General features: G+C 48.0%; 17 protein-coding genes across 35 annotated transcripts; 6 read left to right on the top strand and 11 right to left on the bottom strand.

The window, feature by feature from the left end:
* Window positions 1-17,100: 17,100 nt before the first annotated feature.
* LOC101402737 (V-set and transmembrane domain-containing protein 1) lies at window positions 17,101-37,196 on the bottom strand. Of its 2 annotated transcripts, XM_087421202.1 has the most exons (9): window positions 36,990-37,196; window positions 30,105-30,140; window positions 29,684-29,968; window positions 26,230-26,268; window positions 22,111-22,203; window positions 21,985-22,012; window positions 21,747-21,784; window positions 21,613-21,644; window positions 17,101-19,666 (listed from the first exon to the last, which is right to left on the bottom strand). In XM_087421202.1, the coding sequence occupies exons 1-9, from the start codon at window positions 37,021-37,023 to the stop codon at window positions 19,547-19,549; spliced, it is 705 nt and encodes a 234-aa protein (XP_087277328.1). In that variant the 5' UTR covers window positions 37,024-37,196; the 3' UTR covers window positions 17,101-19,546. The 2 variants fall into 2 exon arrangements, with proteins under 2 accessions (XP_087277328.1, XP_087277329.1); XM_087421203.1 differs by lacking the exon at window positions 29,684-29,968 and having other exon boundaries at window positions 17,103-19,666.
* Window positions 37,197-42,298: 5,102 nt separating this feature from the next.
* LOC101402998 (T-cell-interacting, activating receptor on myeloid cells protein 1-like) lies at window positions 42,299-48,769 on the top strand. The gene is made up of 6 exons (XM_014794183.2): window positions 42,299-42,375; window positions 44,881-44,916; window positions 45,050-45,340; window positions 45,658-45,954; window positions 47,576-47,705; window positions 48,101-48,769. Exons 1-6 carry the CDS (start codon window positions 42,342-42,344, stop codon window positions 48,123-48,125), a joined length of 813 nt encoding a protein of 270 aa, XP_014649669.2. The 5' UTR covers window positions 42,299-42,341; the 3' UTR covers window positions 48,126-48,769.
* A 15,286-nt stretch (window positions 48,770-64,055) lies between these two features.
* Window positions 64,056-75,440, bottom strand: LOC101403258 (immunoglobulin superfamily member 1-like). The gene is made up of 10 exons (XM_087421201.1): window positions 75,310-75,440; window positions 69,774-69,809; window positions 69,349-69,639; window positions 68,729-69,025; window positions 67,299-67,334; window positions 66,875-67,165; window positions 66,249-66,545; window positions 64,898-65,027; window positions 64,663-64,699; window positions 64,056-64,502 (listed from the first exon to the last, which is right to left on the bottom strand). Exons 1-9 carry the CDS (start codon window positions 75,341-75,343, stop codon window positions 64,693-64,695), a joined length of 1,419 nt encoding a protein of 472 aa, XP_087277327.1. The 5' UTR covers window positions 75,344-75,440; the 3' UTR covers window positions 64,056-64,502; window positions 64,663-64,692.
* Window positions 75,441-77,805: 2,365 nt separating this feature from the next.
* LOC101403524 (T-cell-interacting, activating receptor on myeloid cells protein 1-like) lies at window positions 77,806-96,739 on the bottom strand. Of its 2 annotated transcripts, XM_087421189.1 has the most exons (10): window positions 96,549-96,739; window positions 93,079-93,114; window positions 92,656-92,946; window positions 92,034-92,330; window positions 88,160-88,219; window positions 87,687-87,770; window positions 87,547-87,574; window positions 87,063-87,127; window positions 86,591-86,628; window positions 77,806-78,093 (listed from the first exon to the last, which is right to left on the bottom strand). In XM_087421189.1, the coding sequence occupies exons 1-10, from the start codon at window positions 96,580-96,582 to the stop codon at window positions 77,950-77,952; spliced, it is 1,077 nt and encodes a 358-aa protein (XP_087277315.1). In that variant the 5' UTR covers window positions 96,583-96,739; the 3' UTR covers window positions 77,806-77,949. The 2 variants fall into 2 exon arrangements, with proteins under 2 accessions (XP_087277315.1, XP_087277316.1); XM_087421190.1 differs by lacking the exon at window positions 93,079-93,114.
* A 9,056-nt stretch (window positions 96,740-105,795) lies between these two features.
* Window positions 105,796-111,651, bottom strand: OSCAR (osteoclast associated Ig-like receptor). Of its 4 annotated transcripts, XM_087421193.1 has the most exons (6): window positions 111,432-111,646; window positions 110,868-110,900; window positions 110,301-110,396; window positions 108,279-108,578; window positions 107,166-107,447; window positions 105,796-106,408 (listed from the first exon to the last, which is right to left on the bottom strand). In XM_087421193.1, the coding sequence occupies exons 1-6, from the start codon at window positions 111,466-111,468 to the stop codon at window positions 106,272-106,274; spliced, it is 885 nt and encodes a 294-aa protein (XP_087277319.1). In that variant the 5' UTR covers window positions 111,469-111,646; the 3' UTR covers window positions 105,796-106,271. The 4 variants fall into 4 exon arrangements, with proteins under 4 accessions (XP_087277319.1, XP_087277320.1, XP_087277321.1 ...); XM_087421194.1 differs by lacking the exon at window positions 110,301-110,396 and having other exon boundaries at window positions 108,279-108,408; window positions 111,328-111,651; XM_087421195.1 differs by lacking the exon at window positions 110,301-110,396 and having other exon boundaries at window positions 108,279-108,401; window positions 111,432-111,648.
* Window positions 111,652-112,355: 704 nt separating this feature from the next.
* On the top strand, window positions 112,356-114,914 carry NDUFA3 (NADH:ubiquinone oxidoreductase subunit A3). Its single transcript, XM_004439050.3, has 4 exons — window positions 112,356-112,430; window positions 112,652-112,726; window positions 114,149-114,226; window positions 114,759-114,914. The coding sequence occupies exons 1-4, from the start codon at window positions 112,421-112,423 to the stop codon at window positions 114,848-114,850; spliced, it is 255 nt and encodes an 84-aa protein (XP_004439107.1). The 5' UTR covers window positions 112,356-112,420; the 3' UTR covers window positions 114,851-114,914.
* On the bottom strand, window positions 114,840-124,989 carry TFPT (TCF3 fusion partner). 4 transcript variants are annotated; one of them, XM_087421197.1, is made up of 6 exons: window positions 124,566-124,989; window positions 124,012-124,274; window positions 120,628-120,698; window positions 115,861-115,947; window positions 115,551-115,778; window positions 114,840-115,118 (listed from the first exon to the last, which is right to left on the bottom strand). In XM_087421197.1, exons 1-6 carry the CDS (start codon window positions 124,586-124,588, stop codon window positions 114,999-115,001), a joined length of 792 nt encoding a protein of 263 aa, XP_087277323.1. In that variant the 5' UTR covers window positions 124,589-124,989; the 3' UTR covers window positions 114,840-114,998. The 4 variants fall into 4 exon arrangements, with proteins under 4 accessions (XP_087277323.1, XP_087277324.1, XP_087277325.1 ...); XM_087421198.1 differs by having other exon boundaries at window positions 115,560-115,778; window positions 124,566-124,988; XM_087421199.1 differs by having other exon boundaries at window positions 114,932-115,118; window positions 115,861-115,930; window positions 124,016-124,274; window positions 124,566-124,987.
* Window positions 124,990-125,077: 88 nt separating this feature from the next.
* PRPF31 (pre-mRNA processing factor 31) lies at window positions 125,078-141,680 on the top strand. Its single transcript, XM_004439051.3, has 14 exons — window positions 125,078-125,147; window positions 127,482-127,666; window positions 127,773-127,833; window positions 129,676-129,759; window positions 130,697-130,794; window positions 131,791-131,897; window positions 133,428-133,597; window positions 135,159-135,316; window positions 136,705-136,794; window positions 138,519-138,646; window positions 138,741-138,813; window positions 139,727-139,855; window positions 139,952-140,050; window positions 141,271-141,680. Exons 2-14 carry the CDS (start codon window positions 127,490-127,492, stop codon window positions 141,394-141,396), a joined length of 1,500 nt encoding a protein of 499 aa, XP_004439108.1. The 5' UTR covers window positions 125,078-125,147; window positions 127,482-127,489; the 3' UTR covers window positions 141,397-141,680.
* A 3,660-nt stretch (window positions 141,681-145,340) lies between these two features.
* On the top strand, window positions 145,341-161,879 carry CNOT3 (CCR4-NOT transcription complex subunit 3). Of its 3 annotated transcripts, none has more exons than XM_014794264.2 (18): window positions 145,341-145,585; window positions 150,185-150,259; window positions 150,375-150,442; window positions 150,701-150,775; window positions 150,924-151,013; window positions 151,267-151,395; window positions 151,500-151,595; window positions 152,877-153,099; window positions 153,194-153,327; window positions 153,817-153,873; window positions 155,327-155,717; window positions 155,805-155,928; window positions 156,771-156,969; window positions 158,399-158,498; window positions 158,591-158,789; window positions 159,153-159,285; window positions 159,966-160,091; window positions 161,503-161,879. In XM_014794264.2, the coding sequence occupies exons 2-18, from the start codon at window positions 150,235-150,237 to the stop codon at window positions 161,599-161,601; spliced, it is 2,268 nt and encodes a 755-aa protein (XP_014649750.1). In that variant the 5' UTR covers window positions 145,341-145,585; window positions 150,185-150,234; the 3' UTR covers window positions 161,602-161,879. The 3 variants fall into 3 exon arrangements, with proteins under 3 accessions (XP_014649750.1, XP_014649749.1, XP_004439111.1); XM_014794263.2 differs by having other exon boundaries at window positions 150,182-150,259; XM_004439054.3 differs by having other exon boundaries at window positions 145,342-145,585; window positions 152,880-153,099.
* Window positions 161,837-165,114, bottom strand: LENG1 (leukocyte receptor cluster member 1). Its single transcript, XM_004439056.3, has 4 exons — window positions 164,927-165,114; window positions 163,789-163,968; window positions 162,853-163,118; window positions 161,837-162,130 (listed from the first exon to the last, which is right to left on the bottom strand). Exons 1-4 carry the CDS (start codon window positions 165,056-165,058, stop codon window positions 161,911-161,913), a joined length of 798 nt encoding a protein of 265 aa, XP_004439113.1. The 5' UTR covers window positions 165,059-165,114; the 3' UTR covers window positions 161,837-161,910.
* Window positions 165,115-165,428: 314 nt separating this feature from the next.
* TMC4 (transmembrane channel like 4) lies at window positions 165,429-178,996 on the bottom strand. Of its 5 annotated transcripts, XM_087421183.1 has the most exons (15): window positions 178,618-178,996; window positions 177,775-177,988; window positions 175,346-175,491; window positions 174,778-175,010; window positions 174,538-174,659; window positions 169,695-169,842; window positions 168,526-168,693; window positions 168,130-168,311; window positions 167,748-167,874; window positions 167,392-167,489; window positions 166,891-167,074; window positions 166,383-166,513; window positions 166,133-166,288; window positions 165,806-165,884; window positions 165,429-165,700 (listed from the first exon to the last, which is right to left on the bottom strand). In XM_087421183.1, the coding sequence occupies exons 1-15, from the start codon at window positions 178,994-178,996 to the stop codon at window positions 165,632-165,634; spliced, it is 2,436 nt and encodes an 811-aa protein (XP_087277309.1). In that variant the 3' UTR covers window positions 165,429-165,631. The 5 variants fall into 5 exon arrangements, with proteins under 5 accessions (XP_087277309.1, XP_087277310.1, XP_087277312.1 ...); XM_087421184.1 differs by lacking the exon at window positions 166,133-166,288; XM_087421186.1 differs by lacking the exons at window positions 166,133-166,288; window positions 166,383-166,513.
* MBOAT7 (membrane bound acylglycerophosphatidylinositol O-acyltransferase MBOAT7) lies at window positions 178,960-191,787 on the bottom strand. 3 transcript variants are annotated; one of them, XM_004439057.3, is made up of 8 exons: window positions 191,104-191,488; window positions 190,298-190,376; window positions 190,081-190,210; window positions 189,418-189,544; window positions 187,420-187,579; window positions 185,271-185,631; window positions 183,248-183,424; window positions 178,960-179,989 (listed from the first exon to the last, which is right to left on the bottom strand). In XM_004439057.3, exons 2-8 carry the CDS (start codon window positions 190,371-190,373, stop codon window positions 179,602-179,604), a joined length of 1,419 nt encoding a protein of 472 aa, XP_004439114.1. In that variant the 5' UTR covers window positions 190,374-190,376; window positions 191,104-191,488; the 3' UTR covers window positions 178,960-179,601. The 3 variants fall into 3 exon arrangements, with proteins under 3 accessions (XP_004439114.1, XP_014649764.1, XP_087277314.1); XM_014794278.2 differs by having other exon boundaries at window positions 191,134-191,481; XM_087421188.1 differs by lacking the exon at window positions 189,418-189,544 and having other exon boundaries at window positions 191,134-191,787.
* A 235-nt stretch (window positions 191,788-192,022) lies between these two features.
* On the top strand, window positions 192,023-199,039 carry TSEN34 (tRNA splicing endonuclease subunit 34). 3 transcript variants are annotated; one of them, XM_004439059.3, is made up of 5 exons: window positions 192,023-192,187; window positions 193,192-193,438; window positions 193,681-193,924; window positions 194,077-194,334; window positions 198,542-199,039. In XM_004439059.3, exons 2-5 carry the CDS (start codon window positions 193,196-193,198, stop codon window positions 198,727-198,729), a joined length of 933 nt encoding a protein of 310 aa, XP_004439116.1. In that variant the 5' UTR covers window positions 192,023-192,187; window positions 193,192-193,195; the 3' UTR covers window positions 198,730-199,039. The 3 variants fall into 3 exon arrangements, with proteins under 3 accessions (XP_004439116.1, XP_087277317.1, XP_087277318.1); XM_087421191.1 differs by having other exon boundaries at window positions 193,681-193,930; XM_087421192.1 differs by lacking the exon at window positions 192,023-192,187 and having other exon boundaries at window positions 193,111-193,438; window positions 193,681-193,930.
* A 7,796-nt stretch (window positions 199,040-206,835) lies between these two features.
* On the top strand, window positions 206,836-213,754 carry RPS9 (ribosomal protein S9). Its single transcript, XM_004439062.3, has 5 exons — window positions 206,836-206,906; window positions 207,171-207,292; window positions 207,522-207,644; window positions 212,373-212,559; window positions 213,496-213,754. Exons 2-5 carry the CDS (start codon window positions 207,196-207,198, stop codon window positions 213,671-213,673), a joined length of 585 nt encoding a protein of 194 aa, XP_004439119.1. The 5' UTR covers window positions 206,836-206,906; window positions 207,171-207,195; the 3' UTR covers window positions 213,674-213,754.
* A 1,273-nt stretch (window positions 213,755-215,027) lies between these two features.
* On the bottom strand, window positions 215,028-220,811 carry LOC147912739 (leukocyte immunoglobulin-like receptor subfamily B member 3). Its single transcript, XM_087421200.1, has 12 exons — window positions 220,737-220,811; window positions 220,483-220,518; window positions 220,025-220,312; window positions 219,571-219,867; window positions 219,065-219,346; window positions 218,458-218,757; window positions 217,830-217,877; window positions 216,854-216,973; window positions 216,312-216,354; window positions 216,188-216,225; window positions 215,917-215,969; window positions 215,028-215,174 (listed from the first exon to the last, which is right to left on the bottom strand). The coding sequence occupies exons 1-12, from the start codon at window positions 220,783-220,785 to the stop codon at window positions 215,028-215,030; spliced, it is 1,701 nt and encodes a 566-aa protein (XP_087277326.1). The 5' UTR covers window positions 220,786-220,811.
* Window positions 220,812-235,982: 15,171 nt separating this feature from the next.
* Window positions 235,983-239,765, bottom strand: LOC147912738 (leukocyte immunoglobulin-like receptor subfamily A member 2). The gene is made up of 5 exons (XM_087422330.1): window positions 239,732-239,765; window positions 239,359-239,637; window positions 238,762-239,061; window positions 236,320-236,423; window positions 235,983-236,003 (listed from the first exon to the last, which is right to left on the bottom strand). Exons 1-5 carry the CDS (start codon window positions 239,763-239,765, stop codon window positions 235,983-235,985), a joined length of 738 nt encoding a protein of 245 aa, XP_087278456.1.
* Window positions 239,766-254,353: 14,588 nt separating this feature from the next.
* Window positions 254,354-262,708, bottom strand: LOC147912737 (leukocyte immunoglobulin-like receptor subfamily B member 1). The gene is made up of 11 exons (XM_087421182.1): window positions 261,455-262,708; window positions 261,198-261,233; window positions 260,739-261,026; window positions 260,282-260,581; window positions 259,772-260,053; window positions 259,131-259,466; window positions 258,526-258,573; window positions 257,193-257,312; window positions 256,388-256,443; window positions 255,433-255,597; window positions 254,354-255,311 (listed from the first exon to the last, which is right to left on the bottom strand). The coding sequence occupies exons 1-11, from the start codon at window positions 261,501-261,503 to the stop codon at window positions 255,168-255,170; spliced, it is 1,824 nt and encodes a 607-aa protein (XP_087277308.1). The 5' UTR covers window positions 261,504-262,708; the 3' UTR covers window positions 254,354-255,167.
* Window positions 262,709-272,738: the final 10,030 nt, after the last annotated feature.

The raw sequence follows: 272,738 nt of genomic DNA, 5'->3' as shown, positions 1-272,738 counted from the left end.
TTGGTGTTGGACTTGCCAGCCTCCATAATCATGTGAGCCGAATTCTTACAGTAAATCTTTTTCCATATACACTACACATCTTATTGGTTCTGTTTCCCTGGAGAACCCTAACATAACATCCTGTGTAGTCCCTTCTATACTGCATTAGGATTGATCTGTGTCACCAATAGCATATGGCAGACATGATGGTATGTCCCTTCCAAGATTACGTTGTAAAAGACATCATGGGTCTCATCTTGGTTGCTGTTTTTTTTCTCTCTCTCTCAGACTCTGGGGAGAAACATGTCTTGAGCAGCCCTCTGGAGAGGTCCACGTGGTGGGGAAAGGAGGCATCATGCCAACGGCCATGAGAGAGACCTCAGGAGCAGATCCTCCAGCTCCCATCAAGCTTTGGACCCCACAGCCCTGACCAACAGCGTGACTGAAAACTCATGAGAATCACTGAGCCAGAACCACCCAGCTAAACCCCATTTAAAGTTGTACAAACCAGTCCTAGCTTGTGGGCTGTACAAGAACAGTCTGCAGGATGGATTGGGGTGAGATTTGCTGGCCTCTGGTCTTGTTCAGGGAGACTGGCTCCTGGGACAATGGCCTTGAGGGACTTGTTCCAGCCCCAGCCCTTCTTGGGTCATGCCTGGCCCATCTCTGTCACCTCTACAATTGTCTGGGGGTTGTGCTTTTGTTTCTGTTGTGTGCATGTGCTGTTTGTGTATGTACATGTACAAGGTGTTGTGTGTGTAAATTTCTCTGTGCATGCACATCTATATTTGTCTCTTTCAGTGTGTGTGTTTGTGGTGTGCTGGTGTATTTAAGACTCTCAATATGTTTTTGTGTACTTGTTTCTCTATGGGTTTCTATTTGTGTCTATGCAGTTGTTTCCATCTGTGCTTCAGTGTGTCTCTGTGCACTGGTGCCCATCTATGGGTTTGTGTCTAAATGACTTGTGTGGTGTCTCTCTGCATGTTATGCATGTTAATTTATGCATGGATTTGTGTTTCTTCACAGAGGGGGTTGGCAGAGAGGAGTTGCCTTCTGTCTCACAGAGAGCCTTGGGAAAGCTTGTGTAAGAAAAAAGAAGAGCTGGTCCTGGCCTCATGAATGAGTCATAATTCCTAACTGTGTGATCTTGAATAAGTTGCTTCACCTCTCTATGCCTCAGTTTCCTTGTCTGTTAAGTGGGGATAATAGTGTTACCTACTTTGTAGGGTTGTCGGGAGGATTAGTGAGTTAATCCATGTAAAGACTTTACTAGAAGACCTCTATTGATGATGATGATGCATAGTGCTGTATATAATGTATTTGAGCAGTAGCTATTTTAACTTTATAATCTCTTGTTTAATCTCTCTTTCCTCACCCTGTGCTCTGACAAGAACCCTCTGCAAGGATTCTTGCAGGCACCAGGCTCTGACTTTAGCCAGGACTCGACAGAGGACCAATGCTCCACGGGGGCTGAGTACTGGGGATGTAACAGGAGGTTGCCTGGCAACAGAGGTGTTAGGGCAGACAGGGGCAAGTCCATGGGTGTTTCCCTAAGAGGAGGAATGTGGGCAGGATTGAGCCCAGGAGTCAAAACAGGAGATGACAAGGGCAGCCCAGACAGTCAGCTTCTGAGGAATTTCTCAGTCCTTCTCCCCAAAACCTCTGGACAGAGTCCATCTCTCTCTCTCCTCCCTTCTGCTTCTCATCTCCTCTTCCTTTCCTTCTGCTCCTTTCCTCTGCCTCCTCTTCCTCCTCCTCCTCCTTCTTCTTCCTCCTTCTCCTTCTTCTACTGTTACTATTACTACTGATAATAACAGCTAACATTGGTTAAGTGCCTTATCTGTGCCCAGCACTGTCCTAAGTGTTCTGCATGAATGAACACCTTGAAGCCTCACAACCCCATGAGATGCTCCTACTATTATTCCATCTAACAAATGGGTAAAATCAAGGCACAGAGAGTTCGAGTGAGTTGGCCAAGGCCACCCAGCTTGGAATGGCCAGAACCACACATGAAGGTTATCCAGAGCTTTTGTCCATCTCAAACATGCACATTCCTCTGCATTTCTGGAAACCTGGCAAGAATGCTAATGCTGGCTGGAGATTCTGATCTTGACAGTGCTTTTGGTGTCACATGACCCTGAGTTGCTGCCATATCTGAAGAATGTAATGCTTGGTCTCAGGAGGAAGAGATCCTCAGAGGACCTTGCAAGAGTGAGGTTGTGTGGGAATCAGATCAACTTCCTACTCCTGCTCCTGAAAGCTAATGATGATTTTGGACAATTATCAGAGCCAATATCCTCTACCATTAGTATCCCCCACTCAATAGCCATTCCTTCTTCTCGTTGATAAGCCCTGATGCATCCAGGCAGAAAAGAGTCCACCCTGAATGACGAATGATTCATCTAAGCCAGTCATTGCAACGTCATTTCCCTTGCAAAGTCTAGGGGTGGTCCAAACATGTGTACCTACGTGTTCATAGCAGCACTGTTCACAAGAGTCAAAAGGCGGAAACAGCCCAAACACCCATCAACTAATCAATGGATGAAAAAATGTGGTCTATCCATACAATGGAATATTATTTAACCATAAGAAGGAATGAAGTACTCATACATGCTACAACATAGGCATATAACCCAAAAACATTATGCTCAGTGAGAGAAGTCAGACACAAAAGGACACATAAGAATAATCCCATTTAAAAAAAACACCCAGAGTAGGTAAATCCATAGAGACAGAAAGCAGAGGAGTGGGATCCAGGGGCTGGGGGAAGAGGGGAATGGGAGGTGATTGCTTAATGGGTGTGGAGTTTCCTTTTAGAGTGATGAAAAATTTCTGGGACCAGATAGTGGTGAAAGGTTGTACAACATTGTGAATGTACTTAGTGCCACTGAATCGTAGATTTCAAAATGGTTAAAATGGTAAATTTTATGTTATGAGTGTTTAACCACCGTAAAAATAAAGTCTAGGGATAGGCGAGGAACAGTTATGACCACCGTGATATAAAGAAAAGTCAGCTGGGGGGAATCTGGAGTAGATATCGCTCCCTGATAAGAAGACAGAAGGCAAGGAAGGATGCTCTTCTTCTACACTTGAGTGCGTTTTCGTCAGGCCACGATGCTCAGAGCTGCCCCAGCCATACGGTGATCTGGAGGCAACAAGCCAAACATCAAAGATGCCAGGGTGGTAAAACAGAAAGAGGGCTTGGTCCTTGGTAGCATGCTTGAGTTTTTGTGCAAAACCTTCCTGCTAGGCAGATAATTAAATATCTTTATTGCTTAAGCCATAAACAGGTAATCAGTTCCCCGTGATGGATAGATCACCCTGGCCAAGGATAGAGTGTGATAAGGAACTGAAGCCCTTGGCTACAGACAAAGAGGATGCACCTGAGAATACTCCTTAATTTGCCACAGTCACCTTTTGATAGCTTAGAGCCTTGTCTGAGGGGAGGAGACTCGGGAAGAAAAAAGCACACGACATCTCCTTTCAGCAGAGGGCACAGGAAGAGACAGAAGTAGAGTTGGGGTACTCTGATCTCTTCTAGGGCTCTGGGGCTGGAAAGAACATGTATCTCATCAACTGCTTTTTGTAGGTGGATGAAGATAGGCACTTAAACATCCACTTTATCCCCCAGGCACCCAATTTCCTTCCAGCATTACTTACCAGACTTTCTTTGCCTCCCTAGACCAGCCCCAAGACGGCGCCAGAAGAGACAGTAAATATCCGATTTATTTATTTCCTGTTTGGATCTGGTTCCTCATGGCACCGCTCCCTTGCACTGCACCCAGAGGAAAGATAGGTGGTGCCAAGAATCCCTAACATCATCTTTAGCAGAACCTGTAGGTTGGTTCACTTGACCCCCATTCGCAACTCTTGTCTCCCTTATATTCCCCTATTATAGAAGCTGGAAAAGGGAAGATTAGGAATATTGAAAAGAAGATGCAAGGAAGGGAGGACCTGAAATACTGGAGGGTGTTGCAAATTTCAATAGGGTAGTGTTTACATTTCCTAGTGCTGCTGGAACAATTAGTTCCACACGCTTAGTGGCTTAAAGCAACACAATTTGTTATCTTACAGTTCTGGAGGGCAGAAGTCCAAAGTGGGTTCTGCTGGGCTAAAATCACAGTGTCTGCAGGGCTCCGTTCCTTTCTAGAGGCTCGAGGGGAGAATCCATTTCTTGGCTATTTCAGCTTCTAGAGGCCACTAGCATTCCTTGGCTCATGACCGTATATCTCTTCTTCTGTTGTCCCATCTACTTCTCTGACTCTACACTCTTTCCTCTCTCTTATAAGGATCCTTGTGATCCCATTGCATCCACCTGTACAATCCAGAAAAATCTTCTCATTTCAAGATTCTTAACTTAATCACACCTGCAAAGTCCCTTTTACCATGATAAGGTCACACGTTCACGGATTCTGGTGATTAGAACGTGGACATCTTTGGGAGACCATTCTTCTGCCTACCGCAGGTGGTAAGAGTGAGCCCCATTGAGAGTTAATATCTGAGCAAAGACTTGAAGGAAGTGAGGAAGTTAGCGGTACCTTATCTGGGGGCACAGCATTTTAGAAAGAGGAAACAGCCAGTGCACAGGCCCAAGGCAGAAACATGTCTTGTGTGTTTGAGGAATAACCTAGGAGGCCAGTGAGGCTGGGGCATAGGAGGGGAAAGAAATAGGAGATGAGTTTATGGAGGAAAAAGAAGGAGGAAGACGAGGCTCCTTTTGAGACTTTTATTCATGCTAAGGACTTCAGTTTTTATCTCTGAGTGTAATGGGGAGCTATTTCAGTATTTGGGGCATGATCTGACTTGGGTTTTTAAATAGGGTTCCCTGGTTAAATATAGGATGCCCAGTTAATTCTGAATTTCAGATAAACAGTGAATAATTTTTTTTTAGTATAAGCATCACCCCAAAACTTCATGGGACATACTTATACTAAAAAATTTTTGTTACTGATCTGAAACTGAGTGATCTGGCCTCAGCACTTCTCTTTTAATGCCATGTTCCGATCAGTCTGCTCTGCACCAGCGGAACTGGCCTCATGTGAGTGTTCAGAACTAGAACATGCCAAGCTCTATCCTGCCTCAGGGCCTTTGCACTGGCTGTAGCTTCTGCCTGGAATGTCATTCTCCTTATATTTCTCGTGGCTGGATACTTCATGGCCTTTAATTCTCAGCTTAAATATATTTCCTTCAAAGCCTTCCTTGACTCCCTTCCTAAAGGTAAGACCCACTGTCCACACACACACTATGTTATACCGCATCCCCTGTTTATATCTAACATAGCACTCATCATAATCTATAAATATTTATTTACCTGTTTTTTCCCATCTTTCCAAGGAGAAAATAAGCTTCATGATGGTGGGGATCTTGGCTACTTTTTAAAAACAGGAGTAGCCCTTCTGAAAAAATGCCTGGCATGTCATAGATGCTTATCAATATTTGTTAAATGACTGGATAAATGAAGTAGCTCCAGACATGGATGGGACTTGCTGAAGACAGGGAGCCTGCATCAGGATTCTGTCTCTGATTCCCAGCCCAGGATCTAATCCCTACAGGCTCAGTTCTCCTGAGGAGCAAGGAAAAGCCACAAAGACGGGAGTCATTTCTGGGTGGTCATTCAAGGGGCCTCACTGACCACCTCTCTTGGTTAGAGGTTTTGCTCTCCTACAGGTTTACTTTGCAATGTTCACTGTTCACATTAGCAGGGTGCCCATAACTTCTCCATCTTATTCCATCTGATGCAGCCCCTAGGAATTTTCTGGATAATCTGTATGAGTTAGAATTTTTTGGGGGGAGGTTATTTAATTTAATTTATTTATTTATTTTCATTGTGAAATTTTTGTTGTATATCATTGTTTATCAGTCACCATATAAGTGCATCCCTCCACCCCTTGTGCCCACCCCCCACACCTCCATCCCCTGGTAACCACCAAACAGTTCTATCTATCTGTGTGTTGGTTTATCTTCCACATATGAGTGAAATCATGCACTGTTTCTCTTTCTCTGTCTAGCTTGTTTCACCTAACATAATACCCTCCAGGTCCATCCATGTTGTTGCAAATGGGATGATTTTGTCTTTTTTTATGGCTGAGTAGTGTAGATTTTTTTTTTATCGTGGTAAAATATACATAACATAACATTCACCACTTTAATAATTTTTAAGGGTACAGTCCAGTGGCCTTAAGTCCATTCACATTGTTGTTCATGTCCAGAACCTTTTTCATCTTCTCCAAATGAAACTCTCTATCCATTAAACAATAACTCCCCATTCCCCTCTCCCTCCAGCCTCTGGCAACAGTTTTCTGTCTCTATGAATTTGACTACTCTAGGTGCCTCATATAAGTGGAATCATACAGTATTTGTCTTTTTGTGTCCTGGCTCATTTTACTTACAATAATGTCCTCCAGGTTCATCCATGTTGTAGCATGTGTCAGAATTTCCTTCCTTTTTAAGACTAAATAATATTCTATTGTATGGTGTTGTGGACTGAGTTGTGTCTCCCCAAAATTCGAATGTTGAAGCCCCAAACTCCAATGTGACTTTATTTGGAGATATGGCTTTAAGGAGGCGATTCAGATTCAATGAGGTCATAAGGATGAGACCCTAATCCTATGGGACTGGTGTTCTTATAATGAGAAGACATACCAGAGGGCTCTCTCCTCTGCTCACACAGAGCAAAGGCCATGTGTGGACCTAGTGAGACAGCAGTTGTCTACAAGCCAGAAAGAGAGCTCTCACCAGAAGCCAACACTGCTGGCACCTTGATCTTGGATTTCTAGCCTCCAAAACTATGAGAAAATAAGTATCTGTTGTTTAAGTCACCCAGTCTATGATACTCTGTAACAGCAGTCTGAGCTGACTGATACGTATGTGTATACTACATTTTATTTATCCATTCATCTGTTGACAGACACTTGGGTTGCTTCCTCCTTTTGGTTGTTGGGAATAATGCTGCTGTGAACACAGGTATATAAATATCTGATACAAATATACACATTAGAGTCCCTGCTTTCAAGTATTTTGGTATATACCCGAAAGTGGAATTGCTGGATCATATGGTAGTTCTATTTTATGAGTTAAGAGTCTGATGGTCTGAATTTTTGTTGTGTCAGCCGAGGACTCACAGCAAGAGAAGCTCAGTAAGGGATGGCTTTTAAGAGTGTGATGTTGCAAGAAAGAACATCATTTCCTGAAGAGTCAGCAAAAGACAAACTGTGGGGTGCAAGACAGAAGCAGGGGAGAGCATGTGACCTTTCCAGCTTTGCTCTCATTCTCAAACTGCAGAACTGAACAAGGGTCTTTGGAACAGGACAAAGGGACTCCCACGTGTCTAGACCCTGCTCCACTTTGGGGAGCCTTGTGGGGTTGGGCAAATGGCTTGAGGCTGGAAATGAGGGTATTTGTGTGGAGACATGTAGGAGGAGATTGGTTTTCTGTAAGGAAATGATAATTACAGTTCTAAGTGATGTTGTATTACACACTAGACTTAGGGCGGGAGCAGCTGGTGAGTCTTGCTTCTTCTTCATCTCCCTTTGGCTGGAGACAATCGTTGGCCGCCACCTAGCTGCAAAAAATGGCAGCAACCACTTAGATCTAGAGCAGAGGCCACGGGTGTAAAGGCTTTCACCACTTCATTCCTTCAAATTGGGACAACTGCCTCCTCCCAATGCTGCTCCTGTGTTCTGGTTATCTATAGATTTATACCAAACCACCCCAAACTTGGTGACATAAAACAGCCATCATTTTATCATGCTTATATATTCTATGCGTCAGGAATTCGGACAGAGCACACTGAGGATGGCTGTATCTGCTCCACAATATCTTCAGCTTCGGCTGGGAAGACGTGAATGGCCGAGAGAGACATGAGCAGTAGGGTACTGGAATCATCTAGAATCATCTGGAAGCTTCTTCACCCACATGTCTGGTGCCTAGGCTGGGATGACTCCAAAGCTGGGCTCAGCTGGAGGACGGCTGACTGGAGTCCCTACACACGGCCTTTCTGTGTGGCTTGGGCTGCCTCACAGCTGGACTTTTTGCATGGTGGCTCAGCAAACAAGGCAGAAATTGAATCACATTTTATGACCTAGATTAGGATGTTTCATGGTATCACGTCTACCAAACTCTACTGGCCGGAGCAGTCACAGATCCACCAATATTTGAGGGGACAGGGTCATTGACTTCCCCTCTTGAAGGAAGGAGTGTCAAGTAATGTGCAGCCATGTTATAAAACTGTCACATTCTCCCTAAGAGTTTGAATACAAAGAATAATTGCTTCATGGGGTGAAGCCAAACGGGAGTGATTATTGAGGGGGGAGGTGTTATATGGAATTTAAAATAAGCACAAGACATAAACTAGAAGAGATAAGGAAACGTTACCAATATGAAACAAGAACAATAATCCACAAAGCAAGGGTTTCATGGAAATAATAGATATGAAAATATATGATGGTAAAATAAAGAATATACTATTACCCTGTAACCTGTAACAGAATACACGGTAGAATGGATACAGCTGAAGAACAAATTAGTGAGATCATAGATCTGATTGAGGAACTTTTCCAAAAAGCAGGTGTAATGATATTGATAGCAGAAAAAATAAGAAGATAAAAGCCATCCTGAGGTATAGGAGACAGCTTTTATATCTAAGAAGCTTCTTTGCTAAGAGAACCCTGACTTTGTTTAGATGTCAAGTGACCATCCTTGAGCCTTCATGATATTTGGCTCTTGTCTAGCCCCAGAGGTGAGCCTTGATTAGTCTAAGGTTTAGCAAGCAGTAGTTCTCAAAGCGTGGGCCCTAGACCAGCAACATCAGCATCACCTGGGAACTGATCAGAAATGCCCCTCATCTGCTTCTTTATCTCATCCTTTAAAAAAGTTAACTTTTGGCCCAGCCCCCATGGCCTAGTGGTTAAGTTCGGTGCGCTCCGCTTCAGCAGCCCAGGTTCGGTTCCCAGGTGCAGATCTACACCACTCGTCTGTCAGTGGCCATGCTGTGGCGACAGCTCACACACAACAAGGAAGATTGGCAGTGGATGTTAGCTCAGGGTGAATTTTCCGCAGCAAAAAACAAACAAAAAAAATTAACTTTTTTTATTTTTTTTGTGAGGAAGATCGGCCCTGTGCTAACATCTGCCAATCCTCCTCCTTTTTTGCTGAGGAAGACTGGCCCTGGGCTAACATCCGTGCCCATCTTCCCCTACTTTATATGGACGCCGCCACAGCATGGCTTGCCAAGCAGTACGTCGGTGCGCGCCCGGGATCCGAACGGGCGAACCCTGGGCCACCGCAGCGGAGCGTACGCACTTAACCGCTTGCACCACTGGGCTGGCCCCAAAAATTAACTTTTTATTTTAGAATACTTTTAGATTTACAGAAACGTTACAAAGATAACACAGAGATGCCCATTTACTCCATTACTTACTATCAATTTCTTCTATCATTAATGTTTTACATTAGTGTGGGACATTTGTCACAATTAATGAACAATATTGATGCATTATGACTAACTAAAGTCCATACTTTATTCAGATTTCCTTAGTGTTTACCTAGTGTCTTTTGTTCTGTTCCAGGATACATTACATTTATACATCATGTCTCTCTTGATTGCAACTCTCAGACTTTTCTTGCTTTGAGTGACCTTGATGATTTTGAAAAGTACTGGTCAGGTGTTTTGTAGTCTGTCCCTCAATTGAATGCTCATGCTGGAGTGCATTTCTAAAAAATGTCATTCTTCATGTTTTGAGGTGTGTGTGTGTGTGTGTGTGTGTGTGTGCGCGCGTGTGTGTGTGTGTGTGTGTGTGTGTGTGGTGGCGGGTTCAGCTGAAGCCTTTTAATGTAGTTCTCAGTTGGAGGCAAGCCCTCTGGCATTTCCTCATGGTGGGCAGAAACTGGTTCCATAGCACACCAACAGCTCCCTCCCAAAACCCACAGTTCTAGCCTCAAACTTTCTATTCCCTTTCCAAAAAGAACCTTCTCTAACTGTGGTTCAAGCAATAAAATGGATACAGAAAAGACTAAGCCGTTGCCACGCCTTGTCCCAAGGCAATGAATCAACAGCCACAAAACAGACAAAATAAAATGACCTTTCACAGAACGAATAGTGTGCCCGCCTTTTACACACATCGCCTATCAACTATTATATGCAGTGTATTTTATTATACAGTTACTATTTTCATGGAAGAAATAGTACATCCACATAATTAAAAGAAGAATTGAAATGACTCAGGTTTCCAACCTTTATTAACATTTTGTGAAGCTCATCTTACATTTTTGTGTGCATCTATTCATGAACTCTTGTTTCTTTGTTGTGATGAAAACGAACTCCTCCCATCCATTCTTCTTCAAAATCTGTTCGTGCGTGATATTCCCATAATTTTTGTACACATACATATAACAGAACATTTGAGAATCATTGCAATCTTGGTTTCCGCTCAGGCTCAAAGACTATAGGTGCCAGTGAGGCCAGATTCCAAAGTCGGACCATCCATGCATGACTTCTATAGAGACGATGCCGGAAACCCAATTTCCCACCCCTGGTCCCATGTCCACTTGAAGGCATAAAAGGGGTGTTGAGATTAGATGAGTTGTATTGTTGTTTCCGTGTGTTTGTTTATAAGAGGTGTTGGTGTGCTGTGGGTGCCATCCTCTCTCCAACGTAGGAGGGTGGAGGGGGTGACGGTTTCTCATTTCAAGTTTCAAGGTGGGAAAGCTTCAACTGGACCACTCAGGGAACTTAACATTGGGTGAGGGGAAGGGCCCAGAGGAGCATGAAGTCTGGCTCTTGTCTGAAACACCTCAAAGGCTCAAGATTGTGGCTAATGGCTCTGAAGACATCGTGGGACAGCCAGGAGCCGGGGGTGGGGCGGTGTAGGGGACGGGGAGGGGACAGGGGGACGACGACGACACGGGACCAAAAACGAATGAATCGGGAGGTGTCTTATATGCTTCCCACGAGCGCCACCTGGAGGTGGAAAGTGAGCCCTGCAGAGAGAAGCTGGAAATATTCTGAGGGAGACTCCTGAGGCAGCTTCCTTGGCTGATCTATGGGAGGAAATGCATTTAAGGCATGGAGGAATTGCAGGTGAGAAAATTGCAGCCTTGAGAGAGAGAGGGAGGAGGAGAAGAAGCTCCAAGTGGGGAAATAAAGAAAAAGCTGACCAGGCTCACTGCAGCTACAGGCAACCTGCCAACAGCATTTCAATTGCTGAACTGAGAGTTTTTTTCCTTGCATGTGACTTAAAAAACCCCTAGTGACTGGAAGTCTTTATTATATAAGATGACTATAAAGGTCATGAGACTTGCCCTAGACGTCCCCCAAGGGCACAGGTAAAGACTAGACCTATGAAGTGGGTGTAATAAGGGAATGGGGGAAAGGAAAAAGTTCTCTGAATCAGTGTAATTATCACACGGACGTCTTTACAACTCATATGCTTGCAGCTAGGGTGACCAGCCCATTCCGCTTTGCCCAGGACTTTTTTAGCCCTGAAATTTCCTAGTCCTGGGAAAAATTGTTAAAATTAATTAAACTGTGCACTCCTGAATGTGCGCTTTTATGCACATGTGTTTTACTCCGAAATTGTTCAAACATTGCTCTGGAAATAAAGAAAAATATGAGTGGACACGTTTGGAAATAGAATGTACACGATAGAAGAGATAATTGGGGAACTGGAAGATAGGTCAGAATAGAATACCTATAATGTAGACTAAAGACACAAAAACAGTGGAATGTACAAAGAAAGGATAAGAGATGTAAAGGATACAGTGCGAAGAACAAGTACAAATTTAATTATCATTTTAGAAGGAGAGGAGAGGGAAAGGGATGAAGACAGTATTTGAAAGATGATGGTTGAGAATTTTCCATAACTGATAAAAGATACCAATCCCCAGATTCCAGAGACCCAGAAAATATCCCAAGAGATATCAATAGATCCCAAACTAGGTACATCTTAGTGAAACTGTAGAAAACCAAAAACAGTGAAAAAATATTCATAGAAATAGCAGTTCTAGAGAGTGTAAAAATAACAACAGAGAACCATGAACAGTGCATTTTAGCTTCAATCTACTGAAAGAAAACAACTTCCTGACCTAGAATTTTGTACTCCTTGAAAATATTGACTATTCTTGTATGTAAATGAACGAAATGATCCAGTTACAGGGAAACCTTTGATGGAACTAAAAAAATTAACGTTTTGGTTCCAAAAGACACATTGAAAACAGGAAGATGTAGAAAGTTTGAAAGTAAATGAGTAGAGACAAGATATATAATGCAAGGATAAAGCAAAAGCAAGCTCGTGGATATCAAGACTCACTATAGTATTGGCTAAGACAGTAGATCTCATGCTAAGTGTTCTTACCACAAAAGCAAACCAAAACCCCCCATAAAAAAAAAAAAACAAGAAAGGGGAGAGGAGGGAAATTTGGAGGTGGTGGATAAGCATTTATTGTGGTGATGGCTTCATGGGTGTGTACCTATCTCCAAATACATCATGTTGTATACATTGGGGGGAGCAAAATAGGCCACTCCAAAATATGCCACTTTGGCATATCGATTATTTTGAATTAAAGTTACTTAAGAAACAGCAGAAACAAGAAGGACATTCTGACCCACCTTTGTACCCCTGAAAGCGTGAAATAAATCTCCCATGTGAAAGGTGCCCTCCCTGTACCAGCAGAAAGAGAGACACCCTTATCACCAGAGATAGGAATTCAGGGCCAAGAAGGCTGTATAAACAAACCTTGTTACTTCTTTGCTTATTAACTATCCCAAGCCCAAACATCTTTGTCCTGTCAATTCTTCAGAAAATTTGTTGTTTCTTTGTCTAAAAGGTATAAAAACTTCTGGCACTGGTCACTTCTGAGAGCCTCATATCTTTGGGGCTCCTGTATGTACAAAATTAAATTTGTTTTTCTCCTGTTAATCTCTCTTACGTCAATTTAATTATTAGACCAGCCAAAGAACCTAGAAGGGAAGAAGGGAAAAATTTTCCTCCCCTACGGATTAAATATCTACAGCTTGTTGTATGTAAAATAAATAAATAAATAAAAAGAACCTAAATGTGAAAAAAAAAAAAAGACATACTATAGCAATCAAAGGAGGGTAAATACCAGAGTGGATGTCCATAAATGATTTCTATTAGGGTCATCGGTTTTAATGAGATTGGTCAAGACTTGGATCAAAACAAAATCCTTTCTCAGACTAGGTTAGACTCAAAGGACTGTTTCTGTGAGTGTTTTTTTTTTTTTTTTTTTTTTTTTTGGTTCAGAGGGTTCCAAGAATGATTGAACAAGAAGGCTGCAAGGAGGGAAGGCATGCTGAGTTTTGGAAGCAATTAGAACCAGGAAAACAAAAGCTGAAGGCACTGTCACTCTGTCTCCTTTCTCAGATGCGCTCTGAGTCATCCCTGTGTTTCTCATTCAAGACCAGCTTCCTCCACATGGTGAGACAGATGGTCGCCCAGAGCTCCCAAGTTTTAAAGAGAATGACTTCTGTGGCAAGAGGAACAGAGAGATACTCCTCCTCCATCCTGTTGCTCCCAGTGTGACTTGGGCACCTTGTCACCCAGGGACTGTGTGGTGAGGGGAGGGCAGCAAAGTGGAGGATCCTTCAGATGCACCATTCTCGGGAGCTTCTGGTGGAAGCTGGGATGCAAGTATATGCAACCAATGCAAATGGGGCCTCACATTCAGAATGGGACCCTGTGCTTTGGGTATAATGCCCTGCGGTTGCCATCTTGAAGTTCTTAATCGTTTATCTTTGAATCTGTGTTTTGTTAATGAATTCCCATGGGATGATGGATCATATGCCAGGGGCTTGGAGCTGAGGCTTATACATAGCTTTGCTTCCTGCTGCCTCCCTACTTCCCTGTATTAATCTGTTCAGGCTTCTCTAGCAAAATGCCACAGACTGGGTGTTTAAACAACAGAAATCTATTCTCTCATAGTTCTGGAGGACAGAAGTCCAAAATCAAGGTGTTGGCAAGGTTACTTTCTTCAGTTCCATGTCTCTTTCCTGGCTTCTGGTGGTTCACTGACAATCATTGGCATTTCTTGGCTTGTAGTCACATCCCTCCAATCTCTGCCTTCATGTTCACATGGAGTTCTCCCTGTGTGTGTGTCTCTGTGCCCAAATTTCCTGTTATATTGGATGAGGGGCCCACCCTACTACAGTATGACCTCATCTTTTTCACTAATTACATCTGCAATGACCTTATCTCCAAATAAGGCCACATTCTGACATATTGGGGGTTAAGACTTAAACATATCAATTTGGGGGTGTGAACAAAACTCAACCCATAAGAGTGTGTGTTGGTGTGTGATTGTGTATGTGTAGAGGCTCTGTGTAGCTCTGTCTGTGGGTGTCTATGTAGAATAGTGTGTGTGCGTGTGTGTGTGCATGTGTGTGTAATATGGACTGAATGTGTCCCCCCGAAATTCATTATTTTGAAGCCCTAAACCCCAGTGTGACTGTATTTAGAGACAGGGCCTCTAAAGAAGCAATTAAGGTTAAGTGAGGTCATAAGAGTGGGGCCCTGATCCGATAGGATTAGTGTCTTTATGAGAAGAGACACCAGAGAGCTTTCTTTCTCTCTCTCCCCTCAAGAGCACAGAGGAAAGGCCATGTGAGGACACAGTGAGAAGGTGGCCACCTGTAAGCCAGGACGAGGGCTCTCAACAGAAACTGAATTGGCTGGCACCTTGATCTTGGATTTCCAGCCTCCAGAACTGAGAAAATAAATGCCTGTTGTTTAAATCACCCAGTCTATGGTATTTTATTGTGGCAGCCAGAGGAAACTAATACAGTCTGTGTGTGTGTCTGTGTGTGTTTGTGTGTGTGTGTGCATAAGAGAGAGATTCTTTGTAAAGCAGGGAAACAGACATACCCAGGGAAGACACAAAGGAGGTGAGAGAATCAGGGCCAGACCAGGGCCCCATGATTCAAGAGTTCTCTCTGCTCTTGGCTCCCTCACCCTCTTCTCAACCCAGTGTCCTTCATTGTATTATTGGTGTGACTTGGGCTGTAAAAGTGAAGCCGCAAGTTGCAAAGTTTCCCAGGAAACAGATCCCATCTAAGTTGTGGAACCAGCTGGGTCTCTTGGCAAAGAGTTGTTGGTTGGGCCCCCTCCCTTAAGCAAAACCACACCCACCGTAGGATGGATGATCCCAGAGGCTTAGCACGTCAAAGATGGAAGGGACCCCAAAAACCATTCTATCCTTTTTTTTTTCCCTCTTTTACAGACCCAAAAACTGAGAAATGAGCAAAAAGGTCTTTCCTTGCTCCCTAGAACATATTTTTCCTGGTTTAATTCAATTATTATTCTGATAATTCATTCAGATTTCAAAAAGCATTAGTCTAGGCCAGGCGTTGGCAAACTATGGCCCACCACTTGTGTTTGCAAATAAAGTTTTATTAGAACACAGTCTCACCTATTTGTTCACATATCAGCTATGGCTGCCTTCATGCTGCAACAGCAGAGAAGAGTAGTCTCAACAGAGACCCTATGGCCCACAAAATCTGGAAATATTACTCTCTGGTCCTTTTCAGAAAAAGTTTGCCAACCTCTGATCTAGGAGTTAGCAGGCCTCAGTTTTAGATCAGATCTGCCACTGTTATCAGTACAACCTTGGAAAAATAAATCCCTTTGATTCTGACCATCAGAGTCCTTTCTGCTTTTTCTCTGGATGGTCTATCATGTAGATACAGTTTCTCGATGGAAAGACACTAAACCACAGTCTCTGTTATTATTCCTGATAAAGTGGGCATGCCGTAGCCAAAGAGATGGTTTGGGGGTTTTCTTCTTTATGTATTAGTTGTAGTAATTGTGTGAGTAGAAACTTCACCTCCTCAACTATTTGGTTGAGGTACAGGTTATAAAATAAAGGCAGAATAAATGCTTGGGGTTTTTTTCCTCTGTGTTTAACATTTTGTGAGTTGGCTTTCTAGCATCTTCCAAAAGTAGTCAATAATATCTTTTTCTAAAGTGATCCCGTAAGTAAAAGCCTCCTTTACCTTTTTGGCTAAAAGTCTGCAAGGCTCTACGCCTAGAACTGTCACTATCAGTCCCAGATTCATAGGGACAGCTGGTGTGAATAATAATGATCACACAGAAATAGAAATAGAGATTAAAGACATAGAAAAGAAAAGTCTAAATGGCATTTGAGTATGTGGATGCTGTTGTCTGAGGATGCCTCTAGCTCTGTCTTTTCCTTAGTTTGGTTACACGATTCAGTTCCTTCCTTCCTTCCTTCCTTCCCTCCTTCCTTCCTTTCTTCCTTCTTTCCTTATTGTTTTTAAGTTTCTTCAAGTTAGGTTTTTCCGTTTGTCATTTCCATCCAAGAGTCTAAACTACTCTAATAATGGAAGGAGGTGTAGACGAAATAGATACAATCTTATTTCATCAAATTGGAGACACAACTTGAATGAAAAACAATGAACCTTTTAATAAAGTATACTGGGACAATTGATAATCCAAATGGAAAAACTAGATCTGTACCTTGCATCTTAGACAAAAATTAATTTCAGATGGATTAAATATAAAAAACAAAATTTTAAATTTAGAAGAACATATAGGAGAGTATAATTCTCATGTAAAGCTCATCAAGGCACAAAGTAATCCCTCCAAATATAAGTTAAAAAATGAATTACTTTGACGGGGTCGACTCAGCGGCATAGTGGTTAAGTCTGCACACTCCGCTTCTGTGGCCCGGGGTTCGTGGGCTCGGATCCTGGGCTCACACCGACGCACCGCTTGTCAAGCCATGCTGTGGTGGCGTCCAATGTAAAGTAGAGGAAGATGAGCACGGATGTTAGCCCAGGGCCGATCTTCCTCAGCAAAGAGATGAGGATTGGCAACAGATGTTAGCTCAGGGCTAATCTTCCTCACACACAAAAAAGATAAATTACTTTGAGTAGCTAACATGCAAAGAAACAAAAAGAATGAAAATACAAGTCACAGACTTACAGGAGATATTTGCAACATATAGCTTACGAAAGAAAGGTGTGCCTACTGTATAAATAGGCCCTTCAAATCAGTAAGGAAAAGACAACAGTTCAACAGAGAAGTCAACAGTGGATAGAAACCATCAATTCACAGAAGAGGAACCCCAAATGGTCAATAAACCTCACTCCTAATCAGGAAAATGCAAATTAAAACAACAATAAGATATCTTTATATAGGTTATGATATATTTATATCTTTATCTCTATATAGGTTATCTTTATATAGGTTACCTTTAAAATGGGTTATGAGTTCACATATTTTAATCAGCAAAAAATATAAAGTTTAACATATTTATGAATTGGCAAGGATGCGGGAAATTGGAAACATACATTTATACATGGAAATATAAATAGGTGAAACCACCTTAGTTATCAGTCTGCCTGTCCTGGTGGGATTAAAGATGTGGACATCACAGAAGACAGATTTTATTTCTAAATATATGTCCCAGACAGATCACACAGGTGAATGAGAAGGCAGTTGCAGGATGTTTATTGCAGCATTTTGCTGATGGCATAGCCCTGGAAACAACCCAAACATCTAGCAGTCAAGGAAAGAGTAAAAAGAAAGCATGGTTTGGGCAGACAACCAAGTTCTTTTAAAATTATTTTTTATTGAGATAGAATTCACATACTATAAAATCTATGCTTCTAAATTGTACAATTCAGTATTTTGTAGTATATTCATAAGGTGTACTACCATCACCACAATCTAATTTTACAACATTTTCATCACCTCAAAGAGAAACTCCATACCTATTTGCAGTCACTCTTCATTCCCTCCTCCCCCAGCCCCCTGGAAACCATTAATCTTCTTTCTGTCTCTAAGGATTTGCCCATTCTGGATATTTCGTATAAATGGAACCATACATGCTGTGGCTTTTTGTGTCTGCCTTCTTTCACTGAGCATCAAGTGTTCAAGGTTCATCCATGTTGTGGCATGTAACAGTGCCTCATTCCTTTTTACGGCTGAATAATATTCCACAGTATGGTTAACGACTGAATTCTATGCAGCAAACAATGAAATAGACCCACAAAAATCACCTGGATGAATTTCAAAAGCATAATGCTGAGGGAAATTTAAAAAGTCACAGAATTGTAATATACAATATGATTCCATATATATGTATAAATTTTTTAATTACACATAAAATATTACCATATATCAGCTATCAATAGATAACTGTGTAGTAAAAGTATGAAAAAATCATAGGAATAATATACACTCCCTTGGGTAATGTTTACCTCTGGAATAGAGAGACAGGAGAACAGATTGGGAGGGGCAGAAATAAAAACATGGCAAAATGTTAATGTCTAGAAAACAAGGACAGTGTGCACATTTCCATTTATATTATTTGATGTTTTTCTTTATGATTGAATTATTTCATAATTAAAAACTTAAAAAGAGGAAAGTTATACAGCATATACTTATGATTTAAGAATATTTATATATACATTCCAAATCTTTCAACGTTCATTATTAAAAAATTACTTTCAGGGGCCGGTCCCATGGCCTAGTGGTTAAGTTTGGCACACTCAGCTTCAGCGGCCCAAGTTCGCGGGTTTGATTTCCTGGGCGCGCAACTACACCACTTGTCAGCCATGCCATGGTGGAGACCCACATACAAAATAGAGGAAGACTGGCACAGTTGTTAGCTCAGGGCAAGTCTTCCTCAACCAAAAAGAGGAAGATTGGTAACAGATGTTAGCTGAGGGCGAATTTTCCACAGCAAAAAAAAAAAAAATTACTTTCAAATCTGATTGAGTGTCATAACTGTGGAAGCAAAGCTCATATATTTGTATCATGCATAAGTGGTCATTTGGTGCCATTGTCACAGCAAAAAAGTCCACACTCAGAAAAATCCTTACAATGATGTATTAACATAAATTAATTAAACTATGGGCACCAAGTGACAAAATCCACATATATCTTGTAAGTCTAACTTCATTGCGTCCTTTGATTTTAATAATAATAAAGAAATAATATCAACAGAAGTATGATGGCACTAAGTAAACTCTTTCATTCATGTCGGAGAGGAAACTGGTCTTGACTTGGGTCTAGATGGCTGCCCAGTGCAGCATGAAAGAATCGTGAAGCAAATACATTTAGCTGTTTACCTGGGTGAATGCTACTTAGGGATGCTTTTGTTAGTTCACAACTGAGTGTCTCGTATTTTGTGGTCCTTTTCAAAATCGCTGCATCTATGGGATGCCTCACCCATCAGCAACCACATGGGCTTCTCTGGTGAATCATATTCTATTTACATGGTGCCGTCCAGAACTCCCTACATGAATATTATGAGTACCACCAGCCCATATATATAATACATATTCTTAGCCTATGTTTTAAATCAAACCATACTAAAGTCACACTCCAAATTTTGGGAAAACCCATCCAGTAATTTTTGAGAGGTGTAGAAGCAAAAAGAGAGAAACTTAATCTTGTTATCATGGATTTTTGAGCGAAGAACACAGAGTGACCTGATTTCCATATGTCCAGTCATCTCAGCCGTCTTCATCTATACTCCCCTTCCCAGGGAAGAAGCCCGTCCTCTAGTGGTTCCTGCTATTCTCCTTCTAAACCTTCAGTGTCGCATATTCACAAGATCCCAGGGGATCCTCGGTGGGGACAGAAGCTGCCTCAGATGGTGTCTTGGTGTTTAGCTCGGCATAGGTCACTCCTTGGGGGTCGTCGGTCTTTGGGGAAAAGAGATGGGCATTTAGAGCTCAGCTGTCCAATATGGTAGCCATGAGCCACGTATGGCAATTTAAATTTAAATGAATTAAAATTTAATTTAATTTAAAGTTCAGGTCCTCAGTTATACCAGACACATGTTAAATGTGCAATAGCCACATGTGGCTGGCAGCTGTTGTATCAGACAACACAGCTATAGAACATTTCCATCATCATCGAAAGTCCTATTGGACAGTGCCATTCTAGAATGGCTGTGTTTCAGTGAGGATGAGGGTTTTGACTCTCATGTTAATAAAATGAGACTAACAATCAATGGTAACTGGTGCTTATAAAGATCATTGCAAATGTATGGTTTTGAGATAAGAACTACCATCCTATGAGAATACCTACTGGTTATATAATATTATATTATTTTTTAAACGATTTTATTAAGATAAAATTTATATACCATAAAATTCCCTTATTATAAGTGTATAACTTGATGACTTTTAATAAACTTGTAGAACGATGCAGCTATCACCACAATACAGTTTTAGAGCATCTATCACCCCCAAAATTCCCTTGTTCCTGTTTGCAGCTAAGTCTTGCACTCCCCTCTCCACCCCCAACCCCCATCCCAGCTATAAACAACTACTGATTTGCCTTTTTTGGAGATTTTATATAAACGGAACAATACTATATACAGCCTTTTGTATATGGCTTTTTCACTTAGCAAAATGTTTTTGAAGTGTATTTATTTATCACATATATAGATAGGTTCTTCCTTTTTTATTGCTGAATAGTATTCCATTGTATGGAGGTACCACATCATAATATTATATTATTATACTGTTATTTTTATCAACAATTTGCTAGTCAATGCCACTAATCCAACATTTAAAATAGACAAGATTTGTTGATTGATGCTTAATTTTCGAACCTATCAACGATGCTTTTCCATATCTTTTTAAAAATATGTAAATGAATGCAATGTGGATAGATATTTTTTAATTGCAACAGTGAACTATTTGCACCTTTTGGTAATGCCTCTATTTACTTGCTTTGGCATAAAGAATGAACCAATGAACCTCTGTGTCCTGTTCAAATATGTATAAATGTTATCTGATATTGCTTATAGATGTAATGCTAATTAATGTTAAATCACAAATAAACAGTATTTTAAATAGAAAAAAAAGACTGATGTAAATTTATTAACATTTGTTAATTGATGCTCTCATACCATCCATCTGACATTTAAAGTTTGCTGGACACTGCAATAAACCCTTCATGTGTATGACACCTCCGGATTTGCACAAGCCTTTTCAATGGCGATTTTTATTCCCAGTAGATATGGGAGGAAATGAAAGATCTAATTTACAGGGATTTCGTGATTTGTCTCAGGCCACACTGGTGATAAATAGTAGGCATTAGGAGCTGGAATCCAGCTACTCTGGATCTCAAAGCTCATGGTTTGTTTGTTTTTTATTGAGATATAACTGACATGTAACATTGTGTAAGTTTAAGGTGTACAACATATTGATTTGATACATTTATATATTGCAATATGATTACCGCATAGCTTTAGCTAACACCTCTATCACGGTCACATGATTATCATATCTTTTTCGCAGTGAGGACAATTAAGATCTAGTCTCTTAGCAACTTTGAAGTTTTATAGTACAGTACTGTTGACTATCATCACTATACTGTGCATTGGATCCCCAGCACTTATGTATCTAATAGCAGCAAATTTGTACCCTTAAACAGTATCACCCCAATCCGCCCCCCCCCCCGCCCCTGGTCACCACCATTCTACTCTCTGTTTTTAGGAATTCGCTCAAAGCACATGTTTTTAAACACAATGTTAGTTGGCCTCCTGTCAATTGTGTGAGTTGGGGGCATCCACATAACCAGAGTACCGCTATATGAGCAAGTGAGCTCTAGGGGAATTCCAAAGGGGAGAACTCACCAAGATAGATATCCTTTCCAGCTTGGATAAATCTGCATGTGAGTGAGAAAAAAAAAAATTCAGTTCTGAGATTGCAGGAGTCAGACTTTAGTCTTTCTATCCCATCTCTTGCGGTTTCTTCTTTTGTTACTTACCTGTAGCCTCCTGCACGGGAAATTCGGAATTGCTGGTTCTACAAGAGAGAGAAGCACATTGAAGCACAGGATCTGAAGATTTGGGGGAGAGGATAGGGCTTTGGAGAGGAGAGGAGGAAGGTCACAGCTCGGGCTGAGAGAGGTGGTCCTGGGCGTGAAATCACTGATGTGCAGGGGGGGGTCCCTGAAGCACGGAGTGCGAGTTAAGCTGGACACAAGATATGTCAGATATATTTACCTCTTGGTGGGTTCTTCATGTGATGAGCCTATAAAAAAGAATCCAGGGAGGAATTTACCTAATGAGAAAATCCTTCCCTTTACGCCCCTTCCCCAGCATTTTTAACTGCTGCTTCTCTGAACTCACCATGCCGAGTGCATCTGTAGATGAAGAGGACTGAGAGGAAAAGGAGAAAGATGGAAAGGCAGCTGAAGGTGGTGACAGCGATGACACTGGTGTCTGGAGGGAGAGAAGCAGATCAGAGAATCAGTCTGGCTCCTGAAACACACTGATAGGGTTAAGCAGAGCAGTTACGAGGAGTCAGACGACCTGGCTTCGAAACGGAACTGCCACTTCGAAGCTGGCACTTCCAATTGCTTTAGCGAATTTGCTTAATCTCTCTGAGCTTTCATTTCCCCATTCAAAGTGAGGATAAAGATAGTGGATACTTCACTGGAAGGTAGGGAGATGAAATGGGTCAGTACCTACAGAGAGGGTTAGCGCAGAGCCTCGCACATGGGAAGTTTGCAATCAATGTTTCACTCATAGCAATAATACTGATCATTTATTGTGAGACACTCTGCGCTAGTTTCTTCTTATGTGTTCTCTCTCATCTTGGCAATAAGCACACAAGACAGGTTTACTGTTTGCATTTCATTCAAACAATAAACAAAGTACCAGGAAGTACAATGAATTGCCCAAAGTCACACTGACAGGATGGGCTGTGGATCCTGATATGTCTAACCTTTTAGGCCAGTCAGCCACAAGGTCAGGGTAGCTGTGTGCTGGCCACTGGGTGTGGAAATACGAGAAAAGTGATCTTCTAGGGAACTCATAATCTGGTGAGACACACGTTTACCCAACAAACTGTGATGCTACAGAGGCGATAAGTCCAATCACAGATGAATGAAAGTTCAAACTCTCACCCAGTTCAAGAATCATTTTCTATCTGGTATATATGATGGAATATTATTCAACCATAAAAAAGGAGGAAATCTTGCCATTTGCAACAACATGGATGAGCCTGGAGGACATTATGCTAAGTGAGATGAGCCAGACAGAGAAAGACAAACACTGCGTGATTTCACTTACAGGTGGAATCTAAAAAAAAAAACCGAACTCATAGAAACAGGGAATAGAATCATGGTTGCCAGGGGCGGTGGGTGGGGGAAATGGGGAGATGTTGTTCAAAGGTTACAAACTTCCACTTATATGATGAATAAGGTCTGGGGATCTAATGTATAACAAAGTGAGTATAGTTGATACCACTGTATTGTATAATTGAAACTTGCTATGAGAGTAGCTCTTAAGCATTCTCACAAAAAAAAAAGGGTAAATATGTGAGGTGAGGGATATATTAATCAACTCAGTGGGGAGATCCTTTCACAATGTATACATATATCAAATTATCACGTTGTAAATATCTTACCATTTTATTTGTCAGTTATACCACAATAAAGCTGGAGAAAAAGGAGGGAGGAAGGCTCATAACAATACCTAACTTGAAGAGATAGGTGCTAAGGAAAGATACTGGCTTTAAAGCGCTCAGTCTAAAATCTGACTCACCGTGTAGGATAATGAGACTGCAGAGATAATGATTATTTTCTCACCCAATATTCCTCCCACACCATCTCCCTCTATAGCAGACGCTGTCATGCTTTTCCTCCCGTGTTCTCAAGATCCCTCTGCCATTTTATGCACTCCAGATCATGGTTTCTTTCCCTTTCCGACGTGAACGTTTGCATCTCTTTGTTGGGAGACTGCCTTGAAGGATCAGAAATGCCTTGGGATTATGTGCCTCAGGGGCACCCCTTTACCAATGACTACCATTTGTAGGAACATGAATGCCCTAGCTCTGGCCTCGTGTACTTGTGACTTTCTCTATCTCTTGGGCTTTCCTGCAGGATTGAGCAAAGATACCAGCTAAGGGACCCGAATATCCCATCCTTGCTTAGTGTCTTTTCCTCCTAACCCTTCTTCCCTTCTCTCCTAAGATGTCACTTTCACACTAATACTTATTTAAGGGTCTGCTTCTCCTGGCACCGAATCCAACAGACCCTCAAAAGCAACAATGCTATCAGTGCGTCTCCATGGACATATGAAAGCATGGCGGGAACGGTTGTTCTGGGACCTTCAGGGCCCCTCGATGGAAGCAGAGAAACGTCAACCTTACCTTATCCTTTCAACTCTCCCCTTGCCCAACCTATAGTTACTCTCACTCAGAAATTTGCCAGAAACGAGAAGTAAATTATTGCAAAATTTTTCTCTTCACATGGCCCCACAACCTGCTTATCTGGGTTCACCCTGAGATGTCCACATATCCTGGTCACATTTCACATCACTATTTACAAATTGTCAAAGTATATTACAAAGGTTCTATGATATCGGTTTGAAGAAATCCGACTGAGCAATGGGATACAGCTTGACACAGGACATAAATGAAGTCACAGGCATCAGAAGGAAAGCCTGGCCTTGTGTCCAAGTTAGGTAACGAAATTCACCGTCAGTCCCTGCCCGGCGTTGGAGTAGAGGGTCCATTTCTGGTAGCTTTGAGACATATGTGCACAGGCTGGGACAGCATATCTGTGCTTAAAGATTTTTATTCTGTTTATAATTGTGGTGGTATAAATATGAACTCAGAAAGTACATCTTAAGAAATTATAGACACAACCGCTGGGATGGCTACAATAAAATAAAAGGAAAATAACAAATGTTGGCAAGGATGTGGAGATATTGGAAGCCACATATATTACTGGTGGGAATGTAAAATGGTACAGCCACATTAGAAAACTATTTGGCAGTTCTTCAAAAAGTTAAATATACAGTCACCATATTCCCAGCAATTCTATTCCTAGGTAGATACCCAACAGAATAGAAAACAGAGACTCAGATACATGTACACTCATGTTCATAGCAGCATTACTTGCAATAGCCAAAAGGTACAAACAGCCCAATGTCCATCAACTGATGAATTGGTAAACACAATGTGGTCTATCCACACAATGGAATATTTTTCAGCCACGAAAAGAAATGAAGTGCTGATACATATTACAACATGGATGAACCTTGAAAACCTCATGCTAACTGAAAGAAGGCAATCTCAAAAAAGACCACATATTGCATGAATCCATTTATAGGAAATATCCAGAATAGGTAAAACAATAGAGTCAGAAAGCAGATTAATGGTTGCCAGGGCCTGGTGGGGGCTGGGGGTGGGAATGAGGAGCCCCTGCTTAATGTGTACGAGATTTTATTTTGGGAATTAGATAGTGGTGATTGTTGCACAACCTTGTGAATATACTAAATGCCACTCACTTGTACACTTTAAATGGGTGAATTTATGAAATGTGAATTATATATCAATAGATAAAGAAAAGAAATGTTATACAACAGCTAAAAATACGAAAGCTTCTCTTCCTCCTCCCTCTCACACATTGCTAGACTTCCCACCTCATTTCTGATACTTCCATGCTCCTCAACTCTATCAGATTTCAGATCTCTCCAAGAAAACATTCCTGGTATGAACTATGTTCATAAAGCTGGAGTAGCAGTCATTTCCAAGTCTGCTAATACTGAATAAAAACAATTTCAAAGGTTATTACTTATTTTGCAAGGACATTTTGGAGGATACCTTTAAAAAACTGGATTATACCGACACAGACTCTAATGAAAACCTTGAATAGTTTTGGCCCTTTGGAGTAGGTTACAGGGAGGTTATGAGTTGCAGAAGGAAAGGATGATTAAGCATGTAGATGCCAATTTACATCATATGTTTGGCCATTAAAATCTGGATGAGCTCCTGTTTCAGTCTAAAGCTGCCAAAAGCTCTAACTTTTAGAAGAGTCTCTGAGGACAGAATCCTAGTCAATTCTTCATGGAAAACCAACATCAGAGGGAAAGGATTTAATATTTATCTACTTTTGAGAACTTTAAAGTTTTAGCCAAGTCCTTGATCATACATATTCCCAAAGTCCCAGTCCTGCTGTCCAACCCAGCACATAAACTCACCTCCGTTCTTCACAAAACTCCACTATGGTTTTTCAATATGTAACATGGCAGACAATGCAGCTGTGCTGTTTTACTCATCAGTTTTTTCAGAACCCAGGAGTGGCTTAGAGGTCATCTCCACTCAAAAGGGAGTCATTCCTCCAATAACATTGGCAAAGTGGGTAATAAGATTCTTCTTGTGCCTTTTAATCCAACGGGACCTCCTGCCTCATGAGGTGGATGTAACTGGGAAAAACATCTCCTCTCTGATTGTTTTACCTGTTTTTATTGAAGAAGCTCCATGTCCAGTGTGGTTGTCTAGAAAACAAGATGCAGAAGAAAGAGTCACAATGATTATATGGGAACTTTGGGGACATAAGTACTCATGTTCTACTTAGAGACTCTATGCCCTCTTTGGGAAGTAGGGAAGAGAACATCTTTTCCATTCTCTCAATGCTCATTGTGTCCCCAAAACAGGGTCAAAGATTTGGTTACTCTTCTTAATACTCCTGGAGTTTCATAGTATTTTTAATAACAAAAATTTTTATGAAGGACACCACCAATTTTCCCTCTTTCAATCCCATCCTTGCCAATCTTCCCCATCCTGGGAAAGAGGACCACCATTGTGCAATATTTTCTCCCATCCTGTAGGTTACCTTTTCATTCTGTTGATTGTTCTTTTGCTCTGCAGAAGACTTTTAGTTTAATGTCGTCCCATTTATTGATTTTTGCTTTTGTTCATGTGGTTTTGGTGTCATATCCAAAAAATCATTACCAAGACCAATGTCAAGGAGATTTTTTCTTGTTTTCTTCTAGGAGTTTTATGGTTTTGGGTTTCATGTTTAAGTCTTTAATCTATTTCGAGTTAATTTTTGTGAGTGGTGTAAGATAAGGGTCCAATTTCATTCTTCTACATGTGGTTATCCAGTTTTCCCAGCAACATTTATTAACGAGACTATCCTTTCCCCATTGAGTATTCTTGGCTCTCTTGTTAAATATTAGTTGGCTGTATATGCTTGAGTTTATTTCTGGGCTTTCGGTTCTGTTCCATTTGGTCTATGTGTCTATTTTTATGTCAGTACCATACTATTGTGATTACCGTTGCTTTGTAGTATTGTTTGAAATCAGGCAGTGTGATGCCTCCAGCTTTGGTCTTTCTCAGGATTGCTTTGGGTATTCAGGAACTTCTGTGGTTCCATACAAATTTTAGGATTGTTTATTCTATTTCTGTGAAAATGCCATTGGAATTTTGATAGACATTGCATTGAATCTATAGATGGCTTTGGGTAATATGGACATTTTAACAATATTAATTGTGCTGATCCATGAACTTGGGATATCTTTCTATTTATTTGTGTCCACTTCAATTTCTTTCATCAGTCTTGTAATTTTCAACATACAGATCTTGCACCTCCTTGGTTAAATCTATTCCTAAGTATTTTGTTGTTTTTGATGCTATCGTGAATAGGATTGTTTTCTTTATTTCTTTTTAAGATATTTTATTGTTAGTATATAAAAATGGAACTGATTTCTGTATGTTGATTTTATATCCTGCAACTTTACTCAATTTATTGACGAGTTCTAACAGTTTTTTGGTTGAGTCTTTAGGATTTTTCCTAAAAGTCTTGAGGACTTTTTCCTTTTATAAGCTCATATCATCTGCAAATAAAGACAGTTTTACTTCTTTCTTTCCAATGTGGATGCCTTTTATTCCTTTGTCTTGCCTGAGTCTCTGGCTAGGACTTCCAGTATTATGTTGAATAGGAGTGGTGAGAGTGGGCATCCTTGTGTTCTTCCTGATCTTAGAGGAAAAGTTTTCAGCTATTCACCATTGAGTATGATGTCAGCCATGGGCTGGTTGTATACGGCCTTTATTGTGTTAGGATATATTCCTTATATACCCAATTTGTTGGGAGTTTTTATCTCAAAAGGATATTGTATTTCATCAAATGCTTTTTCTGTGTCTATTGAGATAATCATATGAATTTTTCACTCTCTTGATATGGTGTATCACATTTATTGATTTGTGTATGTTGAACCATCCTTGCATCCCAGGGACAAATCCCACTTGATCATGTAGTATGATTCTTTTAATGTATTGTTGAAGTTGGTTTGCTAACATTTTGTTGAGAATTTTTGCATCTATGTTCATCAAAGTATTGGCCTGTAGTTTTCTTTGCTTTTAGTGTCCTTATCTGGATACCCTGTCCGTATCAGGGTAATGCTGGCCTTGTGAAGTGAGTGTACGAGTGTTCCCTCTTCTGCAATTGTTTTTGAAGAGTTTGAGAAGGATTGGCATTATTTCTTCTTTAAACATTTGGTAAAATTCACCAGTGAAACCATCTGGTCTTGAGATTTTCTCTCTTGGGAAGTTTTTGATTACTGATTCAATCTCCTTACCCATCACTGATCTGTTCAGATTTTCTATTTCTTCTTGATTCAGTCTTGGTTTGTAGACTTCCACAAAGGCTCTCTCATTGGTAGGTGATTGCCCAAATCTGTGTTTTCCAGATGTTCTTGGACCACAGCCAAGAGGGGCTGGAACTGCTTCACAGTCTCCTACAGGTTCTACAGCCAGTACTGAGGACCGTCTGCCCACTACCCAATGCACAGCTGGGGAAGGCCCCTCCCAATTCCCTTGGTGTATGATGCTGGATCCCACAACTCCCACAGAGGCACTTTTGTTCATGGATGACTGCTGAATCTTTGTTGCATAAGTGGGGGACAAAAACAAGGGATGTCTTATGCTGCTATGATGCTCAGTTTGTTTTTTTCTTACTTTCTTGACTTGTAATGGTTCCGGGATCCTCATTTTCAGCAGAGCAATAATGATACATTCAGTTCCATTGTATGGAATCAGACATCAGAGAGTGACAGTGTGACCTGGAGTCATCTCAGGCTCTCCATTGACTGAAAGGGAAAGTTTTAGGACTGATCCTGAAGAGGACAAGGCATTAGGGGTAAAGGGAAAGGCAGGGCTTCTAGTATTCCACTGTACCTGGGGACGTTCTCATCCACGTCTCTGTATTAACCATGCCTTTTATTTTCTGCATTTGATGCTTTGATATCTTGACACCTTGCTGAGCCTGAAGGGATTCCCCTCCCAGGGTTATCCAATTCCTAGAGATGGGAAATAACTTTCCCTTGATCATACCTTTCAAATGCAAATCAAGCCATCCAGAGCCCACCCTCCCAAACATTTCCTTCACTGGGCTGTCACACTCAGGACCACTATTCCCCTGCCCTAATCACTCTAGAGTCAGGTCGTGGAAAACCAGGGACAGCTTCAACACCCCAGAACAAATCCTAAGCCTATTCCTTCTCACGAAGCCACAATAAAGCCTCTTGCCCACAGTTCTCCCCTCCTTTTGCTCCTGACTGACCCTGGTGCTTCCCTGAGTGGTCCTGCAAGGCACAGATTTCCCCCTCCTCTTGGGAACTGTAACAAACTGTCTTTTCACTGACAATCATCTCTTCATCTTTGGCCTTACTATACCTCAAATTTTCTATTAATACCTATATTCTGAAAGACTCTCCCACATCCACATCGAGACCCACTCAGATTCCCCAATAAGAGCCTTGTCCCCACACTCAGTCTCCATTCCCCAGTTCCCTACACTGATGGTGTCGTATCTGTCTTTTTGTTTCCTGGATTCCTTCTTCCCCAGCCAGATCCCATCACAGGAAAAGGAATATGTGGATCAAAGAGCAAACCTGAAGCTGTCCTTCTCACCTGTGACCATCAGCTGCAGGTGTTCACTCTTCTCTGACCACTCGTGGGAGGCTGTTGTTTTGTAGGAACAAAAGTAAGTTCCAGCATCCCTAGGCTCCAGGTCAGTGAGGAGGAATTTAGTCTCATTTCCTGTTGCTATCTGCTCCTGCTTGTACCTAGGATCCTGTGATTTCCCCAGCATGAATGTCACATTCTGGAAGGGAGACTGGCACTTCAGGGTCACATTAGTACTGCGTTCAACCACTGTTCTGTGCAAGGCGATGAGGAAGGGTTTGGGAAGCTTCTCTGGAAAGAATTCAGAGTTAGTTTGACTCTTCACCCTGAAGGCCATGAACACCCTCTTAGAATTTAGAGGTTTAAAGGGAATAGGTCATGAAACTGGGGATGCAGGAACAAACAGAGTGCATGAGAGACAACTCACCATTCTTTTTCTCATCTTCATGGCCCAGACAAAGCCCTAGAAGAGAAACCCTCATGAGAGATGAATGATGTGTTTATCTTTGAGCACAAATCAGCGGAGAATGCACAACTAATTTGTTAAAGATCTGTCCTAGTCCTTCTAGCTATTTCCCTGGGTTTATTTTTTACCTTTGATATTTGTCATGTTGTTTGTCCTTCAGAAGTTATGTTTATGTAGAAAATTCCAGAAACCTTTTCTGATTTACTGCATTGCTTTCATGATTATTCTTTCTTTCGCCACCTAAAATCGTTGAATGTTTACCTATATTTTCCTCTCATATTTTCTGAGACTGCAGTTTTTATCCTTACCAGTTAAATAATGTAGGGGTTATTCTACAGTGGGCTGTCAAGGGAGGGTTTCTTCCCTCATTGAAATGGAGAGAATCTGCTCTCCCAGACCAAGTCATTCTCCTCTTAAAGAAATCAAGACGTTTTCTGATCCTAAATGCTCTCCTCACTTGTGGCTTTGCTCTTTGCATATTTTAGCCCCCACATCTTCCATGTTCTGTTCTTTATATTTGCTTCTGGGATAGGAATGTCACTCTATGGATGGAAGAATGGGACCCCAGTCCCATATTGTAGGGAAAGTGGGACACCGGTCTTGGGGTCTGTTTATGGGTAAAGCTAGAATTTCTCTAGACATGAGAAATTTGACTCAGGTGTTGACTCACAACACAGACCCTCAAGCTTCACCGAGAGGGAAAGAGGTGGGGGGTTTGACAAAGGACCAAAGCTGCATTAGCAGTGAGAATGGCTGGGATGAATAGGTAGGGAATTGGCTTTTGTGTGGTCAAGGGGTCCTAGGTCTCATGGTCTCTTTTCAATCCTTCCCCGAATCCTGCCTTTAGACTCATGTCATCTCAGCTCTGTGATCAGCCAATCTTCTGTTCAAATAGTGACTCCCATTCTTTTTTTTTTTTTTTTTAATAAGCACATAGTAGCCTTTAGTTCATTTACATCATGAAAGTCTATGGAGGAATAGGCTGTAAGAATTGGAAGAGTGGTTCTTTCTTTTGACAAACGAAATTGTAACATATTTTATGTGTACAATATGATGATTTATATACACATACATTGTGAAATGATTCTTGCAATCAAGCTGTTTAACACATCCATCACCTCACATAGTTACCTTTTTTGTGTGTGAGAATGATTAAGATCTACTCTCCTAGCAGATTTCAAGTGTATAATACAGAATTATCAACATAATAACTGTGCTGTACATTAGACCCTCAGAACTTACTCGTCTTTCTTAATAAGGGACCACAATTGACTTAGGCAAGGAGAATTGGCTCCAATGGAGAAGTCTGTTATTAAGAAGAGACCCATTGGCATCTAGGATAACTTGAAAAAGCAAAGAATAAATATAGGTGTATGGATAGCTCTTTGGAATATTACTAGAATTCTGAGGAAGGGAGGAACGGGTAACATCAGTAAGCATATTTCTCAGGAAATAACTAAAATTAAAAAAACGACCAAGGCAGAGGTCAAGATGGCCATAGGAAGATCCTGAACTCACCTCCTCCCCCGGACACAACAAATCTACAGCTACATTTGGAATAATTCCCTCTGAAAGAGACCTGAAGATAGGAGGAACAGAGACTCCACAAGAAATAATAAAATGATAGTATCGAGAAGGGTAAAAGAGGCAGAGTCATGGGCTCACCCAGGGAAAAAACCACACTTCAGCTGCAGTGATCCACAATCGGGAGAGATCTCAAAAGAACAAAACTTCTCTGAGAACCGAGGGATTTGAGCTCCACGTTGGGTACCCAGACCCTTAGATTCTGCACAGGAAAGATAAGCCCTCAAAACACAGTTGGAGGCATCACACTCCTTGACTTCAAAATATACTACAAAATTATAGTAATCCAAAGAGCATGGTACTACCACAGACACATAGATCAATGGAACAGAATTCAAAGCCCAGAAATAAACCCACACATGTATTGACAGCCAATTTTCGACAAAGGAACTAAGAACATACAATGGGAAAGGAAAGTCTCTTCAATAAATAGTGTTGGGAAACCTGGACAGCCACGTGCAAAAGAATGAAAGTAGACCATTATCTTATACCATACAAAAAAATGAGCTAAAAATGGATTAAACACTTGAATGTAAGACCGAAACCATAAAAATCCTAGAAGATTTACATAGTCAGTATGTTCCTTGACATCAGTCTTAGCAGTATCCTTTCGAATATCACATCTACTCAGGCAAGGGAAACAAAAGCAAAAATAAACAAATGGGACTACATCAGACTAAAAAGCTTTTGCACAGTGAAGCAAACCAACAAAATGAAAAGACAAGCTACCGAATGAGGGAAGATATTTGCAAATCATATATCCAATAAGGGGTTAATATCCAAAACATATAAAGAACTCATACAACTTCACATCCAAAAAACAAATAATCCAATTAAAAAATAGGCAGAGGATCTGAACAGACATCTTTCCAAAGAAGATATACAGATGGCCAACAGGCACATGAAAAGATGCTTAACATCACTAATCATCAGGGAAATGCAAATCAAAACCACAATGAATTATCACCCCACACTTGTTAGAACGGCTATTATCAAAAAGACAAAAAATAACAAATGTTGGCAAAGATGTGGAGAAAAGGGAACACTAATACACTGTTGGTGGGAATGTAAATTGGTGCAGTCAATATGGAAAACAGCATGGAGGTTCCTCAAAAAATTAAATATAAAACTACCATATGATCCAGCAATTCCACTTCTGGATATTTATCTGAAGAAAATGAAAACACTAATTCAAAAGGTAGGGCCGGCCCCATGGCTTAGCGGTTAAGTGCGCACGCTCTGCTGCTGGCGGCCTGGGTTCGGATCCCGGGCGCACACCGACGCACCGCTTCTCCAGCCATGCTGAGGCCGTGTCCCACGTACAGCAACTAGAAAGATGTGCATCTATGACATACAACTATCTACTGGGGCTTTGGGTGAGAAAAATAAATAAATAAAAAATTGCAAAAGGTATCTGCATCCCTATGTTCTCTGCATTATTTACTATAGCCAAGATATGGAAGCAATCTAAGTGTCTATCAATAGATGAATGGATAAAGAAATTATGGTATATATACAATGGAATATTGCTCAGCCATAAAAAAATAATGAAATCCTGCCATTTGCGGCAAGGTGGATGGACCTAGAGGGCATAATGCTAAGTAAAATAAACGAGATGGATAAAGACAAATACCATATGATTTCATTTATATGTAAAATCTTTAAAACAAAACAAATGGACAAACAAAACAAAACAGAAACAGACTCATAGATAGAGAGAACAAACCGATGGTTACCAGAGGGGAGGAAGGTGGGAAGTTGGGACAAATAGGTGAAAGGGATTAAGAGGTACAAACTTCAAATTATAAAATAAGTAAGCCATGGGGATGTAATATACAGCATAGGGAATATAGTCAATAGCGTTGTAACAACTTTAGAGCGGTATAGATGGTAACTAGACTTATCATGACGATCATTTCATAATGCTTATAAATATTGAATCACTATGCTATACACCAGAAACTAACATAATGGATGTCAATAATACTTAAATTAAAAAAAGTAAAAACAATAAAAAATACCAATTATCGAGTATCTATCTTTTGGCAGACTTTATATTCATCAACCATTTATATACTTATGGTATTTAGCAGGTCCCTTACAGATCGCTATCATTTACTATACAGCTACCATCTTCACCTGCCTCTGCCACTTATCATAGATTTAACGTTTAGTAAGGTCTTTACATATGTCAAATGGAGAGGGATACAATTTCATGCTAGTTAGGTGCTATTACCTTCAACTGAGATAGGGAAGAGTAGGGGACAACAGAAACCATAGTTCCCTCAAAAAAGTGACAATAAAAACTATTATGATATTGTGATTTGTAACAAAAAAAATACACATTTGGTCTTTGTTCTTTGCTGGCACAGAGCTCCTAAAACCCGTGGAATTTCCTAAGTGTTGAGAGCAATAAAGGTGTCTTTTGTGATATTAATGAGTTGACTGTTGGAAAGCACCTAAGGATGAGGGCTGGTTGACACTGAAGCTGACCATGTGATTAGAGGGGTGAAACTTTCAGTCTGGCCTCCCTATCCTGGGAGGGGAGTGGGGCTGGACATGGAGTTCAATCACCAATAGCCAATGATTAATCAATTGTGCCTATGTAATGAAGCCTCCATAAAAACCCAGAAGGACAGCGTTCTGGTTGGTGAACATGTGGAGATTTGGGGAGATTGGTGTGCCCAGAGACAGCATGGAAGCTCCTCGACCTTCCCCATACATTGCCCTATGCATCTCTTCCATCTGGCTGTTCCTGAGTTATATCCTTTTATGATAAACTGGTAATCCAGTAAGTAAAATGCTTCTCTAAGTTCTGTGAGCCACTCTAGCAAATTAATGAAACCCAAGGAGATGGTGGTTGGAACCTCCCATCTATAGCCAATTGGTCAGAATCACAGGTGACAACCTGGACTTGTGATTGGCATCAGAAAGCGGGAGCAGTCTTGTGGGATTGATCCCTCAGTCTGTGGGATCAGACACTATCTCCAGGTCAGAATTGTAGGACACCCAGCTGGTGTCACAGAGAATTGCTTGGTGGTGTGGGAATACCCCTGTCTCTCCACGTCAGAATTGGGTGCAGAATCCTAATTGATGACAGAATTGGAACTACCAATAACTGGATATCTATAATTTTATAGCTCCTTTGAACACATCATCAGAAAGTTTAAAATTTTTATGTAGAATATTATTCGGCCGCAGAAAAGGACATAGCACTGATACATGCTCCATCATGGATGAACCTTGAAAACATTAGGCTAAGTGAAAGAAGGCAGACACAAAAGGTCGCATATTGTATGATTCCATTTGTATGACATATCCAGAATAAGTAAATCTAGAGACAGAAAGCAGATGAGTGGTTGCCAGCAGATGGAGGAAGGGGGTATGGGGAGTAACTGATTAATGGGTACAGCATTTCCTTTAGTGGGGATGAAAATCTTTTAGATCTATATAGTGGTGATGCTTCCAAAACATTGTGAATGTATTAAATGCCGCTGAATTGTACACTTTAAAATGGTTAACCTTATGTGAATTTTAACTCAATACATTTTTAAAATTTTCTGTGGGTACCTTTACCCTCTCTAATAGAGATTTATACAGATTCAAATATCATAAGTCCACCTGAAATAAGATTAAGCCAAAGAATGATTAGCTGCATTAGTTCATGCAAGCAACCTCTATAAGTGCAGTGGTGATCTGGCCTCCAGAAAAGCCTGATCCAGAGATTCAATGCTATTAGGCCCTTTTCTCTTAGCTCTCATGTCCAGCTCCCTTTGGGTCTTGTCTGGATAGGACCAAGAGCCTGGAAGCACAGCCATAGGCAGCTCCAGTCTTGCATATTTGGAAAGTTGCACTCACAGAGGGAAGAAATTCAAACCTCAATGCCAATTTGAGAAACTTCCGACAGAATTGGACTGGCTCATCTTGCATCATAGACCCACCCCTGGAACAATGATTATGGCTGGAGGGAAGGTGTTATGGATTGATTTGTGTCCCCCAAAAAGATCTGTTCAAGTCCTAACCCCCAGTACCTGTGAATGTGACCTTATTTTGGAAGTAGCATTATTTGATCTTTGCAAATGTAATTAGTTAAGTTTAACATGAAGTGATACCAGAGTAGGCTGGGCCCATAATTCAATATGATTGATGTCCTTATAAGAAAAGGAGAAGAGACACAGAGTCAGAACACATAGAGGGAAGATGACCATGTGAAGATGTGAGGGACTGGAGTGATGCATCTACAAGCCAAGGAACACCAGGGGTTGCCTCCCGTCCCCCAGAATTGAGGAGAGAGGCATGGAACAGAATCTTCCTCAAAGCCCTCAGAAGGAACCAATCCTGCTGACACTTTGATTTTGGATTTCTGGCCTCCAGTCTATGAGAGAATAGATTTCTGTCATTTTAAGCACCCCGGTTTATGGTACCTTGTTTTGGCAGCCCTCAGAAATGAATACGGGGAGGATGAGGTCAGTCACTTGACTGCCCAGCTTACTCTGCCCTGCAGCTGGAGGTTTGGGGTATGGTGACCTACAGCCACCTCTAAAGCTCAAATGTGTGTGGAGGAGCTTACCCCAAAGAAAAGGGCTGTACCCAGAAGAAGGAGGAAGTAACTGGGGCAGATGGTGAGTCCTGTTATCCTCCACACCCCTACTCACAAAGGAGGAACTGGGAGCTTAGTAAGATAGAGATGCTGGGTCAAAATCTAGAGCTCCTAGGGGACTGAGCCAAGAGTGTAATCAAGGTCTTCCTTTTTACAGGCTGAGGTCTGCTTGATTACATGCTATTCAAATTGAAGATGGTTAAAATTAGGCTAAGGATAGTGCTGACCAGGAAATTTTCTTCCTATCCGTCATCCCCAGGCATAGGTCTTTTCTGTATTGCTCATTTGTACCCAAACTCACAGCTTTTCACACGCTATAGACCCTGCCCCCTCATACGCCAATGGAACACGCAGGGCAAGACTCAGGTATTTAGACCACACAGACTTGGAGACCGCATCCGAGCTCTGCATTTCTCAGCCGAGTAAACAGAAGGTATTATTACACATCTCTGAAGCTCAGGTTCCTTTTCTCTTATGTGCCAGCACCAGAAGCGAGGTGTATTGGTACCACAGCCCACAAAACTCTGAGAGGTCGCATGTATGCAATACACAGAAGCCATCATATCTATACTAGCCTTGTTTCCTGTGTAAACCCCCACTCCACCATGAATCTTCTCACCCATCCTCACCCATCTGTCCCAGTCCCAGTCCTGCAGACTCACCGAGGCAAAGCAGGGACAGAAATTCTATGATCATAGCGTCCTTTCTGCCAGGACCAAGATGTCCTCTTCAGTTTTACAGTTCAAAGGAAGAAGTGGGACGAGGGCAATCGCAGCTCCCTCCTGCCCGCTTTGTCCCCAGGATGTGTGGGGAGGGGTTTTGCCCTGACACTTTGGTTCACCACCATCTGATGTAGTTTCCTTCTTGCAACCGACTCAGGAAACAAGAAGCCATCAATGACAACATCTTCCCCATAAATCAGCTGTGTGTGGCTCTGGCTCCACCCATCTTGAGATCCATCCTATCTCATTCAAAGTCTTCTCTAACACATTTTCTTCAAAAAAAATTTTATTTTGAAATAGTTTTAGAGTCACAAACAATAGTACAGAGTTCCCACGTACCCATCAACTAGCTTCCCCTGATGTAATATAACTATAGTACATTATCAAAACCAGAAAATTGGCATTGGCACAATACAATGGCTAGGCAAGCACATAGTATCATCTAAAATGCAAGGATCTCTGGTAAAAGCTGGACACTCTTTGCCCCTGAGAGCAGAAAGGTCAACAAGAAAACAGAAATGGATGTTTCTGCCTTTGAGGCTGAGTAAACCTGTCCCCTAGTAAGCCTTGACAAATGGGTCACACAACAGTCAAATTTTTTTGTGTGTGTGTGAGGAAGATCAGCCCTGAGCTAACATCCATCGCCTATCCTCCTCTTTTTGCTGAGGAAGATTGGCCCCCAGGCTAACGTCCGTGCCCATCTTCCTCTACTTTACACGGGACACTGCCACAGCACGGCTTGACAAGCAGTGCATTGGTGCACACCCGGGATCCGAACCTGCGAACTCCAAGCCACTGAAGCGGGACACGCGCACTTAACTGCACTTAACCCCGGGCCAACCCCAACACTCAGGTTTTTTAATGTGCTTTATTTTACAGAAAAGAAAGTAATTAAGGGAAATCGGAAAGCTTCCATTCAACTATTTTCCCTAATGGGAAGAGTGTAAAGAGGAAAACATTGATGAATTAAGGGAGTAGATTCTAGCATCTTCTAGCAGCTAAGGAGGAAAACATTGATGAATTAAGGGAGTAGATTCCTCTCTAAAACTACAACATCCATTCATCTTTCCTTCCTAACTACTGATTGCTTCCTAAGTTAGCTGAAATTTTTGTTGACTGATGATTGCCCCTCATAACTGAAAACACTAGGATTGTATTGAGTTCAAGCATGGATGGATCCAGATGCTCAAATTATTGCATTGGGAATCTGTCTTCTCCATGTCTAGGTGTGACTTTTTACTGTGTAGACTTTGTTCTCAGGTTGGTTCTCTTCATGTGCTGGGAGGATACCCACCAGCATCTCCAGGCAGAAGTAGTGTGCTTTTCCCTGATGCTTGCAACAAAATTCCTGCAGCAGACTCACATTGCTTGATCATGATTTGCATGTCCATTCCTAAATCAGTAGATGTAGCCAGAGAGGTGGATTAAACTGATTGGTCTTTCTGGGGCACATGAGCACACCAGGAACTAGGAAGCTGGATCAGTCCCATTTAACCACAGAGGGGGGTAAGAGATAGTCGGCCAAAGTTGCCATCAAGATAGTCTTACCAGGATATATGGGATATTAGTAATTGGACATGCAAAAAGTCAATAGCGTTCACTATGTGCGTTCATCTGCCCACTTCAGACTGTGCCCCAGCCAAGGGTTGTACCTCATTCCAAGAACTAATCTATGGTTCTTCTCTCATTTAACCATGAGGTCACTGAAATCATGTGTGGGTGCCATCATGTTGTAATAACTACAAGTCAGTTTTCTAGATGCCTGGAGGTATGAGAGGTGGGGAGGAAACATGGTTCTCCGCTGATACACAATGTTATAAGGGTTGAGAATCTTACATCACATCTCAAAGTAGATGCCAGCACTTCAGATAGACAATACCCTAGCAGAGGCAAGACACAGCTGAGGGACAAACTAGGAGTAGATTCTCGTACATTCTCTAAGAGCAAAATAGATGAAGTCCCACCGATTGGATTGAAATTATTGAGGAGATAAGGATTGAAAGAGAAGACAGATAAGTGGAGAAAATCCCCAATTCTAGGTCTCTCCATGCCTATAAAAGACACTTTATTTGAACCTCATATAGGCTCATTGCTGTCTGATTCAACCTCAACCTTGTCCTGCAATTGACATTTTTTAAAGTGCAATTTCTCAGGAGTTAAACGTCCAACAAATCACCAGTGAAACATGAGTTCTGATTTTTATTAAGATTTGAACTGCAATAAACAAAAAATTTAAAAAAAAAATAAAAAAATAAAATAAATAAATAAATAAATAAATAAATAAATAAATAAATAAATAAAAAAGATTTGAAATCACAGAGGTTCAATCCTAACTAGCAATGGGAGAGTGTGTGTATGTATGTATGCACACATTCTCTCCATCTCTCTCAGATCAGCTTATTTCTGTCCAGCTCTATCTGCATTGAGATGGGGCAACGTGACTCTTGTTCACATGCTCCTCATCTTCCTCCTGGTAAGAGTGTGCTAGCCCTCACATGTTCTTCTCATGGAAATGCAAGATGCACAAGGGGATGAATCAAATATGCAATGCCTTGAAAGACCTAGGTGGGAACTAATACATCGCCACTTGCACCTTATGTTATTGACCAAAGCAAATAACGTGGCTCAATCAGTAGTCAGGGGCTATTAATGCAACCTACGGCACTATGACTTTTTGGCTGCAATTATTCATATCTGTCCCATGTACAAATATGCTCATTCCCATCCCAGGACCCCCAAAATTTTTCATCCATTAATGGTATCAGGCTTTACTTCCAAGATCTAGTCATCATTATCAAGTCTGGATGGGGGTCCTTTTGATCCAGGACTCATGAACTAAAAAGACAAGTTAGCTGCTCCATACATCTGCCGTATCATGGTGAAACAGGGGTGGGATAACCAAAGTACTCCCATTTGAAAGGGGGAGAATGGGAGGCACACAGCAGTCACTGCTTCATAGCAATTTTGAAATCACACTGTCTTAAATCTGAAGTGAGTCTCCTGTAGGCAGCATATAAATATGTCTTTTTTTTTTTTTTATCTATTCAGACACCCTATGTCTTTTGATTGGAAGATTTAGTCCATTTACATTGAAAGTAATTATTGATAGGTATGTACTTTTTGCCATTTTGTTAATTGTTTTCTGGTTGTTTTCGTAGTTCTTCTCTGTTTCTTTCTTCTCTTGCTCTCTTCTCTTGTGATTTGATGACTTTCTTCAGTGTTATGTTTGGATTCCTTTGCCTTTATTTTTTGTGTATCTGTTATAGGTTTTTGGTTTGCGCTTACCATGAGGTTCATTTATACCAACGTATGTATATAACAGTCTATTTTAGGTTGATTGTTGCTTAAGTTCACGGGCATTCTAAAAGTGCTACATTTTTACCCCCCCACACACACAACCTTTGTGTTTTTGATGTTATATTTTACATTTTTTTATTTTGTGTATCCCTTAACTAATTATTGTAGATATAGATGATTTCATTACTTTTGTCTTCTAACCTTCAAACTAGCTAGATAGATAATTGATACACTATCTTTACTGCATGTTTGCCATTACCAGTGAGATTTTTTCTTTCATAATTTTCTTGTTTCAAGTCACAGCCTTTTCTTTTCCATTTACTGACGTCCCTTTAACATTTCCTGTAAGGTCAGCTTAGTAGTGATGAACTCCTTTAGTTTTTGCTTGTCTGGGAGACTCTTTACCTCTCCTTCCCTTCTGGATGATAACCTTGCCGGGTAGGGTATTCCTGATTGTAAGTTTTTTCCTTTCAGCACTTTGACTATATTGTTCCACTCCCTTCTGGTCAGTAAGGTTTCTGCTGAAAAATCCACTGATAGTCTTATGGGGTTCCCTTGTATGTAACTAGCTGTTTTTCTCTTGCTGCTTTTAAGATTCTCTCTTTACCAACTTTTCACACTTTAATTATAATACGTCTTGGTGTGGGTCTCTTCAGGTTCATCTTATTAGGGAATCTCTGTGTTTTCTGAACTTGGATGTCTGTTTTCTTCACTAGGGTGGAAAAGTTTTCAGCCATTATTTCTTTAAATAGGTTTTCTGTCCCTTTCACTCTTTCTTCTCCTTCTGGGAGCCCTATAATGAGAATGTTGGTATGCTTGATGTCATCCCAGAGGTCCCTTAAGCTATTCTCAATTTTTAAATTAGTTTTCTTTTTGCTGTTCCAACTGGAGGATTTCCACTATCTTGTCTTCCAGATCACTGCTCCATTCTTCTGCATCATCTACTCTGCTATTGATTCCCTCTAGTGTATTTTTCACTTTGGTTATTGTATTCTTCAGCTCTGATTTGTTCTTTTTTTATATCTTTTATCTCTTCGTTGAAGTTCTCACTGTGTCCATCAAGCCTTCTTCCAAGTTCAGTGGGTATGAATTAGTTTTTTTTTTTTTTTCAATTTTTTTATTGTGGTAAAATACACATAATATACAATTTACCACCTTAACCATTTTTTTTTTTTTTTTAGCAGTAACATTGGTTTATAACATTGTAAAAATTTCAGGTGTACATCATTGTACTTCTATTTCTGCATAGATTACATCATGTTCACCACCAAAATACTAATTACAACCCATCACCACACACATGTACTGAATTATCCCTTTCACCCTCCTCCCTCCCCCTTCCCCCTCTGGTACCACCAATCCAATCTCTGTCCCTATGTGTTTGTTTATTGTTGTTATTATCTACTACTTAATGAAGGAAATCATACGGTATTTGACCTTCTCCCTCTGACTTATTTCACTTTGCATCATGCCCTCAATGTCCATCCATGTTGTCACAAATGGCTGGATTTCATCGTTAAATGCATGAACCATGGACTTGCTCCTTTTCTGCACACTACCCTTAGAGAAGCACCTCATGCATCACAGTCATTCAAAAATATTCACTACTATTGATTCCTTCATTCATTTCTACAGCCCAGCTATCTTTCCTATTGGCCAGGGAGTTCTCAGTGTTCTCCCTATCAACCTGTTTCCATATTCTCAGAAGAATCCTTCAGATCCAGGATTTCGGCATTTCTGGCTCATCTAGGTGTGTGAGAATTTGAGGCCTGAATTTGACTGTATTCAGATAAAGCGTTTGCGTGAAATAAGACTTCGTGGAACATTTTATGATTTCTTCTTTCCTAAATGTAGTTGTGAAAAAAAAGCCTGTGGGGCACATAAGAGGAAGGAAGGGAAGTGCTGAAGCAAAGACATCATTGCCCACGTCAAGTTTTCTTCACTCCTGTGGTTGAAAATTGAAGAAACATTCTTAGAACAAGCTGCAGGGCCAGTATGATCCCTGAGTTCCTTACTCTTTTCTGCTTTGGTAAGTTTCTTGGGCCTATATATTGGGATTAGAGGTGGGTTGAGAGAAATATGACTAATGTATTTGGAAAGAGAAATAGTAACATCAGCTTGTCTTAATGACTGTTTCATGTGTGTTAGGGACCTTGCAGGAAGCTTGAGATACATCTTACAAATCAAGTGTTTTTCAGTATGCAAATATTTACATTCCATATCCACAATCTGTCCTACGTGCCTCTACTTTCTTTATTTATTTAAATTTTTTTATTGACTTAATATTTTATTTTATTATTTTTTTTGAGGAAGATTGGCCGTGAGCTAACATCTGTTGCCAATCTTCCTCCTTTTTCCCCTTTTTCTCCCCAAAGCCCCAGTAGATAGTTGTATGGCATAGTTGTGCATCCTTCTAGTTGCTCTATGTGGGATGCCACCTCAGAATGGCTTGATGAGTGGTGCATAGGTCCATGGCCAGGATCCAAACCAGCAAACCCTGGGCCACTGAAGCAGAGTGTGCAAACTTAGCCACTATGCCACTGGGCCGGCCCCCTCAATATCTTTATTTTAAATAAGTATACCCACTTGAAGATGGAAACTATGCCAATAGCTTAAATAAAAAATAAATTTTAAAAGAAAATCCAGTGTCATTTACCAAAAATAGAAAGTTAATGTAAACATATATACAATGAAAAGGAAGAAAACATGAGGACATTCTAATCATGTGCTGTTGCCCATCAAGTTTCTGAGCCCATGGCCAACTACTTCCTTATTATAAAGGGCAATAAGCCAGAGACAGTTGTCTGCAAATGTTGATCTTTAGCTTGAAAAATTCTCCTTGTTGTGATCAAAGAGATAAAAGTGATCTGAAAGGACAATAACTTGCTGATTCCTTGATCAATTTTATAGAATATTGGGTCATTGCACCACCTAAAGTCATCTGCTATAATATCTGTGGTTCATATTCCACACTGTGGGAAATATCACTCTGGTCCCTCCAAAGAATCCTGCTTGATTAGAATTAGGCCCCAATGGATAAATGAGGACTCTGACCCTGAGAGCTGAGGATTTCTGTTCTGGATCACAAGAGAATGAACAGAAAAGTCAAAATTCAAACTTATGTCTGTCTGGCTCCAAATTCATTGCTGTTTCCACTCGGTCGTAGTGGGATATTAAGAGTGACACACGAATCCAATTGGATTGGTGGTTACCAGAGGGGAAGGGGGGAGGGAGGAGGGTGAAAGGGATAATTCGGTACATGTGTGTGGTGATGGGTTGTAGTTAGTATTTTGGTGGTGAACATGATGTAATCTATGCAGAAATAGAAGTACAATGATGTACACCTGAAACTTTTACAATGTTATAAACCAATGTTACTGCAATAAACAAAAAATTAAAAAAAAAAAAAAGAGTGACACACGTACACGACCTTCTGAGTGGAAATGTCTTTGGGGTAAGTAAGCAGATGCTGCATTGGGGAAATTCTAAGGTGATAAATGAGGAGAGATTCAAAATGTCCCTGAGTGTGGAATTGGGGGCATCTTAGGGTGTCGGTTTGCAGGAGCCAAGAAAACCTGTTCTCCAGGCACAGGGACAGTGTGTGGTCTTAGCTTGATTGGGTCACAGTGATGTAATTCTGTCTTCACCATGTTTTCTGTTCCCTAGATTCTAGGGTATGCCATAGGGCTTTCATTCCTTTCAAGCTCATCTATCTGATGGGATGAAGAAAGGACATTATTATAAGTTTGTGTCTTTTTGTCATCCTTGAAAAATTTCTCTGAGTCATGCTTAACCCAGGGCATCTCATCAGTCAGTCAACGTGCATTTGTTGAGTCTTACTACGTGCCAGGTTGTGTGTAGACATTGGAGATGCTGAAGTGAACAGCATAGAGTGGCTCCTTACAGATGTTTACAGGCTAGGGACGCCTTATATCTCCCATGGCATGAGGTACATAAACTCTCCTAAGATTATACAACCAAATGATTCTGTCTCAATTTATGTCATTCTGAGCACCAAGTAGTCTTTACTGTGGGGGAGGTTTCATGGTCACTCTATCCCAGATGACACTCTCAGGGGACTCTAATGGCCACTTAGGACCTTAGATAACTTTGGGAGATAAGATAGGGTTACACCCAGTCACAGACTTCCTCAATGTCGCTCATGGTTAGTGCCTCTTACCCAATATTGAGAGATCTACGAAATGTACTGCAGGCCCTAATAGAAACGGTAAGACTGAATGGTTCAGGATGGAAGCTGAGAAAGCGAGGATTTGTAGACTTTTGTGAAACCAAAGAGGCCCTGCAGCCTTGGGAGGTGACAGCAGCACAGGAGAACCTCTGTGAGAAATGATGGAGGAACTGAGTGAAGAGCTGAAGCCAGAGTCCAGCTGAGGAAAAACGAGAACTCTCAAATGCATGATATCCAGAGATCTGTTCTCAGTAAGAGTCATTGGGGTGGTTCCTCCGGGCTCAGGGCAGGTGATGGTGTGAGCTCCTGGCAGGTTCCTATGTCTCATGGACCATTCTTTTGCAGAGCTGTGTGTTGGCCAAAGACTCATAATAGGAAATGGTGAGTGTTTCTTCTGTTAAATCTTCCTTGATCCTTCACACCCAAGGCCCCATTTTCCTTTTCCTTCTTTAAATGGGATTCCTGAGAGCAAGTGAGTGAATCAAATCCAGCCCTGGACTCTTCTTCCTTCCAGGGTCACTTCCCAAGCCCTCTCTCAGTGCCTGGCCCAGCTCAGTGGTACCTGCCAAGAGTAACGTGACACTGCGATGCTGGACTCCTACCAAGGGTGTAAACTTTGCTCTCAGAAAGGGAGGAACTCCTTTGGAGTCCTTGCAATCACCCGATTCTGTAGAGGGCCTGGGTGAATTTCACCTCACTGATCTAGAAACCAGTAACACTGGAGAGTACACCTGTGAATACTACAGAACAGGGAGCCCCCACATAAGTGCACAGCCCAGTGATGTACTTCTACTGCTGGTGACAGGTGAGGAGGGGGCCCCAGAATGATATATGGTCTTCCTAGGGACAGGGGATGAGGGAGGACTGAGAAGGAGAGAGGGGGCGGGGTGATCTCATCTCCAGTGCACTTGGGGAAGGAGATGGAGAAAGACAGGAACAGAGTTGATTACCTTTGCTTTATCCAGACTGATAGGAGGGAGAATCTCATTCCTGGAGTCAGAGCTGAAAGATGAGGCATCTGTCATTCCCCACTCTCCATGAGAACCCCCTGCCAGGAGGACACAGGTGGATGAGGGACCCCAGGGTTTTCCCCACGACCTCAGAGCCTTCCTTCTCTTACAGGAGATTTTCCTAAACCTTCCCTCCAAACTCACCAAAGGGGTAAGGTGACCACAGGAGAAAAGGTGACCCTGAGGTGCCAGAAGCCAGGCAATATTGTTTGGCTTGTAATGTTTGCTCTACTGAAGGCAGGAAGTTCAATGCCCATCCAGCTCAGGGGTCCAGCATGGAAGGAGATAGACTTCTCTCTACAGAATGTGACAGTCAACAACACTGGGAACTACAGCTGTGTGTACTACTGGACAAGGGATCCTTTCTGGGCCTCACAGCCCAGTGATCACCTCACGATCTGGGTGACAGGTAAGATTTTGCACGATTTTTAGGAAGTTTGTTTTTAATCAAAGATCATTTGTTCTATTACTTTCTGAGTCTTGTTTCTCTGACATTTTCACTACTATTTCCTTTTTAAATCTTTCCTTGCATGATTTCTACTCCTTTTCCTTTTATTTATTTTTTTTTGTGAGGAAGATCGGCCCTGAGCTAACATCTGCCAATCCTCCTCTTTTTTTTTTTTTTTGCTGAGGAAGACTGGCACTGGGCTAACATCCATGCCCATCTTCCTCCACTTTATATGGGATGCCATCACAGCAGGGCTTGACAAGCGGTGCGTCGGATGCGCGCCCGGGATCTGAACCAGCGAACCCCGGGCTGCCGCAGCGGAGCACGCACACTTAACCGCTTGCACCACCAGGCCGGCCCTCGTTCGCCTTTTTTGTTCTACATTCTTGGATGATTTCTCAAGTTGTTCTTCAAAATTATCAATCCCACCATCATCAGAATTCCTTCTGTCATTCTCTGCATCTCTTTTTTTTTTCTTTTTTTGGTGATTATTTTATTTTATTTTATTTTATTTTTTAATTTTTTGTTTATTGCAGTAAGATTGGTTTATAACATTGTAAAAATTTCAGGTGTACATCATTGTACTTCTATTTCTGCATGGACTACATCATGTTCACCACCAAAATACTAATTACAACCCATCTCTTAATGTGTTAGTTTATCTTGGTGATGATGATCTTATTCCCAGCACCTCTTTTACTTAGAACGTGCTGCTTCCACAGCCTCCCACTTTAGTGTCACACATGCAGTATCTTCTAAAACTATCTTCTGTATTCTGCCAGAATTCTGCTTCATTGGAGGCTATACTGTCTTATTCCTCGGTGTTGTGAAAATTCTTTTATGCTGTTGAGTCTTCCCATGTAGTCAGTGAATGTTTTAATCAGAATCAAAGTCCATATGGCTAGTGCTAAGAAGTGGAGAGGGATTCCTAATAATGGTGGTGTCATTACATATTTCTCCGTCTGGATTTTGTCTCCAGGGAACATGTTGTTGATGGGTTTGGAGATGAACTTTGCACTAATTGGATGTGTGAGGTGGGACAAGGTAAATGTAGCCTTCTATTCAGCAACCAGGGACAACGCCAAGTTTGAGCCCTTCTTGAGCGAAGCTAAAATGCACAATGACCCAGATACTTAGCTATGAAGCTCAAAGTTTTTAAAAACTCATTGCCTGCATAAAATTAAGATTTGCATTGAGGATGCTGAACCAGCCACTGAATGTCACTGTTCTGTGGTGCTCCTTAGGTCTTTAATGTGACTCCTAAGCCTGATTCCTAATATATATGTTGGGAGACAGGAAAGAAGAAATATGGGAAGGTGGAAATGAGTTAAGGAGCAAATAAATGAAAGTATAGTGATAAGACAGAGTGAATATGAAGGGAAGAAGATGAAGGAAAAACCACTACAACTCTCACAAAATCCCACATGTTGTTAGTGATGAAAACATCAATGAAGGTACTGCTGACCACTGCCCAGGAAATACAAGTGGGTGTGTGAGAGTCACGTTTGGCAGATCCATTTGAGAAGGAGGGATACCATCTTAGGGCTGGTGCTGACCCTTTTCTCTCTTTTGGTTTCCCCAGATGCCACATCAAGAGACTACACCATGGGGAACCTCATCCGACTGGGTCTGGCTGCCATAATTATGGTTATTATGGGGGCTCTCCTGGTTGAAGCCTGGTGTAGCCAGAAGGAGTCTCCACGTGGATCCAGGTAAAACAACTGAGCACTTGTCTTTTTTATGGGCTATTGTAGTGATGGGGTTCTTTAAACATCAGAGTTTACCTCGGGGACTTCTTATGTTTCTCAAAATGGGCACAAATGGCATTTTAGGTGGGATATTTCTTTCCCGTATGGGACTGTCCTGTTCATTGTGGGAACATTTAGCATCACTTTATCTTTCCCATTAAACAGGATTTGAAGCCCCAATCATTGTTTAACAAGAAAAAAAGGAAATACTATCATAGTTTTTCAAACATCCCCAGATATGGAGGTTGGGGATGGGGGGTGGTGTTCCCCTAGTGGAGAACCTGTGTTTGGTGGCCAGGAGAAATATTTCTCCTCTTCCTCCCACCCCTGATCTCAGACCTCTCCTTCTCTACCCACAGGCCCCACAGCTGCCCAGGGGAATGATGAGTCCTTGATCGAGTTAACAGCCTATGATAGATTTTCTGGTTCTCCTCCACCCTTGAAGAGACGGCACCAAACATGGGGGAGGTTTGGGAAGCCTGGAGACGAGGTGTGATGTCATTCATTTCCTGACATCATCTCAGACCCAAAGTGGCCATTAAAGGCTCCTAACAGAGTCATCTGGGATAGATTGACCAGGAACTGTTCCTCATTAGAGGCTTCTTGGTGATCAGGATGACATAAAGTAAAATAGAACCATTTGGTTGTAAAATCCTTTTTTTTTTTTTTTGTCAAATCAAAATTTATTAAGTATGTGACACTAGTTGCCCTTTAGGATATACAACAGGGAATTTAACCCAAAAATCCTAGAATTAGTTAAGTGTGATAGAGCATTATTTCATAGTGTTTTACAAAAAGCTTCATGACGTCCAGGTCTTCCAATACCTGATAAGTTCAAAAATTGATACATTTCACGTAACTGTGGTCTTATTTTCTGAAAGCAAAAAGTAGGAACAAGTGGCCTGACAGAGGATTTTCTGACCTGTGAATTTATATATAAGTCTTAAAAAGCTTCGAAACTAAATCATCCATGGCTCTCAGGACCAAGCCCCAAAGCATCATAACCTGCTCCTGTAGGTCAAGAAAGATTTGAGTCCACTTCTCTTGAGACTTCTGGTAGATAAAAACTGAATAAATGCGAAAACAGTTTAGAAAAACTGTAGTATGTTTTGAAAGTGTTTTTTTCCCTCAGTAACTTTCTTGAAATAATGATGGGTTATAACACTGTGAAAATTTGGGTATACATTATTATTTATCATTTTTGGAGTAGACTTCATCGTGGTCACCCCAAGTAGTCTAATTATTGTCCATCACCACACATATGTGCCCCTTTATTCCTTTCACTCACCCCCCCCTTCCCCTCTGGTAACTACTAATCTGTTCTCTTTATCCATGTATTTGTTATAGTCCACATGTGAGTGAAATCATGGAATATTTGTCTTTCTATGGCTTATTTCACTTAACATCATACCTTCAAGGTCCATCCATGTTGTTGCAAATGGGATGATTTTGTCTTTTATGGCTGAGTAGTATTCCATTGTGTATATATACCACATCTTCTTTATCCACTCATCAGTTGAGGGACACTTGGGTTGCTTCCATATCTTGGCTATAGCGAATAATGCTGCAATGAACATGGGGGTGCATAGATCTCTTTGGATGATTAATTTCAAGTTCTTTGGATAAATGCCCAGTAGTGGAATAGCTGGATCATATGGTATTTCTATTTTTAATATTCTGAGAAATCTCCATACTGTTTTCCATAGTGGTTGCACCAGTTTGCATTCCCACCAGCAGCGCATGAGAGTTCCCTTTTCTCCACATCCTCTCCAACGTTTATTGTTCTTTGTCTTGGTAATTATAGCCATTCTGACAGGTGTAAGGTGATATCTCATTGTCGTTTTGATTTGCATTTCCCTAATAACTAGTGACGTTGAGCATCTTTTCATGTGCCTGTTGGCCATCTGTATATCTTCTTTGGAAAAACGTCTGTTCATATCCTCTGCCCATTTTTTGATTGGGTTGTTTGTTTTATTGTTGTTAAGCTGAATGAATTCTTTATATATTTTGGAGATCAACCCCTTGTCAGATAGGTGATTTGCAAATGTTTTCTCCCAGTTAGTGGGTTGTCTTTTGGTTTTGTTCATGGTTTCCTTTGTTTTGCAGAAGATTTTTAGTCTGATGTAGTCCCATTTGTTAACTTTTTCTTTTGTTTCTCTTGCCTGGTCAGACATGTTATTTGAAAAGATGCTGCTAAGATCAAAGTCAAATAATGTACTGCCTATATTTTCTTCTAGGAGTTTTATAGTTTCAGGTCTTATATTCAAGCCGTTAATCCATTTTGAGTTAATTTTTGTATATGGTGCAAGATAACAGTCTACTTTCATTCTTTTGCATGTGGCTGTCCAGTTTTCCCAACACCATTTATTGAAGAGACTTTCCTTTCTCCGTTGTATGTTCTTGGCTCCCCTTTTGAAAATTAGATGTCCATAGATGTGTGGTTTCATTTCTGGGTTTTCAAGTCTGTTGCATTGCTCTGTGTGTCTGTTTTTGCGCCAGTACCATGTTGTTTTGATTACTGTAGCTTTGTAATATATTTTGAAGTCAGGGATTGTGATGCCTCCAGCTTTGTTCTTTTTTCTTGGGTTTGCTTTGGCTATTTGGGGTCTTTTGTCATTCCATATAAATTTTAGGATTCTTTGTTCAATTTCTGTGAAGAATGTCATTGGGCCTATAATTGGGATTGTGTTGAATCTGTAGATTGCTTTAGGTAGTATGGATATTTTAACTATGTTGATTCTTCCAACCCATGATCATGGGATATTTTTCCATTTCTTTGTGTCTTCTTCAATTTCTTTCAATAATGTATTATAGTTTTCAGTGTATAGGTCTTTCTCCTCTTTGGTTAAGTTTATTCCTAAATACTTTATTCTTTTTGTTGTGATTGTAAATGGGATTATACTCATGATTTCTCTTTCTGCTAGTTCATTGTTAGTGTATGGAAATGCAAGTGATTTTGGAAGTTGATTTTGTATCCTGCAACTTTGCTGTAGTTGTTGATTATTTCTAATAGTTTGCTGATGGATTCTTCAGGGTTTTCTAAATATAGGATGATGTCATCTGCAAACAGAAAGAGTTTCACTTCTTCCTTTCCAATTTGGATTCCTTTTATTTCTTTTTCTTGCCTAATTGCTCTGGTCAAAACCTCCAGTACTATATTGAATAGGAGTGGTGAGAGTGGGCACTCTTGTCTTGTTCCTGTTCTGAGAGGGATGGCTTTCAGTTTTTCACCATTAAGAATGATTATGGCTGTGCGTTTGTCATATATGGCCTTTATTATGTTGAGGTGCTTTCCTTCTCTACCCATTTTGTCGAGTTTTCATCATAAATGGATGTTGGATCTTGTCAAATGCTTTCTCTTTATCTGTTGAGATGATCGTGAGGTTCTTATTCTTCATTTTGTTAAGGTGGTGTATCACATTGATTGATTTGCAGATGTTAAACCATCCCTGTGCCCCTGGAATAAATCCCACTTGATCATGGTGTATGATCCTTTTAATGAATTGCTGTATTTGGTTTGCCAATATTTTGTCGAGGATTTTTGCATCTATGTTCTTTAGTGATGTTGGCCTGTAATTTTACTTCTCTGTGTTGTCCTTGTCTGGTTTTGGTGTCAGGGTAATGTTGGCCTCATAGAATGAGTTAGGAAGCATTCCGTCTTCTTTGATTTTTTGAAATAGCTTTAGAAGGATGGATATTATATCTTCTTTGAATGTTTGGTAAAATTCTCCAGAGAAGCCATTTGGTCCTGAACACTTGTTTTTGGAGAGGTTTTTGATTACTGTTTCAATCTCTTTACTTGTGATTGGTCTATTCAGATCTTCTATTTCTTCTTGATTCAGTTTTTGGAGGTTGTATGAGTCTAAGAATTTATCCATTTCTTCTAGGTTACCCAATTTGTTGGTATATAGTTTTTCATAGTATTCTCTTACAATCCTTTGTATTTCTGCAGAATCTGTTGTAACTTCTCCTCTTTCCTTTCTAATTTTATTTATTGGAGCCTTCTCTCTTTTTTTCTTGGTGAGTCTGGCTAACAGTTGTCAATTTTATTTATCTTTTCAAAGAACCAGCTCTTGGTTTCATTAATCCGTTCTACTGTTTTTTTAGTCTCTATTTCATTTATTTCTGCTCTGATTTTTATTATTTCCCTCCTTCTGCTGACTTTGGGCTTTGTTTGTTCTTCTTTTTCTAGTTATATTAGGCACAGTTTAAGGTTTCTTATTTGAGATTTTTCTTGTTTGTTGATGTGGGCCTGTATTGCTATGAATTTCCCTCTTATGACCACTTTTGCTGTAACCCAGAGGATTTGGTATGTTGTATTTTCATTTTTGTTTGTCTCCAAGTACTTTTTAAATTTCTCCTTTGATTTCCTCAGTGATCCAATGGTAATTCAGTAGCATGTTGTTTGGTCTCCGTATATTTCTGACTTTCCCAGCTTTTTTCTTATAGTTGATTTCCAGTTTCATAGTACTGTGGTCAGAAAAGATGCTTGGGATCATTTCAATCTTCTTAAATTTATTGAGTTTTGCCTTGTTTCCTAACATATGGTCTATCTTTGAGAATGATCCATGTGCACATGAGAAGAATGTGTATTCTGCTGTTTTTGGATGGAATGCTCTGTATATATGTATTAAGTTCATCTGGTCTAGTTTTTCATTTAAGTCCACTATTTGTGTATTGACTTTCTGTCTGGATGATGTATCCATCGATGTAAGTGGGCTGTTGAGGTCCCCTACTGCTATTGTGTTGCTGCTAATTTCTCCCTTTAGGTCTGTTAATAGTTGCTTTATGTATTTTGGTGACCCTGTGTTGGGTGCATATATATTAATAAGTGTTGTGTCCTCTTGGTGGAAAGTCCCCTTTATCATTATATACTGTACCTCTTTTTCTCTCATTGTCTTTTTTAACTTGAATTCTGTTTTTCTGATATAAGTATGGCAACACCTGCTTTGTTTTGTTTGCCATTAGCTTGGAGTATCGCCTTCCATCCCCTCACTCTGAACCTATGTTTGTCTTTAGAGTTGGGATGTGTTTCCTGGAGGCAACATATTGTTGGATTTTGTTTTTTAATCCATCCAGCTACTCTGTGTCTTTTGATTGGAGAATTCAATCCATTTACATTCAGAGTGATTATTGATATATGAGGGCTTAATATTGCCATTTTATCTCTTGTTTTCCGGTTGATCTATGTTTCCGATGTTTCTCTTCCTTTGTATTTATGACTGCCATTTCATTTTGGTGGTTTTCTGAGGAGATTTTATCAGTTCTCTCTCTTTTTGTGAATTGTGGCTCTGCTCTGATTTTTTGTTTAGTGGTTACTGTGAGGTTTGTACAAAAGATCTCATAGATGAAATAGTCCATTCTCTCATAGCCTCTTATCTCCACTAACCTAAGCACGTTCCATTCCTTCTCTCTTCCCCTTCTGAGTTAGTGTTGTTACAAGTTATTCTGTTTTTAATGCTGTGAGTTTGTGTCTAAGTTGAAGTGTTTGTAGTTACTTTTGATGCTTTCCTTCCCTTTATCTTTAGGTTATAACTGAGTATTTGTTTATCTGTCCTGATAGAGAGCCGCAGTTTTCTAATTTTGTCTGTCTAATGATCTCCTTGCTCAATGCTTTGTAGGCCTTTGCCTTTTTGTTTGTGGTGTTAGTGTGTCTTTAATTATTTCTTGTAGGGGAGGTCTCGTGGCAATGAACTCCCTCAGCTTTTGTTTATCTTGGAATTCTTTTCTTTATCCATCAGATCTGAAGGCAAGTTTCACTGGATAGAGTATTCTTAGCTGAAAGTTTTTGTCTTTCAGTATGTTGAATATATCATTCCATTCTCTCCTGGCCTGTAGAGTTTCTGCCAAGGAATCCACTGAAAGCCTGATAGAGGTTCCTTTGTATGTTTTTCTCTTTTGTCTAGCTGCCCTTAATGTTTTTTCTTTCTCATTGACTTTTGCCTGTTTTACTATTATATGCCTCGGGGAAGGTCTTTTAGCATTGATGTAACTAGGCGTTCTATTAACTTCATGTATTTGTATATCTGGCCCCTTCCCCAGGTTTGGGAATTTCTCAGCTATTATTTCTTTGAACAAGCTCTCTGCTCCTTTCTCCTTCTTTTCTGCCTCTGGAATAATTATAATCCTTATGTTGCTTTTCCTAATTGAGTCAGATATTTCTTGAAGAATTCCGTCATTTTTTAAAAATCTTATTTCTGTCTCTTCCTCCACCTTTAGCATTTCTATGTTTTTATCCTCTAAATCACTAATTCGTTCCTCCATATAAGCTCTATTCTTTAAGGATTCTAGATTATTTATTATTTCATTGACTATGTTTTTCATATCCAGAAATTCTTCTTGATTTTTTTTAATAGTTTTAATCTCTTGGGTGAAGAGGTTCATTTTATTCCTGAGCTCACTGAACTGTTTTTCTGTGTTCTCTTGTAACTCATTGAGTTTCTTTATGACAGCCATTTTCAATTCTCTGTCATTTAGATTGTAAACTTCTGTGCCTTCAGGGTTGGTTTCTGGAGAACTGTCATGTTCCTTCTGGTCTGAATTGTTGCTGTGGTTTCTCATGGTGTTGAAGGAACTAATCTTTTGCTGGGGCATTTGTGGTCGTATTAGGTCACAGGTTCCACCTGCTACCGCTAGGGGGAGCAGGAGCAGAGTTTCTGGTCCCAGCCTGTCTGCTGGAATTGGTGTGGTTACTGCTGGCACATGCACAGGCCCAGAGAGCCTTCAGGCACTTGTGTGGCCTGTGCTTGATGGGTGGGGCCTCTTCAAGTGAACCCAGCCAGGACCACTCCTTGGGGCCCCAGGGGCACGCTGGGATCCTCTCCCCGATTCACTGGGAGAGCGATCACCAGCAGGCTAAGGGCTGATGCTGTCTCTTCCTGTAGTCCCCCTCAGGTAAGTTCTGTTCCCACTTGCTGGGCGCTCGTGCCCAGCTGGAAAGCGATCCTGAGTGTGCACAGGGCTGTGGGAGGGTAGGGAGTGCTCACCTCTCTCCACCACATCCCAGAGGGTCAGTCCGTCCCCCTCAGATGTATAGCTGCATGTGTCTCTCAGGCATCCGGTGGTGCTGTGTAGGCTTCCTCTGTTGGTCAATGAATGTCTATTTAGTTGTAGTTCAAAAGGGAGAAAGACAAAGGGAACAGCTTACTCCACCATGTTGCTGTCGTCCCTGAAATATTATATCTAACACACATACAATGCAATGTAATTGTGCTGCTCACAAGTTAATTATAGGATTTACAAAAATGTAGTAATTCATAGAGCAACATGGGCCGTGAGGTCGGGATACCAGACACAAGTGAGTTCTGTGATGTTGTCTTTTATTTCAACCTGAAGATGAGTCTCCATGTCTGTACTTATAGTCTCCATTAGAAAGAAACTCAAAACAGAGGCCCTTCTGAAAGTAAGGCCTAAAGACCCTTGTGTCCACTTCCCCACCTAAGCCCTGCCCATCACTCTCCAGTATAAACATGCCACTATGGCCAGATCAGACTCTTGTTTACACTCCCTGCCACCTCCATCCTTTGACTTTTGCAATTTCCTCCTAGTCTAGAGCATTCCACCTTTCAAAGCCCGATTCAAGCCCCACATCTTCCCGGAAGTTTTATCTGACCTCCAATAACACTAATAATTAGTAATTTTTATTCATTACATACTACCTGGCAAGTTCGTCTTTCTGCTCACCCTAAAGTGAGCATGAGGGCTGGGGCATGAACTCATCTAACCTCCACCAAGCCTAGCAAGGTGTTCAGCATGTACTAGGCACTCAATAAACAATGTGGACCCGGATTTGATGCAAATCAAGCACTGCTCTCGAATGCTGCAAAACGGAGTGTTTTCAACCCTATTAATTCCCAATGGGGATGACTAACACTAGCAGGTCGACCAGGCCCTGGGGACTACAAGTGGCAGCAGCCCGTGCGGGTCTGACTTTGGTTACTGGGGGTGGGGCGGTGTTGAGGCGCTGGGTTTTGGCACAGAGCGGGTCTCCAACAGGGGGAAATACTGGAGCGTCTGACAGGGAAGGGTCAGCGGGTGGTTAACAGGCAGTAGGACAATCACCTGGATGGACAGTGCACTTTTGCTGTGTCTGGGCAGCGAAGGCACGACGCACCGTTTACCGCGGACGAGGAGAGGTCACCAACCCGGCTGCACCGCTCCCGACGCGCTCACCCCACGGCCGCTACCCGCCTGGTGCTCTCTCTCCGGGCTTGACAGCAGTGGGGTCCAGGGGCACTCGCGGTGCACCCCTCAGCAGGCCGGTGCCGAGCGTGCGGGCAGTGTGCGCCTTCGGGAACCTCTGTGCTCTCCGTCTGTACACTCGCCGCCTAGGTGTGCGCCCCAGTGGTCGCAGCTGCCCCGGCGTCTGTTCTGGAAGAGGCCTGAGAGCGGGGTTCCTGGGTGGTAGGAGCCCTGCACCTCTTGCGTTATGGAGAGGAAGAACAGTATCCCCAACGGGTGAGTATCGGCCGCGAGCTCCCGGCCGGCGCGACCCCGCAGTGACAAACGGCGTCTCCAGATGAGCGTGCGTTCCTGGGGGAGGATGCTCCGGAGCCCCGCAGCGGGGCGGCCGGGGGTGGGGGGGCGCGCAGGCAGGGGGCTTCGGCTAGAAGCGCGGGTTGAGGCTTTCGGTGCAACCGCCGGTCCTGCCTCTGCTTTCCCCCCCGCCTCCGCCTTGCCGGGAGGAGAGGGGTTCTTTGATTTCAGGTGTTTTGGCTGCGGCATCCCAAAGAGCGCCCTAAATGTGCAAGGAATTCTTTTTCTTTTCAGAGCTTGCTATTAGTGTAACCAATTTAATACTTTTTGAAGGCTTAAAATAGGGCATGCTAGACATGTTCACTCGTGTCATGCCCGCTTTTCTTTTCTTTTTTTTTTTTGAGTAAATTCGACATATAACATTGTGTAAATTTAAGATGTACAGTTGTTTCTTTGATACATTTATATATTGTAATATTATTGTCTTTGTGGTGATGTTTATCACATTACATAATTATAGCACAACATTATTGCCTATATTCATTATACTGTGGATTGATCTCTATGACTTATTTACTACTCATTACTAATTTGTACCCCTAAACAACGTCAATCTTATCCTCCACCCCTCATCCCCTGTTAACCACTATTTTACTCTGTTTTTATAGGTTTGACATTTTTAGATTCCACATATAAGTGGTATCATACAGTACTTGTCTTTCTCTGTCTGACCTATCTCACTTAGCATCATGTGCTCAGGTCCATCCATGTTGTCTCAAATGGCAAGGTATCCTCCTTTTTCATGGCTGAATAATATTCCATCATGTGTATGTACCATATCTTTTTTATCCATTCATCCCTTGATGGGCATTTGGGTTTATTCCGTATCTTGGCTATTGTTAATAATGCTGTGATGAAGGTGGGAGTGCATACATCTCATCAAAATCCTGTTTTCATTTCCCTTGGGTATATACCCAGAGGTGGAATTGCTGGATTGTGCGGTAGATCTATTTTAAATTTTCGAGGAACCTCCATGTGGTTTTCCATATTGGCTGCACCAATTTACATTCCCACCAACAGTGTATAAGGGTTCCCTTTTCATCACATCCTCACCAGGACCTGTTGTCTCTTGTCTTCTTTTTTTTTTTTTTTTTAATTTTTTGTTTATTGCAGTAACATTGGTTTATAACATTGTATAAATTTCAGGTGTACAGCATTATACTTCTATTTCTGCATAGATTACATCATGTTCACCACCCAAATACTAATTACAACCCATCACCACACATATGTGGTATATATACACAATGGAATACTACTCAGCCATAAGAAATGATGAAATCCAGCCATTTATGACAACATGGATGGACATTGAGGGTATTATGCAAAGTGAAATAAGTCAGAGGGAGAAGGTCAAATACCATATGATGTCTCTTGTCTTCTTAATGATAAACATTCTAACAGGTGTGAGGTGATATCTCATTGTGGTTTTGATTTTCATTTCCATAATGATTAATGATGTTGAACATCTTTTTGAGCGGCTGTTTGCCATTATGATGTCCTCTTTGGAAAAATGTCTATTTAGTTTTTCTGCCCATTTTGTGATGGGATTGTTTGGTTTTTTTGGTTGTTAAGTTGTATGAATTCTTTATATAATTTGGATACTAACCCCTTAACAAATATATGGTTTGCAAAAATTTTCTCCCATTCAGTAGGTTGTTTTTTCATTTTGTTAATTGTTTCTTTTACTGTGCAGAAGCTTTTGAGTTTGATGGAGTCCCATTTGTTGATTTTTGCTTTTGTTGTTTGTGCTTTTGGCTTCATGTGAAAAAATGATTGCCAAGACCAATAATGATGAGCTTCTTACCTATGTTTTCTTCTAGGCGTTGTATGGTATCAAATCTTATGTTTAAGTCTTTGATTCACACTTACAGGGCTGCCACAACTCCCTTGGCTCCATAGTCTTTTCTGAGGTCCTGTCCACCTACCTTCAGATGCAGGAAGGATGGACATCTCAGGTGTCCTTGTGTGCTGTGCGGAGGTGCTTTTGTTTGGTTATGGATGCCCAGTTAGTCATAAATTAAAGGGGAGAGAAAAAAAGGAATGACTCATGCAACCATGATGCTATCATCACTCTGTTTGTAAAATCTTAAGAGAGTTTACAGAAGTATATGTACCTCTAGCCATGGGAGACACAAGAGGTCACTAACCTGGAAGGCAGGAGCTCTGTGCTATTCACCTCAGCATCCCCAGTGTCTGCGCAGGTCCTGGCACATAGTAGAAACTCTACAAATGCATGTTGACCTACCGCTGAGATGCCCCTGATTAAGCATGATCGAGAGATTTTACCAGGATGTGAAATGATGCAACCTTACAATGTCTTCCTTTCTTCCTCCCACCATCTTGACCCATCCCTACCTCACACCATAATGACCCAAATCCATTTGGTGGGGTCAGAAGTTGGCTGAGACACAGGAAGCCCTTTCATGGGAAAGTCCTAGCTGGGCAACCTTAGCTTTAGTCCTTAAGGTTTCTGGTCCAATATTTTCCATTATGTGTTTTCATCCCTTGCTATCCAAATGGGACACAGTTCATTGCTTGGTGCCCTAAAACAAGCCTCAAAAAATCCAAATGGATATTCTAGAAAGAGGAAAATATATGTTATCCCTTGTCCCACATACAACTGCCTTTGTAGGATACTCCAACCAATTGTTCTCAGCCTACACATTCAGCTCCCCCGGGGGGCCATTAAAAATTCCAGTGGGTAGACCAAAACACAGAAGAATAAGTCAGAAAGTCACAAAAAATAAAACCCAAAATCAAAAGTCTTGAGGTGAGTCTCAACCGTCAATAATTTTTGACATTCCCTGAGTGATACACGTTTGTAACCAAGGAGAACCACTGCTCTAACTGAACCCGGGCAAACACTTCTCCAGACTGCATAAAAGAGACTTTAAATCAACTGGTTGATAAAGAGACTTCCACGTGAAAGTGATCATGTCCGTCTCTCACCATTAACAGCCATCTTTCTTTAAATACCAAGTAGAGTGCATACACTTTTGCCTGAGTGCTAAGATCACCTGAAAATTCATATCACATGTGTATGCTAATATTATTGTAATAACGATATTAATTTAACAAGAAACAGTTTAGTCACACGTGTTTCTTTTTTTTTTTTTAAGAGTTCTCTCTTTCTTTTTTTGTGATTTATTTATTTTTTCCCCCAAAGCCCCAGTAGATAGTTGTATGTCACAGCTGTACATCCTTCTAGTTGCTGTATGTGGGACACGGCCTCAGCATGGCTGGAGAAGTGGTGCGTCGGTGCACGCCCAGGATCCGAACCCGGGCCGCCAGCAGCGGAGCGCGCACACTTAACCGCTAAGCCACGGGGCCGGCCCTACATGTGTTTCTAAGACCAGAAATTTCCTCTCTATCTCCTGTGTGGAGGAACAGTTTGGTGTTTCAAGGGGGAAAATGAGAAGTTACCAGGACTTTTTGCCACAAACACACGGATACCTCAGAAAATTGAATCTCTGGTCTGAAATGGGAAGGTAGTGGATGTGTGCAAAGTATTGGAAGGAAATGCTGTTGCACAGTCAGCAGAACCACAGAGGATGAAAGAAGGAAAAACGTAGAGAGAGCAGAGGCCTGTGGACACCTGAACCCACTCAGAGGCTGCGCTCCGGAAGCAGCATGACCCCCACCTCTGGTTAGAGAGACTGGTCCCTGAGCATCAAAATTAGGACCTTGTCCCTCCTGCTCAATCTCTGCAGAGTGGATGGAGCCTACAGAACAGACCCTTCCCCACTGTGATGGACCATGCTGTGTGGGCAGGATTTGTGCCCCTTCAGATATGACTGTAACTGTGGATAGAAAGTCAGGACTCACATCAAATGTCAGCCTAATGGAACTGCATGGAGCAAAGTGAGCAGATTTAGTGGTGAAAATGAGATCTCTTCTTTGGGAGCGAGTGCAATGTCTTAGAGACTCAAAGAATGTGAAGGCTCTTTAAGGTGTACATAGCTGTTGAAAGATCAGGGCAGAGGGAGGGATTGAGGTGTAAGGATCCAGCTTAACCTATAAGTTAAGCTTCGTTAAGGAAAGATAGCATCATAAAGCATCATGAAGCAACTTTAAGTGAACTCCTGTTAGGACCAATGCTCTCAATGTGCCATCTCCCTGGCTCAGTATCATGCAGTGTTCTAAAATATTTAGATGCTCCTCAGTTCCTGCCTCTTCACCACAAGCCCCTCACTCACTCCTGCAGACACTCAGACTACAGACACTGCTGATGAGGAACAGGGACCCTCTGAATGCCTCCGGGGTGGAGGTATCTGTCTGAAGCTTGAGAGCTTTGCTTAACTTGCTTGGAAGGACATGTTGGTTGGATGAAGACTCAAGCCACCTGATTTCTAATCATCTTGCCCAACCACAGAACATCTCAACTCATCTCAACTCTGCACATCACTTACAGAGGATAAGAGGAGACAATTCTCAGAAGTCTTATCTCAAAAAGGGGTGCCTCTGGGCCTAATAAGAAAGACACATGTTCTCTCAAGGATAGAAGAAGGGAAAACTCTTACTTTCTTCACTTAGAGATGATGGAGAGTTCTCTGGAGAGAATTTCCCATAGATATAGTGCCTGAGCCAGGGGGAGGAGAGGGGATGATAAAAGGATTCATTCTCCCATGGAAATAACAATAATCTTACTATACATACATGCTCTCTACTCGTGAAGATAGCCCTGCAGATTGTCGTCATTGTCCTCATTGTGTAGATAAGGAAATCAGGCCCTCGTACAGGTCATGTACTTCAAATGCAGCTCACCCAGTGTGTGCAGGAATGGATGCTCCAAAATGTGTGGTGGATTCACTCAGATCCTGGAAACACAATCAGAAGTCCTAAGGAAGGAATTCCTTTCATTTTTCCCAAGATGAGGTTCTGACATAAAGAAAACCGTAAGAACCATCCTAGAGACTAGGGATCAGAGAGATGTGGAGAGAACCAAGGGCTAAGTCATTGTGACCAAGACCACACACTGTCCTGAGTGAAGAAACCAGGGATTCTTGGCTCTTGCAAACAGACATCCTGAGATGCACCCCAGTTCCACACTCAAGGATGTTTTGAAACAGGCTTATTGAGATATAATTCACATACCATAATATCCATCCATTCAAAGTGTATAATTCAGCAGCTTTTCTGTATTCACAGATATGTGCACACATCACACAGTCAACTTTAAAGCATCTTCGTGGCCTCGAAATGACATCCAATACTCTATTTTTTTTTAATTTTTTGTTTATTACAGTAACATTGGTTTATAACATTGTATAAATTTCAGGTGTACATCATTATACTTCTATTTCTGCATAGATTACATCATGTCATACTCTTTAGATTATACAACCATATTTCCCCACATCCGCCTCCCCCAGCCCTAAACAGCCACTACTCTACTTTCCGTCTCTATAGATTTCCCTATTCAGGACTTTCGTATGAGTGGAATAATGGAACACATGGTCTTTCGTGACTACATAATGAACCTCTCCTCTTTTATGTCTTTAGAATTTCCCCAACTCAACATCCTTTCACCCATCCCAAGGACACTTCAGTTCTGAGGACCCCATGCGTGTGTCACTCTTACTTTCCCATTGTAACCAAGTGGAAACAGTCATGACTTTGGAGGCAGACAGGCCAGAGCTTGCATTTTGCTTCTATGCTCACTCTTTGCATGACCCTGAGCAGGAATCCTCAGCTCTCAGTCTCAGCATCCTCGCTTATCCATGTGGGCCTGATTCCCCTCACAAGGGACTTTTTGAAAGGATCACAGTACTGTTTCCCACAGTGTGGAATATGAACCTCAGGCGCTCTGTGGGATGGTTTTAGGAGATGCAGTGACACAGTATTCTATAGCATTGATCACACAGCATCAGAAAATTATCTCCCTTTAAAATCACATTAAGCCCTTTTGATCACATCAGGGAGAAAAGATAAGTTTCTGGTTACTGTTATTCACCTCTATCACTGGCTAATAACTTTGTAACAAGGAAGTGGTCAGCTGTGGGCTCAGAAACTTGTCAATCAACAGCATAAGACTGGAATATCCTAACATTATCTGCCTTTCCATTGGATTATATGTTTATATTAACCCTCCTTTCTTGTAGGTGACACTGCATTAATATTTAAAGTATTACCAAATACTTTGCATTTTCAAATATATATATTTATTTAAAGAAAAAGTCTTGACTTGCGGTCAATAAAGGGTTAAATACATAATGGTGGCATAGGTATAGTTTACCATCATGAATGTGGGTAGTACCTGTTTGAATACTGAAACACACTTGATTGGTAAATGGATATAAAGCCTCCAGCATGGGTTCTGACATGTGTGAAGCAACCAATACATACAAGCCAATGTGGTTATTTCTTTTGTATTCTTCACATCTCTCAATCAGTCAATCCACCCTCATCTCGAATCTCAATAGATCAATCCTAAGAAAATTACCAAAGCAGAGGAGGGAAAGGAATTCAAGGATCATGCTGGCCCTACAGTGTGTTCTAAGGGTCCTTCAGTTCTGTAGCCACAGGAGAGTGGAAAGCCTGATGCGGGTGGTGGAATCTTTGCTCCAGCCCATCCCTACCTTCCTCTCATGTGACCCACAGGTTTGATGTCGCAACCACATGCATGAAATGAAAACCAGGTGGTATCACATAAACCATTTTGAAAATGACAAAACTATAGAGATGGAGAAAAAAATGAGCGGTTGCCAGGGTGGAAGAATGGTGCTGGGAAGAGAGGTGGGTGTAGAAGCACAGCATGAGGACTGTCTCTATGGTGATGGACTAGATCAGTGTGTGGATTGATGGTGCTTGTGGCTACAGAATCTAAACCTGTGATAACATGATGTAGAACTGTACTCACACGTTGTACTAATGTCACCCTCTTGGTTTTCATATTGTAATGGATGTATAATGGAGCCACCGGGAGAAACTGGCTGAAGGGTACAAGTGTCTACTATTTTTGCAACTACCTGTGAATCTATAATGATTTCAAAATAACAGGTTTACAAGTGAGATCTGATTAAAGAGGAAAAACACAATGTAAAATAGACGTGGACAGTCACACATTACGGAGTGGGAGCATCATCAAAGCTGTTCCATGTGTGGCCAAGGGGGGGACTGCAGCAAGAGGTTGTTCTGGAGTGAGCAGTCAGGGTCTGTCTGATGTACTCCACCCATACTGGCTGTAAATCCAGAGTTCTGTCCATTTTGATGGCTCTTGACCAGGTAGCAGCCAAAGGGGTCTATTCTCAGTAGGAATCATGAGTTTTACTAATTGAGTGGAAGGGATAGAAAAATTCTCCTGGTATCTGAGGCTACCAGGAGCTCCACACTGAGAATGCCAGTCACAAGATATGCAGCCCAGCCTTCCCCACCAGCACCCTGAAGAGTGCAGAGGACAAAGACAGGCTGCCCTCACCTAATCTTATACACAATGGCAGCAGCCGTGAAAGGAGGATCTCAACTCTAATGATGAGAGAAGAAACAAGACTCATCCGTGGTCTGATGAAAGCCAACACAGTGAAAGGAAGCAGAAGAAACAAAGAACTCAAGTCTGAGAGAATTGTTTCTATTACAACCAGAACTTGGTTTTGAAAAGCATATCTCATGAGTTATAAGAAATGAGATAATACTTCTAAAATGAGAATGAGTATTTATGAAAAAGAACAAGATTATTAACAAGAAACAGCCACAGATCTTGAAGGTAAAAATATAGTGGATGGCATTTTACACCTGCACCAGAAATACTGGGTACAACTCAAGAGCAAATGGATGCCATGGAATAGAGTGGAATTCTCCCAAAATTAGGTAAAATGTTGGAAACATATGAAATAAAATTTAAAAGACATGTATGATGAATACATAAATTTTAATATTTGACTAGTTGCTAGTCCAGAACAAAATAGAGAGAATGGAGGGGAAGAAATAATAAGTATATAGGAAGCAGTGTTTTCTCCACTTTTCAAGGGAAGAACGCTTCCTGCAGATGCAACCGAACTTGCCACCCAGCCTGACTCTGAAGTTCTAAGTATTTTTTCAAGTCATTCAAAGCATATTAGGTGAGTCTTTATGCTCGGTCCTGTTGTCTGCCCCAAGTGAACAGTACAGGGAGAAGAAAGCCACCCTCTCATCCTGGAGTGGCTCTCAGTAGAGCTGAGAATGTTAAGAATCAGCAGGTCCAGCTTGATCAAGAACTCATCTTCCCCACTCCGGCAGCTGAGAGGCCTGTGGGTAGAGAAGGACAGACTTAAGGTCAAAGAAGTGAGGAAGAGGTGGGTTATTACTTCTCACAGCCTCCAAACACAGGTTCTCAAACAAGAAAAACACCACCCCTCTCCCCGTCCTCCGTATCCAGGGATGTTTAAAGGGGTATGGTAATACTTGCCTTTTTGCTTCTTTCACAGTGATTGGGGATTCAACTGCTGTTTAAAGGGAAATGAAAAGAGATACTAAATGTTCCCACAATGAACAGAACAGTCACACATGGTGAAGAAAAACCCCACCTAAAATGCCCTTTGTGGCCATATTGTGAAACATAAGTTCCCAAGGTAAAGTATGGTGTTTAAAGACCCCCACCTCTATAACAGACCATGAAAAAAAGAAGTGTTCAGTTGTTTTACCTGGATCCCTGTGGAGACTCCTTCTGGCAACACCAGGCTTCAACCAGGAGAGCCCCCGTAATAACCATAATTAAGGCAGCCACACCCAGTCGGATGAGGTTCCCCATGGTGTAATCTCTTGATGTGGCATCTGGGGAAAAGGAAAGAGAGAAGAGGGTCAGCACCAGCTGTAAAACAGTATCCCTCCTTCTCAAATGGATCTCCCAAATGAGATTCTCACACGCCCACTTGTATTTCCTGTCAGTGGTCCGCACTACCTTCACTGAAGTTTTAATCACTGAGAACAAGATGTGGGATTTTATGAGAGCTGTAGTGGTTCTTTCTTAATCTTCATCTCTTTGTATTCCTCCACCTTATCTCTCTTCTTTCATTTATTTGCACTTTATCTCATTTCCACCTTCTCATGTTTCCTTTTTCCCTTCTCCCTCTGTATATTAGGAATTCATCTTAGGAGCTACTCAAAAAACCAAAGATGCCCCACAGAACACTGAAATAATTCAGTGGCTGCATTTGCATCTCTCCTCATAGCACAAAATTTTATGAGGCAACAAGCTTAAGAAAATTTGAGCTTAGGAGCTAAACATCTGGACCACTGTGCATTTCATTTCAACTTCACTCAAGAAGGGCTCAAGCTTGGCATTGGCCCTGGTTCCTGGAGAGAAGCCTGCATTTCTATGATCCCACTTCACACATCCCAATTAGCGCAAAGTTCATCTCTGAACCCATCAACAACAATTTTCCCTGAAGACAAAATCCAGAGGGAGAAATATATAATGACACTGCCATGATCAGGACACCCTCTCCACCTCACAGTACTGATCACGGAGACTTCTATTTCTAACTATAAAACATTCACTGATTACTTGGGAACTCAACAGAATAAAGAAAAATGTGCAAAGCTGAAAACGTAGAATGTGTGGCATCCAGTTGGGCAAAATTCTGGCAGGAAACAAGATAACGTCAGAAGAATTTTAACAGTAAGTTCCGTGAGATATGAAAAGTTATTACATCCATCACCCTAAAGCAGGAGGCTGTGGGAACGCCAAGTTCGGAGAACAAGAGAGTTGTTGGGAATTAAATCACTATCACCAAGATAAACCAACACTTGGAGAGATGCAGAGAGTGGTAGAAGGAATTCTGAGGATGGCAGGATTGATAAGTTTGAAGAACAGCTTGAGAAATTATCCAAGAATGCAGAAACAAAAAGGGCAAAAGAGTAGAAATTAGGAAATGAAAGATGTTAAAACAGATGATAGTGCAAGTGATGTAGAAATGAGAATCAGAGGATGACAGATCAACCATCTCTTATTTAAGTTTTTAAAAAATTCTTCAAAATCATGTAAAACTCTACCTGTCACCCAGATTGCAAGGTGATCACTGGGGTGGGAGGCCCAGAAAGGAACCCTTGTCTGGTAGTACACACAGCTATACTTCCCAGTGTCGTTGACTGTGACATTCTGAAGGGAAAATTCTGTCTCCTCCTCTGCTGGACCCTGGAGCTGGATGGGCATTGAAGATCCTGCCTTCAGTAGAGCAAACATTTTAGTCCCAGTCACGGTCTCTGGCTTCTGGCACTGCAAGGTCACCTTTTCTCCTTCAATCACCTTACTCCTTTGATGGGTTTGGAGGGAAGGTTTAGGAAAATCTCCTGTAAGAGAAGGGAGGTTCCTTGGTCATGGGGAGAAGCCTGGGGTCCCCCACTCGCCTGTGTTCTTCTGGTTGGGGGTTCTCGTGGAATGTGGGGAGTGACAGATACCGCATCGCGCTCTCTTTCTGCTCTGATGCCAAGAATGAGATTCTCCTTCCTCTCAGCCCTGGATAAAGCCAACGTAACCAACTCTGTTCCTGTCCTTCTCCATCTCGCCCTCCCCAACTACACTGGAGATAAGACCCCCCCTGCCCCCTCTCTTCCTCTGGTTCCTCCCTCATCTCCTGTCCCTAGGAAGACCATGTGCCATTCTGAGGGCCCCTCCTCACCTGTCACCAGCAGTAGAAGAACATCACTGGGCTGTGACCTTGTGTGGGGGCTCCCTGTTCTGTAGTATTCACAGGTGTATTCTCCAGCATTACTGTTTCTTAGATCAGTGAGGTGAAATTCACCCAGGCCCTCTACAGAATCAGGTGACTGCACGGATTCCAAAGCAATTCCTTCCTTTCTGAGAGCAAAGTTTACACCCTTGGTAGGAGTCCAGCATTGCAGTGTCACGTTACTCTTGGCAGGTGCCACCGAGCTGGGCCAGGCACTGAGAGAGGGCTTGGGAAGTGACCCTGGAAGGAAGCAGAGTCCAGGCTGGATTTGATTCACTCACCTGTTCTCAGGAAGCCCATTTACAGAAGGGAAAGGAAAATGGGGCCTTTGGGGATGAAGGATCAAGGAGGGTTTAATTGAAGAAACACTCACCATCTCCTCTTATGTTTCCTTGGCCAACATGCCGCCCTAGAAAAGAATGGTCCATGAGACATACCCACCTGCCTGGAGCCCACACCATCACCTGCCCTGATCCATGAGAGACCATTCCAGGGAATCTTGCTGAGAAGGGACGCCTGGAGGTTATGCATCTGGGAGTTCTCATTGTCTCCATACTGGACTCTGACTTCATCTCTGCCCTCACCTCCTCCATCGTTTCTCACAGAGGTTCTCCTGTGCTACTGTCACCTCCCAAGGCTCCAAGACCTTTCCTGGTTCCACCAAATTCCACAAATCCTCCTATTCTCAGCTTCTATCCTGAACAATTCTTAACCTTATATTTCTATTAGAACCTGTGTTATAGTTTCTAATAGCACCCCCCCCCCCGACCCCAGGGGTAGGAGGCATGAACCATGAGGGAGACTGGGGAAACTGGGATGTGAGTGTGGCCCTCACCTACCTGTGATGTTCTAAGGCCCTAATTAAGCCTGAGCATCTCCCAAAAGTCTCATCTGCGATAGAAGAACCACTATAAGAAAGGCTCCGTGGTGCCTTCAGTGACATGAATTAAGACAGAACCATTTGGTTGTACTTTCATAAAAGAGTTCAAAGAAGCTTATGTAACTCATACCATGGGAGACACAAGATGTCACTCCCTGTGAGCACCTGGAAGGCATGGATTCTGTGCTGTTCACCTTAGCATCCCCAGTGTCTGTGCAGGTCCTGGCACATAGTAGGACCTCTACAAATGCCCACTGACCTACTGCTGAGATGCCCCCATTTAAGCATGATTGAGAGATTTTACCAGCATATGAAAAGATGCAACCTTACAACATCTTCCTTTCTTCCTCCCACCGGGTTGACCCATCCCAACCTCACACCATAATGACCCACATCCATTTGGTGGGGTAAAGAGTTGGCTGAGACAGAGGAAGCCCTATCATGGGAAAGTGCTGGCTGGACATCCTTAGCCTTAGTCCTTAAAGGTTTCTGATCCAATCTTTGCTGTTATGTGTTTTCATAACAAGATAATCTCAGAAGAATTCTAACAGTAAGTGCCGTGTTATAGGAAAAGATATTGCATCCACCACCCTAAACCAGGAGGCTCTAGGAACACCACATTCTGAGAACAAAAAAGAGTTGTTGGGAATGAAATCACTATTGCCAAGATAAACCAACACTTTGACAGATGCAGGGACAATAGAAGGAATTCTGCTGACAGAAGGATTGATAAGTTTGAAGAACAGCTTGAGAAATTATTCAAGAATGCAGAACAAAAAAAGACAAAGGAGCAGAAATTAGGAAATGAAAGATGTTAAAATGAGACGATAGTGCAAGTGACGTAGAAATGAGAATCAGGAAAGAGAATCAACAATCTCTTATTTAGTGAAAAATAAATTCTTCAAAATCATGCCAAACCTTACCTGTCACCTGGACCTCAACATGATTGCTGGGTTCTGAGGCCCAGAAAGGAGCCCTTGTCTGGTAGTACACACAACTGTACTTCCCTGTGTCATTGACTGTCACACTCTGTAGGGAGAAGTCTGTCTCCTTCCCTGCTGGACTCCGGAGCTGGATGGGCATTGAAGATCCTGCCTTCAGTAGAGCAAACATTACAGGGACAATCCCAAAATCTGGTTTCTGGCACTGTAGGGTCACCTTTTCTCCCTCAGTCACCATACCCCTTTGGTGGGTTTGGAGGGAAGGTTTAGGTAAATTTCCTGTAAGAGAAAGAAGGCTCCGAAGTCATGAGGAGGAGCCTGGGGTCCCCCACTCATCCATGCTCTCCTGGCAGGGGGTTCCCATGGAGTGTGGGGAATGACAGATAGCTCTTCTCACCCTCTTTCTACTCTGACTCTGGGAATGAGATTATCCCTCCTACAAGCCTTGGATAAAGCCAAGGTAATCAACTCTGTTCCTGTCTTTCTCCATCTCCCTCCCCAACGGCACTGAATATGAAAGCCCCTGCCCCCTCTCTTCCTCTGGTTCCTCCCTCACCTCTGTAACTGAAAGACCATGTACCATTCTGAAAACCCCTGCTCACCTGTCACCAGCAGTAGAAGGACATCACTGGGCCGAGAACTTGTGTGTGGGCTCCCTCTTCTGTAGTATTCACAGGTGTACTCTCCAGCATTACTGGTTTTTAGATCAGTGAGGTGAAATTCACCCAGAACCACTGTGGAATCAGGTGACTGCAAGGACTCCAAAGGAGTTCCTCGTTTTCTGAGAACAAAGTTTACACCCTTGGTAGGAGTCCAGCATCGCAGTGTCACGTTACTCTTGGCAGGTACCACTGAGCTGGGCCAGGCACTGAGAGAGGGCTTGGGAAGTGACCCTGGAAGGAAGCAGAGTCCAGGGCTGGATTTGATTTACTCACCTGCTCTCAGGAAGCCCATTTACAGAAGGGAAAGGAAAATGGGGCCTTTGGGGATGAAGGATCAAGAAGGGTTTAATTAAAGAAACGCTCACCATCTCCTCTTATGTTTCCTTGGCCAACACACAGCCCTGCAAGAGAAAGGTCCATGACACATATGCACCTGCCTGAAGCCCACACCGTCACCTGCTCTGATACCTGAGGAACCATCCCAGGGGCTCTTGCTGAGAAGGAACACCTGGAGGTCCTGCATTTGGAAGTTTTCATGTCTCCATGCTGGACTCTGGCTTCATCGCTGTCCTCAGTTCCTCCATCATTTCTCACAGAGGTTTTGCTGTGCTGCTGTCACCTCCCAAGTCTCCAGGAACTTTCTCTTTTTTTTTTTTATTTTTGCTGAGGAAGATTTGCCCCGAGTTAACATCTGTTGCCATTCTTCCTCTTTTTGTATGTGAACCACTACCACCGCATGGCCACTGACAGACGGGAAATGTAGGTCTGCACTGGGGAACTGAACCCGTGCCTCCAAAGTGGAGCATGCTGAACTTAACCACTAGGCCACTGAGGTTGGCTCTCCACAGGACCTTTCTTGGTTCCACCAAATTCCACAAATCCTACTATTGTCATATTCTCTCCTGAACCACTCTTGGACTTGGATTTCTATTAGAACCTGTGTTATAGTTTCTAGATCTCTCAGTCTTGGGTCGGAGGCATGAACCATGAGGGAGATTGGGGAAGCCAGGGACATGAATGTGGCCCTCACCCACCTCTGATGTTCTAAGGCCCTAAGCAGGCCTGAGCATCTCCTGAAATTCTCATCTGTGATAGAATAAACACCATAAGAAAGGCTTCTTGGTGCCTTGAGTGACATGAATTAAGACAGAACCATTTGGTTGTAATTTCTTAACAGAGTTCGTAGAAGTTTACATAACACATACCACGGGAGACACCAGATGTCACTCCCTGCAAGCACCTGGAAGGCAGGGATCCTATGCTACTCACCTCAGCATCCCCAGTGACTGTGCAGGTCCTGGCACGTAGTAGGACCTCTGCAAATGCACATTGACTGACTGCTGAGATGCCCCCATTTAAGCATGATTGAGAGATTTTGCCAGGATAAAAGGATGCAACCTCTCCATAACTCCCCATGTTTCTCTCACTAGGTTAATTCCTTTTCCAAAGCTCACCATAATTACCAACATAAACTTGGTGAGTAAGGTTGACTCAAAGATGGAGCAAGTCCTATCACTGGAAGAGCCACTTCAGTCAACCTCAGCCTTTAATCTGAAAGTTTTCTGATCCAATCTTTGCCATTATCTATTTTCATCTTTTGATACTCCAGACAGGACAAAGGTTACTGCTTTGTGCCCTGAAACAAGCCTCTAAAAATCCAAATGGCGGGGCCAGCACCATGGCGTAGCAGTTAAGCACATGCGCTCTGCTGCTGGTGGCCTGGGTTCGGACGTCGGGCGTGCGCTGATGCACCGCTTGTCAGGCCATGCTGTGGTGGCGTCCCACATAAAGTGGAGGAAGATAGGCACAGGTGTTAGCTCAGGGCCAGTCTTTCTCAGCAAAAAGAGGAGGATTGGCATGGATGTTAGCTCAGGGCTGATCTTCCTCACACACACACACACAAATCCAAATGGTTATTCCAGAAAGGAGAAAACATACAATCCTCCCCTGTCTCAAATTCAGGTGCATTTGCAGGATACTCCAACCCAATTGTTTCTTAATCTTGGCTACTCATTGTTCTCCCCTGGTCGGGGAGTGGGCTGTTGAAAATTCCGGTACACAGACTAAACCGCAAAAGCTTTGAATCAGAATCGCTTGGGATGGGGCTCAGGCCCCAAACTTTCAAAATCTCCCCCACAAGTATTCAGCCAAGGTGGAGAACCACTGCTGTATCTGAACCTGGAAAAACATTTCTCAAGACTGCAACATAGATATTCAAAGTCAACTGGATTAGAAGGAAACTTCCAAATGGAAGTGATTATGTACATCTCTGAGCATTCACAACCATCCTGCCATTAATGCTCAAATGTGGTAAATACATTTTGACTGAGTGCAGAGATCTCTTTAAAATTAACATCTTGCGCCCGGTGGCGCAAGCGGTTAAGTGCGCGTGCTCTGCTGCGCAGCCCGGGTTCACTGGTTCGGATCCCGGGTGCGCACCCACGCACTGCTTGGCAAGCCAGGCTGTGGCGGCGCCCCGTGTAGGGTGGAGGAAGATGGGCATGGATGTTAGCTCAGGGCCAGTCTTCCTCAGCAAAAAGAACAGGAAGATTGGCAGATGTTAGCACAGGGCTGATCTCCTCATAAAAAAGTAAAAATAAATAAATAAAATTAACATCAATCCTATTTATGAACAATATTGTAAGAAAGAGATTGTTCTAACTCAACAGATGTTGGTTAGGCTTGTGTTTCTAAGAGATTTCCTCTTTTTCCGCTGTGTGAACTAAACAGTTTTGTGTCTTAGTAAAAAGGAGAAGTTACCAGGTGTTTGTCCTAGAATTCATGGACTGATCAAAAATACTACATTTCACTTTTTGAAAAAGAAAAGTATAAATGTGAAGAGATCCAAGTGTCCATCAAAGGATGAATGAATGAACAAAACATGGTCTATACATACAATGGAAAACTATTCAGCCATAAAAAGGAATGGAATTCTGACACATGCAACAACATGGATGGACCTTGAAAACATTATGCTAAGTGAAGCTAGCCACACAAAAGGACAAATATTGTATGACTTCGCTTGCACAAAGTACCTAGAATAGGCAAATTCATGGAGACAGAGAGTAGAATAGAGGTTACCAGGGGCTGGGGAGAGAGAGAGAAAATGGGTTATTGGTTAATGAGGATAGAGTTTATGTTGGGAGTGATGAAAAAGTTTTGAGTGATGGTTGTACAGCACTGTGAATGTATTTAATGCTGCTGAACTACGCATTACAACTGGTTTAAAGGACAAATATTATTTATGTATATTTTACCATAATGAAAGAGGAACTGAATAGACGTGTTTAAGGTAGTGAAAAGAAAACTCCGTCTTACAGTCAGTGAATCCACAGAGAACGGAAAAGGAAAAAGTTTGAGAGAGCAGACACCTGTGGACACCTGAACCCACTAGAAGTCACACCTGGGAAGCAGCATGACCCTGAACTCTGAATAGAGAGCCTGGTCTCTGAGCATCAAAGTCCTGAGAGCCTGGATCTTTGTCTCTACTGCCCTGCTTGGCAAAGGGGAAGTGGAACCCACAGCACAGAGCCTCTCCCCTTCTAATGGATCATGCTGAGTGGGCAAAGTTGGTGCCACTCTGCAGAACAGGTGGAAGATTATCAGTAAATATCAGCCTCATGTCCTGGCAAAGAGCAAAGTGAAGGGTGAGAATTCAAGTGCTTCTCTGCAAGAGATTGTAAAATCTTAGGAACTTAGAAAGTCTGTAGATTGTATGGGATGCCCAGAGAAAGTGGGAGTGTAATGTGACTTAAAATAAAATTAAGGAAAATAAATAAATTCTTGATGTTGTGGAACAACTCACGAGAGAATTGTGATTAGCAGTCAAAAGTTAGGAGGTGCTTTCTCTTGACTCATGGGACATTCTGGGGTCTGTGGGAATTCAGGGTCTTTGCCATCCTGGCCCCTTCTCTGTTTACCCCCTCCTGCACTCCTTAAGACACTTGGATCTCAAACACCTTTGAGGGAGGACAGGGACCGCTTCAAATGCCTCTTGTGCTCTGTTAGCTGAAAGGGGTTGAGTGCTTTGTGGAGCTTGGTAGACAATGGCCCCACACTCCCTTGGGTCATGTGGGATTTACCATACACTCTCAGGCCCCAGAACATCTCATCTGATTTCATCTCTGTCTTCAGCAGGACATACCTGACTGAAAGCAGGAAGCCTGCTCAGAGGCCTCATTACTTGGGGAGAAGCAGGAAGTCCGTTAAGCAAGACTCACTGTCTCTCAAAGACAAAATGGAAAGGGAAAGGTTAACCTTCTCATGGAAGAGAGGAATATAATGAATAGCTGAAAGGTGGAAACAGTGCAGGAGACCATCAACAGATGGGTGGACAAACAAAATGTGGTCTATACGTAAACAGAATGTATAGATACATGGATACCTAAGTGGAATACTATTCAGCAGTAAAAAGGAATGAAATGTTTCATACATGCATCTAGGAAAGATCTCTGGAAGGAATTGCTAGTGGAATCGGTGCCTAGCCAAACAGGAGGAGAATGAATGACAAAAGGAATACTCAACATAAAAAATATCATTTATTGAGCATGCCTCACATCATGCCTACTTGAACCTAATAGTGAAGCTAACCCTGGAAGCTGAGGGAACTTTTAAATACTGACATGTGTTTCCCAAACACATGACTATGGCCCCACAAATAGTGTGTGCAGGAGCTGAGTCTCCAGAAAATATACTGTATTCACTGCATGCCTACAATTCCCTCCGAAGACACAACTAGACGTGTCTTCCTAAGACAAGCCTCTGATGTAAGGAACACTCCATGCGGGAGCCTACAGTCTTGGGATCAGAGAATTGTGGCGATAGGAGAAAGCCAAGCACAAATGATCACGCCAAGGCCAGTGCTCCTCCCCTGATTTTCTGAGGATGTCAAGCTTTATTGGTGTCTGAAAACCAATTTGTTGGAGTTGCCTTCTACTTCTATAGCTGGCGACATTCTGAACCACTTGTCTTTCCCTCCTCAAGCTTTTTCCAAACCAAAGTCCTTTCAAACACTCCTAGATGATTCCATACCAAGGACTCCACATACATGTCTCTCTTAGTTTAACATCGTGATTGAGTGTAAACAGCATTTTCGGAGCAGGGAAGGTGTGGGGTCAAATTTGGCTTCCTTGCGTACCATTTCCTCAATCTGAGGCAAGTCACTTTGCTTTGCAAACTCAGATTAGATTTCTAATCTATAAACCTAATTGTGGACCTAATTGTTTCTTGGAGGGTTTTTGGATTTGTTTTTTGAAGGATCAGGGTGGTATTTTCCAAAGGTGGAATACATCCCATTGGGGTGATATGTGATGGTTTTAGGTGGAAGTAAGGATGATTCAAGCATTACAAGACAGCATGCAATAAACACTCTCATAGTGCCTTTGATGACATCAACAAGAAAGCCTATTTGAAGCTAGCCTCTCATATATCTCAATCATGGCTAATTGCCTTTGTAGCAAAGAAATAGCAAGTTTCAGGTTCAGAAGCCTGACAAGGAACAGTCTATAGTTAGAATATCCTAACACTGTTTCCTCTCCCTGCATTTACTTTATTGTTACCTATGATGGGACACTGGATTTTTATTCATACTATTGATACAAAGTTTCTACCTTAAATACTTTTATTTAAGCAAAAAACCTGAGTCGTTATTAAGAAAGACATTAAGCCAATAAAGTACAGGTGGTAGAGGCATTCAGCAAAAATCACGACGTTGGAACAAGAGTAACTGAAATTTGGAAGGCACTGGTTTAGAGGTCACGTATATGCTGCAAGATTTCTGTTACATAATATGCACTCAATAAACCAAAGTTGACGTTATTCTTTCTCTTTCATCCCCAATCCAAACCACTCACCAATTACGTTATTTTCTATAGTCCCCATGTACTGCCCCGTGAGACTTACTGAAACAGAGGAGGGAAAGGAGTCGAGGGATCATAGTAGCATGTCCGCCTGTCCAGTGTCCTTCAGTTTTGCTGTCCACAGGAGGGAGAAAAGCTGGAATGGTCACAGCATCACCCCCGCCTCCAGACTGTGGGCAGCAATGACTTTTCTCTGATCTTCCAGTTCCCTCCTCCCACAGCCACTCTCCGGAAACGTGTTAATGCTGCTGATTGCGACATGTTCCTCCCGTGCCAATCTTTAAGAACTTGCCTCACAGAAAATCCTCACCTTAGTCAAATTTCAAGCATCAAACAGGTGACCCCCCCAAATCCGTAAGGCTTGGGTCTGAAGGATTCCTACTGAGGTGATGAAGGCACTTCGCTGTTGAGAATTTTGGAAACCCTGGGCAAACTTTCAGGTTGCTAGACATTGCCTCCTGGCTAAGACCTAAGGATGTTGCCTAATGGTCCCTTTGCTTAACTGTGGCAGTCAGAGTTCAATTGCTAAATAAGACTCATAGAACCCAGAAGGCTAATGCTGATGGATCTACTGTGTGTTACAGGACAGAGATACAATGTGGCAGCGATATACGTATAGCACTAAAATGAGGACATGCATCTCAGGCAGGAAGAATCCCCAGACACCAGGCATGAGCCCCAGTTTTCTCCGCTTTATCAGAGCTGCATGGATGGGCTTTCTCTCTTGGGTCAGAAGCTACCACCATGTTCACAAAACATCGCAGAACCAGGAAACTGAAGCCTTAGCTGGGGTTTCTTTTTCCATGATGGTCACATTGGTGTATTCTTGCTACATTGCCAGCCCTGATGGCAGAACCTTCTGGGGTCTCAGAAGACAAAGTTTAAATCATAACTTTGACGTGTACCAATAAACAATGCTGATACGCTGATACAAACCTCACCAGAGTCCTGGACCCATGGTTACAAAGCAACACTATGAATCACTATGTTTCATACCATGACCAGGGGTTGGCATCATGGGGTACATTTTTACATCAGCAAAATAGCTGACAGCAATTCTTGCTGGAATCAACCCCCAAAGCACAGTCCTGGAATAACCATCGTGCATGGAACTTGCACCAAGTTCTTTGGAGTTTGCAGTCATTTTCTGAGATCATGGTGACCTCACTTAAAATCATTTTCGACTCATAAAATTTGCGTGTGACTCATAGGCTCTTACTTAGTGGGTCACTGAGAACCGAAATTATCGGAAGGTCTGAAACTGCAAGCTTCTGTTTCCTTTTTTGCTATATCAGCTTACTGAGCCACCCCCACTGACTTCTGTCTCTAGGTCTAAAAGTATTTATGTCTCTGCAACTTAAAAATGTAAATCCCAACTTACCTACATTTTGACCAATTTGCCAACTTCACCAGACAGGTGAACTAGTGTGCCTCCTGCCAAATTGTACTCGGTAAAATTTCTTTGGGCCGAATTAGCTGGAGATACGTAAACTGAAGTGCAGCAAGGCAGATTCCCACACTCAAGACAGAGAAGTAGGAGAGGCAGGTGCAGGAATTGGAACTCAGCTCTGTCTGTCTCAAAAGCCCATTCCCTTTCCAGAAAATCCTTTGAAGCTTCCCCCATCAAACCCCACAGTGATGAAGGTGTTTCCTTGTCTCGGGCATTGTTCTATGGAAAGGAGCAAAGAAGGATCTAGTGAGAGTATTAGTTATCTATTGCTGTGTAACAATATTACCACAAATTTCGTGGCTTGAGGAATACACCTTTATTATCTTATCATTTCTGTGGGCCAGGAATCCAGACACAACCTAGCAGGATCCTCTAGGTGCTGCAGTCAAGGTGTCAACGATGGCTGGGGTCTAATCCAAGAGCTTGACTGGGGAAGGATCTACTTCTGAGCTGCAATGTAATTCTGACACTAACTGCCTGGAGTTAGCACAGATTTCATGGTTTAAGCACACAGTGTTCACAAGAGTATCCTTACTTTAGACACCAGCTGTAAGTTCAGGTGTTCCCAGGCCACCTACACTTCTGACCAACTGCCTAAAAATTTGTAGGTTCCCACTATACCCCTCAAATTCAATAATTTTTGCTAGAACCACTCTAAGAATTCCATAAAGTGCCATACTTATGACTATAATTGTATTAGAAAGGATACAAATCAGAACCAGCTAAATGAAGAGGCACATAGGGTGGAGTCTGGGAGTGTCCCAAAAGGGAAGCTTCCTATATTCTCAGGATGTGTCACCCTTCCAGCACATCAAAGTGTGTCACCAACCAGGAAGCTCCCCCGAGCCTCACTGTCCAGTTTTCATTGGTATTTCTTCACGTAGATATAGTTGATTGAATCACTGTCCACAGGACTGAATCTATCTCCAGCCTCCCTTTGTTTCCCAGTGGTCAGGCTGATATCTCTGGGCTCATAGTCCTAACCCTCTAATCACATGGTTGGTCTGCCTGGCATGATCAGACCCCCCATCCTGGGTCATATCATTGGCATATTACTCTATGTAAATGATACCTCTCACTTTTAAAAAATAATTTTTTAAAAGAAGGAAACAAGTCTTTATTGGAAATTTGAGGAAAGGGATCCCCATTTGCCTGGTCCCCCAAGGGACCTCTGTCCCACTGTCCATTCCCTTGTCAGAAGTTCTTTCTTCCAGGCTCCAGATCTTCTCCTGGCTATGTCTTAAGGACCGAGTACACACAGGTTTCCAGAGGCTGCTTCCTCTGGCTGGAAGGGCCCTCACGTAGGGCTTTGGTGTCTAGCTCAACATAAGTCACTCCATGGGGTTCTTCAGCTCCTGAGGCCTGAAATCCTTCATCCTGGAGGTAAGCACGGAGAAAAGGATCAGGTATTCCAGGGAGGAATATATGATTGTGAAAATTTAACAATCATAATAATAATGTGGCAGACAGCTTTCCAAGATAACTCCCAAGAGACTCCTACACTTAAAGACTTTGTTAGGTCTCCTCCCCTCTTGAGTGTTGGCTGGACCTAGCGACTTGCATCTATCAAAAGAATTAGCAAGACAATACAGAAAAAGAAATTGGATGTCATATCAAAGACTAGGTTGTGAAAGACGGTGAGTTCCATCTTGCCTCACTACTCTTCCTCTCCCTAGCTCATGCTGATGAAGCCAGCTGCCATGTTATGAGCTGCCCTATGGAGAGGCTCATGCGGCCATCACGGTCTCTGGCCAACAGCCAGCAAGGAACTGAATCCTGCCAACAACCTCCTGAGTGAGTGTGGAAGCAAATCCTCTTCTACTTAAGCCCTAACCAGCCCTGGCCAACACCTTAATCACAGCTCTGTGAGACCTGGAGTGAGAGGATCCAGCCAGGGACACCCAGATTCCTGGCCTACAGACACTGTGAGATAATAAATGTTGCTTTAAGCCGCTACATTTTGGAATGATGTGCTATGCAGTGATAGATAATTCATACATACAACTATCAAAATAAATGTGAATATGAAATGACCAGAATAAGCAAATCCACAGGGGCAGAAAGCAGGTTAGTTATTGCCAGGAACTGGGGGTTGTGGGGGCTAGTGAATTGGGAGCAACTGCTAAAAGGGTGTGGCATTTCCTTCGGGGGTGATGAAAATGTTCTGGAACTAGATAATGGTGATTGTTGCACAACATTGTGAATGGACCAAATGTCACTGAATTGTACATATTAAAATAGAGAATTTTATGTTATGGCATTTTGCCACAATTTTTTAAAAGTTGGGAAAATTCCACGGGAATGATGGTGGCATCATGGTGGAATAAGTTGTTCCCTTTGTCTCTCCCCTCTAAATTACAACCAGGAGAGCATGGATTGACTAACAAAGGACTCCTTGCACAGCACACCAGAATGAGAAATCCATGCAGCTATACATCAGAAGATGGGGGGGCTGGATCCCCAGGAAGCACTGGAACTAAGGAAGTGGCCCCCTCCCCTTCCCTGGTGGCAGTGATCGAGGCCTGGATCCTCACACAGAGGCAGGCATGACTGTGAGTGGAGGCAGGGGCAGCCCAGCCCACAGGCAAATGCTTTTGGAGTGGTAGCCGTGCCCGTGGGAACACCCATTGTGCCATGGCAGCCCTGCCCATGCCAATACTCCACACTGAGTGGAACAACTCAGCCCCCACGAAGGCAGCCCACCTGCCAAGTGCAGTGCCAGCCTTCAAAAAGTTGCCCTGCACACTGAGCACAACAGCCTATGGGACTTGCCCACTGAGTGCAGTGCCCAGGCCACAGGAAGATGCTCTGCCCATCAAATGTGGCCCACCAAGTGGCAGCAGCTCAGCACACATGAAGGTGCCCCACCCACTGAGCAGAGCAGACTGTGGGACACACCCATGTGTGCAGCACCAGCCCATGTGAGTGTGACCTGCTGAGCGACTGTGGCCAGCCCGCAGGAACACAGAGTGGCTCAGCCAGCACAACTACCAGCAGGGGGAGTGGGATCAGAAAACACAGCTCCTGCCCCCCTAGAGGTGGCACGTGGAATCTGGGACCTGATACTACCACAAATGCTCCGGCAGGGGATCAATTCATCAAACACCATGAAGAACTACAGTAACACAGCAGAACAGACGGAAAATGACAAGTCTCCAGAAACCAAACCTGAAGTCACAGAAGATTACAATCTAAATGACAGAGAATTCAAAATAGTTGTCATAAACAAACTCAACAAGTTACAAGAAGACACAGAAAGACAGTTCAATGAGCTCAGGAGTAAAATTAATGAACACAAGGAATACGTCACCAAAGAGACTGAAGCCCTTAAAAAAACTATACAGAAATTCCGGATATGCAGAACACAATTAATGAGATAAAAAATAATGTAGGAACCATAAAAAATAGAGCAGATCTTGTGGAGGACAGAGTTAGTGAATTAGAAGACACAAATGCAGAAATGCTTCAGGTGGAGGAGGAGAGAGAGCTAAGATTTTTTTTGAAAAAAAAAACAAGAAATTCTTCGAGAAATGTCTGACTCGATTAGGAAAAGTAGCACAAGGATTACAGGTATACCAGAGGGCAAAGGGAGGGAGAAAGGAGCAGAGAGCTTGTTCAAAGAAATAGTAGCTGAGAACTTCCCAAATCTGGGGAGAAATTGAACCTACAAGTACATGAGGCCAATAGAACTCCTGATTACATCAATACAAAAAGACCTTCTCCAAGGCATATAATAGTAAAACTGTAAAAGTCAATGACACAGAAGAAAAATTAAGGGTAGCAATAGAGAAGAAAATAACCTACAAAGGAATCCCCATCAGGCATTCATCATATTTCTTAGCAAAAACTACACAAGCTAGGAGAGAGTGGAATGATATATTCAAAAAACTGGAAGACAAAACTATCAGCCAAGAATACTCTATCTAGTGAAATTATCCTTCAGATACAACAGAGAAATAAAACCTTTCCCAAACAAACAAAAGCTGATGTAGTTCATCGCCACTAGACCTGCCTTACAAGAAATGATGAAGGGCGCCCTCCTACCTGAAACACAAAGGCAAAAGTTTACAAAGCTTTGAGCGAGGAGATAAATAGACAGACAAAATCAAAAAATTGCATCTGTCTATCAGAATAAGTTAGCAAACACTTAATTATAACATAAAAGATAAAGAGGAGGAAAGCATCAAAAATAACTATAAACACTTCAATTTAGTCACAAACTCATAACACAAAAAAGAATAATTTGTGACAACAATAACTTAGAAGTGGAAGAGGAAAGGGATGGAACCTGCTTAGACTGACGGAGACAAGAGGCTTTCAGAAAATGGACTGTCTCACATATGAGATCTTTTATAAAAACCTCATGGTAACTACTAAACAAAAAATCAGAGCAGAGCCACAAATCACAACTAAAGAGAAAACCATCACAGAAAACCACGGAACTGAAATGGCAGTCAGAAAGACAGGGGAAAAGAAACAATGGAAATATGGAACAACTGGAAAACCAGAGATAAAATGGCAGTATTAGGCCCTCATATATCAATCACTCTAAATGTAAATAGATTGAAGTCTCCAATCAAAAGACACAGAGTGGCAGGTTGGGTTAAAAAAACAAGACCCAGGGCTGGCCCGGTGACGTAGTGGTTAAGTTCACATGTTCTGCTTCAGCGGCCTGGGGCTCGCAGGTTTGGATCCTGGGCCCAGACCCATGCACTGTTTATCAACCCGTGCTGTGGCAGGTGTCCCACAGATAAAGTAGAGGAAGATGGGCACAGATGTTAGTCCAGGGCCAATCTTCCTCAGCAAAAAGAGGAGGATTGGTAACAGATGTTAGCTCAGGGCAAAACTTCGTCACCAAAAAACAAACAAACAAACAAGACCCAACAATATGATGCCTCCAGGAAACACATCTTCGCTCTAAAGACAAACACAGGCTCAGAGTGAAGGGATGGAAGATGATACTCCAAGCAAATGGCAAGCAAAAGTAAGCAGGTATTGCCATAGTCATATCAGACAAAGCAGACTTCAAGATAAAAAAGACAACGAGAGACAAAGTGGGATGGTATATAATGATAAAAAGGACATTCCACCAAGAGGACATAACACTTGTGAATATATATGCACCTAATACAGGAGCACCAAAGTACATAAAGCAACTATTAACAGACCTGAAAGGAGAAATTGACAGCAACACAATAATAATAGGGGACCTCAAAAATCCACTTACATCACTGGATAGATCATCAAGACAGAAAGTCAACAAGGAAATAGTGGCCTCAAATGAAACACTAGACCAGCTGGATTTAATAAGTATATACAGAACATTCCATCCAAAAAGAGCAGAATACACATTCTTCTCAAGTGCACATGGAACATTCCCAAAGATAGACCATATACTGGGAAACAAGGCAAGACTCAATAACTTTAAGAAGATCGAAATAATATCAAGCATCTTTTCCAACAACAATGCTATGAAACTAGAAATTAAGTGCAAGAAAAAAAGCTTGGAAAGACACAAATATGTGGAGACTAAACAACATGTGACTGAACAACCATTGGATCAATGAAGAAATCAAAAAATGCCCGGAGACAGGGGCCGGCCCGGTGGCGCAAGCAGTTGAGTGTGCATGCTTTGCTGCGGCGGCCCAGGGTTCGCCAGTTTGGATCCCGGGCGCGTACCGATGCACCGCTTGGCAAGCCATGCTGTGGCGGCGTCCCATATAAAGTGGAGGAAGATGGACACGGATGTTAGCCCAGGGCCAGTCTTCCTCAGCAAAAAAAGAGGAGGATTGGCAGATGTTAGCACAGGGCTGATCTCCTCACACACACACACACACACACACACACAAATACCCGGAGACAAATGAAAATGAAAACACAACATACAAAACCTTATGCAATCCAGCTTAAGAGGGAAGCATGTAGTAATACAGGTCTACCTCAAGAAACAGGAAAAATCTCAAATAAACAGTTTAACACTATACCTAAAATAACTAGGAAAAGAAGAACAAATGAAGCCCAAAGTCAATAGAGGGAAGGAAATAATAAAAATCGGAGCAGAAATAAATGAAATAAAAACTAAAAAAATAATAGAACAGATCAGTGAAACTAAGAGCCGGTTCTTTAAAAAGATAAACAAAATTGACAAACTCTTAGCCAGACTCACTAAGAAAAAAAGAGAGAAGGCTCAAATGAATAAAATCAGAAATGAAAAAGGAGAAATTACAATGGATACTACAGAAATACAAAGGATTATAAGAGAATACTCTGAAAAACCATACACCAACAAATTGGATAACCTACAAGAAATGGATGATTTCTTAGAAGCATACAACCTTCCAAAACTGAATCAAGAAGAAACAGAGAATTTGAATAGAGCAATCACAAGTAAAGAAATTGAAACAGTAATCAAAAACCTCCCCAAAAACAACAGTCCAGGACCAGATGGCTTCCCTGGTGAATTCTACCAAACATTCAAAGAAGATTTAACACCTATCCTTCTCAAACTTTTCCAAAAATTTGAAGGGGATGGGACACTTTCAAACTCATTTTACAAGACCAACATTACCCTGATACCAAAATCAGACAAGGACAACACAAAAAATGAAAATTGTAGGCTAATAATGCTGATGACCATAGACACAAAAATCTTCAACAAAATATTAGCAAATTGAATACAACAATACATTAAAAGGATCATACACCACGATCAAGTGGGATTTATTCCAGGGACACAAGGATGGTTCAACATCTGCAACTCAATCAATGAGATACACTACATTAACAAAATGAAGAATAAAAATCACTTGATCATCTCAATAGACACAGAAAAAGCACTTTATAAGATTTAGCATCCATTTATGATAAAAACTCGCAATAAAATGGGTATAGAAGGAAAGTACCTCAATGTAATAAAGGCCATATATGACAAACCTACAGCAAACATCATACTCAATAGTGAAAGACTGAAAGCTATTCCTCTAAGAACAGAAACAAGACAAATATGTCCACTCTCACTACACTTATGTAACATAGTACTTGAAATCCAAGCCAGAGCAAATGGGTAAGAAAAAGAAATAAAAGGGATCTAAATTGGAAAGGAAGAAGTAAAACTGTCACTGTTTGTGGATGACACGATTCTATATGCAGAAAACCCTAAAGAATCCACCATAAATCTATTAGAAAAAATTGACGAATACAGTAGAATTGCTGGGTACAAAATCAACATACACATACCATTCACATTTCTGTACACTAACAATGAACTAACAGAAAGAGAAATCAAAAATACAATCCCATTTACAATCACAACAAAAAGAATAAAATATCTTGAATAAATTTAACCAAGGAGGTTAAAGACGAATACACTGAAAGCTATAAGACATTACTGAAAGAAACTGAAGAAGACACGAGGAAATGCAAAGATATTCCATGCTCATGGATTGGAAGAATAAACATAGTTAAAATGTCCATATTATCTAAAGCAATCTATAATTCAATGCAATCCCAATCAGAATCCCAATAACATTTTTCATGGAAATAGAAGAATCCTAAAATTTATATGGAACAACAAAAGACCCTGAATAGGCAAAGCAATCTTGAGAAAAAAGAAGAAAGTTGGAGGTATCACACTCTCTGATTTCAAAATATATTACAAAGCTATAGTAATCAAAACAGCATGGTACTGGCACAAAAACAGACATGCAGATCAATGGAAAAGAATTGAAAGTCCAGGGCAGTGCACACGCTCCGCTGTTGGCGGCCTGGATTCGGATCCCGGGCACGCACCAATGCACTGCTTCTCCGGCCATGCTGAGGCCACGTCCCACATACAGCAACTAGAAGGATGTGCAGCTATGACATTCAACTATCTACTGGGGCTTTGGGGAGAAAATAAATAAATAAATAAAAGTCTTTAAACCAGCAAAAAAAAAAAAGAATTGAAAGTCCAAAAGTAAACCCACACATCTATGGACAGCTAATTTTCAACAAAGGAGCCAAGAACACACAATGGAGAAAGGAAATTCTCTCCAATAAATGGTGTTGGGAAAACTGGACAGCCACATGCAAAAGAATGAAAGTAGACCATTATCTTACACCAGACACAAAAATTAACTCAAAATGGATTAAAGACCTGAATGTAAGACCTGAAACCATAAAACTCCTAGAAGAAAACATAGGCAGTATGCTCTTTGAAATCAGTCTTATCGGTATCTTTTTGAATATCATGTTTCCTCAGGCAAGGGAAACAAAAGAAAAACTTAAAAAATGGGACTATATGAGACTAAAAAGCTTCTGCACGGCAAAGGAAATCTTGAACCAAATGAAAAGACAACCCACCAACTGGGAGAAAATATTTACAAATCATATGTCCGATGAGGAGTTAATATCCAAAATATATAAAGATGTCATATAACTCAACAACAAAAAAATGAACAACCTGATCAAAAACTGGGCAGAGGATATGAACAGTCATTTTTCCAAAGAAGATTTACAGATGGCCAAGAGGGACATGAAAAGATGTTCAACACCACTAATTATTAGGGAAATTCAAATCAAAACTACAATGAGATATCACCTCACACCCATCAGAATGGCTATTATTAAAAAGACAAGAAATAACAAGTGTTAGAGAGGATGTGGAGAAATGGAACCCTCATACACAGCTGGAGGGAATGCAAAGTGGTACAGCCACTATGGAAAACAGATGGAGATTCCTCAAAAAAATAAAAATAGAAACACCATAGGATCCAGCTATTCCACGTCTGGGTGTTTATCCAAAGAACATTAACTCAATAATTCAAAAAGATATATGCACCCCTATGTTCATTGCAGCAATATTCACAATAGCCAAGACTTGGAAGCAACGTAAGTGCCCATCAACAGATGATTGGATAAAGAAGATGTGGTGTATATATACATATATATATATATACACACACACACAACTGAATACTACTCAGCCATAAAAAAGAGAAAATCATGCCATTTGCAACTATGTGGATGGACCTTGAAGGTGTTATGCTAAGCGAAATAAGTGAGACAGTGAAAGACAAATACCATATGATTTCACTCACATGTGGAAGATAAACACACACATAGATACAGAGAACAGATTGGTGGTTACCAGAGGGGAAGCAGGTGGGCAGAGGGTAGAAGGGGTAAAGGGGACATATGTATGGTGACAGATGGAAACTAGACTTTTGGTGGTGAACACGTGCAGTCTATACAGAAGCTGAAATATAAAGATGTACACCTGAAATTTACATAATGTAATAAACAAAAGTGACCTCAATAAGATTTAAAAAATTGAATTGTAAAGGAAAAAAACGTGCTACTCTCAGTAACTGTTACCAATAACTGATGCAAGGTCTACTACGTGGTGTACATTGTGGTAAGTGCTTTACCAAGAGATCTTACTATACTTTCGCAATGGCACCAAAAGGTAATGTATATTATCCCCACTGTCCAGATGAAGAAACTGAGGCTCAGGGTGGGACAGTCACTTGCCCGAGGTCACACAGACAGTTATAATAATAATAGCTTCGAGTTACTGAATGCTTACTCCATGCCTGGAATCCTACTGATCATTCTCTGAGCTCATTAAACCATCCCATTAATCCTATGAGGAAGGCGGTGTAACGTCCCATTGTACAGATGGGGAAATGTCCTCAGAAAGGACAAGTCATGGGATGAAGATCCCATGGCCAGAGAAGGCGTAGAAGAGTTCAGACCAGTTTCTCCTGAAATGCAGAGGAAGGGTTGGGGGTGGATGACAGCAAAGGCCTGGACCATTGACAAAATCAGAGAGGGAGTGATGGAGACCCTGGAATGAGGGAGGGGCTGACGGGGAATTGCCAACATGGAAACTCACCAAGTCAGACGAGCAGCTCCTCATAGCTGTAGATGCGTCTAGGAGAGAAAAGATTCTGCTGTTGCTTCATCTCCAGCTCCGGGGGTCATCTCTACTCACACACACACACACACGTATATTCACACATATACACGCACACATGTGTGCACACACTAACACATGCATGCATGCAATACTCACATGCATGCTCACATATACACACTCACACATACTCCTGAGCACACAAACATGCAAACCACATGTGCACATACAACATATACTCATATACACACAAATATACACACAACTACACACACACAAGCTCACACAACCCATGCACTCATTTGTGCACTGCTACATGCATACACATGTTCACATGTATACATACATACCAGCACACTTACACGTGCAGACTCACATATGCACATTCAAATACACATGCTCACATGCACACAAACAGCATCCACATGTGCACACACATACATGTACCCACCACCACTTTCTTTCCTAGATTGATTACTTGTCACCAATTCTTCAGGTTTCTTAGAAGAGCAGGAGCTAAGAGAGAAAAAATGAAGCATTGGAGATAAAGGTAATTAGAGAGAGAAATCAAGATCATTGTGGGTAGGTGGAGGTGAGATGCAAAGCAAGGTCATCTGTAAACCAAAGTCTCTCCCAGTTTGTATGCCCCACCCTAGGGTCTCCCAGTCATTCAGATGCTCAGGGAAGTCTTGAGAGGTGAAGGGAGGAGGTGGTTGGGGGCAATGTGGTCCAAGAGGAAAGAATCCAAAGAAAGAACATTGAAGGAGAAGTGGAGGACAATTGACAAAGGAAGAAAGAGCATGGAGAGAAGCTTGAGATGGTCACTGGAGCTGGTCTGGGGCACGTAAAAGGTGGAAGTAAGAAGGTTAAGCAGTCCAGGAAACGTTGGAGGAAGAGTTAAATATTGGCTGATGGGATTCTCTGAGTGGCTCTACCTTATGCTCTTCTTGTTAGGAGCTGCCCCTGGGGATAAAAAAAAAAGAGAAGGGAAAGGATTAACCATGTGGTAGTAGCTTCCTCATGCTGTTTCTCCCATTCCCCCAAGAAGATTTCACCATCGTTTTCCTGAACTCACCACACCAGGTGTATTTGTAGATGAGGAAGGATGCAAGGAGGAAGAGGAAGGCAAAGATGACAATGAGGATGATTCCAGTGGTCCCTGGTGAGAGGAGAGCAGGTAAGAGGTCCAGCTTGTTTCCTGAGACATGTTCTGATGCCTACATATGTCTACCATTGACTGAGTTCCTATTAGGTGCTGGAGATCTCACTACATTTCTCTCATCCTCACAGATATCCTGGGAGGGAGATAGAATGATGCCCATTTTGCAGATGCAGAAGCTGAGGGTCAGAGAGTTGAAGTAAGATTTCCAAAGTCACCCAACTGAGGAGTAAGCAGAGCTGTGACTCTAACCTTACCCACCTCGAAAGATCTTGCATTGACCCACAACCTTCAGGCATCATCAAAATATAGAAAAATATCTTACCACCTCACAAGGAAGTCTCATCCCACGTTTGAAGACTCTGGGTCCCAGGAAACTCTTCTCTTACCTAGTCTTGTTCCTGCTATCTCAGGAGACTTTCCTTCAGTTTTATCCGGAAGACGAAATTCTTGAGTTAAAAAAAAAAAATCACATGTCAGAATGGCTATAATTAACAAGACAAAAAATAACAAATGTTGGAGAGGATGTGGAGAAAAGGGAACCCTCATACACTGCTGGAGGGAATGCAAACTTGTGCAGCCACAATGGAAAAGAGTGTGGAGATTCCTCAAAAAATTAAAAAAAGAAATACCACACGATCCAGCTATCCCACTACTGGGTATTTAACCAAAAAAACTTGAAATCAACAATTCAAGGAGATTTAAGCATCGCTATATTCCTTGCAGCGTTATTCACAATAGCCAAGATGTAGAAGCAAACTAAGTGCCCATCAAGGGACGAATGGATAAAGAAGATGTGGTATATCTATACAATGGAATACTACTCAGCCATAAAAAAAGACAAAATTGTCCCATTTGCAACAACATGGATGGACCTGGAGGGTATTATGTTAAGCAAAATAAGCCAGAGACAGACAAATACCGTATGATTTCACTCATATGTGGATGATAAACAAACATGGATAAACAGAACAGATTAGTGGTTACCAGAGGGGAAGAGGGTGGAGGGAGGGTGAAAGGGGTAAAGGGGCACATGTGTATGGTGACAGATAAAAATTAGACTATTGGGGGTGAGCATGAGGCAGTCTATACAGAAACTGATGTATAATAAAGTACACCTGAAATTACATAATGTTATAAACCAGTAAGACCTCAATAAAATAATTTTTAAAAAAGAACACAACACACAGGATGTCACAAAATTGTACACTTATTGAGTTGCCAAATAAATGGTCTGATCAGAAAAAGAAATCAAGTTACAGAAAACAATCACAATATTATACCATGGATATGTAATTTTAAAAATTCTATACATTATTTACAAAGTTGTACCCGTATACTAAAAATGTAAAAACATGCACAGAAATGGTAACATCAAGTTCAGGGTAGAAGTTTCCACCGAGAAGAGGCAAAATAATGGGAATAGTGTTGGGAGGGAAAAAGGACTTTCTATCTTTATTTGTGGAAAGAAAATAACTTGGGGCAAAAATGACTAGATGTGAGCAAGTGTGACTCTGGGTGGTGGATGTGTGACTGTTATTTTATTATTATTTCTATTAGGTAGTATTTTTCAAATTTCTCAAAAGAAATTCTTATCATATACATGATATATATTATATATTTTATATAATATTATACATAGGAGATATATACATATAGGATATTATATTTGGGTGTATATATATATATATTTCCTATTGGTTATGTTTCTCTGGAGAACCTTGGCTAATACAGCCAGGCAGGAGAATTATCTTAAATCAGATATGGCTGTGGTTCCCAAAACAAGTGGACTATCTTGGCCATTTTCTGTAGTCAGGCTTCACTAAGCTCCGCTGATGTGACGTGCTCACCCCATTGCTCTTCATTGCCTTTACCATTTACAATTGTGTTGACCCTGCCTCTTGGATTTGACCAAACCAGAAGTGGACCCTTAAGATGAAGACTCCCTCCTTCAGCTCTGTCCTTCAAAGAAGGCAGCAGGACTGCCTGTGAAGTTCACAGTGCACCTGACCACTTTTCTCCTCTGTTCCCTGTGGTACCGCTTTCAGTTCTTCACTTTCTGTCCCACAATCTTAGCCTCCATCTCATAGCCACCATCAGGAAGTGGGGTGCTATTTATCACGGCTGCCTCCTGTCAGTTCAGCCCTCCCTGCCAGCTGCGTGCTGCTTTCTGCAGAACCAGAGACCATATAGATCTTGTTCAAAGCTCAGAAATGATGGATAAACCCCATGAACCATCAGATTCCTAGCACCTGGCCCTGAAGAAATCAGAGTGGGAAACTGCAGATAGATTAAACTTTGGAATAAAGGGGTGGGGGGTAGAAAACACACAAGTGACCTTAAAAGAAGACGAATGATGCCAAGTTAGGTAACCAGTATCATTATTAAAGGTTTCTTGAATAGCCACTGGCTGGAGGCACATATTTTAAGTAATTAGAGGCTTCAGGGATTGGAGAAGAGTATGGTTTCCATCCTTCAAGTCCCTGCCAAGAACTCTGGTGTCTTACTGGAAACTAGTCAACGCACCTACAGCAGAGTTTCTCAAGTTTGGCACTATTGACATTGGGGCTGGATAATTGTGGAGTTCCTGTGCATTGTAGGATGTTTTGCAGCATCCCCCGTCTCTACCTACTGGATTCCAGGAGCAGCACCCCCATCCCCAGGTGTGGCTGTGAAAAATGTCTCCGGACATTGTCATACATCCACAAAATGGCCCTTGGTTGAGAACCAATGGTCCATCTGACTTCAGAACCTGTTTTCATACCCTATACTGCCTTCAAGATCCTGGCGTTTCTCAAGGACCTTGAATCCTTGAATCCTTGTTCCATGTGCCTTTTGGAAATTCTGGGATCTTTGGTTACTGCCCTGTGAGTTATGGTTGGTCCTCATATCAATATTAGGGGATTCAGCCCCCATCCAGGATGATGCCTGGTTCCTCCTGGCCTCTCTTCCTCTCTGTCCTGAACAAACTCAATCCTCAAAAACAGCCCTTGTACACAAGGGTCAAAAAACATCCCTTCAGAAACAAGCAAACAGAACCCTTGTGCACCGTTGGTGGGAATGTAGAATGGTGCAGCCACTGTGGAAAATGGTACAAAGGCTCCTCAAAAAATTAAAAATAGAACTACCATACGATCCAGCAATTCCACTTCTAAGTCTACAGCCAAAAGAATTCAAAGCAGGGTCTCTAAGTAATATCTGTTCATCCACGTTCATAGCAGCATTATTCACAACAGCCAAAAAGTGGAAGCAACCCTAGCGTCCATCAAAATGTGGTGTATACAGGCAATACAATATTATTCAGTCTTAAGAAGGAAGGAAGTCCAGTTACATGCTATGACATGGATGAACCTTGAGAACATTATTCTCAGTGAAATAAGCCGGACACAGAAAGACAAATACTGTATCATTCCACTTATATGAGAATCTAGAGTAGTCAAATTCATAGCGATGGAAAGTGGAATGGTGGTTGCCAGCGTCTGAGGGAAAGGGAAGGGGGAGCTGTTGTTTACTTGGGACAGATGTTCAGTTTTGCAAGATGAAGAGAGTTCTGGAGATGGTTGGTGGTGATAGCTGCACAACAATGTGAATGTACTTAACACTACTGAACTGTGCACTTAAAAATGATTAAGATGGTAAATTTTATGTTATGCATTTTTACCACGATTTTTAAAAATTATTCTTTTCAAAAAAGAAAGAAAGAAAAGGCTAGGCAGGAAATGAAAAGTTCAACTTGGTGGAGCTAAAGGGCAAGAGTGGTAGAGTATGAAAGAAAATGAAACAGATCTTTCTGGAAAGGTATTCCCTGGGCCCTTTTTTATTCTCTCTCCTCCTCTGCCCTCTTGCTGGAACCTCCTTCTGCATAACTCCAGGAGGTGTCATTCACACTTTAGTCTGAATGAATTGTGCTCCATCCAGAGATATGCATGACTTTGTGGCTATATCTTATTCTCCTAGTGGGGGCCAGGTATTACAAATTCTTCCCCCAAGCCGGGCCCCCTCAGGGCACATCTGGTCATCCATGGTGGGAAGCCCACTGCCCAGCCTCCTTTTATGTGATTCTCACCATCCACACTCCCTCTCTTAGCAGAAGGTCCTGTCCACTATTCCAAAGGATCCTGGCTCTAACTCAGTTCTTCCCAAATGAGTTTTCCAAGCTCCAGAGTCTTGTAGGGACGGAATCACCCTCCAGTGCACTCCAGGTCACGGAACCTCAGCTGGCAGATGATCCAGCTATAGTTCTCCCGATGGTAAAAACCTTACCTGTCACCCAGATCACAAGATGATCACTGGGCTCTGAGGCCCAGAAAGGAGCCCTTGTCTGGTAGTAGACACAGCTGTAGTTCCCAGTGTCATTGACTGTCACATTCTGAAGGGAGAAGTCTGTCTTCTTCCCTGCTGGACCCTGGAGCTGGATGGGCATTGAACTTCCTGCCTTCAGCAGAGCAAACATTACAGGCCCCAAAAAATTGTCTGGCAGCTGGCATGTAAGGGTCACCTTTTCTCCTGTGGTCACCTTACCCCTTTGGTGGGCTTGGAGGGAAGGTTTAGGAGAATCTCCTGTAAGAGAAGGGAGGCTCTGAGGTCATGGGGAGAAGCCTGGGGTCCCCCACTCACCTGTGCTCTCCTGGCAGGGGGTTCCCATGGAGTGTGGGGAATGACAGATACCTCATCTCACCCTCTTTCAGCTCTGACTCCAGGAATGATATTCTACCTCCTCTCAGCCTTGGATAAAGCCAAGATAATCAACTCTGTTCCTGTCTTTCTCCATCTCCCTCCCCAAGTTCACTGGAGATGAGACCCCCTGGCCTCTCTCTTCCTCTGGTTCCTCCCTCATCCCCTGTCCCTAGGAAGAGTATGTGCCATTCTGAGACCCCCTCCTCACCTGTCACCAGCAGTAAAAGAACATCACTGGGCTGTGAGCTCCTGTGGGGGTTCCCTCTTCTGTGGTATTCACAGGTATACTCTCCAGTGTTACTGTTTCTTAGATCAGTGAGGTGAAATTCACCCAGAACCACTGTGGAATCAGGTGACTGCAAGGACTCCAAAGGAGTTCCTCCCTTTCTGAGAACAAAGTTTACACCCTTGGTAGGAGTCCAGCATCGCAGTCTCACGTTACTCCTGGCGGGTACCACTGAGCTGGGCCAGGCACCGAGAGAGGGCTTGGGAAGTGACCCTGGAAGGAGGCAGAGTCCAGGCTGGATTTGATTCACTCACCTGCTCTCAGGAAGCCCATTTACAGAAGAGAAAGGAAAGTGGGGCCTTTGGGATGAAGGATCAAGGAGGGTTTAGTTGAAGAAACACTCACTATCTCCTCTTATGTTTCCTTGGCCAACACACAGCCCTGCAAAAGAATGGTCCATGAGACATATGCGCCTGCCTGGAGCCTACACCATCACCTGCCCTGATCCCGGAGGGACCTCCCCAGTGGCTCTTGCTGAGAAGAGACCGCTTATCATCATATTCACCAGCAGTCCCAGCCTCCTCCCCAAGAACCCATTTGGCATCAGCGTCCATTTGCTATATTAGTTCCTGTGGCTGCTGTAGCAAATGAACACAAACTTAGTGGCTTATAACAACACAAATTTATTGTCTTGTGGTTCTGTACATTAGAAAAATCCAACAACATGGCTCTCACTGGCTAAAATCAAGATGTCAGCAGAGCTGTGTTCCTTCTGGGGGCTCCAGGGAAGAATCCATTTCTTTGTCTTTTCAGCTTCTGAGGCCGCCTGTGTCCCTTGGCTTGTGGGCTCTTCCTCTGTCTTGAGAACCAGCACTGGTTGGTCGAGTTGACTTCCTCTTCTGCCTCTTTTTACTACTTTAAGGACCCCTGTGATTACATTCAGACCACCCAGACCAACCAGGATAAGTTCCCTACTTTAAGGTCAACTGATAAGCAAATTTAATTCCATCTGTCACCTTACTTCTCCTTTGCCAGGTAAAGGAACATATCCACGGCTTCCAGGAGTCAGGACGTGGACATCTTTGTGGGGCCCACCACACAGTCTCCTAATTATTTCTCACAGCGTCCCACTTCACCATCCCAGGTTCCTTTCCCTGCACGATGCCCCCAGGATTTTGTATGGCCCTGCTATTTTTCTCCAGAACCTACCCCTTTCTCCCCAGAATCCATCCTTTATCCATCTTATTCTTCTGTGGTATCCTGTGATGTCACCTCTAGATTTCACAGTGGAGGAGAGGACAAAGACCTGATTCCTGATCATCTCTGTCACCCTAAGAGTGTCACCCAGGGTGTCTCTGGTGTGTGTTAACATTGTAGATGGCAGAGGACCCATCCCTTCCCCTGGTGCCACAGCATCTAGAGTGTGACAGACATCAACTATGACAAAAACCATCTGGCTGGGAAAAAAAACACTTGGGTTTTAACGACACCTATTATTCCTGATGCTCTTGGGTGCATAAGATATCTGGAGTCACTAAAATTTAACCCTTGAAGACAGAGACTACATTCTCAGTGCTTAGAACAGAGCCTAGATTTTGGCAAATATTCAGTAAATACGTGTTGACTGACTGAGTTTAAGCCTCATGTAAAGACAGTCGTTTGCAAAGATTTTTGAAGCTCCAGAGATAAGGATGATTTCTCAAATTCCCTCCATACGTGTAGCAGCTCCCTCCCAACTCCACGTCATGACCATCTACATCAACTGAGAGGTGGGGAGAGAGGTAGGGAGATCCCTGCCTTATGATAAGGGGCATATAGTTGCTGAAAACTTTGTCCTGAGATACTTCCTTTGCCCTGAGATATTTCTCTCTGCTGTGATAGAGCGGACTGAATGCATCTCTGACATTCCAATTGGCTGCGAGGAGTCTACTCAGTGCTCCAGAGTAAATCTCAAACATCTAAAATTGATATTACTTGAAAGAGTGAAGCGTTATGTTCCCCACCTTTCCCGTACTTACAGATCTACAACAAACTGACCCTAAGAAATGTGTTTCTAGACATCAATATAGGTATTCTAGTTCAATTAGCTTATAACAGTGGTTCTCTAGTGGGGACAATTTTGCCCTCCGGGGGGCGTTGGGAAATATCTGGGGCCTTTTTTTTTTTTAGCAACCTTCAAGTACATGACACCATATTGTTAACTACAGCCACCATGCTGTACATTAGATCCCCAGAATGTATTTATCTTAGAACTGGAAATTTGTTTCACCAACATCTCCCCATTTCCCCCACCCCCTAAGCCCCTGGTAACCACCCTTCTACTGTCTGTTTCTACAAGTTTGGGTTTTTTAGATTCCACATATAAGTGAGATCGTACAGTATTTGTCTTTCTCCATCTAACTTATCTCACTTAGCATAATGCCCTCAAGGTCCATCCCCATTGTTGCAAATGGCAGGATTTCCTTCTTCCTCGTGGCTGAATAATATTCCATCGTATATGTACATTTTCCTTATCCATTCATCCATTGATGGACACTTAGGTTATTTCCATGTCTTAGCTGTTGTGAATGATGCTGTGATGAACGTGAGAGTACAGATATCTCTTTCAAGATAGTGATTTTGTTTCCTTCAGATATGTGCCCAGAAGCAGAATTGCTGGATCACAAGGTAGTTCTATTTTCAATGTTTTGAGGAATTTCAATACTGTTTCCACAATGGCTGCACCAATTTACATTCCCACCAACAGTGCACAAGGTTTCCCTTTTCTCCTAGCCAACACTTATCTCTTATCTTTTTGATGACAGCCATTCTAACAGGCGTGGAGTACTTGCAACAGAGATCCTGTGGCCCACAGATCTTATCTGACTCTCTGGCCCTTTACATAAAAAGATTGCCAACATCTATTAAGATCACTGGATTCACTGTTCGCTTACCTTCCTAAGGTTTTCCCAACCATGATTCCCTTCATTCACCCTCCAAACATTTCCACCCCAAAGAATCCAAATTATGATCTTTTTAATTTCCTAGTATGGCTCAGTGGAAAATTACAGTCTTTGGAACTGTGGAGACCAGAATTTGAATTCAGCATCTCCACTTAGTAGCTGAGTGGCCTTGGCATGTCACTTCAGCTGTCAATTTCAGATTCCTCACATGCAATATGGGGATGAGAACTATTTTGCAGAATTTTTCTAAGAGATATAAAATGACTTTAGATCGTACAATGACATGAGATTAAGTAACATTGCATCTGGGTGAGAAAGTCATTCTTTTCTCAGTTCTCTCTCCATCTTGACCACATAGAAGAGTATCACAGCTGGGTGCTGGTCTCTGTTTCATTTCTTTTATTTGCTCATATCTCTTAGAAACAAGACTAGGAAGAGATGTGGCTCAGTGTCAACAGGCAGGCAGTCACACCTGACTAGAACTTAATCATATTACTTTATCTCCCCACTGGCTATGTATGGACGATTATTTTCTAGTTTGGATGAGGGATACTGCTTTTCCATTAATAGAAGTGCTTTACAGATTTACTTTTAAAATAGAGTTAAGCATGAAAATAACGATGTAAAAACTCGAGGCAATTTGAAGAAGAAGATCAGGTAGGAAAGAATACCGATGTCACATACCCAGGGCAGAATGTCATTGGGAAGTTTGGGAATGAGTGAATTTTGAAAAACAGATAGAGGGAAAATGTGTGTGAAGCACCCAATACATTCCTGCTACACAATATATACTCAGGAAGTGGAAGTTTCTATGTTTTGCGTATTGATCTGATCTTATTGCCTACTGCACAAGCCGTGCCAACTCCAGCTGCGTCCACAGCCCAACCCACTGCCGCCAGCAATGGCTCTCCCTTCTCTTCCCCCGAGACTTACCAATGCAGAACAGGATCAGCATTTGGGGTATCATGGTGGCCCCCCTAAACCTCTTCCAAGGATCTTCCTTCAGTTTTGCTGTTTGTAGTAACTCAAAATGTTCTCTTGACTCCAGAATATGCAGTTAACAGCTTTGCTCCAGGGTTTTAAACCTCCACTCTTTCATACCCACAGTTTCTTCCTCCTGGTCACAATCAGGAAATGACGACTATTTATTGCAACACGCCGTTAAGCGACTTTCCACAGGTTTGACTCACGGAGTCCTCCCAGGGCGCACAGTTCAAAGCACCCAATTCTAAGGCATAGTCATGAATCAGAGCAAAATACGTAAAAAGTTGCTACGGGGATGTCAGTAACCATTGCCCCCTTCTACACAATGACGGAATATAGCTGGAGCCATGGCAAACTAGAGTAACAGCTACATTTCTTCCTCACAAAGAAATGTTGATCTTTCTGGTCAACAGGACGTGAGGGGAAGTGATGTGGACAACTTCTGGGTTATGCCCCGGGGAACATTTGAGGGCTGGAGCTGGGACAGAGCTGATGGCAAGGAGATGAGTAGTTGCAGCGACATCAGGGAAGGAGGGAGAATCTGGGAGAATGAGAGAACGGACCCTATAAAGAAAAGGTAAGAAAAAGGGATCTTCATTTGGCGGTGTTGGGGCCCAAGGCAGGGTGTGCCAAAATATCCACAATGGCATATTGATCACTTTAAATTAAAGCTACTTGTTTTGACTTAATGTTTTGACCCTCCTCTCTGTTTCTCCTGAAAGCAGGAAATAATCTCCCATGTGAATGGTACCCTCTCCACACCAGGAGATAGAGACATCCTTATCACCAGAGCCAGGGAATTCAGGGTGAAGAAACCTGTATAAACAAACCTTGTTACTTTTACTTATTCACTACCTCAAGCCCAAACTCCACTCAAATTCCTCACTAATTACGTACCCCCAAATCTAAGTTTCTTTGTCCTGTCAAATCCTCACAAATCTATTGTTTCTTTGTGGAAAAAGATATATATACTGCCTGCTTTGTTCACTCTTTGAGTATTATTTTTATGCTCTCCTGGACAGACGTATTAAATTGGTTTTTCTCCTGTTAATCTGGTCTTGTGTCCATTTTATTATTAGTCCAGCCACAAGAACTCAAGAGGGGTAGAGGGGGAAATTTCTGTACCCCCTCAGCAGTATGGCAGAAAAGGAATTTGAAGAAGAGAAATATCCGTGATGGATTTGTAAGTTGTTTGCTGTGGGGCACAGCATGTAAACTGTCTCCTCAATATCTTCTATGAAATCTTCAGTAAAATCTGCCTCTTCATTAAATCTCTGGTGGAAAGGAGTTCTTCAGGAGAACCCAGGGAGCCATGTTCCACATCTGGTTGAGGTGTAGAGGGAATGTACAGACAACCTAGATGGTGGATTCAGATGATGAACGAGAGCTGACATGCACATGGAAAAATCTAGAAAGTTATAATCTAGTATTTTTAAAGTACTACTCTCTGAGTAGTGGAATTGTGGTCAATAATTTTTTTCCATTTTGCTTATACGGGTTTTATAAATTTGTTGAAATTGATAGGTTAATTTTATCACTTTAAATGTTTTTAGGGCCGGCCCTGTGGCTTAGCGGTTAAGTGCGCGCACTTCGCTGCTGGCGGCCCGGGTTCGGATCCTGGGCGCACACTGACGCACTGCTTCTCCAGCCATGCTGAGGCCGCGTCCCACATGCAGCAACTAGAAGGATGTGCAGCTATGACATACAACTATCTACTGGGTCTTTGGGGGAAAAAAATTAAAAAATTAAATGTTTTTAAAATTTAAGCCTTTAGAAATTTTAAGTGAGGTGCCATGGATGAGAAAAACTAAGTTTAAAAAAAGAGTGAACTCTTCTAAAGCTTAGAGTTTGGAACCAATGAATTTAAGGACAAATATAAAGATTTTCACATAAACATGCAGATAGAACACACACTTTCTTCTCGAAACCTCAGTAAAAGACAGTAAGGGGATTTACAAAGAGGACATAAACTTAGAAGCAAAAAAGTGTGAGAGAGGAGCTAACATAAGACAAGAAATGTTGATAAAATTATGGAAACTAGAGAACAAACAGATGTGTCCTTACAGCAGGGGTAACTGAGAAACAAACTAATTCACCTCCCTCTGGCCCCGGAACTGTGTAGAAGCCAAAAATCGTATTAAATTAATTATTATCCAGCAATTCCACTTCTGTATATATATTCAAAAGAATTGAAATCAGGGTCTCAAAGAGATATTTGTACACCCATGTTCATAGCAGCGTCATTCACCATAGGCAAGAGGCGGAAGCAACCCAAGTGTCCGTTGGCAGATGAATGGATAAACAAAATGTGGTATATACAGACAAGGGAATATTATTCAGCAATAAAAGGAAATGAAGTACTGATACATGCTACAACATGGATGAACCTTGGGGTTTTTATGGAGGTTCCATTACATAAGCATGATTGATTAAATTATTGGCTATTGGTGATTAATTCAATTTCCTCCCCTCTCCCTTCCCCAGAGATTGGGGGTGAGGGGTGCTGACAGTTCCAAGTTTCTAATCAAGGCTTGGTCTTTTTGATGACCAGCCCCCATCCTGAAGCTACCAAGAGTGGGCTCTTTAGAACAAAAGACGCTCCTATCATCCTTATCACTCAGGAAGTTCCAAGGGTTTTAGGAGCTCTGTGCTGGGAACCAGGGACTAAGACCAAATATCTTTCCACGATACCACAAGAGTCAGATCCTGACTGCAGCTAAGCGTTTTTATATTCTGCAGCTCCTATCTGAGGGGAACAGGGCAGAAAGCCTCACACCTCATCAGAACTGGAGAAGCAACAAGAAAGTGTCTCATGACAGCCTCCCAGGGGAGATAGGAAGGTGAGTGGGAGATGGCCCCCTAGAAGCTCCTCACAAGCCTCTCACGTTGCCTTGTTCCAGGAGGATCAGAAGGCATTCTAAGACTCAGAGTAGCTGCAGTTCAAGCCTCTGACTATATATGAATATATGAAAGGATTCCAGAATGCCACCCCCTTACAATGGCATGAACTTTCCATAGTTCTTTAAAAATAAGCAATGGATACAAGATCTTCAGAAGGATGCTGTTATGGGCTGAACGTCTGTGTCTTCCCAAAATTCTTATATTGAAGCTCTAACTGCCAAAGTGCTCGTATTGGGAGTTGAGGCCTTTGGGAGGTAATTAGGTTTAGATGAGAACACGAGGGTGGAGCCCCCATCATGGGATTGGTCCCCTTATAAAAAGTGACGTGAAATATCCATCCCTTTATCTCCCCTTCCCCCATGAGGATACAACAAGAGGGCAGCTGTCTGGAAGCTAGGGAGAGGGCTTTCTCCACAACCATGCTGGCACTCTGATCTCAGACTTCTCAGCCTCCAGAACTGTGAGAAATAAGTTTCTGTTGTTCAATCCACCCAGTCCATGATACTTTGTTATAAAAGCCTGAGTTGAATGAGACAGCTGCACAAAAATATGGTAACATTGATTCACTCCTAGGAGGAGTGCCTGGAGCCAGGTGGGGCAGGGAGACTATAGTAGAAACAGCTGGCAGGGCGCCCCCTTCATCTTTGTCACTCAGACGCCTGGACCGATGGAGGAGCCACTGTCTCAAACATTGCTGGTCGCTGTGTCAGGGGGAAGAGAGAGCTCAGGGTGAGGAGGAAGGAGTTCTTAGAATTAGATTCTCCATCTTGGAAGTGACACTCGTCACTGCCAGTCACAACTCATTGTTCAGCCAAAATAGACAACTAAAGCTAGCAAGTGCAGTCCCATTGTGCCTATAGTGAGCTCAGGGATTTCCACTCGGATCATGGAAAAAGATATGACCACAAGGTGGCAGTAGCTCACAAAGAGTTTGACTTGGAGGCCGCTTTGACAGGTTTGCAGGTGGGGAAGTGCCTTGTAGCATGAAACCTTCCAAAGGCAAAGGTGGGGTGGGGGGCACTACACAGAAGGCGAGGAGGGCAAGGGAACAAGTGGGGAGAGGGGCATCTTATCTAAGTAATGTTGCTCCACAGCACAGCAGGGAGTAACTGGGTCAGAGAGCTCCAATGGGCAGCCGTTTGGGGCCTCTTATAGGCACAGTGTTTACTATGGCTAGCAGATGTTGGGTGCAATTTCGTGGGGTATGCAAAATAGGCAAGATCTAACTAATTTAAAAATCCGCTTATTGGACTATGTTTAAAATAATTGGGTGGGTAAAAATTTGAGTTTGGAGCCCATGGACTTTTGAGCTAACAGATCTCAGCCTGCTGTGAAGAAGTACACAATATAGGACCGACATATAGAGGCCATCTTCGGCTCATTTATATAATAGTTCCCTGAATATGGGACCTTTGGAGATCCTTGGCAAGCAAGAGAAATGACTAGCACGTCATCTTTCTAAGAAAGGGGCACGCTGATTTTCATGAGACTTATTTGAGAACAGTATTCACAATGTTTTGTCACCCTATTTGCCCCTAGAGAGAAGAACATAAATAAATATTTAATGCACATTAAGGAAGATGCAGGCTTAGAAAGAGAATTTCAGGCCAGCCCTGGTGGCCTAGTGGTTAAGTTTGGCGCACTCCACTTCAGTGGTCTGGGTTCAGTTCCGGGTATAGACCTACACCACTCGTCTATCAGTGGCCATGTGGTGACAGCGGCTCACATACAAAATAGAGGAAGATTGGCAACTGATGTCAGCTCAGGGCAAATCTTCCTCAGGAAAAAAAAAAAGAAAGAAAGAAAGAGAATTTTATCTAGTACTTTTCCAGAAAATCCTTCCTAGACTCTAGTCTCTGTGAGGACCAGGACCATATTTGTCAAATTTCCCTCTGAATAGCAAGTGCCCAGCACAGGCCTTATCATAGCTTACAAAGCCCAGCATAGGTGAGCCCAATTGACACTCCAACCTTACCTCTACTATATTTCTCTCATCCTTACTCTGTTTCAGCCACATTGATCATCTTTCAAGAGCAGTCCTGTTACATGCCCGTAGTGAGTTCAGGAATTTCAGCACTGATCAAGGAAAAAGATGTGACCACAAGGTGGCAGTAGCTCACAACTTTCAGCCCCTCACTGGTAGCTTTGCTTCCTTCCCCACAGGACCTTTGCACATGCTGTTCCTTCTCCCTAGAATACCTTTCCAGCCCCCCTTTACCTAGTTAACATCTGCTCAACTTTCAGATCTCACACCACTTCTTCAGCAAACCCATCAGAGATCTCCATGATTAGATCAAATCCTCCTACTACAGGCTTTCAAAACTCCCTCTTCTTTTTGCTATGGTTGTAATGCAGGATATGGTGAATGGTTTCTCAGCATCCAAATTCCCCTCCTTCCTTTAAATTCCGCCCCCTCCCGTTTTTAGAAGGATACATGCTAGAGCCCATATTTCCCCCAGCCACTTTTGCAGCTAGACCTGGCCATGTACCTAAGTTCTCGCCAAAGGGATGTGAGCAGAAGAGACATGTTCAAAATCAGGGTCCTGCTCTTAAAAATGATTGTATGAGCCCTTCTATCTTCTCTCTCTCCCTCGTCTCCTGCTGGCTCAAAACAAGATGTGAAAGCTACATGTTCATAAAAGCAAAGCTGTTGATAAACAGCCCTAGACTATTCAACTATGTACTATTAAGTGAGAGAGAAATAAAATTGTATACAGTCTTTTTCTTGTGGGGGTCTCTTTGTTACAGCAGCTTGAAGTGCTCCCTAATCAATACAGTGGGTAGTAATTTGGTTGATGCCTTTCTCTGTGAGCTTCATGAGAGTAGGCTTATGTCTGCTGTTACTCCCCATAGTATCCCCAGCCCTTAGCACAGTGCCTCGCACATGGTAGCCATTAAATGAATGTGTGATAAGCAGATGAGTGAGAACTTGGGGGAAACAGGTACGGGGACAAAAGTGGAAGTCTCAAGGGTGAAGATGCCTGGGTTTGTGGGATAAGAGAGGAGATTCAATTGAAGCGAATAGTATTTGTTTTTTTATTGCTATTGCAACAAACTAAGGGGCTTAACACAACATAAATATTTTATCTTTCAGTTCTGGAGGTCAGAAGTCCAAAATGAGTCGGTAGACTGGGTTCCTTCTGGAGGCTCTAGGGGAGAATCCGATTCCTTGCCTTTTCCAGCTTCTAGAGGTGCCTGCATCCCTCAGCCTGGGGCCCTGCATCACGCTGACCTCTGCTTCCATCTTCATATCACCTTCTCTGACTCTGACCCTCCTGCCTCCCCCTTATAAGGACACTTGTGATTACACTGAACCCACCCAAATAGTCCAGGATCGTCTCCCCATATCATGATTCTTAATCACATCTGTGAAGTTCCTTTTGCCATGTGTAACATACCCACAAGTTCCAGGAATTGGGACATCGCATGTCTGGGGGAACCACTATTCTACCCACCATAGAAGGGAGAAAGTACAAAGCCTGTGTATGTCATCTTCAGCGTGGAGAGCTCACCTAGTGAGACTGTGCCTGTTTCCTGAGACCTATGTGCCAGGCCCTGGGGATGTAGAGATAAAACAACCCGGTCCCTTGGGAGGAGCTTGTGGTCTAGTCTGGGAGAGAGAGAGGATCAGAATGCAGTATGATCAGTACTCAATTCGGATGTGATGAGGCACTATGGGAACACAGATGGGTCAGGCGAGAGTTTGCAGAGGAAACAGCTTCTAACCCGAGACCTGAGGGATCAGTAGAGTTAGCCAGGCAAGAGGGAACAGAAAGGAGAGACCGGTTGAAACAGACGTATCACAGTCTCATTACGAACATCTTGCAAACTCTGAGCATTGGTGGGTGACAAATACATGGAACCACTGTCCCAGAAGGCCATAAATTGCTTTGCAATCATTAAGTGTAATAACATTTTCCTTTCTCTTCCTCATTTAAAAGTGAAAGTGAGAGAGGAGACTAAAGCCAGTAAAACCCAGAAGTCTTGACTCAGCAAACTGGAAGAGATCCTTGTTGTCGTCCAAGATCCTTGTTGTCGTCATTGTTGTTGTTAAGAGGCAGCCACAGGAAAAAAACAACAGTCTAACCACACAGACTTTCTGAAGTCCCAGGTTAAACAGCTGTATGTGTCTTAGAGGGCTGTTGGTGATGATTAGGAATAACATATGTGGATGGCCTGTAAAAATGATGGTATAGAGGCATGACCAATGGTAGAAGTGAAATTATGACTATTATTTGCTCAATAAGCATTCATTGAACACTTGGTCTCTTCAGAGCCTTGTGCTTGTCACAGGGTAAACTACTATTTTTGGATTTATTGGATAGATAAGTGCATGGGGAGATTGATGGGTATTGAATGAGTAAATAAACAGGTGAGTGGATTAATAAATTGATTCAGGAAGGGAGGAATGGATGTAAGAATGAACCAATGATGAATAAGGGTAAATGAAAGAATAGATAGATGTGTACATGAGACCAAGTGAGAAGGGGATGGATGAACAGAAAGACGAGAATCAATGAACAAATAAATGGATGACAGAATAAATGAGTAAATAGTTGAGTGGTTGAACAGTAAATGAATGAGGGAGTGAAGAGATGGAACAGAGCTGAAGTACAAACTCGTGGGAAGCATCCCTTTGTGCTATTGACTTCCCGTATGACTCTGGAGGAACTTCATGTCACTTCTCTAGGCCACTATTTTCCCACCTGTAAAGTGGGCAGATTGGATTTGATGAGTCTGCAGCCCCATCCAGGTCTCGTTCCCTCCTTCAAACCTGGGTCCCTACTTCTCCCTTGATCTCCAACATCCACATATGCCAGAGGGGATTGCCCTGGATACACTTTGCCAGAGTCTCACATTGGTACTAAGTACAAACCCAGAAAGTTCTGCTCAGAATCTCTCCTCCCATCTCTTCAGCAAGTCAATGCACCCAGGCAGCTAATTTGACTTGGAAATTCAGTTCTGCTTAATCTCACATTTGAGTACCCAAATCTTGTCCGCTAAGAGAATTGGGTGTTGAAACAACATCGTTTTGTGTTGTTTACCCATATTTTAAATTTCCCAATCTTTACACAAGTCCTGGTTTAGGTCAGTTTCTGAAACAAAAGAACATACCAACAAATATTGTTCGTCCTTCCTCAAATCGTGTGTGTGTGTGTGCGCGCGTGTGTGTGTGTGTGTGTGTGTGTGGCGTGGGGGTGGCTACGTCAGTGAAGGAAATCATGATAGGACTTTTAATAAAATAGAATATATCAATGTGCATCCATGTAGCAGAAGTAAATATTTCTTCGTGGAACTTGAATTTTAGTTGATAGATATAAATGGATGTGTGTACAAGGTCGCAATGTAAACTTTACTTCTTACTCTGTGTCATCTCCTGGGGCGGGGGGGGGGGGGGGGGGGGGCGGGAAAGTTCAAGCTGCTGCTCTAAGCTTGTGTGATCTCTCTCCATGTGTTGGGGACAAAGTTATCTCGTTTAATTCTCTCTAGAACTAACATAGTAGATATTTTTGGTTTCCGCTTTCACAGACGAAAACTCAGGAGAGTCCACAGATTGCTCAAGGCTACCCACCTACTGGGTGGCGCAGCTGGGGCTGTCCCAAAAATAGAAGTCATCCTCCTCTCCACAAAGTGGGAAAAGGGGAGGGGAAGTTGGAAATTTCAATAAAAATAGAAGAGGATGTGTGCTCCACGCAAATTAGGCATAAGTCAAGAAAGGAACACGAGTGTGGAGCGGTAAGAAGTGCACAGAGACAGAGAAAACGTGCGTATGAGGATGAGAAAGACATCAAGGTTAGCCGGACAAAAACAGAAGTTAAATTAATAAATTCAGGGGAAACTGTGCAAGCAGCCAGGCCTTCGGGAGGAAGGGAGGCAACAGAAGGAGAGCAAACAGGTTGCAAAGCAGACTCGTTTGCGGTATCTTGACCACACCTGTGAGGGCAGCCAAGAGCACAGCGGGAAGCAGACCAGTGGGAGTTTACGAGTCCAGGTCAAAACTCTATTGCGCAGACTCCACTTGCTGTTGCCTTGGCAACAGACCCCCACTTAAGGATAATGCGGGTTCAAGGGAAACAGCCCGCGCTGCACGAAGCTGTAATCAGGTAAAAAGTTCTACTTGGTCTGATCTTGGTCTACCTTTGGGGAAGGTCTGAGGAGTCTGGAAGAGGTTTGTTTGGAGACCAAGAGTGATGTCATGCAGGGAATGGCGTGAGTTGCTTAAAAGCTAAACTGGAGCATGCGCCATGGAAAAAAGGACTAGAACTTCATTCCGGTTCTGCGAGTCTGGTAGAAATCGTGGTTATACAATAGCTAACGTTTATTGAGCATTGACTATGGGTCAGGCACTGTTTAAAACGCTCGATGTGTATTGTGCACTTAATCCTACAACAATCCTATGAGGTGGGTATTATCAGTGCGCCCATTTTACAGTCAAGGCAATTGAGGTTTGTGGAAGGTCGCTTTCATAACGTCCCACGGTGAGTGAGCAGCAGCACTGGGATTCGAACCCAGGTCTTTTGGATAGGAAGCCTTAACCTATCAGGTACCACTGATAGTTCATTCCACTGATTGGGGGTCCTGGAGAAATGATCCAGAAAGAAGATAGAGTGCACAGTACAAAGGTTATTATTACTTGGGAAGCTGGGCTCGGTCAGGAGACCTGTGGAGCTCCTGGAAGGGCCAGTCCAACCCAAGGGATCCCTGCGTCTTCTCTGCCCTCTCTAGGAAGTCTTCTCACTCTCCAGGCATCTATATCCAGTCCTCTGGGGCTCAGGGCCAGGCGCTACCAAGGGCGGGACTCTGGCTGCGCCAGTCGAAAACGAGCAGTGTGCCCAGGGAGATGAGGACCAGGCCAGCCAGTCCCAGGCGGACGAGGTTGCCCCGGGTGTAGTCCAAGGAGCTGGAGCCTGCGGGACCAGCAAGGGAAAGAGGCCGTCACCGGCCAACCCCGCAGCCTCGGCCCCACCCTCCGGGTCTCCAACCTCTAGGGTGGAGCTGGGGACCCAAAGTTGAGGGGGGTGGGGGGGTGCCGCGACTCTTGGGTCTGAAGGAGGAGGGGGCCGGGGGTCTGCACTCCCGGGTCTGAGGGAGGAGGGGCTGGGGGTCTGCACTCCCGGGTCTGAGAGAGGAGGGGCTGGGGGTCTGGACTCCCGGGTCTGAGGGAGGAGGGGACTGAGCCTGGACTCCCGGGTCTGAGGGAGGAGGGTGCCTGGACTCCCGGGTCTGAGGGAGGAGGGGCTGGGAGCCGGGACCCCTGGTCTGAGGGAGGAGGGGCTGGGGGCCCGGACTCCCGGGTCTGGGGGAGGAGGGGACTGAGCCTGGACTCCCGGGTCTGGGGGAGGAGGGGACTGAGCCTGGACTCCCGGGTCTGAGGGAGGAGGGGCTGGGAGCCGGGACCCCTGGTCTGAGGGAGGAGGGGCTGGGGGCCCGGACTCCCGGGTCTGGGGGAGGAGGGGACTGAGCCTGGACTCCCGGGTCTGGGGGAGGAGGGGACTGAGCCTGGACTCCCGGGTCTGAGGGAGGAGGGGCTGGGAGCCGGGACCCCTGGTCTGAGGGAGGAGGGGCTGGGGGCCCGGACTCCCGGGTCTGGGGGAGGAGGGGACTGAGCCTGGACTCCCGGGTCTGGGGGAGGAGGGGTGGGGGCCGGGTCGCGGGTCCCCTCACCGTCCAAGCTGATGACCAGCGGCTCGCTGCTCTCCGACAGCACGTAGGGGACGGAGGGCGTGTGGTAGTAGCAGCTGTAGGTGCCGGGGGCGCGGACGCCGAGCAGGGGGAAGTCGGCCCAGGGCAGCGCCGAGTGGCGGTACTGCAGCGGCGCCGCCATGCCCTCGCGGTACAGCGCGAAGCTCATGCCCCGCAGGCGGCCGGCGCAGCGCAGGCTCACGTTGGCGCCGGGCGCCACCACCGGCCCGGGCAGCGCCACCAGCGACGGGCGCGGCAGCTCGTCTGCGGGGAGGGCGGGGACCGAGGGTTGGCGCCGCCCTGCGCCTGCATGTCCTCCCCCCCCCCCCCCCGCTTCCCTCCCTGTCCCTCCATCCTTTCCTCCCTCTCTCTCCTCCCTCTCCTCTTCTCTCCGCCCGTATCTCACTCTCCCTCCTTTTGTCTCAGCCAGTGTCTCCATGTCTCGCGCCTTCCCTGTGCATCCCCCTCAGTTTCTCTGTCTCTGTGAGGGTCTCTGTGCCCTTGTGTCTCTGTGTCCCTGTGGCTTCCTGTGTCTTCGTCCCCAAGCGTGCCTTTCTCTGCGTCTCTGTCTCTCCCTCCCTGTAAGTCCCTTTTCCCTCTGTGCCTATGTCTCACTAAAATTCCCTGTCTGTTTTTATCTCCCCATCAGTGCGTGTTTCACTCCCCTTGGCTCTCAGGTGGTGTGTCTCCTTCTGATTTTTCTCCTTGTGTTTCTGTGTCTCTCAGCACTAGTGACATTTTGGATAAATCTGGATAATTCTTTGTTGTATGGGGGAAGAGGAGCTGTCCTGTGCATTGTAAGATGTTTTGCAGTATCTCTGACCTCTACGCATCAGATGCCAGTAGCACACCCTTCTCCAGTCATAACAACCAAAAATATCTCCAGAAATTGCCACAGTTCATCTAGGGGACACAATCACCCCTGGCTGAGAATCACCCCTGTTTCTCTGGGGTTCTCTCTCTCTCTCTCCATGTAGCTTTTTTTTCTATGTGCCATTGTACAAGTCTGTCTCTGTATGTCTCTCTCTGTTCCTCCTCCCTCCTCCCTCATACCACTCCTGTGTCCCTTCCCCTCTTCCACCCACAGAACCTCACCTGTCACCAGCAGTTCCAGGGCATCACTGGGGTGGGAACAGACAGTTGGCCCCCAGCCTCGCCTCTGGTAGCAGCAGCGGTAACTGCCTCCCTGTTCCAGGGTCACCTCCTCCAGGAAGAACTCTGCCAACTCCATGGATACATTCCGTTGCAGAACGGAGGCAATCTCTCCAGATTTGAAGAGTACAAACCTCCAGGCAGGTTGTGGTGCCCTGCACCTCAAGGTCACGTTGACCCCGGGGGTCACAACTGCAGCTGGCTGAGCCTCCAGCCACGGCTTGGGGTATAACGCTAGGGGGACTGAATAAATGGGGCTGTCTGGGTCCTCAGGCTTCCTGAGAGCCAGAGGAGATGAAGGGGAAGTTGAGATAGGAGAATCACCTAGGACGATCACTGACCCTTTCTCAGCCTCAGTTGCCTATTTGTAAAATAGGGGAGGCGCTGGACCCCAATTGAGGCTTGTCAAAACTAGCTGTCAATCAAAGGGGCAGAGCATCAACTCCTGAGTTTACAAACAGAGAGTCAAGGGGTTGGGTCCCCAAAATCTGTGATTTTAAATTGCTCTCCAGAATATTTGTAACATATTCAACATATTTCAGTAGTTGCCAAAACTTGCTATCTATTTGGGGAAAAAAGAAAATGTTGGATCCCTACCTCAACCATTCACCCAAACAAATTCCAGATTAATTAAAGACCTACATATGTTTTTTGTTTTGTTTTGTTTTTGTGTGAGGAACATCAGCCCTGAGCTAACATCCAATGCCAGTCCTCCTCTTTTTGCTGAGGAAGATTGGCCCTGGGCTAACATCTGTGCCCATCTTTCTCTACTTTATATGGGATGCCACCACAGCATGGCTTGACAAGTGGTGCGTCAGTGCACACCCGGGATCCGAACCTGTAACCCCGGGCCACCAAAGTGGAGTGTGTGCACTTAACCACTGCGCCACCAGGCCAGCCCCTTACATGTTGTTTTTTTTTTTTTAACTATAAAAGTATTAGAAGAAAATATATTTGTCTTGTGGGTAGGGAAGGCTGTCTTAAAATATAAAATGAAAAATTCAGATGGGACAAGGTTAATAGATTTGACCACTTCAACATTTTAAAGTTGTGGATGAGAAAAGACAAATGAATGAAGCTAGAAGACAAGTGACAGCACTGGCAGAAATGACTTATTCATAAATCACATAGATTAAGAGTATAGAAAAAAATCCTAGAGCCAACCCAATTGAAAGTTGGGCAAAACGTATGAGAAGGCAATTCACAGAAGAGGAAGTCCAATTGACCAGAACATATCGGGGGGTGGGGGACGGGTGTAAATTGCTCAACCTTAGTAATAATATCTTAAAAAATTAAAGCAACTGTAAGATATTTTTGCCTATCAGGTTGTCAAAAATTAAAACGATGGTTAATATTTCATTTGGGTGAATGTGTAGTGAAAAAGGCACTTAGGTGCACTTGAGCGCACCTTTTAAGAAGGCAATTTGTCAGTTTCTATCATGATACACATAGGACATGACCAATGACCCAATAATTCCACAGCTCTACCCTAGACAAATGCATACACATGGGCACAAAAAGCTCATACAGAAGCATTGATTGTGAGGGGGGAAGATTGGAAACAACCTAAATATACATCAAGAAGGACAAATAAATCAGAATCCAGCCATACAATGGCAAATGCTAAACAGCAGTTTAAAAAAAGAAAAAAAAAGGTAGAGCTAGCTATAATGACATGGAAATATCTCCAAGAGAGATTGTAAAGTGAAAAATGTAAGACACAGAACTGAGTCACGAAATATCAGTTTTGCCTTGGCAAGAAAACAAAGAAGTATATAAATAAACACACATACATGTGTTTGAACGCATGGAAATTTTTTGTAAGGATTCAGAGATTATTTAAGGAAGATGAGGAAGGGGAAGAGAGAGGCTGTTATATGTCCCTTGAGAATGACTGAATTTTTAAAACTATGAATATATATTAGCTTTATCATTTAAAAATTGTAATTTAAAATAAATGGATACCTAAGCTATTAATGGTTCTCCAGGTGGTTCTTATTTGAGGTTGGAGTATAGTAGGGGGAGATTGAGAGAAAGAAGAGCTCTTATCCATCCAAAAACCTGGAAGGAAACACAGGGTTATCTCGGGGTAGAGGAAATGAGGGAATAATTGGCATTGCCAGAGATCCTATTTCTTGAGCCCTGCACTATGCCAAGCTCTGAGCCAAGGGTTTTACACATGTGATTTTATTAAATCCTCACAACAGCCCATTTCACAAAAAAGGAAACTAAGTCTTAGCAAGCAGTGGTTTGTTCAAGGTCATAAATGAATAAGATGGTGAAAATGGGATCCCAGCTTAAGTCTTTTTAGCTCCCAAGTTCATGGTCTTCACTACTCACCTATACTGGTCACTAAAGGGAGTGAGGAAGGAAGGAAAGAAATAAAGGAAGGAGGGAGGGAAGGAGAAAAGGAAGGGAGGGAGAGAGGGAAATAAGGAAATCTGGCGTGAGGTTGGGCACCAAAATGAAATCTGAGTAGTTGGAAATGGGGTGTCAGCAACATACAGAGGAATGGGTGGGTCTTTTACTCACCATTTGGAGTGACGTATGTGTGACACAGAGGCCCTGTAGAAGGTAGAGGGGGCTAGGTCTTTTCAAAGCCCTAGACTGCTCCCATCCCCACCTCATTGGGAACCCAGGAATCTAAGTCTCCAGGCCCTCTTTCCTTTGAGAAACAGGAATCTCCCCCATATTTCTCCTCTCTTGGTAGCCATAAATCCAGACCTCCAATCCCTACCTACTTAAGCCAGAAATCTGGAACCAGCCCCCTCTTGCTGCTACACCCAAGAGTTCAGGCTCTTGGACTCCACCTTCTCCAGGAGACAGTAATCTGAACCCACAGTTCCCCTCCTTGGGGTTCAGGAGTCTGGACCTCCAGCTCCCTCTTTTCCCAAGGACCCAGGTGTCCTGGCGTCCATCCCCCTCCCACATCAGAATCTAGGACTCTATACTCCCTTGTCCCCAGGAGATCAGGTCCCCAGCCCCCTCCTGCCTCAAGATCCAGAGAATCCTGCCCCCTACTCCTTCCTCTTCCAGGAACGCAGGAATTTGGGGCCTCTGTGTCCTCTGGCTTTGGAAAGGGGTGGGGTGGCTCACAGAGAGTCAGCAGCTGGAGGAGTAGCACCAGGACCATGGCGGGCAGGTCTCAGCTGGAGTGGAAGCAGAAGCCAGGGCTTGGCGGTGCCCTCTCATCTCTCAGGAAATGAGGCAACATCAGAAAGCCGGGGCCGGGCCCTGTTTGGAGAAGGAAGGAGCGAAGTGGGGGCCCCTGGGTGACTGTGTCACAGCCCCATGGTGCAGTGGAAAAAGTTGGGACTGCAGCAGTCATAACCGGTTGTGTTCATTAATTAAACTTTAAAAAAAAAAAAAAAATAGCACCTATTATATGCCAGACCCTGCTGCCTGATTCTGGGGACACAGAGAGGAGTCAGACCCCATCACTGCTCTCAAGCAGCTCCCAGTCTGTTGGAAAGACGGATCCAGACCAGGTCAGTTAAAAAAAAAGAAGTGATGTGCGCTCTAATGGAGGTTACATAGCGCATTGTGAGAGTCCACAGAAGATGCCTAACCCTTCTGGGATGAGAGACAGGGCTTCCAGGATGAACTGATTTTGAGCTGTGACCTCAAGTGATAGGTCAGTCATTCGTCCTCTCACAGCCTCTGTGTCTCCACCTGTAAATGGGCTTTCATAAGTAAACTATAAAATGAGGACCAATGCATTCTGCCTCAGGTGGGTTGCAAGAGGAGAACTGGAAGTCAGTCCTCGGGAGCGACTTCTGGGCTAAGAGTGAAAAGAGATCAGCGGCAGGTATGCCAAGACAGGTTTACACTTAAATCTGGGGCACCGCCTCCCTTCCCGCTGCTGCCTCTGACTTCTGTTCTGCGCCAGTGCGCACGCGCGGACTCAGTCAGAGGAGCCTCGCGCGCTGGAACCACAACTCCCAGAATGCTCCACGCCGTCGCCACCGCCTTGGACCGCCGTTCTGAGCCAGTGCGCAGGCGCAGACTCAGTCAGCGGAGCCTCGCGTGTAGGGACCACAATTCCCAGAGTGCTCTGCTCTCTTGTCGCCGCCGCCGAGACCAAGATGGCCGCGAGTAAGTGTGGGTGCAGCCGATGTGCGGGGGGCGGGTAGTTCCGGGAGCCCCGATGGTCAAGGGTAGGGCGCAGCGGAGCCCCCGTGGAGGCGGTGGGATCCGGGCCGGAGGGGGACGCAGAGGTCACGAGAGGGCTCCTCCAGGGCAGGGGTGGCGCGAGGGGGTTAGAGGTCACCGGGGGCATCCCCTGCAGGGGTGACCCTCGTCTCCCGCCCCTCCAGGACTCGCCGCCTTCTTCAAGAATGCCTGGGCCAAGGAGCCGGTGCTGGTCGCGTCCTTCACCATCGCGGGCCTCGGTGCGTGTGCGGGAACGTGCATCACCCACACCCGGCGTCCCAGCTTTACCTCCCCCCCGCCCCCCGAAAGGTCCCATCGCCCCACACCAACGCTCCATCCCCCCGCCAGCGTCCTTCCTGTACCCCGAGCCCCATCGCCGCCCCCAGCGTTCTGTGTCCCCACCAGTGTGCCAGCACCCCCACAACGTCCCCTTGCCTACCCCCATTCTTAATATGATCCCTTCACCACCCCCATCGCTCCCCACCCCATACACACCTACCCAAGAGATCCATAATCTCTCTAAAGGAGAGGTTCTCAACCCCGGCTGTGCATTCAAAACACCTGAGCGCCAAAAATAAAAGTAGTGTCCGAATCCTGCCCCCTTTCACCATCACCCCCCACCAGATTCCGAATTGAGTTAGGTGGGGCTGGGGAATCTGCATCTTGTGAAAATCCCTCGGTGGTTCTAATGTGCCGCCCTGACTGAGAACGAGAACCTCTGCTCTAGAACAGGGCTGCTCTGCATTGGAATCACTTGAGGAGGGGGTCTTGTTAAAATGCAGGCTCTGACCCAATAGGTCTGGGGCGGGGCCTGGGATTCTGCCTTTCTAACAAGTTCCCAGGTCTGGTTAATACTGCTAGTCAGCAGACCACACACTGGATAAGGTTCTAGAACAACAGTTTCCCATTGGGCAGCCACGGGCCACACGCAGCCCCTGTAAATGGGGCTAGTATGAATTGAGATGGTACATGTTATGCTCATGTAAAGTATACACCAGATTTCACAGATTCAGTATGACAAAAAGCATATAAAATGTCTCAATTTTTTCCACATTGATTATATGTTGAAATGTTTTGGATATATCAGGTTAAATATATTTTTTAAATTAATTCTGTATCTTTTAACTTTATTTAATGTGGCTATGAGGAAATATAAAATTACATTTCTGTCAGGCAGCCTAACCTGGAACATTCCTTTATACGCCCTACCCAACCCCCCCAGGACTCCTGGCTCCCACTCTAGATGGACTATAATTTCTCAGCAACCATTCCTAGTACAACCCCCTCCCTCAATTTGTAACAGTTCATGATTCCTCTGGAACATTCCCAAGATATCCTCCCCCCATGCTCCATGACCTCTACACTCAAATGCATTCATTCCATGACCACCCCACTTCTTCCCTCCTCTGTGCCCTCTGGGTTCCATGTATCCATGACAGCTTGGCTCCTACCCCTCCTCCAAAAAAAATGATAAACCTTTCTGATATATGGGGATCCCTGGGTGCCCAAAGAAGAAAGGGGCCTCCTGGAGGTGCTAGACCTCCCTGCTCTCCTCCCATGCACTTGACTCCCCCTTTGCCAAGGTTCAGCCTCTCCCTACTTCCCCCTTCTCCCCTCGAGAGCCACTGTCCCCTGGGCCTCACCCATGTGTCTCTCCACAGCTATAATTGTGCCCACCCTCAGCCCCTACACCAAATACTCCATCATGATCAACAAGGTCACACCCTACAACTACCCAGGTGAGTGGGAGCCAGGGCAGGGCCGGGGGACCTCCCTGCACTGGGGGAGGAATAATGATGGGCAGGTCTCTCCTCAGCAGGGATCTGAGATTCTGCAGTGCAGTCTGGACTTCCTTTGTCCTTTCTCTATTTTTTTGAGATATCATTCACATGCCATAAAATTCACTTCCTGTCCATTTTTGGACTTGAGTTTCCAGATTTCTGTCCCTTTCTGGGTTTCCATCTCTCTTGCTTTCTGGATCTCCATCTCTCCAGGTCTCCGTCCTCTCTCTTTCCTTCTCTGTTGGGTCTCTCTCTCTCTCTCGCCCCATGTCTCCTTTCTGAATCAGTCTCTCTCTCTCTGGTCTCCCATGTCTCTGGGTCTCTATCTCCCTGCTTCTCTCTGCATCTCTGACTCCCTGACTCTTACTCTCTTCTCTCATCTCTCCCGTGGGGTGCCATTTCCTCTTTGAATATAAACTGACAGGCCAGCCCTTCTCTACGGGCCCCTGGAGATCTGCTGGTCTCAGTGGCCCACCCTCCTGTCCCACAGTGCCCCTCCGAGATGATGGGAACATGCCTGATGTGCCCAGCCACCCGCAGGACCCCCAGGGCCCAAGCTTGGAGTGGCTGAAGAAACTGTGAGCACCTCCGTTGACAGGGAGGAGGCCCCCTCCCCGGTGGCCCTCAATAAAAATGTGAAAACTGACCCCAGAGTCTGAGCGTATGTGTGATTAGAGGTGGGAGCAGTAGACAGTGGCCAAGGGGAGTCTGGGGTCAGTTTATTGGGGGGTCAGTCAAAGGGGGGGCTGGCTAGGGTGGGGTAGGGCAGCAGTTTGTCTGGCCCCCGAGAAACCCAACTTGAATCCAGGGCCTCATCCGCTTCAAAGCCAAAGTCTTCCTCGACCTTAATCTGGGGGAGAGAAGAGCGAGGCGTGAGTAGGCCTGGGATCTAGAGAAGACCACAGCCCTCACCATTCTGGTTTTTCCTGACAACTTCCTCTGTGCACCTCGGAGAAAATCCCAACGTTCTTGGGGGATAGGTCCCCGTGTTCTCTGTTTTCTCCCCTCATCTGCCTTCCCTTCCTCCTCCTCTCCTCCCAGCCCTCCACTCCTCTGCTCCTCCCCACAACCTCCTCCAAGGCTTCCTCCTTCTCCACCCAAGCCCTTGCCCAGGCTTTTCCAGCTCTTTCTCCTTCCCTACCCAACCCTGACCCTCTCCAACCTTTCCCGCTCCACCTCTGTCCTGCAGCTCTCCCCAGCCCTGCGCCTGAGTGCACTGCAAGGCCGGCCCCCTGCTGCTGGTCCCCCTCGGAACAGCAGCAAAGCCAAGAGCTGGTCCCACCTCTCCCACCTGCACCGGAGCCAGTTCCGGAGTCAGCGCGGCTCCCGCTCGACGTCCATCCCGGGGCACTCGCCGCCTCTTCCGCCCGCTGGGCCCCTCACCAGGGGCTGGGCTGCTGGGTTCTTGGGGTGCTGGCGTCCTTCTGGGTGGGGACAGCGCCTCTTTCTCTGGAGGCTCGTTCTCGGCGTTGCCTGGGGTGGGGACATCTGTGCCCTGGCTGCCCTCATCCTGGCAGGGAGATGAGGAGGCAGGTGAAGGCTGTGTCCTGGGCTCCTGGTTCACCCAGCCCGCCCGGGGACTCCGCACTCACCTCCAGCACGATGGTGAACTGGCTGGCCCGGTAGTCATCGCCATAGGAGTCTAGCACCCTCATGAGAAACCTGCGCCCGGAGAGAAGCTGCCAGTAGAATAACCATTTTCTGGCAGTTGGGGACAGGGGCACCCGACAGAGCCCAGCTTTGACTCTCTGAAGCCAAAGTTGTCCTCGACCCAGAAGGTGCAGAGCTCCCGAGTCTGAAAGACCGGGGTGCCGAGCACCTGACCAGCCGGTGGGACTTTAGGGAAGACAAGCTGACCTCTCTGTGCCTCAGTTTTCTGCACTGCCAGAGGGAGATGACAACGCCAACTGGGCGGAGTGTTAGGAGAGTGACGCTGCAACTGGATGACACCTCTCAAGTACTCAGTGGGGTACCGGCTTAGTAAACCTCCAAATGTAAGTTGTTATTTTTATTAATAACTGAGAGGCGGGTACAGAACATTCCGAGTGATGCTGCCTTCTCTTCTCTCCTGTCCTGGCTTCTAAAAGGTTTTCTATTTTAAGCTTTAATTGATTGAATGCTACCTGTGAGCCAGCTCCTGGGCGGAGTGTTTTACACGCACAACCTCTCTCATTCTATGAGTATGAATGGAGCCCCTGCTCTGTACAGGCAGTGTTCCAGGAGCTAGGGACGTGTCAGGGAACAGAACAAAGACCCCTGGGCTCACGGAACTCAGACTCTTGTAGGGAGACAGACATCAGCAGATCAACAAACCACAACAGGTCAGGGAGGAGGAAAGAGGGTGGGTGATACCTGATTGGGAATTCAAAAGAATGGCAGGGGGAGGTCTCACTGAGAAGGTGAGGGAGTGGCAGAAGAACATTTCTGGTGGAAGGAACAGCAAGTGCAAAGGCCCTGAGGTGGGAGGGTGTCTGGTTGTTACCAGATACATACCCAGGTTCTTTACCCGCCACACAAAGAGGGGCCAAATAAAACTAGAATGCCAGGGTTATGGCAAGGAAAGAGTTTATTTTGGGTCATGTGAGTCGGGAGATGAGAGCTCTCAAATTTGTCCCATCTCCCCGAAAGATGGGAGGCAAGGGGTTTTAAAGGTTGTGAGGAAAGTAGCTGTTTGTAGGGAGGGGGAGCCTGTGGCCTTGTTGGTCAGCACTTTCCCATCAGCCTGCGTTTGGCCTTGTGAGGCTGCCAGCAGGGAGAAGGATGGTGAGATAAGGGAATCGCAAGTGGGTGTCCTTCAACTGTCTCCGTCTCAGTGATGGATAGTGGATTCTGGCGCCAGGAAGCCAAGGAGTTGAGATCTGAGAAGCTTTAACTGTTTTTTTTGTGTGTGAGGAAGATCAGCCCTGAGCTAACACCCATGCTAATCCTCCTCTTTTTGCTGAGGAAGACCGGCTCTGAGCTAACATCTATTGCCAATCCTCCTCCTTTTTTTTTCCCCAAAGCCCCAGTAGATAGCTGTATGTCATAATTGCACATCCTTCTAGTTGATGTATGTGAGATGCGGCCTCAGCATGGCCGGAGAAGTGGTGCGTTGGTGTGCGCCCGGGATCCGAACCCAGGCCGCCAGTAGCGGAGCGCGTGCACTTAACCGCTAAGCCACGGGGTCAGCCCAGCTTTAGCTTCTTGATATCAGTTCCCCTACATTAAACCCGGAATATACTGAGTTAAAACCAAAAGCACTCATCCTCTATCCCTGTTTCTCTAAGTTACTTTCATATGTAACTACTGGGTTTTTTTTGTATCCCTGAACTTCACAAGGCAGATAGAAGTTACTAATTGTTTTTTTGTGTGTGTGTGTGAGGAAGATCAGCCTTGAGCTAACATCTGTGCTAATCCTCCTCTTTTTTTGCTGAGGAAGACCGGCTCTGAGCTAACATCTATTGCCAATCCTCCTCCTTTTTTTTTCCCCAAAGCCCCAGTAGATAGCTGTATGTCATAATTGCACATCCTTCTAGTTGCTGTATGTGAGATGCGGCCTCAGCATGGCCGGAGAAGTGGTGCGTTGGTGCGTGCCCGGGATCCGAACCCGGGCCGCCCGCAGCGGAGTACAGGCACTTACCGCTACGCCACGGGGCTGGCCCCCAGAATTCCTTCCTTTTTAAGGCTGGATAATATTCCAGTATACATATATGCCCCTTTGGCTTTATCCATTCATCCATCGATGGCCCCTTGGGTTGCTTCCACCTTTTGGCTTTTGTGAATAACGCTGCGATGAACATGAGCATACAACTATCTGTCAGCGACCCTGCTTTCAATACTTTTGGATATATACCCAGAAGTGGAATTGCTAGGTCACACAGTAATTTTTTTTTTTTTTGTGAGGAAGATCAGCCCTGAGGTGACATCCGTGCTAATCCTCCTCTTTTTGCTGAGGAAGACCAGCTCTGAGCTAACATCTATTGCCAATCCTCCTCCCTTTTTTTTTCCCCCAAAGCCCCAGTAGATAGTTGTATGTCATAGTTGCACATCCTTCTAGTTGCTGTATGTGGGACGCGGCCTCAGCATGGCCAGAGAAGCGGTGCATCGGTGCCCGCCCGGGATCCAAACCCGGGCCGCCAGTAGCGGAGCGCACGCACTTAACCGCTAAGCCACGGGGCCGGCCTCACATAGTAATTTATTTTAAAATTTGGGGGAGCTGCCACATTATTTTCCACAGTGGCGTGTCTTACATTTTAAAAGGGCCATTTAACCACCCCCCGAGTTTCTAATACAACAGGTCTGGGGTGAGGCCCAGGAACTTGCGTTGTGACAATTACCACGTGGTGCTGAGGCTACTGGTCCAGGGCCCACACATTGAGACCTACGGGCTGGGCTCCAGACCCAGCGTTCAGAAAAAGTGACTCCCCGAAAAATCCCTAGTAAATATTAAGGGGAGTTTAGTGGGTGTAGGTACTCCCCCTCCCTTTTCAGGTTTTAACCATAAAGGCCACCCCTCCCCTTCCTAAACTCTCTGGGTCCTGTTGTAAAATAAAATCTTGGCTGATGGTATACATAGGACAAAAAGGAGTTCACCAGGCTGTTGTGAGAGACTTGGAGGCATACGGGAGGCACCGGGAGACCAGTCAGAGCATAGCAGGAATCGCATGAGAGGCCACGTCCCTCGGCCCAGCTTGGTGGCAGTGGAGGTGTGACAGGACGTGGGGTTCTGGTATATTTTAAGGGTAGAGGCGACAGGAGTTCCGATGGATTAGACGTGGGGTGAGAGAGAAGCAAGGGTCCCAAGCAATTGGGGGAGGGGTTCGGCCCGAGCAATTGGGGGAGGGGTTCATTCTCAGACACGGAGCAGCCTGAGGGGGAGCAGGCTTGGGGGAGGGAGGTCAGGGTTAGTTTCGGATGCATGTGAGATAACCAAGTGTCACCGTCCAGCAGGCGGCTGACAAAGGGAACAGAGTGTTCAAAGGAGAGCTATAGACAGGGTTCAGAGGTTGGTGGCATTTAGGTGGCCTTTAAAACCACAGCGTTATGAGAGCTTCAGGAGGTGCACACAGACCAGCACTGTCCAGTAGAACTTTCTGCGAGGACGGGAATGTCCCATATCTGTGCTGTTCGCTGCAGAAAACAGCGGCCACCCGTTGCTACCACTGAGTACCTGGCATGTGCCGAGAGTGACCGAGGAACAGTTTTTAATTTCATTCACTTTACATTAATTTGAATGTAAATCAAAACGTGCTACTGGGCACCTCATGTGGCGAGTGTGACTGAGGAACTGAAATTTTAAATTTCACTTAATTTTAGTTAATTTAAATGAAAAGTGCCACCTGTGGCAACCAAGCATGTGGCTAGTGCGACTGAGGAATGAATTTCTAATTTCACTTCCTTTTAGTTGACTTGAGTCTGAATTGTCACCTGTGGCTATTCAGCACTTGTGTGGCAGGAACCACCAAGGGACTGAATTTTCAATTTCGTTTTAATGAATTTTAATTAAATTTATTAATGAATTTAATAAAAATGAATTTTAATTAAATTTATTAATGAATTTAATAAAAATGAATTTCAATTAAATGTCAGTGGAAGTCGCCACCTGTGGCTACCATGCTGGACAGCACAGGTATGGACAGAGAGGATCCAGGGGCCAAGCCCTGGGGGACTGCAGGTTAAGGGTTTGGGGAAAAGAGGATGAGCCAGCAAAGTGGCCAAGAAGGAATGGCCAGGAGGCAGGGGAAACCCGGGCAGGGGAGGAACCTGGACGCCTTCAAAGAGGCGTATCCACTGGGTCAGGCAAGCAGAGGGCTGAGGACCGACTGGTGGGCTCAGCATCATGGAGCCTTCGTCACAAAACCTGTTCTCCCCATGTCGCTGAGGTGGGGATACAGCGAATGGCGGGGTTGGCATCAGATGCCAGGTGGGCTGGCCCAGAGCTCACGCCCCTCCTGGTCACGGTGACACAGGCGCACAGAGGGAAGCTCTAGCTGAGCTCATCCCCTGGGAGCTCCCATTTAATCCTCAGCAGCCTTGTGACTTTGGCATTACTCTTGTTGACAGGAAACAGGCTCAGGGGATGTCGCTTGCTCAGAGTCACACAGCAAAACAGTGCTTGAAAGTGAGTCTGTGGCTCTAAGGCTCATGCTCCTTTCTGCTGCACTCCATTCAAAGGGGCACACCCAGGCCCGGGCACAGCTCTTGCCTGCAAGGCCCAGGCCCACTCCTGGCCCCTGTTCACCTTAGCCCTGGCCCTCCTCTCCAGCCTCTCTTGTCCTGACCCATGAGGACAGGCAGACAGGATGGTGGTAGAGAAATGGTGAGAGGTGGGAAGGTGTGGCAGCGAGGCACGTGGGCCCAGAGTGGGCGGGCAGGCTTACCTCCGCTCCTGCTGCAGCCTCCGAGTTATCCTCTGTACCTGATGGAGCCTGCTCAAGACCCGCTCGTTCACCTGTACGGAGGTGGGAGAGAGCACAGGTCAGTGGGCTCCATTCCTTCTCCCGCTCAGTCACTCACAGATGGTGGACGCAGCCCCTGCTGTGTACTGGGGGTGCCGGCCAAAACCACCCGTGGCCCCCAAGGCCTCCTGCACCTGCTCCTCCCCACCTGCTCACCTCTCTTGCTCCTCTCCCACGTCCACTCCACTCACCGACCTCCAGACTGATGCCGAATGCCCTGTGCCACCCTCCTGTCTGGGGGCTCCCAAATACTCTTCCCCCGATATCTGCACAGCTCACTCCCTCAGGTCTGAGCTCACATGTCACCTGCTCAGAGAGTCCACTCACCTCCCACTGAACTGCAACACCCCCTCCCCAATTCCCACCCCGGAACCCCACCCACCCCGGAACCCCACCCACCCCGCCACTCTTCTCTGCTTCGTTTTTCCTTATGACACTCATCATCACCTCACATCCTGTCTGTTTACTCGTTCTGCTCACAGTCTCCCCACCAGAACATAAGCCCCCAAAGGACGGGGATTTGTGCCCGTATCCCCGTGCCGTGAGCAGAGCCTGGCGGAATGCGTGCTCTGTCAACGTCTCTGAACGAGTGACGTCACACAGTGATAAAGTGTGGAAGAACCCCAAGCAGGTCGACGTGCTGGAGATCGGGGCAGGAGGTGGTTACTTTAGTTAGGGCTGTCAGAGAAGACCTGTGGGCCAAGACCTGAACCATGACAAGGAGACAAATGGGCGACAAGCTGGGAGGAAAGGATTCCAGGCAAGGGAACGGCCACTGCACACAGTTTCTGAGGACCCCAGCCCAGACACGGAGGGAGGGGGATGTGACTAAGCCAAAGAGGAAGCTTAATAAAGAGGAAGCTTAATACAGTGGCTAAAGTGTGTACTGCTCCTGGGTGAGACAGACCTGGGCTCCAATCCCAGCTCTGCCACTTCTCAGCTGTGTGAGTTTGGGCAAGTTACTTAACCTCTCTGAGCCTCGGGTTTCTGCATCTCTCAAATGGAAATAATAATAGAACCTATTCCTAGGGGGTGAGCTAACACTCAAATGCCAGCTCCTTGGATCAGATGACTGAGACCCTTTGGGCCCCACATCCATCTGTTAAACAGGGCTCGGAGTACTGCTGCTTAGTGGGTGGGGGAGCAGGATTGAAAGAGTTCTGAGATGTCCTGTGCACAAAGCCCCAAGGGCAGGCCTGGCACGCGGTGGGGGGTGCTCTCAGGCAAGTGGTTGCTCTGCCAGCACCACTCTTGCACTGAAAAACCCTGTGAACACAGTGTGTCAGGGATGAAATGTTATTGCTAACGGTGGACGGAGGGATTCGTGGGAGGAGTCTTGAAAACACCATAGGAGAAGAGAGAGGCGAGGTCCTGGAGGAAAGAAGAGAGGGGAAGAGAGCTAAAGGATGGAGCAGAGGCAGAAGCTGTATAGTAAGAGATACACAGTATCTGGTTTATATACATTAGATCTGACTGACTTCTAGCATCTATTTTATGTCTACACATATACATATATATGAAACTATGTTACAAACAGCATATATGAAACTATGCTACAAATAGCACTGCTATGAACACCCTGGTAACTGTCATTGTTTCTGCTGGTACATACAGAGGACTGGAACTGCAGGCCACACGGTATGCATAGGCTCAGCTTAGTGAAGACTCAGGAAAATATAATTTATACCCGGAGCTGACCCTGCTCCCAGCACTCTACTGCTCCCACTGCCCTCAGCCTGACCTTCAAGGCCATCCCCCCTCTGGTCCTCTCCAACATCTCTGGTCAAACCAACACCCCTCCAGTCCTGGGTCAGCCCCCTGCCACCCAGAGTCCTGCAGGCACTTTTCCCTCCAGTCAGTGAAACACGCTCCCACTTCTAAGACTCGGCTCAAACGTCACTTCCTTTCTTTATTTTTACTTATTTAGTGTGTTTGTGAGGAAGATCAGCCCTGAGCCAACATCCATGCCAGTCCTCCTCCTTTTGCCGAGGAAGACCGGCCCTCAGCCAACATCCGTGCCCATCCTCCTCCACCCTACATGGGACGCCGCCACACCATGGCCTGACAAGCGGTGCGTCAGCACGCGCCCGGGATCCGAACCCGGGCCACCAGCAGCAGAGCGCACACACCCAACCGCCACGCCACGGGGCTGGCCCCTGAAACGTCACTTCCTTATCATCTCTCTACCTCGTCCCCTCCTCTTCATCTCCTTGACTCCTACCGCAGCTCAGGCCTCATCCTCTCCTGCTCGGACCACTACACCAGCCTAGCCTCCCCCTTTCCAGAGCTCCCCAACACCAATGTTATGGGTTGAATGGTGTCCCCCCAAAAAGGTGTGTTGGAGTCTTAACCCCCAGTACCTCAGAATGTGACCTTATTCGGAGATAGGATCTTCACAGAGGTATTCAAGGTAAATGAGGTGATTAGGGGCCCTAATCCAATATGACTGGTGTCCTTATAAAAAGGGGAAATTGGGACGGCACACACACACGGGAGAACTCCATGTGAAGAAGAAGGCAGAGATCTACAAGTCAGGGAACACCAAAAACTGCCGGCAAACCACCAAAAGGGGAGAGGCAGGGAACAGATTCTCCCTCACAGCCTCAGAGGAACCAACCCTGCCGACACCTTGATCTCTGACTTCAGCCTCCAGGACCGAGACAACACATTTCTGTTACTCAGCCACCCATTTGTGGTACTTGGTTACAGCAGGCCTAGGAAACTAATACAACAAAATTCAGAGATTTCTTTCATACACCCAGACCTGACCCCGTCCCTCCCCTGTTTGAAACCTTTCAATAGCTCCCCTTTGCTGTCAAAAAATTTTTTCAAACTTCTTGCCCTGGTGTTCGTGGCCTTTCAAGATCTGGGCCCTGCCTACTGCTCCATCCTCATTCTCACCAAGGAGTCTAACGCAGTGACTCAGCTGAGAGAAGCTGAGTCTGGAGCAGGGGCCGTGGGGATGGAAGGGAGGAGAAGGATCCCAGGGAGATTTGAGAGGCAGAATGGACAGGACAGGAGGAGCGACTGATGTCAGGGCTATGGGAGATCTGAAGAGCCTGATCAGTGGGGAGCATGAGAGGCACCTGTGAGCCGTGACGAGCTGACCTGGGTTGTTAGGGAAGCTGCTAGAGGAGACAGCTCTCCGGGTGCCCTGCACAGTGCCTGACACATAACAGGTACGAAATGAATGAATGAATGATTCATTCACCTACGCAAGGAATGCTGGGCATGTGGACAGTCAGAGACTGGGAAGGGGTGGTCATTTAGGCCAGAGGACCCCAAAACGGGGGAATCCGCACTCACCTACCTGCTCGATCTCCCGGCAGCGCCGACCGAGCGCCTGGTACTTCCTGCGATTTAGTTCCCGCTGGCGCCGCCGCCGGCCCCGGGCTGCCTCTTCCTCTTCATCTCGCTCCCGGAGCCCCGAGCCGCCCAGACCACCGGACACAAACTCCACTTCTGTCTCAAGCTCGCTCTCCAGGATGTGGCCACCGAACAGCGGAGGCAGCGCCAACTCCGAGCCTGGCGGCGCTGAGAACTCTTCAAAACCCACGGCTGCCATGGTCCTGTAGGGTCAGGGGGCTCAGGAACCCTGAACCCCTAGCCCCCAGTTCCTCCTCCTTCAGACCCAGGAGTCCGGGCCCCCAGCCCCTCCTCCTTCAGACCCAGGAGTCCAGGGCCCCCGCCTCCTCCCCCAAGATGCTTGAGTATAGACCCCAGTCCCTAGCAGACTTCTACGCCAAAGCAGATGTATGAACTACAATCCCCATCAGCCCTCAGCGTAAAAGCGCGGAGGGTTGCACGTTATGCAGCCGCAATGTCTTTTGGGGTTCGTAGTTTTCCCCAAAGCCACTCACCCCTCTCTCTGCTCCAGTTCCATCGCTCTCCCGCTCCGGGCACCCTAGGCCTCAGAACGTCCAACTACGAAAAACCTCTAGGTTAAGTCGTTCGCAAAACTACCTGTCCCATCACACTTCACGGCCACGGCATCCGGGACTTAGCCGCTCGGCCTTCTGGGAGTTGTAGTTCCCTATTTCCGGTCCGCTCCCCACCCCCCTGCACCTCCACCCCGAGTCCCGGCTTAAAGGCCTTGCTTTCTCGTCGAACGCCTCCACCAGTCGTCTGAGTTGCCCCCGTCTTTATTCTTGTCTCGACACCCTGTCGTCCGACTACGGCGATTCTCCGCTTAGCAGGCTCAGTTGGCGGCGGGCCGTAAGCCGGAGAAACCCCCTCTCCTCTCTCGTGCTCACCCCTTCTCCGCCTAGCGGCAGGTGCTAATAAAGTTGTTGTTCCAAACGCGGCCAGGATCGTCGCGGGGCGAGGACCAATCAGAGCGCAGCTTTGCCTCCGTAACGGCGCGAATGTGAGACGTCATCAGTGAGCGTCCACCGCGGTAGGGAAGCTGGTTTCTTAGACACCGTCGTGAGAGGAGGGAAGAGGTGAGTGTGCTGGAGACGAGGGACGGGCAGGAGGCCGGATTCTTGGTTCTGGGGGAGGAAGTGTGGAAGGAGAAAGGCGGGCCTTCATAGACTGACTCCCCAAAGAGCTTATATGGTCCTACAGTGTCACGGCTCTGGGGAGATGGCAGGAGCAAAAATTGTTCCTTGCCCTCTTAGCGCTTTGCCTGGTGCCTGGGGAGACAGGCTTAACCAGGTAATTGCTTAAATAATCACAAATGCGTGAAGCGCCTTAGGGTGCACACAGGGCGTGCGGGGGGGTGTGTCACTAAGCAACCTATGTAGTCTGGAGCGGGGTGCATGGGTCAGGGAGCTGGAATAAGAGACGAGACTGAAGGCTGAGGAGCTGTTGAGCCAGGAAGAAGGGAGGGGAAGAAGTTGGTAAGCGAAAGGTGGGTGAGAAGGACCCGTGGGCAAGGGGGATGGTGGCGGAGGTGCGGCTGGAGAGCTTGGCCCGAATCAGGCGAGGTCATCGTGCCTACTGCGTGCCAGGGGCTGCGCTGGGCGTTGGGGATAGTGAGCAATGACCAAAACGGACGTGGTCCCTCTTCTCACAGAAATTTCAGCTTAATGAGGGGGATGGGCATTAAACAAATGTTAGAAATACAGAGAATCTTAAGTGTTGAGGCAAACTTAGTGGCTCATAGGGTGTATAATGGCGGGATAGGATCTAGTCTAGGGGTCAGAGAAGATCCGTGCTGCAGAAAGTAATGTTTATGCCCCTACCTGAGGGACAAAGAAAATAGTACATTCAGAGACCTGGAGAAAGGGGACCATAATGTGGGTATAAGGATTAGGTAAAATTGTTCATTCGTTCACTTACCAAATATTTCTTGAATACCTACTGTGTGCTAGACAATGGTGGGGATATAGCAGTGAACAGACAGATATCGTCCCTAGTTTTGTTTATAGTTTACTGGGGAAACAGAGGAGAGAGGATATGAAGAGACACTAGAGTCTTATATATGGGGAGTGGGTTATGTTCTGTAAAGAAAGGAAGAGTTCCTCTATTCAGAGAAAATGAGAGTGAGGGGAGTTTTAGAGAAAGGCGTGTGTGCCATAATATAGGTGCATTTACAAGGAAAAGTGGTGTCTCATAAAGGGAAATGACTATAAAGGGGACGTTGCATCTTAGGGAGAGAGAAGGATGTGAGTGGAGACTGATCTCACAGAGACAACTGGACATCAGGAGTCTCAAACCAGCAGCTCAAGGGCCCTGTCTGTCCTGTAGTCTGTTTGGTTTGGTCTGTGCTATGGTGATTTGTTTTGTTTTTTATTTAAATTATCCATTTAAATAATAAAACTTTCAAACCGAGAGATTCCACATAAAAATCTGAATTTCTTACTTCTCATGAAAAAGATGAGAAAACCTGGCAACAGGGAGCCCACGTTCCCCCAGCAAGGCGTGCCTGAGGCCGAGCACTGGCTCCTCCTTTACACTGGGCCTCAGTCTCAAGTTCTCCAGGCGCCACTCCTCCCTATCGCCCAGTCCTCGATGCCTCACTCACTTATGTCTCCCTGTTACTCTGTGTGGGCAGTGGAGTTGGCAGCCTCTGCTTTTGTACTTTAGAGGAGCATGGTGTAGAAGGGAAGGGAACGAGGAAGGGGATTTGTTTTATGGAGAGAGGAGAGGAACAGGAAGAGGGAGCGGTTTCTTATTGGAAAAAAAAAGAAAGAAAGCAGTGGGGAGGACAGAGTGGTGGGGGTTGTACCTTGTTGAGTAGTGCTTCCCAACCTTTGCCACTTCAAGGGACTCACAGAAAATGCTAATATTTGTACAGCGCCTGGGGTAGATGAGGAGGCTGCTCGTGGCCAGAGGTGATTGGCCTGGGAGCATGAGACATTTTAGGACCCACCTGGTTGCCCTGATGGCTGCGGAGATCAGTATTTTAGGATGTCTGTCGCCCATTTGGGGCCCAACAATTGGGGAGAAGGGGTCTCTGTTACAGAGAAAAAAAGGATATGAGGAGAGGTCGCACCTCATCAAGGGGAGGCTGTATCTTTTAAGTCTCAGCGAGGTGGTGGCCTGAGGCACGTGCTGTGTCTTGTCCAGTGAAGTGGGTGCGAGAAGGGTAGGTGATGTGAGCGATGACGAGAGCATCTGGTTCTGGGAGGTTGGTTCACGGATTAACTCAGCAGGTCTTTATTGAGCACCTGTTGTGTGCCAGGCACAGTTAGGAGCTGGAGAACAAAGCAAATGAAAATGCCTGTCCTTGTGGAGCCTGCATGCTCGTGGGGTTGATCAGGAAGGACCAGGCCTCTGGGGGAGAAGCCCCTCCTGGTAACGAGGGGAAACCCTGCTCTCCCTCCCCACAGGCCTCGGGATGTCTCTGGCAGACGAGCTCCTGGCTGACCTTGAGGAGGCGGCAGAAGAGGAGGAAGGAGGAAGCTATGGGGAGGAAGAAGAGGAGCCAGCGATCGAGGATGTGCAGGAGGAGACACAGCTGGATCTTTCCGGGGATTCGGTCAAGAGCATTGCCAAGCTGTGGGACAGCAAGATGGTGAGCGGGCTGTAAATAGAAGCTCCCAAGAGGGGTGACATGAGGAGGAAATGGCTCTTCTTCCTGAAGAGTCCTAGGTTCTAACTCCCCTCTCCTTCCCGAACAGTTTGCTGAGATCATGATGAAGATTGAGGAGTATATCAGCAAGCAAGCCAAAGCCTCGGAAGGTACCTTCTCCCCCACCTCGCTCTCACCCACCCTCGCTGTTCTCCATCTAGGCCCCTGGGGTCTTTACTGCTGTAGCTTTGAAAGTTGAGTCTGTCTCCCTCTCAGCCTTTTCCAGAGCAGTATTCTCAATTATTAAAACCTCTTCTCACTTCCAACTTTGGGGAACGTTGGGTGTTCTCTTGAATATTCAGACCAGCTCCAAGAAGATGAGCCTGTTACCACCCCTTCTCTTGTCAAGGTGGGGCTCTCGAATGGAATTGTCAGCAGCAGGAAGCCGCGGGAGGTTGTCGGGCACAGGGGTGGTGTAGTCAGAGCACAGTGTCAGGGAGCCCCGCTCCTTCCTTCCTTTCCTTAAAGTTTTCCTGAGGCACCCTGGGGGCCAGGCCAGTGTGGGGTCAGCCGAGGTCCCTGCTCGCAGAATGCGTGGGGTCTGGCAGAGCAGACAGGCCAGGTCCCAGACAGTTGTTGGTGGGCGGTGCCTGCTGGGATGGAGGGAGCTCAGGACACTCTGGAGCCACAGGAGGGTGGGCTGACCCTGCCTCGGGGGTCAGGGAAGCACCAATACCTGAACTGGACTTTGAAGCATAAATACACACACCAGGCCAAGAACTGGGGCACATGTGCCTGGGGAAAGAGAGCTGCCTGTGCAAAGCCTCGAACATCTGGGGTGACAGGGAGGCCGAAGAAGGTGCCAGATCTGGCAGGGTCTCAAATGTCAGGCCGGGGAACGTCTCGATCCAGAGAGCCATGGGGAGCCATAGAAGTGACATTTCCTGACGTTGGGCCAGGCTCAGGGACTGAGTCAGACCCAGTCACACCCCGTGTCTGGGGGGGAAGGTGGGCACAAAACGTCTCAAAACTGGGTGTCAGTCATGCCTGATGGACGTGGCAGGAGTGCCACGGACCACAGGGGAGACCTCGGACCCTCCTGGAAGGTGAGGGAGGACTCCTAGATGCCCCCTGAGTCTTCAGGACGTAGAGGGATTTGAGGATCAGGGTTAAGAATATGGACTCAGGTCAGATCTCAGGGCTGCCGTTTGCTGGCTCTGTGACATCAGGCCATGTCCCTCCGTTTCTTTCTCTGCAAAATTGGTCTAATTTAACACCTGCCTCTCTGGGCGATGTGGATAAAGTAAGTTAATACCTGTAAGACACTTAGATCTGATGCACGGTAAGTCCTGCATGTGTCAGCCACTGTGAAAATACTAATACTAAAGCTGCACGTGAAAATACTATCACCATTGTCTTTATTATTATTATTATTATTAAAGTCTGAAGAGGAGTTTTCTAGAAGCAGATGTGAGGAAGGGACACACCAGGGAGAGGGAACAGCACGTGCAAAGGCCAAGAGAAGTGCAGCAGCCCCAAGTGTTCAGGGCACTGTAATCAGTCCTTTGTGGCTGGAATGTAATAAGACAGGGGTGGTGACAAGACGATGGGACTTGGGAGGTGGAGAGGCCAGGCTGTGGATCTGGTGAGTCATCACATATCCATGGAGCAACTCCGATGTGCCAGGCACCATTCTGGGCACCAGGGGTGCAGCCACGGGAAACAGACACCGTACTTGTCCTCACAGGGCTTCCAGGAGGCCTCGAACGTCAGTCTGGGCCATTAGCCTCAGGGACATGGGAGCCCCAGGAGGGTTTAGTGCCAGGGCAAGATGAGGTCAAGTCTAGACTGGCCTGGAGGACAGCCTGCAGGGGGAGAGGCGGGAGGTTTGCAGACACGTAAGCCCCTCCCTTTGTTAATTCTTCAGCCGCCTCCCCAGTCTCCCCCAGCTGTGGGGCCCGGGAGGCGGGTGCTTAGACACACTCACACTAGGCTGTTTCTCACCCGCACAGTGATGGGGCCAGTGGAGGCGGCCCCTGAATACCGGGTCATCGTGGACGCCAACAACCTAACTGTGGAGATCGAGAACGAGCTGAGTGAGTGCTGGAGAGGGCAAGTGGACATGGCCCTGCCTGGCGTCCGTCACACCCTCCTCCCATCCCCCAGAGAGGGACAGGCAGGATCCTGGGCTACCCTCCCCACTGGCCTTTCCCAGCGTCTTGCCCCAGGCCTCTCGTGTTAGCTGGAATCCATGTCCAGATGCTGTAACAGAGTGGCTTAAATAAGAAGGAAGTGTAGGGCCGGCCCCGTGGCTTAGTGGTTAGGTGCGCGCACTCCGCTGCTGGCGGCCCGGGTTCGGAACCCCGGGCCCGCGCCAACACACCGCTTCTCCGGCCGTGGTGAGGCCACGTCCCACATACAGCAACTAGAGGGATGTGCAACTATGACATGCAGCTATCTGCTGGGGCTTTGGGGAAAAAAAGGAGGATTGGAGGTGGATGATAGCTAAGAGCCAGTCTTCCTCAGCAAAAAGAGGAGGATTAGCATGGATGTTAGCTCAAGGCTGATCTTCCTCAAAAAAAAAAAAAAAAAAAAAGAAGGAAGTGTAGTTTCCTCTCATGTGAAAGTCTGACGAGGAGTCCAGGCCTGGTGTAGCAGCCTCTAGTGCCCAGGCTCTTTCTGTCTTGTTGATCTGCCACCTGTTTCATGGTGCAAGGTGACTGCCCACCTCCAGCCATCACCTCCACATCCCACCAGCAAAACGGGGGAGAGAAGAGGAGGGCACAGGTCTCTTCTTTAAGGGGGTGACCTGAAGGTTGCACATGTCACTTCGGCTCACATCGTAGAGACCAGGACTACTCCTGTGGCCTCACCCAGGAGTAAGGGCAGCCAGGAAACATAGCCCGTATGCTGGGTGTCTGTGAGCCCAACTAACGCTGCGGGGTTCGGTTACTAAAGGAAAAAGGAGAAATGGATGTTGGGGCCAGCGGTCTGCCTGCGCCTCCTCGGACATTCCCCCTCTGTCCTCCTCAGACATCATCCATAAGTTCATCCGGGATAAGTACTCGAAGCGATTCCCCGAGTTGGAGTCCCTGGTCCCCAACGCGCTGGATTACATCCGCACGGTCAAGGCAAGTGGAGACAAGTGGGGGCTCGGCAAGAACTGAGGCTTCTCAACGCCACTAGTGCAGAGGGGGCAGGGCCCTGCTCTCGGACCCCAGGTCTAAGGGGAGAGGCTTCCTTTGCTCAGCTTTTGGCCGGAGATGGGATGGGCAGAGGGAGCAGATGAATGAACTGGAGTGAGCAATGCTGGAGGCCCCAGCTGCCTTCCTCACCCTCTCGGGGTCTACAGATACTGGAGTGGGGTCTGCCCAGCGCAGGAGGGATGGAGCCTGGAAATAACATCCTCAGGGCTGCTCCCCGCACCCGCTACTCCCTGCTTTCCCCAGAGTGGGTCTCCATAGAGGGGCCTGGAGCTTGTTGAGGCCAAGGGAGCAGGGGAGGGAGATGAGGGGGGTGCCCCACTGCCCTGACCAGCACTTCTCCAGTGGTGGTCAGAGCAGGTGGTATTTGAGTCGATCTGAAGGCTGACGAAGGGGCAGCCACGCAGAGATTTGGGAGAAGTCCTATTTGCTGAGACCCCGAGGCCGTGATGAGCCCTGGTGTGTTTAGGGAACGAGAAAGGAAGGAGTGAGGAGGCAAAGTGGAGGAGGTGGATCACATCTGACCTCTAAGGTGTTGAGTCTTATGGGAAAGCCAGGAGGGTTGGGCACAAGTGAAGGCAGACACCAGCGAGGAGGCTCCTGTGAGTCCAGGAGAAGGTGAGGCGGCAGCAGGGGACATCCGTGCAGGGAAGCCACGTGGTCAGCAGGCCTGTGGGGACAGCGGGTCCTCCCTGGGTGGTCATTCTGCTCGGGTCCATTTCCAGATCAGCCACCGCAGGGCAGGCGGTGCTGGCGCTTTGAGCAGTGGGGTTCTTGGAGCTGGGAGCAGGCAGGAAGCACCCTGCATGCAGACCCCAGCTTTCCCAGCTTCCCCAGAAGAGCCTTGAGTGGGTGCAGGATCAAGAGAGAGGCTGGAGCCTTCCTGGGTCCTGTGCCTCACATCTCCTGCCTTCTCGCCCACAGGAGCTGGGCAACAGCCTGGACAAGTGCAAGAATAATGAGAACCTGCAGCAGATCCTGACCAACGCCACCATCATGGTCGTCAGCGTCACCGCCTCCACCACCCAGGGGTGCGTACATGGCGGGGAGAGCGCACCACGGCCCACCTCAGGCCAAGCTAACAGCAGATGACGATCTCAGGGTCCCAGTGACACAGGTGTCAGTCTCAGGAGGAGAGTTCATTTCAATTCCACACCTATTTGACAAGTGCCTCCTGCAAGCCAGGCACCATACTGGGCTCAGGGGTCCTCAGTCACTGAGGAAGCCAGCCTTCCCCCCAGGAGCCTGTAGTCTTGAAGGGTGAGGCAGAGGGCGAGCCCGTAATTACAAGTGTTTGTCTCTGGTGTGTCATCCCTTCACTAGAGTGAAAGCATCTGTGAAGGCAGGGACTTTGTCTTGGCTCCCTTGCTCCCCACCTGCCCCTCTGGCTTCTGTGCCCTGCCTAAGAAAAGCAAACATCTTTAAACCCCAGAGCAGAGTCCTGTGAGATGGAGACTTCCCACAGGCTGGCATCCTGTTCATTGAACAAACATTGACAGAGCACTGGGCACTGTTCTGAGGACGGGGTTTACAGAACTTAGCAAAGCAGAGGGGGCCGCGCCCTGCCAGAGCTCCTGTCTGGGAGGAAGCAGGTATGGGCACAGGTCAAAGGCTGAGTGTTGGGATGCAGAGGGGGCACCGAGTGGCATGGGGCACAGAGGAGGGGCACCTACCTGGAGTAGGTCAGGGTGGCTTCCAGGAGGAGGTGACAACTCAGCCTCAGGCAGGGACTAAGCTCTCTAGTGGGAGAACAAGTAGGCCCTTAGCTTGCCACGGCCAAGGGGTGACCTTGAGTACGTCAGCCTCAGTGACGGGGCCCCTTCAGTGGGCTCCATAATCCCTCCCCTGTGACCGAGTGAGGGAAGGGGACATGGCTTGGGTTTGGAATGCAGGAGACTTGACCGGTTGCGGGCTCTGCGGCCTCGGGCCAGTCCCCTTCTCCCTCTGGCCCTCAGGTCCCCTCTGTAAAATGGTGATGATAACAGTTGGCCTTTTTTGTGCTTTGATCCAGCAAGTCCTTACGCAGCACCTTCTGTGTGCCAGGGACGTGCTGGGCATGCCACCGAGAATGACAGGCACGGTGCCCTCTCCTGGGGCTGGGGCTGGCCGTCCAGCGCAGGAAGTAGACGTGAAAGGGAGAGGCTGTAAATAGGCACGGTTGGTCTCGGCTGGTGACAGTGCTCTGAGGGAAACCACTGGGCGCTGGCAAGGCTGAGACCTGAAGGCTGAGGAGGAGCTGCCGCGGGGGGCTCAGGGGAGAGCGTTGCAGGGAGAGAGAACACGTGTGAAGGCCCTGGTGATGCTGGAGACCAGAACGGGCAAGACAAGGCCCCGGCCAGGCCGGCAAGGGTGGTGCCACCCGAGAACTACGATTCAGCCGCCCTTGCTTCCAGGCCTCGTGCAGATGGGACTTGTGATTGTCCTGAATCTGCACACACGCACATGTGCACACACGTACACGCAGGTGCACACACGTCTGGGAACACGGCGGCTCCCACGCCAGTCAGACAGGATACCAGGAGGGGCCAGAGTCAGTCCCAGCCACGTCCCCACCCCCGCAGGCAGCAGCTGTCGGAGGAGGAGCTGGAACGGCTGGAGGAGGCCTGCGACATGGCGCTGGAGCTGAACGCCTCCAAGCACCGCATCTACGAGTACGTGGAGTCCCGGATGTCCTTCATTGCGCCCAACCTCTCCATCATCATTGGGGCGTCCACGGCCGCCAAGATCATGGGTGAGACCCCGGGGCCGGGGCGGAGGGGCACTCCGGGCAGTGACGGTCCAGGGTCTGCGGGCAGCCGTGCAACCTTGGGGAAGTCACGTCTCTTTCCTATAAAATGGGAGATTTGGTCCCAGGGCCCAAGTACCCCGTCCCCCTTGGCCTCTCCCTGTCAAATCTCCGGAGATCCCAGAGGTCAGCCAGCCTGCTTTTCTCACAGACCCTGAGGAAGGATGACAGCCCTGACCTGGTCAGTGCCTGAGTCCCGGCAGAGCTGAGGCCAGCCAGCTGTAAAGGAAGGAGGTGGCGGGGCTGGCGGAGACGCCAGTGCTCCTCGGCCAGAACGTCCCCACAGCTCCCAGCTCTGCAACGGACCCTCTGGCTGCCTAGCAATAATCAAGTGGGCTCTTTGAGCCTCGGTGTTCTCTGGAAGATGGGAACGCTAGTCCTGGCAGTGTGTTAGGATGGAAGGGTGCCTCCCCTCCTCCCCAGGGGCTCCCTGCAGTCTCTGAGCACCCCCTTGGGCTCTTAGCCCCTTCAACTGAGAAACACTTCTGGGGGGGAGTTGGGTAAAGCAGCTATATTAGTCAACTAGGTCACTGTAACAAAGTACCATGGACTGGGGGCTTCAACAACTGAGATTTATTCTCTCACAGTCCTGGAGGCCGGAAGTCCAAGATTGAGGTGTTGGCAGGTTGGTTCCTTCTGAGGCCTCCCTCCTGGCTTGCACATGGCTGTCTCCTCCCTGTGTCCCCACGTGTTCTTCCGTCTGTGTCTTAATCTTGTCTCCTTATACGGCCACCAGTCAGATTGGACCAGGGCCCATCCTATGATGTTATTTTACCCCAATCCCCTCTTTAAAGGCCCTGTGTCTAGATACTGTCACATTCTGAGCTACGGGGGATTAGGACTCCAGCGTATGAAGTTTGGGGGACACAGTTAATCGTATCTGCCAAGTCTCTTTGGCTCTATCAGCCACCACGGTCGCAGGTTTCAGAGATTACACAAGGGTCTATGCAAGGCCGCTCTTCTGCTCCCTTGTTGGTTAGACATCTGTGTTGGAGGCTTGTTTTAAAGATTTGTTGGTCTGATGAGACAGTTTACCTAATCCTTATGAACACCCAGCACAGGGCCTGGCACCCAGCAGACGCCATGAGAGGTAGAAGTATTTACGCATAGCTCCTCCTGCCCTCCCCTGTGCCTGCAGACAGACTCATGGGAACCCAGGGGTGTTCACACCCAGGCCCTCTTGTTATGGCACTCCTGGTGAGGTGAAAGCTGTTCTAAAACACACAGGTCATGATCCCCAGCGCAGGGGCTATGCGGCTTTGCAGACTCTGGGGTCAGGTTCCTGTTGGGCGACTTGCTCACTGTGCACCCTCGGGCAGGTTGCTTCGCCTCTCTGAGCATCCTCTGAATCACCATCTGAAATGAGACATGGCCTTCCCTGGCAGGGCCACATCAGGGATCCAACCAGAAACTCATGTAAAGGTGCGCGGCACACAGTGAGCCCCCAAACAAATGCCCCGTGTTTTTTCTGACCTCCTCCCCGCTCCCTCCCTCCCTCCCACTGCAGGGGTGGCCGGAGGCCTGACCAACCTCTCCAAGATGCCCGCCTGCAACATCATGCTGCTCGGGGCCCAGCGCAAGACGCTGTCTGGCTTCTCGTCCACCTCCGTGCTGCCCCACACCGGCTACATCTACCACAGCGACATCGTGCAGTCCCTGCCCCCGGTGAGCCCCCTCCACCCCGCGTGGTCACCCTCAGCCCCCAGCTCCCCGAGGATGGAGCCTGCTGCTGTGCTGGAAATAGCCTTGTCTCAGAGGGCCGTGTGAGCCTGAGCGGATTGCCCCTCCACTTCTCAGTTCCCGTTGGTCACAGCTGAGGACAGTGGTCAGGAGCCTGGAGGACGGGGTTGCACGGGGCATAAGAACGAGGGTGCTGGAGCAGATGCTCCGGGGTTGGGATTCTGGCAGCACCACGGCAGTTGGGTGACCTCAGGCAAGAAGCATGCGCTCTGTGCCTCGGTCTGCCCATCCGTAACCTGGGGAGAACAGAACTCATCCACCCGAAACACTTACAAGTCCGGCCTCATATCTAACAAGGGCTGTGTTTCCCTATGAGTCTGGGGGTTCCCAAAACCACCCTCAGGTGTAGTAACCCACTAGACGGACTCAGAACTCACTGAGAGCTGATCCCCTCGGAGTGATGGTTTATCACAGCAAGGGGACCCAGAGTAACATCAGCCAAGGGAGGACGCGCGAGGGGCAGGGTCCGGAAATACCAAACATGGCCCTGCCAGTTGTCCTGTCCCCATGGAGTCCGGACACGTTACTCTCCTGGCATCCACACGTGACGGTGCATAGAGAATCGCCAGCCGGGGAAGCCCAGCCGGCTCTTGCTGTTCAGAGTCTTTATTGGGGCTCGGTTATGTAGACGTGGCTAGGTGGCCCAGGTGGCTGATCTCAGTCTCCAGGTTGATTGAGAACCCCCAACCCAAAGACCCCACCCTAAATCACATGGTTACTGTCTGACCCCAGGCCAACAAAGGTCACCGCCCAGGAGCCGAGGGCCAAGGTCAGAACTCTTAGGGCAAGGTTAAATTCTTCGCTACATGTAGCTGCTGCTCATTTTAGTAGTAGTAGTGGTAGTAGTGGTAGTACTAGTAGTAGCAGGAGGAGTAGGAGGAGGAGGAGTAGGAGGAGGAGGAGTAGTTGAGAGTTGTGGCTGTGGGTTTTACATGTACCATCTTGGTGTTTCCCAGAACATGAGCCACCTTCCTTTTGTGGCACATAACACGATTTTCAGTCACACACAGGTGGATATTTTCTATTTTAATCATAACATATTTATTTTTAGTATTTGATAGTCTTTCGTCTGTAGTAGTACAATTAAGTTGTTTATGCAAACCGTTTGGTTTAAGTTTTTTGAAAGTAAGTTAACAGAAAACGTTGACGATGATAATTCACTACTAGACCACGTTATCACAGGAATGCACAGCAGGAACACTGAGATGCTGGCAGGCAGGAATCGAGATGGTGTGGCTGGAGTTGTGGAAACGCTCAGCCTCAGTGATCACCGACTCCTCACAGTGACCCCGCCTCCCTTTCCATCACTCCAGGATCTCCGACGGAAAGCGGCCCGGCTGGTGGCCGCCAAGTGCACGCTGGCAGCCCGTGTGGACAGTTTCCACGAGAGCACGGAGGGGAAGGTGAGGGACGGCTGGGTGTCCCTGTGGGTCTGTGGTCTGTCCAAGGGAGAGCCATCGTCAGGGGACCCACTACCCATGAGCTCTGTCCTAACAGGGCGGGGGCGGGTGTGTCTGTCTGTGGGCCCACCAAGGTCAGCCTTCCTCTCACCTGCTGTGTCAGTTTCCTGTCACTGCTGCTATAACAAATTACCACAAACCTAGTGGCTTAAAGCAACAGAGGTGTATCATCTTACAGTTCTGTAGGTCAGAAGTCCAAAATGGGTTTACTGGGTTAAAATCAAGGTGTTGGCAGAGTTCATTCCTTCTGGAGGCTCCAGGAGAAGATCTGTTCCCTTGCCTTTCCCAGCTTCTAGAGGCACCTCCGTCCCTTGGCTTGTGCCCCCTTCCTCCGTTTGCAAAGCCAGCAGTGTAGCATCTCCCGTCTCTCTCTGACTCTGCTTCTGTCTTCACATCTCCTTGTCTGACTCTTTGAAGGACCTGGCGATGACACTGGGCCCACATTGATAATCTAAGATGCTTTCCGCATCTCAGGAGCCTTAACCTAACCACATCTGCAGAGTCACTTTTGTCATGTCGGGTGACATATTCACAGGGACCAGAGATTCGGATGTGGACACCTGGGGGGAGGGGGCATTATTTTGCCTGCTGTACTGGGATCTGTCCCCTCTACCAGCCCTTGTTGTCATTCAAGTGACATTGTTAACCTCGGCCTTCCTCAGCTGACCTATTCCGTGACAGTAGATATGTTTTCTGTCCTGTGTATTGTTGTCGGAGCACCCAGCCTGGCACAGTGTTCAGGGCTTCAGTTTCTCTCCCCTTCTCTCTAGATGCTGGGGGTACAGCAGTGAACAGCACAGATAAAAGCCCTGCCTCTGGGGCATTTACATTCTAGTTGGGGGCAGGGCGAGGAGACAGTAGCAGGTAAATCCGTAGTGTGTCCAGTGGTGCTGAGTAAATAAATGCTAAGAAGAGAAATGAAGGGCATTTGAGTGGCAAGGGAGGTTAACCTCAGGGAGGGCTTCTGTGAGGAGGTGAGGCTGTAACGTGGACCTGAGTGGAGTTAGCAAATCATGTGGGTTCCCGGGGGAAGAGTGTCCCAGGCAGAGGGAACAGTCAGTGCAAAGGCCCTGAGGCAGTGAGAGTGCAGAGTGAAGAGTGCAGTGAGCCTGGGAAGAGGAGGCTGGTGGGACGGGGGCAGATCATGTAGAGCCTTGTGCACCCTGGAGAGAACTTGGCTTTAGCGGAGGTGCTGAGAAAGGGGCTGATTTAGGGTCTTTTCTGAAGGCAGAGCCTGGTGGGATTTGCAGGGTGAGAGAAACAACAGAGTCGAGGCTGACCGACTCCTAGCCGTCCCCAGTTACTGACCTGTGGAGAGCTAGGGCGGAAGGTTGAGGGGGAGCAGGAGTTCTGTTTGCCCTGTTGCATTTGAGGGGCTGTTCACATCCACGTAAGGGACAGTTGTCTGTGGGGTGCAGCGTTCCAAGGATAGTCTGAGCCCGAGATACAAGTCTGGGGTCATCAGGTCGCAGGTGGATCTTAAACCTGGAGAGCCAAGAGCAGATGGGACCCTCAGGGCCCGGGTACAGGGGAGGCCCCAGGAGGAAGGAGTGAGCCCCAGGCTAGGTGCTCTGCTCAGACAGATGGACGGACCGACGGACAGACAGGCGAGGCCTGGGTGGCTGCCCACGGGAGCAGCTGCAGCACCTCCCCTCGCCCCTCTCTAGGTGGGCTACGAGCTGAAGGATGAGATCGAGCGCAAGTTCGACAAGTGGCAGGAGCCGCCGCCCGTGAAGCAGGTGAAGCCGCTGCCCGCACCCCTCGACGGGCAGCGCAAGAAGCGAGGCGGCCGCAGGTGGGGCCCAGAGGGCCAGCAGGGGCGGGCAGGGGAGGGAAGAGGCTCGCACCCGCGCAGCTGACCCCCGTGTGCCCCTGCCCCCCGTCCCCAGGTACCGCAAGATGAAGGAGCGCCTGGGGCTGACGGAGATTCGGAAGCAGGCCAACCGCATGAGCTTCGGAGAGGTCAGGCTGGGGTCCCCCAGCTGTGGAAGCTTGGGGGTCCTCTCCCTCACCAAGCCCTGCCCCTCTGTCTCCTGCTGCATTCTTTCCTCTCCATCCTATGGCTGTAGCTCTGGCTCGGATATGGGCACCAGCCCAGCCTCCTCCCTGGTCCCCTGGCCTCCAGTCTCCCTCGCCCCATCCAGTCAGCGCCAAAGGGATCTACCCAGCACTCTGTGCCAGCTCCCCTCGCCCTGCAGCTCCCCATCAACCCAGGCTCCTGCCAGGGCACCCGAGGCAGGTCAGGAACGGGCCCCGGCAGGCCTCCCTGGCTCGTCCCTCCCCACTGCCCTTCCCACATTCTGCTCTGCTGTACTGCCCTTCCCCAGGCCTCACCCTGCCAGTCTCTCATCCAAGCAGCGTCCTACTAGTCCTGCAAGAACTAGCTCAAATGCCATTTCATCCATGAAACCTGTTAGAGTTCTTTTTTTTTTTTTTTTGTGAGGAAGATCAGCCCTGAGCTAACATCCACGCCAATCCTCCTCTTTTTGCTGAGGAAGACGGGCCCTGAGCTAACATCTGTGCCGATCTTCCTCCACTTTATATGGGATGCCACCACAGCATGGCCTGACAAGTGGTGCGTCGGTGCGCGCCCGGGATCTGAACCTGGGCCGCCAGCAGTGGAACGCGTGCGCTTAACTGCTACGCCACGGGGCCGGCCCTAGAGTTCTTGACCACACACACACACAGTCAGCTCAGGGAGCAGTAGTCGGACCTGACTCCTGGCCAGGTCCCCAGCATCACCCGGTGCACAGGCAGCCCCGGGGTACCTCAGTAGGTACCTGAGTAGGTGTCCACAGGCCCAGCTGATGGGGTGAACGCCTGGGCTTCTAGCCGATCAAGGGGCTGACTCCAGCACGCCTTCCCCTCCCCCCAGATCGAGGAGGATGCCTACCAGGAGGACCTGGGCTTCAGCCTGGGCCACCTGGGCAAGTCGGGCAGTGGGCGTGTGCGGCAGACACAGGTGAACGAGGCCACCAAAGCCAGGATCTCCAAGACGCTGCAGGTACGGGTGGGGCCCGCGTGGGCTGGGGGTGAGGTGGACACAGGTAGGAGAGCCCAGGTCATAGCTCGGATCTCTCCTCCCCTCCCCGCCCCACAGCGTACCCTGCAGAAGCAGAGCGTGGTATACGGCGGGAAGTCCACCATCCGCGACCGCTCCTCGGGGACCGCCTCCAGCGTGGCCTTCACCCCGCTCCAGGTACCTGCCCGGACCCCGTGCCCCACTGCAGTCCAGGGGCCCAGTTCCAGGCCAGCTCTGCTCCCAGCCCTCTGAGTGGGCCTGGGAAAGCCCCTTCCCTTCCCTGGGCTTCCGCTTCTTCACCTACGAAACAGGTGCACGACAGAGCCCCTCACAGGTCTATCACGGACCGCACCTCGATGAGGCCCCTAAAGGGTGTAGCACGGTTCCTGGTACCCAGTGAGGTGGGCAGGGACAGGCGGGAAACAGTCGTAGCCACGAGCACCAGCTGGCTTTAGAATTGGGCTGGGACTGTGTCCAAGTGACCAGGTCCTCTCCATGACCTTGAGCGGGCTCAGCCCCTCCCTGAGGCCCCAGTTCCTCGCTTTCCAAATCAGATCATGGCTGCGGCAAACTCCAACCCCATGCAAGGAAGCTTACAGTTAGGTGGGCTGGGAAGTCGAGGTCCCAGCCCAGCCACCACTGCACAGGATGGAGCGAGGACACAACTCACTGTGTCTGTCTGCCTCGGTTTACTCACCCACAAAATGGGGCGAGTGTGTCCCGTGGTATCATGAGGAATAACTGAGCGCATGAGTCCGTCAGCAGGAACTGAGTGCCTGCTGAGTTCTGAGCACTGTTGTAGGTGCTGGGGATGAAGCCACTTACGAGAGACAGTAAATCTCGTCTTCATCGAGCTCATGGGGCACAGGGGACAGATAAATAAGTGAGGTACATAGGGAGCTGGAAGGTAGAAGTGCCGAGGAGGAAGGAAGGGAGATAAGGAGCCACCAGGGAAGGCCTCAGCAAGATGAGAATTACTGCTTTTAAGATATTTAGAACAGGGCCAGCCATGTGTTGGCCCCCAGAGCTGGTCATTATGTCATCGGTGGGGTTGGTGTGATTTGCTGGTAAAACGGGCTCAGTTTCCTTACTCAGAAACCAAACAGAGTCAGGTGTTCTCGAATGTTATTGTTTTTAAAATCACCTAGGGACCTCATTCAAAATTCTGATGCCCGGGTCCTCCCCTCTGCCCTCCCCGCAGACCCACCAAGTCAGAATCTCCCAAGGTGGGGGAGATTTGGGGACTGGAAACCTATTCTCACGCCCGCCCAGGGCCTGAGGACCATTGAGACGGGCCAGTGGGGATTTCAAGCTTCTCTTACTGGGTGGGGGCGGCTGTATTAGGGGCCAGGCCAATGTGTCCCCACCCCATCATCTCCTCTCCCTCACCTGCCCAGGGCCTGGAGATTGTGAACCCACAAGCAGCCGAGAAGAAGGTGGCCGAGGCCAACCAGAAGTATTTCTCCAGCATGGCCGAGTTCCTCAAGGTCAAGGGCGAGAAGAGCGGCATCATGTCGACCTGAGGGGCCACAAGCTGGGCAGCTGCCCGCTAACAGGACACAGGGCCCTGCCCTTCTGAAGGGGCCGGGTCAGGGCTGGGGGGTTCTGGCAGGGACAGCCACCCTGCCGTCGGCCCAGAGCCGAGACGGTCCAGGAAGGCACGGGAGGAGGCCTGGCCCAGCCCCCCAGCACCGGGGTCGCCGCCCCACTTGGGGGCAGAGCATCTTCATCACGCCTCGTCTTTTTTATTTTAACTGGGAAAGGAGATACTTTTGGAAAAAGTGCAATTAAAAGCATATTATCAGGATCTGTCCTTGCGGGGTGATTGTCGAACACCTGGGCAGTTGGAGGATGAGAGCTGCCAGGTTTTGGGGACAGAGCTTGTGTTCTCTATCCAGGTAGTAACTGGGCCCAGCCCCGGCCGGTCCTGTCACTCCCTCATCACGGGATCCCAGGAGGAGAAGAGCCCTCTCCGTCACCACACTCCTCGGAGAACATCAGTCATTGACACCCAAGCAATGTGGCTGCTGAAAGCCCCAGCCTTCCACACAGGTGATGCCTGAGTGGCCGTGGCATCTTAGGCGAGTGGCCTCCCCTTCCCAGGCCTCACACTTACACCACAAGGCGCCTGTGAGGATGTGAAAGATGCCCAGGAGGCACTTAGCATGGGGCTCACCGTCAGGGCCGGGGACTGGGCACTGTCGTTATTTCTGTCTGGTGTTTGCTAAGTACCCCCCCGGCCCCCTGCTGTGACAAGCCCTGACTAGGGTGGGCAGCCAGGCTCCCTGCCCTGGTGGGGACTCATTGCTGTAAAAGATCCTGCCAGGTAAGCGAGAGGAGCCCCTAATATGTCTTGGAACTGGGGTCAGCCAAGGCCTCCTTCCCTTTGGCTGAGAGGTGCAGGCTGAGGGGCATGTGGCCTGCCAACAGCTGGGGGAGAGGCCATCTGGCAGGGGAACAGCGTGGGCAGTCTCCTTGCATGCAGGAGAATTAAGGAGGGGCTAATTAAGGAAGAGTACCACCAGGGGCCCCATCTACCCTGTCTGTGCTCAGAGCTGGGCTTCATCGTGACACCAAGGAAGAAGCCCTGTGAGGGCTTGGCTGTGAGGTCAGTGCTTCTCTTAGTTACCCAGAGGTGGATGCACAAAGAACCAGCCCTGTGGGAGGGCCATTCCTCCTGTCTCTGCCCCTCTCGCACTGTCTCCAGGTCACGCTTTCTCCCTGGCTCTCTCTCTGGCTTGCTGTCTGAGATCTGCTTATGTCTCTTCCTCTCTCTGGGTCTCTCCTTGTCACAACTCGGGGCTCCAGGGCTCCGTTTGTGTCTCTGGAGCCCAGTCCCTCCCTCAGCTGCTCTCTGAGTCTGTCTTCTCCCTCACATCAAAGAGTCTGCACACCTGGCAGGTTCTTTCTGACGGCCCAGTTACCCCAGGTCACATAACTGTTTCCCCAAATTTACCCCTGAGCCTTTAGATCAGCCCTGTTTAAAAGTGACAGCCTTTGGGGGCCGGCCTGGTGGGGCAAGCAGTTAAGTGCGCGCGCTCCACTGCGGCGGCCCGGGGTTCACAGGTTCGGATCCCGGGTGTGCACCAACGCACTGCTTGGTAAGCCATGCTGTGGCGGCGTCCCATATAAAGTGGAGGAAGATGGGCATGGATGTTAGCCCAGGGCCAGTCTTCCTCAGCAAAAAAAGAGGAGGATTGACAGATGTTAGCACAGGGCTGATCTCCTCACCTAAAAAAAAAGTGACAGCCTTTGCTGATCTCTGCTTATGGGTCTGCGGGGAAGGGCCATCTGTCCACAATGCTTCAGAATCCGCATCTCCCCTGGCCAGAGTGAATCTAATGGGGGTATGGGGACCTCAGGAAAGAATCTGCAGCACCTGGCCCTGCAGTCCTGCACACTCTTAGAATAGAGATCCTCAAAGTTTAATATGCTTCAGAATTACCTGGAAGGCTTGTTAAAACGTATTGAAGGGCCCAGAGTTTCTGATTCAGTTGGTCTGTGGCAGGGCCTAGAAATGTGCATTTCTAACAAGTTCCCAGGTGATGTGTTTGCTGCCGATCCCGGGACCACACTTTGAGAGGCACTGCTCTAGAAAATTCTCTATATCAGATTAGCTACATCTTGGAATCATCTCAGGAGTGTGAACAATTACTGATGTCTGGTTCTCATCCCCGGAAGTTCTGATTTCGTTGGTCTAGGGTAAGGCCTGAGTATCTGAATGGTTTTTAAAGGCGCCCCCCCTCCACCCTCGCCCGCCCCGTGATTCTAATGTACGGCCAAGTTTGAGAACCTTGCTGCTCAAAGTGCGAACTGTGGACCATCAGCACCTCCTGGGAACTTGTTAGAAGAGCAGAATCTGAGACCTCCTGAATGAGAATCTGCGTTTCAACAAATCTCCAAGTGATTCCTGAGAAGCCTGAGAGGCACTGCCCCATCCAGGGACCACACTTCGAATAGCAAGGCTCTAGATAATAACTCTCACGCTAATGAGCACAGGGGTCACCCAGGAAGCCTAGCTGCTAGACCCCTGGGCTTCATGCACTGGTCTGTGAGGACCTGAGAACATGGCCTTTTTACAAGCATTCTTCCCTCTCTGGCCACAGGCGATTCTGATGCCGTTCTCACTGTTATCTCCCTTGGAGTTATCTGACTTTCCTCCACCTAGAGGAGATGGGCAGATCTGGCTTCCCATCTTGGCTGTGTGACCCTGGGCAAATGCCTCGTGGTTCACGAAAGCACCAATGCCTAGCAAGCCTTAACCACAAGTCATTCCCGCATTCGTTGATTTATTCATTCAGCAAACGGTAACTGAGTGCTTCCTGGGGATGCAAAATCCGGAGAGGGAGATTCGAATGATCACGAAAATGATGGTAGACGTGCAAAAGTAAATCCGAAAGAACAGGGAGAGAGGGGTAATCTCATCTGTGCCTTCTGCAGCGTCCTCACAACATCGAGGAAACGGAGATGCAGAGGCAAGTTACTTTGGGCTCTCCCACGGTCACGGTAACCAGTCAGGCAAGACAGAAACTCCATGCCTCCGTGGCGCTTCCCAACCAATTGGGCCGTGCGTGGTGCCAGTGACTTGGGGCATTGTCTCCTACTTCCTTCAGCAAATACTGAGTCAGAGATGTGCCACACACAGGCACTCGGAGAAAGACGATGCATGTGAGAAACAGACCGACCAGCCTGGCCTGGCCACAACACATGCGGAAGGATGCGCCCAAGTCCCAAGCCTGCCTCCTACGCCCCGTTTCACACGCTTTATGAGTGAGTACCGCCCACTCGCTACGCTATTGGACAACCTGGGATGAATGATAACAGGGCCAACGAAGGGAAAGGGGTGGACCCTCTTGCCCAGCGCCTCCCCCTTGGCCCAAGGGCTGTTTTGATTGGCAGATGACTTCAGTTCGGCCCCCGCTTTGAAGGCACCCGTCTGTCTCCCATTAGGTACGCGGCCTTTAACGCCCACTCTCCATGCCTTCCTCCGCTTTCCCCACCCACTTCCAGGACCAACCAATGGCTTCAAGGCAGAATATCCCCCCACAACCAATTAAAAACGGCTCTAAACTTGACGGACGACTTCCCGCCCCTAATCAGCCTAGCTCCTCCCCCAGGCCAATTGGTTTAGGAGAGGGGGGCGGGTGTATCCAATCAGCGCGACACAGGCCTCTTGATTGACCTACCGGTCCTCGCGCTGGCGTGTTGTGCCCTGAGGCGGGAGGAGGAGGAGGAGCGGGGAAGAAAACCTGAGCCAATCCTAGCCGCCTGCGCGGGAGGCCAATCGAACGCCGCGCCTTGGAGCGATTGCCCAATCCGCGAGAGGGGGCCGGCCGCATCCCTGACCAGGGCCAATAGGGCGTATTAGAGGGGCAAGAGCGACGTGCCACCGGAGCAATGATAGGCCTATATTGGGGGCTCGGGGGCGGGTCGGCGCCAGAGACGAGAAGAGCGGAGGGGAGGCCTCCTCCGCCGCCGCCATCTTGGACCGGGCCCGGTCAGCTTCCGCGGAGCCATCGGCAGACGCCGCGGCCTCCCTTGAGCCCCGACCCCGTCGTCAGAACAACCCCGGGCCCACTTCCCCCCACCCCACTTCCGCTTCGCGCCGCTATCGCGATAGCGCCCGGGCCCGGGGCGCGAGAAAAAGGCGGCGGGCGCTCGCCTCCCCCGCCTGTCGCGATAAGCTCCTCAGCGGCGGCGCCAGCTCCTGTGGTGAGAGCGTCAGGCTCGACTGGGCCGGACCCCTTCCCCTCCTCCTCGCGGCGCCGTCGACCGCCCTCCCCGCCGCCTCCCGCCCCGCGACACCGCCGCCTGTCGCGACATGGCCGCCCCCGCCCCCGTGCGGCGCCCCCGCCCCCGGCGCTCGAGGGCTCCTCGCGGGCGGCCCCTCCGGCCCCGCTCCCTCCTCCACGGCCTCGGCGGCGCCCGGGGTCCGCCCGCGACCCGGCCCCGCGTGGCGTCCGCGTCGGGCCCCGGGGGGTGTGAGGGCCGAGCCCCCTCCGCGTCGGTCTCGGCTGCTCGCTGGAAGGATGGAGGCGCCCTGGCCGCAGGTGCTGGCCCTCGGCGGCGGTCCCTTCTGCTGGGGGGCGGTCTCCGGGCGAGGCTGCCACCTTCACGTGGGCGTGGGGCTGCGAGCCCCCGGGACGGGAACCCTTGTGGGGGCGGGGCCCCCTTCCCAGGGCCACGTCCCTCCCGCCGCGATGCCAGCCTCCTTTCTGGACATGGGTGGGGGACGCCCTCCCCCGGGACGGAGCTGCCAGCTCCGGCACTTGGAGCCTCCGCCAAAGTTTGCACCGCTCAGTCTGGATGCAGACTCTGCCTCTCCGTCTGGGCTCCTCTCTCCCACCTCGGGGTCCATATGGCGGGGTCGTGTGGCTCCCTGGGTCTCGGGGACCTGTGCTGTCTTGGTGACACCTCCTAAGTGCTCGCCTTCTCCGTGTCGTTGGCGATCTCCTATTGTGGACAGTGCAAGTGCTGCTGCTGAGCAGTACCAGCCTCTCCGTTCAGGGGCTGTCACCTTCCCCGGGACGAACGCTCCCGCCCTTTTGGTTCGGGCTTTTTGACACCTTCCCCCACCGCCCTCCCTATATAGGCTGTCACTTCCCTGAGTCTCTGGTTTCTGTCCCCATTCACATCAGTCCCTCCGTTGGGGTGTAGTCTTTCCACCCCACTGGGTGGTTGTGTCATGTCCCTCACTGTGGATGTGTAAGCTTTCAGCAGTAGGGAACCTTCTTGATGTGAGCGGTTGTAGAGCCGGGGCTCACACCTACCCACACCCACCCCGCTGGAACCCCCTAGGAGTATGAGTCTTCATAGACCTGAGGTTCCTGTACTGGGAGGGGTGGGCCTTTCAGGCTGGGGTTGTGCTTTTCATCTAGGGTGAGGAACCTGTGTCGGTGTTGCCATCCCCAGGGATAAGGTTCCTGCCTGCCTTGGTATTGGTCCCTCTTGGATCTGAGGTGTCCGCGCCCCTCTGTGTGTGTTCCTCTGTGAGACTAAGGACCCTCTCAGGTGTAGGAGCCCAGGGTTAATGCTTCTGCCTCCTCCTTGTGATGTCTTGCTGTATGGGACAAAGGCTCCTGCCCTCTCTTGAGGCCCTGGTTCCTTGCTCTGGGGGTGTAAGGTGCCTGAGACTTGAGGGAGAGACCCGGTTGTCATCACCTTCCTGAGGACTAAAGATCTCTCTGGTGTAACCTTACCAAGGTGGGGTTCCCAGTCCCCCACCCTTGCTATGGGGCCTCCCAGTGGGGAGATAACTACCTCTGCCCCAGGACCTAACACATCTACCTTCCAGAGTCTCAGATCCTCTGTGTGGCTGCGTCAGCAGCCTCCTGGGTTAAGGATCGCCTTCCAGCATCACTTCCCACTAGGCTGGAGCTCCTCACCCCATGGTGCAAGGCCTCTCTGTGTGGGCACAGGACAGCCCCCAGGATTAGGGACCGCTTGGTGTTAGTTCCCCAGGACTAAGCCTTCTGCTCCTCCTGCCCTACCCTTCATCAGGTCTCCTGACAGTGTCAGCTCTCCTGAGGTGAACTTTTGGGGGCTCTTCTTTATTAGTCTTGGCTCCTCGTTTTAGGGTTGTTGGCTCCTGTGGGTCTGGCACACTGCTTACCCCATCCACCCCCTAGTTATGGGCTCCTTACTTGTGGGGATGTGCTTTCCTCTTGGACAAAGAATTTCTTTTTTTCGTTAAGTCTCCTGGGCCAGGGTTCTCAGATCCCTCAGTGCTGTTTGAGTCCCGGCACTGTGAGAGCACAAGTTCTTCTGTGCCTGAGATGCCCCTCTATCTCAGAGTGGGCCTGCCATGGTACCTTCCCCTGGAGGATCTTGGATTTCCCCAGAGCGGTGGGGCTCTTCTGTGGTGGCATCTCCACGTCAAGACTCAAGCTCTAGTTTCCTTTCTCTCTGACCCTTGCTGAGGGACCTAAGGTACAGGCACCCCTTTGATGTGGGGTATTTCTTTGGAGGGAGGGGTATTGTCTCTTGGGCTAAGGCTCCTGCCCACTGTAGTACCCAGCCTCTAGGGGTGCAAATGCCCTGGGCCCGTGGTACTTGCCCTTCTCTGTGGAGGAGCTGCCTCCCTCAGATCAGGTGTGTGCTCTCCGGGTCTCAGCTGTTGCCCACTTGGAGGTTCTGTCTGAAACATCACTTCTGGGCCCTGGCACCTGGCTTCCCACGCCTTCAGGACTTGCTACTGCCACAGTTCTATTCCCCTCTGGGGGTGTCAACTCCTCCCCTGGACTGGGTGTTCTGCCCCTACAGTGTGGGGACTGGAGAGGGCACCCTCTCCCTAAGGAGTGTGGTGCCTTATTTAGGGTAGAAACCAAATGTCTTCTCCCTTTGGGCCGGAGCGCCTGCCCATGCCCTGCTGTTGGGCTCCTGGGGCGGAGGCCAGGAGTCCAAGCTCTTCTTTAACATTCCTGTTCCCCCGGCAGTGAGAGGCTTTTCTGTGTTGGGGTGCTGGAGCTCAGGCCCACTCTTGGTCACGATCGCTGCACACCTCAGTATTGGGGTCTAGCCTCACGTGAGCTCCCAGATCGAAGGCGCCTGCCCCTTCCCAGTGTACTGAGTCTCCTCTGTGTGACTACCTCCTGGGTCTCTTGTCTGGCTGCTTTGCCTTCCTGGAGCTGGGATGTTCCTCAGGATTAGGTCTGGATTGGGCCCCACCTTGGCATGTCGGATGGTCCTGGGCCGAGGGTGCTACCATTTTCCTCTTGGCCCTTTACAGAGAAGATTACACTCGTACCTCAAGTCTAAGGTGCCACACTCACTACCACCCACCAGAAGGGGTCCCTAAGGAGGGCGCCAGTACGACCTCCCTGAGGTTGAGGGACCTGCCCCGTCCTCTGGGGGCCTCTGGTTCTAAAGCGTGCCCTCTGATCCACTCTCCCACATGGTAGCTACTAGCCACGTGTGATTTAAATTTTAACTAGTTAAAATGGAAATGAAAGGTTCAGTTCTTCCATTGCACTAGCCACATTTCAAGTGTTCAGTGGCACAGATTGCGCAGATACAGAACATTTCCATCATTGCAGAAAGTTCTGTTGGACAGGATTGTCCTTGAGATGTTCCCTTCCTGTGGGTGGGGACCCTCTTGGTATGACTTTCCTCTGAGTTGAAGCTCTTAGTCCCTGGTGTAGGGCGTTTCTTTGCAGTTAAGGGCTGCTCTGGAGTGCCCCTGCCCTGGGTCTGTAGAGTGGGAGCACCCCCCCCCCCCCGGGAGCTGTGCTTTTCAGTACAGGCCCCTCTCTGGGGGGGCGACCTCTGCTGGCAGCTCAGGAGTCCTCTTGGCATAACCCTCCCTCCCCCGTCTCCCCATCTCCCTTGGTCTTGGTGTCCGGCCCTAAGGTGTGGCTTCCCCTGGGCTAAAGCTCCTGGTGACCCCGCTTAGACCTCAGTCCCCTCTGGGTTGCATGTAACTTCCTTTAGAGTGAAGATGCCTCTGTCTAAGTATTGGGCACTTGCCCTGACGGTTTATGTTTCCCCGAGTCTAAGTTACCAATCCATTTGATATGGAATTCCTTTGTGTGTGCAGATAGCACTCTCACAGAGGAGTCCCTCTCCTCCTCTTGTCTCAGTACGAGTTCTCTCTTCTCCCGGCCCTCTTTGGGTAATGCCTTTTGCCCCCAAATCTCTAACCCTTCCTGGTATCAGACTTTTTGGGTTAGGAGTGTTGTCTCCTTTGGTTTAAGGATTCTGCTCTGAATAAACTTTGTAGAGGTCAGAGGCCCTCTTCTGCTTGGATCTAGCCTGCCTTACAGGTGGGTTTAGCTCTTCACAGTCACAGGCGTCTCCCCTCCGTCCCCTACAGCTCATGCACATGCAGCGTTAGGCCCTTCTCCCTGAGGAGCAACTGCTCTGTCTCCTGACTTGTCTGGCAGGGTAACCTCCCCCCGTGTTAGGATTCTGGTCACATCTGTAGGAAGTGTGGTTTCCAGGTCTATCCCTTCATCCCTAGCAGTCAGCTGTGTGCTGCATGAGTTTCTCCTGTTCTAAAGAATTCTTTTGAGTGTCCTCTGGGAAGAAGGTGCTTCATGCTCTAGGAATTTTCCACTTCGTGGGTCAGAGGCACACAAAGAGTATATCTATTTCCTTGTTTCAACAAACTTCCAGAGTCCTCCTATGAGCCAGACCCTGTGCTGGGCATTCGAGGCAGCACAGGGAGAACGGGGCCTGGTCTGTGTCATCGGATAGTAAATGCGTCTTCCCTTTACCGTCCCACACATCCCACTGTTCCCGACCTCCTTCATGTCTCTGGGTTTGGACCAGCCAGGGAATAAATGTGTATTCCTTCCCGATCTCTCCCAGCAGCGTCTGTCTCCAAGAGAGTATGAAGAGAGCGCGTCTGTAGGGCAGGGAAGATGGCGGACAAGCGCAAACTCCAAGGTACTGTGTTGACTGCCCACTGCTGTGTGGCCACATGCTCATTCTCCCTAGAACTCCTTTTTGGATGCCTGCTGCATTGGCAGGATGTTAACAGCCTTCCTTCCTTTCTGGCCAGGTGAGATTGATCGCTGCCTCAAGAAGGTGTCCGAGGGCGTGGAGCAGTTTGAAGATATTTGGCAGAAGGTACTAGGGCTGGGGCCCTAAAAATCTGGGTCTCCAGGGAGGAGAGCATAGGAAGAAGTTCAGGATTTCTGGGTGTCTACCAGGGAGAGGGGTTGCGTGTCCAGATGCTAAGGACCTAAGAGAAGCAGCTTTGAGATGGAGTTTGGGGGTGTCCCCAGTGTCCCCAGCCCACAGAGAAAGAGCCTGGAGCTTTACCACTGGAGTGGGCCCAGGGGCAGCCAGTGCCACACTGATGCCTGGATTCTCTCCATCCCCCAGCTCCACAATGCAGCCAACGCGAACCAGAAAGAAAAGTATGAGGCTGACCTAAAGAAGGAGATTAAGAAGCTTCAAGTGAGGGGCTGGGGGCCTGGACTCCTGTGTCCTGAGGGTGGAGGGAATGGGAAAAGTGGACTGCTGGGTCCCAGGGAGAGGAGGGGTCTAGGGGCCTCAGTGCCCGGGTCCTGAGGCAGTCCGACTGTCTTGCTTTTCCCAACTGCAGCGGCTGAGGGACCAGATCAAGACATGGGTAGCGTCCAATGAGATCAAGGACAAGAGGCAGCTCATAGACAACCGCAAGCTCATTGAGACGGTAGGAGCCCAGAGCCTGGTACCTGAGAGGTGGGAGGTGGCCAGATTCCTGGGTCCCTGGAGGGCAGAGGTGGAGCAGCCAGACTCTAGAAGTCCCTGAAAAGAGTAAAGCGTCTGCACCTAGGGAAAGGGGAGAGGAGATGGGCTGGGAGCCCAAGAGCTGGGCTCCCGAGGCTCAGGTCTGAGTGTCTGCTGGCCCTTAGTCAGCTCCTCTCCCCACTTCGGGAGCCCCCTGCCAACTGCGCTCTCCACAGCAAATGGAACGGTTCAAAGTTGTGGAGCGAGAGACCAAGACCAAAGCCTACAGCAAGGAGGGCCTGGGCCTGGCACAGAAGGTGGACCCTGCCCAGAAGGAGAAGGAGGAGGTCGGCCAGTGGCTCACGGTGAGTTGGGGTAGAGAAGAGGAGGTGACCTCAGGGCCCTGACCCCCAGGTGTTGGAGGAGATTTTGGCTGACCATCTGCCTTTCCCCTCCCTCTGTCCCCCAGAATACCATCGACACCCTAAACATGCAGGTGGACCAGTTTGAGAGTGAAGTGGAGTCACTGTCAGTGCAGACACGCAAGAAGAAGGGCGACAAGGATGTGAGTGGGGGGACCCGGTGCCCAGAGGACAGAGTTGGGCTGGCAAGCAGGAGAGGCTAGCTCTTCTGGCCTATGGGAGTCAGGGTCTGGGCTCCTGAGGCAGATGGGGCCGGCAGCTGGGACTAGGGGTCAAGAGGCAGGATCACGGGGGCTCAGCAGCTGACTGGGGGTGGTGCAGGGAGCAGGTGAGGCAGTCTCGGGTCTAGCCTGGGTGTCTGAGTACAGTGGGGCCCTCAAGAAGAGGAGCAGTTTGGGGGAGGGTGCTGAGTTCTGCATGGGTTGCAGAGTAAGTGTGAGACCTGAGAGACACCCAGGGCTGGGAGGTCCAGCAGCTGAAGCTGTGGCTTCACAGGACCTAGAGGGCCCCAGGTCCTAAGGAGGGGACAGTAGGTATGGACAAAGCAGGACATGGAGGATTGGTGCATTCAGCCTGAAGAAGAATAGTCTGGGACAAAGCCAAGTGCTAGGGGCTCAGATTCCAAAATTCCAGGAGTGTAGAGTGTGAGTTCACAGGGATGCAAACCGTGTCTACGTGTTGGCACAGGAAATACAGGGAACAGGGAGCTGGGGGGAGGGGGTAGCCTGGGAAGTGGGAGGTGTGCCAGAGTTGGGTGTCTGAGACTCTGAGGGGTTTGGAAACCAGGGGCTTGGAGGAGAAATAGAATAGCTCCTTGCAGAGAGCAGGGATTTGGAACTGGGGTTAGGATGTCAAATCCTAAAACGAATTGGGGCCTTGGCAGGTACCGTGAGCCTAGGTGCTAGGCTTCTGAATCTGGGCTCCCTTGGGGGTATCTGCATGGGGCGCATGGTGATGACAAAGATTCTCATGGTCATCAGCAGCGAGCTCTCCCCAAATGGGGATCGCCATTATTACTATTGGAGCAAGATGGGGAGGGGGCTGTTTCCATATCCCAGAGGGTGGTCAGAGCTGGTGAGTGGGCTTAGCAGAGAGGTGGGGACTTACAGCTGAGAGATCTGCGCGGGCAGATGAGGTGCAGGTAGTGCCAAGTTGTAGGGGAGGCACAGGGATCTCGGGGTCCTCTAAGGTCTCCAGGGACGTCTGAGGAGGCAGCTGTGGGATCCCTGAGGGGTCGGCAGCCTAAGATTGGGTTCCCACAGGGGTCAGAGGGTGGGCAGACTCCACACTGCCCCACGCCGGGAGGGGCCGGAGTGGAGCCTCTGGGCCTCCACAGGGGTCAGGGACTGAGGACAGGTTCTGTGGGGGCAGGAGGGGCGAGGCAGGCGCCTTGCAGCCCCTGAGCCTGGCCCTGGGCTCGCCAGCAGAAGCAGGACCGGATCGAGGGCCTGAAGCGGCACATCGAGAAGCACCGCTACCACGTGCGCATGCTGGAGACCATCCTGCGCATGCTGGACAACGACTCCATCCTCGTCGACGCCATCCGCAAGATCAAGGATGACGTCGAGTACTACGTCGACTCGTCCCAGGACCCCGACTTCGAGGAGAACGAGTTCCTCTACGACGACCTGGACCTCGAGGACATTCGTGAGGCCCCGGGTTGACCTGTGAGCGCAGGGTGGTGAGGGCCAGGTGGGGGGGCGTCTGAGCCAGCTCAGCACGCCCTCCCCTGCCCCCACAGCACAGGCGCTGGTCGCCACCTCCCCCCCCAGCCACAGTCACATGGAGGATGAGATCTTCAACCAGTCCAGCAGCACGCCCACCTCGACCACCTCTAGCTCTCCCATCCCGCCCAGCCCGGCCAACTGCACCACGGTGAGGCCTGGGGATCTGAGTCCCTGAGGAGCACAGAGCGTGCAAGGGCCAAGGCGTCGGGAGGCTGGGTCTCAGAAACACTGGCTAGAGTAATCGAGGCAGTGGGGATCTGGGTGTCAAGGGTCTGGGCCTTAAGGGCTGTAGAGAGCTGATAGGATGGACTCAGCCTCATGTGAGTCCTGGGTGTGGAGGTGGGAGGCTGGTGCATGGGGTGCCCAGGCAGCTGGATGTGTTGGGCAGGGATCAAAGGTTGGATTCCCTAAGGAGAGCAGCTTCCTGGTTCCTTAAGAGGCTGGCAGGTGGTGCTTGCTCCCAGAAGACAGTCCCTGGGGAGTCAGGATTTCAGTAGATTCCCTAGCGAGATAAGGCCATAGGTACTGGGGCCAGAAGGTCAGTCAGCTGGGTCCAGGTCCCTGGGAAGTTCAGAGATTGGCACCTGTCGGGGCCTTAGAGGTCTCAGGGGTTTCTGACTAGCCTCTCCCACCTCAGGAAAATTCTGAAGATGACAAGAAGAGGGGACGCTCGACAGATAGTGAAGTCAGCCAGGTGGGTCTAATGACATCTGACATTGACGAGCACATCACTTATTCCTTGGTTGGTTCTCAAAGGCTTATTAAGGCCTGAATACGGCCACAGTGCTGGGCTTCAGGGACACAGGTGGGTCAGAAGGTAGTGCTGCCCTGAGGGAGGCCTGTGGCATTAATCAGGGCAGGTGCGGATGGGCAGGCAAAGTGACTGACTGGTGCTGTGGTTGAAGGGGTGGCACGGGGTGACCACCTGGCCTGGTCAGGAGATGCTGCTCTGGAAGGGCATCGGCCCTGGGCGTTAGGGGAAGACTTGAGTTTGCTTAGCGGGGAAAGGTGGACGTCACAGGGTGAGGTGGTAGCAGGTAACACAGGCGAGTCGTAACCCAAAGCTTGGAAGTGTGGAGAGGTGAGCCTGGCCAGGTCTGCGGGGCTGACCATGAGTGCAGGACCATGGATTGTTGGTGAGGGGCCCTGACCTCGCTGACCAGCTCTGAAAGGGCCCACCAAGCCTGAGAAATGATAGACTTCTCAGAAATCAAGCAGGTTTCTTTCCTTCAGGACTTCTCAAGGCCTTGGTTGCACTGATGATGTACATTGCAAGCATCCAAGAGGGGAAGCACTTCCCAGAATTTCTTTTTTGCCCTAGTGAACCCTGTGAGTTCTGGTACCACCCCCAGGACAGGAGCACACTTTAGGAAACGCTGCTGCACGACAAGGATGTCGTCAGGCAGGAGCTTGGTGGACCCAAAGCCCCTCCATGGGCTGTCGGGAGGGTCGGGCCCATGGAGGACCCTGAGGCAGGCGGTGATGAGGCTGGTGTGGGACCTGGGCAAGCGGGTGTGCCTGGAAGGAGTCGATGGAGAGTCGCACTTGGTGCCTGGCGAGCATGAGGTGCCTGTGGGGCGTCAGGACGAGTCCAGGAGGCAGTGAGGACTTGTCTGTCAACAGCCTGACCACAGGGGTTGCCGTGGGCATGTTATTGGTTCTGCTGTCTGGAGTGTTGGTCGTTAACGGCCTATAAGTTGCTTTTGTGACCCTTGAAGTGACGTTCAGAATTACTGTCTGATTCTCAGCTGTTTTTCCTTCTTTTGGGCTTTCAGCTGCTTTCAGTTAATCTCGTACTGAGGACACTTAGGTGTTTCCCCCCGGCTCTCTGTCGCCAGACACCTGGGTTTTTCTTACGCCCAAGTTGTGTGTCAGATCCCCGTGGGACATTGTGGGGAGGTGTCCGGGCAAGATGTGGAAAGCTGGGTGCAGGCTAAACCTGCATGAGTGTTTTAAGTATGCGGGTGGTGATTCCAGCCATGAGGGTGAGTGAGGTCACCCAGGTCCCCAGGAGGCGAAGGGGCAGCTGGGGGCAGGGAGGCCAGCAATGACAATGGAACCCGTCTCGGGGAAGCAGGGGTGTGTGGGAGGCTTGGCAGACTTGCTGGCCCCCTGGGGTCTGACCCTCTTCTCTCTCCCACCCACAGTCTCCAGCCAAAAACGGCTCCAAGCCTGTCCACAGCAACCAGCACCCTCAGTCCCCAGCTGTGCCGCCCAGCTACTCCTCTGGCCCCCCGCCTGCCACCTCAGCCCTGAGCACCACCCCTGGCAACAATGGGGCCCCTGCCCCGGCAGCGCCCCCAAGTGCCCTGGGCTCCAAGGCCAGCCCAGCTCCCAGCCACAACTCGGGCACCCCCGCCCCCTATGCCCAGGCGGTAGCCCCGCCAGCCCCCAGTGGGCCCAGCACCGCCCAGCCCCGGCCCCCCAGTGTCCAGCCTGGTGGGGGAGGCGGAGGCAGCGGAGGAGGCAGCGGAGGAGGCAGCAGCAGTAGTAACAGCAGTGGAGGTGGAGGCGCGGGCAAGCAGAATGGTGCCACCAGTAAGCGGGGAGGCTGCCGGGGCGGGGAGCGGGGGCTCCTGGGGTAGCTGCTGATGACCCCTTTTCATTCCCTCTTGCTTCCCCCAGGTTACAGCTCGGTAGTGGCAGACAGCCCGGCAGAAGTGGCTCTCAGCAGCAGTGGGGGCAACAACGCCAGCAGCCAGGCTCTGGGCCCCCCATCTGGCCCTCACAACCCACCTCCCAGCACCTCGTGAGTGTCCTGCCTTCAGCAGGGTTGGGGACAAGCAGCCTTTTGGCACAAGGTTCCCTGCCCTTGTCAGTCGGGTCTTCCCTATGAGCTGTGTACCCACCTCTTTCCAGCTGGGACACTGTGTACATCTGTCCTCCAGCTTTGCCTTTGGAATGTTCTAAAACATTCCTCATCTAATTGGGATTGTTCTCAGAGCCCCACACTCCCTTGGTGAACTGCTAGAAGGCGCTCTGACTTCTCCTTTCCTGGAGGAGCTCTGGTTTTGCCCATCGCCCCTTACTGTTACCTGCCCCAGGGCCCACCTGACTCCATCGGAGGGCTCAGTGAAAGATTCCACAGTCTCCTTCCTCCCCCCAGCCGCCCCTACAAATATTAGATCAAACCACTCCACTGGGTCCCCGTTTCCCAGAAGAATGCCCCAAGACTGTTTAACCTCCTGTGTGGGACGGAGGGAAGACCAGCCCAGGGGGGCATCTGTCCAGGGCATCTTGTTTTGTGCTTGGAACATTCGCTTGCCATACCCTCCTCTTCCATGGACTATTCCAGAAAGCCTGCCTGTTTCCTAGTGAACATTCAGCCGTGTGGCCTCTGTTGGAGCATCCTGAGAATCCTCATTCCCAGCTCCCCAGCTCCTCTTTACTGATGGGAGATGACCCCACGGGCTGGTTCTGCCTTTGCCCTAAGAGCCCCTGCCCTCCCGTCTGTCCCTCAGCCTGCCCCTCGCAGGTCCCGTCTTTGTGTGTTGTCCCTGTTCTGATTCCTTCCCCTGATGGCCCAGGCCTTCCTGTCTATCCCACCCTCGGTGATTTCCCTCTAGCCCTACTCCCTTGTCCTCTCCCAAGGAAGGAACCCAGTGCGGCAGCCTCGACAGGCGCTGGGGGCGTGGCCCCAGGCTCAGGGAACAATGCTGGGGGACCCAGCCTCCTGGTGCCACTACCTGTGAACCCTCCCAGCTCCCCAACGCCCAGCTTCGGCGAGGCCAAGGCAGCCGGTGCCCTGCTCAACGGACCTCCGCAGTTCAGCACTGCCCCGGAGATCAAGGTGGGCCCTGCACATCCCCGGCGGGCCCCGAGTCTCTCTGTGCCCTGGCTCTGCCATCTTCGCTCCAGACATTTGCTGTCCCCTCCCTCCAGGTCTCTACCTGCCACCTCCAGCCTCTGCTCTCTGCTGCTCTGGCTCTCTCTCCCTGTGGTGCACTTGCTCCTCCTCCGAGTCTTCCCCTACCACCTGCACCCTCACCTTCTCTCTGGGCTTCTCCTCCACCCCGCCCCTCCCACCCCCCGCCCTGTCTGTCCTATAGCTTCTCTCCATTGCTCTGGGTGTCCACCATCATCCTCCAGCCCTCAGTCTCCATCCCCTTGTCTTAAGACACACTTCTCTCTATTTACACGCCCACTGTCCAACTTACCATCCTCCTTTTCCCTTGAAGAAACCATTTAAGCTGAGAAAACACTGTTGACGTCTGCTCTGAGCCATATTTGAGTGGGGTAGATGCACCCAGTTCCTGCCTTCTCTGTACAGGGAGCAGAGCGTGACCGTACAGGGCGTGTCTGGTCAGGGCAGGGGCAGAGGGTGCTGTGGACCCACACAGGCACATCTGACTTAAACCTGGGGGGAGCGCCCAGCAAGCCCTCTTGTGGGGGTGATATCTAAGCTGGGACCCGGACCAGGGTGGGTGTGGTCCCAGTGGCAGGAAAGGCTATCAGAGGAAGCAGTGGTTCTCCCATGCAGGAGTTCTAGGAGGGGCTGATGTCGGAGTGGTAGTTGGAAGGCTAGGCACGGGGTTCAGCAGAGAGAGGAGGGGGGTGTCCACTCTGCAGGACAGGGTGCAGGCTGTCTGCAAGGCCGTGATGGCAGCGTGTCGCTGGAGAGGGCGTTGGGGTCCTGATCACCAGGGTCTGGAATGGCAGCAGCAGGACGTCGGGGAGACTTCCTGGGCCGGTGTGTTTTCGCCTGGGTTCCACAGGGTGTGAGTGCCCGCCTGCGCAGGTCCAAGGCTTCAGTGCCTTGGGTGCCTCCCTTCATCTGGAAAACGGACTTGATCACTCTTACACCTCCAGATGGGGTGGCTGCGAGGTCTGCCTCCTTAGTGATGTCACATGGTGCAGCTGGCAGTGAGTGGGTGTTCTCCAGGTGTGTCAGAGAGGTGTGTCCACTGGGTCTCCTGTGACAGAAATGGCACACCACACGTCTTTCCTCTGTAGTGTGTCACTGTAGCTAGTATGTACCTTCAGCATCACCACACAGTATCACACAGTAGGGCCCACGCCTACTAGGTGCTCCTCTTCGGTCAGTAGTTCCCTCGTGTCCTGTTTTTGTCCCCACTGTTGGGGGCGCCTGTGAACGTTCTTTTATACTAATGGCCTTTGCTGAGCTGACCTTCCCGCTAGAGCAGGCTAGTGCCCAGGCCTGAGTACTGTACCAGCTCTCTGCCCCGGGCACTGAGGCCAGGCACCTCTTCCCTCCCCAGGCCCCTGAGCCTCTGAGCTCTCTGAAGTCCATGGCAGAGCGGGCAGCCATCAGCTCTGGCATCGAGGACCCCGTGCCGACGCTGCACCTGACTGAGCGAGGTGAGGGTCCGGGCATGGTGGAGGCGACCCGGTGAGGAGGGGCTGGCCCCGCACCAGCCTCACCTGAGGGCCTGGCCCTGCCCTCCCCACAGACATCATCCTGAGCAGCACGTCGGCTCCCCCAGCCTCAGCCCAGCCGCCCCTACAGCTGTCAGAGGTGAACATCCCACTGTCGCTGGGTGTGTGTCCACTGGGGCCTGTGCCCCTCACCAAGGAGCAGCTCTACCAGCAGGCCATGGAAGAGGCCGCCTGGCACCACATGCCCCACCCCTCAGACTCCGAGCGTATCCGGTGAGGGGTCATGGGGGTGAGGGTGGGGGCCGGGACCCCTGAGTCTGAGGGAGGAACCTGTGGTGGGGATCTGGCTCCCTGGTCCTGAGACACTAGGTGAAGCTTGCTGGCCCTCATAAAATGCTGGGCACCTGACTTGGGGCTTTCCACAGAGGCGGGGACTGAGGAGTTCAGTGTTGGGGTGTTAGGTGCCTGAGAAGCTCCCACTGATCTGTGTGAGGTGGGGAAGCAGGGAGGCCAGGTTCCGCCTGCCTTGGTAACAGAGGCTGTGGGCAGATGAGGGGTGGGTTTCTGCCCCCCCCCCCCCCCCGATGCAGAGCAGGGGTTGGCGGGCACTGGAATTAATCCTCCTGTGCCCCACAGGCAGTACCTCCCCCGGAACCCCTGCCCGACGCCCCCCTACCACCACCAGATGCCACCCCCACACTCGGACACCGTGGAGTTCTACCAGCGCCTGTCGACTGAGACGCTCTTCTTCATCTTCTACTATCTGGAGGTACAGCAGGGCCCCCGGGGCAGCCTCGGGCCCCCCGGCTTCGCCGCCACCGCCGCCGTCCCCCCTCGGGCTGGAGGGGCGAGGTGGGTGCCCCACTGCGGCCACTGGGACCGCACCCCCTCCCTATCCCCAAGTCCCGGGCCCCCCTCAAACTGGCCCCTGTCCCCGCTTCCAGCACAGAGGTTCAGGGCTAGGTTGGTCCACTGCAGCTGCTGGGGAGCCCCAGCCCCACTTCACCCTCTGGCATGGCCCACAGTGCCTGTCCCCAGTTCAGTCTCGGCTGTCCCTGCACACTGCTCACTGGCACATCCTTGGGCCTCCCTGGAGACCACTAGGAAACTGTCCAACCTCTGCCTGACCCCAGTGAGTTATGGAGAACCTTCACCCTCATCCCGCCGTGGGAAACTTTCTAAGTTGCCTCCTCTCTCAGTTCTCATCACACATTAGTTTCTCTTGCTTCTCAAAGCTTCTCTGAAAGCAATTTCCACCTCCTGTCTCATTTTCCTTCTCCTGACCAGCATTGGTATGTTCTGTGCCCCAGCCCATCTCCAACTGGATTGTCCAGTCCAACCTCGGTCTGTGGCGGGGCCTGGGGGCAGCCCTGTTGCCCTGCCCTGTCCCCCTCACCCTCTCCCAGTTTGGGGGCCTCCTGATCCCCCGCTCCACCCTTCCTCCCCCAGGGCACTAAGGCGCAGTACCTGGCAGCCAAGGCCCTAAAGAAGCAGTCGTGGCGATTCCACACCAAGTACATGATGTGGTTCCAGAGGCACGAGGAGCCCAAGACCATCACCGATGAGTTCGAGCAGGTGAGGGCCCCTCCCTGTGCCCCGCCCACTCTGGTCCCGCTGGTGGAGTCAGGGTAGAGTCCTCGCTCCACACGCAGGCTCGCACCCCTGCTGGCCTCTCCTGCTTCCCCCCTTCACCACCAGCCTTCAGCCAGCTCGGTTCCTTAGGCCATTTGTTCACCTGAGCCACTTGAGTCACATTCATTCTTCACTTGGCCAATTCCTAGTCCCCCCGTAGGTCCTAGCCTAAACGTCCCTTCCTCAGAGGAGCCTTCCCAGCCACGCAGCCTGTGCCTCCGCCGTGCGCCTCTCCTGTGGCGCAGTGGTGTTTGTGGTGTCTCCCACCCAAGACCACGGCTGCACTGCACAGAGACCTTGTCAGTCTCCTTCCCCTGGTCCCCAGCACCAGCAGAGCAGGGGCTCAGCAAATACAAATGGGGAAGCTATTTGTTTTAATGACCTTCTTGTGTTCTGATAATTGATTGGAACCTCCCACTTCTCTCAAACACTCTGGAGCCAGACTACCTGGGTTTGAACCTAACTCTAGCTGGGTGACCTTGGGCAAATCACTTGAATCTCTGTCTGCATTTCCTCATGTGTAAAAACAGGGTGACAGGACCCACCTTATGTAGTTGTTATGAGGATTAAATGAGTTAATAACATGTAAGTACTTAATGGTGCCTGCTACGTAGTAAGTGTCATGGGCGTATTTTGTTTCAAATTACTTTTAGTTGGTGTGTTCTGTTCCACAGTGGTTTTTCCACCAAATATTTGCCTGATGCCAAGTACTGAACAAGGTCCTTGTCCTCAGAGCTCAGTCCCCTCCCCTCAGTTCTTTGAAGCATTTCAGACATTCATTCAGAACCCAGCCCCCTTCCCCGTGTCCTCTGACGCTAACCGCAGACTTCCTGCCCGTCCTGCTTTGGTCCAGAGTAATCATCCGAGTTAGTTTATTTCACGGCATCAGTCAGTCCTTCCAAGAGTCCCACACCATCACTGTCACCAATAAAACGTCTGTCCCAGCAGCGCGCCTGGATGTAGACTCTGAGCCTGTTCCATTCTCTAGGACGGGGTAATGGCCTCAAGGGTTTTGTGAAGACTAAATGCTAGGATATACATCACGTACTCTGCACCTGATCAGTGCTCAAAAGCCACAGCCATCATGAGAAGCAATAGAAGGCTTTCCAAATGTGCCGGGGCTGAGGCCCAGCTCTGGCACGCGACCTCGGGCGTGACCTCTCTGCGCCTCCCTCCGTTTCCTCTAAAGCAGGCGTGATAACGTTTCCTACCTGAGAAGAGCATGCATGCAGGGCAGTTGGCCTGGTGCCTGGCACATCCGTGGCCCTAAGAACTGTCCCCTCTGTCTGTCGGTCCGGCCCAGATCCCCGACCACCTCCTCGTCCACTCACTGACCGCCTTCTCCCCCGGCCAGGGCACCTACATCTACTTTGACTACGAGAAGTGGGGCCAGCGGAAGAAGGAAGGCTTCACCTTTGAGTACCGCTACCTGGAGGACCGGGACCTCCAGTGACACCGGCCCCTCCCTCCACCCTCCCCTCCCCCCGCATGCTGATCCCCCTGCCCAGGTGAAGGCCCTGCCCTGGAAGACTTGGGGGAGGCCCCAGGCCATGGGGCAGCCTCCTCCCCCAGGAAGCAGGGAGGCGGCTGGGAGGTTTTGTCTTCCTCCCAGCCCCGCCCTGGGGGCCCGGGGGCGAGGGCTGCCCCCTCCTCCCCTCCCCAGTGAGGGACATTTTTTGGTAAACCTATTTTCATTTTGGAAAATATTTATGAATAAATAGTTTTATATGACGGCTGGCAGCAGCGGCCTCTCCTGTACCCCTCAGGAGTCAATGAGCCAGGCGGGGTCCTGCCGGCGGGGGCGCCGGGCCAGCTGGGGGTTGAACTGGGAGTTGTACCGCCTCCGCCGATCGTCCGCCTCTTCTGGCTGATCCTCCTGGGACACCCTGCCTTGGACTCGGGCCAGCAGGGCCTCTGCACGAGCCCTCTCAGCCACTTCTCGCCGGAGACGTTCAGCTCGAAGCTGGTCCAGGGACGGGGGTCTGGGAGAAAAGGAGTCCAGTCAGAAAGCTAGTACCCCTAGGAGGGCCCACCCTCCCCAGCCTCTTGAAGAGGGCTCTATAACTGGAGCCCCTGCCCGAGGCCAGGGTGCTGGCCTTACCCCCCCAGGGGCAAGGACCCAGGCCTCCCCTCACGTGGGCCTCTGTCCTCCCCAGGCTTTATAGTCAGGTGCCCCTCAGGCCGCTGTAGATCAGCTGTGTGACCTGAGCACACCCTGGCCCTCGGGGCCTCAGCTTCCCCTTCGGGAGAAGAAAGGAGACTGGTCAGTCTATACCCTTTGCTCATGGGGGCTGGCGTCCTGGGGCACAGACCCGCTTTTCCCTAGCCCAGTGGTTCTCAAACTCGTTGGCCTCTTAAAAATGGACCCCAAGAGCTTTTGTTTCAGTGAATTTATCTACTAATACTAAGAAAACTTGAAGACACAAGCGTGTGTTCCCCAGCCATCAGAGCAGTGGCATCTTCTCACATCACAGAGCCTCTGGAAACCTCCACTGTACACTTGAGAATGAGAGTGAAAAAGTTATGTGGTGGTGTTATGAAAACAGATTTGACTGCAGACCCCCTGAGGGGTGTCAGGCCCCCCCAGGTCGCTGGAGCCCACATCGAGAACCATTTCTCTACCCAGCCAGCTCCTGACTGAGTGTCCTCCTGTCGCAGCCAGAGCTTCTGTGGTGCCCACACAGGCCATGGCAGGCTTCCTTACTCTTTGGGCCGATGCTTCTCAGACCCCTCCTTCTTTTCCTTTTTGTTGCAACCACCACTGTCACCACTGTGCCGTCTCTTCTTCCCCAGATGCTTCTGCATCTCACACAGAGGGTCCAGGCGGTTCTTGATCTTCTCATCTGGTCCAGGGCCAGGTGGGGGGTTCCCTCGCCTGGGGGGGAGCTGGTACCAAGGGGGCTGTGTCTGGGCTTCCGCTGCACTCTGGCCCAGGTATGTCAGGATGCCCAGAGCTTTCTCTTGCTTCTCCTGAGGGGACGAGAAAATATGGAAGAGAGAATGTCAAGTGTGTCTCCCCTTGGGGAGCCTTGGATGTGACCACAGGGACCCCCAAGGCGGCGGAGGCAGAACCAGTCATTCAGCCAATAGTTGAGGGCCTATCATGAGCCAACTCTGCCAGGTGCTGGGGACACAACAGACCGACACAGGTGGGCTCCTGCCCTGGGAGGACAACGGCAGGTTCAGTAACAAAAAGCATGGGAAGGGGAGGATGGGGTGGAACTGCTTTAGGGTTCAAAGGTGGCACCTTCAGGGAGATAACTTGAAGAAAAACCTAAAAGAAGCAAGTAAGGCAAAGGAGGGACTGAGGCAGGCGGCAGGCAATCAGAGTCTGGTGAGAAATTCCTGAGAGTGGGTGAGTGTCAGGATCTGGTTTACACTTTGCAAAGCTCCTTAACACTTTCCAAATCTCTCTAGGGTCCTGACATAAGGTTGGAGATCTGAGGGGTCTGTACCTAGCAGCCCCAGAGCTGGGGGCTCCAGCACCCGCTTCCAAGTCTCCGCAGGCCTGGATGGCAATAACTGACACACTCACTTACCCCCACCATCTCCCTGTACTCCTGTCGGTCACATAGTGGGGCAGAGTGCCCTTCCCCCAGCTCTAGCCTGACTGCTGTGATGCAGGGTGAGGCCAGCTTACTTTCTCCTGTCGCTTTTCTTCCTCGTACTCTTTATTGCCTCCAGTCACCCCTTTCCCTTCCTCCAGCAGCTCCCGAAACAGGTCCACAGGGCCAGAACTTGGGGCTCCCCGCTTTGCTGCTTCCAGCTCAGGTAGCAAGTTCTGATGCCTGGCTTTCTTCCGCAGGAATTCTGTGCGGGCCTGGGGGAAAAGAAAGGTACAGGCAGAACATTGAGAATCTAGATGTAATTCAAGGAACTGAGTCTGGTGCCGACCACAGAAAATCGCAGCCCATAGTGCGGGGGACTACAAGAAAGGGAGCAGAGGCACTAGGAGCCCGGAAGAGCACCCGTCCCAGGGTGGGGAGTGAGGCAACGCCTTTCAAACAGTAAGCCAGAGGGTTCTTAATCTCGGGTGACACAATAAAAACAACTATGAAGGCAGCCAAAACGTGTATTAGGACAGGCGCTCTGAATTCCAGGCAGGGCCCCAAGTCGCTACCCCCAGCTTATTTGCAGTTTCTACTCATAAATGTGAATTTTAAAAGCCAAGGCCACTTCCCAGCTAGTGCTGAGGATCAGATTGGCTAAAGGACTGAAAGGTGGGTGTAAACCAGAGGTTAGGAGCTATAAAGAGAGCCTCTGGTGTTTGTGTGTGAGTCCAGTGCAGGGAAAGGGCTCGCCCACGGAGCGGAATCGGCTTGTCCCACTGTCACTTCGCTGTGGCTTCCTCGGAAGCCATCTCACTTCTCTGAAGGTAGGTGACAGCGTCCCTCTAAGAACGAACGGCGCTTGAGAGATTTCGCAAGTAAGCGCTCTGCACTGTGCAAGCATACAGCAGGCACTCAATAAACAGGTTGTGTAGGCAAACTAAAAAGTGGTCCGAGGTTCCTTGAACTGCCCAGGGGTTCATTTATTCATAAGCTCCTACTCTATGCCAGGCACCGCTTTGGCCTGGCGAAGCACGCGAATAGGGGAAATCAACGCGAGGGCGAGGGCGAAGGGGTCCCCGCGCAGACCCGAACGCACTTCCACCCGCGCTGGGTCCCTAAACCCGCACGGGACGCACTGCGCCTGCGCTGCCCTCACTTCCGGTTCCCCCCCCCCAGGCGCCTGCGCGGTCGGCCCGGGAGCCCTGCCCGGCCGCACTCGGACCTTACCTCCTGCTGAGCGAGCAGCACCCTCCGCTCACGCTCTTTCTCCTCCTCTCGGGCCTGGGCCTCGTCACGCCGCACGCGGGCGACATTGTCCTTGTTCCGGACGTGCCAGCTCTTCTTGGGCAAGATATTCATGGCGCCGTAGTCGTCCACAGACTGGCAGGCCCGCCTCCTAAGCACTTCCGATTGGCGAGAGGATGCCCCTCCCTGTTGTTCCCGTCTCGGACACGGATTGGCCCTGGGCTAATTGACACGCCCCCTCAGGGTCTGTAGCGAGAGCTGATTGGCTGAGATTCTCGTCCCGAATCGCGCTTGGTGTCGCCTAGCGACTGCCTCGTATGAAGGTTCTGGGCCAACGACGAATGTCCCCGCCCCCGACGCTACCGGACGCGGCCGCCGATTGGCTGCCACGCCCGTCGGTTCCTCCCGAGGCCAATACGTCTGATTGGCTTGTCTCCCTCTGGAGCCTTGTCCCCGGCTTCAGGACACAAGTTTCAAAGAGCGCTCAGCAGCCACGACTGTGTTTATTAATACAAGAAAGAGGTTCACTGGGGAGTCAGGGACTTGGCAGCGAATTCTAGGGCTGGAAGGGCGTGGGGTCTTCTCCAGTTCTTCCATTTTACAGATGACATGGCAGAGGCTTACAAAGGGTCTGGGGGCAGGTCTGGGTCTGAAAGTGGGCCGTCACCCTGAGCCAGGCTGGGGAGGTCAAAGAGCCCCGTTGGCCGAACTCAGCGCCACAGCACGCTGTGCCAGGAAGACTTTATTCTGCGCCTCCTGGAGTAGAGAGTAAAGAGAGGTGGAGGTGAGACAGACCTTCTGTCCCCCGTGTCCCTTTACATGTCCCTCAGGACCCCTTCCCAGGGACCCGGCCTGGCTCACCGTCTTTATCTGGCGTTTGAGCTCAGAGATGAGGCGTCCATATGAGTTAGCGAGGGCCAGGGTATACGCCATCAGGATGCTAGAGGAGACAGAAATGGAAGGCAGTCCCCAAACGCTCTTAGAATATCTTCAACGTATGGCTCCTTAGAAACCAGGGGTCTAGACCCTAAAAACTCTCCTCCTTCAGACCCAGGAGTCCAGGCTCCCAGCCCCCTCGTTCCCTCAGGCCCAGGAGTTTGGGACCCCAGCCCCTTTCTCGGACGCAGGCAGCGGGGGCCCCAGATCACACGCATTCAAACTCAGACCCAGGAGTCTGGGCCCCCTCACCTGGAGAGCACCAGAAGGGGCACAGCAAAATCCTGGGTCCCCAGGAAGAAAAGGAAGTTCTGGGTGGTCTGAGGGAGGCTGGAAATAGACTTAGGGATCTGGGCCCAGATGGATGACAGCTCCCGGAATGGACCACAGAGCTTAGAAGGCTGGATCCTGAAGTCAGAGACAGGCAGAGCTCAAGGATGGCCAAGAGTCAGAACCCTGGATGAGGGTAGAGGGAGAGAGAGGCAGCGCCTCTCACACTTACAGGAAGATGCCATACAGCACAGAAGCGGCGGAGATGGCCAGACCCAGGAGAAGGACCAGGGGGAAAAAGAAATTCACCGTGGAGGCCCGAAAGGTGCGGGAGGCCGGGGAGCAGGTGGAGAAGAGGGTGAACTGGTGGGGAAGGAGAGAATCTGAGACACAGGAGTCTGAGCCTAGCCTCTCCTTTTTCACCATCTAGGAGTCCTGGCCCCTCCTCAGTCAGGATTCAGGAGTCCTCAGGCCTTTCCCACCATCAGACCCAGGAGTCTGGGTCCCCTCTTCTCACAGACCTAAAATTTGGGATGCCTTAGACCCCTTGTTCTCCCACATCCAGGAGTCTGTCCTCCAGCCCCCTCCTCTCTCAGGATCTAGTAGTCCGGGTCCCTCACATCCTCCTCCCCCAGGACCCAGGAGTCACATCCCTCAGTCTCCTTCCCCGCCTCAGGAGCCAGAGTCCAGGCCCCACTATCTCCCGCTGCAGACCCAAGGGTGCTCTCGCCACCCCTCACCTTCTTCAAATAGAAAAGCAGCAGGAACTTGGCCGTGTTGAGCAGGGGCAGCAGAGGGCAGAAAAAACTCCCCACCCAGACCACCGTCTGCGCGTAGGTGAGCCCCAGCACCTCGTCGGGTACCTGGAACTCCTGGGTCCCCATCATGCGACCCAGCGCCCCGGGACAGAACCCACAGAACAGCCTGAGGGGCGGGACCAGGACAAGTCAGAGGCGTGCCAGCCCAGGTTTCCCCGCCTCCACCATCCCGCCCACCAATGAGAAGTGAGCATATCTGAGGAGGCGGAGCTTTCAAGGTTCTGGAGGAGGTGTGTCAAGAGGGCGGGGCCAGAGGGAAGTAACTACCTAACACCTGGAAGGGGGTGGGGTCTGCAGACAGGGCGAAGAAACTGAGCAGTCAGAGGCGGGGCTGGAAAAGGGGCGGGGCAAAGAAGAAGAGCACAGGGTGGTGGGCGGGGCCTGTTCCAATGTGGGGGGCAGGGTGAGGGGCGGGGCTCTCACTTTCGAGGAAACTGGAGGAGCAGCGCAACTGCCAGGCCCGTCAGCAGATCAAAAAGCAGGAGTTTGTACATCTCCTGCCCCACCTTAGTCTCCCAGCACTGAGGAAGGAAGAAAAGGGTCAGAAAGACCCCAGGACCCAGGCGTCCGGAGGCCCAAGCATCAAAGTCTCCGAATTGCAAGCACATCAATACTTTCTCTCGGGGTTCTCAGTTTTTTCAAACATCCATACTTCTGTCCTCAAGGGGAGGGTGTTCTAGCACCCAAGCTCCGCCTTCCTCCCAAATCAGGAGTCTGGACCTACCCAGCTCCTGCTTTCCCTCAAGGACCCAGGAGTCCCAGCCCCCTGTCCTCCTCACTGGAAGTTCTTTGTAATCGTAGCCACAGGTTTTGCAATCTTCAGCCTCCGAATTGCCCCCGCAAGTGATCTTATTCCAGAGAGACACGAGCAGGACCAGCAGAGAGGCCAGGCGGAGAACCATGGTCCTGGCAAGGGGAAGGGAGAAGGGAATCAGCACTGATTGAGTGCCCACCAGGAGCCAGGACCCTCCTGTGTGGAACGCGCTTACAATTCTCCCCATCTCACAGACAAAGAAACAGGCTCAGCGACAGAGAGAGGGATTTGAATCTAGATCTCACTGGATAACCCATATCCTCGGGATTTCCGTGACTTATCTGCTAGAACCAATGTCCCTAGACCGGTCCCAGAATCATCCCCAGCCCATCCCAGAGGGCTGGAACCTGAGCAGGATAAGAACAATCTGGTGGCTCCTGGTATAGCCCTCTAGCGAGGCAATGAGCTTGAACACGGGTGGCAGCACAAAGTTGACCACGGAGATGAAGATGGACGGGAGGTAATTCACCACGAGCCTTAGCAGCGGCGTCTGCTGAACATTGGGCCTCTCCTGGGAAGCAGAGCGGGCCTAGAGAAGAGGCTCTGGGTCATGGAGGAGCCACGCGTGACATCCTCCCCCAGCCCCTTCTTCCTACAGGATCCTGTAGTCTGAGGTGCAAACATAACCTCCCTCCCCCAGATCCCTCCTCTCTAAGATCCCAGGAATCATAGATCTCAGTCTCCTCCCTTGGAAACGTAGGTTCCAGGACTCCCAGACCCTCCTCCCCCAGGACCCTCCACACCTGCAGCTCCGCAGTGAACCCTGTAACCCAGTAGATGCCGTAGAGGGCTGCCCCCAGGAGCGCGAGCACCAGCAGGTGGAGCAGCATCCGCCAGGACCACAACCTCGCTTGCTGCCCCAGGGTCCGCAAGGCAGCGTGGCGCCGCAGCGCGGCTTCCTCCAGCTCCACCTGAGGCCAGGAGACACGTACGCTTGAGTTCCATTCCCCCAGGATGGAGCACTGCCCCTCTAAGGACTTTTATAATCCTGGTTCCAGCCCATCCAGGGACCTCTCGCTGACAATTTAGGTCTGACCACCCCCCCCACGGCCCCGCGCAGCACCCAAAGCCATAACCTTCCGGGGCCCCGCCCTGCACGTGCCCCGCCCGCCTGCGGACCCACCCAACAGCTGGTCACACCCCTCCACGGCTCTACCCAGCAGCAAGCCCCACCCCTCATCAGCCCAGCCCTCCCGAGGCCGATCCCAGCACCCAAAGCCACACCCTCCTGTGGCCCCGCCCAACACATGCCCCGCCCCTCTGCAGCCCCGCCCAGCATCTGGGCACATCCCTCCAAGGTTCCGCCCAGGACCTCATGCCCCGCCCCCCAAGGCAAGCTCAGCACCCAAAGCCCCGCCCCTCCAACGCCCACCCAGCACTCACGTCAGGTAGGGAGTTTCTCCAGTTTTTTTTTTTTTTAATTTTTACTTATTTATTTTTCCCCCAAAGCCCCAGTAGATAGCTGTATGTCATAGCTGCACATCCTTCTAGTTGCTGTATGTGGGACGCGGCCTCAGCATCGCCAGAGAAGCAGTGCGTCGGTGCCCGCCCGGGGTTCTGAACCCAGGCCGCCAGTGGTGGAGCACACGCACTTAACCGCTAAGCGACGGGCCGGCCCCTCCAGTTCTACTTTATCAAACCCTTTCTGGCCACGCTCTTCTCTTAACTTTGAACCAAGGAGCTTTAAGGCCCCGCCCCTTTCCTGCTGCTAGCTTTTTCCTGTACCCTTTGACCTCAGGCATCCCTACCGTGGCCTCCTCCCAACCCGCTCATCCTCCAAAGCCCGCCTCCTTAGAGAAAAGCTCCGCCCAGCATCTCTCCGGAAGCCCCGTCCCTGGTCTGCGCCCGCCCATTCTCTCAGCCCCGCCCCCCTGGACCCCATCTATTTGTAGGCCCCGCCCCCTAAGCGCACCTGCAACTCGTATAGGATGTTGCGCTGGCGCAGCCGCACGTGCACATCCCCGCAGAGGCCAAAGTCCCAGGCGGAGAACACCCGATGGCTGTAGCTGGTCATGGCCCCTGACTCAGCCAACAACATTTGCTTCAGCCAAGACACCGAGCTAAGAAAGGGGAGACCCAGGAGACGGGGTGTGGCAGGACAGCCACGAGCAGGGGGGCCACCCCTCTTATGGGACAGAGAAAATGAACCCTAAGACCTTTGGCATTTGGCAAGCTGCTACCTGGCGGAGAACGAGTCAAAGAGGCAGAGATCCAGTCAGTGGGACAAAGACCAAGAGAGAGATTCAGAGATAGACCCAGAGGAGGAAAGAAACCCAAATGAGAGAGACAGAAACCTAGGAGACAGGGACAGACCTCCAGAGAGAAGGGGACAGGGACCCACAGTGAGAGGGACAAGGACCCTGGGGACAGAGATTTAGAGGGGAGAAAGACCCCACAGGGGACCGAGATTCAGAGAAAGAGAGACAAAGACTCAGTGAGGAGGAAAAAGAGATCTAGAACGAGGGGGTCAGAGACTCAGGGAGAGAAGGACAGACATCTAGAGAAAGCCGGTGGGGGAGAAAGACCCAGAAAAAGGAGGACAGAGACTCAGAGAATCGAGGGGGCAGGTAAAAAGATTCCAGAGAGCAGGGCAAAGACCCGGAGAGGAGATAGAGAACCAGTGAAAGGGCAAGAAACAGAGAAAACTGGGCAGAGATGCCATATCACCTTCACCACCCCGGTGCAGGCCCCCGTCATCTCTCCAGTGGACAACTACACAGGACTCCCCCGGCCTCCTTGCTTCCACCTGTGCCCTCTTGGAATCCATTCTCTGTTCTTGAGCCAGTGGAACCTTCTTTTTATACAGATCAGATACAGACCAGTTTAAAACTTATCCCACAGCTTCTTGTCCTGGAAGTCTATGCTCCTTCATAGCATAGCTGCCCACGGCCCACCTGATCTGGCCCCTACCTACTTCTCTGAGCTCAAATCCTGGCCAAATCCTCCTCCTCATATTAGCCTTTCATTTCCCAGAACACTTCAAACCTCTTTCCACCACAGAGCCTTTGCACCTGCAGTTCCCTCTGCCTAGAATGCATGTGTCTTGGCTGTTCACCTGACTGGCTCCTTCTTGTCTTTCTGGTCTCCATCTACAGGTCACCTCCTCAGAGAGTCTTTACCGACAGCTCCATCTAATTAGGGTCCCCATCCATTATTCGCTGTCACAGGGGGTGGCAAACTATGGCCCGAGGACCAAATCCTGTTTCTGTAAATAAAGTTTTATTGGAACACAGCCACGCCCACTTGTTACATACTTCTGCCTACAACAGCAGAGTTTAACTGAGACAGAGACCTTACGGCCCGCAAAGATGAAAGTATTTCCTACCTGGCCTTTCCTGTTTTATCAGAAAAAATGCGCTGATCCCTTCTCTTTCACACTATCCCATTTGTTTTCTGTATAGTATTGCTCCCAAACTAAAATTGTTGATCTGCTTGTTTTATTTAACAGTCTGTCTTGAAGCTTATCTCCTCTACCAGACTATCAGCTGTGCAAAGGTAGGAGGACCCCAACTGGTGTCCCTGGACCCTGGCCCAGTGCTTGGCATTTAGGAGACATTGCCCTTTCGTTGTTCTTAAGTCCTTGGTTTCCTTCTTGACCGAAATCCCTTCCTCTGGGGATCTCCCAGTCTTGCCTGGATGCCAGCAAGTCCCAAATTTCTATCTCCAGTGCAGGCTCCCGTCCAGAACCCACGTATGCAACTGCCTACTACTCAACATTCCCTTCGTACGTCCAAAAGGCATCTCAAAATCAACTGGTCCAAAATTGCACTCCCAATATTCCTCGCCAACCCGCTCTTTCTGCAGCCCTCTCCACCTCAGCTAACGGCAACTCCGCCCTTCCAGTGGCTCAGGCCAAACACCTGGGGTCATTCTTAACTTCCATCTTTCACCATACCCCACATCCAGGTTTTAGGGAATCCTGTGCGCTCTACTCTCAAAATATATCCAGAGTTTCTATTTAAATAAAGTCCAAACAGGCCAAAGCAATCTATGGTGTTAATAGAAAGGATGGTGCTTTCTGTGGGGGTGGGGGAGTGTGGTAGCTTGAAGGGGTCTTGAGGGGGCTTCTGGAGGCTGATCATGTTCTATTTCTTGATATGGGTGGGAACTTAACAAGTTCTACCCTTTGGTTTGTGCATTTTTCTGGATGTGTGTGACATTTTAAAAATAAAAAATATACACAGTCAACTAATATTTGACAAGGGAGCTCACATACTCAATGGAGAAAGGACAGTCTCTTCAATAAATGGTGTTGGGAGAACTGGATAACCACATGCAAATGAATGAAATTGGACCCGTATCTTACACCACTCACAAAAATTAACTCTAAATGGATTAAATACTTAAACATAAGACCTGAAACTGAAAAACTCCTAAAAGAAAACATAGGGGAAAAGCTCCCTGACATTGGTCTTGGCAATGATCTTTTGGATATGACACCAAAAGCACATGCAACAAAAGCAAAAATTAACAAGGGGAACTACATCAAACTAAAAACCTTCTGCACAGTAAAAGAAACAATCCATAAAACAAAAAGGCAACCTACAGAATGAGAGAAAATATTTGCAAATCATGTATCTGATAAGGGGCTAATATCCAAAATATATAAAGAATTCACACAACTCAACAGCAAAAAACCCCAAACAACCCGATTAGAAAACAGGCAGAGGACTTGAATAGACATTTTTCCAAAGAAGATATACGGATGGCCAATAGGCACACGAAAAGATGCTCAACATCACTAATCACCAGGGAAATGCAAACCACAATGAGATATCACCTCCCACCACCCATCAGAATGGCTATTATCAAAAAGTCAAGAAATAACAAGCATTGGCAAGGATGTGGAGAAAAGAGAATAATCATTGTCTACTATTGGTGGGAACTGGTGCAGCCACTATGGACAACAATATGCAGCTTCCTCAAGAAATTAAAAATAGAATTACCATATGATCCAGCAATCCCACATCTGGGTATTTACCCAAAGGAAATGAAAACGGGATCTCAAAGAGTTATGTGTACTCCTATGTTCATTGCAGCATTATTCACAGTAGCCAAGATATAGAAACAACCTAAGTGTCAGTGGATGAATGGATAAAGATGTTGTACATACATACAACGGAATATTATTCAGTCACAGGAAAGAAGGAAATCCTGCCAATTGCGAGAACATGGATGGACCTTGAGGGCATTATACTAAATGAGGTAAGTCAGACAGAGAGAGACAAATACTGTATGATTTATATGTGGAATCTAAAGAAGCCAAACTCATAGGAACAGAGAGTAGAATGGTGGTTACCAGGGGCTGGGGGAGTGGGGGGAAATGGGGAGATGCTGGTCAAACTTCCAGCTTTAAGATGAATAAGGTCTGGGGATCTAAGGTACAGCATTCTGATTATAGTTAACAATACTGTATTATATACTTGAAAGTTGCAGAGAGAGTAGATCTTAAATGTTCTCACCACAAAGAAGAAATGGTAACTGTGATGCGATGCAGGCATAGCTGCTGCTACAGTGGTAATCACATTGCAATATATAAATGTATCAAATCAACACGTTGTACACCTTAAACTCACACAATGTGTGTGTGTCAATTATATCTCAATAAAGCTAGGGGAAGAAAAGAATTCAATTTTTAAAAATTGAATGTAAAAAAAAAGGAGAAATAAATCCAAAATCGACCCCTTATCACCACCTGGTCCAAGCCACCATCGTCTCTTGCCTGGATTATTCCAATAGCTTCATAACTATTCTACTGGCTGCTGCCTTGCTCATCTATTAAACTCTCTCCTTCCCTCCTTTTCTTCCTGTCTCCCCTTCTCTCTCCTTCTCTCCCTTTCCCTCCCCGTCACCCCTCTCCCTTCCACAGAGCCATAGAGGAATTCTTTTAAAACCTAAATCAGACGAGGATGATCTTCAGCTCAAGAACCTGCAATGAGTCCCAGCTCACACAGAAAGAAGCCAAACTCTTTACAGAATGCGGCCCCATCTCCTTGGGCTCTCCCCCTGCCTCACTCTGCTCCAGCCCTACAGGCTGCCTTATTCACCCTCCAACGTGCCAGCCTTACTCCTGCCTTGCTCCCCCAGCTGTACCCTCTGCCTGGAATCCTCCTTCCCCGGGTATCTGCTTGACCAAATCCCTCACCTTCTCAACATCTTTGCATAAACATCACGTTCTCAGTGAGGCTTCCTGGACCACCTATTCGTACAGCAGCCTGGCCCAGGATCACTGTCAGTCTCCCCTTACCTACTCTCCTGGTACCCGGAGCCCTCATCACCTTCTAACAGGCCACGTAATTGACTCATTTATGGCTTCTTGCATATCTTCTGTCTCCCTCTGCTAAAATGTAGGCTCCATCAGGACAGGACTCTGTTGGGTTGGTTGGTTTGTTCTCCTATTTTGCCAACTGCCTAGAACAATGCCCAGCACACAGCACCTGCTCAATAAATATTTATTTCATGAATGAATGAATCACCCCTATTTGTCTCCTACACAGCATTTTCCCCTCCAGAAAAGATGTCATTAATTTGCTTACTTGTTTAATCTCTTACCTTCCCCACTAGACTCTAAGCCACAGGAGGGAGACACTTCCCATCTTTATCCCTGGTCTTTAGCACTTAGGAAGCATTTTTTAAAATTCGATTTCAACTCAGAGAGAAAGGGATGACAGAGCAAGACTCAGGATTCTTGGGGAGGGGGCTTCTACCACCGCTAGTACCCCCTGGGTCCGGGGCTGGGTGTCGGGGTCACTGACCGGCGCAGGATGAGCAGCATGTGGAGGACGCCAATGACAAAGAAGGAGCACAGGTAGCTGACGGCCAGGCGCGGGCGGGGCGGGTAGAACCCATAGAAGAGATAAGACCATTCTAGAAAACCCTGGGGAGGGAAGGGCAGGGGTCACGTGGGGCTGGGCGGAGGCGGGGTTCAGGGAGCTGGGCAGTGAGGGGGCGGGCACTGGGGCTTAGACGGGTCTCCCAGGGACCCCGGCGCGCACCTCTCCAGAGAGCAAGTTGAAGAGCTGGGTGGGGAAGGCGATCAGGCCCTGGGGGCGGGGGTCGTAGGAGCCGCAGGGCGAGGAGGTGCCAGAGTCAGTGGGACCAGGAGGCGCCCCTTCCAGCCAGGTGGGCAGCAGCGCCATGCAGACCTTGAGCACCGAGGCCAGCAGGTTGAGGAGCAGCAGGAAGCGAAGCAGAGAGAAGTAGGACTCGGTGCCGGCGCCGAACTGGCCTGCAGGGGGCGGCAGAGAGAGGCCTGGGGCTCCTCTCTGAGTCCGAGCCCGGCGCCTCCTCCCTCAGACCCGGGAGTCCAGGCCCCTAGGCCTCCTCCCTCAGACCCGGGGGTCCAGGTCCCTGGCCCCTCCTCCCTCAGACCAGGAGTCCAGGCCCCTAGCCCTCCTCCCTCAGACCCGGGGGTCCAGACCCCCTGCCCCTCCTCCCTCAGACCCGGGGGTCCAGATCCCCGGCCCCTCCTCTCTCAGACCCGGGGGTCCAGGTCCCTGGCCCCTCCTCCCTCAGACTCGGGAGTCCGGCTCGCCCCAAGATGCCAGCTCAACCCCACCGCACCCCCAATCCTCTTCAGCGTCCACGCCCAGGGCAGCAAGGTGCGCAAGCCTTCCCGCATCTTCTCCTTGGACCTGCGAAGCCTCAGGGCCCAGTGGGTCACCCTGGACCCCGAGCCCAGAGCCGCTTGGTCCCTGTCGTGGCTCTGCCTGGGAGGGAAACAGAGTCAGAGACAGAAAATTAAGGGCCTAGCGGCCCCAAATGGAAACCACCCAAATGCAGAAACAACCCAGCAGGAGGACCAGGAAGTAAACTGTGGCATGTTGGTGCCAGGGAATAGCAACAAAAAGAAACAGCTAATGCTAAGCCTAGGCAGCAGGGCAGACAATAGAGACTGCAGGATTCTGTTCCCACACAGCTCCAGAGCCAGCACACGGAAAGTTGGCTCTTTAGGGATGCAGACACAGGTGGCAAAGCTAGGAAGACAAGGAAGGCGTGAGGATCGTAAAAGTCTGGGAAGGAGTTACTGTGGGGAGAGAGGGGTGCTTCTGCGGAGCTGCGATGTTGTGTCTCTAGTTGTAGAAGTTTACCCGGGCTCTCACTATAGGAATACACTTTGAGTCTGGAGATCATGTTTCATGCACTTTTCTGTAGGCAAATATCATCATAAAATAAAAATGAAAAAAAGAAATGGAAAAAGGAAGGAAGGTGTAATACTGTGATTTGTAATAAGAAATATTTATTTGGTCTTTGTCCCCGTTCCTGGCACAGAGCTCCTAAAACCCTCGGAATTTCCGGAGAGTTGAGAGGGACTAAGGTGTCTTGTTATGTAGATGAGGTGACTTTTGGGAAGCACCTAAGTATGGGGGCTGGTTGCCAGGGGAACCAACCATGTGCTTAGAGGGTTGGAACTTTCAGTCCCAGCCCCCTGACCTCCGGGGAGGGGACAGGGGCTGGAGGTTGGATCAATTGCCCATTTCCAATGATTTAATCAATCCTGCCTTAGAAATGAAGCCTCCACAAAAACCCCAAAGGACAGGGTTCGGAGAGTTTCTAGTTTGGTGAACACATGGAGATTCGGGGAGAGTGGCGGGCACAGAGGGCATAGAAGCTCCACACCCTTTCCTCATACCTTGCCCATGCATCTCTTCCAACTGGCTGTTCCTGAGTTATATCCTTTTATAATAAGCCAGTAATCGAGTAACTAAAGTGTTTCTTTGAGTTCTGTGAGCTGCTCTAGCAAATTGATCTAACCTAAGGAGGGGGTCGTGGGAACCTCTGATTTATAGCCAGTGGGTCTGGGCCGGCCCCGTGGCTTAGCGGTTAAGTGCACGTGCTCCGCTGCTGGCGGCCCGGGTTCGGACCCCGGGTGTGCACCAACGCACCGCTTCTCCAGCCATGCTGAGGCCGTGTCCCATATACAGCAACTAGAAGGATGTGCAGCTATGACATACAACTATCTACTGGGGCTTTGGGGGAAAATAAATAAATAAATAAAAATTATAGCCAGTGGGTCATAGGCACAGGTGACCACCTGAACTTGCAATTGGCATCTGGAGGGGAGTATTGTGGAACTGAGCCCTTAACCTGTGGGATCTGATGCTATCTCCAGGTAGATAGTTGAGGTGAATTGTAGGACACCCCCCAGCTGGTGTCAGAGACTTGGTTGGTGGTGTGGGGGATGCCTCCCCCCCTCAACACACACATGAGAATTGGTGCCAGAATTGTAGAACTAAACAAGGGTCACACACAGGGCACCGCTCTCAGAAGGGCCTTGCCCTTGCTCCAATGCTCTGCTGTTGCCATCTTTTTTTTTTTTTTTATAATTTTATTTATTTATTTTTCCCCCCAAAGCCCCAGTAGATAGTTGTATGTCATAGCTGCACATCCTTCTAGTTGCTGTATGTGGGACACGACCTCAGCATGGCCGGAGAAGTGGTGCGTCGGTGCACGCCCGGGATCCGAACCCGGGCCGCCAGCAGCAGAGCGCGTGCACTTAACCGCTAAGCCACGGGGCCGGCCCTGCTGTTGCCATCTTGAAATGCATAATTGTTGAGCAAGAGGCCCAGCATGTTCATCTTTCACCGGGCCCTGCAAATTATGTAGAAGGAGAGAGGAAAGACAGAAATAAAAGAGTGATAGGCTTGGAAGAGGAGGAGGAGAGACAGAGAAAGACATAGAGCAAAGAGGAAAAAACTAATAACAGATTTCAGACACACAAAGAGAAATAGGGGTAGAGACAGGGTTTGGAGGGAGAAAAGAGACCATGAACCTGGGTGAGAGAGAAAAGTCTGGAGCCACGGAAAGACAGGACTCCTTGGAGTCAGAAAAGTAGAGACAGACAGGGAGGAAACAAAGTAGAGACACAGACAGACACAGATGGGGGCCTGAGGGAGGCAGGGAGGACAGAAGGACAATGAGAAGTAGACAGAGCCCCAACAAGGGAAAGGATGGCCCACACTTGGCTGGAAAGTAGGATGTGGGGCCCTCACCTGTGTGCCCGTCTGGCTTGCATTGGCCAGGGCAGTTCCCGGGAAGCGTGAGGTTCCTGCAGCTCCTTTTGGGCGGCTTCTGCCAAGGCCTGGATGCTCCTCTCTCCATCCTCATCATCCTCCTCCAGTGCCCCCCAAGGCGGCACCCCAGGGCCTCGGTACCGGAGAGTAGCAGTACTGGGGAGCTCATTCAGCACAGAGGAGAGTGACGGGCCTGCAGCAGGAGGACACGGGGCTGGGAGGACCCAGGAGTCCAGGCCCCCAGCCCCCTCCTCCCTCAGACCAGAGTTCAGGCCCCCAGCCCCCTCCTCCCACAGACCAGGGGTCCAGACCCCCAGCCTCTCCTCCCTCAGACCCAGGAGTCCAGGCCCCCAGCCCCCTCCTCCCACAGACCAGGGGTCCAGACCCCCAGCCTCTCCTCCCTCAGACCAGGGAGTCCAGGCCCCCAGCCCCTCCTCCCTCAGACCCGGGAGTCCAGTCCCCCAGCCCCTCCTCCCTCAGACCAGGGAGTCCAGGCCCCCAGCCCCTCCTCCCTCAGACCCAGGAGTCTGGGTCACTGTTCAACTTCCTTGTCTCTCTATTTCAGGATCTTTGGACCCTGGCCCTTCCCGTTCCTCAGACACCCGAGCCCCAGCCCCTGGCCCTCTCCTCCCAAGACTTGAGCCTGGGTCTCCAGACTCCATCCCGGGACCCAGGAGTCCCTGGCTTTCTCCCCCAGAAACCCAGAAATCAAAACCCCTCGCCCTGTCCCCCGGAGCCCAGAGTCCAGGCCTCCCTGCCACGTCTCCCGCAAGACTTCTGCCAGCCTGAGGGGTTGGACCTGACCACCCCTAGCTTTCTCACCTGCTCTGGCCTCCCGAGGTGCCGGCCACGCCCCAGAGGAGCCCCAGGCCTCCGGTTCCAACATAAGGCTCCCCTCCATGGCCCCAGGCGCAGCTGTGTTTCCGTCTCTAGCAGCCGGCTGGGCAGGGACTGCCCAGGTGAGGGAGGGGCCGGGGGCAGGGCTGTACCTGGCTGCCAGGTGGCCCGGAGGGAACACTGTGCACTTCCCAGAAACTGTCAGGGTGGCTGTTGCCGGGCCTCCTGGCAATGTGGTTCCGGGAGGGGGACAGTAGCACTTCACACCAGGTCTCGGGGGCAGAAGAACCCCCACATCGATGATCACCCACAGACACTCACACACAGTCTTTGTGTAACACTTTATTGGGAGAGATTTACACATTCAGACCCTGTCTTAGGCCAAAGGATGACAAGAGGGTGACAGGTGTGCTGGGACCCTGAGGTGGCTCAGATGGAAGCTGCAAGAACCACAGTCCAAAGGGCTGCTCCCCTGTGCCTCAGTATCCCCTTTATGAAACAAGACGGTTTTGTTCCTTTCCAGCTCTGAAACACTGGTTTGATGAGACAAAAGAGAGTGAAAGCCACAAGGAAGAGGTCCCCCACTCCCAGAACCTGCCCTGAAGCTCCTACACCCGCCCTGCACATCCAAAGGGAATTTGCCCAGGAAAACAGGTCGCCCGTCAGCCCCCGCTGTTTGGGGAAGCACAGCTCTCTGAACACCTGGAGGCTGTGGCAGGGACAAAGGGAGATTCTTGTCCGGACATCTTGATTTGACAGGAGGGAAAACTGACCTTCTGCAGACCTCAAGGCGCAGAGGGCAGGGAAGCCAGGAGAGCCCCCTGCCATGCTTCATGAGCTAGGGGAGCAGAATCCGCCCCAGGCCCCTGGCCAAATTAAAGACTCTCTGGGAAAGGAGACAGCAGCCTGGTTCACAGAATTCCTAGGCAAAAGCTTAGTGGCTTTTGAGGGAGGGAGTGCTGTGGCAGCTTACTCCTCCCGGAGCTTTTCTGGGGCAAGGCTGGTGCCCTGGGACGCCCTCTTCCTCCTGCTGGGGCTGCCCCCACCCAAAGCCAGCCCCAGCCCCAGGGCCACCAGGGCCAGGACGTGGATGCAGAAGTAGACAGAGGCCCAATACCGGAGGGTGTCGCCCAGCGAGAGCAGCACAAAGCCCATGCACATGTAGTCGTAGGCTCGCATCTTCAGGAACCAGTGCACGCAGTTCCAGACCTTCTGGCCCTGGGGGCTGAGCCGCCCTCGCAGGGCCGACTCCAACTGGCCCTCAGCCGCCAGGCACAGCGGGATGGTCAGGAAGCTTAGGTAGTAGCCAGGGTGGAGGCCGTGCCAGTAGGCGCTCAGCAGCATGGTCCAGGCGCTCCTGGGGGAGACACTGGGAGTCAGGACCCAGGAGCCCAGGCCTCTAGCCTCCTCCTCCCTCAGACCCGGGAGTCCAGGCCCCCAGGTCCTCCTCCCTCAGACCCAGAGGTCCAGGCCCCTAGACTCTCCTCCCTCAGACCCAGGGGTCCAGGCCCCCAGCTCCTCCTCCCTCAGACCCAGGGGTCTAGACCGCAGCCCACTCCCCTCAGACCTGGGAGTCTGGACCCCTAGCCCCTCCTCCCTCAGGCCCAGGAGCCCCCAGCCCCCCATGTAGACCCTAGTAACCCTAACCCTCCGCCCTCTCCCCATTTAAGGATTAAAAGTTTTCTCTTCCATGGCCTTTTCTCCTCAGGACCAAGAAGTCTAATTCCTTTGAGAGCCCAGTGGTTCTCAGTGTGTCCCTGGTCCAGCATCAGCATCACCTGGGAACTTGTTAGAAAACATCCATTCTTGAGCTCCACCCTACCCCTCCTGTATCAGAAAGTCAGGGGGGTAGGGGGCAGAAGAAATCTTTAATGGAACAAGTCTTGCAGGTGATTCTAATGCAAACTAGCATTTGGGAACCAATGTCCCAGCTCATGAAGACGCCTACGCCCCAGTCTGTGGCCCTTCCTTATTCTGGGGCCCAGGAGTCCTGTTCCTCTCCTCTCCAAGACCCAGAGCCAGCTCCCGTATTCTTGAAGAACCAGGAAGTCAATGGTCCCTGCCCTGGAGGGAAATAGGAATCCTCAGCCCTCCACCCTCCTGTGTAACCGGGGTCCCACCCTCCTCCAAGAACCCAAGATTTCAGAAGTCTGTCCCCACTTCCTCCCGCAGGAGTCTCTACTCCTGTCTTCAGGAACCCAGCTCACCCTCTCCCAGCACCCCTTTCCTTCAGGACCCAGAAACCTGAGCCCCTAGCTGCTTCCTCTTTGGGAAGATGCAGACATCGCCAGCCATGCTCCTCTCTCCTTATGGACCCCAAAATCGAATTCCCTAGCCCTTGAGGACCCCCACTTTCGGACTCTGATCCACTTCTTGGAGGACACAGAAATCACAGCAGGCTCTGCCATGGATTGTGGCGTGGGGGGTCGGGCGGCATCTTTCCTGCCCATCGGCATCAATGATGCTGACTGCCCCATCCTTGAGGGCATAAGGGTCCACAGAAAGGACCCTTCAATTTTCCCTTTTGCCAAAAGGAGAGAACTTTTCCTCCCTCTCTTTTCTTAGGCCATTTCCTTGAAAAACCTAGTGTTTGAGAATCTTTCCTCTGTCCTTTGGACATAGACGTAGATCTTTGAAAAGGCGAAATAAGCCTCTAGAAAGCATTACGGTGCAGGCATGTTTTTCTCGAGGGTCTGGGAGCCATCTCTTTGAAATGTAAACGTCCCTGTCTCCCTGCCACGTGGGGGTTATCCTAGGTTTGGCCCAGCTGTCACTACCTACTTGTCATAGAGATAGGAGTTTTGTTCTTCCTTCAGATAAAGACACTTAGCCAGCGTAGGTGGCTACCCCAATTCCCAGGTGACTTTGGGATGAATGTGAGAGAATGCATAGCGAACAGTGCTGGGGAGTCCTCTTCCTTGAGGACAAGCTATGGTTTCTCTCTAGAACATGCTATGCAAAAGGACCGTAAGGGATAGATGGTCTATAAAGGGTGAGATTTCTTTCCGTCTTGGTAACCTCATTAGCTGTTACGTGCAACATGCATCGTAATCTGGTTTCACGTTTAGTAATAAAACTGTTTTCCTTCTTTTCTACCTATGGTGGAGAGAGAATTCTCTGGGTTGGCAGGATAAGAGAAATTTTCCCCAATGGGGCGGGGTGGAGGGGGGCGGGGGGACATTAGGACACATGCACACCTGAACGTGTGGCCCTTTCTCCAGCCGCTCTGCCTCCATCCTACTCTTCTCTCCCCGTTCTGCTGCCCCCGTGTAGTGAACACTCTCCAAAGAATCGTCTTGCACCTCCTTGACACTTCTTCCCTTCCATTCTCTCTTGAACCCGATCCGATATGGCTTTCACTTCCGCCCTCCAAACTACTCCCGTCAAGGTGGCCGGAAACTTCCTCCCATCACACTCAGCCCAGTGGTCATACTTGCCTTCATCGCACTGAAGCCCCTGGCACCATCTGACACAAACCTGATGCTCAGCCCCAGAACTTTAAGTATCATCTATACCCAATGATGCTCAAGTGTCCACTTCTTACACTGACCTTTCCTTACATGCCGGAATCACATAATTAACTGCCTATCCAATGACCCCACCTGGATGTCTAACAGTCACCTCAAAGTTAGTGAAACTAAACCAAAGTCTCACTTCCTCATCCTACCCACTCCGGAAACTTCCTCCTGCCTTCTTGGGAAATAGCCCTGTCATGCCCTCAGTCACTCACACCCATCACCTGGGCATCATGCTTCATTTCCTCTTTCCCATGTCCCACATCCAGTCCATGCCAAGCCCTGACTCCACCTCTCAAACCATCCCCTTTCTATCCACTGTTCTCTATGCCAGGACACCATCATCTCCCACCTGGCCAGCCCCAAAGGCTTCTGAATTTGGCTTCCTGCTTTACCTCCTGCTCCCTCCCTGCACCTTGACTCCATTCCCCACACAAGGCCGGAGTGGATCTGTAGATCATAAATCCGATCATGCACCAGCTAAGTCTGGCTCCAGAGCAGCCATCAACAGCTTCATTACGAGAACGTGTATCCTGGCCTCATCTGGTGGCTCCAAGAAGGCTGAGGGACACTCGGCAGGTTACCTAACCTCTCTGAGCCTCAGTCGCATCTTTAAAATGGGAGATGAAGAAATCTCCTATGAGTGAAGAATAAAAGCTAATATACAGTGAGCACACACCTGTCAGGCCTCACCTTAAGTACATTTCACACTTTAGCTTGCTTAATCCTCACATCAACCTATGAAACAGGTAACGGCATTCCCCCCAACTTAACAGCTGAGGAAACAGAAATCAACCAACTCCTCAAGGCTTCTCCACAGCTGGCAGGGTCAAGCTTCCAGAAGGTCTGGCTACTGAGTCCAAGGGATTCGCTACAATGCTGCTGTCGAATGACGCTGACTTTACAGAAGTAGAAACAGGCTCACAGAGGGGGAACGAGTTATCCCGGAGCAATGCAAATCAACGGCAGCCCAACAAGTTCAAGAAACTACAACTCCCGTGATCCTCACTGGCAGACGCCTGGCCGAGAGCCGCAGGCCGCCGGAGGAGCTGCTGGGAGATGTAGTTCCGCACATGCGGCCTGAGGTGGGCGGGGCTCACCTGAGGACGTAGGAGTGGGCAGGCGCGCTCTTGTAGATGTACTGCGCCAGCCACCACTGCACCGTCTTGTTCCAGTGCCGCATGCCCTCCCGCACCCGCACGCAGAAGTCTGTGCCATAGCAGTCGATGTTGCGGATGGTCTCATAGTCGTATTCCAGGGAAGCCGCGTTCTCCGGACTGAGGGGGGTGGAGGATGAGGGTGGGGGACAGACATGCAACTCAGCCAGGCCCCCTCCCGATACCAGCTACTCCCAGCCCCGGATGCTAAGGAGGGAATCGTGGCCAGCCAACAGCTCTCCGGCTGTCGCATTTGCTAGGGCAACAAGGGAGGGTAGCCCAGAGGAAGCCTTTTTGGGGAGAAAAGTAGGGAGGGGGCAGGGGACACAGGTTCACCAACAGTGGGGTTCTCCTCTTGGTAACGGGGTCCACAACAGCCACGAAAAGCCTCCAAGGGCCTTGGTTGCTAAGCTACGCGTCCTTAGCAACCTGACCCTTCACTGTCTCCAAGGCTAGGGAAGGGCCATTCCTTAGCAACCAAGCTCAGCGAACTCAGAGAAGCCTCCAAGTGTAGTCCTTTCCAAGTCGTCAGACACTGTGGTTGCTAGGGAAGTAACATCCCTAACAACGAGGTGGTCTGTGGTTGCCAGGGAGATGTTCTAGGCCCATGTGATACCTGGATGGTCTCTGCTGCTAGGAAAATGGCATTCCTTAGCAACAAGGCCAAGGATGCTTAGAAAAGCTTCTGGAAAGGGTCTCTCTTTGCTATTGGTCCTTAGGATTGTTCAAGAAGTGTCATCTCCAGCAATATAGTGGTTCCCGGGTCACTGGTGCCAAGCAGGAGGGAACATCCTTGGCCCACCTAAACCCTTGGTGGCTTCTGATAATGGGAGGGGAGCCGTCCACTAGGAGTGGGGCCCAGCAGGTTTAGAAAGCCTTCAATTTCTGCTTGACATTTTCTGGGGGACGCCCTCTGTAGCAACTGGAGGTCTGCCCATGGTTACCAAGGCAGTGGCAATCAATTTGCATAGGGGTGCCCCTTCCCCCACAATGGAATGGCAGTGTGTGACGACTCAAGGATGGCCCAACTCTACCAAGGAGGAGTGGTTCATAATTTCCATGGAAGGGCTGCTCCCCCAGTCCCAGCCCCACGAAGAAGCCCTACTATGGTTGCGGGGAACAGAGGAGCAGTCCATTTCTGGTTGCAAGGGGCAACACAGGATCAATACTTCGTTAGCAACAAGAGAGTCCCTAGTTATTAACAGTGTGACTTACCTAGCAATTAAAGAGCTGGTGGGTAGCATCACTAGCAACAAGGTCAATCCATAGTTACCAAGGGACTCTGCTTCCTTAGCAACAGTAGGAAGTTGACCTGTGGTTGCTAGGAAGGGTGTCCCCTCTGAAAGAGGACAGCATGGTGAGGGATGTCATTTCCTTAGAAACAGAGGACAACTACAGGCTGTTATGTGATGACATCCTATGGGGGGGGGTGCTGGCTCCTAGCAACAAAGGGGCAGTTTAGGGGGTGCCATTTCCATACCAACAAAGAGCAAGCCTTCTGGCAGGAAGGAGTGGACCATGGTTGCTAGGGAACCTGCTTCCCTAGCAAATAGAGGCAGTCCAGTTGCTAGGGAACCGTTTCTCTAGCAACAAAGGGCAACCGTCACTGCCCACCAATGGCACCTCGAGCAACAAGGAACAATTGGGTTATTGGGGTGACACTTCCACAGCAACAGAGGGGTGACATGTAGTTGCTAAGATACCACCTTCCTTTTCCTAGCAACAGAGAGCAATTTGCCATCCCAAGGGGTGACAAGCCTAGCAACAAGGGGCCATTGGTAGGTATCATGAGTGCTGTTTCCCTAGGACAGAGGAAGGCCGGCTATGGTGGCCATGGGTAACACTGTGCCAACAACAGGTGGTGGATCTGCCCCCTGCTCCCCGCTATCCTCCCTGCTAGGGGCAGGGCCAGCCCGTGGTGATGGGGCTTGCCGGGTCTTGGGACACCTCCCTCCCGCCGCCTGACCTGCTGGGGGGTGGGCATTGGAGAGTGGGGCCGCCCCCGGCCCGGGCTTTGGCAGCCACGGGGTAGGCCCCGAAGCCGGCGGCAATGCAGCCGCACTCGGCAGCAATCCAGGCCACGTAGAAGCGCATGCGGAAGGCGAAGAAGACGGGGATCATGTAGAAGAGGCGGGCGGGCAGCGGGCGGGCGTAGAAGGCGTCCTCGCGCACGGCCTCCAGCGGGAAGAGGTGCGAGGACAGCAGAAAGAGCAGCCCGAAGAGCGGGGCCGGCCAGGCGCGGCGCAGCAGGGGCCGCAGGCTGGGCACGGCCCCGGGGAAGGGCTGCTCCAGCCAGTCCAGGTACGTGCGGTAGCGGAAGAACGGGCCTGTGGCGGGAGGGAGGAGGGGAAGCTGGTCAGAGACTGGCACAGACGGGCCAGGGGCAGAGCTCAAGTCTGGGGGAGCAGAGGGGCCAGAGATTCAGGAGCTGAGGTGGGGCGAGGGAGACAGGAAGTGGGGGGAGAGAAAGAGAGAGAAGCAGAGACTGGAGTGGGGGTATGAAACCCTGGAGGAAGGGACAAGGAACCAGAGAGGAAAACAAGGGATTCAGAGAGAAAGAAAGAGGGACAATTATAGAGAGAGACCTAAGAGGATAAGGGGTATTGAGATGCTAAGACAGATGGAGAGTGAGACCAGACCCCAAGGGATGGGGGTGACCTCGACATCAACGAGTCCCGGGAAGCGGAGCAGTGCATGTGGACAGGAAGAGAATGGTGTGAGGAGAAATCGGAGGGTGTCGGGGCAGATCCCCAGGGGAGCCCAGGATGACTCTGGGTTTTGTTCTCAGTGCTAGGAAACCCCTGTAGGCTTTTCCAACAGGAAAGTGCTGGAATACCATTCACCTTTTCACAAAACCCCTCCGGCTGCTGAGTGGGGAGGGGCCTGCTGGAGGACAATAATGGAAAACAGCAGACAGTTGGCACTTTAGATAAGATACAATGATGGCCTGGCCTAGCGAGGGAGCAGTGGGGATTAACAGAAGTGACAGGGGTTCAAAGCTGTCTATGTTACAAAAGACTACACAGCGTATGATTCCATTTATAGATGTTCAGAATAGGTAAATCCATAGAGATAGAAAGTCACTTAGGGGTTGCCTGGGACTAGGGGAGGACGGAGGTTTGGGGGATGATGGCTAAAGGGTACAGGGTTCTTCTTGAGGTGATGAAATTGCTCTACAGCTATATGGTGGCAATGGTAGCACAACTCTGTGAATATACTAAAAACCAGCAAATTGGACGTGGTTATAAGTGGGTGACTATGTCAATTACAGCTCTATAAAATCGTTATAAAAAAGAAAACCTGGGACCGGTCCTGTGGTCTAGTGGTTAAGTTCGGTGCGCTCTGCTTCAGCGGCCAGGGTTCAGTTCCAGGGCGCGGACCTACACCACTTGTGGCAGCCATGCTGTGGCCGCGACCCACATACAAAATAGAGGAAGATTGGCACAGATGTTAGCTCAGGCCAAATCTTCCTCAGCAAAAGAAAAGAAAAGAGAAGAAAACCTTCCATGAGGTCAACATTAATGAGAAATATTTTTTCTTTTTTTTTGCTGAGAAAGATTTGCCCTGAGCTAACATCTGTTGCCAATCTTCCTCTTTCTTTTTTTTCCTCCCCAAAGCCACAGTACATAGTTGTATGTTTCTAGTTGTAAGTCCTTCTAGTTCTATGTAAGCTGCTGCCACAGCATGGCTACTGACAGACGAGTGGTGTGATTCCACGCCCTGGAACCAAACCTGGGCCGCCGAAGTGGAACACACCGAACTTTAACCACTAGGCCATCAGGGCTGGCTCAAGAAATATTTTCTGAGACTAAAATAGGATCATGAGATGTGAATGTTTGTTCCCTGGGTGGCAGGAACATAGAGATTACAGACTTTTCTCCTTTATCTCCTGTCTGCGCCCAGTAAGCTACAAGAAATCATTTGGGCTGGGAATAGTCTGTGTCCTCTCTGGAGGAACCCTGGGCCCAGTGGACAGTCAGACAGAGACCTGGGCAGAGACGCTCACCCTCAGAGCAGCAGATGCTGGAATGAAGGGTGGGGACACAGAACAGGCACACACCTGGGGGGAGAGTGGAGACAGAGGGTGAGAGATGTGGAGAGGCAGGGGCACGCACCTGTCATGATTCCCACGTAGCAGTAGCTGTAGCTGAGTGTCTCCATCAGAGAGGGAACGTCAGGCAGCAGCCCCAGGCTGGGCCCCTTGCTGAAGCCAGAGGCCATTTCCTTCCTCTGGGCCAGGTGCAGGTCCTGTACTTCACTGGCCAGACTCACCAGCTGGGAGGAAGGGGCAGGGGCGGGGGACAGGTCAGAGCCCGGAGCCTTCCTCACACCCTTCTCCCTTACGCTACCCCTCTCGGCACTCAAGGGCTGCAGGGGCGTGCAGCTGGGAGCTGAGGTTGTACTCCATGGGCAGCTCTGGGCATTTAGTCGTGAGTTGCAGCTTCTTAATGCCTCTAGCTGGTGGGTGTTCCCCAGGGCTCAGTCCTGGGCCCTCCCATCTTCTTTCTGTGCTCTCCTGCAGTCTGTGGCTATAGATACCACCCACTGTCATGACTCCCAAACTCTACCGCCCGAGCTAGACTTCTTCCCCAAGCCCCAAACCTATTCAATCAAGTTGCCTTCTCATTAATACTCGGATGTCTACCGGGCACCTCAAATCTAACACATGCAAAGTGGAACTCAGTATTATCCACTCCCTGAACTGGCTCCTCTTTCAGTCCCTCCCCTCAGGAAAAGCCACCACCATCCAATTAATTGCTCAGGCCAGAAACCTTCCTCAATGCCCGGATCTAATCCCTTAAGTCTCTCAAGTCTGTCTCTTTTGTTGTGCCTCCACCACTGGGCTGAATATGTTCGGCCTGCCCCTCCAGATCTACTCTCTACCCTTCTCGGCACAGACCAATGCCAACCCTACAAGAGAGAGCCCCAGGCAGAGAGGGAGGAAGGCAGGAGAGTGACTCCCTTGCAAGATCCCCTCGGGCTCACCATGACCCTAGATGTGTCTTCTCAAGGCCAGTGGCTCTACACGACTCTTTTTCCTTCTGGGTTCCACTACCTGCCCCTCCTCTCATCCCCTTGGGCCCAGGGTTGGTACCAGCTTCCCTGCTGCTGGTCCAGGATTCCTGCACTGTCCCTTCTGGCTCCTCCACATCCTGCCCACATCATCGTAAAGAAAAAAGCTCCTCAAATTATCCTAAATGTGATATTTCCTGTTGGGACTCTGACCTACGCAACAGCCTGCATGAAGCCGCCATTGTTTGTCACCTGGATTTTGATAAAGGAATCCTACCTCATCCCATCTTGCCTTTTCTACTGCATTTCTCCTCGCAGAATCCAGAGTGAGTATTTTTAAACATGTACTTCTGGTCACATTACATCTCTGGCAAGAAACCAAAAAACCTCTTCCAGTGGATCTTGGGCCCCCACTGGAAGAAGTCTGAACTCCTCACCTTGGCCAATAAGACCCTGCGTGGTGTGGCCCCTGCTCCCCTTCTTCCTGGTCTTGATAAAGAGTCCACGTCGCTGGCACACAGTTGATGGAACTCAGCCTGCTCCCTTCTACACACGCTGGTCCCTACATCCTGAAAGGCTCTTCCTCCAACTCTTCTCTTAGCTAACTAACTCCTGCCAACCCTTGAACTCCCATCCTAAAGAGACCTGGTTCACTATCTCGCATGAGTGTTCTGTTCATTGATATGTCACCAGAGCCCAGCACATAGTAGGAACTCGTGACTTTTCGGTCTGGGAATCTGTTTTCACCCGTCTTCCCAGGTGATCTAGAGCCAGACGTGGGTGTCCTGGTTTCGTGCCCTTCGAAAAGCGCCTTCTCCCCAAGCTGGTTTTCTTCCTTTGCTAAATGTCTTGCTACAAAGATGCAAGGCGAGCATGTTGATAAGCACTTAGCCTCTGGCACACCTCAAACACCAGATGGCACCCACGGTTACATAACTCAGGATACTTCTTTACCCCAGGGAGAGGCAGAGAGGGGAAGTCCTACCCCAGGGTGTGGGAGATAAAATCCCCACCTCCTCAGCTCCCCATGGAAGTGGCTGCGAGGAGGTGAAGTTGGGGAGGTTAACTGGTGCAAAAGGAGGTCTGGAGGGTAGTCTGACCTTCAGTGTCAGCAGCAGCTGGACGGCATTGGTGAAGGGCGTGGGAGTGGGCAGGCCCAGTAGGCTGAGCGCACGGAAGAACAGGAGGTAGGAGAAGGTCCAGGCTAGGGCCAGGGCGTGGCAGGAGCTGGGGCAAAGGCAGGAGGCAGGCTGTGTTGGGCACAGGGACTTCGCCTCCACCTCCCCCAGATTCCAGCTACAAAATCCTCCCCCACCTCCCCACCAGAGACAGAAAATACAGGTTGCGGGGAGGTGGGGCTGGGGCGATGAGCATGATTAGAACAGCAGAAGATGCACAGCAACAGAGAAGAGAATGAGAAGGGGTTATGAGTAGCTTCAGGGTGAAAACCCTTCAATCCTCTGTATTTTCTGGCAGGCAGGGAGAGAGAAAGAGAGACTATGAATATGAATGGTGACAGGGCCAGCAACAAGTAATGTCCTCTCTCCTGAATCCATGGCATGGATGTAAAGGACTGGGACAAACACAAAGGGACAAGACCCAGAAAAAGGCAAGTGAGGAAGAAAAACAGACCAAATGACACAGAAAATTCAGATAAACAAGAGACATCCAGAAACTGAGGCATAAACGGAAGACCCAAAGAGGAAACAGGTTGCTTCCTCCTCCATCTCTGTTCTCTCTCTCCTCCCCTCCCACCACCTTACCAGGGCTGGGCCTGAATGAGCGCCCAGGTCCCAAGAATGGTGATCAGAGAATGCAAAGTGTGGGGGCCACAGGTGAACAAGGTGAGCCCCAGGCCCACAGCTGCTGCCCCCCATCTCTTCAGCCCAGGTCCTGCAGGGAGAAGGAAGAGCATAAGCCTGGAACTTTCCAGGGGTCCCCCCCACCTTTATTTTGCACTGGGGAGAGAACCTGACTCACCAGCTTTCTTAAAGAGGAAACCAATGGGGATGGAGATAAGAAGGACCACTAGATACGTCCATTCTTCAGGCGACATGGTCTGGGGGAGGGGCGGAGGTTCGTCCTGAGAACCCAGGAGTCTGGGCCCCCAGCCCCTCCCCCTTCGAGGATTCAGGAACCCACCCCCTTAATCCCCAGTTGTGGAGAATCATGCAGTTCTACCCTCAGCTCCTCTCCTCTGAGGACATAGGAATCCGGACCTCCAGGCCCTTCCTCCTTCGAGGATAGAGGAATTCACCTCCAACCCCTCTCTTCTGAGAACCCAGGAATCCAGATCTCCCAGCCCCCTCCTCCTTCGAGGATCCAGGAATCCAGCCCCCCTCTTTGTGGATGCAGAAATCAAAGGTACCCTTCCCCCGCAGTGAGAACCCTGGTATCTAGACATCGCTCTAGTGAGAACCCAGAAACAAGCCTTCTCCCGGGCCCTTCCCTTTGAGAGCCCAGGATTCCAGCCTCCTCCTCCCTCGAGGATCCAGGACCCCAGACCTCCAGACTCGCAGCCCGTCTTCGAGAGCACTCAGAGGAGCCCAGGCCTCCAGCCTCCCCCTCTTTCGGAGCTCCGGACCCTTCTCCGGCCTAAACCCCGGAGAGCAGGCCCCCAGCCGGGTCTTCTCGGGTCCCCTCCCCAGCCCCGCTCCGGCCGCACGCACCCCGCGCGGGTCACATCCACCCCCGCAAAGCCACAGGCGGTTACGCCACCCCCGAGCTCAGCCGCGCTCCCGGCGCCGCCCCGCACCCGTCAGTCTGCCGATCTGCAGCCACCCCACCTCGTCTCCGGGCCCCACTCCCGGGCCCACCTGGGCGCGCGCCGGTCAGGAGGCGACCGAGCTGTCCTGACCCGCGGTCCACCCCGGGTCCAGCCACGCCTCCCCGACCAGCACGCCCCCGGCTCTCTCGGGGCCGGCCGGGCTGCGCGGTCCGTGGCCGGGCGCGGGGCCGCTTGCCGGGCTCCGGGTCGAGCGGTAACACAGCCAGGACCGGCGCCGGGAGCACGAGTCCGCCGCCGCACCAGGAACCGGGATCTGCGAGCCGCGAGCACGTAAATGGGCGGGGCTTCGGGCTCGGAAAGAGGAGGGGCCAGAGCTTCGGGCTCCAAGGGAACGCGACGAGACCCGGGAGGGAGGCGGGGCCTGGAGCTCAGTGTTCGGAAAGAGGCGGGGCCTCCGCTTCGGGCTCCTTCGGGCAGAGTCGGGTGGCCGTTTGGAGGCGGGGCCACAAGCTTCGGAGATAGTCGAGTACTAAAAGTCTGTGTTCGGAAGCAGGCGGGGCCCAGAGCTTCGGCAGGAAGTGGGCGGGGCCATAGCTTCGATTTCTTTCGGAGACAGTCCGGTACAAGTGACCCTGGTCCGCTGTTAGGCAGAGTCTCGTGTTTAGGAGGGAGGCGGGGCCACCGACTTAAGCAACACCAAAGAGGCGGTGATCCCAGGCGTTCCAAAGGGGCGGGGCAAACAGCGCCCTACCTGTTTAAAGGGCGTGGCCCCGGGTTACGTCAGCCAAAGGGGCGAGGCCAGGGTAAGCAGCTTCCCATTCCCAAGTCGCTGAACCGAATAGGCGGAGGTAGGTGCGTTTCGGGGGGCGGGGCGAAGGTATTCCACCCTGGGGGAAGGCGGGGCTACGGCCCTGCGGGGCGGATCCTAGACTTCCCGCTTCGCTGAGGTGGCGCCATGACGAAATTGACGCAGGGGGTCGGCATGGCGGGGGGTGGAGGAAGCAGCGCGTGGCGCGCTACGTAGGGGGTGGCTCCGCCGGGGCTGCGAGTTGCTGTTTCCGAGGTGACTAGCTGGTTCTATCAGAGGACGGTGCGGCATTCTGAAGGGAAGCGAGGAGGCGGACCGAGCGCTCACGAGCGGGGTGAGCCCCCCCGAGCGGACAACGGACGGCGGTTGCTCAGGGGGCGGGGCTCCAGCTGCGGGGTTCGGTCGTGGGGCAGGAACTCCCCAATGGGGGAGCGCTTGCGGCCCGAGGGGGCGGGCCTTAGGCTGCGGGATGACGGGAGCCGATGACGGCCGAACGCCGAACCACTTACGTTCGGGAGAGGGCGGGGCTGTGCATTCGGCTGAGCCGAAAGCTCCCGAACGCCGAACCGCTTACGTTCGGGAGGGGGCGGGGATCTGCATTCGGGTGAGCCGAGAGCTCCCGAACGCCGAACCGCTTACATCCGGGAGGGGGCGGGGCTCTGCATTCGGGTGAGCCGAGAGCTCCCGAACGCCAAACCGCTGATGTTCGGAAGGCGACGGGGCTCCGGATTCGGCCGAGCCGCGGACGTCCGAACGCCCGAACCACTCTCGCTCGGCCCGGACGGGGATTCGTACCGTGCGAGTCCGACTCCGAGCGAGAAGGCCCTGAGGCCGAACCTCGGTGGTTCGGAAAGGGAGGACCAAAGTCCGGAGCAACCCGTAGTGGGCGTGGCTTCGGCTGAGCATTGGCCTCCGGCGGTCCCGACACCTCACGGGAACACCGAAGGGAGACGGCCACTTGGCGAGGGGCGGTGCCAAAGTAGACCTTTCGAGGGGGGCGTGGCCCCTCGCTGGGGGAGGCTTTTCTCTGCGGAGATGGCAGTATTGGCCCAGACCCGAATGCTGACCGAAGGGCCGAGCCGAGCGGAGCCCCGACGGCTCGGCGAGGGGCGGGGCCTCGTCTCCGGCTGCCCCGGGGCCTGGCGGGACTGCCCGGGGGCGGAGCCCGGCGCTCAGGGGGCGGGGCCTGGCCCTTCGGCTCGGCAGGTGGCTGACCGCGGCCCGGGGCGAGGCTCCGCCCCCTGAGGCCCGGCGGCGGGGCCTCGCGGAGACCCCGGAGGTGGCGAGTGCGCCGCGGGCGGGTGTGTCGGTGACCGCTGTGTCCCCCGGCCCCTGCAGGAGGATGCTGGTGGTGGAGGTGGCGAACGGCCGCTCCCTGGTGTGGGGGGCCGAGGCGGTGCAGGCGCTGCGGGAGCGCCTGGGCGTGGGGGGCCGCACGGTGGGCGCCCTGCCGCGCGGGCCCCGCCAGAACTCGCGCCTGGGCCTCCCGCTGCTGCTGATGCCCGAAGAGGCGCGGCTCCTGGCTGAGATCGGCGCCGTGACCCTGGTTAGCGCCCCGCGCCCGGATCCCCGCCAACACAGCCTGGTAAGAGGGCGGGCTGGGGGCGCGAACTCCCTGGGCCTGCGGAAGAGAAGCTGGAGGCCCGGACTCCCGGGCCCTGCGGTGGGAGGGGTCTGGGAGTCCTGGATTCTGGAATAATGTGAGCAGGAGGCTGGGATCCCGGGGCGGGGGCCCTGGAGTTGGGAGGGGCCGGGGAGTCAGGATTCCTGGCTTCCTAAGGAAGGGCACGCCTGCATCTTGAGATTCCAGCTAAGTTTACTTCTCAGACTCTGGCATCCTTCAAGCGCCAGCAAGAGCAGGGCTTCCAGGAGCAAAGCGCCCTGGCAGCTGAAGCCCGTGAGACCCGTCGTCAGGAGCTCCTCGAGAAGATTGCAGAGGGCCAGGCTGCGAAGAAGCAGAAGCTGGAACAGGATTCAGGGACGAGCGAGAGTCAGGAGGCCAGTGGGAACCCAGCTGCCGGAGAGAACGACGCCAGCGCTAGCCAGGCTTCTGGAGACCACGAGGAAGCAGGTGAAGGTGGGAGTTAGAGTCCAGGAGTGGGGGAAGGAGGGAAAACATCTTTTCGGAATTTTGGCTGGGAATCTAGGGCCTGGGTCTCCCCTGGGGATGGAAAGACTTTGCCACTTGGATTCACCAGACTGTCTTGGATTCACCTCCCCCAGGCTCCTCCTCTCCCCAACCAGGGCCTTCAAATGGAGTGGCCCCCTTGCCCAGGTCCGCTCTGCTCGTCCAGCTGGCCACTGCTAGGCCTCGACCCATCAAGGCCAGGCCTCTGGACTGGCGTGTCCAGTCGAAAGACTGGCCCCATGCTGGCCGTCCTGCGCATGAGCTTCGCTACAGCATCTACCGAGACCTGTGGGAGAGAGGCTTCTTTCTCAGTGCTGCTGGCAAGTTCGGGGGCGACTTCCTGGTCTATCCTGGTGAGTTTGGGTTGGCACCTCTGGTTGCTGCTCCTTCACAATCCCACCACATTCTGCATTTTTCCTTTTTGTCTCATTTTTCTCAGCCTCTGAAACCCATGGAAGGATGGGAAACACTTGGGAACCTAAGCTCATTTGGAGGGCAGTTTAGTAAATTTTTATTTTATTTTATTTTATTTGTGAGCAAGATCAGCCCTGAGCTAACATCTGATGCCAATCCTCTTCTTTTTACCAAGGAAGATTGGCCTTGGGCTGACGTCCATGCCCATCTTCCTCCACTTTATATGGGATGCCACCACAGCATGGCCTGACAAGTGGTGTGTCGGTGCATGCCCAGGATCTGAGCCTGTGGAGCACGCGCACTTAACCACTATGCTACCGGGCCGGCCCCCAGTGTAGTAAATTTTATTAAACACTTCCTTTCATCCGGAAGTTCCACTTAGGAATACTTTGCTTTTTTGTTTTTTTTTTTTAATAATTTTATTTATTTTTTCCCCCAAAGCCTCAATAGATAGTTGTATGTCATAGTTGCACATCCTTCTAGTTGCTGTATGTGGGACACGGCCTCAGCATGGCCGGAGAAGCGGTGCGTCGGTGCACGCCCGGGATCCGAACCTGCACCGCCAGCAGCGGAGCACGCGCACTTAACTGCTAAGCCACGGGGCCGGCCCGGGAATACTTTGATATGTGCACAAAACATACAAAAACTATTCAGAGCCAGCCCTGATGGCCCAGTGGTTAAAGTTTGACATGCTGAGCTTTGACAGCCCGGAGTTCAGTTCCTGGGTGTGGAACCACACCTCTCCTCTGTCAGTAGCCATGCTGTGGCAGCGGCTCACATAGAAGAACCAGAAGAACTTACAACTGTAAGTTCAACTGTATACAACTATGTGCTGGGGCTTTGCGGGGTGGGGGGAGGAAAGGAAGAAGAAAGGAGCAAGGTTGGCAACGGATGTTAGCTTAGGGTGAATCTTCCCCTGCAAATAAAAAACAAAACAAAAATATTCATTGCAGGGTTTTTTTACAGTATTAAAAAGTAGAAAACAACCAGAATGATTATTAATAGATTAGTGATTAAACATCACTGTTAATTGTCAGTGAAACAGCATTAGTTGTCAGATTGTTGTAGGTCCAGGTACATTTATGAAAAAATGATTAGGGGGGAAAAAAGAACAGCTTGTAGGAACCATATAGTAAAAAGTAAATCATGTTATATGTTGTTTGCAGTACGCATTATTTAAGTAGCCTTAAAAATTGTGGCTCTGGTGAAAGAACTTAAAATAAAGTGAAGTACTAAGTAGACCGAGAGAATCCTATCAAGCAATAGAAAAAAGTGTAAAAGGGTGTACTCCAGCCCAACTACAATGGTTACCTCTGGGAGGAAATTTGCATCAGGTATAGGTAAAGGGGACTTTTTAATTTTATTTTTATTATTTTTTATTTTTTCCCCCAAAGCCCCAATAGATAGTTGTACGTCATAGTTGCACATCCTTCTAGTTGCTGCATGTGGGACGCAGCCTCAGCATGGCCGGAGAAGCAGTACGTCGGTGCACACCCGGGATCCGAACCTGGGCCTCCAGCAGCGAGCGCACGCACTTAACCGCTAAGCCACTGGGCCAGCCCTAAAGGGGACTTTTCATGAATCAGTTAATTTTTGAATTTGTAGTAAGGGTGTCTTTATTGTGTAACTAAAAGGTTAAAAAAAGTCTGCAGAAAATCACCCTTTTTGTTTCCTCTAAAAACGTGGAAAGATAGAACTACCTGGGTTGGCCCAGTGGTGTAGCAGTTAAGTTCTCATGTTCGGCTTTGGTGGCCTGGGGTTCGCTGGTTCAGATCCTGGGCGCGGACCTACTCACTGCTCATCAAGTTGTGCTGAGGCGGTGTCCCACATAGAAGAGCTACAACTCTGGGGCTGGCCCCGTGGCATAGTGGTTAAGTGCATGTGCTCCGCTGCTAGCGGCCCGGGTTCAGGTCCCAGGCGCGCCGATGCATCACTTGTCAGGCCATGCTGTGGTGGTGTCCCATATAAAGTAGAGGAAGATGGGCATGGATGTTAGCCCAGGGCCAGTCTTCCTTAGCAAAAAGAAGAGGCTTGGCATGGATGTTGGCTCAGAGCTGATCTTCCCCACACACACAAAAAAAGAGCTACAACTCTACAACTATGATATACAACTAGTAGTGGAGCTTTGGGGAGAAAAAAGAAAAAGAGGAAGATTGGCAACAGATGTTAGCGCAGGGCCAATCTTCCTCAAAAAAAAAGAACTACCTGCTAAGTAGTCAGATCTGAGTGATTGGAGACTGTCCACTAACTCTTAAGCAGATGAGCTGAGAGCCTTAATCTTTTCTCAGACTAAAAGCTTAATAACTAAGTGACAGATTTAGGAGCTGGGAACCCATTCTCCACAGATAACCATGGTTTAATTACTTTGCTACTATTTTTTTGGTGATTTTTGTAGGTAAAACAAAATTTATTTTGGTTCTGAAAATGAATGTTCAATTTGCTAAACATACAAATGCTAATATCTAGTTCCTTTCTAAGCTTTCAGTTCAATTTATAGATCTTAATTTATTCTAATCTAGCAGATTTTAAGTGGACCATTAGTTCATGTTTGATCCCATTTGCAAAAGGAGTTAAAATAGTTTTCAATATTATAAGCTGCATTTTAAATTTTAATATATTTATTTTCCTTTTTAAGTTTTGTAGTTTTCCAGTTATGGAACTTGTCAATAGCTTAAATCTAATAGATTATAAATGGGGTGAGTTCTAAGTTTATATGTTCTGACACTGTTAATAGACTTACTAAAACTTCAGGTTAAAATAAGTTTAAATCAATCAGTTACTCAATTACCAATTTGAAACTGAACCACCACAAGGTGGTTAGTTCTAATAGGTCCATGTTTCTAAAACAATAAATACTCAATATATCAGATATACGTAGAATTCTCCCTCATTGCCTGAAGATTATATTCAAGAATTTCTAAGTCTAATTCTAAATCTTCCTGAGGTTAAAGGTAATAAGCCTCCAAGAAAACAATTTTGGGGGCTGGCCCAGTGGCATAGTGGTTAAGTTCACATGCTCTGCTTTGCCGGCCTGGGGTTTGCAAGTTCAGATCCCAGGTACGGACCTACGTACCACTTATCAAGCCATGCTGTAGCAGCATCCCACATATAAAATAGAGGAAGATGGGCACAGATGTTAGCTCAGGGCCAATATTCCTCAGCAAAAAGAGAAGGATTAGCAATGGATGTCAGTTCAGGGCTAATCTTCCTCACCAAAAGAAAAAAAAGAAAAACTATTTTGGCCCAGGTGTAACAACCAGAGAGGTGCCTGGCACCTGGCTAGGTTCTGGCTGGAAACCCAGCTGCCAGGCTGGGCCTTGTTTTATCTCAAGCCTTGCTCTTTCAGATTTGCATTACCTATTATTTAATCTTCTGTATAGTGCCCCATTCAGGTTCCTGCTCTGCTTGATCAGATTTCATCTAATCCAGGGGCAAACTACAGCCAGATAAAATCCGGCCCACCAAATTTTTTTTTTTAATAAAGTTTTATTGGAACACAGCCCTGTCCATTTGTTTACATATGGTCTGTGGCTGCTATTGGGCTGCAGTGGCAGAGTTGAATATTTGCAGTATGGCTAACAAAACTGAAAATATTTACTGCCCTTTTCAGAAAAATTTTGTGGATTCCCTTATCCCATCTATTTATTACTTCATCCTATTGTAAATTCTTTTCTTACTTTTAGTCTGTTAGAGTCACTTCTCATGGGATATTTACATGATATCCTTTTGAGTTCATGGCTTTGACTGACTTTGTGGTTCTAGTTCTTAGGACATGACAATATATTCAATTACTTGTTTTTTTACAAAAGAAGATTATGCTCTCCATGTGTGATGACTTTTAATCTTAACAGTTGTATAATTTTCAGTCTTACGGGTATACATGAATTTAACCAGTCCATGGTTTGGTTGTTTCCACTTCTTAGCAATTGTAAATGATAACAAAGTGATTTATAGGTATATTAGAGCTGCTATACTTACACTTATAAGAGAAAAATTCCAAGAGGAGGAATTTCTGGGTCCAAGCGTATCTGTTTTAAAATATTCGTAGTGATTGCTAACATGATCCCTCTACTCCCCTGTGGATATTGCAATGTTTTCCAGCCCTCTGCCATTGAAAACTGCTACATGCCTCTCTTCCTCACCCAGGTGACCCGCTCCGTTTCCATGCCCACTACATTGCTCAGTGCTGGGCTCCTGGGGACCCTATCCCACTCCAGGACCTGGTTTCTGCCGGCCGCCTCGGAACCAGTGTCAGAAAGACGCTGCTCCTCTGTTCTCCGCAGCCTGATGGTAAGGTGGTCTACACCTCCCTGCAGTGGGCCAGCCTGCAGTGAACTCCAGAGACCCATGGGGATGTGGCTGTGTCTGTGGCAAGAGCCTTTCTAGATGGTCCCAGGCTCATCTCTGCGTGGGAGGCTAAAATACCCTCCTACCTCCCTGTGCGGTTAGTTTTTGATTCCAGATTTATAAACACTACATCCTTCTTAGGTCCCTCCCTGTTTCAAAGCATTTACTGGCTGTGTTGTTTTTGTAGTTACCTATTTGCAAACTGTGAGCTTCTTGAGAGTGAAGACTGGGTTTGATTCATCTCTGTTTTCTACAGGGCTCAGGTCCCAAGAGGTCCCAATAAACTTGTTGAATAAATGTGCAGTTTGTGATTTGAATCCTTACAACAATCCTGGGAAGTGTGGGCATTTGCTCTGCTTATACAGATGAGGAAAAGGCCTGGAGGAGGGGAAATGACTCGCCAGAGGTCACACAGCTAGTGAGCAGCAGGGCTGGATTTACAACTTGGTTTCTGACTCTGAAGCCTGAGCTCTTCGCACTGCACTAACCTTCCTTTGAAAAGATTTTTGTAAAACATTTCAGATGCATACAAAGGCGTAAATAAAAGTAACTGAAGGAGAAAAGAAGGAAGTGAGCGTTGCCGTTTTAGGAAGGAGTTTGGAGTGGGGAGGGGAATGTCAGGAAGGGCACGTGGGGCTTCTGGAATGCTAGCGGTATTCTTTTTCTTGGCCTGAGTGATGTTTATTCAGGTGTTTGACAATTATTTTTTATACCATACATTTATATTCTATATTCTTCTTTTATATGTATGTTATATTCCACAATTTTTTACAAAAGCTAAAACTCACACGTATAAAATATGCATTTATAAAACGATCCCTGTATCCACTTTTCTGCTTAAGAAATTACTGGAACGTAGCCAGTACTGACTTCCAATATTTGTATGTATACTTAAACAATGCATAGTTTTTTCGCATAGATTTCGTTACTGTAATACATTCACATGGTAAAAATTCTGGGGCTGAAAGTCTCTATTTCCTCTGTTTCTACCCCCACGATTTCTTCTTTCTTTCTTGCCTTTCTCAGTAAACAACCTTAATAGAATCTCAATTCCCTCTAAGTTTGGATTAATTTAAAATAGGATGCTAACCCCTGCATGGCTACCTAGCACTGTTCTTTGTGCCTCTTTGGTAACTGTCTTTAAATAGATTCTCCAGCTTTTCTCTTCTCTCTACAACAAAGGACTTAGAAGTCTCAGTACCTATATCATGTGTCTTCCCTCTCAAAAGTTCCTCATTAAAAACTATTATGAGGGCATCACATGCAAAAAAGAAAAAGAATCTAAACACAGACTTTACATCTTTTACAAAAATTAACTCAAAGTGGATCATAGACCCTAATGTTAAATGCAAAACTGTAAAACTCCTAGGAGATAACATAGGCGAAAACCTAGATGACTGGGTATGGTCATGACATTTTAGATACAACACCAAAGGGATGATCCATGCAAGAAAGAATTGATAAGCTGGACTTTATTAAAATTAAAAACTTTGAGAAAATTTTGCAAAAGACACATCTGATAAAGGACTGTTGTCCAGAATACACAAAGAACTCTATTTTATTTTTTGTGAGGAAGATCAGCCCTGAGCTAACATCCATGCCAATCCTCCTCTTTTTGCTGAGGAACACTGGCCCTGGGCTAACATCTGTGCCTGTCTTCCTCCACTTTATATGGGATACCGCCACAGCATGGCTTGACAAGCGGTGCATCGGTGCGAGCCTGAGATCCGAACCCGGGCCACCAGCAGCAGAGCACGTGCACTTAACCGCTAAGCCATGGGGCCAGCCCCACAAAGAACTCTTAAGGGGCCAGCCTGGTGGCGTCGTGGTTAAGTTCGCATGCTCCGCTTCGGTGGCCGGGGGTTCGCAGTTTCGGATCCTGGGCACGGACCTACGCACTGGTCATCAAGCCATGCTGTGGCAGCATCCCATATAAAGTAGGGGAAGATGGGCACAGATGTTAGCCCAGGGCCAATCTGCCTCAGCAAAAAGAGGAGGATTGGCAACAGATGTTAGCTCAGGGCTGATATTCCTCTCACACATACAAAAATCTCAACAATAAGAAAACGAATGACCCGATTAAAAAGTCTGCCAAAGACTGTAACGGTGACCACAGTAAAGCAAGATATGCAGATGGCAAAGAAGCATATGAAAAGATGCTACACATCATATGTCCTCAGGTAAATGCAAATTAACAATGAGATACCACTACACACCTATGAAAATGGCTAAAATCCAGAACACTAACACCACCAAATGCGGGTAAGGATGTGGAGCGACAGGACTCTCCTTCATTGCTGGTGGGAATTGCTAATACAGCCACTTTGGAAGACAGTTTGGCGGTTTCTTAGAAAACTAAATATACTCTCACCGTATGATCCAGCAGTTATGCTTCTTGGTGTTTACCCAAAGAATTTGAAAACTTAAGACCCCACAAAAATCCACACACGATGTTTTTAGCAGCTTTATTGATAATTGCCAAGACTTAGAAGCAACCAAGATGTCCTTCAGTAGGTGAATGGATAAATAAACTGTGGTACGTCCAGACAAGGGAATATTATTCAGTGCTAAAAAAAAATGAGCTATCAAGCCATGAAAAGACATAGAGGAACCTTAAATATATATTACTAAGTGAAAGAAGCCAATCTGAAAGGCTACATACTGTATGATTCCAACTGCACGACACCTTGGAAAAGGCAAAACTGGAGACAGTAAAAAGATGAGTGGTTGCCAGGGGTTGGTGGCAGGTGGGGGTGAATAGGCAGAGGACAGGGGATTTTTAGGGCAGCAAAACGACTCTGTATGATACTATAATGATGGGTACATGTCATTATACATTGGTCCAAACCCATGGAATGTACAACACCTAGAGTGAACCCTAGTGGCAACTATGGACTTCAGGTCATTATGATGTGTCAATGTAAGTTCATCAATGTTAATAAATGTACCACTCTGGTGGGGGATGTGGATAATGGGGGAGGCTGTGCGTGTATGGGGGCAAGGGGAATATGTGAAATCTCTGTACCTTCCTCTTAATTTTGCTGTAAGCCTAAAACTGCTCTAAAAAAAAAAAAAAAAAAGCAATTGTGACTGGTGTCCCCACATCCAATCAGTCACTAAATCCTATAGGCGCTACCTTCCAAACGCCATAGACCCAGAATTTGGCCATTTCACTCCACCTTCACTGCTGACATGTTGGCAAAAGCCTCAACGTCGCTCACTTAGATGACTGCAATAGCCTCCTACCTCAGCTCCTTGGCTTCCACCCTTGCCCCTCTACTGTCTGTTTTCATCAGAGCAGCCGGCATAATCGGGTTAAAAGGTAGGTCAGAGCATGTCACTCCTCTGTTTAAGATTCTCCAATAGTTCCCCACCTCGAAGTGAAAGAAAAGGCCTTACACTGCAGGTTCCTCTTTAACCCTGACCCCATCAATTCCATGCTTCCACTACCCTACCTGGAAGCTCTTCCCCCGGATGGCCACGTGGTCTTGTCCCTCACTGCTGGCTACTCTTTCCTTCACCGTCACTTCTCAGGCCTTCCAAAGTCACCCTACCTTAAAATTTAACTCCCATCCCACGTGCTACTACCGTCTTGATTTATTTGCCTTACCACTTATCACTAATGTGATATTGTGATTATGAGAAATATATGTCTGGTCTTTGTTCTCATTTCTAACACAGAGCTCTTAAAACCCTTGGAGGGCTGGGCCCCGTGGCATAGCAGTTAAGTGCTCGCGATCCACTGCTGGGTTCGGATACCCCGGGCGCGCCCCGACGCACCGCTTGTCAGGCCAAGGTGTTGCGGCGTCCCACATAAAGTGGAGGAAGATAGGCATGGATGTTAGCCCAGGGACAGTCTTCCTCAGCAAAAAAAAGAGGAGGATTGGCATGGATGTTAGCTCAAGGCTGATCTTCCTCACACAAAAAAAAAACCTTGGAATTTCCTAAGTGATAAAAGTAATAAAGGTGTCTTGATATGCATAACATACCCCTTTCAACCACTTCTGAGTTTATGTAAATGAGGTGACTTTTGGAACTTGCCTAAGGATGGGGTCTGGTTGCCAGGGTAACCAACCATGTGATTAGAGGGTTGGAACTTTCATTCCCATCCCCCTGACCTCCAGGGAGGGAAAAAGGACTAGAGGTTGGCTCAGTTGCCGAGGGCCAATGATTTCATCAATCCTGCCTATGTAATGAAGCCTCCATGATAACCCAAAAAGACGAGGTTCAGAGAACTTCCCGGTTGGTGAACATAAGGAGATGCTGGGATAGTGGCGCTCCTGGAGAGGGCATGGGAGCTCCTCACCTGTTCCCCATATCTTGCCTTATGCTTCTCTTCCAACTGGCTGTTCCTGAGTTATATCCTTTTCATAATAAACTGATAATGTAGTAAGTAAAATGTTTCTCTGAGTTCTGTGAGTTGCTCTAGCAAATTAATCAAACCCAAAGAGGGGGTCATGGGAACCTCCAATCTATAGATGACGCATATCATTAGTTATTCAGACATTTAACGATTTACTGACTACCAACTATATGTTGGGCCTGTGCTAAGACGCTGATAAATAGGAAAGATGAGGTCCTTGCCCTTCTGTAACTTTTTTGTCTAGGAGCTAATCTGTAAACAAGAAAACAGAAGTGAACAAGGTAATTTGAAAGATATAGAATGAAGAGAATAATAATGATGCTAGCTAACGCCGAGTGCTTCCTTTGTGCCAGACACCATCCTAAGGACTTTGCAGGGGTTGCATCATTTAATCCTTACTGTAACCCTTTGAGGTAGACACTGCCTTCACCCCCATGTTATAGATGAGGAAGCCAAGGCACAGAGTGATTGAGAAACTCATCCAAGGTGTTGCAGCTAGCAAGTGGTGATTGCTGGATTTGAACCCAGGGACCTGGATAGAGCAGGGTGACGTGGCAAAGAAAGGAGTGAGTGGAACTGCTGCTCTGAGCAGGTACTATTAACCACTGAGTGTGCGGGACAGCAGCAGGATAAAGGAGTGGTGAACAGCACAGGCTATGGAGCCAGATCGCCCAGCTGCAACCTTGGCCCGACCTCTAGTTGTTGAGAGACTGCACATACAAACATACAATGTCCAGACTGTAACCACAGGCCCTCTAGGAACAATTCCACTGATTCCATCTTATCAACAGAGTAATTAAGAGTGTTTTTTTTGTGTGTGTGTGAGGAAGATTGGCCCTGAGCTAACATCTGTGCCCATCTTCCTCCATTTTGTATTTGTACGTGGGACGCTGCCACAGCATGGCTTGATGAGCGGTGTGTCGGTCTGTACCCAGGATTTGAACCTGCAAATCCCAGGCTGCCAAAGTGGAGTGCACGAACTTAACCACTATGCCACCAGCCTGGGCCATTGAGAGTGGTTTTTTAGGAACTGAGACCCTTTGTCCAGTTCAGGTCAGTTGAGACCACCAACCCATCAACTGGGCCTGTGCAAATGCCTGATAAGTGATCTTTTTGATGTCAAAAGGCTGAAAACTCCACCCTCAGATCATACTAACACCACCATTTTGTGAACATGAGTCCTATGAAGAGCCCAGAAGCTTGACTACGCTTGCACAGATCATCAATTACCTCACCTCTCCTTACCTCCAATCATCTATGTCCACACTTCAGACTGCTGTGCCCTTCATCCCACAAATTTTTCCCCAGGCCCTGGATCTGGAGACAGATCTGAGCATATGCCTCCTGTCTCCTTGCAGATCGATCTCACAAATAAAGCTATTTTTCTTTTCCCAAAGGCTGATGCCGTAAGAATTGGCTCTTCGTGCACATTGGGTGGCAAGCCCTTGCTCAGTAACAAGACCATATATGCAAATGGAACTTTAACCCACAACCTGCAGCAAGCTCCCCTGGAAACCAGCCCCCTTATCTGCAATAAACAGCACAGGAAGCCAGCCTGCTATAAGGCAGGCTTGTAGGAAGTCAGACTGCTAACTCTAGCAACAATGTAGGAAGCAAAACAATAACCCCTGTAACAATCAGTCCAAAATGGCCAGGACGTGATGGATAACTCACAGCTTCCCTCATTTTTCTCCTCGGTTTCAATTTAGGACCCACAAGAGAAAGCCAAATATGCCCCCTAACAATCACACAGGATGCCCGACTTCTAGTCAGCCCACCTCCAGCTTCCCTGTGCCAACAGCCTCCAATTAGAACACCCCTGAAGCCTTCCCTTGTTCCACTATAAAGGTTTCCCACTCCTCTGTCTGCCTTTGAGCCTCTGCCAAACACAAGTGATGGTGACTGACTCCTGTACTCTGAATAAAGAGCCTTTGCTCGTTCTCCTTTGGTTGTTCTTCGTTTATTTCCACATTGAGTAATTTTCGACAAGTTCCATAACCACCTTTTGGTGCCTCAGTATCTGTCTCTGTTAAATAGGATTGATAATCGTATTAGTACTACTTAAGTGAGTATCAATAATAGTACTCGTACGAGGGAGGGCAGCTTCTCTGAGAGTACTCCTTAAGCATGTATTGAGGATTAGGTAAATTAATTTACGTAAAGTTCTTAGAACAGTGCCTGGTACATAGTAAGCATTCCAGAAACTACCTGTTATTATTTTTAGTGACAGAAATCATGGGTCACAAGAATTTTAAAAAGCCACATAAATGTAGCCCAAAGCCTAGCACATGTAAAGTGCTCATTAAACGTCACTTAAAAATGATAAGTAAAGCCGATAGTGTGAATGGTATTACTCTGGAAAGGAAAGGACTAGAGGAAATAATCCTAGGGGCTATCTGAGGGTAAGATATTGAGATCAAGAAAGAGTGTGCAAGTTCCTCCAGGTGATAAATGGCCCAAGGTGGAGCAGAACGGATAGCAAGAGGTTTCAGAACGTTTTCCCTGTTCTGGAAACCCAAAGGAAACTTCAGGATATAAACTGCTGTTTTTGAAAAAGAGGCACAAAGCCTTTTTATCATTGGGTCTCAAGTTAAAAAAACAGTCCTTTTCTTAGAGCCAGTCCTTGCCATCCTATCTGAAATACCATCTTCCCTCAGTCATTATCAGTAATTTTTTTTTTTTTAAGATTTTATTTATTTATTTCCCCCCAACGCCCCAGTAGATAGTTGTCTGTCATAGCCGCACATCCTTCCAGTTGCTGTACGTGGGACGCGGCCTCAGCATGGCCGGAGAAGCGGTGCGATCCCGGGACCCCAACCCGGGCCGCCAGCAGCAGAGCGCACGCACTTAACTGCCAAGCCACGGGGCCGGCCCATATCAGTAATTTTTTTCTTCATAGCACCACACTCCGGAATGATCTACTTTGTTTTATTTTTTCCTGTTCCCCTCTCCAAGACTCTAAGCTCGTGAGTAGCGGGGCTGTTCCACTCACGCCTATATGCCATCGTGCAGAAGAACAATTCCTGTGCTGCTCAATAAATATTTGTGGCATCAATGAATTAATGAGGCCCGTGTTGAGGGTGGGCGACTTCCCCAGGGGCAGCCAGAGACACTAGAGGATAAACACTCCAGATAGGGTCGAATTTCCACCAAGATCACTTTTTTCCTTGTCTGCAAAAAGCAAGGAAGGCAAAAGTGAATCCTATCAGAATGGAAAACTGAGCAGTGTATCCTCAGATTAGCCACAGAACTGCGACTGCGATGAATCCTCGCCTTCTGCGTTCACCCCGCAGACAGGTTTGGAGCCAGCGTGCAAAAGGGCAGGCAGGCTTTTGTCTGTGCTTCGGGTTGACATGATTCTGACAGGGATTATGACTTTTTCATTATTCAGGGAATTAACGAGCATCTCCTGGAAGGAGCTTTGAGTTCGCGAAGCTCCAACCCTCTGGGAGGTCTTTTCACAGAGGGGGAGAAGGCTGAGGTCTAGAGAGTCTTCTAACTACTCCCACATCATACCAGACTCAGAGGCTAGTTGCCGGGACTAAGCCACCGCCCTAGGGCAGAGGAGGGTCTTCACTTCTCACGACCCCTGGTCAGGAAGAGACTTGGTCCTCCCAGCTTACCACGCCACTCTGGCCCAACTTCTCGTCTCGACTGCTATTCCGCCCGTTAACGACTCTTCTGATTGGTGCAGGTGTTCGCCGTGCGTGATGACGTCACGACACGGCGGCGTTGCTATAAGAGCGCGGCCGGGACGCACGCGGTTCTCTCTTTCAGTTACTGGGGTCTGTGGTTAGTGAGGTGAGGCGCTTTGCTTTGTAGTCGGCGGGTGGCTTGTACGGTCGCGCGGGTCTTGCTAGCTTTAATGAGTATGGCAAGGAGGTTGGGGGTGAGATGAAGGTGGTTGGACGAGGCTGCAACAAGGTAGTTGGCTTGTACTGGTTAGAAAAGCTCCGGGGACGGTTCTCGCGAGATGTTCTCTGGGCGCCACGAGGTTCCACCGTAGCTGTGGGACTGCGCAGGCGCCGCCGGGGGCTCTCATGGTCGGCATTCCTTCCCGCGCAGGCGCAGACGGGCAAGAGGCGCTAACATGCCGGTGGCCCGCAGCTGGGTTTGTCGGAAAACCTATGTGACCCCGCGGAGACCCTTCGAGAAATCCCGCCTCGACCAAGAGCTGAAACTGATCGGTGAGTGGACATTTCAGAGGTGCGGGGTCGGGGGAAGGCTAGCACGTGGGTGAGGCCGCGCACGTGCTCGTTCTGTTCCGGTCCTCTGGTGTGTCCCCCTCCCTTGTCCCCAAATTCAGGACCGTTCGTGGTTTAGGAAGATTTTCTGCATCCCGAGGCCCCCAGTCCAGCTGGTGCTCGCGTCCGTGGGACTGAGCCTGTTCTCCCGCCAACTCCCCCTTCTTTGCAGGCGAGTATGGGCTCCGGAACAAACGTGAGGTCTGGAGGGTCAAATTCACCCTGGCCAAGATCCGCAAGGCCGCCCGGGAGCTGCTGACGCTGGACGAGAAAGACCCGCGGCGTCTGTTTGAAGGTGTGTGTGGAGCCCAGGGGAAAGGGGCGAGGTGCTGCCGTGGTTCTAGGCCCTCCAGGCCACTGACCAGAGCTGTTAGGTTGAACAGGGGGAGCCAGCTTTTAAACTTGGAGTTTAATGGGAATCGTGAGGTGGGAAAGGTGGGCCTGGATCCAGCTCCCTGTCTCGTTCCTTATGTGTGTGACCTTGGAGCTTAAATTGATATTTTTTTTTTTTTTTTTTGTGAGGAGGACTAGTCCTGAGCTAACATCCGATGCCAATCCTCTTTTTTTTCTTGAGGAAGAGTGGCCCTGAGCTAACATCTGTGCCTATCTTCCTCTACTTTATGTGGGACGCTGGCACAGCATGGCTTACCAAGCGGTGTGTCACTGTGCTCCTGGGATCCGAACCTGCGAACCCCGGGCCGCCGCAGCAGAGCACGCGCACTTAACCGCTTGTGCCACTAGGCTGGCCCTAAATTGATTCTTGATTAGAGTTAGAATTCATGATGCCAGTCAAGCTTGGGCACCTGGCTGTAGCTGTGTATAATGTAGCAAAACAATTGTCCTCCTTGAGTATCCTGTTGGAAAGTGCTGGAAACTGAAATATCTGAAGTGTCTGGTGGTAGTAGGGGCTTGGGTGTGTACATTTGCCTGCTTTCATAAGCTGGTCAGGAACGTTTAGGTGACATCTGCAAAGGCCTGAACTGGAGAGGACCTGTGGATGTCTCAGGGAAGGACATTTCAGGTGATGACACTGGGAGGGGATGCAAATCCTAGAAGAACTTAAGATGTTAAGAAAAGTTGTGGTAAGATATATATTACGTAACAAAATTGACCACTTTATGTTTTTCCTTTTTTTCTCCCCGAAGCCCAGTAGATAGTTGTATGACATAGTTGCACATCCTTCTAGTTGCTGTATGTGGGACTCGGCCTCAGCATGGCCGGAGAAGTGGTGTGTCAGGGCGCACCCGGGATCCGAACCTGTGTCGCCAGTAGCGGAGCGAGCGCACTTAACCGCTAAGCCACGGGGCCGGCCTATGAGATGGGGAGTTAATGGAGGGCTTTCCAGAGCAAAGATTAAGATGACCACACCCTAATTTTAATAGTATGTGTCAGGTTGTGAGATGGCAGTACTATTAAAATAGCTTATATTTTATAAGGACTTGCTAAGTGCCTTTTTCTAAGCTCTTGTACATTTCTTAGCTTGTATGACAGCCTTGTAGGGGTAGCTGTTGATATTACTATGTTACAGATGAGCAAATGGTCAGAGAGGCCTCCCTCTCAGTGGGACTGGCGGGCAGGCTCCAGAGTCCAGGTGAACTCGGCGATAGGGGTGGAATGAGACGATTTTATTTTTTTTGTGAGGAGGACCAGCCCTGAGCTAACATCCAATGCCAATCCTCCTCTTTTTTTTTTTTTTTTTTTTTTTTGCTGAGGAAGACTGGCCCTGGGCTAACATCCGTGCCCATCTTCCTTTACTTTATATGGGACGCCGCGGCAGCATGGCTTAACAAGCGGTGCGTCAGTGCGCGCCCGGGATCTGAACTGGCGAACCCCAGGCTGCCGCAGTGCAGCGCGCGCACTTAACCACGTGTGCCACCGGGCTGGCCCCTGGAATGAGATGATTTTAGAGGAAACTTAGGGAACGTAACCAGAAGTTGACACGGTCTCTAAGCGTAAGAAGTAAACTAATCAGTTCCCTCACTTGGTGAGTGTATCCTGGGTGTGGAAGAGGTATGTGTGCTCTTGGTGGTGCAAACAGATATGAAGTCTGGCTGTAGATGGTTCTGTAACTTGTTTGCTTTTTAAACAGCTTTTATTGGGATAAAATTTACACACTATGCAGTTGATTCACTTAAAGTGTCTGCAACTTGTTTTTAGTGCCTGTAAAATATGCCACCTCACAGCTGTCATCTTGAGATGACTGCTTTTGGCCTGTGCTTAGGGAGTCTTGATTTAGGGTGAAAAGCAAGAGGGGCTGGGAATCAGGAGGCCAGGCTTCCTTAGGCACCTGTCTTAATTTTCTTTCTTTCTTTTTTTTTTTTTTTTGTGAGGAAGATCAGCCCTGAGCTAATAACATCCATGCCAATCCTCTCTTTGCTGAGGAAGACTGGCCCTGGGCTAACATCTGTGTCCATCTTCCTCCACTGTATATGGGACGCCGCCACAGCACGGCCTGACAAGTGGTGGGTCGCTGTGCGCCCAGGATCCGAACCCGGGGCACCAGCAGCGGAGTGTGTGCACTTAACCACTACGCCACAGGGCTGGCCCCATCCTGTCTTTTAATTTTCAGTCAGGTGAATCACTAGTGTGCTTTTTCTCTCAACCTTTGACTGAGGAAGGAAGTTCTTGTACACCTGAGCCCTGTTAAGCATGAGTGGTCCATCTACATTAGAGGTTGAGAAAGGCTTGGGGCTTGTTTAGCCATCACAAATTTATCCCACTTAGATCTGTCCTAGCGTCATGAATGTTAGAGATTTTCCTTTTTATCCTTTTGTTCATAAACCCCTTTGACAATCTCAGAATCTCCTCCCCCATGGATGCTGTTTTTGGATGGGACTTTATCCCCGAGTCTGGGGAGCAGGCCACTGCTGGTTCTGGTCTCAGGGAGGACTTCCTGAAGATAGAGCTAATCACAATGAAACTTGTTCAAGTCTGTGGTTAGATGATACACAGTCTTGTGGGAAAGAGATGACACAAGCAGGCTTGAGCAGCAGATGTCCAGGGATTTGTGGTTTTCCAGGGCAGAAGTGGAAGTTGCAAGGGGAAGACAGCACCTTAGCTAGTACACTTTCTAGTAAGTGAAGCCATTTAGCCACGGGACAGGAAGGGGTCGTCTGTGAGCTCTGCCTCTGGTACAGCCCAGCCTTAATTCAGATCTAACCTTTCCCACCAAGGTGTGTGACTAAAGGTTCTCTGAGTCTCAACTGTTGAAAAGACTTGAACTCTCACTGGCAGCCAACATTTTGCTGGCGGTTCATTCAGGCCCTCAGAGATATGAGCTCCATCCTTAGCAGCTTAAAGACAAGTATATCCATTTTTCAGATCAGAAACTTAAGGCACTGTAATGCTTGCCTAATGCCATGATGACCAGGGGCCCTTTGCCATGGAGGTGGCCACTGGTTTACATTTGTAAAATGTTGTGATTGTTTGTGCTTTGTCCAAGTGGAGTCCACGTAACCGTTTTCAGTTATTGGACATGCTCCTGTTGAAGATGCTAACTTTATCAGTGCATTAAAAATTATTCTTTTCTTCATACCTAATACGATTTTTACTGCATTGATGGAATGGTTGACCCTACCCCATTGTTCTTTTTTAAGGATGTAGATGGGTAATAGTAAATGTGAAATACTTTTTGTTTTTTAATAATAGTGGTTTTATTTTACCGAAAGTCTCTCACAGATTTTAAACTTTGAATTATTGTAAAATTTCCATTTTCTAACGTAAGGACAAAAAGACATGATGTGTCCAAACTGGTAGGTAATCCCAAACTCACTTTTATTTACCTTTGGATATAGTTTTGTATTAATAATTTGAATATCGTTGTCTTCTGTTCAGGATTCATTAGTGAAAAAATGGAGCCGTGTTGTGACTTGGGGTGTTGGGAAAGGTGTAGTGTGTGTCTCCATTTTGATTCTATCTTCCTCCTTCCCCTTAACTATGCTAGAAGACTTTGTCTTCACAAAGGCAGTCGGCTTTCTTTCACGCTTTCCCTGGAGGGTCACCCTGCCAGGAATGTTGGAAGTGTGCCCAGTTATGCGGGTCTATCGTTTATGGAGCTTGCTTGAATTTTGTTTTGCTGTAACTGAAGATAGTAAGACACTTCATAAAAAGTGAAAATAATCCTTTCTAAGGAAAAAAGTTTTGGGCTTTTACCCCAGTGTCAAGGTGTTAATTAGCTGTAAGCCTCTGTGGAGATGAGGAGCACAATGAGCCTGGGGGAAGGGGTTTGTCCCTACCATCCCAGGGGCAGTCCAGAGTAGTGGTCAGGAGCCGTGGGCAAGGCCTCCTGAGCCTGGGGTTGTTGGAAAAAAGGTGGAAGCTGACATCTGCTGGATTACTTATGCCATGCATTGTTAGATTATATAACACACTATCTTTTTTTAATGGAAGCTCTCACAGATGAAATTATTAAATAAATGACGTATACTCAGCTTAAGCATGCCCAGTCGTAGACTTTTTTCAGCCCAATGTCAAGTCCTTTTAAGGGGGTTTATCTCATTTATTCCTATCAACTCTGAGGGAAGGTCTCCTTCCCAGTGTATGTAGTCATCTGCCCTCCATGGTAAGGTGGATATAGTCATAGTAACCTGCTTTAGGGTGTGTGAGGATTACACGAGTCACACAGTGGCTGGTACATTGATTGTGGATCAGAATTTGCTCTGGGGGCCGGCCTGGTGGCCTAACGGTTAAGTATGCGTGCTCTGCTTTGGTGACCTGGGGTTCGCAGGTTCAGATCCGGGGCGCACACTGACGCACCGCTTGTCAGGCCATGCTGTGGCAGTGTCCCATGTAAAGTGGAGGAGGATGGGCACGGATGTTAGCCCGGGGCTAGTCTTCCTCAGCAACAGGAGGAGGATTGGCAACGGATGTTAGCTCAGGGCTGATCTTCCTCACACACACAAAAAAATAATTACCCACCTACGTCCCACCACCATGATTCAGAACTAAGAAGTGGAGGATTTGAACCCAAGAAGTCTGAGGTCAACCAGAGCCCTGAATCAGTGCTTCCTTTCCCTCTTATCAGGCAACGCCCTGCTGCGGCGACTAGTCCGCATCGGGGTGCTGGACGAGGGCAAGATGAAGCTGGATTACATCCTGGGTCTGAAGATAGAGGATTTCTTGGAGAGGCGCCTGCAGACCCAGGTCTTCAAGCTGGGCTTGGCCAAGTCGATCCACCACGCCCGCGTGCTGATCCGCCAGCGCCATATCAGGTACCGCCTCTGGTGGGCTCCTTGAGTCCTCCCCCACCCCATCCCGTCTCATGGTTCCCCTCACTAAGCCTGCTCTTCCCTATCTTCTGTGCAGCCCTAGGAGGTGACAAAGGTGTGAGCTCACCTTGAGGGTACACATTGACCCCGTGCAAACAGCTTGTGGGGGAGCTGGGGGCAGCCTCACTCCCCCTATAGCCCAGCGCAAGGGTCACTGCGGCTTGAGCCGTACACCTTGCGAAGGCTTCTACCAGGCATGCAGGCAGCTGGACAGGTAACAGCTCTGGTGTTGCCAGTTGAGAGAGAGGTCATTGGCCTTCAGCTGGCTTGTGTGGGTTCAGCTGTCCACTGGGCCCGCTTGTGAAGTCATTCCAGACCCTGGTTATTAGTGCATTCTTGCACGTTGTTGGTGTTAACTTGGCAGATTCAATCATCACAGTCAGTGCAGGGTCTGATGCTCAAATGCCAGGGACTGCAGGAGGAGTCGGGCTGGTCAGGGTGGCAATGAGAAGACCAGAGGGCAAATGGGTCTTTGGGTATTTAACTTGCTCTTTCTGTAAAATGGGCACCATTTGGGGGAAGCTTCAGCAACTGGGCAAGGATATTTGCACACTGATTTTCTGCCTCAGCCCTTCACTAGCCCTGTGACCCCTGAGTTTAGGTTTACACGCTGATTTGTAGTCTCCTGTGGGCTGCTTCTGAATTTCTCTCCCCTTCTGTAAAATGTGCATGAAAAACTTGTCTCAAAGCATTTGTGCGAGTTAGAAGATGCCCTAAAGTAAAGCTCTCCCTAACACCACAGGAGTTCCTTAGGATCAGGAATGCCCCTCAGCATTGCCGTGTCAGTGCAGCTGGAACACCAGTGTAGAGGAGAGGCGTCTTGGGGTGGGGTCCTCTTTCCCCCGGTCCCCTTCACCTGTCCCCCACCCCCGCCCCCAGGGTCCGCAAGCAGGTGGTGAACATCCCGTCCTTCATCGTCCGCCTGGACTCCCAGAAGCACATCGACTTCTCTCTGCGCTCTCCATATGGGGGTGGCCGCCCAGGCCGTGTGAAGAGGAAGAATGCCAAGAAGGGTCAGGGTGGGGCTGGAGCTGGCGATGATGAGGAGGAGGATTAAGCTGACCCATCCCCTCCTGGGCTGGTGGAGTGTTTGGTTTTCCCGGCAGATAATAAAACAAGGTCAACACTTTGGACCTGGTGTTTATTGGCGTCTGTCCCTTTCTGTTGGAACACAGCCCTCTGGTGGGAAGCAGTTCAGGCTGGGTCCTTGACCAGGTTACCTGGAGCCTGGTCACCCCTTCCAGGCGCCGCCTCCTGCATACCAGGGCCTAGCTAGCCTGTGTGCTCAGGCACTTGTGACTGCCTACTACATGGTGCTCCTTGTCCCTTTGGGGGAGGGCTACAGTAGTGAATAAAAAAGCGTCTTTACGTGCCACTTCATAATCACAGCCAGGAGAAGTTTAGGGGAAAAATCTGAGTCAAACCAGAAGGAAATTCTCGAAGCTGGCTATTGGCACATGGGGGTGGGGAGGAGTCATTTTCAGACAGAGGAAGCAAGTGGAGGTAGGGTCAGCCTGGATTTCCAGCCCTTTAACCCTACCCATGGTAAGAGAAGTTGGTAGGGTGGTGGCCGGGGGCTGAGAGCTGATTCCATCAAGGAAAGCCCACCACAGAGGAGTTGGTGGTGATGAACTACTTGAATTGCATTTTTGGTCCGGAGCACTTGACAAAACCTGCAAGCTGATTTCAAAGCTTGTTACGGTGTGGTTGATGGGCAAGTTCCTGGTGTTATGTCTTAAGATATGGGTGCAGTGAAGTGGGAAATGTAAGTCCTGATTAGTGGCCGGTGGGAAGGGCCGCCTAAGCCTCCCTGCACCTGCTCCCCTCCCCCTGCATTTGGAGTTTCTGCAGACATGGTCAGGAGGGAGCAGCTTCCCTTTTCTCTACCTTGTTGAGAAGTGTCAGGAAGGGGCTTGGTCTCAGGAAATGTGCACCACTTGAAATTGAGCAACCCCTTAGCAATTGCAGCCACCCTGCATGGTATGGTTGGTCCCTGTATGGGGACTTTTGGGCTCAGGTTAGTTAGGTGTCCAGCTTCAGAGGCACTCAGGATCCCTTGACATTGCCAAATTGCTGTGAAGCCTGCATTAGAATCCAAGTCCTTGCAGCTGGTGGGCTGGGCAGTAGGCTCTCCCGCCTCCTGTCACCCCGAGGTTGCCTCTTGTGTGACTATGGCCTTGAGCAGTTCCATGGGATCCCTGCAGTCCGTGGGGTCCCTTAGTAGGGGCTGTAAGATCAGCTTTGTAATGGTGGAGTCCCTGGCAGCAAGGTGTCAAGCTCCTCATGGTCCATACCAAGTCTCCAGGCTGGCAGGAGTTCATTGGCTGGGTGTCCATGGGGGCAGCTCCGGTGCCTTCTGGGATCTCTGCAGGCCCCCTCTTGGGAGTGAGGGGTCTGGGTCTTGTCCTGGGCTAGTGGATGGCCAGAGCAGCATACGTGGTGAGCTCTTCAGGGGGCTCCCTTGACAGGGAGGAAGGGGGTGCAGTTGTCGCCCGTCTGAGGGTCAAGTGGTTCAGCTGGGCATAGGTTACATCTTGAGTGTCTTCAGATGTCACAGTCTGGAGTTGGGTGAGAGGGATGGCACATGGTTGGGGTGGGGGGAGCTGGGAAGAAAAGATGCACTCCCTGGAGGTCTTCATCGTCAGGCCTCTGCTAGAGATGGGGGTGGGCCTCTTTGATTCTACCCTTGCCCTCCTTCAGTCTATCTTTGGGGGTCTGGGAGAGGAGGGATGTGAAGTTGGAATGCCTGTGGTGGCGGTTGGAGGTGTGCGTGTGGTGCTGGGGAGAGGTCCTGACTGGAGGTAGGAATTGGCCATGGAGCCATCAACATGGAGGGACAGTCAGACCTCAAGCATCACTACAAGGGAGTTAGATCTATTCACTGGGGTGAGCTGAGTGAGCCTGCTGTGGTGTTCGGAGCTGACCTCACCTATGTGATGTTGGGTTTGACACAACTGTGGGACAGACAGGAAAGAATGAACAGACAGCCGAGGGCTGAGCTGGGCTATAGGACCCTTGATGCAAATTTAAAAGGCCCAGGGCTTGGATTTCAGCCCCTTTGTGCAGGGCACAGACTGTTCAGCCCTAACCCTCGTCCTGCCAGCTCCACCTGAGCTCAAAGGTCAGAGGAGGCCTGCACAGGTGGCCAAGGAGAGCATGGGGTTGCAGCAGCCCAGAGTGGCGTGCTTCCAGAAGGGAGGCTGCCAAGAGTTGAGTGGTATGAGGGAGAAGTCTCCACTGGGTTTAAGGTGTGAACAAGGAGATGTGTAGGTGCCTTGGTTACGACTAGAGGAAGCTCACCTGACTGTCCAGCTGTCTGTCCTCCTCCGGCTGTGTGTCTTGTATGACAGCATCTGGTGGGGACAGAATAAGGAGGTCCCGTCTCTTGCCAAGAGTCCCTGAGATCTCACATGGTATAGGCCCAGAGATGGTCCGTGACTTGACTAAGGCCGCGTAGGATCAGGTTCCTGCTCTCTCACCCCAAGCCCAGAACCATCTCCAGCCAATCCCCAGTCTCCACTGCCCACCCATGTTCTCTGGGCCCGTCCCCTCCCAGAGGACATCCCCTTACACAAGTTCTCCTCCTGGACGTCAGCAGCTGGGCGGGAGCTGGGGGAGGAGACAGGAGTGTTAGGGGGCAGTGGGGGAGCCCCGGGTGGGGGTGGGAGTCTGGGGGTCTCTGGGTGACATCTTACCTCTTCTGCAGGCCTCTGTCCACAGGCAGTGTCGCTGCAGCCACTGCAGGAAGTTGGAAATCAGCCTCCAACCCACCCTAGAACCCTCCCCTAGGGCTGCATTAAGATCTGCAGAGGATCTAAGAACTGAACAGATTTTTTTTTTTTGTTTGAGGAAGATCAGCCCTGAGCTAACACCCATGCCAATCCTCCTCTTGCTGAGCAAGCCTGGCCCTGAGCTAACATCTATTGCCAATCCTCCTCCTTTTTTTTTCCCTTTTTCTCCCCAAAGCCCCAGTAGATAGTTGTATGTCATAGTTGCACATCCTTCTAGTTGCTGTGTGGGACACGGCCTCAGCATGGCTGGAGAAGTGGTGTGTGGGTGCGCGCTCAGGATCCGAACCCGGGCCGCCAGCAGCGGAGCGTGCACACTTAACCGCTAAGCCACGGGGCCGGCCCAGGAGAAGTATTTTTAAACTGACCTTCCCATCTGTTCGGTTTCCCTTGGGGTGGTGCCCTAAGCCCACCTCCTCCTGTGACGGGGGTCACCGTTTCTTACTCACCCGACCTGTGTTTGCCCTGACGCCGGTGTCGGAAGAGGAGGAGGAGGAGGAGGAGGAGGGAGAGCAGCAGGACGAAGGCCACCGAGACCCCGATCAGAGCTTTCAGGTACCACTTGAGACCTTGGGCACGAGTGATGACATGCATGAGCCAATGATGGCATTTAATTGAGCACCTACTGTGTGCCACACATGTGGTGGGGTCTGTGCATTCATCTCTAACCCTCATAACAGTCATGCAGCATCTGTAAACCATCTACTTTACAGATGAGGAAACAGGCACAGGGAGGTAAATCATGTGTCACTCAGCCTGAAGTTGCAGCGCTGGGACTGGAACCCAGGGCTGTGGGTTCCCTTGGGTTTTTTTTTTTAGTTTTTTTTTTTTTTATGCTATGCCCTTACCCTCCAGGGAGAACACCAGTGCAGAGACCTGTCCACCAAACCCAATCTCCCCCTGTTACCCCTCTCCCAGCTCAGGTCTGTCTCCCACTCTGCAGAGGGCTGGCACCCCCATGTGGGGCCTTTGTGCACGTGGACTGTGTTATCTGGGAAGGGCAGGAGGGAGGGCTCTGTCCTTCCTGAGCTCTAACAGGGCCAGGCCAAAGGCTGAGGGCTTTCACCCTGAGGGAGGTGGCGGGAGGCTTGTTGTGCAGAGAGGAACCTAGGACTCAGAGAGGAGCATGATGTGTCCAAGATCCACAGATGGGAAGTAGCAGAGTTGGGGTTTGAACTCGGGGGTGTTCCTTCCCTAACCCGATGGCTGCTCCTGGGAGGGCTGAGTGCTCCTGAGCTTATGGAGGAGAGCTCAGACTGTGTCCCCACACAGTGTCCAAGCAGCCTTCTCGGACTGTGCAATCGGAGAAATTGGTCCCCGTGAGAAGGTGAACTTTTCTCAGGTCACCATCTCAGGAAGGGGCTGAGCCAAGACCAGACCTGAGCTCCTCCCACCCACCACCTCCCCACAGAGACCCTCACTTACCCCACTGTGGGCCTGACTCCGTGGAGGAGAGTCCATCCTCAGTGCCTCCTGGGGATCAGGATAGGAGATGTGGGGGCTGGTTCTCCCCACTTCAGCCCAAACGCCAATCCCCCAGGCTGACCCGCAAGATCTCCCTCTGCCACGACTGCCTCACCTGCCGTCTGTCCAGCCTCAGAGTTCTTGGAGCTCTGTGGCCCCCAGCATCTCTGCCTGACTCCTCAGCCCCCCAGGGGACAAGCCATGCCAAAGCAAGTCATCATGGTCCCTCTGGGTATTGAGCCTCTGGTAGTCACCAACTTTTTTATCTCTGGGTGAGGGGCTATTAGGCCTGGAGCAAGGAGGAGGATCAGGACGGGGTGCCCCTGGTCTTTTCTCCTTTTGGTCGGCCCTCAGTCTTCTCTAGCCTCCTCCACTCACCACAAATGTATCTGGACCTCAGGGATGAGGATGAGGATGAGGCTGGGATGGGAGTTGCTCTGGCTTTTTCCATCCCTCTGAGAGGTGAGATACCCCTCTGGCTGACTCACCTTCTGTGACCCTCTTATTCCCATCCCAGCCCAGAGCTCCCCTGGGGACGAGACCCTGAACTGACCATGAGGACACAAGGGGCATGACTGGAGCTCCTCACCTGAGACCCGGAGTTCCAGGGGGTCACTGGGGAGTGACAACAGGTAGGGGGAGGTGCTTTTTGAACCGTAGCACCTGTAGGTTCCCTCGTGGTCTGAGGTCACAGGACTGATGGTGAAGTTGGCCTGAAAGGGTGCAGCCATGTCCTGCAGACGAAGGTGCTGGGGAGGAGCAAGTGCCCCCTCCTTGCACAGATGGAAGGTATCCAACCAGATCTCAGAGCGACACTGCAGGGTCACATTCTCTCCCCAGGACACTGAGGGCCCCAGCTGGGCTGAGAGGGAGGGTTTCTTGTAAATTCCTGGGCGGGGAGGAAGGTTGTGTTGTGTAGAGAGCTGCCCTCTCCCCACACGCCCTTGACTGAGCTGAGGGACTATTGTCCTTTCTCCAGGGACTCTGTCTGTGATCCCCTCTGAGCTCCTCTCAGTCCCTCTGGGTGGGTGTCTTTTATCTCCTTGCCACTCACTCCCCCTTTCTCACTCCTTCTGCCTAGACCACTGCCCCATCTCAGCCTCTGCTCCAGGACACTCTCACTGGACCCCATCACTACCTGGGGTGACCCTCGGCCGAGTGCCCTGAGCAGACAGTCAGGACATGGGGCTCCTCACCCGCGATCAGGATGTCCAGGGGGGCACTGGGGGCCGACCATGCATAGGAGAGGTTGTGTCCACCGTAGCACCTGTACTGGCCCCCGTGGGTGCGGTCCACATGGCCCAGGGGGAAGTCAGGGCTGTGCTGCCCATGAAGACGCTGTGGGGGTGTGAGCCCCTCGTCCTTGCTCAGAGCAAATCTGTCAAAGCCGGCCTCTGAGTGACACTGGAGGGTCAGGTTGTCTCCAGAGAGCACCAGCGAGCCCGGTTGGGCTGTGAGAGAGGGCTCCCTGTACACGCCTGGAGAGAAGGGACAGTGGCCTTGAAGGGGATGCACACCCCACATTGCCCACTGGGCCTGCAGTGCGAGTTCTCACTGATCCCTCCCCAAATCTCCTGCTCTGTGGTTCAGGCCCCAGGAGGCCATGTCCCCACCCCATCACCCACAGAACTCCGCTGGTCACAAGGCTTACGTCAGTCATTTTGGGGTACCAGGAAAGGGATGGGTCAGCGGCAGCCCTCACCTGTGACCTCGAGATGCAGAGGGTCGCTGGGGAATGACCACACATAGGGGTAGGAGCTGGGAGAACCATAGCATCTGTAGGTCCCCCCATGGGAGGTGTTCATGGGGCCCACAGGGAAGACAGCCTGCCACCTCCTACGAAAGCTCCTCGATTCCATGTGTCTGGGTGGGTCAGCTCCTCCTTTCAGCAGATGGAAAGTGCCGAATGTGAACTGTGAGCTACAGGAGAGGGACACGTTCCCTCCTGATGCCACCACAGGGCCTGGGTGGGCTGAGAGAGATGGTGCACTGTACACTCCTGAGGGAGAAGGAGGGAGCTATGTTAAAGGGGGACCATCAGCCCACATACCCCAGGTGTGGATTGTGAGGACTAGGGTTCCCTGAGCCCATACCCCATTCCCTTCTGCCTGTGAGGAGGAGCCCACAGTGGGAGGGGACAAGCTCCTCCCCCTTACCTGTCACCACCAGGGGCAGGGGGTCACTGTGCTCTGACCAGCCATTCCAGCTGGTATGATACGCACACTGATACAACCCTGCAGTGTGTGCGCTCATAGCTTCAATGAAGAAACCAGCCTTGTTGCTGTAGTCCCATGGGGCCGCTGTGTCCTGGTATGTAGAGGTCCTCTTTTCATACAGACGGTAGAAATCAGCCTGCAGAGACCCCTGACACCAGATGGTCACAGGGCTCTCCTTGGTGACGATGGGGCCTGGGTTAGCCCAGATGGAGGGTTTGGGGAGGACTCCTGGAAAGCAATCAGACCTGAAGTGTCAGTGGAGTCCTTCTCCCCTCAGCTTCCCCAGCTGTCACTCAGGCCCCTCCCAGACTGGTTGCCTCAGCCCAGACCCTCTGACCTCCCCACAGCTGCACAGGGGCTTCATTGGTCTGAAGCAGGAGGTGTAGGGGAGAACTTACCCGCCTGTACCCTGTTCCACGGGTCCCAACTCAGCCCTGGAAGAGAGTTCCCTGTGAGAGTGTGTCCCCCAACCCACACATAGAAGATCCAGGCCTGGTCTGGGCCCCTGAGCACTGGGGTCAGATCTGGGGCTGAGTACACTCTCCTTCCCCCAGAAGTTCTGCCCCCACTGAGCTCCTGAGTCCTGGGGTCTCAGGGACTAGGACCTGAGAGGGGAGGAGACACTATCCCTCTTTCTTTGCCCAAAACTCACCAAGGCAGAGGAGGGCAGTGAGAGTAGGTGTCTTGGTGCCGCTTCCCATGGTCCCCAGCTGTGCAGACAACTTATAAAGACCACAGAGCCCAGCAGGACATACAGACAGAGCGGGTGTGCTAAGATCCAGGCTCCACGTGACTCAGAATGAGTTCCTCATCTGTGGTCTCACAGGAAGGGGAACAGCCGCTGCCAAGGCCTCACTCTGCTCTGCCTGAAGGATGATTCTGAAGAGACAGCAGGTCTGGGGAGCTTCCAGACCAGATCTGAGACTCACCAGACCCCACACGCTCTGCGTCCAACTCATGCCAAACCCAAATCCATAGAGTGACAGTTGTCTTGGAACATGAGGCTTGGAGAGGGCGGGGGAGGATCAGCCCAATTTCTGTTCCAGCTTGGACTCTGCCTCTTATAGAGGATTTGTGACCTGGGGCAACTCACTTCCTTTTGCTGAGCTTCTGTAAATGCCAGTGTAATTCCTTTCTTTCATCAGCCAGGCAGTCAGTCAGCATTTACTGAGCAGTTCCCATGTCCAGTCGTGGTGCCGGGAGCTGCAGAGTCATTGCTGAAGCTGACAGAGTCTTTCCCTGGACTCATGGGGCTCAGATGAATGAAGACAGACATCACAAATACTTAGGTGGCCAACAATTCAGTTACAGTCTTGTTTTAATGCAAGTTGGCAGAAGAAAGAAAAGAGGGGACCATGAGATTCAGTAACAGGTAGATGTCTGGCAACCTAGGTCCTGGCTGTGAGGGATCTTTTGGGGGAGGAGTGACCCCAGGCATGAGCAAGGTTAGCGCAGAGGTGGCGGTGGGCCATCCTTGCCCAGAAAGATCTGAGCTGTTCTCAGAATTGAGAGCAATCAGAATCCTGGGCCTTGTCACACAGGATCTTGAGCACCATGCAAGGTGTAAGGTATTTTGAATTTTCCCTTTAAGGCAATGGGAAGATTGTAAGTAACAGACAGTATGCACATATTTCTGTTTTAAAACAACTACCACCAAGTAGAAAATGTAATGCAGGAAGGGTCTATTGATAATTTTTTTTTTTTTTTTTTTGGTGGGGAGGTCAGCCCTATGCTAATATCTGCCAATCCTCCTCATTTTTTTGCTGAGGAAGACTGGCCCTGGGCTAACATCCGTGCCCATCTTTCTCCACTTTATATGGGACACCGCCACAGCATGGCCTGACAAGCAGTGCGTCAGCGTGCGCCCGGGATCTGAACCGGCGGACCCCGGGCCACCGCAGCAGAGCGCGCGCACTTAACTGCTTGCGCCGCCAGGCCAGCCCCACTATTGATAATTAACTCTATTAATAATAAAACTCCAACATTATTTTTTATTGTGGTAGCATTGGTTTATAACATTATATAAATTTCAGGCATACATCATTATACTTCTATTTCTGCGTAGATTACATCATGTTCACCACCCAAAGACTAATTACAATCCATCACCACACGCATGTGCCTAATCACCTCTTTCACCCTGCTCCCTCCCCTCTTCCCCTCTGGTAACCACTAATCCAATCTCTGTCTCTATGTGTTTGATAAAACTCCAACATTCATCTCTCTCCTGGATGGTATGTTGATCAGTATTTTAAGTCTTTTCTGTGGTTTTCTCGTATAACCCTTACACAAACCTATAACACAAAATACATTTACAGTTGAGTGGAATGAGACAGGATGGCTTTTTGGTCCCTCAGGTTGGAAAGGAGTTGGCTAGGTTCAGACTGGCTGAGGGGGGAGCCCGAGGAAGGCACAGAATAGTTAAGTGGCTCAGTTTGTGTGTGTGTTGAGGAGTGTGTGTGGTTAACTGTGATGAGTTTGGTTGAGGCGGAGAGTTGTGTTTCCTGGGGCTGTGAGTTTAGCTCAGGCCTGATCATGGGCAGCCTTGAACATCAGTTGGTGCACCTTGTATCTTTTTTGAAGATGGAAACTGTTGGAAGCATTTTGGGCAGGGCAGGATCAGACCAGACAGGGTTATTAGGAGGGTCCTTTGGAGGCAGTGAGAGGAATGAACTGGAGGAAGGAGTGGGGACCTGGATTGGAGGACCAGGAAGGAGGCTGATGTGATGACACAGGGGAGATGCCTGAGTCTTGTGATGGATCAGGATATTGTTAATAAGGACGCAGGGGGCATGGTGGTGTGGATTTGATGATTGGATGTGAAGGGCAAGAGAGTGAGGAACTGAGGGCTGTTCCACTCTCTGCTTGGTGCCTGGAGGAGCCAGTGGGGCCATCACAGGGAGGAGGACCCTGGGGAGAAGGAAGCTTGGGAGATGCTTAGAAGACTGATCACCATTTCTCAGAAGAAAGCACGGCCCTCCCTTCTCATCTGGGATTGTGGATTTTCTTCCCCACAAACACTTCCCTTCACTGACTTCTTTGTTTCTGTAAGTCAGCACCATCTTTTTCTTCATTGTCCTCCTTCAAAACCTCTGAGTCATTTCTGCCTCCTCAGTGCCCCTTCCTCCCCTGGACAGAAGTCTTCATCTCATACTGTGAATTCTTTCTCCAGGCACTGGGTGAGAGCACAGGTTGGAGGGAAAAAAGATTTTAAAAATTGAACACAGACTCAGAAATCTGTAAGACAATTTATATCATTGATCTAGCAAAGAGATTGATATTATGAAAAAAAAATATTTGAAGAAATAAATAGCTGACCATTTCATAGATTTATTGAAAGTCATAAATTTACACATCCAAGATGCTCAGCAAATGAAGATAAGCTTTATTATTATTATTTTTTATAATGTTATTTATTTATTTATTTTTCCCCCAAAGCCCCAGTAGATAGTTGTATGTCACAGCTGCACATCCTTCTAGTTGCTGTATGTGGGACATGGCCTCAGCGTGGCCGGAGAAGCGGTGTGTTGGTGCGTGCCCGGGACCCAAACCTGGGCCGCCAGCAGCGGAGCACATGCACTTAACTGCTAAGCCACGGGGCCGGCCCAAGATAAGCTTTAAAAACCATGCCCAGGGCCTGGCCCAGTGGCAAAGTGGTTAACTTCGTGCACTCCGCTTCGACAGCCTGGGGTTCACAGCTTCAGATCCCCAGTGCAGACCCACGCACAGCTTATCAAGCCATGCTGTGGCAAGCGTCCTACATACAAAGTAGAGGAGGATGGGCACGGATGTTATCCCAGGGCCAATCTTCCTCAGCAAAAAGAGGAGGATTGGTAACAGATGTTAGCTCAGGGCTAATCTTCCTCAGGAAAAGAAAAAAAAACCAAGAAAACAAGAAGACCGGCCCCACACACTTCATAATCGTAATCAAAGTAGTGAAAACAAAAACAAAAACAAAAAAAGTTGAAAGCCTCCAGGAAAAATGCCATGAAACAAAGAGGAAAAATGATTTGAATGCTTACGGATTTCACATCAGAAACCGTCAATATCAGAAGATATTAAAGTTCTGAGAGACAAGGAGAGCCAAGTGGAATTCTTCTGGATATATTCTTGAGGAATGAAAGCAAAATAAAGTCATTCTGAGAGGAAGGAACACTGAGAGAATTTGTCGTCAGCACACCTTCTCTAAAAGAAATAAGGTAAGTTCTTCAGGCAGAAAGGTAATAATTCTAGAGGGAAACTTGGAAATTCCAGAATAAAGGAAGAGCAAAAAATGGTAAACATCTAGGTAAATGTAGTAGCATATATTAAGTTCTTTAAAATGTGTATCATTATTGAAAGGAAAACTGAGCATTGTATGGTGGAGTTTTAATGTCTGTAGATGTGACACACATAACAGCTACAGCATAAAGGGATGGGGGTGAAAGGATCTATATGGTGGTGAGGCTTCCACATTTCTCCTGAAGAGGTAAAACGTGAACTCTATGTGGACTCTGTGAAATTAGGTGTGTATATTATAATACCTACAGTAACAGCCACTTAAGGAACAACATGCAACGAGTTACAGCTAGAACACCAATAGATAAATTAAAATGAAATACTAAAAAGTATTCCAAAAAGCTAAAGGAAGGCAGGAAAGGGACAACTGAAAAACAAAAAAATAGAGGGAACAAGCAGAAAACCAACAATAAATGGTAAACTTGAAAAGAACCTTCAATAATTACATTTAATATACATGGTGAAAGCACAATTAAATGGCAGAGATCATAGCACTGGATTAGCAACAACAAGTAAGACCCCACTGCATGCAGTCTACCAGAGGTTCACTTTAATACAATGATGTAAATAGGTTAAAAGTAAGAGAATGAATATATTATGCAAACATTAATTAAAAGAGCTTAAGTTGCTGCCTAAGTTTCCTGCTGCTGTAACAAATTACAACAAACTTAGTGGATTTAAACAATACAAATTTTCATCTTACTGTACTGGAGGTCAGAAGTACAAAATCAGTGTCACCGGGCTAAAGTCGAGGTGTCACAGAGGTGGTTGCTTTTGGTGGGTCTGCAGCGAGAATCAGTTTCCTGGCCTTTCCCAGCTCCCAGAGACGCCTGCAGCACTGGGCTCCTGACCCCTTCCTTCCATCACTGCAGCCTCTTGATTCCATCATCACGTTTCCTACCACTGACTCTGACCCTTTTGTCTCCCTCTTACAAGAAGCCTTGTGATTACATTGGGCTCACACAGATAATCCAGGAAAATGTCCCTATCTCAAGATACTTAATTTAGTCTCATCTGCAAAGTCCATTTTGCCATGTAAAGTAACATACTCACAGGTGTCAGAGATTAGGGTGAGGAAATCTTTGGGAATGGGAAGGAAGCAGCATTATTCTATTTATTACAGTGGCTACCATATAAAACACTACAATAGAAGATATCAGGTAAGGTAGGCTTTTGAACAGGTAAATTATCAGGGATAAAGAAAGATATTACATAAAGATAAAATGTTCAACTCACCAGGAAGACAGAGTAATCCTAAATGTGTATACCTAAAACAGCAGAGCTTCAAAGTACGTAAAGCAAAACCTGTCAGAAATGAAAGGACAAATAAGTACATGAACAATTATAGTCAGGGACTTTACACTCCTCTCTTGGTAATTGTTTGAGCAACTGGATGGCAAATCAGCAAGGATACAGAAAACCTGAACGACACTCAACAACTTGACCTGATTGACACACAGGGAGCACTTCACCAACAGCAAAGTAGACATTCTTTTCAAGTGCACATAGTATGTTGGCCACAATAGTCCACGTCCTTGGTTTTAAAACAAAGCTAACACATTTAAAAGAATTAATATCATACATCACTTCTTTTCTAATGGAATTTAAGTAAACCTCTATTACTAGAAAGATATCTGGAAAATCTTCAACTATTTGGAAATTAAACAACACACTTCTAAATAATTTATGGGGTGAAGAGGAACTCAAGGAAAATTGGAAAATAGTTTGAACTGGACGAAAATGAAAATACAGCATGCTAAACATTGTGGGTCGCAGCCAAAGCAGAGTTTAGGAGGAAGGGAAGGGCTGCAAGTGCTCATGCTGAACAAAGAATGGTTCCTAATCACTAACCTAAGCTTCCATCTAAGACACAAGGAAAAGAAGGGCAAACTCAGCCCAGCGTAAGCATAGTAGAATAATAATAGAGGGCAGAAATCAATTAAACTGGAAACAGAAACACAGGAGCAAAGATCAGTGAAACCCAAGGCTGGTTCTTTAACACGACCAGTAAAATTGGCAAACCACCAGGCAGACTAATTACGGAAAAAAGAGACACTCCCAAATTGACAACATCTGGCGTGAATGACAGGCTATCACTACAAATAGGATTATTTTTAATTGATTAATAATAGGAGAATAAGAGAACACTACTACGAACAACACTGTGGTGATAAATTTGACAACTTAAATGGAATGGACCAACTCTTGAACAACACGCACTATCAAAACTCACTCAAGTAGAAATCATCTGATTTTCTTGAAAAACATTAAACTGAATTTGTAGTTAAAAAAACTTTCCAACAAAGAAAACTCCTGGCCACAGTGGTCTCACTGGCAGGTACCACCAAACATTTGGAGAAGAATTCATACAATCCTTCACAGTCTCTTCCAGAAAACAGAAGAGAAAGGAACACTTTGCAACAATTTTATGAGGCAGGTAGTCCTCCAAACTCAAACCAGACAAAGAGAGTACAAGGAAAGAAAGGTGCAGGCCAATGTCCCTCAAGAACAGAGATGCCAAAATCCTCACCAAAATATTGGTAAATATAAGCCAGCAATATAGGAAAAGGACAATCATCAGAACCAAGTGGGATTCATCCTCAGATGCCAGGCTAGTTCCGCATTTGAAAGTCAATAAAGGTAATCCACCATCTTAAGAGACTAACAAAGAAAAACCGCATCATTACATACAGACATGCGCACAAAGATTTGATAAAATAAATGCTCAGCTATACAAGAATAGAAGGGAATTTCCTTAATCAGATAAAGGGCATCTATGATCTATGTTGAGGTAACATTGTATTGAATGTTTTTCCCCTGTGACTGGGGACAAGGCAATGATGCTCTCACTGCTTCTATTCAGAACTGGCTGGTGCAATAAGATAAGTTTCAAGGAATAAAAAGCATACAGACTGAAATGCAAGGAATAAAACTGTCTTTATTCCCAATCCACATAATCATATATGGAGGAAATCCTAAGGAATCTACAAAGAGCTCCTACAACTGATAGGTGAAGGAGGAAGGTCTCAAGATCAATATTAAGTACATTAATACAAATATTAAATACAAGATAAATATTAAAAAATCATTTGAATTTTATTCCATTCCATACATTAACAAGGAACAATTGGAAAGCAAAATTAAAATACGATACTATTTACTATAGCTCCAAAAACCATAACGTGGAAATAAATATAAGTATAGATGTGTGAGATCTGAAGACTAAAAACTATAGTACTTAGCTAAGAGAAATTAAAGAGGAACTAAAAAAAAAAAAGAGGTAATGTCCCCTTTTCATTGATTGAAAGACTCAATATTGTTAAAGTATCAGCTCTCTCTAAACTGACATGTATTCAGAGCCACCCGAATGAAAATCTCAACTAGCTTTTTTAGGCAATTGACGGGCTGATACTAAAATGTATGTGGAAATACAAAAGAGCAGTAATAGCACAACAATTTTGAAGAGGAATAAAATTGGACATCTTCTTCCACCAAGATTTTGTATGGAAGGAACAAATGTAATGGGCAGTGTGATATTTGCATAAGGACAGGAGGTAGAAAAAATAAACAGAAAGGAGATCGCTGTGGTAGACCCACACACTGATGATCAGCTGACATAACAAAGGACAGAAGTGCTCCCTTGAAGAAAAGATCATCTTCTCCACAAATGGTGCTGGGACAACCGGACATCTGTTTGGAGAAAAATGAATCTTGACCTTTACCCCACACCGGACACAATAATTGACATGAAATAAATCATAGATCTAATTGCAAAAGTCAAAACCATAAGGCATCTAAAAGAAAACCTTAAAGAAAATCTTTACAACTTTAGAGAAAGATTTCTCAGAAAGATACAAAAACACAAACAGAAGCAACAAGATTTCTTTCTTTCTTCATTTTTTTCCCCCAAAGCCCCAGTAGATAGTTGTATGTCATAGTTGCACATCCTTCTAGTTGCTGTATGTGGGACGCGGCCTCAGCATGGCCGGAGAAGCGATGCGTTGGTGCGCGCCCGGGACCCAAACCCAGGCCGCCAGCAGCGGAGCGCGCGCACTTAACCGCTAAGCCATGGCGCCGGCCCTGGGAGCAACGAGATTAATTGGAGTTTATAAGAGTAAAAACTTTTGCCCTTCAAAAGACAGTGTTTGGTAATGGAAGAAACAAGCCAGACTAAGAGAAAATATGTATTGTGTGTGTGTGTGTGTGTGTGTGTGTATGTGTGTATCTGACAGAGGATTTGTATGCAGACTAAGTACGGACTTTTACAAATAATAATAAAACCCTCCTACATGAGCAAAACACTTTGAACAGACATTTCACAAAAGAAGATATTTAAATGACCGATAAGCACATGAAAAAATGCTCAACATCAATAATCATTAGAGAAATGAAAGTAAAACTAAAATGAGATATCAATAAAGTGGATGAATTTTAAAAAAGATTATACTGCACGAAGAGAGCAGAAACAGAAGAGTACACACCTTATGATTCCATTTTTTATGAAATTCTAGATCTGGCAAGACGAACACCTCGTGAAGAAAGCTGCTCGCTGTTTGCTTCAGTGTGGGGAGTGTAGATTGACTAAAAAGGTCACCATGGAATTGTAGTAGTGATGCCACTGTTTTGTATATTGATTGTGGTGGTATAGTTACATGAATTTCTACGTTTACCAAAGCTGATCAAACTACACACTTAAAGGGGGTGCATTTTATGCCTCAATATTCACACACATACATACTAATTAGGTGCAATCAGTGTCCGTTCCACCAGGGCTGAAATCAACTTGCAACCACATATCTGATTTGCTTCCATGAGGAATGATACAACATTAAGGACTCTGTGTTGGGGGCTGGCCCTGCGGCTTAGTGGTTAAGTGCGAGCACTCTGCTACTGGCCGCCTGGGTTCGGATCCCGGGCACACACTGACGCACCGCTTGTCGGGCCATGCTGAGGCCGCGTCCCATGTACAGCAACTATCAGGATGTGCAGCTATGACATACAACTATCTATTGGGGCTTTGAGGAGAAAAAGGGGGGAAAAAAAGGAGGAGGATTGGCAATAGATGTTAGCTCAGGGCCGGTCTTCCTCAGCAAAAAGAGGAGGATTGGCATGGATGTTAGCTCAGGGCTGATCTTCCTCACACACACGCACACAAAAGTACTCTGTGTTGGTCTCCACTGCTGAAACGATGGACATCCATCAGTGTCTGTAGTTGGATCAGTTTCGGTGACAGGTGAAGCCTCATGAGTAGCCTCCATCTCTGCCGCCATGGGTGTCCATCATAGGCCCACTGTGTAAACACTGGGAGGATGAAGAGCAGAGGCTGGCTAGTATCTGCTGAACGAGCCATCCTGTCCCCTTGGTTGTTAAGGACCTTGTCTGTGGGCTCTCTGGGGCATTAATATCTGATTCAATGATCCAGTGCTTGGTGCCCACTCCTGTACATCTGTCCATACACATGGCTGCTTCCTGGATATCCTTGTCTCCTCCATTTTGCTCCTTTCAGTCCCCTGACCGTATAGACAAGGTGTTTGCTACTATCCTGGAGGCCGTATATGCCTTTACATCTAGCCAGTTCTCTTTCCACAAAAAGTGCAATATCCATTTCATTACCCAAATGTCTGCCCACTGAAGGCATTTTCTCTTATCAGAGTCCCCCAAGTGGGGCTGTAGAGCAACACTACTCCAAAACACCCCATCACCCAGGCATGGCCCAGGCCTCAGATCTGTAGATGACAGCTGAGGAGAGGCACCATTGTGACGGGTACGGATGTGGGCGTCATGTGCATCTAACCCACATCTTTGTGTGACTCACCCTTGTCCTCTGGACCTGTCCCTGGCCCCAGGTGTACCACTCTCTTCCAACAATGGATTGCAGCCTTATGACTTGGTGAGAAGGACAATAGCCGGCTTATCACAGATAGTTACAGTTGTGTAGACACTTGATGTCTCCTTGTCAGTCATTCAGTTTCTTTTGGGAACCAGCAGCACGTCAGGAGCAGCTGTTTCTTTTTTTGTGAATAAGGAAGATTGGCCTTGAGCTGACATCTGGGCCAATCTTCCTCTTTTTGCTGAGGAAGATTAGCCCTGAGCTAACACCTGTGCCCATCTTTCTCTATTTCGTATATGGGACACCGCCACAGCATGGCTTGATGTGTGGTGCGTAGGTCTGTGCCCGGGATCCGAGCCTCTGAACCCTGAGCCGCCAAAGCGGAGCCCACGAACTTAACTGCTACGCCACTCGGCTGGCCCCAGGAGCATCTTTTTAAATGGTGTCTACTCTCTATTTCAGGTGATGTGATGGCAGGTACCCAAGGGGGATAAACTTCAAATCTACCATTGAGGCTGGGCAGGGAATTCACACAGCATCTCAGTACACACGGGCACTTACAGGACCAGGGGACCTGGCGGATCACATGGCCATGGCTGCAGGGTCCTGGTACTGCAGAGCCCAATCTTCCTCTGTGATCCGCTCAAACCCCCAGCTTTCTCAGTCATCTGATATGGAGGAATCTGTTTTCTCAAGTATGGAATATGCTGCTTCCACCATCCAAAGCCTCATACCCAGAACCATGTCTGTTTCTTAGTGTGAGGGGTTGCAAGGTGCAATATAGGGTATGTCTTGGCAGAACTCAGAGAGCAGCACCACTATAAAGTTCACTGCTTTGGCAGACCCTGAATCTTTGAATTTCTTTCTATCTTTTTCTTTTTTTTAAATCTCCCACCATCTGGAGTACATACCAGGGCAATGAGAGTACTCACCACCGTCTGTCTACTCACCAGGTCAAATTAACAAGATGTCACCAACATTGTGGACAAATGTGATGTCCTGCCCGATGTCAAGATGCTAAGGGTCCCTTTGGACGATGCTGTGAAAGAGGGAGAGTTGGTTTATCCCTGGACACTGTGAACATGTACTGCAGTCCATCCCAGGGGAAGAAGTGCTGCTTCTGTTACCAGATCCACAGCTGCACAAAAGTGACCAGAGGCTGCATAATTCTGTCCTAGGAAATGCATCCATCCCGCAGAGCAGCTGCCAGGAGTCAGTACTTGGTGAGGTCTGTGTCCCTCCACCATCCACCACCCAGGATCCATCCAGTTTTTCAGGGGCCAGGCTGGTGTATTAAGCAGGGATACGGTGGCCCCACTGCTGCCTCCTTTAAGTCTTTGAGGGTGGCACTAACCCCTGCTAGTCCACCTGAGTGCAGGGTTGTTTGTGATGACTCTGCCAGGCACTATGGAAGTTATACTGTTGAGTACACAGATTCTGTTTCCTTTCTGTAAAGAGTATGTAACTATGTTTTGGAAGTCGATTCAAGGACTTGGTTCATCTTTTGCTTTCAAGGCTTTAACAACAGTCTGTCTTTAGGCGTGTCCTGCAGCTCCTTTGGCTAACTAGGCCTGGCTCCTCTGGGGTGCTTGATTGGTTCCTAGTGCTGCACGGGATTCAAACATCTCCCACCACTGTGTGAGCTCTGGGAATTAAAACTTTTTTTTTTAAATTAATTAATTAATTTTTTTTTCCCCAAAGCCCCAGTAGATAGTTGTATGTCATGGTTGCACATCCTTCTAGTTGAAGTATGTGGGACGCGGCCTCAGCATGGCCAGAGAAGCGGTTCCTCGGTGCTCACTCAGGATCTGAACCCGGGCTGCCAGCAGCGGAGCGCGTGCACCTAACCACTAAGCCACGGGGCCGGCCCTGGGAATTAAAACTTTAATTTATCTTTGTTTCCTAAAATGTTAGTCGATTAACAAAAGATGTCAACATCATTGCATAAATGCCTGTATGTTTTTGCTGCCTCAAAATTTGAAAATAATGTGAAGTGGAGGAAAAATAACTGGGCAGTTCTGACTCTCCGTCCTCTACACTGTCCCAGACTCCACGTTTTCTTCCCATTCTTCTGTCTTCCTTCCTCGTGTGCCAAGGATCATCCCTTTGTCAGTTCCTTTCGGGGTCAAGAACTTCCTTTTCCATTCATTTAGGGGAGGCCTGCTTGTGACAATCCTCTTAGCTTCCTTCACCTGAGAATGTTTTTATTTCCCCTTCCTTCCTGAAGGATAATTTCACCTTCTGTAGAAATTGGGATCGACAGTTCTTTTCTTTCTGCACCTGAAATGTCTTTCCTCTTGCTTCCTGCTTCCACGGTTTCTGACGGGAAGCCGGTTGTCATCTGAGTGGTTTCCCTCTATGGTGAGGTGGCATTTCTGTCTCACTGCGTTCAAGGAGCTTGTCTTTTGTTTTCCCTTAGTTGGGTCATGATGCGTCTTGGCATAGATTTCTGTGGGCTTCTCCTGTTTGGGGTTCGCTGAGTTTCATGAATGTATAGGTTTATGACTTTTGCCAAGTTTGGGGAAATTCGAGCCATGATTTCTTGAATAGTTTTTCTGTCTCATCCTCTTTCTCCTCTGCTTCTAGGACTCGATCACATGGATGTGAGATCTTTTGTTAGAATCCCACAGGTCCTGAGGCTCTGTTCATGTTCTTTTCCAGTTCATTTGCTCCCTGTTGTTCAGACTGAGTAATTTCTATTGTTGTGTCTTCATGGTCATTATTTCCTCTGTCCTCTCCATTCTGCTGTTGAGCCCATCCATGGAGCCTTTATTTTGATTATTGTGTATTTCAGATCTAGAATTTCCATTACCTTCTTCTTTGTACCTTCTATTTCTTTGCTGAGACTTTTTTTAAAAGATTTATTCTAAGCATGTGTGTAATTGCCCATTAAAGCATTTTTATTGTGGCTGCTTCACAATCCTTGTCAGATAATTCCAACCTCTGTGTCACCTCAGTGTTAGCCTCTGTTGACAATGGTCTTTTCTCACTCAAGATGAGATTTTCCTGGTTGCTGTCATGAACTGGACATTATGGATTTCATGGTGTGGGAGTCTAGATCTTATTTAAATGTTCTGTTACAAAAGGCCTTTTCTGACACATGGCTGGGGTACTGACTCATTACTGCCAGGTGGAGAGTGCAGTCCAGGTCCCCACGTAGGGCCTTTGACATGCACTGTGTCACTCCCGGGGTCCTAACAGTCTTAGTCTGTCTGCTGCCTTCTCTGTCCTGTTTGGAGTATTCTCATGTTTGTTATATACACAAGGTCCAGGAGTTTTCTGTGCCTTGTGGGGGTTAGGGAGACAAACCTCTACTTCCTCTTGGTCCAAACTGGAAGTCTGAAGTGCAGCTGATTTATATGTATTGATGATGTATCTAGTGACACAGGATCCATTCTTTTCAAATTAGAATAATAGATCTTTATATTAATTGGGGTTTTCCATGCACAGTTTTGTAATCTGTGAGTAATACAGTTTTATTCCATCCCTTCACTCTAATCATGTTTTTTTGCTTTATTTGTTGGTTCTTCCAGTGCCCTGCTGAGTAGAAGAGGTCATAGTGAACATTCTTGTCTCATTCTCAGTCACAGGCAGAAAGAGTTCAAGTTTTTACCTGTAAAAATTATTTCTATTGTAGATTTTTAAAGATTTTTTGATAAATGACAGGGAATTCTCTTTTATTTCTGAGGAGGTTTCTTTAATTATAAATTGATGATGTATGTTATCAGAATCTTTGAATCTGTTGATTTGATTATTTTTCTGTTTCTTCTTTTATGTTTGAAATGTATTGATCGATTGTTGAATATGAAACCAGCCATGTGTTCCATGTGAGAAGAACACACCAGCATGGTCGTAATATATCATCCATTTCGTATATCGCTGACTCTTGTTTGGGAATATTCTGTGTTGGAATCTACAGCTGAGTTCCTGTGAGAGAGCTTCCTGTGATGTTCCCATTTTGTAGTTTCCTTGTCAGGTTTTGGTATCAATTTTTTTGTGTCCTGATAAAATGTGTTAGGAGGAATAGTCCCTCCTTCTCTATTTTTGGGAGAAGGTTATGTAAGTTTGGTATATGTGTACGTATGTGTATGTGTGTTTGTGTGTGTGTCCACGTGTGTGTATGTGTGTATTCCATAAGTGCATAAGTGTTCAGAAGCATTCACCAGTGAAGCTTTCCAGACTCAGAGTTCACTTTGTGGGAAGATTTTTAGTTATAGGTTCAACATATTTAATATATATGACAATTCAGATATCCTATTTATATTTTATTTCCATCATTTTGGTAAATTGTATTTTTGAGTATTTTGTCCATTTCATCTAAATTTTCTAATGTATTGGCATAAAATTGATCATAATCATCTGTTATCTATTTAAAGCCTGTAGGATCTGTGATACTGTCCTGATAATGGTAATGTGTGCCTTCTCTCATTTTCCTTGTGTTGTGGCTGGGATTGATAAGTGTGATTAATATTTTCAAGAATGAATTTTTTTGGCTTTATTGACTTCTCTATTTTTTATTTCTCATCATTAGTAGCTACTCTTGTCATTATTATTTCCCTCTTTTTACCTTTATTTGGAATAATTTGCTATTCTTTTTCTAAATTCTTGGTATAATAGCTTAGGTCATTGATGTTTTTAGGCTTTTCTTTTCTAAGATACTCATTCATTCATGTTTCTTAGTTTTCCTATTTGGCAGGATTGATGTATAATATTTACATTATCATTCAATTTAAAACATGCTTTCATTTCAGTTTTGGTTTTCTCATTTTACTCATGGATTATTGAAAAGTCTATTGCTTTACTTCCATAATGTGAGGATATCTGTTATATTTGACGGCAGAATCAGGTGACTCCCAAAGTGTCCCAGAAGTTCCTGGTGGTCCATGTTAGGAGTCCAGGCTGCCTGGGGGTCATTAGGAGGTGTCCACTGGGGGCAGCTCCTGTGCCTTCTGGGGTTCCTGCAGTCTCCCTCCCTGGAGGTTGGGGTGTAGGTCCTTCCTGGGCTAGTGGATGGCCAGAGCAGCATACACGCTGGATGTCGCTGGGGGCTCCTCTAACTGGGAGGAAGGGGGTGTTGTCTCTCGCCTGAAGGTCATGCTGTTCAGCTGTGCGTAGGTCACTTCCTGGGGGTCTTCAGATGCAGCAGCCTGGAGCAGGGGCAGAGTGGCAGATAGACATGTGGTTGGGGTGGGGGACAGCCTGGGGTCCAGGAGACGATGGGACCCACCTGTCTGTCCATCTGTCTGTCCTCTTCTACTTGTGTGTCCTTCACGTCCAGTGATTCCTCTGACAGGGGGGAAGGAGAGGTGGCCACTCCCCGCCTGAGTCTTGATCTTGAGTGGTTCACCTGGGCATATGTCACTCTCTGGGGGTCTTCATCCCGGGGGCCCTGCTGGAGGGAGTCAGAGGGACAGAAACAGTGTCTCCCTGACCCCACTGCTGACCTCCTCCAGTCAACTGTCCACACTGTTACAGAGTGAGGTCACTTCCTGATGGAATCTTCAGGGACGTCCTGAGCCTTGGACATCTGGATGCTTTCTGCAGTTCTGATTCTTATCCTAACATGCCATCTTTCGCTCATTTGGCTTCAGCCATGTGGCCCATCTTCCTGAAAAAGCATGTTACTGCCTGAGGATCTTTCCACCTGCTGTTTCCTCTGCCCCACTATGCACTCTATCCCCTTTTCTTTACATTGTTTTCCTTAACAGCACTTTGCACTCTAGGAGCCCATGTATTTGTTTGTTACCTCTCACCCAGGAGGGGTGCTCAAGGAGTATGGAGACAGTTTTCTCACTGCTGCACCTGCAGCATCTGAATGGAACCGGGTAAACAGTGAGCTTCCTGTGCACATTGTTGGGTGAATGAATGAAGGGGGCCTAGGGGACTTGTGGGTGATTCACTCATTCCTGCATCCTCTTGAGACCTGGGGGTGCACCCCAACAACCATAAGGTCAGACAGAGGACGAGGACCCAGGAAAGGAGACTGCATAGGAAGGGCCATGAGGTCACAGAAACCAGGAGGAGTGAAGTCACAGCAGGACGACCCAGGGTGCCCAAGACGAGAAGTCAGTGTGGGACGCTGCTGAGAGCTGGGTGATGTGAGGACAGGAAGTGCCCATTGGATTACGTTTGGCAAGAGGTAGGTCCCTGGTGTCCTGGACAGGAGCAGGGATGTCACCTGATGGTCCAGCTCCACGCCCTCCTCAGGCCGTGTATCCTTCACGGCAGCATCTGCTGGGGCAGAACAGGAGGATTCCCTGAGATCTCTCAGGGCTGCAGCCCCCTCTGCTCCCAGATGGGCCACTGAGACCCAGGGGTGAGGAGATGTGCCTGAGGTCACTCATGTGGGATTTCAATCCTTCTCACCCAGAATCCCCAGACCTTCCCAGCCTATGCCCCCATGGCCTCCTGAAATCTCTGTGCCCACCCCCCAGGGTGGCCCCTCCCCTCCTCTCACAGAGGGTCTCTTCCTGGGCGTCAGCAGCTGGGCTGGAGCTGGGGGAGGAGACAGGAGTGTTAGGGGCAGAGAGGGGGCTGAGGGTGGGGTGGGGGTCTGGGGTCTTCAGGGCAGGAATTGCCTGGTCTGCAGGCCTCTGTCCTTGGGCTCTGGGTCTGCAGCCCCTGCAGGGAGCTGGAGATCAGCCTGTCTCTGGGCTGGGTCATGATGGACAGAGTCTCAGCCCTGGGAGGTCATGACCATCGCCCTCCATATGTGATTCGAAAGAAAATAAGGAAACTTGAACACATACTAGTGAGTATGTTTCAATATTTCAAAGATTCAAAAGATAAAAAACACCTTAAATGTGGACATGTGTGCTGTATTAAGTGTTTTCTTTAGGATTTTCTGATTTGAGATTCTGGAAAAGTCTCTTTCTAGGCTGACCTTCCCATCTATTTGGTTTTCCTCTGGCCGGCGACCTAGCCCACCTCCCCCTGTGACCTGGGTCACCCTGTTCCCTACCTACCTGATGTCCTGTGTTTGCCTCGACGCTGGTGTTGGATGAGGAAGAGGAGGAGGAGGAGGGAGAGCAGCAGGACAAAGGCCACCGAGACCCCGATTAGAGCCTTTAGGTACCATTTGAGACGTTCAGCATGGGTGACATCATGAATGAACCAATGATGCCATTTAATTTAGTGCCCACTGAGTGCCAGGCGTGTGCTGGGGTCTGTGCATTCATCTCCTCTTACTCACAACAATCATGTGACAGGGGACTGCCACCCCCACCCAACAATTTCACAGATGAGGAAACTGAGGCACAGAGAGATAAGACATGTGCCCCAGGTCACCCATCATGAGGTGGCAGAGCTGGGACTGGAACCCAGGACTGTGATTCCCTTGTGGGTTTTTAAAATTATTTTTTATGCTCTCCCTTCCAGGGAGAACACCAGTGCAGAGACCTGTGCACCAAACCCGATCCCTCCCCCTGCTCCCCCTCTCCCAGCCCAGGGCCGTCTCCCACTTTGCAGAGAGCTGGCCCCCCACGTGGGGCCTTTGTGGACATGGAGTGTGTGTGCATCTTTGACAGGCAGGAGGGAGGGCTGTGTGCTTCCTGAGCTCTAACAGGGCCAGCCCCCAGGCTGAGGGCTTTCACCCTGAGGAGGGAGGCGGGAGGCTTGTTGTGCAGAGAGGAACCTGGGACTCGGAGAGGAGCATGATGTGTCCAAGATCCACAGGTGAGAAGTAGCAGAGCTGGGGTTTGAACCCAGGGGATGTTCTTTCCCCAACTCTACGGCTGCTCCTGGGAGGGCTGAGTGCCCCTGAGCTTATGGAGGAGAGCTCAGACTGTGTCCCCACGCAGTGTCCAAGCAGCCTTCTCGGACTGTGCAATCGGAGAAATTGGTCCCCGTGAGAAGGAGAAACTTTTCTCAGGTCACCATCTCAGGAAGTGGCTGAGCTCCCCCCACCCACCACCTCCCCACAGAGACCCTCACTTAGCCACTGTGGGGCCTGACTCTGTGGGGGGTGATCGGCCGATTCTCAGAGCCTCCTGGGGATCAGGCTGGGAGGTGAGGGGGTGGTTGTCATTCTTCCCACTTCAGCCCGGCTGCCCCTCCCCCAGGCTGAGCCCCAACATCTCCCTCTGCCATGACCACCCAATCCATCGTGTGCCCAGCCTCAAAGCCCCTGAAGCCCTGTGTTCCCTGGCGTCTCTGCCTGACTGCCAGGCCCCTGGGAGACAAGCCATGCCAGAGTAGGAGATCCTGGTCCCCCTGGTGATCCAGTGTCTGCTACTCACTGCTCTCATGTCTCTGGGTGAGGGGATTCTGGGACTGGACACTGGATGAGGATCAGGATGGGGTGCCTCTGGCCTTTCCTCCTTTTGGTCAGCCCTGGGTCCTCTCCAGCCTCCTCCACTCACCACAGAGGTAATGGACCTCAGGGATGAGGATGAGGATGAGGCAGGGATGGGAGTTGCTCTGGCTTTTTCCATCCCTCTGAGAGGTGAGTTTCCCCTCTGGCTGACTTGCCTTCTTTGGCCCCCTCACTCTCATCCCAGTCCAGAGCTCCCCTGGGGACAGACCCTGAACTGACTGTGAGGACACAAAGGGGAGGACTGGGGCTCTTCACCTGAGACACGGAGCTCTAGGGGGTCACTGGGGAGTGACAACAGGTAGGGTGAGGTGCTGTGTGAGCTGTAGCACCTGTAGGTCCCCTCGTGGTCTGAGGTCACAGGACTGATGGTGAAGTTGGCCTGAAAGGGTGCAGCCATGTCCTGCAGATGAAGGTGCTGGGGAGGAGCAAGTGCCCCCTCCTTGGACAGATGGAAGGTATCCAACCAGATCTCAGAGCGACACTGCAGGGTCACCTTCTCTCCCCAGGACACTGAGGGCCCCGGCTGGGCTGAGAGGGAGGGTTTCTCATACATTCCTGGGGGAGAGGAAGGTTGTGATGTGTAGAGAGCTGCACCTTCCCTACATCCCTTGACCCCGAGCTGAGGGACCACTGTCCTCTCTCCAGGGACTCTGTCTATGACCCCCTCTCACCTCCTCTCAGTCTCTCTGGGTGGGTCTCTTTTATCTCCTTGCCCCTCACTCCCCCTTCCTCCCTAGACCACTGCCCCATCTCAGCCTCTGCTCCAGGACTCTCTCCCAGGACCCCATCACCACCAGGGGTGACCCTGGGTCCAGCACCCTGAATAGACAGTCAGGACATGGGCCTCCTCACCTGCGATCAGGATGTCCAGGGCGGCACTGGAGGCCGACCATGCATAGGAGAGGTTGTGTCCACTGTAGCATCTGTACTGGCCCCCATGGTTGTGGTTCACATGGCCCAGGGGGAAGTCGGGGCTGTGCTGCCCATGAAGACGCTGGGGGTGTGTGAGCCCCTCGACTTTGGTCAGACAGAATCTGTCAAAGCCGGCCTCTGAGCAACACTGGAGGGTCAGGTTTCCAGAGAGCACCAGGGAGCCTGGCTGGGCTGAGAGGGAGGGCTCCCTGTACACGCCTGGAGAGAAGGGACAGTGGCATTGAAGGGGACGCACACCCCACATTGCACACTGGGGCCTGCAGTGAGAGTTCTCACTGGTCCCTCCCCAAACCTCCTGCTCTGTGGTTCAGGCCCCAGGAACCCATGTCACCAAGTCCCCATCGCCTACAGGGCTCCACTGGGCACACAGCTCAGGTCAGTCATTTTGGGGTCCCAGGAAAGAAATAGGTCAGGGGGCCCTCAGCTGTGACCTCGAGATGCAGAGGGTCACTGGGGAGTGACCACACATAGGGGTAGGAGCTGGGAGAACCATAGCATCTGGAGGTCCCCCCATGAGAGGTATTCACGGGGCCCACAGGGAAGACAGCCTGCCCCCTCCCCGGATAGGTCCTTGATTCCACGTGTTGGGGCGGGTCAGCTCCTCCCTCCTTCAGCAGATGGAAAGTGTCCAATGTGATCTCTGAGCTACAGGAGAGGGACATGTTCCCTCCTGATGCCGCCACAGGGACTGGGTGGGCTGAGAGGGAGGGTGCCCAGTACTCTCCTGAAGGAGAAGGAGGGACCTGTGTTAAAAGGGGGACCATGAGCCCGCATAGCTTAGGTGTGTACTGTGAGGGCTGAGGTCCCCTGAGTCCCCACTCCATTCCCTTCTGCCCGTGAGGAGGAGCCCACAGTGGGAGGGGACCCAGATCCTCCCCCTCACCTGTCACCACCAGGGACAGGGGGTCACTGTGCTCTGACCAGCCGTTCCAGCTTGTGTGATATGCACACTGATACAGCCCTGCAGTGTGTGAGCTCAAAGATTCGATGGAGACACTGGTCTTGTTGCTGGAGTCCTGTGGGGCCTCTGTATCCCAGGCTTGAGGGACCCTATCTCTATACAGATAGTAGATGTCAGCCTGCAGAGACCCCTGACACCAGATGGTCACAGGGCTCCCCATGGTGACCATGGGTCCTGGGTCAGCCTAGATGGAGGGTTTGAGGGGAGCTCCTGGAAAGGAATCAGACCTGAAGTGTCAGGGGAGCCCTTCTCCCCTCACCTTCCCAGCTGTCACTCAAGGCCCCTCCCAGACTGGTTGCCATCAACCCAGACCCTCTGTCCTCCCAGCTGCTCAATGGCATTCCTTTGTCTGAAGAAGGACGTGTGGAGGAGGACTCACCTGCCTGTCCTCAGTTCCACGGACCCCAACAAAGCCCTGGAAGAGAGTTCCCTGTGAGAATGTGTCCCCTAATCCACACACAGAAGGTCCAGGCCTGGTTGGCCCCTGAGCACTGGGGTCAGATCTGGGGCTGAGTACACTCTTCTTCCCCCAGAAATTCTGCCCCCACCAAGCCTCTTGAGTCCTGGGGTCTTGGAGATCAGGACCTGGGAGGGGAGGAGACACTATCCCTCCTTTTTTCCCCAAAACTCACCAAGGGCAGAGGATGGCAGTGAGGGTTGGGGTCCTGATACTGCCTCCCATGGTCCCCAGTGGTGCAGACAATTTATAAAGTCCACAGAGCCCCGCAGGACAGACAGACAACAGGGGTGTGACAAGATTCAGTCTCTGTGTGACACATCACAGGTTCCTCATCTGTGGCCTCACAGGAAGGGGAACAGCCCCTGCCAGGGCCTCACTCTGTTCTTCCTGAGGGATGGAGCTGAAGAGGCAACAGGCTCAGTGGACCTCCCAGACCAGATCTGAGTCTCTGCACACCCACACGCTCTGCCTCCACCTCACGCCAAACCCAAATCCAGAGAGCGACACTGGTCCCGGAACATGAGGCTTGGAGAAGGCAGGGGAGGATCAGCCCAATTTCTGTTCCAACTCTGACTCTGCCTCTTATAGAGGCTTTGTGACCTGGGGCAGGTTGCTTCCCTTTTGAGCTTCTGTAAATGCAAATTTTCTTCCTTTCTTTCATCAGTCAGGCAATCAGTCAGTATTTATTGGGCAGTTACCATGTCCAGTCATGATGCCGGATGCTGGAGAGTCATTGCTGAAGCTGACAGTGTCTTTCTTGGGACTCAAGGGGCTCAGATGAATGGAGACAGATATTACAGATATTTAGGTGGCAAATAATTCAGTTATAGTCTTGGTTTTTATTATTATTATTTATTTATGTTTTTTGTGGGGAGATCAGCCCTGTGCTAACATCTGCCAATCCTCCTCTTTTTTTGCTGAGGAAGACTGGCCCTGGGCTAACATCCATGCCCATCTTCCTCCACTTTATGTGGGATGCCGCCACAGCATGGCTTGCCAAGCAGTGCATCAGTGCGCGCCCAGGATCCGAACTGGCGAACCCCGGGCTGCACAGTGGAGCGTGCACACTTAACCGCTTGTGCCGCCGGGCCAGCCCCCCACCTTTTTTTTTTGAAGTGTTTATTTATTTACTTATTTTTTTTGTGAGGAAGATCAACCCTGAGCTAACGTCCATGACAATCCTCCTCTTTTTGCTGAGGAAGACCGGTCCTGAGCTAACATGTATTGCCAATCCTCCTCCATTTTCCCCCCTTTTTCTCCCTAAAGCCCCAGTAGATAGTTGTATGTCATAGTTGCACATCCTTCTAGTTGCTGTATGTGGGACGCCGCCTCAGCATGGTCGGACAAGCGGTGCGCGCCCCGGATCTGAACTGGGGCCACCAGTAGCCGAGCGCGGGCACTTAACTGCTAAGCCACGGGGCCGGCCCCTATAGTCTTGTTTTAATACAAGCTGGGAGAAAAAAATAAAACAGGGGACAATGAGATTCAACAACAGGTAGATATCCTGCAACTTGCATCCTGGCTGTGAGGGGTCCTTCTGGTGAAGGAGTGACCCAAGGCATGAGCAGGATCAGCCCAGAGGTGGAGGTGGGGCATCCTTGACCATAAAGGTCTGAGCTGTTCTCAGAATTGAGAGCAATCAGAATCCTGGGCCTTGTCACACAGGATCTTGAGCCCCTTGCCAGTACCTTGACATTTATCTTTAAGACAATGGGAAGATTTTAAGTAACAGACAATATGACCACATTTCTGTTTAAAAAAGACTACCACCATGTGGAAAATGTAATGCAGGAAGGCTCTATTGATAATTAACTCTATTAATAATAAAACTCCAACATTAATTTGGCCCCTGGATAGTGTGTTGATCAGTATTTTAAGTTGTTTATGTGGTTTTCTCATATAACCCTTACACAAACCTATAACACAAAATACATTTACAGTTGAGTGGAATGAGACAGGACAGCTTCTTGGGACATCAGGTTGGAAAGGAGTTGACTAGGTTCAGACTGGTTGAGGGAGCAGCCTGAGGAAGGCACAGAATTGTTAAGTAGCTCAGCTTGTGTGTGTGTTTGGGGGTGTGTGTGGTTAACTGTGATGAGTTTGGTTGAGAAGGAGAGTGTGTTCGCTGGGGCTGGTGAGTTTAGCTCAGACCTGATCATTCACAGCCCTGAACATCAGATGGTGCAACTTGGATCTTTTTTGAAGATGGAAGTTGCTGGAAGGGTTCTGAGCAGGGCAGGATCAGACCAGATAGGGTTATTATAAGAGTCCTTTGGAGGCAGTGAGAGGAATGAACTGGAGAAAGGAGTGGGGGCCTGGATGTGAAGACCAGGAAGGTGAGACATGAGATGTGATGACACAGATGAGATGCCCTGAGTCTTGCGATGGATCAGGGATATTGTTAAGAAGGACTCAAGGGGCATGGTGGTGTGGATTTGATGATTGGATGTGAAATGTAAGGCTGTTCCACTGTCTGCCTTGGTGCCTGGAGAAGCCAGTGGGGCCATCACAGGGAGGAGGACCCCGGGGAGAAGAAGGCTTGGGGAGACGCTTAGAAGACTGATCACCATTTCTCAGAAGAAGGTGTAGCCCTCCCTCCTGACCTGGAATTGTGGATTTCCTTCCCCCTAAACACTTCCCTTCACTGACTTCCTTGTTTCTAAAGTCAGTACCATCTTTTTCGTCATCAGCCTCCTTTGAAACCTCTGAGTCATTTCTGCCTCCTCAGTGCCTCTTCCTTCCCTGGGCAGAGCTTATCATCTCATATTGTGAATTCTTTCTCCAGTCACTGGGTGAGAGCATGGGTTGGAGGCAAAAAGGATTTTAAAAAACGACACAGACGCAGGCATCTGTGAGACAAATCATATCATTGATCTCCCAGCAAAATGAGATTGATATTAATGAAGAAAAAATATTTGAAGAAATAAAAGCTGACCATTTCATAGATTTGTTGAAAGTCATAAATTTACATGCCCAAGATGTTCTGCAAATGCAAAATAAGATAAGCTTTAAAAACCATGCCACACATCATAATTCTAATCAAGCTAGTGAAAACCAAAAAAAAAAAAAGAGTTGAAATCCTCCAGATAAAAATGCCATGAAACACAGAACAAAAATGATTTGAATGATTACAGATTTCACATCAGAAACTGTCAATGTCAGAAGATGTTAAAGTTCTGTAAGACAAGAAGAGCCAACCTGGAATTTTCTAGATGTATTCTTCTGGAATGAAGGCAAAATAAGATCATTCGGAGAGGAAGGAACACTGAGAGAATTTCTTGCAAGCAGACCTGCTCTAAAAGAAGTAAGGAAAATTCTTCAAGCGGAAAGGAAATAATTCTAGAGGGAAACTTAGAAATTCAAGAATAAAGGAAGAGTAAAAAATGGTAAATATCTAGGTAAATGTAACAGCATATATTTCTCCTCTTAAGTTCTTTAAAATGTGTTTGGCTGTTTAAAGCAAAACTGATGACATTGTCTGGTGGGGTTTTAATGTATGTAGATGTAACACACATAACAGCTGCAGCATAAAGTGGTGAGGATGAAAGGACCCACACAGTGGTAAGGCTTCTACATTTCTCTTGAAGACGTAAAATGTTAACTCTGTGTAATTAGGTGTGTACATTATAATACCTACAACAGCCTCTTAAGAAACAACATGCAAAGAGTTCCAGTTAGAACACCAATAGATAAATTAAAATGGAATACTAAAAAGTATTCCAAAAAGCCAAAGAAGGCAGGAAGGGAAAACTGAAGAACAAACAGTAGCGAGGATAAGCAGAAAACAAAGAATACAATGGTAAACCAGAAAAGAACCTTCAATAATTACATTAAATATAAATGGTGAAAGCACAATTAAATGGCAGAGATCATAGGACTGGATTAGCAACAATAAGTGAGACCCAACTCTATGCAGTCTACCGGAGGTTCACTTTAATGCAATGATGTAAATAGGTTAAAAGTAAGAGGATCAATATATTATGCAAACATTAATTAAAAGAAAGCTCAAGTGGCTAAGTTTCCTGTTGCTGCTGTAACAAATTACCGCAAACTGCGTGGATTTAAACAACACAAATATACTATCTTACTGTACTGGAGGTCAGAGGTACAAAATCAGTCTCACTGGTCTAAAGTTGGGATTTTAGCAGGGATGGTTGCTTTTTGTGGCTCTGCTATGAGAATCAGTTTCCTGGCCTTTCCCAGCTCCCAGAGATGCCTGCAGCACTGGGCTCCTGACTCCTTCCTTCCATCACTGCAGCCTCTTGATTCCATCATCACGTTTCCTACCACTGACTCTGACCCTTTTGTCTCCTTCTTACAAGAAGCCTTGTGATTACATTGGGCTCACCCAGATCATCCAGGAAAATGTCCCCATCTCGAGGTACTTAATTGAGTCATATCTGCAAAGTCTCTTTTACCACATAAGGTAACATAGTCACAGGTTTCAGAGATTAGAGTGTGGATAGCTTTGGAATTTAGGAGGAAGTAGCATTATTCTATCTACCACAATGGCTATACCATATGAGACAGTACAATAGAAGATATCAGATAAAGCAGACTTTTGAACAGGAAAATTATCAGGGATAAAGAAAAATATTACATAACGATAAAAAGTCCAACTCACCAAGAAGACGTAGTAATCCTAAATGTGTATGCAAAAAACCATAGATCTTCAAAGCACATAAAGCAAAAACCGTCAGGAACGAAAGGACAAATAAGTACATGAACAATTATAGTTTTGGACTTTACACACTTTAAATGGAAACTGAGCAAATAAATGGCAAATCAGCAAGGACACAGGAAACCTGAACAACACTAGGAACCAACTTAATCTAATTGACACACAGAGAACACTCCACCAGCAGTAAAATAGACATTCTTTCCAAGTGCACATGGAATATTGGCCATGATAGTCCATATCCTTGGTTATAAAACAAAGCTTAACAAATTTAAAATAATTAATATCATATATCACTTCTTTTTTAATGGAATTTAAGCAAAAGTCTATTACTAGAAAGATATCTGGAAAACCTTCAACTATTTGGAAATTAAACAACACACATCTAAATAATCCATGGGGTGAAGAGGAACACAAGGAGAATTGGAAAATAGTTTAAACTGAATGGAAATGAAAATACAGTATACTAAACAATGTGGGGTGCAGCCAAAGCAGAGTTTATAAGCAAAGTCAGAGCAGTAAGTGCTCATATTAAACATAGAATGGTTTCCAATCACTAAACTAAGCTTTCATCTTAAGACACAAGAAAAAGAAGAGCAAACTCACCCCAAAGTAAGCATAATACAATCATAATAAAGGGCAGAAATTAATCACACTGAAAACAAAACACAGGAAGAAAAATCAATGAAACCCAAAGCTGATTCGTTAAAAAGACCAATAAAATTGACAAACCACTAGAGTAATCATGGAAAAAAGAGACAAGACAAAACTTGCCAACATCTAACATGGATGATGGGATATTACTACAAATAGGATTATTTTTATTAATTAACAATTAATAGGAAGAAAGAGAACACTACTACAAACAGCTCTATGTTTGTAAATTTGACAATTTGAATGGGCCAGTCTTGAAAGATACAAACTACCAAAACTCACTCAAGAAAAAGTGATCTGATATTCTTGAAAAATATTAAATTGCATTTATAGTTAAAACAACTTTCCAACAAAGAAAACTCCTGGTCACAACGGTCTCACCGGCATGTACCACCCAACATTTGGAGGAGAATTAATACAACTCTTCATGATCTCTTCCAGAAAGTAGAAGACAGAGGAATTTTGCAACAATTTTATGAGGCAAGTATTACTCCCAACTCAAATCAGACAAAGACGGTTCAAAGAAAGAAAGGTGTAGGCCAATGTCTCTGAAGAACATAGATGCCAAAATCCTCACCAAAATATTGGTAAATAGGGGTCTTGCCCTGTGGCGTAGTAGTTAAGTGTGCATGCTTCGCTGCTGGTGGCCCGGGTTCCGATCCTGGGGGTGCACCGACACACTGTTTGTCAGGCCATGCTGTGGCGGCATCCCACATAAAGTGGAGGAAGATGGGCACGGATGTTAGCTCAGGGCCAGTCTTCCTCAGCAAAAAGAGGAGGATGGGCATGGATGTTAGCTCAGGGCTGATCTTCCACACACACTCAGAAAAAAGAAAAGAAAAAAAATATTGGTAAATAAAAGTCAGCAATATAGGAAAAGGACAATATCAGAACCAAGTGGAATTTGTTCTCAGATGCCAGGCTAGTTCAGCATTTGAAAATCAATAAAGGTAATGCACCATGTTAAGAGACTAATAAAGAAAAACCACGTCGTTACACACATACATGCACACAAAGACTGGATAAAATGAAACAAATGCTCAGCTGTACAGGAATAGAAGGGAATTTCCCTAATCAGATAAAGAGCATCTATGATCTATGTTTAGCTAATATTATACTGAACAAGTGTTATATGTTCTGAATATGGTTAGGACAAGGCAATGATGGTCTCACAACTTCTATTCAGAACTGGCTGGTGCAATAAGGAAAGTGAAGGGAATAAAAGGCATAGGATTGAAATGAAAGGAATAAAATTGTCTTTATTCTCACTCCACATAATCATGTATGGAGGAAATCCTAAGGAATCTACAAAGGAACTTCTATAACTGAATAGTTGAACTAATATTCTATAACTAATAGATAACTAATAGTTGAACTTGAAGGAGCAAGTTCTCAAGATATAAGGTTGATATTCAAAAATCAATTGAAAAAATCAATTGAATTTTCTTCTATAAATTAACAGGAACAATTGGAAAGCAAAATTAAACTACAGTTCTATTTATAATAGCTCCAAAAACTATAAACATGTAGGGATAAATATAAGTATAGATGTATAAGATCCGAAGACTGAAAACTATAATACTTAGCCACGAGAAATTAAGGAACTAAAAAAAAAAGAAAGAAGAAGCAATATACCATGTTCATTGATTGAAATTCTAAATATTGTTAAGATATCAGCTCTCTCTAAAGTGATACATATTCCAAGCCACCACAAACAAAGTTTCAACTAGCTTTTTAAGCAGTTGATGGGCTGATACTAAAATGCATGTGGAAATATACAAAAGAGCAACAATAGCAACACAATTGTGAAAAGGAATAAAATTGGACAGTTCTTACACCGAGACTTTCTGTGGAAGGAACAAATGTAATGGGCAGTGTGGTATTTGCATAAGGACAGGAGGTAGAAAAATACACAGAAGGGCGATCCCAGAGGTCGGCCTGCACATAGACGACCCATTGACTTTTAACAAAGGACAGAAGTGCTTCCTTGAGGAAAAGATCATCTTCTCCACAAATGGTGCTGGGACAACTGGACATCTGTTTGGAAGAAAATGAACCTTGGCCTTTACCTCACACCGTACACAATAATTCACGTGAAATGGATCATGGATGTAACTGCAAAAGTGAAAACCATAAGGCGTCTAAAGGAAAAACTTGAAGAAAATCTTTACAACCTTAGATTAGACAAAGATTCCTCAGAAAGATACAAAAAGCATAAATAACATCAACAATAACATTAATCGGAGTTTATAAAACTAAAAACTTTTGCCCTTCAAAGGACAGGTAATGGAGGAAACAAGCCAGGCTAGGAGAAAAAAAAAATATATACACATATATATATATACTGTGCATTTGTGTATCTGATAAGGGATTTGTTTGTAGACTAAATATGGACTTTTACAAATGATAATAAAACCCTCCCACACGAGCAAAACAGTTTGAACAGACATTTCTCAAAAGAAGATATTTAACTGACCAATAAGCACATGAGAAAGTGCTCAATGGCAATAATCATTAGAGAAATGAAAATAAAACTAAAAGGAGACATTAATAAAATGGAGTAATTTTAAAAAACATTATAGTGCGCAAAAGAGGGCAGATACAGGAGAGTACATACCTTGTGATTCCGTATTAATGAAATTCTAGAACTGGCAAGACGAATACCTAGTGAAGGAAGCTGATTGCTGTTAGCTTCAGTCTGGGTTTGGGGGGGCGTAGACTGACTAAAAACATCACCATGGAATTGTAGGAGTGATGGCAATGTTTTGTATATTGATTGTGGTATAGTTGTTACATGAATTTCTACATTTGCCAAAGCTGATCAAACTACACACTTAAAGGGGGTACATTCCTTTTTTATTGATGTCTTAATAGTTTATAACATTGTGAAATTTTTGGTTGTACATTCTTGTTTGTCAATCACCATATACGTGTCTCCCTTCACCCCTGTGCCCACCCCCCACCCCCATTGCCCCTGGTAACAACAATACAGTTTTCTCTGTCCGTGTGTTGGTTTATATTCCACATATGAGTGAGATCAAAGGCGGTACATTTTATGTTGAATATTCACACACGTATATGCTAGTTAGGCTCAATCAGTGTCCATTCCACCAGGGCTGAAATCAGCTTGCAGCCACATGTCCGATGCTTCCATGAGGAATGATACAACATTAAGGACTCTGTGTTGGTCTCCGCTGCTGAAATGATGAACATCCATCAGTGTCTGTAGTTGGATCAGTGTCGGTGACAGGCAGTCCATGACACCAGGATCATGAAGAGCCTCCATCTCTGCCACCATGGCTGTCCTTCATAGGCTCACTGTGTAAACACTGGGATGACAAAGAACAGAGGCTGGCTAGTATCTGCTGATAGCCATCCTGTCCCCTAGGTTGTTAAGGACCTTGTCTACAGTGGTGCTCTCTGGGGACATTAATATCTGATTCAAGATTCACTGCTTTGTGCCCACTCCTGTACATCTGTCCATACACATGGCTCCTTCCTGGATATCCTTGTCTCCTCCATTCAGTTTTGCTCCTTCCAGTCCCCTGACTGTATAGACAAGGTATTTGCTACTATCCTGGAGTCCGTGTACACCTTTCCATCTAGCTGATTCTCTTTCCACTAAAAGGGTATTACCCACAAAAAGAGTAATGTCTGCCCACTGAGGGCATTTTCTCTCATCAGAGTCCCCCAAGTGGGGCTGCAGAGCAACAGTACTCCAAAACATCCTGCAACCCAGGCATGGCCCAGGCCACAGATCTGTAGATGATGACTGAGGAGAGGCACCATTGTGATGGGTACAGACGTGGGCGTCATGTGCACCTAATCCACATCTTTGTGTGACTCATCTTTGTCCTCTGGACCTATCCATGGCCCCAGCTGTGCCACTCTCATCCAGCAATGGATTGCAACTTTATGACTTGGTGGGAATGACAACAGCCAGCTCATCATAGATGGTTCCGGTTGTATAGACTCTTGATGTCTCCTTGTCAGTCATTCAGTTCCTATTGGGAACCAGCAGCATGTCAGGAGCAGCTTTTTCTGTTTATTTATTTATTTGTTTATTTTTTTTGTGAGCAAGATCGGCCCTGAGCTAACATCTGTCACCAACCTTTCTCTATTTTGTATGTGGGACGCTGCCACAGTATGGCTTGATGAGTGGTGCATAGGTCTGCGTCCAGGATCCGAACCTGCGAACCCTGGGCTGCTGAAGCGCAGCTCGCGAACTTAACCACTACACCACTGGGCCGGCCCCAGGAGCTGCTTTTTAAATGGAGTCTACTCTCTATTGTGGGTGATGTGATGGCAGGAACCCAAGGAGTCTAAAATCTACCCTTGGCGTTTGGCAGGGAATTCACACAGCATCCCAGTACACGGGGACTTACAGCACCAGGGGACCTGGCAGATCACATGGCCATGGCTGCAGGATCCTGGTACTTCAGAGCCCTGTCTTCCTCTGGGCTCCACTCAAACCCACAGCCTTCTCAGTCACCTAATAAGTGAGAAATCTGCTTTCTCAGGTATGGTACATGCTGCTTCCACCATCCAAAGCCTCATACCCAGAAACGTGTCTCTGTCTTAGTGTGAGGCGTTGTAAGGTGTGATACGGGGTATGTCTTGGCAGAACTCAGAGAGCAGCACCTCTATAAAGTTCACTGCTTTAGCAGACCCTGAACCCTTGGATTTCTTTCTTTCTTTTTCTTTTTCTTTTTCTTTTTTTCAAATCTCCCACCTGGAGTACATACCAGGGCAACCAGAGTACTCACCACCCTTTACTCGTCAGGTCAAATTAACACGATGTCACCAATATTGTGGACAAATGTGATGTTCTGCCCAATGTCGAGATGCTGAGGGTCCCTTTGGACGATGCTGTGAAAGAGGGAGAGTTGGTTTATCCCTGGACACTGTGAACATGTACTGCAGTCCATCCCAGGGGAAGAAGAGCTGCTTCTGTTACCAGATCCACAGCTGCACACAAGTGACCAAAGGCTGCATAATTCTGTCCTAGGAAATGCATCCATCCCGCAGAGCAGCTGCCAGGAGTCAGTACTTGGTGAGGTCTGTGGCCCTCCACCATCCACCACCCACCACCCAGGATCCATCCAGTTTTCCAGGGGCCAGGCTGGTGTATTAAGCAGGGATACGGTAGCCCCACTGCTGCCTCCTTTAAGTCTTTGAGGGTGGCACTAACCTCTGGTAGTCCACCTGAGTGCAGGGTTTTTTTTTTTTTTTTGTGAGGAAGATCAGCCCTGAGCTAACATCCATGCTAATCCTCCTCTTTTTTTGCTGAGGAAGACCGGCTCTGAGCTAACATTTATTGCCAATCCTCCTCCTTTTTTTTCCTAAAGCCCCAGTAGATAGTTGTATGTCATAGTTGCACATCCTTCTAGTTGCTGTATGTGGGACGTGGCCTCAGCATGTCCAGAGAAGCGGTGCGTCGGTGCGCGCCCAGGATCCAAACCCGGGCTGCCAGTAGCAGAGTGCGAGCACTTAACCGCTAAGCCACGAGGCCAGCCTGCAGGGTTGTTGTTGATGACTCTGCCAGGCAATATGAAAGTTATACTATTGAGTATACAGATTCTGCTTTCTTTTTTTAAACAGTATGTAACTATGTTTTGGAAGTCAATTAAATGACTTTGTGACTCAGCTTTTCCTTTCAAGGCTTTACCAACAATCTGTGTTTAGGCGTGTCCTGCAGCTCGTTTGGCCTGACCACTAAGGCCTGGCTCTTCTGGGGGTCTCTTGATTGCTCCAAGTGTTCCACAGGTTCCTTACACTGCATGGAATTCAAACATCTCCCTTCACTGTGTGAGCTCTGGGAATTAAATAAAACCTTAATTCATCCTTGTTTCCTAAAATGTTAGTCAATTAACAAAAGATGTCAACATCATTGCATAAATGCCTGTATGTTTGTTTTTCCTGCCTCAAAATTTGAAAGTAATGTGACACGAGTGCTCATGGAGGAAAAGCAACTGGGCAGTTCTGACTCTCTGTCCTCTGCGCTGTCCCAGTGTCCACGTTTTCTTCCCATTCTTCTGTCTTCCTTCCTCGTGTTCCAAGGATCATCCCTTTGTCAGTTCCTTTCTGGGTCAAGAACTTCCTTTTCCATTCATTTAGGGGAGGCCTGCTTGTGACAAATCCTCTTAGCTTCCTTCACCTGAGAATGTTTTTATTTCTTCTTCCTTCCTGAAGGATAATTTCACCCTCTGTAGAATTTGGGATGGACAGTTCTTTTCTTTCATCACATGAAATGTCATTCCACTTGCTTCTTGCCTTCACGGTTTCTGACGGGAAGCCCGTTGTCATCTGAATGGTTTCCCTCTATGGTCAGGTGGCATTTCTGTCTCACTGCATTCAAGGAGCTTGTCTTTTGTTTTCCTTAGTTGGGTTATGATGAGTCTTGGCATGGCTTTCTTTGGGCTTCTCCTGTTTGGGGTTCACTGAGTTTCATGAATATGTAGCTTTATGACTTGTGCCAAGTTTGGGGAAATTCCAGCCATGATTTCTTAAACAGTTTTTCAGTCTTGTCCTCTTTCTCCTCTGCATCTAGGACTTGATCACATGGATGTGAGATCTTTTGTTAGAGTCCCACAGGTCCTGAGGCTCTGTTCATGTTCTTTTCCAGTTCATTTGCTCCCTGTTGTTCAGACTGAGTAATTTCTATTGTTGTGTCTTCATGTTCATTATTTCCTCTGTCCTCTCCATTCTGCTGTTGAGCCCATCCATGGAGCCTTTATTTTGATTATTGTGTTTTTCAGATCTAGAATTTCCATTACCTTCTTTTTTGTATCTCTGTTTCTTTACTGAGACCCTTTTTTAAAGATTTATTTTAAGTGTGTGTGTAATTGCTCATCAAAGTATCTTTATTGTGGCTGCTTCACAATCCTGTCAGATAATTCCAAACTCTGTGTCACCTCAGTGTCAGCACCGGGTGACAATGGTCTTTTTTCACTCAAGGTGAGATTTTCCTGGTTCTTGTTATGAACTGGACATTATGGATATCATGTTGTGAGAGTCTGTGTCTTATGTAAGTCATCTGTTACAAAGGCCTTTTCTGACACATGGCTGGGGTACTGACTCATTACTGCCAGGTGGAGGTGCAGGCCAGGTCCCCATGTGGCTCCTTTGACACCCACTGTGTCATTTCTGGGGTCCTAACAGTCTTAGCCCATCTGCTGCCTTCTCTGTACTGTGTGGAGTATTCTCATGTTTGTTTTATATACAAGGTCCAGGAGTTTACTGTGCCTTGTGGGCGTCAGGGAGACAAACCTCTACTTCCTCTTGGTCCAAACTGGAAGTCTGAAGTGCGGCTGATTTATATATATTGATGATGTATCTAGTGACATTGGATCAATTCTTTTCAAATTAGAATTATAGATCTTTATATTATTTGGGGTTTTCCATGCACAGATTTGTAATGTGTGAGTAATAAAGTTTTATTCCATCCCTTCACTCTAATCATGTTTTTTTTTGGCTTTGTTTGATTTGTTAGTTCTTCCAGTGCCCTGCTGAATAGAAGAGGTCATAGTGAACGTTCTTGTCTCATTCTCAGTCACAGGCAGAAAGAGTTCTAGTTTTTACCTGTAAAAATTATTTCTATTGTAGATTTCTAAAGATATTTTGATAAATGTAGGAAATTCTCTTTTATTTCTTAGGAGATTTCTTTTCATTATAAATTGATGATGTATTTTATCAGAAGCTTTGATTCTGTTGATTTGATTATTTTTCTGTTTCTTCTTTTATGTTTGAAATGTATTGATCGATTTTTGAATATGAAATCAACCATGCGTTCCATGTGAGAAGAACACACCAGCATGGTCATTATATATCATCCATTTTATGTATCGCTGACTCTTGTTTAGGAACAATCTGTGTAGGAATCTACAGCTAAGTTCCTGTGAGAGAGCTTCCTGTGATTTTCCCATTTTGTAGTTTCCTTGTCAGGTTTTGGTATCAATTTTTTTGTGTCCTGATAAAATGTGTTGGGAGGAATATTCCCTCCTTCTCCATTTTCGGGAGAAGCTTATGTAAGTTTGGTATGTGTATGTTTGTGTATGTGCGTGCGTGTGTGTGTGCGTGTGTCCAGGTGTGTGTAAGTGTGTATTTTATAAGTGCATAAGTGTTCAGAAGCGTTCACCAGTGAATCTTTCCAGACTCAGAGTTCACTTAGTGGGAAAATTTTTAGTTATAGATTCAACATATTTAATATATACGACAATTCAGATATCCTATTTATTTTTATTTCCATCATTTTAGTAAATTGTATTTTTGAGTATTTTGTCCATTTCATCTAAATTTTCTAATGTATTGGCATAAAATTGATCATAATGATCTGTTACCCATTTAAAGTCCGTAGGATCTGTGATACTGTCCTGATAGTGGTAATGTGTGCCTTCTCTCGTTTTCCTTGAGCATTGTGGCTGGGATTGGTAAGTGTGATTAATGTTTTCAAGAATGAATTTTTTTGGCTCTATTGACTTTTCTCTATTTTTTATTCATCCTCATTAGTAGCTACTCTTGTCATTATTATTTCCCTCTTACCTTCATTTGGAATAATTTGCTATTCTTTTTCTAAATTCTTGGTATGATAGCTTAGCTCATTGATTTTTTTAGGCTTTTCTTTTCTAAAGATATTCATTCATTCATGGCTCTTAATTTTCCTATTTGGCAGGATTGATGTGTAATATTTACATTATCATTCAATTTAAAACATGCTTTCACTTCTGTTTTGGATTTCTCATTTCACTCATGGATTATTGAAAAGTCTGTTGCGTTATTTCCATAATGTAGGGATATCTGTTATCTTTGACTGCAGAATCAGTGAGTCCCAAAGTGTCCCAGACGGTCCTGGTGGTCCGTGTTAGGAGTCTGGCTGGCAGGGGGTCATTAGGAGGTGTCCACTGGGGGCAGCTCCTGTTCCGTCTGGGGTCTCTGAAGTCTCCCCCATGGAGGGTGGGGTCTGGGTCCTTCCTGGGCTAGCGGATGGCCAGAGAAGCATACACGCTGGGCTCCGCTGGGGGCTCCTCTGACTGGGAGGAAGGGGGTGTTGTCTCCCGTCTGAGGGTCAAGTGGTTCAGCTGTGCGTAGGTCACTTCCTGGGGCTCTTCAGATGCAGTAGCCTGGAGCAGAGGGAGAGTGGGGGTTTGGTATGTGGTTGGGGTGGGGGCAGCCTGGTGGTACCAATCCCCCACTCTCCCTCTGCTCCAGGCTACTGCATCTGAAGGAGAGGATGGGACCCACCTGTCTGTCCATCTGTCTGTCCTCTTCTGCTTGTCTGTCCTTCATGTCCAGTGATTCCTCTGACAGGGGGGAAGGAGAGATGGCCACTCTCTGTCTAAGCCTTGATCTTGAGTGGTTCACCTGGGCATATATCGCTCCCTGGGTGTCTTCATCCTGGGGGCCCTGCTGGAGGTGGACAGAGGGACAGAAACAGTGTCTCCCTGACCCCACTGCTGACCTCCTCCAGTCAACCATCCACATTGTTACAGAGTGAGGTCACTTCCTGATGGCATCCTCAGGGACGTCCTGAGTCTTGGACGTCTGGATGCTTTCTACAGTTCTGATTCTTATCCTAACACGCTATGTCTCACATATTTGGCTAGAGCCACTTGTCCTATCTTTGTGAAAAAGCATGGTGCTGCCTGAGGACATTTACACCTGCTGTTTCCTCTGCCCCCTGCATGCGCTCTATCCCTTTTCCTTGCTTTATCTTCCTTAACAGCACTTTGCACTCTAGGATGCTATCTGCATATTTGCATGTTGTCTCTCACCCACGAGGTGAGCTCAAGGAGTGTGGAGACAGTTTTCTCACTGCTGCACCTGCAGCACCTGAATGGAACAGGGTAAACAGTGAGGTCCCTGTGAACATAGTTGGGTGAATGAATGAAGGGAGCCTAAGGGACTTGAGGGTGATTCACTCATTCCTGCATCCTCTTGAGACCTGGGGGTGCACCCCAACAACCAGAAGATCAGACAGAGGACGAGGACCCAGGAGAGGGGACTGCATAGGAAGGGCCATGAGGTCACAGAAACCAGGAGGAGTGAAGTCACAGCAGGACGACCCAGGGTGCCCGAGAGGAGAGTTCACTGTGGGATGCTGCTGAGAGCTGGGTGATGTGAGGACAGGAAGTGTCCGTGAGATTAAGTTTGGCAACAGGAAGGTCCCTGGTGGCCTCTATAGGAGCAAGGGTCTCACCTGATGGTCCAGCTCCACGCCCTCCTCAGGCTGTGTGTCCTTCACGGCAGCATCTGCTGGGGCAGAACAGGGGGTGTGTCTCTTGGCAGGATTCCCTGAGATCTCTCAGGGCTGCAGCCCCCCTCTGCTCCCAGATGGGCCACTGAGGTCCAGGGGTGAGGAGATGTGCCCGAGGTCACTCAGGGTGGGATTTCAGTCCTTCTCACCCCAAATCCCCAGGATCTCCCAGCCCAGCCTCCCATGGCCTCCTGAAATCTCTGTGCCCAGCCCCCAGGGCAGCCCCTCCTCTCCTCTCACAGAGGATCTCTTCCCGGGCCTCAGCAGTGGAGCTGGAGCTGGGGGAGAAGACAGGAGTGTTAGGGGCAGAGAGGGGCCGAGGGTGGGGTGGGAGTCTGGGGTCTTTAGGACAGGAGTTTCCTGATCTGCAGGCCTCTGTCCTTGGGCTCTGGGTCTGCAGCCCCTGCAGGGAGTTGGAGATCATCCTATTTCTGGGCTGGGTCACGATGGACAGAGTCTCAGCCCTGGGAGGTCTTCACCACTTGCTCTCCACGAGCGATTCGAGAGGAAAGAAGGAAACTGTAACACATACTTGTGTGTATGTTTCAATATTTCATAAGATTCAAAAGGTAAAAAATACCTTAAATGTTAACATATATGCTGTATTAAGTGTTGTCTTTAGGATTTTCTGATTTGAGATTCTGGGAAATCTTTTACTAGTTGACCTTCCCATCTATTTGGTTTCCCTCTGGTTGGTGCCCTAAGCCCACCTCCTCCTGTGACCCAGGTCACCCTGTTCGCTACTCACCTGAGGTCCTGTGTTTGCCCTGATGCCGGTGTCGGATGAGGAAGAGGAGGAGGAGGATGGAAAGCAGCAGGATGAAGGCCGCCGAGACCCCAATCAAAGCCTTCAGGTACCACTCGAGACCTTGGGCACCGGTGATGTCATGAATGAGCCAATGATGCTATTTAATTGAGTGCCTCCTGTGTGCCAGGCATGTGCTGGGGTCCGTGCATTCATCTTCTCTAATTCGCAACAATCATGCAACATGGGACTGCCACCCACCCACCCATTTCACAGATGAGGAAACTGAGTGACAGAGAGGTAAATCATGTGCCCCAGGTCACCCAGCCTGAAGTGGCAGAGCTGGGACTGGAACCCAAGACTGTTGGTTCCTTTGGATTTTTTACATTATTTTTATGCTGTGCCCTTACGCTCCAGGGAGAACACCAGTGCAGAGACCTATCCACCAAACCCAATCCCTCCCCCTTCTCCCCATCTCCCAGCCCAGGTCCATCTCCCGCTCTGCAGAGGCCTGGCCCCCCACGTGGGGCCTGTGTGGACATGAAGCTTGTGTGCATCTGGGAAGATCAGGAGGAAGGGATCTGTCCTTCCTTTCTTTTTTTTTTTAGTTTTTTTTTTTTATGGATGTTGTCTTTCCGTATTTTTCATTTCTGCAAATGGTAGTGTTTTGATTCTCACGTTGTTTCTTACTTTTTTGACTCTCATGTTGTTTCTTACTTTTTAAACCCAGCATTTTTTTTTTTGTGAGGAAGATTGGCCCTGAGCTAACATCAATGCCCATCTTCCTCTACCTTATATGGGACACTGCCACAGCATGGCTCCACGGTCGGTGCATCGGTCTGCACCTGGGATCCGAACCTGCGAACCCCTGGCTGCCAAAGTGGAGTGCGCGAACTTAACTGCTATGCCAAGGGCGGGCCCCTGTCCTTCCTGAGCTCTAACAGGGCCAGGCCCCAGGCTGAGGGCTTTCACCCTGAGGAGGGAGGTGATGGGAGGCTTGTTGTGCAGAGAGGAACCTGGGACTTGGAGAGGAGCATGACTTGTCCAAGATCCACAGGTGGGAAGTAGCAGAGCTGGGGTTTGAACCCAGGGGATGTTCTTTCCCCAACTCTACGGCTGCTCCTGGGAGGGCTGAGCGCCCCTGAGCTTATAGAGGAGAGCTCAGACTGTGTCCCCACGCAGTGTCCAAGCAGCCTTCTCGGACTGTGCAATCGGAGAAATTGGTCCCCATGAGAAGGAGAAACTTTTCTCAGGTCACCATCTCAGGAAGTGGCTGAGCCAAGACCAGACCTGAGCTCCTCCCAGCCACCACCTCCCCACAGAGACCCTCACTTACCCCCCTGTGGGCCTGACTCCGTGGGGGAGAGTCCATCCACAGTGTCTCCTGGGGATCAGGATAGGAGATGTGGGGGCCTGTTCTCCCCACTTCAGCCCAAGTGCCCAACCCCCAGGTGGAGCCCCAAAATATCCTTTTGCCACGACCGCGCCACCCATCACCTGCCCGGCCTCAGAGTCCATGGAGCTCTGTGGCACCGCCCACCCCAGCATCTCTACCCCACTTCCAGCCCTCTGGGAGACAAGCCCTGCCAGAGCAGGCCATCGTCGTCCCTCTGGGGATCGAGTCTCTTCTAGTCACTGCTCTTGTGGTCTCAATGGGTGAGGGGCTACTAGGGCTGCAGACTGGAGGAGGATCAGGAGGGGGTGCCTCTGGCCTTTTCTCCTTTTGGTCAGCCCTGTGTCCTCTCCAGCCTCCTCCACTCACCACAGAGGAAAAGGACCTCAGGGATGAGGATGAGGATGAGGCCGGGATGGGAGTTGCTCTGGCTTTTTCCATCCCTCTGAGAGGTGAAGTTCCCCTCTGGCTGACTCGCCTTCTGCGGCCCCCTCACTCCCATACCAGTCCAGAGCTCCCCTGGGGACAGGACCCTGAACTGAACTGACCATGAGGACACAAGGGGCACGACGAGGACTCCTCACGTGAGACCAGGAGCTTCAGGGGGTCACTGGGGAGTGACAACAGGTAGGGGGCGGTGCTGTTTGAACCGTAGCACTTGTAGGTCCCCTCGTGATCTGAGGTCACAGGACTGATGGTGAAGTTGGCCTGAAAGGGTGCAGCCCTGTCCTGCAGATGAAGGTGCAGGGAAGGAGCAAGTGACCCCTCCTTGGACAGATGGAAGGTATCCAACCAGATCTCAGAGCGGCACTGCAGGGTCACATTCTCTCCCCAGGACACTGAGGGCCCCGGCTGGGCGGAGAGGGAGGGTTTCTCATACATTCCTGGGGGTGAGGAAGATTGTGCTTTTTAGAGAGCTTCACCCCGCCATGCACTCTTGACCCTGAGCTGAGGGACCACCATCCTCTCCAGGGACTCTGTCTATGACCCCCTCTCAGCTCCTCTCAGTTCCTCAGGGTGGGTCTCTTTTCTCTCCTTGCCCCTCACTCCCCCTTTCTCCCTCCCTCTCCCTAGACCACTGCCCCATCTCAGCCTCTGCTCCAGGACCCTCTCCCTGATCCCCATCACCACCGGGGGTGACCCTGGGCCCAGGGCCCTGAGCTGACAATCAGGACATGGGGCTCCTCACCTGCGATCAGGATGTCCAGGGGGTCACTGGGGGCTGACCATGCATAGGAGAGGTTGTGTCCACTGTAGCATCTGTACTGGCCCCCGTGGGTGTGGTTCACAGGGCCCAGAGGGAAGTCGGGGCTGTGCTGCCCGTGAAGACGCTGGGGGGGTGTAAGCCCCTTGTCCTTGGTCAGAGCGAATCTGTCAAAGCCAGCCTCTGAGCGACACTGGAGGGTCAGGTTGTCTCCAGAGAGCACCAGGGAGCCAGGCTGGGCAGAGAGGGAGGGCTCCCTGTACACGCCTGGAGAGAAGGGACAGTGGCATTGAAGGGGACGCACACCCCACATTGCCCACTGGGGCCTGCAGTGGGAGTTCTCACTGTTCCCTCCCCAAACCTCCTGCTCTGTGGTACAGGCCCCAGGAGGCCGTGTCACCAAGGCCCTATTACCCCCAGGACTCCACTGGGCACACAGCTTATGTCGGTCATTTTGTGGTTCCAGGAAAGAGATGGGTTGGGGGATGCCCTCACCTGTAACCTCGAGATGCAGAGGGTCGCTGGGGTGTGACCACGCGTAGGGGTAGGAGTTGGGAGAACCATAGCATCTGTAGGTCCCCCCATGGGAGGTGTTCACAGGGCCCACAGGGAACACAGCCTGCCTCCTCCCATGATAGGTCCTCAATTCCATGTGTCGGGGCGGGTCAGCTCCTCCCTCCTTCAGCAGATGGAAAGTGTCCAGTGTGTTCTCTGAGCTACAGGAGAGGGACACATTCTCTCCTGATGCCACCACAGGTCCTGGGTGGGCTGAGAGGGAGGGTGCACCATACACTCCTGAGGGAGAAGGAGGGAGCTGTGTTAAAGGGGGACCATCAGCCCACATACCCCAGGTGTGGACTGTGAGGGCTGAGGTCCCCTGAGTCCCCACTCTGTTCCCTTCTGCCTGTGAGGAGCAGCCCACAGTGGGAGGGGACCAGCTCCTCCCCCTTACCTGTCACCACCAGGGGCAGGGGGTCACTGCACTCTGATGAGCCATTCCTGCTGGTGTTGTATGCACACTGATACAGCCCTGCAGTGTGTGCGCTCATAGATTCGATGGAGAAACTGGTCTTGTAGCTGGAGTCCTGTGGGGCCTGTGTATCCCCGGGTTTAGAGACCCTGTCTTTATACAGATGGTAGACATCAGCCTGCAGAGACCCCTGACACCAGATGGTCACAGGGCTCCCCATGGTGACCATGGGTCCTGGGTCAGCCCAGATGGAGGGTTTGAGGGGGGATCCTGGAAAGGAATCAGACCTGAAGTGTCAGGGGAGCCCGTCTCCCCTCACCTTCCCACCTGTCACTCAAGGCCTGTCCCACACTGGTCACCATCAGCCCAGACCCTCTGGGCTCCTTCCAGCTGCCCAGGGGGTTCATTGGGCTGAAGCAGGAGGTGTGATGGAGTACTCACCCGCCTGTACCCGGTTCCATGGGCCTTGACACAGTCCTGGAAGAGAGTTCCCTGTGAGAATGTGTCCCTCCACCCACACATAGAAGCTCCAGGCCTGGTATGGGCCCCTGAGCACTGGGATTTCAGACCTATGGCTGAGCACACTCTCCCTCCCGCATGAGTTCTGCCCCCACTGACCTCCTGAGTCCTGGGGTCTCTCAAGGACCAAGACTGGGAAGGGAGGGAACTCTATCCCTTCTCTTTTCCCCAAAACTCACCGAGGCAGAGAAGGGCAGTGAGAGTAGGTGTCCTGGCACTGCCTCTCATGGTCCCCAGTGGTACTGATGACTTATAAAGACCACAGACCTAGCAGGATGGGCAGACGCAAGGAGTGTGACAATGTCCAGGCTTCATGTGACACGTCACGGGTTCCTCATCTGTGGCCTTACAGGAAGGGGAACAGCCCCTGCCAGGGCCTCACTCTGCTCAACCTGACCCTTCTGTGTCAGAAGGATGATTCTGAAGAGAGAGAAGGCTCTTGGGATCTTCCAGACCAGATCTCAGACTTGCCAGACCACACACATTCTGCCTTCACCTCATGCTAAATCCGAATCCAGAGGGTGACACTTGTCCCAGATCATGAGGCTTGGAGAGGACAGGAGAAGAGCCAGCCCAATTTCTCTTCCAACTCTGACTGTGCCTCTCACATGGGCTTTGTGACCTGGGGCAAGTCACTTCCCTTTGCTGAGCTTCTGTAAATGCAGATTTTCTTCCTCTCTTTCATCAGCCGGGCAGTCAGTCAATATTTATTGAGCAGATACCATGTCCAGTCATGGTACCAGGCACTGGAGAGCCACTGGTGAAGCTGACAGAGTCTTTCCTGGGACTCTTGGGATTCAGATGCATAAAGGTAGACATTACAAATATTTAGATGGCAAACAATTCAGTTATAGACATTTTTTTTTTTTTGCAGGGGAAGTTTTGCCCTAAGCTAATCTCTGTTATCAGTCTTCTTCCTTTTTTCTTCCTTTACCTTCCCCAAAGCCCCAGTACATAGCTGGATGTAGTTGTAAGTAGTTCTGGTTCTTCTATGTGAGCTGCCACCACAGCATGACTACTGACAGATGAATGGTGTAGTTCCGTGCCTGCGAACCGAACCTGGGCTGCTGAAGTGGAGTGTGATGAACTTTAACCACTAGGCCACCAGGGCTGGCTCTATAGTCTTGTTTTCATACAAGTTGGAAGAAAAAAGTAAACGAGACAGTGAGATTCAATAACAGGTAGACGTCCTGCAACCTGGGGCCTGGATGTGAGGGGTCCTTTACCCCTGAGCAGGGTTGAGCCCAGAGCTGGTGCTGGGGTGCATCCTCGACCAGAAAGATCTGAGCTGTTCTCAGAATTGAGAGCCAGCAGGAGAAGGCTGAGCCTTGTCACACAGGATCTTGAGCACCACGCAAGTATTTTGGATTTCATCTTCAAGGCAATGGGAAGACTGTAAGCAACAGACAGTGTGAACATATTTCTGTTTTAAAAAGACCACCATGTAGAAAATGTAATGCAGGAAGGCTCTATTGATAATTAACTCTATTAATAATAAAACTCCAACATTAATATGGTCCCTGGAGGGTGTGTTGATCGGTATTTTAAGTTGTTTATGTGATTTTCTCCTATAACCCTTGCATAAACCCATAACACAAAATACATTTACAGTTGAGTGGAATGAGACAGGATGGCTTCTAGGTCCGGCAGGTTGGAAAGGAGTTGGCTAGGTTCAGACTGGCTGAGGGAGCAGCCTGAGGAAGGCACAGAATTGTTAAGTAGCTCAGCTTGTGTGTGTGTTTGGCGGGGGGTGTGTGGGTAACTGTGATGAGTTTGGTTGAGGAGGAGAGTTGTGTTCGCTGGGGCTGTGAGTTTAGCTCAGGCCTGATCATTCACAGCCCTGAACATCAGATGGTGCAACTTGTGTCTTTTTTGAAGATGGAAACTGTTGGAAGGGCTCTGAGCAGGGCAGGATCAGACCAGATAGGGTTATTAGAAAAATCCTTTGGAGGCAGTGAGAGGAATGAACTGGAGGAAGGAGTGGGGGCCTGGATTGGAGGACCAGGAAGGAAGCTGATGTGACGACACAGGGGAGATGCCTGAGTCTTGTGATGGATCAGGATATTGTTAAGAGGGACTCGGGGCACAGTGGTGTGGATTTGATGATTGGATGTGAAGTGCAAGAGAGTGAGGAAATGAAGGCTGTTCCACTCTCTGCCTTGGTGCCTGGAGGAGCCAGTGGGGCCATCACAGGGAGGAGGACCCTGGGGAGAAGGAGGCTGGGGAGATGCTTAGAAGACTGACCACCATTTCTCAGAAGAAAGCACGGTCCTCCCTCCTGATCTGGGATTGTGGATTTTCTTCCCCCCAAACACTTCCTTTCTCTGACTTCCTTGTTTCTATAAGTCAGCACCTTCTTTCTCTTCATCACCCTCCTTCAAAACCTCTGAGGGCCAGCCCTGTGGCTTAGTGGTTATGTGTGCGCGCTCCGCTGCCAGCGGCCCGGGTTTGGATCCCAGGTGCGCACCGATGCATCGCTCCTCCGGCCATGCTGAGGCCGCGTCCCACATACAGCAACTAGAAGGATGTGCAGCTATGACAGACAACTATCTACTGGGGCTTTGGGGGAAAAATAAATAAAAAAAATCTTTAAAAAACAAACAAACAAACAAACAAACAAAAAACCTCTGAGTTGTTTCTGCCTCCTCAGTGCCCCTTCCTTCCCAAGGCAGAACTCTTTTTTTTTTTTTTTTTGGTGCGGAAGATCAGCCCTGAGCTAACATCTGATGCCAATCCTCCTCTTTTTTGCTGAGCCCTGAGCTAACATCTGTGCCCATCTTCCTCTGTTTTACATGGGACACCACCACAGCACGGCTTGACAAGCGGTGCGTCTGTGTGTGCCCGGGATCCGAACCTGCGAACCCTGGGCCGCCTAAGCAGAGCACGTGCACTTAACCACTGCACCACTGGACGAGCCCCCAGAACTCTTTTTTTAAAAAAATTATTTTATTGAGGTCATATTGGAATATAATATTGTGTAAATTTCAGGTGTACATTATTATATATGAGTTTCTGTATACACAGCATTGTGCTCACCACGAACAGTCTGGTTTTTATTGGTCACCACCCATATGTGCCCCATTTCCCCATTCACCCTTCCATCTCCCCCGTCCTCCCTGGTTAACACTACTCTGTTGTCCTTATCCATGTGTTGGTTTATCTTACAGATATGTGTGAAATCATACAGTGTTTGTCTTTCTATGTCTGGCTTATTTCGCTTAACATAATACCCTCGAGGTCCATCCACGTTATTGCAAATGGGACAATTTTGCCTTTTTTTATGGCTGAGTAGTATTCCATGGTATGTATGTACCACATCTTCTTTATCCATTCTTCAGTTCATGGGCACTTGGGTTGCTTCCATGTCTTTGTTATAGTGAATAATGCTGCAATGAACATAGAGGTGCATAAGCCTCTTTGTATTGTTGATTTCAGGTTTGTTGGATAGATACCAAGTAGTGGGATAGCTGGATCATATGGTATTTCTATTTTTAATTTTTTGAGGAATCTCCATACTGTTTTCCATAGAGGCTGTGCCAGTTTGCATTCCCACCAGCAGTGGATTAGAGTTCCCATTTCTCCACAACCTCTCCAACATTTGCTGTTTTTTTGTCTTGGTGATTATAGCCTTTCTAACAGGTGTAAGGTGATATCTTAGTGCAGTTTTGATTTGCATTTCCCTGATGACTAGTGATGTTGAACATCTTTTCATATGCCTGTTGGCCATCTGTATATCTTCCTTGGGAAATTATCTGTTTATATCTTCTGCCCATTTTTTGGTTGGGTTGTTTGTTTTTTTTGTTGTTCAGTTGTGTGAGTTCTTTATGTGTTATGGAGATTAACCCCTTGTTAGATATATGATTTGCAAATATTTTTTCCCATCTGGTGGGTTGTCTATTCATTTTGATCCTGGTTTCCTTAGCCTCTCAGAAGCTCTTTAGTCTGATGAAGTCCCACTTGTTAATTTTTTCTTTTGTTTCCCTTGTCCGAATAGACATGGAATTCGAGAAGATCCCTTTATGAACAGTGATGAATAGTGTACTGCCTACATTTTCTTCCAGGAGTTTTATAGTTTCAGGTCTCACCTTCAGGTCTTTGATCCATTTTGAGTTAATTTTTGTGTATGGTGAAAGAAGATGGTCTACTTTCATTCTTTTGCAAGTGGCTGTCCAGTTTTCCCAGCACCATTTATTGAAGTGACTTTCCTTTCTCCCTTATATGTTCTTTGCTCCTTTGTCGAAGATTAGCTGCCTGTAGATGTGAGGTTTTATTTCTGGGGTTTCAATTCTGTTCCATTGATCTGTGTGTCTGTTTTGTACCAACACCAGTACCATGCTGTTTTGATCACCGTCGCTTTGTAGTATATTTTGAAGTCAGAGATTATGATGCCTCCAGCTTTGTTCTTTTTTCTTAGGATTGCTTTAGATCTTCGGGGTCTTTTGTTGCCCCATATGAATTTTAGTATTCTTTGTTCTATTTCCGTGAAGAATGTCATTGGGATTCTGATTGGGATTGCATTGAATCTGTAGATTGCTTTAGGTAATATGGACGTTTTAACTATCTTTATTCTTCCAATCCATGTGCATGGGATATCTTTCCATTTCTTTATATCATCATTGATTTCTTTCAATAATATCTTATAGTTTTCATTGTATAGGTCTTTCACTTCCTTGGTTAAATTTATTCCTAGATATTTTATTCTTTTTGTTGTGATTGTAAATGGGATTATCTTTCTGAGTTCTCTTTCTGTTAGTTTATTATTAGCATACAGAAATGCAACTGATTTCTGTAAGTTGATTTTGTACCCTGCAACTTTGCTGTAGTTGTTGATTATTTCTAATAGTTTTCCAATGGATTCTTTAGGGTTTTCTATATATAGAATCATGTCATCTGAAAATAGTGAGAGTTTCACTTCTTTTCCAATTTGGATATCTTTTATTTCTCTTCCTTGCCTAATTACTCTGACCAAAACCTCCAGTACTATGTTGAATAGGAGTGGTGAGAGTGGACACCCTTGTCTTTTTTCTGTTCTCAGAGGGATGACTTTCAGTTTTTCACCATTAGGTAGGATGTTGGCTGTGGTTTTGTCACATATGGCCTTTATTATGTTGAGGTAATTTCCTTCTATACCCATTTTATTGAGAGTTTTATCGTAAATGGATGTTGGATCTTGTCAAATGCTTTCTCTGAATCTATTGAGATGATCATATGATTTTTATTTCTTATTTTGTTAATGTGGTGTATCACATTGATTGATTTGTGGATGTTGAACCATCCCTGCATCCCTGGAATAAATCCCACTTGATCATGGTGTATGATCCTTTTAAAGTATTGCTGCATTCGCTTTGCCAATATTTTGTTGAGGATCTTTGCATCTAGATTCATCAACAATATTGGCTTGTAATTTTCTTTCTTTATATTGTCCTTGTCTGGTTTTGGTATCATGGTAGTGTTGGCCTCATAGAATGAGTTAGAAAGTGTTCTGGCTTCTTCAATTTTTTGGAAGAGTTTGAGTAGGATAGGTATTAAATCTTCTTTGAATGTTTGATAGAATTCTCCAGAGAAGCCATCTGGTCCTGGACTTTAGTTTTTTGGGAGGTTTTTGATTACTGTTTCAATCTCTTTACTTGTGATTGGTCTATTCAGATTCTCTATATCTTCTTGATTCAGTTTTGGGAGGTTGTGAGTCTAAGAATTTATCCATTTCTTCTAGGTTATCCAATTTGTGGGCATATAGTTTTTGTAGTATTCTCTTATAACCCTTTTTATTTCTGCAGTATCAATTGTAATTTCTCCTCATTTGTTTCCTTTTTTTTTTTTGTGAAGAAGATCAGTCCTGAGCTAACATCCATGCCAATCCTCCTCTTTTTGCTGAGGAAGACTGGCCCTGAGCTAAGATCCGTGCCCATCTTCCTCCACTTTATGTGGGACGCTGCCACAGCATGGCCTGACAAACAGTGCGTCAGTGCGCACCCGGGCTCCGAACCCGGGCTGCCAGCAGCGGAGTGCGCGCATTTAACTGCTACGCCACTGGGCCGGCCCTTCTCCTCTTTTGTTTCTAGTTTTATTTATTTGAGCATTCTCTCTTTTTTTCTTAGTGAATCTGGCTAAAAATTTGTCAATTTTGTTTATCTTCTCAAAGAACCAGCTTTCAGTTTCATTGTTCCTTTTTGCTGATTTTTTAGTCTCTATTTCATTTATTTCTGCTCTAATTTTTATCATTTCCCTCCTTCTGCTTACTTTGGGCTTTTTTTTGTTCTTTTTCTAATTCTCTTAGGCATGGTTTAATATTACTTATTTGAGATTTTTCTTGTTTGTTGAGGTAGGCCTATATTGCAGTAAATTGCCCTCTTAGTACCACTTTTGTTGCATTGCGTAACACTTGGTACGTTGTATTTTCATTTTTATTTGTCTCCAGGTATTTTTTGATTTCTCCTTTGATTTCTTCATTTGTCTAATGGTTGTTCAGTTGCTTGTTGTTTAGTCTCCACATGTTTGTTATTTTCCCAGCTTTTTTCTTGTAGTTGATTTCTAGTTTTATAATATAACATTGTAGTTGGAAAAGATGTTTGATATGATTTCAATCTTCTTAAATTTATTGAGGCTTGCCTTGTTTCCTAACATATGGTCTGTCTTTGAGAATGTTCCATGTGCACTTGTGATGAATGTGTTTTCTCCTATTTTGGAAAGAGTGTTCTCTATATATCTATTAAGTCCCTCTGGTATAGTGTTTCATTTAAGGCTACTGTTTCCTTGTTGACTTTCTGTCTGCATGATCTATCCATTGATGTAAGTGAGGTGTTGAGGACCCCTACTATTAATGTGTTGCTGTCAATTTCTCCCTTTAGGTCTGTTAGTAGTTGCTTTATATACCTTGGGGCTCTGTTGTAGGTGAATATATATTCATAAGTGTTATGTCCTCTTGATGGAATGTCCCTTTTTCATTATATATTGCCCATCTTTGTTCCTCATAGTTTTTTTTATCTCGAAGTCTGCTTTGTCTGATATAAATATGGCAACACCTGTTTTCTTTGCTGGCCATTTGCTTGAAGTATCACCTTCCATCCCTTCACTCTGAGCCTACGTTTGTCTTTAGAGCTGAGATGTGTTTCCTGGAGGCAGCATACTGTTGAGTCTTGTGTTTTAGTCAATCCGACCACTATGTGTCTTTTTTTTAGTGAGGAAGATTGGCCCTGAGCAATCATCCTCTTTTTGCTTGAATAAGATTGGCCCTGACCTAACATTTGTGCCAATCTTCCTCTATTTTGTATGTGGGACACCGCCACAGCATGGCTTGACAAGCAGTGTGTAGGTCCATTCCTGGGATCCGAACCTGTGAACCTGGGCTGCTGTTTTTTGTTTTTTTGGTGAGGAGGACTAGCCCTGAGCTAACATCTGATGCCAATCCTCCTCTTTTTTGCTGAGGAAGATTGGCCCTGGGCCAGCATCCATGCCCATCTTCCTCTACTTTAGATGGGATACCGCCACAGCATGGCTTGACAAGCTGTGTGTCAGTGTGCACCGAGGATCTGAACCTGCGAACCCTGGGCTGCTGAAGCGGAGCGTGGGCACTTAACTGCTGCGCCAACGGGCTGGCCGAGCCCTGGGCTGCTGAAGCAGAGCACGTGAACTTAAGCACTATGCCACTGCGCTGGCTGCATACTATGTGTCTTTTGATTGGAGAATTTAGTCCATTTATATTTAGAGTGATTATTGATATATGAGGGCTTAATACTGCCATTTTATCTCTTGTTTTCCAGTTGTTCTATATTTCCATTGTTTCTCTTCCCTTGTATTTCGGACTGCCATTTCAGTTTGGTGGTTTTCTCAGTTTTCTTTTTATTTATGATTTGTGACTCTGCTCTGATTTTCTGTTTAGTGGTTACCATGAGGTTTTTATAAAGGATCTCAAAAATAAGATAGTCCATTTTCTGATAGCCTCTTATCTCCATTAGCCTAAGCAGATTCCATCCCTTTCCACTTCCCCTTCTGAGTTATTTTTGTCACAAATTATTTTTTGTCTTGTAAGTTTTTGACTAAATTGAAGTATTTATAATTATTTTTGATGCTTTCCTTCCCTTTATCTTTTTTTATAATTGTTTGCTAACGTATTCTTGTAGAGAGCTGCAATTTTCTGATTTTGTCTGTCTATTTACCTCCTTGCTCAAGGCTTTGTAAACCTTTGTCTTTTTGTTTTAGGTAGGAGGGCCCCCTTTATCTTTTCTTGTAAGGGAGGTCTAGTGGTGATGAACTTCCTTAGCTTTTGTTCATCTGGGAAAGCTTTTATTTCTGCATCACATCTGAAGGACGATTTCACTGGATAGAGTATTCTTGGCTGAAAGTTTTTGTCTTTCAATATTTTGAATATTTCAGTTCATTCTCTTCTAGCCTATAAGGTTTCTGCTGAGAAATCCTCTGAAAACCTCATAGGGGTTCCTTTTTAGGTTATTTTCTTCTGTTTTGCTGCCCTTAATATTTTTTCTTTGTCATCGACTTTTGCCAGTTTTACTATTGTATGCCCTTGGAGAACGTCTTTTAGCATTGATGTAATTAGGAGTTCTCTTGGCTTCATGTCATGTCATGTCCCAGGTTTGGGAAGTTCTCAGCTATTATTTCTTTGAATAATCTCTCTGTTCCTTCTTCTCCTTCTGGGATACCTATAATCTTTATGTTACTTTTCCTAATTGAGTTGGATATTTCTCAAAGAATTTCTTCATTTTTAAAAAATCTTAGTTCTCTCTCCTTTAAGTGAAGCATTTCTTTATTTCTATCTTCTATGTCACTAATTCTGTCCTCCATAAGGTCTGCTCTATTTTTTATGGGTTCTATATTATTTTTTTTCTCATCAATTGTGTTTTTCATATCCCGAATTTCTGTATAGCTTTTTTGCTAAATGTTTTCAATCTTTTTGGTGAAGTATTCCTTCAGTTCATTAATTTTATTTCTGAGCTCATTGAACTGTCTTTCTGTGTTTTATTGTAACTCGTTGAGTTTCTTTATGATAACTATTTTGAATTCTCTGTGATTTAGATTGTAAGTTTCTGTGACTTCAGGATTGGTTTCTGGAGACTTGTCATTTTCCTTCTGTTCTGCAGTGTTACTCTAGTACTTCTCAGTGTTTGATAAATTGACCCTTTGCCAGAGCAATTCTGGTAGTATCAGGTCAGAGATTCCACCTGCCACCACTGGTGGGGGGCTGGAGTTGTGTTTTCTTTCTTTCTTTTTTTTTTAATATAATACGTTAAAGATTTATTTATTTATTTTCCCCCCAAAGGCCCAGTAGATAGTTGTATGTCATAGCTGCACATCCTTCTAGTTGCTGTATGTGGGACACAGCCTCAGCATGGCCGGAGAAGCGGTGCGTCAGTGTGCGCCCGGGATCCGAACCCGGGCCGCTAGTAGCGGAGCACGCGCACTTAACCGCTAAGCCATGGGGCCGGCCCTGGAGTTGTGTTTTCTGATCCCACCCTGTCTGCTGGTAGCTGTGCCCATCAGTTCACTCTGTGTTCACATGTGCTGGCTGCAGCCACTTTGCAGGTTGTGCTCATGTGGGCACAGCCTCTGTGCTCAGTGGGTGGGTCGTGGCCAGGCTGCTGTGCTCAGCAGGTGGGTTGTCCTTGAGTGTGCAGGCCACTGCACTCAGCAGGTGGGTCTGGCTGAGCAGCTGTGGTAGGCAGGAGGGGGCTTTAGCATGGACCCAGCACTGTGCTTGTGGGTGAGTTGGCCGAGCTGCTGTGCTTGGCAGGTGGGACACCTTCACATGGACTGAGCTGCCATCACTGAGTGCAGAGCATTCCCATGGCCTGGATGCCTTCACATATGTGGGGCTGCTGCACTCCACAGGTGGTTGGGCCAGGTTGCTGTGCTCAGTGGGTGGGTTGTGCTCGTGTGGGTGGGGTGCCCGTGTGTGTGCTGGACCACTGCATTTGGTGGGCAGATCTGGCTGAGCTGCTGAGCTCAGCAGGCAGGGCACCTTTGAGCAGGCTGAACTGCCACCACTGGGGGGAGTGTTTGAATGGGCAGGGCCGCCTCAGTATGAGTGTTGCCGTGGGTGAGGCTACCACTCTGAAAGCATTCATGTGCAGGCCAGGCTGCCCCTGCCTCCACTCACAGTTGTGCTGGCTCCTGTGTGAGGATCTGAGACCTGGATCACTGCTACCATTGGAGGAGGGGCATCTGCTTACCTACTTCCACTGTTTCCCAGGGATCCAGTCCCCCCACCTTCGGATGCATAGCTGTGTGGATCTCTCAGCATCCTCTTGTGTTGTATAAGGAATCCTCTGTTGTTTAATGGCTGTCCCTTTAGTTGTAACTTAGAGGGGAGAGACAAAGGGAACAACCCACTCTGCCATGATGCTGACGTCACTCTCCAGAACTCTTCATTTCATACTGTGAATTATTTCTCCAGGCACTGGGTGAGAGCACAGGTTGGAGGAAAAAAGATTTTAAAAAATGAACACAGACTCAGGGATCTGTGAGATATCATTGATGTCCCAGCAAAAGGAGGTTGACGTAAATGAAGAAAAATATTTGAAGAAATAAATAGCTGGCCTTTTCACAGATTTGTTGAAAGTCATAAATTTCCACATCCAAGATGCTCAGCAAATGCAAAATAAGATAAGCTTTAAAAATCTTGCCCACACACATCATAATCATAATCAAACTAGTGAAAACTAAAAAAAGAAAAAAAAAAAAAGGAAAGCATCCAGAGAAAATGTTATGAAACTCATAGAGGAAAAATGATTTGAATGATTACAGATTTCACTTCAGACACTATCAAGGTCAGAATATGTTAAAGTTCTGAGAGAGAAGAAGAGCCAACCTGGAATTCTTCTGGGTGTATTCTTGAGGAATGAAAGTAAAATAAAGTTATTTCTGAGAGAAAGGAACACTGAGAGAATTTGTTGCCAACAGACCTGCTCTAAGAGAAAGAAGATAAGTTCTTCAGGCAGACAGGAAATAATACTAGAGGGAGACTTGGAGATTCAAGAAAAAAGGAAGAATAAAAAATGGTAAATATTCAGGTAAATGTAATAGCATATTTTTCTCCTCTTAAGTTCTTTAAAACGTGTATGGCTATTGAAAGCAATACTGATAACACCATGTGTGTGGGATGGTTTAATGTCTGTAGATGTAACAAACAGAACAGCTACAGCATAGAGATGGGGGTGAAAGGACCTATATGGTGGTGAGCCTTCCACATTTCTCCTGAAGAGGTAAGATGTGAACTCTATGTGGACTCTGTGAAATTAAGTGTGTATATTATAACACCTACAACAGCCAGGTAAGAAACAACATGCAGAGGGTTCCAGTTAGAACACCAATAGAGAAATTAAAATGGAATACAAGAAAGTATTCCAAAAAGCCAAAATAAGGCAAGAAACTGAAGAACAAACAATAGAGGGGACAAGCAGAAAACAAACAATAAGATGGTAAACCCGAAAAGAACCTTCAATAATTACA

The sequence above is a fragment of the Ceratotherium simum genome, chromosome 33, assembly GCF_057802395.1.
Source record: "Ceratotherium simum simum isolate JZ-2026a chromosome 33, ASM5780239v1, whole genome shotgun sequence".
Classification (NCBI taxonomy): domain Eukaryota; kingdom Metazoa; phylum Chordata; class Mammalia; order Perissodactyla; family Rhinocerotidae; genus Ceratotherium; species Ceratotherium simum.
The sequence above is the reverse complement of the archived record's forward strand: the minus strand, read 5'-3'. Positions and strand labels throughout refer to the sequence as shown.

Coding starts and splice junctions, on each gene's coding strand:
- LOC101402737 (XM_087421202.1), bottom strand. CDS start 37,023: ATGATCATAGAATTTCTGTCCCTGCTTTGCCTCG. Junction 30,141..36,989: donor TCTGTCCCTGCTTTGCCTCG/GTGAGTCTGCAG, acceptor TTTCTCTTCTAG/GGCTTTGTCTGGGCCATGAA. Junction 29,969..30,104: donor TGAAGATGAGAAAAAGAATG/GTGAGTTGTCTC, acceptor AATTCTTTCCAG/AGAAGCTTCCCAAACCCTTC.
- LOC101402998 (XM_014794183.2), top strand. CDS start 42,342: ATGATCCCTGAGTTCCTTACTCTTTTCTGCTTTG. Junction 42,376..44,880: donor CCTTACTCTTTTCTGCTTTG/GTAAGTTTCTTG, acceptor ATTCTTTTGCAG/AGCTGTGTGTTGGCCAAAGA. Junction 44,917..45,049: donor AAGACTCATAATAGGAAATG/GTGAGTGTTTCT, acceptor TCTTCCTTCCAG/GGTCACTTCCCAAGCCCTCT.
- LOC101403258 (XM_087421201.1), bottom strand. CDS start 75,343: ATGATCCCTCGACTCCTTTCCCTCCTCTGTTTCA. Junction 66,546..66,874: donor TCTTCTACTGCTGGTGACAG/GTGAGGAGGGGC, acceptor CTTCTCTTACAG/GAGATTTTCCTAAACCTTCC. Junction 65,028..66,248: donor CCTTGCAATCTGGGTGACAG/GTAGAGTTTTAC, acceptor CCTTTTCCCCAG/ATGCCACATCAAGAGATTAC.
- LOC101403524 (XM_087421189.1), bottom strand. CDS start 96,582: ATGATACCCCAAATGCTGATCCTGTTCTGCATTG. Junction 87,575..87,686: donor CTACAAATACACCTGGTGTG/GTGAGTTCAGGA, acceptor TTTTATCCCCAG/GGGCAGCTCCTAACAAGAAG. Junction 86,629..87,062: donor ATCTAGGAAAGAAAGTGGTG/GTGGGTACATGT, acceptor TTTCTCTCCTAG/ACGCATCTACAGCTATGAGG.
- OSCAR (XM_087421193.1), bottom strand. CDS start 111,468: ATGGTCCTGGTGCTACTCCTCCAGCTGCTGACTCTCT. Junction 110,901..111,431: donor CCTCCAGCTGCTGACTCTCT/GTGAGCCACCCC, acceptor TACCTTCTACAG/GGCCTCTGTGTCACACATAC. Junction 110,397..110,867: donor CACATACGTCACTCCAAATG/GTGAGTAAAAGA, acceptor GTTTCCTTCCAG/GTTTTTGGATGGATAAGAGC.
- NDUFA3 (XM_004439050.3), top strand. Junction 112,727..114,148: donor CTTCACCATCGCGGGCCTCG/GTGCGTGTGCGG, acceptor GTCTCTCCACAG/CTATAATTGTGCCCACCCTC. Junction 114,227..114,758: donor CACACCCTACAACTACCCAG/GTGAGTGGGAGC, acceptor CCTGTCCCACAG/TGCCCCTCCGAGATGATGGG.
- TFPT (XM_087421197.1), bottom strand. CDS start 124,588: ATGGAACTGGAGCAGAGAGAGGG. Junction 124,275..124,565: donor GAACTGGAGCAGAGAGAGGG/GTGAGTGGCTTT, acceptor CTGACCCTACAG/GACCATGGCAGCCGTGGGTT. Junction 115,119..115,550: donor CTCCGGTGCAGGTGGGAGAG/GTGGGACCAGCT, acceptor TCTCTCCCCCAG/ATTAAGGTCGAGGAAGACTT.
- PRPF31 (XM_004439051.3), top strand. CDS start 127,490: ATGTCTCTGGCAGACGAGCTCCTGGCTGACCTTGAGGAGGCGGCAGAA. Junction 138,647..138,740: donor AAGAAGCGAGGCGGCCGCAG/GTGGGGCCCAGA, acceptor CCCCGTCCCCAG/GTACCGCAAGATGAAGGAGC. Junction 138,814..139,726: donor ACCGCATGAGCTTCGGAGAG/GTCAGGCTGGGG, acceptor CCCTCCCCCCAG/ATCGAGGAGGATGCCTACCA.
- CNOT3 (XM_014794264.2), top strand. CDS start 150,235: ATGGCGGACAAGCGCAAACTCCAAG. Junction 153,874..155,326: donor CAGATAGTGAAGTCAGCCAG/GTGGGTCTAATG, acceptor TCCCACCCACAG/TCTCCAGCCAAAAACGGCTC. Junction 155,718..155,804: donor CAAGCAGAATGGTGCCACCA/GTAAGCGGGGAG, acceptor TGCTTCCCCCAG/GTTACAGCTCGGTAGTGGCA.
- LENG1 (XM_004439056.3), bottom strand. CDS start 165,058: ATGAATATCTTGCCCAAGAAGAGCTGGCACGTCCGGAACAAGGACAAT. Junction 163,119..163,788: donor AAGAAAAGCGACAGGAGAAA/GTAAGCTGGCCT, acceptor TCGTCCCCTCAG/GAGAAGCAAGAGAAAGCTCT. Junction 162,131..162,852: donor GAGAAGCATCGGCCCAAAGA/GTAAGGAAGCCT, acceptor CTTTTCTCCCAG/ACCCCCGTCCCTGGACCAGC.
- TMC4 (XM_087421183.1), bottom strand. CDS start 178,996: ATGTGTAAATCTCTCCCAATAAAGTGTTACACAAAGACTGTGTGTGAG. Junction 175,011..175,345: donor GACGCTGAAGAGGATTGGGG/GTGCGGTGGGGT, acceptor CGCCCCCTGCAG/GCCAGTTCGGCGCCGGCACC. Junction 166,289..166,382: donor GTGCTGTATGGCATCTTCCT/GTAAGTGTGAGA, acceptor CTCTGACTTCAG/GATCCAGCCTTCTAAGCTCT.
- MBOAT7 (XM_004439057.3), bottom strand. CDS start 190,373: ATGTCGCCTGAAGAATGGACGTATCTAGTGGTCCTTCTTATCTCCATC. Junction 187,580..189,417: donor AGCTGCTGCTGACACTGAAG/GTCAGACTACCC, acceptor CCTTCCTCCCAG/CTGGTGAGTCTGGCCAGTGA. Junction 179,990..183,247: donor GCCCACTCCTACGTCCTCAG/GTGAGCCCCGCC, acceptor TGTCTCCCCCAG/GAGCGCCTGGACCATGCTGC.
- TSEN34 (XM_087421191.1), top strand. CDS start 193,196: ATGCTGGTGGTGGAGGTGGCGAACGGCCGCTCCCTGGTGTGGGGGGCC. Junction 193,439..193,680: donor ATCCCCGCCAACACAGCCTG/GTAAGAGGGCGG, acceptor TTTACTTCTCAG/ACTCTGGCATCCTTCAAGCG. Junction 193,931..194,076: donor CCACGAGGAAGCAGGTGAAG/GTGGGAGTTAGA, acceptor CACCTCCCCCAG/GCTCCTCCTCTCCCCAACCA.
- RPS9 (XM_004439062.3), top strand. CDS start 207,196: ATGCCGGTGGCCCGCAGCTGGGTTTGTCGGAAAACCTATGTGACCCCG. Junction 207,645..212,372: donor CCCGCGGCGTCTGTTTGAAG/GTGTGTGTGGAG, acceptor CCCTCTTATCAG/GCAACGCCCTGCTGCGGCGA. Junction 212,560..213,495: donor ATCCGCCAGCGCCATATCAG/GTACCGCCTCTG, acceptor CCCCGCCCCCAG/GGTCCGCAAGCAGGTGGTGA.
- LOC147912739 (XM_087421200.1), bottom strand. CDS start 220,785: ATGGGAAGCGGCACCAAGACACCTACTCTCACTGCCCTCCTCTGCCTT. Junction 219,347..219,570: donor TCTGCATCTCGAGGTCACAG/GTGAGGGCTGCC, acceptor CCTTCTCTCCAG/GCGTGTACAGGGAGCCCTCT. Junction 215,175..215,916: donor ACAGACAGCTGGACAGTCAG/GTGAGCTTCCTC, acceptor ACCCAACTCCAG/ACTGTGACATCTGAAGACAC.
- LOC147912738 (XM_087422330.1), bottom strand. CDS start 239,765: ATGGGTTCCTGGGGCCTGAACCACAGAGCAGGAG. Junction 239,638..239,731: donor CCTGAACCACAGAGCAGGAG/GTTTGGGGAGGG, acceptor CCTTCTCTCCAG/GCGTGTACAGGGAGCCCTCC. Junction 239,062..239,358: donor CCTGGACATCCTGATCGCAG/GTGAGGAGGCCC, acceptor CCTCTCCCCCAG/GAATGTATGAGAAACCCTCC.
- LOC147912737 (XM_087421182.1), bottom strand. CDS start 261,503: ATGAGAGGCAGTGCCAGGACACCTACTCTCACTGCCCTTCTCTGCCTC. Junction 258,574..259,130: donor GTGCCCCTTGTGTCCTCATG/GTCAGTTCAGTT, acceptor CCTGATCCCCAG/GAGACACTGTGGATGGACTC. Junction 256,444..257,192: donor GGGCAAACACAGGACCTCAG/GTGAGTAGCGAA, acceptor GTTCTGCCCCAG/CAGATGCTGCCGTGAAGGAC.